This window comes from Mus caroli, unplaced genomic scaffold (assembly GCF_978045245.1).
Source record: "Mus caroli unplaced genomic scaffold, Mus_caroli_1 scaffold_3, whole genome shotgun sequence".
NCBI lineage: Eukaryota > Metazoa > Chordata > Mammalia > Rodentia > Muridae > Mus > Mus caroli.
Genome location: NW_028227258.1, coordinates 73,725,283 through 73,994,745, shown reverse-complemented (window position 1 = coordinate 73,994,745; position 269,463 = coordinate 73,725,283). Strand labels below are relative to the sequence as shown.

At 49.6% G+C, this 269,463-nt stretch overlaps 9 protein-coding genes and 2 long non-coding RNA genes across 30 annotated transcripts; 6 read left to right on the top strand and 5 right to left on the bottom strand.

The window, feature by feature from the left end:
* Positions 1 to 19,557: 19,557 nt before the first annotated feature.
* On the bottom strand, positions 19,558 to 26,695 carry Hapln2 (hyaluronan and proteoglycan link protein 2). 2 transcript variants are annotated; one of them, XM_021158692.3, is made up of 7 exons: positions 26,606 to 26,695; positions 26,090 to 26,145; positions 23,267 to 23,408; positions 22,702 to 23,055; positions 22,462 to 22,578; positions 22,159 to 22,341; positions 19,558 to 21,780 (listed from the first exon to the last, which is right to left on the bottom strand). In XM_021158692.3, exons 3-7 carry the CDS (start codon positions 23,352 to 23,354, stop codon positions 21,497 to 21,499), a joined length of 1,026 nt encoding a protein of 341 aa, XP_021014351.1. In that variant the 5' UTR covers positions 23,355 to 23,408; positions 26,090 to 26,145; positions 26,606 to 26,695; the 3' UTR covers positions 19,558 to 21,496. The 2 variants fall into 2 exon arrangements, with proteins under 2 accessions (XP_021014351.1, XP_029330760.1); XM_029474900.2 differs by lacking the exon at positions 26,606 to 26,695 and adding an exon at positions 26,415 to 26,464.
* A 15,990-nt stretch (positions 26,696 to 42,685) lies between these two features.
* Gpatch4 (G-patch domain containing 4) lies at positions 42,686 to 54,423 on the top strand. Of its 2 annotated transcripts, XM_021158457.3 has the most exons (9): positions 42,686 to 42,760; positions 42,861 to 43,007; positions 49,566 to 49,690; positions 50,082 to 50,155; positions 50,258 to 50,350; positions 50,445 to 50,531; positions 52,798 to 52,889; positions 53,134 to 53,184; positions 53,391 to 54,423. In XM_021158457.3, exons 3-9 carry the CDS (start codon positions 49,612 to 49,614, stop codon positions 54,160 to 54,162), a joined length of 1,248 nt encoding a protein of 415 aa, XP_021014116.1. In that variant the 5' UTR covers positions 42,686 to 42,760; positions 42,861 to 43,007; positions 49,566 to 49,611; the 3' UTR covers positions 54,163 to 54,423. The 2 variants fall into 2 exon arrangements, with proteins under 2 accessions (XP_021014116.1, XP_085691901.1); XM_085835775.1 differs by lacking the exon at positions 42,861 to 43,007 and having other exon boundaries at positions 42,701 to 42,760.
* Positions 54,424 to 54,928: 505 nt separating this feature from the next.
* Naxe (NAD(P)HX epimerase) lies at positions 54,929 to 56,984 on the bottom strand. Its single transcript, XM_021158233.2, has 6 exons — positions 56,776 to 56,984; positions 56,579 to 56,687; positions 56,365 to 56,475; positions 56,168 to 56,281; positions 55,429 to 55,576; positions 54,929 to 55,206 (listed from the first exon to the last, which is right to left on the bottom strand). The coding sequence occupies exons 1-6, from the start codon at positions 56,937 to 56,939 to the stop codon at positions 55,004 to 55,006; spliced, it is 849 nt and encodes a 282-aa protein (XP_021013892.1). The 5' UTR covers positions 56,940 to 56,984; the 3' UTR covers positions 54,929 to 55,003.
* Positions 56,985 to 65,702: 8,718 nt separating this feature from the next.
* Ttc24 (tetratricopeptide repeat domain 24) lies at positions 65,703 to 71,308 on the bottom strand. Its single transcript, XM_085835334.1, has 10 exons — positions 71,280 to 71,308; positions 70,424 to 71,073; positions 70,054 to 70,257; positions 68,685 to 68,813; positions 68,451 to 68,563; positions 68,040 to 68,138; positions 66,994 to 67,079; positions 66,765 to 66,861; positions 66,068 to 66,165; positions 65,703 to 65,851 (listed from the first exon to the last, which is right to left on the bottom strand). The coding sequence occupies exons 1-10, from the start codon at positions 71,306 to 71,308 to the stop codon at positions 65,770 to 65,772; spliced, it is 1,587 nt and encodes a 528-aa protein (XP_085691460.1). The 3' UTR covers positions 65,703 to 65,769.
* A 6,278-nt stretch (positions 71,309 to 77,586) lies between these two features.
* Iqgap3 (IQ motif containing GTPase activating protein 3) lies at positions 77,587 to 116,940 on the top strand. The gene is made up of 38 exons (XM_021157888.2): positions 77,587 to 77,628; positions 79,481 to 79,568; positions 81,722 to 81,878; positions 82,816 to 82,893; positions 84,409 to 84,485; positions 85,159 to 85,226; positions 85,315 to 85,428; positions 85,636 to 85,814; positions 86,223 to 86,301; positions 86,935 to 87,098; positions 87,878 to 87,965; positions 90,059 to 90,222; positions 91,944 to 92,101; positions 93,387 to 93,508; positions 93,859 to 94,022; positions 95,595 to 95,685; positions 96,403 to 96,570; positions 96,657 to 96,796; positions 96,876 to 97,046; positions 99,058 to 99,141; positions 99,299 to 99,370; positions 99,464 to 99,533; positions 102,719 to 102,927; positions 103,573 to 103,725; positions 104,014 to 104,177; positions 104,483 to 104,707; positions 105,850 to 105,990; positions 108,144 to 108,228; positions 108,437 to 108,669; positions 108,951 to 109,083; positions 109,198 to 109,300; positions 109,776 to 109,902; positions 110,755 to 110,842; positions 111,696 to 111,908; positions 112,723 to 112,889; positions 113,142 to 113,243; positions 113,648 to 113,756; positions 116,108 to 116,940. Exons 1-38 carry the CDS (start codon positions 77,592 to 77,594, stop codon positions 116,219 to 116,221), a joined length of 4,899 nt encoding a protein of 1,632 aa, XP_021013547.1. The 5' UTR covers positions 77,587 to 77,591; the 3' UTR covers positions 116,222 to 116,940.
* Positions 116,941 to 130,021: 13,081 nt separating this feature from the next.
* LOC147005607 (uncharacterized) lies at positions 130,022 to 132,956 on the top strand. The gene is made up of 3 exons (XR_015046616.1): positions 130,022 to 130,251; positions 130,736 to 130,839; positions 132,804 to 132,956. It is a non-coding gene; the product is annotated as an uncharacterized LOC147005607 (long non-coding RNA).
* Positions 132,957 to 138,519: 5,563 nt separating this feature from the next.
* On the top strand, positions 138,520 to 168,912 carry Mef2d (myocyte enhancer factor 2D). 10 transcript variants are annotated; one of them, XM_029474976.2, is made up of 14 exons: positions 138,535 to 138,649; positions 138,960 to 139,263; positions 141,903 to 142,045; positions 152,221 to 152,404; positions 152,831 to 153,034; positions 154,537 to 154,674; positions 155,628 to 155,838; positions 156,042 to 156,098; positions 157,699 to 157,889; positions 158,655 to 158,675; positions 159,834 to 159,963; positions 164,376 to 164,595; positions 164,899 to 165,205; positions 165,493 to 168,912. In XM_029474976.2, the coding sequence occupies exons 4-14, from the start codon at positions 152,351 to 152,353 to the stop codon at positions 165,502 to 165,504; spliced, it is 1,545 nt and encodes a 514-aa protein (XP_029330836.1). In that variant the 5' UTR covers positions 138,535 to 138,649; positions 138,960 to 139,263; positions 141,903 to 142,045; positions 152,221 to 152,350; the 3' UTR covers positions 165,505 to 168,912. The 10 variants fall into 10 exon arrangements, with proteins under 10 accessions (XP_085691898.1, XP_029330838.1, XP_029330840.1 ...); XM_085835770.1 differs by lacking the exon at positions 141,903 to 142,045 and adding an exon at positions 139,937 to 140,086; XM_029474978.2 differs by lacking the exons at positions 141,903 to 142,045; positions 154,537 to 154,674 and adding an exon at positions 154,724 to 154,858 and having other exon boundaries at positions 138,524 to 138,649.
* Positions 168,635 to 174,739, bottom strand: LOC110290647 (uncharacterized). The gene is made up of 5 exons (XR_002377481.3): positions 174,145 to 174,739; positions 172,639 to 172,726; positions 170,777 to 170,865; positions 168,909 to 169,077; positions 168,635 to 168,793 (listed from the first exon to the last, which is right to left on the bottom strand). It is a non-coding gene; the product is annotated as an uncharacterized LOC110290647 (long non-coding RNA).
* Positions 174,740 to 196,516: 21,777 nt separating this feature from the next.
* On the top strand, positions 196,517 to 201,038 carry LOC147005606 (uncharacterized). The gene is made up of 5 exons (XM_085836064.1): positions 196,517 to 196,521; positions 197,936 to 198,036; positions 198,308 to 198,786; positions 199,063 to 199,292; positions 200,647 to 201,038. Exons 1-5 carry the CDS (start codon positions 196,517 to 196,519, stop codon positions 200,735 to 200,737), a joined length of 906 nt encoding a protein of 301 aa, XP_085692190.1. The 3' UTR covers positions 200,738 to 201,038.
* Positions 201,039 to 204,141: 3,103 nt separating this feature from the next.
* LOC147005605 (uncharacterized) lies at positions 204,142 to 227,485 on the top strand. Of its 8 annotated transcripts, none has more exons than XM_085835767.1 (8): positions 204,142 to 204,467; positions 204,752 to 204,924; positions 207,226 to 207,307; positions 218,506 to 218,598; positions 221,818 to 221,988; positions 223,513 to 223,615; positions 226,560 to 226,913; positions 227,213 to 227,485. In XM_085835767.1, the coding sequence occupies exons 2-7, from the start codon at positions 204,805 to 204,807 to the stop codon at positions 226,669 to 226,671; spliced, it is 681 nt and encodes a 226-aa protein (XP_085691893.1). In that variant the 5' UTR covers positions 204,142 to 204,467; positions 204,752 to 204,804; the 3' UTR covers positions 226,672 to 226,913; positions 227,213 to 227,485. The 8 variants fall into 8 exon arrangements, 4 of the variants coding, with proteins under 4 accessions (XP_085691893.1, XP_085691892.1, XP_085691894.1 ...); XR_015046711.1 differs by adding an exon at positions 217,630 to 217,876 and having other exon boundaries at positions 204,148 to 204,924; positions 221,821 to 221,988; positions 223,513 to 225,171; XM_085835766.1 differs by having other exon boundaries at positions 204,142 to 204,924.
* Positions 227,486 to 240,798: 13,313 nt separating this feature from the next.
* On the bottom strand, positions 240,799 to 252,199 carry Rhbg (Rh family B glycoprotein). Of its 2 annotated transcripts, XM_021158763.3 has the most exons (11): positions 251,954 to 252,059; positions 251,573 to 251,646; positions 245,802 to 245,988; positions 245,222 to 245,372; positions 244,967 to 245,114; positions 243,335 to 243,501; positions 242,957 to 243,094; positions 242,654 to 242,787; positions 242,044 to 242,165; positions 241,270 to 241,343; positions 240,799 to 241,123 (listed from the first exon to the last, which is right to left on the bottom strand). In XM_021158763.3, the coding sequence occupies exons 3-11, from the start codon at positions 245,966 to 245,968 to the stop codon at positions 241,055 to 241,057; spliced, it is 1,170 nt and encodes a 389-aa protein (XP_021014422.1). In that variant the 5' UTR covers positions 245,969 to 245,988; positions 251,573 to 251,646; positions 251,954 to 252,059; the 3' UTR covers positions 240,799 to 241,054. The 2 variants fall into 2 exon arrangements, with proteins under 2 accessions (XP_021014422.1, XP_021014420.1); XM_021158761.2 differs by lacking the exon at positions 251,573 to 251,646 and having other exon boundaries at positions 251,954 to 252,199.
* Positions 252,200 to 269,463: the final 17,264 nt, after the last annotated feature.

The window sequence follows — 269,463 nt, the reverse complement described above, 5'->3', positions numbered from 1 at the left end:
AGAAGGACCTTGAAACCCGGGGCAGAGTCACACAGGGAGAAAACTACCAGGCAGGGGTGCCAGCAGAAAGGAGACAGAGTGGGGCCCCTGAAGAAGCTGCACAGGAGGCCTTCATTTATTCATTCCATAAGCTTGACCCACAAGTCATCTATGCATGAGGTCCTGTCTGGGGCCCTAAGACTGGGGGAGTCAGCAGCTGGGAAGGACTCTGAAGTTCTGGGTGCCCGCTCTGGGTTGCACTTGAATGGCTCACCAACACATGGATGGGCTCCATGCCCTGCAGGTCTCCCAGGTGGAGCTAGGAAAGAAACCAAGGGACTGCAGTTCAGCCCAGTTGCTGTCTCGGATATAACACAATCTTTGCCTGGGAAAACCTGACTGTAACCAAGGAAGACCGGAAAGAGATACCTCCCCCCAGTCCCCGCCCCCGCCCCCAGCTCAGAGTTACCAGTGTGCACATCCGGGGAGAAGGGGAAGAGAATCCTGGGGCCAGTGGAGCCAGCAGGTCAGGGATGCCTTGGCCTCTGATTCACCCACCCTCTTCTGATCAACCAAGCAGGGCCCCCACCACTCCTGTGGAATCCTATTCTTTGTCATTCACACCCTTATGAGGTCTACCCCATGAGTTCTGGTTAGGGGCTCAGCAGCCCATGGGACCTGAGCCTTTGATAGGGGCCCCTTTCTATAAAGTGGGTATTATAAAGGCCCCCCTTTGTTTCCAGCTGGGGACATTTGCATCGAGGTACACCCACACAACTCTAACCATTGCTGATAGGTACCTTTTCCCCAATTATGGAGTCTGGCATCTTGACTCTTAGCCAAAGGACTCTGCTCATTTCTATTCTCCATCTGAGGTGCTACTGGACCCTGGCCTGCTCCTTGCATCCCCTTTAGATCTTAGACAGAGATCTTGGCACTGGAAGCCAACAGAGCCAGGAATGGCGGCTTTCGTGTGCAAACCCGTGTCCTAGCAACAGGGCATGACAGTTCTCATAGCCACAAGGGTCTTCTAGATGCCAAATGGTAAACGGTGTCACAAGGGTCAGCCAGTTGAATCAGAAGTGGCCTGCCCAGGACTGCTGCACCAAGGGCTCAGGAAAAGAGGGAGGAGGAAGGCGAGCTTGGAGAAAGCCAGGCAGTGGCAGCTGGCCTGCCCTGTCCCCACGTGGTGCAGCTGGCTGCCTCCCAGCCTGCCCTGGAGACTTTTCCAGGCTCTCTTGAAGAACCAGAAATCTCCTCCCGATTTCCCAGGGCAATAGCTTCCATACAGGCCAAAGCTGTGGCCCAAGGTGAGAACCCATGCTGCTCTCAAAGCTCCTGCCTCCCAAACACCCCTCTTCGGTGTTGGCTCTTACTGTGCGCCCATCTGAAGTGGCTGCTGGAAGGGCTGGCTGTTCAGACTTGCGCCCTCTCCTGCATTGGCAGCCAGCCCCCCTCAGGGCCCAGACACCTGGCTTCTTGGCTGGGAGGGGCCCAGTGCTGGCACAGCTGTGCTCAGAGAATGGGGGCTTTGATAGCCTCAGAAGGGGGCCAGGAAGCATAGCAAAGCTTAGAAATGTCAGGGGGTGGTTCGAGAGATGGCACAGCTGTGGCCTGGAGCTGGATCTGCAGCTGAGTTTCGGCCACCAGGGGCAGGCTCAGAGGAGATCACTAGAGGTACCAGAGGTGTGCATCACCTTCCCTGCAGGCTCACTCCTCTGTGGTGTTGGGGCATGCACCTTCTCTCAGTTTCTCCACATCTAAGATGGTGCCAACACATTGTTGAGCGGTCTTATGTTGGAGCATGTACGTGATTTTTATTTATTTTATTTTATTTTTAAGATGTATTTATTTATTTTATGTATATGAGTACACTGTTGCCGTACAGATGGTGGTGAGCCATCATTTGGTTGCTGGGAATTGAATTCAGGATCTCTGCTTGCTCCGGCCCTGCTTGCTCTGGCCAAAGATTTATTTATTGTAGGTACACTGTAGCTGTCTTCAGACACACCAGAAGAGGGTGTTAGATCTCATTATGGATGGTTGTGAGCCACCATGTGGTTGCTGGGATTTGAACTCAGGACCTTTGGAAGAGCAGTCAGTGTTCTTAACTGCTGAGCCATCTCACCAGCCCCCTATTTTATTTCTATCTCTATGTGTGCAGGTGCCCATGGAGCCCAGGAAAGGGCATTGGCTCCCCTGGAGCTGGGGTTACAGGTGGTTGTGAGCCATCCTAGTGAGTGCTGGGAACTGAACTCAGGTCCTCGGCAAGATCAGCAAGTGCTTTTGTTTTGTTTTGGTCTTTTTTGGAGACAAGATCTCTATGTAGACCTGGCTGTTCTGGAACTCATTATGCAGGCCAGGTTGGCCACAAACCCACAGAGATCTGCCTGACTCAGCTTCCTGAGTGCTGTGATGAAAGGTGTGCACCACCACGGCCAGCAAAGCAAGCACTCTTAATAGCAGATCCCCCTCTGCAGTCCCCCACCCAAGCAATGCTTGTAACCCAGCACTTGTGGACGGTCAGGTCAATCCCATTTCGGAAGGGAGCAAAGGAACAGCCAGCGTTTGTGCCCATGTCAGGGCATCCACTGTGGGCTCATGAACAGAGTCACCAAAGGTGGTGATTGTAGAGACCCTGCTGGACCTCCTCAGCAGGACTAGCCCCTCACCAGGGCTGCTTCTGTGCTCGGTGCTGGAGGCCTGGCTGGGTCCTTGAGACCCACCAGCTACATTGGGGCACATTGATCTGTGCCCCTGGGGAACAGATGTTTCACCAGTGCTTATCTTGAGCCAGATTTGCCTGTCCTGACCAAGCACCTAGGCCAGCCCCGATGTCCAGGGCACAAAGGAAATGATGAGCCCCTGCAAGGTCACTTCAATCATGGCTCACAAGCAAGGGGTTCACTTTACAGTGGACTGGCTCTTCAAGTGCCAGGAGCTGCCAGCCCAGCACACTCACGCTGTCCTTTTCTTTCTCTTTTCCCTTCTTCCCACCCTCCTTTTTTGCTTTCTCTCTCTTTTGTGAGTGTACACGTTTTTGTGTGTGTATTGCTAAAATTCTTTCCTAGGGGAGACATATAAACACCTCCCCTCCCCCACTGTCCCAATGACAAACTGTAACTTTAAGGTTTGTTTTGTTTTGTTTTGTTTTTCGAAACAGGTTTCTCTGTATAGCCCTGGCTGTCCTGGAACTCACTTTGTAGACCAGGCTGGCCTCAAACTCAAAAAATCCGCCTGCCTCTGCCTCCCGAGTGCTTTTAATGATGGTTCTTAAACACTTTAACCACTCTTTTATCGTACCATCCACCACAGGTAGTGTAAAAGTAAGGATACGGGCTGGAGAGCTGGCTCAGCGGTTAAGAGCACTGTCTGCTCTTCCGGAGGTCCTGAGTTCAATTCCCAGCAATCACATAGTGGCTCAAAACCATCTGTAGTGTGATCTGATGCCTTCTTCTGACATATATGTATGTGCAGATAGGGCACTCATATAAAGTAAATAAATGAATTGCTTTAAAAAAAAAAAGAAAGGATACAGGGGAAGTGGACCTGTTTAGAAATGGTTCTTCAGAGGAAATCAGGAAATCAGTGGTTCAGTTCACAGGTCAGCAGCGGCAGCTTGGTCCACTTGCAAACACTTCAAGGATCACCAGCAGTCCAGTCAGGTAGAGTTGGGATAGCAGCAGTGGTGGCATGACTTAGCAGGAACAGCCAGACCTCAACCGAACCTGCATGTGTCAGCAGGAGAGACCAGGGCCAACAGGAACATCAGGAAGAGTTCCTGGCTTCGTCTCTCTTACAGAAGTGAAGATGTGAGACCCACAAGTGTTGCACAGCTAGCTCTACCAGCAACCCTCTTTACACTGTCCGTTGAGTCCTATTTATACTCCCTCCAAACATCACGGGTCACCTCTCAGTCTTGCCTCAGCAAAGAGTCTGGGTCTTAGCAAAACTCCACGTGAGTCTGCCTCAGCTGACATCACTCTGCCAATCGCCTTCGTCCATGGAAGTGGTGAGAAAAAAACAACACGGCACACCACGGGAAGTTTTTTGGTACATTTCTTTTTATGGAGTCCAGACCAATGGAGCTCAACTACACGATGTAAGGTGGATCAATACATGTGTATTGGTGTCGAAGAATCCTTCATCGTGTGCTTGCTTTAGCAGAACATTCTTTCACCTGTGTCCCCTTGAGCAAAATGTTCCTTCTCGTGTTTACTCCAGAAAAACACCATCCAACAACAACTGACGTTCCAAGGAACCATTAAGTTTCTACAAAGTGAGGTTCAGCTCCATCAAAGTTCACTTGGGGAGCCAGTGAGTTCATGGGTTGACTAACAGAACACCAGTGAGGGAACCTTATAGGAGTGTGCGTGCTTCCTCCCTGCCAAAGGTCACACTGGAGAGTGTTTACCTGGCAGGGATGCTGGCTTTCTGGTAGCTGCTTAGATGGAGCACATGACCCCCATCTTCCCAGGCCCTTCCCCAGGAAATGCAATTAGGGAAAAATGGCATGGAGGTGATATGGAGAGGCTGGAACTCAGGTGAGGGTCTCCTGACCCGTGACACTCCTCCCTCTATGAGGGGTGTAAACAGCCAACAGGCTGAATTCCTGAAGATAATTGGCTCAGAGGACAGTCATGTGTAGCAATGTATACATGTTTGTGTCAGAATGCTTATGTGTGCCTGTATGTGTATATGTGCATATGTGTGGATGTATAGAAGTCAATGGTCAATGTTAAGCCTTCCTCTATGTCTCTTCTCCACCTTATTTTTGAGGTATGTGTTGTTGGGCAGGGCATGGTGGCTCGAATCTTTAATTCCAGCACTTGGGAGGTAGATGGCTCACCACCATCTGTAATGGGATCCAATGCCCTCTTCTGGTGTATCTGAAGACAGCGACAGTGTACTCACATAAAATAAATAAATAAATCTTTTTTTTTTTTAAGATTTATTTATTTATTATATGTAAGTACACTGTAGTTGTCTTCAGACACTCCAGAAGAGGGCGCCAGATCTCGTTGTGGATGGTTGTGAGCCACCATGTGGTTGCTGGGATTTGAACTCTGGACCTTCGGAAGAGCAGTCGGGTGCTCTTACCCACTGAGCCATCTCACCAGCCCAATAAATCTTTTTTAAAAATTAAAATCAATTAGAGTTGTCAGATCTGGCGACACAAGACTGTAAGCCCAGCGCTCAGAAGGTAGATCCCCATGAGTTGAAGACCAGCCGGATTTACAGAGAGAGTTCCAGACCAGCCTGAACTGCATAGTGAGATTCTGCCACCTCACTGTAGTAAGGTGCTTACAGCAGGCCACCACCTTGAAGTGTCAGGGACAAGACAGATGGAGTCAGCATGAGGCACGGAGGCTCCAGCAGGGCTATGACCCGTGTCCTTCAGCACTCACCTTCAGAGAAGTCAACTTGCCACCATCTGGGTTTTTGGGAGGTTTTGCTCTGCTGAGGGTACCTGTCTGGGTCAAGGGCAAGACAGGAAAGCCAGTTTAACCCTCCAGGAAGGTGGTTGCAGTCCACAGGGGAGCTGATTTCCTTTGCCTCGGAGAAAGGGTTTTCAGAGATAATCATCCAGTCTCCCTGGGTTCTCCAGTGAACTCCGAGCCTTCTGCCCCACCTCCCTAATCCTGTCCAAAAGTCTCTTTGCACCTCTTCCCCAGCAGGCTACAAACTTGTTCCTACCTCAAGACCTACTTCAGGGGAGCCCTACCCAGGACATGGACAGAGGCCAAACGCTAAGTCTCTGTATCTGAATGCTTGTATTCAGGACAGCAAAAGGTGGGGGAAGTGTGTTGTGAGTGACCCCACCGTCACACAGAAAGCCGTGGGCATTGGCTTTCAGGGTAACCTTCCTAATTCCTGGAATCTGTGATTGACTTACTTTAAGGGGGGTCTTCTTGGTGTCATTTCTTGCACATATATGTATGTTTTAATGTGTATTGCCTGCTTGTCTGTGCACCGTGTGCATGTAGTACCTGAGGAGGCCAGAAGGGGGCGAAAGAGCCCCTGCAACTGGAGTTACAGATGGTTGTGAGTCACCATGTGGGTGCTTGGAATGGAAGCCGCATTCTCTGAAAGAGCAGCAGTCTTTCCTAAATGCTAAGCTAGTGGTTCCCAACCTTCCTAAAGCTGTGACTCTTTATTACATTACCTCATGTTGTGGTGACCCCCCAACCATAAAATTATTTTACTGCTACTTCATAATGGTAATTTTGCTTGTTATGAATCGTGATGTAAATATCTGATATGCAACCCCTGTGAAAGGATCGTTTGAGTCCCAAAGGGGTCGCGACCCACAGGTTGAGAAGCCTGCATGGAGGCGTGTCCTTCTGAGAGACAGAAGAGGAGGAGGCATAGTGACCACAGTGGTAGAGCTGGCGTGTGGACCTAGGGGAAGGAAAGCTGCCCCCAGAGACGTATCTCTGCTTACACTTTGATTCTGACCTCTTAAATCAAGTCTGTGGTCATTTGAGAAGCCACAAGAGACTTCCAATGGTGCACTTCATAAAGAACGGATCAGACAGCATGCTGGCCCGGCCAGTCTCAGCATCGTGAAGACTGCCTCCGAGTGTGGCAAAAGAGAAGCCTATGATGTCATTTACAGACTATTCCTGGGGTGGGGAAACGTGAATAGAATTTAATCAAACTCCTAAATATAGTTACAGGGGACAGAGGAATGCAAGGACACTCGCTACATCCAGAACGGGAAACTCGAGAGGGGAATACCCAGCTTTGTTCTGTTTTTTTTTTTTTTTTTCCCTTGTCTTTCTTCCTTCCCTCTCATCTCTGGCATGTGTTTACTCGCGTGTACACATGTATGTATGCACTCATGTATGACTGTAAGGACCAGAGGTCCATGTGGAGCATCTTCCTCTATCTCTCAACCCCGTATTTTTTGAGAGGTCTCTCCCTGAGCTGGAGCACTGTCGTGGCTGGCTTAGCTGGCAGGGAGCTTCGTGTCTCCACGCCCAGAGATCTGTGCCACCTCACTCGGCCTTCATGCGGGTTTTGGGGATCCGAACTAGGTCCTCATGTTTGTGAAGCAACACTTTACCCACTGAGCCATCACCAGCAATCCCCGCTGCCTCCTTAGGTAAGGTTCTATGGAGTTCATCCAGGCTTGGGACTTGCTCTGAACCCAAGGACGACCTTGAGTTCTGATCCAGCCTTCTCTCCCATGAGCTGGGATTACAACTGTGCACGGTATTCAAATTTTATTTTCTCCTTATCCTTTTTAGAACATTAAATTAAACGAATATTTTAAATATTATTTATTTTATATATGTAGGTACTCTGTTTCTAATCTTCAGACACACCAGAAGAGGGCATCAGATCCCACTACAGATGGGCCATCTCTCCAGCCCTACCTTCTTTTTTTTGTTTGTTTTGTTTTTTTTTGGTTTTTTGGTTTTTCATGACAGGGTTTTTCTGTATAGCTCTGGCTGTCCTGGAACACACTTTGTAAACCAGGCTGACCTCGAACTCAGAAATCCACCTGCCTCTGCCTCCCGAGTGCTGGGATTAAAGGCGTGCGCCACCACGCCCGGCCCCAGCCCTCCAGAGGAGTGCCTTTGGGGATCTAAGCACCGAGTGGTCCAGACAATCCTGATGGCCCAGAGGCTGAAAAGTGATGAGGGGATGCTGCTGCTGTCTTCTTGTCAGTGCTTATTGATTGCTAGGAGCAATTGATGTTAGTGATGCTATGTGCCCCAGGAATTTACTAGCTGGTTTGTGCAATGTCTCAAAACCCACAGTATAGCCAGGAGACCAAAGCCTGGCAATTAGGTTGAAGCGTTTTACTTGCTATTGGCTATTGGAGGTGCTGTCTGTCTGTCTGCTCACTCCCTGTCCCTTATATACTGTCCCACGGAATGAATTCTTTTTTAGTAGCTATAGCAAAAAGATTTAGTGATTATTACCTTGGAAAGCAATTTTAAGGGATTCCATTCATCATTTGTATTTTATGTATATGAGTGGTTTTTTTGTTTGTTTTGTTTTTGTTTTTCGAGACAGGGTTTCTCTGTGCAGTCCTGGCTGTCCTGAAACTCATTCTGTAGACCAGGCTGGCCTTGAACTCAGAAATCTACCTGCCTCTGCCTCCCAAGTGCTGGGATTACAGGTATGCGCCACCACTGCCCGGCATATATGAGTGTTTTACCTGATGTTATGTATATGCACTTAGTGTGCACCTGGTGTTCTCGGAGGCCAGAAGAAAGAACAAGACCTCCTGAAACTGGAGTCTAGGAGAGATGGAAGCTGCTATGTGGGTGTTGGAGACCAAACTCTGGTCTTCTGCAAAGACAAGTGCTTTTAACCACTGAGCCATCTCTCCTTCCACACAGCAGTTTCACAGGATACCTCAAGTAGTGTTAGAATTCTCCTACCTCTGCACTGTTAGAGTCCTCCTACCACTGCATTGCTAGAGTCCTCCCACCACTGCACTGCTAGAGTCCTCCCAACACCTGCCTTGTTTAGTGCCTTTCTCCAGCCAGGTGCCTGTGGTGTAGCCACGGCTTGAACAGCAAGTGCCTTCTTGAACCACACAGCAACGTTTTCACCAGTGACAGGCCATGAGTACCATAAAGGCAATGGTTCTATGAGACTCAGCTGGAGTTGGAGTCTTCCTACTTCGGGCTGCAGGAGAGAGAAAAGGAATCTGTGGAAGAAAAGAGAACTCAAGGAAGAACTTAACAGATGTTTGCAGACCTCACTCGGCATTTGAAGTTCAGAAATGAGGAGATTTGGTGCACTAGAGGAATTCTGGGTAGAATATGAGTGCCCTGGAGAGGAAACTGGCTGAGCATAGCATAATACTGACACAGCCATCGACCTGAAACTACGGTCTTGTATAACCATGCTGGCTGCAGACTGGCTATGCAGTCAAGGATGACCTTGAACCTCTGATCCTCCCACCTGCGTCTCCATCAGCCTGAATTCCAGCCGTGTGCTGCATCACCAGGTCTATATGCTGCTGCGTATCACCGAGCCCAGGGGTTCATGAATGCTGGGGAAACACTGAGCTACACTCTTCTCTCTTTCACTTTTAAAGTGGCCAGCTGGCTGTTTCCATAGCTACCACACTGTGTTACACTTCTATAAACAGTGCACAGAAGGTCCAGGTTCTCAAAACAACAACCGAGTTGAGAACACCAGTTAGGCTCAGGCACAGTGACACACATCTATAACACAGCACTGGGGAAGTCAGATAGGAGTTCAAGGTCAGCTTCAGCTATAGAGTCAGTCTGAGCACAGCCGAGCTATCTCAAAAAATAGTAAAAGTGGTGGCATACACCTTTAAGCCCAGCATTCAGGAAGCAGAAACAGGCAGATCTCTGTGAGTTCTAGGCTAGCTCTGGTCTCCAGATTGAGTTCCAGGACAGCCAGGGCTATGCAGAGAAACCTTGTCTAACAACAACAGCACAATTGAAAATATTTCCAACACAGAAGAGTTTCCATAACAGATAGAAAAGGGTTTTGAGTTTTTTATTGTTGTGTTGTTGGTTTTGTTGTGTTTGAGACAGGGTCTCGCTATGTAACCCTGACTGGCTTGCCGGTGCTGAGATTAAAGGCGTGCACTGCCTTGCCTGGGCCCTAATAGACAGAAATATTAATGGTGCATTGTCTGTCCATAAGCAAAGTCAGTTTTTCGTTTGTTTGATTTTGTTTTGAAAGGAAGTCTGTTGTGTGACAACTCCTTTGAATTAAAATATTCTGAGGCTTCAGAGACTCAGGAAGTAAACGCATCTCAGAAATCCCATTGCCGGGCGTGGCGGCGCACGCCTTTAATCCCAGCACTTGGGAGGCAGAGGCAGGCGGATTTCTGAGTTCGAGGCCAGCCTGGTCTACAGAGTGAGTTCCAGGACAGCCAGGGCTATACAGAGAAACCCTGTCTCGAAAAACAAAAAGAAAAGAAAAAGAAATCCCTCAGGAGGCCCCTCCCCAGGTTACCGGGACAGCAGGCTCCTCGCGGAGCTGCTGTAGGCTGCTCAGAGATGCGGGCTGTGCAGCTCGTCACACATCCTGGGATGGGCCTTTTGAGGATGACGTAGAGTGGTCCCTATTCCTGTAAGTAACCAAAATAAGTTCTTTGGTTTGTCAAGGTGGCTTTAGTGGAATTTTGTTCTTGGTGACGCATCTGGGCGGGAGTGCTTGTTCGGTTCTCTTCAGGAAATCACACGGGTCTATGTAGGCCAGCCTCTAACTCCTCAGCCTTCCAAATTCTTGGGTTACAAGTCTGAGCCTATCTAGCCACAGCCAAATTTATGATGAAAAAGAGAAATGGGGGAAAATTACCATGAGTGCATTTCTGAAAACAGCTTATGTCTTTAGGAAGAGCCTCAGTCACTCAGGAGGCAGAAGCAGGTGTATCTCTGTCAGTGTGAGCCTAGCCTGGTCTACATAGAGAACTCCTGGACAGCCTAGGCTACATAGTGAGACCCTGTTTCAAACAAAAACTCAAACAACTTTAATTAAAATAAACAAACAAGCCTCCGTTAATTCTCAGAGGATCCAGAAGAGGGCGCTGTGACCACAGGAGATTCGAGCTGCACTGGTTCTATTGCCCCTCAGGACCTTTCATGCGACAAAATGCAGGTAAAATAAGGATGAAAATGAACCTGGCCCCAGGTGAGCCCTGGGTAATGTGTATTTGTGTGTATGTAATTGTGCTTTATTATTTAAAAAATTAAAGAATGAAAAATTAAATAAGAAAGGTTATAGACTAGGATATAAAATATTTTTGGTATATCGTGCATTTGAGCTGTAAAGTGTTATGTATGAAGGTGGGAAAAAGTCCCTCTAGAGGTTGGGCATGGTGATGCACAACTTTAGGCTAGCCTTGTCTTAACAGTGTGTCCCCTCCTCTGGATCCTCTGAGGACTAACTGAGGCTTATTTACTTTAGTTAGAGTTGTTTGTTTGTTTGTTTGAGACAGGGTCTCACTATGTAGCCTCGGCTGGCCTGGAGTTCTCTATGTAGACAAGGCTAGCCTCAAAATCACAGAGACCCACCTGCCTCTTAACAGGGAATTTCAGTTCTACACAATAAGATTGTCTCAAACAAACAAACAAATAAACAAACAAACAAACCAAACAAAAAGGCACAGGGTGGGGAGGTAGCAAGCAAAGCTAGTTTATTATTGAAACCAAACCATTTAAAATAGTCTTACTATATTTGTTCACGTGTGAGTTTGGTGTACCATGCATGACTCTTGTGTGGAGATCGGAGGAAAACTTAAGGGAGGCAGCTCTCCTTTTCCCGCAGTTCCCAGAGATCAGCGTCAGGTCATTAGCAAATGCCTTTACTTGAAGAGCCGCCTCAGCTGCCAGGAAAACTGTTCGTAATCACCTGAATGTATGCAGCCTGGGTAGTCACAGGGTGGGGCCTGGCCTTTCCAGTCTGTCCTTGCTTCACTGTAGCTACAAATTAGTGGAGTCTTTTGACTTCCTCCACTACACTCTTACTTTGCTTTGACACATGGTCTCTATGTAGCCCAGGCTGTAGACTTGGCTAGCCTTGATCTGACCGAGATCCTCCTGCGTCCACCTCCTGTGAACTGGAATTAAAGAACTGGGCCACCAGGCCTACCTAGCCACACTCTCAGGATGCTATGGTCCACTCACTTACTTTGGTGCTATTTTTTTCTCGTTTTGCAGGATTAATTCCCTGACATTCCCATCTGAGGTAGTTAGTTTTTTTTTTTTTTTTAATATTTTTTTATTACGTATTTTCCTCAATTACATTTCCAATGCTATCCCAAAAGTCCCCCATACCCTCTCCCCCACTTCCCTAACCACCCATTCCCATTTTTTTGGCCCTGGCGTTCCCCTGTACTGGGGCATATAAAGTTTGTGTGCCCAATGGGCCTCTCTTTCCAGTGATGGCCAACTAGGCCATCTTTTGATACATATGCAGCTATAGTCAAAAGCTCCAGGGTACTGGTTAGTTCATAATGTGGTTCCACCTATAGGGTTGCAGATCCCTTTAGGTAGTTAGTTAGTTTGTTTGTTGACAATATCTTCCTATGTAACCAGAACTGGCCCTGAACTTTGCAATGTAGATCAGGCTAGCCTGACCAGGAAATAGTCCTTATCTCAGGAGGGCAGTTCCCAAGTGCTGAGATCATAGAAACAGGAGCGAGCAACCATGTAGAGATGGGCTTTACTGCCTTTGGGATTTACTATCTTTTACTATTTTATTTTATGTGAATTAGTGTATCTATGTGAAATGACTAAGGTGCCACCATATCTCAACTTCATTTTGCATCTGCTAGACACTTCTCAGCTCTCTACCCATCACCTCTAACATTCACGTCTAACTTGGGTACACAGTTGGGACTTCCATGACTCTGAGCATGGTCTAGATGGATTAAACAAAATAATTAATGTTTACAATAAATGAAGAAAGTATAAGTAAAAAATAATTGCTATATTATGAATGAAATAACCCCTATGTTCTGTCAAAATCAAATGTTATTGTAAGTTTACTCTGATCCTCATCTTTGGCACTAAGAGACTCAGAGGCGCAAACACACTCTTGATCACAGTCCAAAAATAAAGGACTCTTCTACTTTTAATATTCTTAATCAGTATGATTGTCTTTAGCTTTTTTTAAAAAATTTTTTTAAGATTTATTTATTTCATGTCTGTGAGTACACTGTCACTGTTTCAAACACACCAGAAGAGGGCATCAGACCCCATTGCAGATGGTTGTGAGCCACCACATGGTTTCTAGAATTGAACTCAGGACCTCTGGAAGAGCAGCCAGTGCTTTTAACCACTGAGCCATCTCTCCAGCCCCGTCTTTAGCTTTCTTGAGTGGACTTATTACATTTTTGGAAGGCCCCAGCAAGATGGCACCACACAGGAGTCAGCTGTGGCTCTTTGTATTCTTATGTTAATTTGTGTCTCCAAAACTGCACAGAACATCTGTATACACTACACACATAGCTTCTGGGAACCTGACCCCAATTGGTTCTGATTGGTAAATAAAGGTGCCAGCAGCCAATGGCTGTGCAGGGCAGACAGAGGTGGGACTTTTAGGGTTCCTGGAGTAGGGACAGAGAGAAAAGGAGGGAGATGGACATTTGTCTTGTAGTAGGAGGAAAATGAGAGGAGAGGACACCTCACCTGATAAGGTGTGGGACAAAGAGCACAGCCACCACATACAAGCCGGGGGAGAGCGGCCCAAGAGGGTTGGACATCTGGGTCCAGGGCAGCCAAGATGAAAAATAGGATTTAGTAAGTAATAACTCTGGAATATCGGCGGGAGGTGGGTTAGCCACGTGGAGTAGGAAGTGGCCCAGCCATTCAGCTGATTAAGGCATATCAGGATACAAAGGCTCTGTGTGTGTGTGTGTGTGTGTGTGTGTGTGTGCGCGCGCGCGCGCCTTTCATTCGGGAACCCAGAACCTTGGGGGGGGGTGATGAGGGATGCACTACTGCGAGGGTTTATATTTAAAATGTTACTACTGCACTCGGCCCCACTCTGGACCTCCCCCAACGAGTGGGGAGAATGCAAGGGAGGTGCCCCTGAAGACATTCCAGGACCTTGTGCCTCACATGGCGCTTAGCGAGGTTTGGAATGAGTTCCTGAGTTCCCAGACACCGCAGTGATAGCCCTCTGATACTCCTAGGGGCTTGTATACTGAGTTCAGTTCTGGGTCAGTGAACCAGGCCTCTTGAGGAGCCTTCTTTGGGATAAGAGGTCAGACCTCTTGGGAGCCTCCTCAGAAAAGAGGGTGTATCATCTCTGAGGTGCATTCTTATGGGTTAGGAAGAAAACCCATGACAAGGAGCCTTTCCTGTCCTCTCACCCAAAGTTGGGAAAACATTAATAGAGAACCTGGTTTCCTGACTCATTCTAATTCCACACCCCGCTCCCCCCAGAATTGCAGAACTCTTTTGGAACTTACTCCGACCCCCCCCCCCCAAGACAGGGGTTTCTCTGTGTAGCCCTGGCTGTCCTGGAACTCACTCTGTAGACCAGGCTGGCCTCGAATACAGACATCCGCCTGCCTCTGCCTCCTGAGTGCTTGGATTAAAGGCGTGCGCCACCATCGCCCGGCGCAACCTATTTTTAATAAGGGTTTGGCTTCTCCTCTAGCAGACTTAGTGATAGAGAAAGGTTATCAGGAAAGGAGGGAAGTGGACCTGTTCAGCAATAGTTCTTTGGGGGCGAGCTCAGTCATCTTTGGCAGCAGTTCAGTCCCCATAGCAAAACCAAATACGACTCAGTAGCTGCAGACCAGTCCTCTAGGCAGACAGACACCATGCATGAACCAGCAGCTACAGTCCAGTTCTCTCAGCAAGCAGACACCAGGCAGCTGTAGTTCAATCCTGAAGAAACTGCCAGGCTTACCAGCCTGCCTGAGGTGAGGCTGCAGAAGCAGCAAGCTGCCGCGGGAACCTTGAGAGCAGTGCTTGGGTGAGTTTCTCTCAGTGGCAACATTATCACAAGGTGAGCCCAACAACACTATATAGGATGGATCAATACATGTGTGCCTTTAGCGAAGAATATCAAGGTGGAGCAAACCAAACTCAGTGCTCGTCTCCCAGTGTCTATGGGATCATATTTACACTCCTTCATCAAGCATCCTTCCATGTGTCTGCTATATCCAAGCATCCTCTCACCCTTGTCTGCTTCAGGAAAAACAGTCTTTCACGTGTTTGCTTTAGTAAGCCATCCCTTCATCTGTGTGCCCCAGCCAAACATCATTTGACTGTAATTAACTTTCTAAAGACCTAGACGTTTCCATTTCACACTCTCTCTCATTTCTTGAGACAAGGTTTCTTTGTCTATCTTTGTCTGTCCTGGAACTTGCTCTGTAGACCAGGCTGGCCTTGAACTCAGATATTTACGTACCCCTGCCTCCCAAGTGCTGGGATTAAAAGTGTGCACCACCACTTTCCAGCCTGGTTCTATCTCTTTTTTTTTTTAATTTTATTATTTATTTATTTGTTTGTTTATTTATTTATTTATTTATTTATTTATTTATTTATTTATTTGGTTTTTCGAGACAGGGTTTCTCTGTATAGCCCTGGCTGTCCTGGCACTCACTCTGTAGACCAGGCTGGCCTCGAACTCAGAAATCCGCCTGCCTCTGCCTCCCGAGTGCTGGGATTAAAGGCGTGCGCCACCACGCCCGGCTTTTTTTTTTTTTTTTTAGATTTATTTATTATATGTAAGTACACTGTAGCTGTCTTCAGACACACCAGAAGAGGGAATCAGATCTCATTACGGATGGTTGTGAGCCACCATGTGGTTGCTGGGATTTGAACTCCGGACCTTCAGAAGAGCAGTCGGGTGCTCTTACCCACTGAGCCATCTCACCAGCCCCGATTCTATCTCTTATGACAGATCTATATTCGGATTTTAGTCGGGATGAATGGCCAGCCAGCTCCATGAGTGACTGAATACAAGCTGGGCAAATTCTGCCTGATGGAATATTTTGTTATTGGCATCTTTGTCTTGTTTTATCCCCTCCCTGCTGTTGAGAAGAAGAAGAACTCAACTCCTCTCTAAGCTCAGCTTTGCTTAGTGGCGATTAGAAACTGAGCTGGGGTACAGCTTACGCTTTAGGAAGAGATCTGTAGCCCCATCATCCGTTTTTACAGGAGTGATGCTAACCTCTTTCTGGGATTCCGTTGACAGAAAACTCCATGAGCTGATTCACCTTTCAGTTTGCCTTTGTCTGTGCACCCCCTGGCTACCCCTCCCCTTACTTGGTCTTTGCTTTACACCTATTTCTTTCCCTGCTTTTCCCAGCTCTCCACCCTTCACAGTCTCATCCTAACTCATTCCTGTTGCTCTTCTCCCACTTATGGTCTTGCCCAGAGCCTGAATTTGATCAACTCCTATCCCCCTTCTCCCAAGGGGCAAGCTATATCTTGCCAGCCAATCTCTGCAAGATAAGGTCTGGGATGGAACCAGACAGCCTGTGGCACAGGGCAAGTGATGGCAGCAGGAGCCACAGGGCAGGACTGCAAGATGGACAGGGGAGGAGCAGCCTTCCCAATTCTTTAACTCCACAGAGACCTCAGCATCCCTGGAGCCTTGCCGGCTTGTGAGTCCAGGACTACATCTCAGAGTGGCTAAAGGATGCATGCAAGTTTATCTGTGTGGAAGAGTCTATCAACTGTAGGGCTCTAGAGGGAGAATGGAGATAGAAGCTATCCTGGGTACCATTGTCTGTCATTTCCTCTGGGTCTCCAAGCCTTCTTCCTCTGAGATAGGATAGTCTATCTGTTCTTGAGACTCCTTTGTCTTATGCTTGTGGTCTGCCCTACCAAGTCTGGATACTCTTGCTGAGAAACTACCAGGATTACATTTGTAATTAGGAGCCATTTTGAGTCTGTAGCTAAGTTTCTGTCCTTGTTGTGAGTGGCCTGCCCTGCCACCTGGGGCCATGGTGAGCTGCCACTGAGAGCCAAGTCTGGGTCCATGGCTATCAGCGGCAGGGGTCAGTATTGATGTCCATGGGCCATAATACCATGAGGGATATGGATGTTTGAGGGTGTGCAGAACTGACCTCGCCCTTCACTAGATGCCATGCTCTGGACAGCTGGTCCCATCTCTCACTGCTGGCAGAGTGGGCCCTCTGCCTTGCCCAGGCAGCACAGTGGAGCTGACCCTAATGGCAGGGGTGTGGGTGAAGTGGTCTTGAGGGCATGAGCATGAGAGAGCTGACTCTGTCATTTGTGTGCTGTGGATGGCACTGGTATGGAGGTGATCCCCCACACATACCTCTAGCAGTCAGAAAAGTGGCCCCAGGTTCAATAGAGCAGGAAAGCTGTTCCTGCTTCTCACATGGGAGAGGGGACTCTGAACCTCACTTGGACAGCACAGTAGGGCTGGCCCTTGCCAAGAGGCACGAGTGGGCCAGCCCTGAGGGAGAACTGGCCCCGGCCACTACTCTACCATGAGGTAGCATGGGTGATGGGGTTCTGCCTTCCCTCTCCCCCTCCCCATCTTCGGTAGTTGGGAGAGCTGGCCTTGCCCCTTCACTGGCTGGCTATAGCACTCAGGAGAGTGGGCCCTGCCTGGGCAGCACAGTGGAGCTGACTCTGATGTTAAAGGCTCAGGTGACCAGCCCTGAGGACTTGAGAGCAGGTGAGCTGTCCCAGTCCCTCACAGGCTGCAGCACTTGGGAGAGTGGGCTGTGCACCTTGACAGGGCAGCACAGTGAAGCCGGCTCTGGAGGAGTGGGTACAGGTGAGCTGGCCCCTGAGGGCATGAGAGCAGAGCTGACCCTGTCTCCTGCTGATGGCAGCATTGGGTGACTGAGCCAGAGCAGTGCTTGAGAGCTTCTGGTGGTGTGGAAAAGGGAGAGCTCTGCTACCACCCAGGCCTAGACCTAGTGCTCTGAGATGGCCCACCCCAAAACCTACATCATCTGCAAATGGTTGGCTGTGTGAAAGGGCCAGGCCTGCTGTTCCAAAGGTGCAGGACCTCCATGACATAGGGCAACAACAGGATAACTGGGAGGAATCCCAGTGAGGATCCAATATAGATGGTGTCACAGATGCCAGAGACCCCGAACCAGATCAATGCTCCTCATGCTGACCCCCTTCTTCTTCCTCCACCTGACTCATGTCCCTTCTCCTGGACCTGTACCTGCCTGTGGTGGACTCCTCCCTGGCTCTTCTCTCTGGGACACCCTGGCTGAGACCAGAAGTCCAGTCTTTATCTCCTCTTCCCAGTCATTGGCTGTTCAGTCTTTTATTAACCAATCAGAGATAACTGAGGAGGGTATCCTTTACGCCATATTGATACAGGAGAGTCACAGAAATCAGCACATGAATATGCAGAACACAAGACCCTCCTCCAACAGCAAATGGTGGATATGAGGGGACAGGGAGATGAGCAGGACGGGGGTGCATGATGGGAAACTCACAAAGAAAAAAAAGGTTCTTTAAGGGCTGGAGAGATGGCTCAGCGGTTAAGAGCACTGATTGCTCTTCCAGAGGTTGAGTTCAATTCCCAACAACCACATGGTGGCTCACAACTTCACAACTATCTGTAATGGGATCTGATGCCCTCTTCTGGTGTGTCTGAAGACAGCTACAGTGTACTTGTCATATATATATATATAATCTTTTTAAAAAAGTTTCTTTAAAAAGTATTAGAAAAATGAAGTTTTTCAGTTTCTTCATGGAATATATCTGTGTTTTAAAGTTTATTTTGATATTAAATTAGATTTTTTTAAAAAAAGTAATTTCTAAGGCTAAAAATCTTAGAGATAGAATTATAAAATCCTAATTTATGAGAATTACTAATCTATTGTAAATAGTTAAAGGTAATTAAGACATAGAAGATAATAAACCCAGGCATGGTGGCACACGCCTTTAATCCCAGCACCTGGGGGAGGGGCAGAAGCAGATGGATTGCTTAGTTTGACATCAGCCTGGTCTACAGAGTGAGTTCCCAGACAGCCTGGGCTACACAGAGAAACCCTGTCTCATCCCCTCCCCCAAAGATAATTATCTTATAAATGATCAAATGTCTTTCATGTGTCCCAAATTGTGTTTGTCAAGCTAAGAATAAATGTAATTCATTTACAGAGACAAGGCTGGAGGGAGAGACCGACCTATACCTCCCACTGAATAATCTCCTGTCAGTGAAGCCTAAATCACGCACCGCAGAACAATTGTAAGGCAAGCTTCAAGTTTATTTAATATAAAATAATATTAAAAATCAGGTATATTTTAAAAACTGGTTATGAAAATCCGAAAGCTTGAATAAAACGGGTTAAATTACACTACACTTGAGTGGTAGGACACCCCCAAATTTAAGCATCCCCTTTTTCTCAGGTGGGACACAGACCCCATTAGGGTAAATTGCATGTTAGTCTCATTACGGGAGAAAGATTTTCATCGTGGGAAATTATACTTCCAGGGAGTCTGATGCTCCTGTCTCTGGCCGTGTAGGCTGGACCTAGAAACCCTCCTCCCCATCTGTAGGGAAAATGAATGACCCTTCATGTATCACAGAACAGGGGATGACTCTCTTACCCAGCAAAGGATCTTGCAGTCTGCATTGACATCCTGAGTGTCTCCAGCAACATCGAGACAAATAGCAATTACTCTGCCCTCAATGTCTTCCCAGTGGGGATGCTGTGAACAGGGGAAGCCTGTACCAGCCACCTGACTGGCATGGGACCTGCATGCTAGTTCAATTGGCTATGCCCTCTTCTCTGGCTTTCAATTATTCCTCCTAGCTGACAGGCAGTTTACCTGATTCTGTCAGAAGTTCCTCAGAGAGCTTCAAATATTATAAGACAGAGGCTCTGTCTGACTCAGGGCCAGTCAGTCTAACAGGCTCAACTACAGACATTCGTTTAACACTGAGTTATAGGTGTCACCTGGACCCACGATTGCTGGGTCCTGAGGAGGAAGAAACTGTGAAACCTGGAAACCCATTGTAAGGCTTAAGAAATTCAACAATGGACATTTGCTGATAGGGATGGCTCGATTCCTGAGGTGCCACAAGGAGGCAGAGGCAAAAAGAGACCAGTCTGACCTTGCCAGAAGAGACTGTTTATTTCAAACAGCAATGGACAGACATTCTCCTGTGGGAAAGGGGGTGCCTTTGAAGAGGGGGAACACTCGGAGTTTATATAGGGAGCGTTGGAAATGGAGACGTTAAATGTAGCTGCAGGGGCTACCCGCCACTCTGCAGTCTCTCTTTCCTGGAGTTGCTCATCTAGACAAGGCCATTTCAGCTTTAGGAAGGCTTTGTCCTGGCTATTAGGATGCAGGTGATAGAGAGGGTGATGGAGTCAGGTGAAAGTGGTGGGGGGAGGGGCTGGGGTGTCAACACAGGGACACGGGATCTCAGCGAGTCTAAGGGCAACTGAAACCTCCTTGGTCGGGATCTGGCAGAGGTTTATTTCTTCAGGGAATTGTGATGTTCCATTCTCCCTCTGGATTGATGCTAACATCAGACACAATGCTTCCTAAGGTGGTAACCCGGACAGCTCCCTGGGACTGGACTTGGACAAGATTTTACTAGCTCTGCTGTAGCTAAACACAATAGGTTTAATTATTTTTTTTACCTGATTTCTTTAATAATTAAGTCCTGACTATACACCAAATAACAATTGGCCCTTAGAAATAATAAATAAAAATAAACCAAAAGTCCCTGTAGCTGGCTTCATTGGACTCCATGGTCAATGACCTTATTCACAGTCCAGGGGTCTGTTTGTCCTTGTCCTCCTAGGTCTAATGATCAGGCCCTGCCTAATGAACTGATTGTTAATTAACTGATTGTTACTCCTCATAAAAACCAATGATTTAAAAATAACTTAAGTAAATGGATGAGTGAAATGTCAAGACTGTCTTGTCTGGACTCCATTTTGGTCTGCTTAGACATTCCTCAGCCCCTTGCCTTCGCCGCATAGTCTACACTTCGGGGACTTCCGTGACTCTGAGCATAGCCCAGATGCATTAACCAAAATAATTATTGTTTAGAAGGTATAAGTAAAAAATAATTGCTATGTTATGCATGAAATAACTACTACGTTCTGCCAAAAACAAATGTTGCAAGTTTCTTCTGACTCTCATCTAACATTGATTTAACTGTGGTTTGTATCTTGGTATCACTGAGCTTAGGGTACCAAGAGACTCAGAGCCACTCTTGATCACAGCCAAAAATAAAGGACTCATTCCCTTTTAATTGTCTTTATCAGCATGGTTGTCTGTATCTTTCTCAAGTGGATTTATTATAGAAGACAAGCTCACAGTGTGCCTGCCTGGTGCCTGTGGGGGTCAGAAGAGGGTGTTAGATTCCCTGGAACTGGAGTTACAGATGGTTGTGGGTCCTCGTCCTCTGAAAGAGCATCAAGTTAGCTTAGCTGCTGAGTTCTCAGTCCACACGGAATTTACCGTCTTTCATTGTAGACTTTAGCCAGATGTGATCCCAGAACTTAGGAGGTAGAGGGAGGCTGATGTGTGTGAATTCAAGGCCAGCCTAGTCTATAGTGGAAGTTCCAGGACAGTCAAGAAAAAATTGAGAGGCCTTGTCTCAAAATAAATAAATAAATAAAATTAATAAACTAAATAAAACAGACCTTGGAAGTGCTAAGTACATTTAGAAATGAGTTTAGTTTGAATATTTGTTTTGTAGGGCCCAGACAGCTCTGGAAGTTTGGAGTTCCTGGAAATTTTGAATAAGAAACCTTTGGGTGACTGGTTAGACATAAAGGGCAGCCTGTATTCTCCCGCGTAGATGGCTAGCCTGCTGAGACTTCCTCTCCTCCTTCCTCTTCTCTGTCCTTCGTGCTGTGGGTGCTCTCTAATCACAAACCCAGTATATTGCTGAGCCATAGATGCAATATATGTTTGTTCTTATGGAACAAAGAAGGTGTCATGTTATTTTATTGGTCAGTTAATGCCCGGGACGCCCCTTTGCCCAGGAGCCCGAAGCGCAGCGCTGGCCTGGGGAAGGCAGAAGTGAGGGCTGGGCCTTCGTCTATCCAGAGGGGACCCGCCACTCTGTCGCACTCCTACTTCTCGGCATAGCAGTAGGTCCCGTAGGACGCCTGCTGGGGTCGGGGGAAGCCGAAGCTGCGCACCCCGGGGTCAGGTAGACCCCCACAGCGCGGCCGCGGCGTCGTGATGGGGAAGCGAACGCTGCCGTCCGCTAGCCAGCCTCCGTCGCATCGATCCAGCCCGGAGAACTTCCAGGCGGCGTAGAGGTGCCCGACCTTGGCTACTACAGCTCCGCGCCTCCGGCAAGCCGCGTGGGCTTCTGACAGCGTCAGCCGCCCCGGCACGAAGAACACCTGGCCTGGAAATGTGAGTGGGTGACCGGCCGCCCAAAGCAGCTGACGTGGGATGGGGACCCGGCCGCGAAGCTCCGAGAAGCCCTCACAGGACCGTGCGGAGGAAAGTTGACTAGGATGCGCTTGCCCTGACATCAGTCTCTCTGCCTGGCTTCTGACACGGGCCCCGCCCCGGGCCCAGGCCCCGCCCATCTCTTCCTCCTGGCCCCGCCCACGACACAGGGAGCTGACCAGCGCCTGTTTCGCCAACAAATCCAGCTCCTGCCACCTCCTAGGTCCTTTCTCCCCTGCCCGGGAGTCCTTCGTCCTGGCTCTGACCCGGCACGGCCCTTCCTGCAGGCGGAGTCCCCAGGTCGGGCGCCGCCTGCCCGCAGTTGGCTCACCTGCCAGGGCCGAGGTGAAGCAGAAGGCGTCATAGCGGTCGCGGCTGCGGTCCCGGGGCCCGTAGCTGCGGATGCCTGGCCGCCCGTGGCCGCCGCATGGAGCCCGCGCGGTGAGCACAGGGTAACGCACGGAGCCCTCGAGCAACCAGCCGGCGTTGCACCAGTCCAGCCCCTCGGTCCACGCTGGTGGAGGAGGGGGTGGGGAGGACGGGAGTCACCAGCACAAGCCAGACTCTAGCTCCCGCAAGCTCGCCGGGGTCGATGTGCAGCTAGGGGGCCTCCAGCCGGGGATCCGCCGCTCACCCTGGTAGAGTTGGCCGTAAGTGGCCAGGCGTCCGTCCTGCTCTTCACACGCCCGCTTCGCTTCGAAGTAATTGAACTGGTAGCGGCCCCGGCTGGGTTGGTACGGAAACACCACACCTGGGGAGCGGAGAGCTTGGACAGGGCAGCTGGGTGCGGCGGGGAGCGCGGGCAGGGGAGGCCGGCAGAGGTGAGGTGCCCCATACAGTTAGGGAACCTCAGTGCCCGCGCAGGAAAGCTCACCCTCCAGGCGCAGGGTCAGTGCCACGCTCTCGTCCTCGATGCCATTGATGAGCTCGCAGCGGTACCGACCCTCATCCTCCAGACGCACGTTCTTGATGATCAGGGAGGCGTCCAGCCGATGCCCCTTCCGCAAGCTGGCGCGCCCTCCCAGGAGCCCGTAGTCCCGGGCGTGCAGTCCATTGGTAATGAGGATTAGCGTTTCCCTCAGCTCACCGGGCTCCACTTTGCTCCAGCGTACTTTGTAGCTGGGAGGCGAGGTGCCCAGGACGCAGGGCAGTGTGGCCGTGGCCCCACGACGAGAGTGAATGACCTCGTGGATGGGGGGCAGGAGGTAGTGGGGACCCGGATGGGGGGCTGAGCAGAGGGGCCACAGTGGCAGGCTTCTGATCTTCCCTGCCCCAAGTGCCCATTCAGACCTAGTCCCCAGAGGCTCTCCTCAGGCTCAGCCTTACCTCTCCCCACTGATTCTCACTCCCTAGGGACTTTCAACAGCTGCCCTTTTTATTCCTCCATCCCTTGGTCCCCTACCCCAGTGTTCTGGTTGGGGGCTGGGCTACGGTCTTACCCGGGTTCCCCAGAGCTTTGTGAAAGCTGGTGAAGGCCCAGGGGAGAAGGAAGCAGCAGAACGCAGGGAGAGGGATCCGGCTTGGCATGATGGTGTCAGCAAGCACCGTCTGTAGGGCACAGGTGATGGGCACTCCCTAGTACTGAAGGGAAGGACAGGGAGGGGGACAAAGATGAGGGTCAGCTTCTTGTTGGGTGCATGGAGGCATTTGTCAGCTGTAAGCCAACAAGCCTCACCTCACTGATGACAGGTCATCCCAGCCAGCAAGTCCTGACCTAGCATCTTTCTGGGTCCCCCAACCCAGCTACTCCTCAACCCAGCTACTCCCCAGGCCTTCCATTGGAATTTGAATCTCTGTATTCATTTGCCAGCAACACTCTCTACCCCATAACCAAGTTAAATACGATAATAAGATTTGTCCTGCTTGGAAGAGTCTCTCTCTCTCTCTCTCTCTCTCTCTCTCTGTCTCTCTGTCTCTCTCTCTCTCTTGATAAGATAACGTGGAAGCTTCTTCACCTCAAAGCCTCCAGGCTCCAGCCTCCCCTGCAGTCAATGATGGCTCCCCTAACTGACCCCCCACCCCCGACTCTGTACTGGAGTCCAGGCACCCTGGACTTAAGAGGCATCAAATTGGGTCTGACCTCCGGAAGACCTTCCCTCACTCTCCAGTCTGCCTCACTGTGGCATATGAAGTCTCCTGGAGCAAACAGGGAACTTTTTCCTCAGACCCTTATTATTGCCTCAACTACCCGTGCCACTAGGTTTTCCAGAATTACAATACATAACACCATCAAGTTACAAGAACAGTGTAAGCTGCAGCTGTCTGTCTGGGCTCTGGAGTCTCCTCCCCGCCCTACCCTGCCCTACCCTGTTTTTTGTTTTGTTTTTTTTTTTTTTTGTATTGTTTTGTTTTGTTTTAGTTTCTAGTCTTTTTTTTTTTTAAAGATTTATTTATTTATTATATGTAAGTACACTGTAGCTGTCTTCAGACACACCAGAAGAGGGAGTCAGATCTTGTTACAGATGGTTGTGAGCCACCATGTGGTTGCTGGGATTTGAACTAAGGACCTTTGGAAGAGCAGTCGGGTGCTCTTACCTGCTGAGCCATCTCACCAGCCCTTAGTTTCTAGTCTTATTACCTTGAACTTAAAAAAAAAAAAAAAAAACTGGTGGACTGATGACCCCTTGTTTTAATTTTTTTTTTTTTATAGACTGGGCTCTTCCATATGCTAAGTGCACAACCTTAAAGGAGTAGCTTAACCTTAGCTTCAGTGTCTTGGCTAGTAAAGTAATAATTGTAGCATCCTGCAAGTTCAGCAAAAATTAGCTGAATGCATCATATGTTTGTAAAACACTTAAAACAGTGCCTGAGGTGTAACACTTGCTATAGAGCACAGAGTCAGGCCAACCTGTGCTTTGCTGTGAAGTAACAGGAAGCAATTAAAGGAAGAAAACAGAAGTAAAGAAAGGCCTTGAAGAGTATCTACTGCCCTGGGCATTAGATAGACCAATTTGTATCTAAAGAAACAGGTTAGTTACATTAAGAACTTTCCTGCCAGCCTGGCGTGGTGGCGCATGCCTTTAATCCCAGCACTCGGGAGGCAGAGGCAGGCGGATTTCTGAGTTTGAGGCCAGCCTGGTCTACAAAGTGAAAAGTTTATAAAAAGTTTATAAAAAGTTTATAAAAAGATCATGCATGATGCTGCACAGCTGGGGTTGCTGCTAGAGAGGTAGAAATCACAGGAAGATGGCTACACAGAGAAACCCTGTCTCAAAAAAAAGAACTTTCCTGCCAGCTGGTGCTAGCCCATGCCTTTATCCCCAGTACTTGGGAAACAGAGCCAGGCAGGCAGCCTTGTCTACAGAGAGAATCCCTGTGCTACACAGACAATCTCAAAAAACCAACCAAACACAAACAAGACAAGACAAAAACCAAACAAATAAAATCCACCCCACTAAAAACAAAACAAAACACCCTCCCCTTTCCAATAGGGGTCGAAAACACCAATGTTTGGTTCCCAGCACCCAAGTCAGTCACAGTTCCAGAGAATCTGGCACCCTCTTTGGCACCCTCTTCAGGAATCTGAGGGCACCTACTTTCACAGCCACAAACCCACACCAACACACACACACAACTTTAAAAAACTCCCAATAATAAAAATAAAAATGCCAAGTAGTATATGTCTTTAATCCCAGAATTCAAGAGGCAAAGGCAGGTGAATCTCTGTGAGTCTGCGGCCAGCCTGGTTTATATAGAGAGTTCTAGGACAGCCAGGCCTACACAGAGAACCCCTTTCTCAGTTGAAAACAAAGCCTGTGGGACAGGAGTCCACGTGGGACAGGAGTCCACGTGGGACAACCTGGTAACTAAGAGTGATCTTTCTGTTTAGGTGCTGACGAGATAGCTCAGGGTATAAAGATGGCTCCCCCCAAGACGATGACCTGAGTTCATTTCCTAGGTCTCAGATGCTCAGGAGGGAGCCGACTCCCACACCTTGTCCTCTGACTCCATTCACACAAGCATGGCACAAGCACACCACACATAAACACAAAATAAATAAAAATGCAATTAAAAAATGGACTGAGCTACCACGGACATGTTTAAAGTCCAATCTGACTTAGGCACTTTGCTGTATACAGTTCTGACTCCTCTGGCTATCCAGGGAGGCATTGATAAACACCCAGGTACAGTCACAGAGCTATGGAAGGAGGTTCAGCTGGGGTTTGAATCAGATTGGGCTAGCTTGATCTAAGGTTCTGTATTTCAAGAGAAGCACACATATAACATTTCCATACATAGAAAGCCAGCAGCCCATTGCCTACCTGCAAGATGATCTCTCCTCAGAGGCAAAGCGAGCTGTGCTCAGCAGCTTCCTGTCCTGCGGAAGGAAAAAGTTGCAGTGGGGGTGCATTAGGGATCCTGGGGGTTCAAAGCACCCTAAAGTCTCAGGACTGTGGCTCCTCTGACACTGTTCTAGAGAGACTCGTTTCCTGTGTTCAAAGAAGCCAAGGCACAGAGGCCTATGTTCACGCAGCACACTAAGCCAGTCGTGATTGCATCTGTGCCACTTGATGTCCTGGGATCAGGGCAAGACTCCGGTTGGGATGGTGGGGGCGGGGGGCAGAGTAAAGCAATCCCGGCAATTACCTAAAAGAGTGTGGAGAGCGGGCCTTGCTACTTCTGTCCTTAGACCAGGGGTGGGACAGACCAACTGTAAGTACAAGGGTGCTGGGCCAGGAGGGGCGGGGACGAACCCTAAGTGTGAATCCAGCTCTGTATTTTCATATGGATCCCATCCAAACAACAGAATTGCCCTCCCCCACCACCAAAGCCCTCACCTGTGCCCTCTGTGCCAGGCTATATATGGCCTTTCGGAAGAGGCTGTCAAGATGGGAGTCAGATTTTCAGGATGTCCGGCTGCTTCAGGACCCTGACCCTTTCTGTCTGTCTGTCCTTTTCTTTTCTGTCCACACCCTATTAGAAACACAATTTCCCATTGTCCCTGTCTTCTCTCCTATTGTTTGGTAACAGGGGCCCTTTATTCGTCCCTTGGGCAATGGCATGGAAATGTCAACAGCTGGGGATGTGGGATGCAGGACAGGCTGGCACAAACCACCGGAAAAAGGCCTGGGTGGGTGATTGGCTCAGAGCAGAAACTGACATCCAGGAAGAGGATAGGAGAAGGCTGGAATGGGGCACACTCAGTACTCCAAACTCCAGGTTTATAAAAAGATCATGCATGATGCTGCACAGCTGGGGTTGCTGCTAGAGAGGTAGAAATCACAGGAAGATGCTTCTGTCCCTAGGAAGGGACTCCTAGCAAGGAGGGACTACGGAAATTCTCTAGCTATTTTTATTTTATTATTTTAGATGTATGAGTGTGGCTTTTAATTTATAGTGGTGCATGTCTGTGCGCCATGTCTGTAGTGCCTAGAACGGCCAGAAGAGGGCACCAGATACCATGGAACAGAAGTTACAGACCCTGAAAGCTGTAACTTGGGTGCTGAGAATGAAACCTGGGTCCTTTGAAAGAGCAAGTGCTCTTAACACCTGAGCACCATGGGAATCTCTCTAAAATAGTCATCTGATTTCGCAGTTCCTCCTTCCTCTGCACCCATGGATGGACTTTGTTTAAATTTTCAAGATGCTTGGTGGGTAAAAACCACATCCTGGCAGCTGAATTCAATCACCAGACTTATAGTGGAAGGAGAATATGGACTCCCAAAAGTCGTCCTCTGACCTCCACACTGAAACCCAACCTACAGTCCCTCACACACAACAATATCATTTTAAAATTCTGGAGAGGCCACAGATGTGGACCACCACTTGAAATGCTGAAACAGGAGGATTGTCATGAGTTTGAATCTGCCTTGGGCTTCGGAGTGAAACCTTCCTCAAAAAATAAAAAAAGAAAGAAAAAAATAAATAAAAACAGGGCCAGAGGAGTTAAGAGCGCTGGCTGTTTTCCAGGGGGTCTGAGTTCAATTCCCAGCACACACATAGCAGCTCACGGCTGTAACTCTAGTCCCGAGGGATCTGACGCCCTCTTCTGGCCACAGGAGGCACCAGGAACACACATGATGCACAGGCACACACTCAGGAAAACATCCACACATATGAAATAATAAGATATAAAGCTGGGCAGTGGTGGCGCACGCCTTTAATCCCAGCACTTGGGAGGCAGAGACAGGCAGATTTCTGAGTTCGAGGCCAGCCTGGTCTACAAAGTGAGTTCCAGGACAGCCAGGGCTATACAGAGAAACCCTGTCTCAAAAAACCAAACCAAACAAAAGAATATAAAAATAAGGGGCTGGAGAGATGCTCAGCAGTTAAGAGCACTGACTGCTCTTCTAGAGGTTCTGAGTTCAATTCCCAGCAAGGACATGGTGGCTCACAACCATCTGTAATGAAATCTGATGCCCTCTCCTGGGGTGTCTGAAGACAGCTACACTGTACTTACATAAAATAAATAAATGAATAAAAATAAATAAATGTCTGATAGGGAGGATCCTTTGTCTCTCAGGGGAAATTTTCTTTCCTCTGCAGCCTCCCTGGCCTCTCCTCATGCTGAAGTCCATGCCCATAGACCAAGTGACAACTCCTACACATGCACAGAGCTGAGGTGTACACCTGGCATGGTTTTACGTGTTTACAGCATATGGACAGGTGTCCATCAACAATTCAGAGTAAAACTAAGGCTTTGGCTTCTGCCAGTGCAGAGGACCTGCCCCCATATTTAGAAACCCTTGAAGCTTCAATTTTCTCCTTCTTCCCTTCCTCCCTCCCTCCCTCCCTTCCTTCCTTCCTTCCTCCCTCCCTCCCTCCCTTCCTTCCTTCCTTCCTTCCTCCCTTTCTTTTTTAAGATTTTATTAATTTTAGCTGAGAGTGGTGGCACATGCCTTTAATCTCAGATCTCAGAAGGTAGAAGTGGGTAGGTTCTCTTGGAGTCTGAAGCCAGCCTGATCTACGTAGCAAGTTCCAAGACAGACAAGGTTATATAGCAAGGCCCTGGTGTCAGCAAAGCAAAGCAAAACAAAACTTTATTTGTTATTTTTTTAAGATGTATTTATTTATTGTATATGAATACACTGTAGCTGTCTTCAGACACACCAGAAAAGGGCATCAGATCCCAGGATGATTGTGAGCCACCACATGATTGCTGGGATTTGAACTCAGGACCTCTGGAAGAGCAGTCAGCGCTCTTACCCACTGAGCCATCTCTCCAGTCTCTCCAGCTGCTATTTGTTATTTTTAGTCATGCACGTGTCTGAGTATGGGTAAGTGCATGTGAGCTACTGAGGAAGCCAGAAACATCAGGTTCCCCTGGGCTGCAGTTATAAGCAGTTAGGAACTCCTTGATGTGAGTCCTGGGAGCTGAACTCAAGTTCTCTGCATAAATAGTTCAGCCTCCCAACCACTGAGCCTTCTTTCTAGCCCCTTCAGATTGCTCTGAGCCATCTTTTCCTTTGCGGAACAACCCTGCCTGTTAACTTCAGGATTCTAGACTTATCCATTTTTAGAGGAGGGGCCCAGACACTGAGGAGATGAGGAAGAGGATGCTGGGTAAGGCGGGGCTACGACTTACGCTTTTGTTGTTTGTATGCATTATGGGTTTCATTATGTAACCCCGACTGGCCTGGAACTCAATATGTAGACCAGGCTGGCCTCAAACTCACAGAGATGCACCTGCCTCTGCCTCTTGAGTGCTGGGTTTAAAGGCAGTTGACCCCTTTCTTCACTCCCATCCCTTAAACGTGTATTGATGTTTTACTTGCATGTGTGTCTGTGCCTCAGGCGCAGGCATGCCTACTTCCTGCACAGGGTCGGAAGAGTCCATGAGATCCCCTGGACCTGGAGTTACAACCGGTTCTCAGCTTCCATGTGGTTTTGGGACTCGAACTCAGGTCCTCTGGAAGAGCAGCCAGGGCTCTGGACCACTTTTCCTGCCAACCTTCTACTCTTCTTTTGGTCTCCCCTAAGTCTGAGGAACCCCCCAGAATATCATTTGGGCATATATAACAAGGGACCAACTGGGTTATACTCTTCAGGGCCAGGTTGACTGTCCTTTTCTAGGCGACCTCCCCACCTCCCCCACCTCCCTCCCAATCCTGCTGCTAAGCCCCACCCCCACCCCCACCCCTCCTGGAACCTACCGCAGCATCCCTTCTTAGTGAGAGGACAAATAGCTTGCTGTCTCAGGGTCCAGGACGGGCTGATCCCGTGCCTCTGACTGGCTTCCTCCCAAGACAAACAGAGGAGAGAGGAGGGGGAGTCTAGAGCGCTGGGGCCGCGCCTCCTCTGGAGCCTGCTCATTCTTCTTCTCTAGTTGCGCATTGGGTTTCGCCAGAACAGAAGGGCTGAGCTTGGCCAGCTCAGAACTACCTTAGCTGCTAGAGGAGACCTCTGAGGAAGACTGAGGAAAGAGTACGCTGTGAACCGCTGGTGTGTGTACTCAGGCTACTCTCAACTCAGGTCTCCAGATCCTGTGAAGGGGAAGCAGGTGAGTGCTCCCAGGCCTAGCATCTTCCCCAGAGAAGTTTGCTCTCAGGACTTGACTCCCTTTCTGTGGCTTCCGATTTTGTGGCTGTGGTAAAGCCAAGTGTGGTCCCTCCCAGTTTACCACCAGATGGTTGTTTAAGTTGCTGAAAAGACTGATAGGATGCCGCTGCAGGGGGTTGAGAGAGGCAGGGCTCCCATCGGTTTCAGTGACTTTCACACAGCTGCATCCAGGGGCCTCTCTAGGCGGCTGAGTCTTGCCACACTAAGGGGTGAGTCTGAGAATGAGCCAGGAGGACATCACACTTCCACTCAGGGATGCTTAAAAAGTCCTCCCATGAGTTAGGGTGAGGGTTCAAATAGGAAAATGAGAAGGGCAAAGGAGAGGGTCCCGGGGGAACAAAGAGATGTGACATTACTAATTAGCAGCTGAAGGAAGGCAGGAAGGTGGAGAGAAGAAGCTAAAACATAGCGGGATCTCAGTCTCCTGGAGCAGTCGTAGTCTCAGTCGATGTAGAGACCGCTGCCATGACAGGAGACTGCGGCTCCTCTCCATGCAGATGCCCTGTCAGCCTAGAAGTGCTGGCTGGGATTCAGCGACCTGTTCTCCTCTCTGATCTCATTATTTGGAACCCTTGAGTAGGAGTTGCCCAATACCTGCTGAGAATCTAGAACCCAAACTAGTCTGTGGGAGGGAAGACCTGGGGTCGGGTCGGGGGTGTACCTTCTTGATGTCACATTCTCACCCCAACCTAGCAGAGATCCAGAGAGAGGACCAGGAGCTCTTGGGGCTGTTGAAGATTCACCGACTGAATTTTGCTTATGAACAATCATGTCAACCCACCATCTGCTTGCAACTGTCAGTCCACTATTAAGTCGAATTCTTGCTGAACTGCCCCTGTAGATAATTTAAGATCTTGACCTCTCACCCTGTTAACCTGTCTTGTTCTCCTGGGCCTCAGAGCTCAGTTTCTGAAGCTAGGCAGGCCTTAACCTGGAAATCCTCCTGGCTCAGTCTCCTGCATAGCTGAAGTGTACCTGAGACACTATATGCAGCTTCACTTCTCAGGCCCTGGCTGTCTTCCCAGCCTGTTGGTGCACACACCCAGATTCACTGTGGTCAGTCTTAAACCCAGAGGTGAGGTCTGCATGTGTGGTGCCTTCATTCTCACGCCGGATAGAATGGTTAACAGAAACCAGCAGACCCCATCTTACTTCTTCTTTTCTCTACATTCTTCCAAACAGGAGGAACCAACCTCAGCAAATGGGATTGTTTATTTCACAACGGTGAAGGGCAGATGCAGTGGGCATGGCAGCTCACACTCTTGGTTGTCAGCTTAAGTTACATACAAGGTTAACTAAACCCAAGCAGCTGAGCACACCTGTGAGGAATTCTCTTCATCCAATCCAGGAAGACCTGGCTTTGTGCCTGGAGCATCCCCCATGCGACTGCATGGTGGGGGTGGGGTGGGGGATGGGGATGGGGGTCAGTAAAGGGCTTGGAGGTGAAGCACTCGGGAGACAGTTTCAGGGAATGGCTCCTGCTGTATTGCACACGAGCAGCTGTCTATCTTGTGGAAGCCTATCGACTGTGATTGGTTAGCACCTTACCTCAGATTGGACTCATATTGCCAGGGTCTCTGCAGAAGAAGCACACAAACAGGAGACTTGGAGAATGCAGACGCATCAGCAGGCCAGCCAGCACCTACGGATGCTACTTCAGCATTCCATGTTCTGACTCTGGGAATACCCAGGAGCATGGTGTGCCAGGTGTCTCTCTTAGAAGCAATGTGCTCGTAGTCCGACTGCCAGGTCAGGCCTGCATTTTCTCCCACAGAGACCCACCCTAAATCTGCATCTTTTGAAGTGGGAGTATCTACCTTAAATCTGGACCACACCTTCTGGTGGCAAACTCCATAAAGGACATGGAAGAAGGACGCTTTTGCTCTTTGCCTGCTTGCCTTGCTCTTCCCTCATGGCTCTTCCAGCCTACATATACTGAAGACCAGTGGAGACATGCGGACTGAACAAGTACTGGGTTCTTGGACTTTACTTTGGAGACAGCCATTGTCAAACTAGCTGAACCACAGCCTGTAAGCCACTCTAATAAATCAGATATGATTTACTCTTATTCTATCAGTTTTGTTTCTCTAGAGAATCTTGACCAGTACCGTGGGGAAGGACTGTTTGCTGAAGAGGGAAGGAGTTTATATAGTGGGGTTGGAGACCGGGAAGTTAGGGTAGCCGCCGCTGGGGCTATATGTTAGCCTGAAGTTTCTGGAATTGTTTGTTCACGCAAAGTCAGTTGATCTTTAGAAACTGCCTTGCCCCAGCTACCAGGATGCAGCTGATAGCTTGACTGAGCTAAGGCAGTAAGGGGGAGGGGCTAGAGTTTCAACATAAGGCCTTGGTCAGGTCTTCCAGAGTTTGTTCAGGTTTTATTCTAATATACTCCAACTGTTTGGGGAGAGCTTCTTCCTCCTGATCATTCGCGGAGGTCTAGGGGAGGGAGAGTTTTGTAGGCATAGCCTTGATGGTGAGGAGGGTGATTGTCAGGAGAGGTTAGAGTCTGTTGAAGAGGTGGGTCCTCTGGTCGGTTAGCTGGAGGAGAGTTTTAACCTGATTGGCTGTGATGGATTATGCAATTGCCGGCATGCATTCCTGGAGAAACTTTTGAGAAATAATTACCAGTGGGCTGAGTACGTGGTTTGCTTACAGAGTGAAGCTGAGAGGCTGCCCAAGAGGGAGAGGGGGCAGTAGAGGCAGGAGAGACAGTGAGTCTGTAGGTATAGTGATTCAAGGTGTGGTGGTCTGAAGAATTGCCCCACAGGCTCATAAATTTGAATGCTTAGTCATTCAATTAGTCATTGAATGCATAGTCATCAGGGGGTGACACTATTTGAGAAGGATTAGATAGTGTGGCCTGGTTGGAGTAGGTGTGGCCTTTTTGGAGGAAGTTTATGAACCAACCTGACTTCATTTTAAGATTAGAAAACATCTTTGTTACAAGGTCAAAATAAATTCATTCCTATTTTCTGTAAAAATTTAAATTTTGATCATGACTCAACCCATCTTCTGGAATTTGACACGTTCCAAATCCTATACCATGACCTGATAAGATTAGATGTTTTGCCAAATAATTTTAAGATATTCTGCCAAGTTTCTTCATAACCAAAAACCCTTGGAAGTCCCCTAGCCTTGAGGTTTTTTGGTTATAATTTTTTTTTCTACTGTGTTTGAGGCTCTTCTCTTAAACAGGGAGATAGTCTGTCTAATAGAAAATAAAGCTTGCTTAAGTCGACCAAACAATTGGGTTAGTGGTCTTTCCTCTTTCTTAACAGGATTAATGAAGTATGTCACTGGGGGGGGGCGAGCTTTGAGTTTTAAAAAGCCCAAGACAGGCCTAGTGACTTTCCCTCTCTCTTCCTGCTGCCTGTAGATCTGGATGTAGAGCTCTCAGCTCCTTCTCCAGCACCATGTCTGCCTGTGTGCCACCATGCTCCCTGCCATGATGACAATGGACTAAACATCTAAAACTATAGGCAAGCCCTGATTGCATGTTGTTGTTTTTTTGGTTTTGTTTTTTTTTTAAATAAGAGTTGCAGTGGTCATGGGGTCTCTTCACAGCAGTGAACAGTGACTAAGACAGAAGTTGGTATCAGGGTCTGGAGTATTTATGTGACAGGCCTGACCATGCTGTTCATTGGCAGGCTTGGAGGCTGGGCTAGAAAAGCAGTTGAATACTTTAAATAGGACTTGGTGGGCCATCCTCATAGGAACTTGGAAGACAGTGGGGCTAAAAGCAATGCAGATTATGATGACCCACCTCAAGAAGTTTCAGAGGAGAAGAATATTAGCAAGTGGCTGAGGGACTGATCTTGTATTTGGTGAAGAATGTGGCTGCTTTCTGTCCTTGTTTAAAAAAAAATATCTGTCTGAGTCTAAACTGAAGAGTTTTGGACTAATGACATTGGCAGAAGAGATTTCAAGACAACCTGATATTGACTGTTGTGTAGTTATTAGAGATCACTTGTGTGGTAACCTATAGAACAGTGGTGACTAAGACACAGCCCAGGAGTGCTGCACCAGAGTGAGCCAGGAGAAGCACCAGCGGGCTACAGAGCATCAGAGGAGAGGACAAGGAGAAAATAGGCTAATGTATAGAACTGTACCTGGCCTGGGTGAACAGGATGAAGGCCCACTGCAGCCAGGGTTTCTCCACACCATCTAAAAGGTCTTTCTGCAGATGAATCAGGATCAAACGGAACAAATGGAGCTGTTGTAGGGTGAGAGCCATTGGGAGAGCTTGTGGGACCTTTTCATTGGGTATAGGGGGAAGTTCCATAAGTAAAATGATGGACAGGGTGAAACATAAGTATGAGGATAATAAGAAAAAAAAATGGGCAAGGGTCAAGGGGAGGAGCCAGAGTGGGAGGAGGCTTGTGGTAAAATTTTTAATTGGTCCTTGTATCTTTGGGTCTTGTCTCAAATCAGCTAGCACCCCTCTTGGAGATCCTCGGAGCTACATGAGGGGTTTAGGAGCACTAATATTTTTTTGTTTTTTACATCAAGAAGAAATATATTTGGAATTTAAAGTTAAGTTACAGCGAGTATGTTGCACAAAGAAGATGAATTAGTATGAGACAAAGCAAACCACCAAGTCCCTAAACCATCAAAAACAAAGCTCCTTATTCTCTCTTTTTTTAAATATTTTTTTATTATATATTTTCCTCAATTACATTTCCAATGCTATCCCAAAAGTCCCCTATACCCTCCCCCCAGCACTAATATTTCTTAACTGTCTCCATCTGACAAAAGGGTGGTGTAGGAGGGGCAACCAATAAACTATCTCACAGGAGAGTCCCTCTAAGGAACTATAATAAAACGTAGCAAATGGCAAAGCAAAGATCCAGAACACAAGAAAGCCATTTGGTGACTGTGCATTTTTGGAGCACACTATGCCAGGAAGGCAGTACCTGTGACATATGAAAAGTGAGTCAGACTGCTGGCACTATTATAATTTTTACTGAGTGTATAGTTAAGAATGTAGGGTCGGGTCATGGGGCCACACTCATGCCTTTAATTCCAGCACTCAGGAGGTAGAAGCAGGCAGTTCTCAGTCTAAGGCCACACTGGTCTACAGAGGACAGCACAGCTACACAGAGAAACCCTGTCTGTCTGTCTGTCTGTCTGTCTGTCTGTCTATCTATCTATCTATCGTCCTCCTCTAATAAGGAACCATGGGTGGCTAGGGTGTGCCTCCTGGACTTAGCCTGTGCTAAGAGGAAGAAATGAAAGCCAAGTAAAGGGCATGACCAGTTAATGAGCATGCAGGTTCCAGCCCAGTCAGGTGGGGGAGGGGATTATATACAAGGTCCCTGTCTTAGCCAGGGTTTCTATTCCTGCACAAACATCATGACCAAGAAGCAAGTTGGGGAGGAAAGGGTTTATTCAGCTTACACTTCCACATTGCTGTTCATCACTAAAGGAAGTCAGGACTGGAACTCAAGCAGGTCAGGAAGCAGGAGCTGATGCAGAAGCCACGGAGGGATGTTCCTTACTGGCTTGCTTCCTCTGCCTTACTCACCTTGCCTTCTTATAGAACCTAGGACTACCAGCCCAGGATGGCATCACCCACAATGGGCCCTCCTACACTTGATCACTAATTGAGAAAGTGCCTTACAGCTGGATCTCATGGAGGCACTTCCTCAAGGGAGGCTCCTTTCTGTGTGATAACTCCAGCTTGGGTCAAGTTGACACGAAACCAGCCGGCATGGTTCCTTTGCTCACAGCATCTCCTTATGTCAGCTCTGCAGACACCGAGGGCAGAGTGATTGTTATCTGCTTCCCCTTGTTTGAGACATTTACGATGCGGGTGCCGACCTGAGATCCTCCATCAAGTGAGAGAATCCATTCCCCTGTCTCGTGAGACATGAGGAGCAGCTCATCTTTCTTAGAGGCAAGAAGGAGGGTTTTGTGGGTTTGCTTATACAGCCAGACCTGGCCAGACATTTGAAGGTCTCATTTTCCCATGTTTTGTGGGGGTATTCACTAGAAAAGACTGTTAAGACATGGGTTTCAGATAATAGAAAGTTGGGCTGGAGAGATGGCTCATTGTTTAAGAGCACCAACTGCTCTACTAGAGGACATGGGTTCAAATCTCAGTACCCACATGGCAGCTTATCTGTCTGTAACTCTAAGATCTAACACCCTCACATAGACATACATGCAGGCAAAATACCAATGGACATAAAATAACAGAAGACAAAGAAGAAGAGGGAGAGGGAGAGGGAGAGGGAGAGGGAGAGGGAGAGGGAGAGGGAGAGGGAGAGGGAGAGGGAGAGGGAGAGGGAGAGGGAGAGGGAGAGGGAGAGGGAGAGGGAGAGGGAGAGGGAGAGATAGCAGAAAGTCTTTATTAGCTGGGTGTTCAGGATCCCAGTGTAGCCTGGAGCCTTTCTTAGGGTGAGCTTTTAAGCACAAAAAATATGTCCTGGGTTGATACACTTCAGTTAACAAGGACAGTTAGCAGGAAAAACAGAGAAGCAAGGTTAGTACATTTAGAGACTTCCCCATAACTATGCTCAGAGAAATAGGAGGCACTGCCCTGTTCCCATCTTGCAGTTCCAGATCCATGGTTCCTGCCGTCACCTCCTCTGTGACTGTGAGGACATAATCTTGACTTTATGGCTCATTTTCATGCCTGGGAAGCCCTTTGGGAGAAGGGGGATAGAAGTTAAGTTTGCACTCTAGGGGAAAGTTGCAAGCAGGAGTGGAGTCCAAGGGAGGAGGAGGGCTAGGATGAACTGGGGGTTACATGGTGGGAGGGGCCTGAGACTATTCTCCATTGTGATTTAAGAATTATCTAAATCAGTTTAGATATTAAAATAAGACATTTCAAATTTGGGCCACTGGTGGCCATTGCCAAGGTATACTGAGGCAGAATTGCATCTGGAGTGGGACAAGTATGGCTGATCTCCATCTCCCTAGTGGAGGTTTTGTAGAGCAGCCCCCACACAGGCTAACACTATGTAATTTAGAACCCATGGTGGGTACAGAGCCAGGTAAAAACAGCCCTCCAGAGGCATTCCTCAAGTTTCTGATAAACCAAAAGAGCCTGGAAAGTAGGAGGCTCCCCAGACCTGTATTTTTTCAGGAGCCAAGAGCTCCCAGACGGGGGAAAGCTCCCTCATTTCTCACCTGAGCATGTCCTGCAGGGCCTGTGGAGATTTCCCAGGACTCTCAACGAAGCAAGGTTTGTGGATGTGCGGAAAACCCCAGAACCAATCTCAAGATGAAACAGAGGGGTCCTCCTCCGAGCCTCTGAATACCTTGTCCCCACACGTTGGCTGTGTTAGGAGCCTGTCCTGGTTGGTTGGAAATTGCCTCTTGTCTGGAGATCAGACTAAGTCGGTGAGACAGACATGGAAGGAGAGGAATGCTAGGGGTTTGTTGTTGTTTGTTTGTTTGTTTTGGGGCTTTTGGGGGGTGTTGTTGTAAGACCCCCAAAAACTGGGGAGACCTCCACTCAAGTCCCGGGATGAGCTGGCCGGCACCCCAATAACTTGAGAGAAAACCACACCTGATGCAAAACTGCAAGAGGCTTTATTGTCAGCTAGCTGAGGTTGGCCTAGCAGGGCAGGGGAGTTCGACCCCACGCGGTAACAGTAGGGGGCTTTTAAAGGAGAAAGTGAGGAACTTGGGGGAGTTGGGAGGAGTTGAGAGGAGTTTGGCTACAGCTCTTCTCTGGTGGGTGTCCTTGGTAAAATTACAAGGCATGAGGAGTGGGGGGTGGGTGGTCGCTCTTCTTTGTGGAGTTTATCTCCATGTCCTTGGCACAGGGAGCCAGGCAAGCACCTGGCTAGGTCTTTTTACAATTATAGCATCTCTGGTTGTAAGGTATAGAAACAAAAAGGCTTTTTGCTGGCTATAGAGAACAAAGAGCTTCTTTCTGGCTGTATTTTTAGAGATCAGGGAAAACAAGTTTGGGGGAACATTTAGGGGCTTTACCTTTAAGGGAGAAATGCTTTAAGTTGGGGTCTCACATTAAAAGGAAAGGAAAGATGATGGTGGAGGGGGGGATCTTAAGAGGGACGAACAGGCAGGTCTACCCATTAGGTGGTCTTGAAATACTCAGAAACAGTGCTAGATGATCATGATCACCAGAGCCCAAGTTGTCAGTGACTTGAGGCGACCAGGAAGGGTCCAAGGCTTGAACAAGGTGAGACAGGCAGGAGGAGAGAGAAAGGCTAGGTGAAGGAGTGGCTACCTGAAAGACAGATGGTCCTGCCAAGCTCATCTGAGCCCCAAATGGTTTACAGAGAACACCAATGAAGTCCCCAGGGCCAGAGACCCCATCCATGGGATTTACATCATTCATGGAAGCATAGGACACAAAGTCCCAAGGTGCTAGGTAGACTGGTGGCTGTTTCGTCTATATAGTGAGCTTAGCTGGCATCTGTGCTCCCAAGAGGAATGGGTCCCAAAAGTAGGAAAGGATGGTAAGAAAGACATAAAGAGCTGGGCGTGGTGGTGCACGCCTTTAATCCTAGCACTCGGGAGGCAGAGGCAGGCGGATTTCTGAGTTCGAGGCTAGCCTGGTCTACAAAGTGAGTTCCAAGACAGCCAGGGAGAAACAGAGAAACCCTGTCTCAAAAAACCAAAAAAAAAAAAAAAAAAAAAAAAAAAAAAAAAAGGAAAAGAAAGACATAAAGAGGGCTTAGAGCCCTCTGCTAGGTGTAAGGGTCCAGGTGCCCTCCTTGAATTTCTGGCTCAGCACAATGTTAAATTGCTGGGGCAGCTTAAAGAGATGGGAGGTAGAAAGAAGACAGTCTGACTTCAGCTGACTTACTCAGGGCCAAAGGGGAATATGGCTCTGTTCTTCCCCCACTGCACTTGCTGACTGTAACTGTTGCCTTCTCTGTAACTGTTGCCTCCTCTTTCACCAAACCTGGCTGCTGGGGGAATTCCAGGCTGGGAAAACCATCTCCACCCCTAGCATAACTTTTTGATGGAGAGAAATGTACCCTCCTTAATCTCAAGGATAACTCTCCACCCTTGAGACAGGCTTGATCAGATCCCCCTGTATTGTTCTATCATGGATGACCTCTGTGAACTGCTCCTCAGGCTTTAAGACTGTCAAGAAGCCCTTTAACACACAATCTGGCTTTAAACAGTTTTGTGTTAGCATCTCCAGCTTGACACAAATCTTGCCACATCTGTCTTCTGGGGACTTCCTGGGGCTATTTTGAGTGATTTACCTTTTGACTTAGCAAGCTGGAAGATGGAATGTGTTAGCCGTGGAGGTCAGAAGATGGCCAGAAGAGGGTTAATGGTCCTCTAGAAATGGATAGTTGATCAGCTACTAAATGCATGCTCGGAATGAAATTCAGAACCAAGGTCCTCTACAAGAAAGACAAGGGCTCTTAACCACCGAGTCATCTCTCTAACCCTCTTTCTATGCACCTAACTTTTTTTTCTTTTAAAGATAGGATCTAACTATACAATTTTGACTGTCTTAGTACTTAATCTGTAGACCAGACAGGCCTTAAACTCACTGCCTGTCTTTGCCTCTTGAATTCTGAGATTAAAGTCATAAACCACCTTGTCCAGCAGTTTTTTTTCTTTTTCTTTTTCTTTTTCTTTTTCTTTTTCTTTTTCTTTTTCTTTTTCTTTTTCTTTTTCTTTTTCTTTTTCTTTTTCTTTTTCTCTTCCTCTTCCTCTTTATCTTTCTTTTCTTCTTCTTCTTCTTCTTCTTCTTCTTCTTCTTCTTCTTCTTCTTCTTCTTCTTCTTCTTCTTCTTCTTCTTCTCTCTCTCTCCTTCTTTCTTGCCACACAGTCTCTTTACATACCTCAGGCTAACCTAGAGCTTGTAGCCATCCCCCTGCCCCAGCTTCCCAAGTCACGTGGGATTATAAAGTATGTCCCATCATGCCTGATTCCAGTAGAAAAGAAGGAAATTGAGAGCCTGTCTGTAAAATCTCAGCAGTAAAACCCACAATGTATGACTGGGCTTGGTGATGTGGGAAGGCAGAGGCAGAAGATTGCTACAAATTCAAGGCTAACATGATTTACAAAGTAAATTCTAGGCTAGCCAGGACTATGTAGCAAAACTCTTTTGTTCATAAAGCAACAAGAAATCCAATAGAGAGGAAAAACAGCAAGGATAAAGGCAGAAGGATCCATTCTTTAACAACTGGGCTCCACATGGAGCCTGACCTGTGATCCATGAGCATGGGTTTGGCTCTGCCCTTAAGACGGGTTTTCATGTAGCCAGACTGGCCTTGAAATTGCTGTAGTGCTGAGTATGACTTTAAACTATGATTCTCCTGGTTTCACCTTCCACATGCTATGAACACAGGCATGCACACCATAACACACACCAAGCATCTATGATACCCTCTGCAAACACCTAGAGCTGGATCTAAGGACATGCTGGCCTTGTCTATTCCTTTTCGGATTAGAGTGCATGACCACCGTGAAAGAGCACAGAAGCAAACAGGTAGACACAGCACTGGGGTAGTCGTTGAGAGCTCATGTCTGATCCACAAGCACAAGATAGAGAGAAAAGTATTGGGAATGACATGAGAATTTGAAACCTCAAAGTGACACTGCTCCTCCATCAAGACCATGCCTTCTAATCTTTCCCAACAGTTCCACCACCTGGGGACCAAGAATTTAAACATAAGAGCCTAGCGACATTTGTACTCAAACTACTATAGGAGGCGCTATAAAAATGAATTGGCTAGCAGGATAGTGAGATGCTCCCGTCTGTCTGTGGGGATTTGAATTTGAATAGGTTTGGCCCCCATAGAATCATGTGTTTGAATGTTTGGCCCAAAAGGAATGGCAATATTAGGAGGTGTGGCCTTGTTAGAATTGGTGTGGCCTTGGCAGAGGATGTGTGTGTCTCCCATGATTAAGCTCTGCTCAATGTGGAATTCCAGTCTCCTCCTGGCTGCCTGCAGAAGGCAGTCCCCTTCTCCTGCCTTTGGATTAAGATGTAGAACTCTCAGCTCCTCCAGCACCATGTCTGCCTGCAGGCTGCCATGCCTCCCACCATGATGATAATGAACTGAACCTCTGAAACTGTAATCCAGCCCCAATTAATTTTTTTTCCTTATAAGAGTTGCCTTGGTCATGTTGTTCCTTCACAACAATTAAGACACTATCCTAATATGAGCCTCACACAAATGATACACAGATGTGACCAGATAACTTTTTTTTTAAGTTTATTTTTTATTTATATGAGTACACTGCAGCTGTCTTCAGACACACCAGAAGAGGGCATCTGATCCCATTACAGATGGTTGTGAGCCACCATGTGTTTGCTGGGGATTGAACTCAGGACCTCTGGCAGAGCAATCAGTGTTCTTAACCGCTGAGCCATCACTCCAGCCCCAGATAACTTTTTTGTTACAAAAGACTCCAGTTCTCTTGACAGGGTTAGGGAAGTAGGATGGTTTTCAGAATTCATCCATTGCATCTCTGTTTCTGCTATCATGGGTTTTGTTTTGTTCTGTTTTGCTTTTTTAAAGATTCATTTTTAATTATGTGTTTCTGTGAGTGGGTATGTGTATGTGTTTATAGATACCAGCAGAGGCCATGGATGTGGGGTCCTCAGGAGTTGGAGTTTACAGGTACCTGTGAATACCCAACATGGATACTGGTAACTAGACTTGGATGCTCTGGAAGATCCCCCATTGTAATGTCTTTTCTTTTTATTTAATTGTTAAGGATGTAATTTTATGTGTGTGTGTGTGCGTTGCCTGCATGTATGCATCTGCAGTTCAGAAGTTAGAAGGTATTGGATCCTCTGGAATCCATATAGGTGCTGGGAACTCAATCCGAAACACTCTTAATGGGTTATCTATCTCTTCTGCCCTCAGTTTATTTTCTTTATATATCCTTTGTCCTAATTGCGTTCTAGATGGCAAGCAAATGGCTATTCCCATATGGGGAGGCAATATGAAAACCTTGTTTTTGGGCGGCCGGCTGCAGAAGCCTACAACTGCTGGTGGGAATGGTGTACTTGCAGCTCCGGTGCTGCGGTGCTGCCTTTGGACCCCGTCTCGTCTCATCTTCCCGGAGCAAGTCTACATGCTCCTACAAGTTAAGGGTCGAGTCTTAAGTGTCCTTGTGTTCCCAGTATGAAAGGGACAAGGTAGTGTGCAACCAGTGCTGATCCCGCTACGCAGAGCCTGAGTGTCCTTGCCTCAAGGGAGGCTCTACCTCCGGAAAGCTCAGGATAGGGTCGGGGGTGGGGGTGGGGGACCCGAGACAGAGGTTAGGAGGGCGCATTGGCTTCCAACAACTGCAGGAAGGAAACTTGCACCCAGCCTGGAACTCAGTTTCCGTGGCAACCATCCAGGGGCGTGGCTACTGTCAGGGCGTCTCTATGGTTTCTGCATCCTAGAAGGCCCAAAGTTCACTTCCGGGAAGATGGCTGCACCCAAGTCGGGTGTCGCACGTGCTTCCACGGAGAGGACTGTACACTGACGGTAAGGAGCTTGCTTTCCCCAGGGGCGGGAGCAAGGGCGAAGATCGGAGAGTAGTTCCACCCTGCTGACTCTGTGGCTGCGGGGCTTGGATTTATAACAGGAGGAAAAGGCGGCGGCTGGTCCTCTAGGCTGCTACAAACGGATGGCTCTGGACATCCCTGGAAACTGGCTGGAGAGGAGACAGCGTCTCAGTGTACTTGCAGCCTTCGCAGATCAGGCTGCGTCTGCCCACGCCGGCCCATTGCAAGTGCGTTAAAAACGATTCCTACTGTGTCGCTCAGTTCAGTCCAGAAACGCTGAACAATTCTCAAGGGCTGGGAAATAAAGCTTGCCTCCGCCTTCCGGGAAGTGTGGTTTTGAATTACTGTGATGAGAAATAGAATGTGGGGAAGGCTTATAGCAGAAGGAAGAAGCTGTAAAGGTACAAAGCAGTGAGTTGCTCATGAAATGATTCACTACCAATCCTGGATCCACTACTTGCCAGTTGTTTAGTGTTCGAATTAGCAGTGTTCGATTTCTTTGTAAATTAAGGCTAAGTAATACCTTCTTATAAGATGTTGGCAGGCATCAATGAGACAATCCACGTGAAGCAGTTAATAGCAGGTTCGTGGTGAGTCAGTGTACTACAAGTGTGGGGTATGATTATTCTTACTGTTAAAATAGTCAGAAATAATTTCTGAGAGGTGGTATTTGCATGGTGACCTCAGCATCTAAATTTTACTTCTGTTTCCATTTCAAGAAGCAAGGTAGCACCTGGGAGAGAGGCAGGCCAGTGTAACCCTGGCCAGCCAGGCTAATTAGTGAAACCTCAAAAACAAAAAAATCCAAGAGGACCACTTCTTTACCCTGTTTTTGTGTTGCTGTACTCACAGTTCCGTTTCATTTGGGCTTCATGCAATCATCCTTCCTAATGGAAAGGTGGGTAGACATGTGAGACATGTGATTCTTCCTAAACTCGACTGTCACGATTGCTAACACCCTGCCTCCATTTTATAAGATTTTGTGAGCTTTGGGGCATTTAGCTATGCAGAGTTGAAGAATATTCCTAGACACCAGAGTATACAAGAGCATAGTCCCTTAACAAAGCATCGTTATCACTGGTGTGGTACCTGGGAAACTACACAGTCTATGCAGTCATGAGAAATAGAGGGAGCCAGGCATTTGTGGTGCATGCCTTTGAGGTCAGCCTTGTATACAGAGCTAGTTCCAGGACAGCCAAGGCTGTACAAAGAAACCTGTCTCAAAAAATAAGGGGGTGGGGGAGATAATGTGGGAGGATTTCTGAGAAAAGACTTTGACATCATAGGCCTCTGGAAAAGTCTCAGCCCAAAGGGGGCCCTGGATCACATTTTGAAAACTGATAGAACTGATTATCTATCTATCTATCTATCTATCTATCTATCTATCTGTATTTGAGACAGGCTTTTACAATGCCCCCTTTACTGACCTGGGACATATGTAGAAGTGGCTGCCTCCAGCTCACTGAGATCGTTTAGTCTGTTTCCTAAGTATTGAGATTAAAGATGGTGCACTACTATACAGGGCTGGCAGAGCTGTTTTATTATTTTATTTTGATTTTTTTTTTTTTTTTGAGTCAGGGTTTCTCTGTTTAGCAGGTCTGGCTGTCTTGGAACTCACTTTGTAGACCAGACTGGTCTTAAACTCACTGAAATTCACCTGCCTTTGCCTCCCTGGTGTTCGGATTAAAGGTGTGCTATAACTGGCTATTTAATTTTTTAAAATTCATTTATTATTTAATGTATACAAGTGTTTTTGTCTGCTTGTATTATGCACATCCAATGCATGCTGGATGCTGAGAGGTGTGGGGAGATGTAAACTGCCTTGTTCTTGCTGGAAACCAAACCCCTGTTCTCTGCAAGAGCAGTAAGTGCTCTTAACCGTTGAGTGATCTCTCCAGGCCCCAAAACTTGTTCTATACATCATATCAATAACTTCCTCTCTTCTAATAGCCTATTATCAGCCACTATCTTGTGCATTAGCTTCATTGCTACAAAACAAATTACTACAGATTTAGTGGCTTAATAAATAAACAAACCTAAAAAGAGTTCTTGCATACAGGTCTTTTGCCTGCTTGTATGTCTGTGTGCCACATGTATGACTGGTTCCCTGAGGAGACCAGAAGGGGGTACCTAATCCCCTGGACCTGAAGGGTCTGAGTTGCACTATGGGTGCTGGGAATCAAACCCAGGTCCTCTGGAAGAGCAGCCAGTGTTCTAACCACTAAGCCGTCTCTCCAGCCCCTGGGGTGTTTGTTTGCTTGCTTGAAATGTCAATGTGAACAAATGTGTGTGGTGGGTGCATGCATATCGAGGCCAGAGGTCAAGCTCAGGAGTTAACCGCCTGATTTTTGGGACGGAGTCTCTAATTTACATGTGCACACCAGCTTGCCTGGTTTTTTTTTTTTTTTTGGAAAGGAGATTTTTATTTTCTTCTTCCCATGCTGCAGAGGATGCTGTTTTCACCAGTTCAATTTCTCTCCTTCAAGGAGAAAGAGGATAAAGGTTCTCTGGGCCTTAGAGCTAAGCTGCTCCTATATGGCCCCAGCCAAGACAGGACACAAAGATGAGTGACTGATTCCATTCTGCCAGCGTAACACAAGGACCACCACAGGAACAGGCAAGTGACTGCAAGGCAGGGTGTGGGCCTGGCCTCAGAGACCAAGGGCTTAAAAGACTACAAGGTGATCAAAATAAAAGTTAACACCCACCTCACCCCACCTGCAGTTAAACAGAACCTGTACGCTGGTATTCTGGACACTTAGCAGTCTCAAAGGCTTGTAACCTAGCCTGGTACAAGGGTCACTGTGTTCCCAAGGGCCTCATCATTTACCTTGGTCTTGAGCTTTACACTAAAAAAGCTAGAGTTGTAGCAGATGCTCTCGGTTTTATCAAGTCATAATCCCAAGGAAATGTACCTTGGTAGAAGGCTCTGATCACACGGTGCATCCTGCTCTCAGATCTCCCAGCCTGAAGCGGATTCATCTTAACCATCAGAGCCAGCCCTGCGGTGGATTACAGTGGAGTAAAGTCAGCAGGGCCAACTCCAGGAGATGATGGGCCACTCCAACAGTTTTTCTCTTTATTTTTTAAAATTCCAACTGTTAATACGTAGAAGAATACTGCTATCCTGAATTCCATTTTTGGGAAAGGGCAACAAAGAACCAAATAAATAAATAAATAAATAAATAAATTTGGATTTACTTGAAGTGGGAGTAACTGAAGAGAAAGGCAGAGTAGTGGCACAGCCAACTGGGTCTTTCAACAGAGAGGGAAGCAGGGCAGAGTATCCTTTCTTCCATCCAAGCATCCCAGAGCATGTGGCCGCCTCCCATACTTTATGACAAAGAATGACAGCAAAGAAGGCGTGCCCAGCTAATCCACAAACCAACCAGGTTAGAGCTGGTCCCACTTGTCCTTGTTCTGAGGACTTCTAAGAGGTTCCTGCTTATAAGATGGCCAAGTCACGATCTTGGTTTTGCAAAGCATAGTCCAAAGTCAAAGCTGTTCATAAAGACATTGCCTGGCCTTTTACATGGTGATTTTGAAGTCTTGTCCTAAAGTCCTGACCACTTTTTATCTCCTGGTCTCTTCAGTTTTTGGAGGAGTTTTGTTACCTTGGTGTTTTGTGTTCCTTGAGATTTGCACATCAGGGATTAGATCATTGGTGGAATTTATTTAGTGGGTGGGAGAGGTGGATCGGTCATTAAGAGTATTTCTCTTCCAGAGGACCTGCATTAGTTCTCAGCACCCACATGGTAGCTCACAGCCACTTACAACATCAGTTCTAGAGCATTGGACAGCCTCCTCTGGCTTCTGGTGGCACTGTGTGCACATGGCACATTTACATGCAGGCAAAACACTCTACAACTAAACTTTTTTTTTTTTTTAATTTTTAAAAAACATCTTTACTCTTTCAGAAGTATTTACAATGTTCAGGAGGGCCTAGCCTATTCTAGGGCTAAGCTGTCTTTTTCCTCTAGAATTATGATTAGAAATTAGCATACCATCTACACAGTATCAAAGAGTAGGCCTACTGTGAAATACAGTAATAGCCAAACAGAAAAATAAGCACCATTCACTTCAGGGAGTAACAGAATACGGTACAAAGGGGAGAAACTGGGGGTAGGATGAGTAGTTAGTCCTGCGTTGGCAGAGAAACGTAAGGGAGAAGTATAAAAGAGAGTGGGAGGCTGTGGAGCCAGGTGGTTTGGGCTGAAGGCTGATCACAAAGAGAAACACAAGCAGATAGAAAGGACATCCCAGCTCCCGGAGCCTGAACCACACATGAGGTCCTGTAGACCTGGCTAATCTATGTTTTCTGGGAGAGACTGGCAAAAGGAGAGAGAAGCAGACCAGGACAGAGCGACCCTCTTCAGGTTCCCAGTTATAAGCGCTGGCCCTGGCCTGTGTGATTCCTGCATCATCAGCACACTGCCTGGCTTCTGTATTTAAGTCCCCTACAGACTCTGGTCCCACCGAGTTTCCACATCCATGATCGATGCTTCAGAGCCCTTTCCCCTAAGTCCAGAGCTCCCACACGTGTGTTTCACTTGCTGTGTGCTTCCCAGCGGTGCAGCCCACAAGAGTGCACTGGAAATGAGGTTTACAGCTGTTTTAACAGCGCCAGGAGAAAGCCAGGCATCTGCACTCACTGAAGTGTTCTTGTAAGGATTCTGTCTCCTGCTCTTGAAAGTGTCTGTCACGGGCGTGGTGGTGCACGTGGTAGGCAGAACCAAGCAGATCTCTGTGAGTGTGAGGCCAGCTACATAGAGAGTTTCAGGCTAGCCAGAGATACATAATCTCAAAACAAAACCAAAAAGCAGTTGTGTCCATAACAGATTATTTTAGCACAAATTGATATTAGTAGTCTAAGTTTTCAGTGTCTTGTGTGATGTGCCATCTTACACTTTGGAGGTAAATCTAGTGTACAAGTCGGGGAATGCTATTCTGGGGCAAAGGGAAGTATGTGTGAGTTACTGTGAAGAAATTTGTCTACTTAGAATCAGAGCTAGTATTCGCATTTCCTGAAGAGGCAAGAAAACCAGGCTCTTTTTTTTTTTTTTTTTTTCCTTTCTTGTAAGATGAGAATGATTCCTATTGACAGGGCTGTCTCTGAAGTACGATGAGGTGATAGTGTACAGCAGCCATCTTTGTTTACTTAGTGCTCAGTTGGGCGCCCCTTCCTATGCTAGACAGTTTCTAAATGGAAGGTTCTGAAAGCCTAATAATGCAGTAATGTGGGCGGAAGGTTTGGCTCCCTCACAAGGTCAGTGCAAATGTTGGACAATAGGTGTAGACTTTAGGCTCCTTAAGTACCAGTCTCTAGCTCAAGTTACCAAACACCTCTTAGCTTTGTTTGCACAACGTAAACAGACTCTGCACACAGGCTTCCTTCCTGGTTTAAATTCTTCATACATTAGTTGTGTGACTTAGTCTAGCTGCCCGTGATGTCTTACGTGTGTGTGTGCGTGTGCGTGTGCGTGTGTGTGTGTGTGTGTGTGTGTGTAAGGGAGAGAGACAGAGAGAGACAGAGAGACAATGAGCATGAGCATGGGTATGAAGGGTGGAAGACAGCCCATGGAAGTCAGTTCTCTCCTTCCACTAAGTGCTAAGTAGGTCTCTAGGACTAAACCTCGCTTTTGACAGGAGGCTCCCTTACTCACCGAGACATCTTTCTGGCCGTAGCTTCTTTTAGTCCAGGACTCAAGGACAGCGAATGTGCCACTGATTGAGGTTTTTCCACTTCAGCTAACTTAAACAGGCTAATCTCTCACAGACCTGTTCAGAGGCTAACTAAACTAGTCTGCAGGTGCAGCTGGAGGCTTGCCATCCAGGTAATTCCTGCCATGTTGACAGTAATACCAACCGTCACCGCCTAAGCTGTTTAAGGCTCAGCTTCCTTTGTCACCTGAGTAGGGTGGCAAGATTGAATGAAAGTTTTCACATTCATAAGGCTTCAGTATAGCTTATGCCACACATCCAGGTATCAGTATTAACATTACCCCTCCTTCATCCTGATTCGTGTTGGGTCTTGGCCCCTTTGACCAGAGAGAGGACTCTTCAAAGAACAGTCTTCCTCCTGGTGTCTCTCAGGACTCGAGAAGAATTCAAGGCTGGAGAGAAGGTTCAGTTAAGAGCACTTACTGCTCTTGCAGAGGGCCTGGATTCAGTTCCCAGCACCCACATGGCAGCTCACAACTGTAACTCTGGTTCCTGCATGCATGTAAGGCATACACATACACTTGGACATACACAGAAACTTTTGTTTGTTTTAACGAAAGAAACGTCTTACACGAGCAGCTTTATGTACTTTAGGCACAGACAGGGTCTCAAGCATTCTGGTCCTGAGCTCCAAACTCCTATCAACCTTGGAGTCCCGAGCCTTCTGCTGCCACTTCCCCAGAGCTGGAATTACAGGCATGCAGTACCACACCTGGTTACACAATGCTGGGGATTGAACCCAGGACCTCCTCACACATGTTGGGCAAGCATTCTACCTCCTAAGGCATACAAAGGACAGCCCTGGCCCACACTACCACCCCTTTCTTTTTTACTTATTTAGGGTCTCATATAGCACAGGCTGGCTTCAACCGTCTCTATATGTTGTAGATGATATGAACTTCTGATCCTCTTGCCTCCACATTCCATCTGCTGGGATTACACGTGTGGGCCAGCATGCCTTATTTTACATGATGCTGGGGTTGAAGCCTGGGGCTTTGCGTGTGTTAGTGAAGCACCCTGCTATCTAAGGTGCACCTCCAGTCCTTTCTTTCCCTATTCAAAAGATGGTGCCACGTTTTCCCTGGTGAGAACCTGAGGACAGACCCTGCCATGAGTGTCACCCCAGAGGTCAAGAGCCGTGGGATGAAGTTTGCTGAAGAGCAGCTGCTGAAGCATGGATGGACTCAAGGTGTTCTTTCATATCCTCCCGCTCCCTACCCTCGGCTGCCTCATGCCAGTTCAGCCAGAGGAGACACTCGTCTAAAGAGAAACCTTTAGAAGCATACGTTTTCTGACCCATCTGGATTAGGGAAGGATGGGCGAAATCCTCATTTTGGATAACGAGGGATGAGGGGCAAGTGGTTGGACAAACTAGAGGAGGCCACACAAGGGGATAGAAAAGATAGTTCTCCCTCAGACGGAGGTATTTACTGAGTATGCCTAGAAGGAATGGAGAGAGGTAGGTTTTTGAAAGGTTCAGAGTATACTCTATGATCAGTAAAGGAATGGCGGTTAGCCTGGGAAGACTTGGTGAGGGCTCAGGTCAGGCTACAAAATAAATCACTCACTCTCCTCTACAGGCAAGGGTCTGGGCCGGAGGGAGAATGGCATTACCCAGGCCCTCAAGGTGACACTGAAGCAAGATACCCATGGGGTAAGACTGGGAGGTGGTCAGCATGCATGGGAGAGGGGACCCATGAGGGCCAGTGGGCGGTGCTCAGACTGTGATTTCTACTTACTATTTATTCCCATGGAGGTGGGACACGACCCTGCCAAGGAATTTACAGACCACTGGTGGAGTGATCTCTTCAACAAGACTGCCGCCAGCTTGGTAGTGGACTCGGGGAAGGTATGAACTGGTCGGGTATATTGAAGAAACCTGCAGGCCTGGGGTGGGGTAGGGCAGTACAGCACGCCACTCTTTCACCGATATTTCCCAACAGGATGGAGTGCAGATAAGGCGTCTTTCCAAGGAGACCACCCAGCGCAGTCACCCCAAACCCAGCTTGCTGTATCAGAAGTTTGTGAAGGTAATAGAATGAGAGATCCAGCTCTCAACTGCTCCCGTCTCCCTGGATCCTGATCAACTGCATTGTGTGTCCAACTAATTCCCAGGATATCCCAGTACACCGAGATCCTGTGTCCAGCCTTGCTGTGCCCGTGCCCTCACCCAGACTGAAATGTTAAGGTTCCATGGACCATCCCATCTGCTGGGGAAGCAGCAGCGTACAGTGAGAGGGAGGGCTGTCATTTAGTTAGGAGCTGCTGGGGGGGGATATGTTGATGTATAATTTTAAAAGGGTTAGAAGCCAGGAGAGTCCTGTGAGGTTGCCTGGTCCATCCTTATTTTACATATGTGACCCAAAGAGTAAAAATGGTTTGCGGAAGAGCCCACAGCTGATGGGTAAAGGCAAAAAGAACAGAAGCCGGCAGTTAGTGAGCACAGATTCTGTGTGCAGGGCTTCACAGTTATCTAGCAACCCCTCCCAGTTTCTACATCTTGACATCTACTCAGTTCGGGCAGTCCTTGCCTCTTTAAGAGCCTCTGCCTCTATCCTCACTCTCCACCACAGTCAGTGACCTACAAAGCGTCCATAGGGTTCTCCCTAAAACACATCGTATTATGTAATGAGAACTTCAGATTCTTTGAAAAACACAGAAATATGGAAATATGTTTTTGTTTTAATCTCAGGTGTGGGACATGGGGGGGGGGCTGCTTCAGACTGCAGTCAGCAGCTGACTATGATTTGCCTCATGCTCTAGCAAGGGTGTGGTTTTTGCCAGCAGCAAGTAGTTTCTTCGATTCTGTGATGTTTGGAATTCTGGGGACTTTTCGGAGGGTATATAAATGCTAGGCCCCAGAGGAAGGGTGCCTGTGGGTTGTTGACTGTGGTTGGTTAAGTAGTCATACACAAAGGAGGAAAAAGAAGTCAGATGCCCTGTCATTGAAGATCAAACTTGCCTCAAGGAATCCCATGCTCTAACAATAACATTACTTCCTTTTCTTTCTATTCTTTCTCTTCTCTTCTTATTTAGTGTTAGGGGATTGAAAGGATAGAAGAAAATGGGTGGAGAAGGGTGGAAGAAAGAAGAACCCACAAAGTAGCAAAAGACAGCTATAGTATCATGATCCTTCTTGCTTACTTTTGTTTTTTAAGATGGATTTTCTGTGTAGCCCTGACTGTTCTGGAGTTTACTCTGTAGACCAGGCTGGCCTCAAACTCAGAGATCTACCTGCCTCTGCCTCATGAGTGCTGGGATTGAAGGCCTGTGCCACCACTGTCCAGCTCCATCCTTTTTAATGAGATTGTCTGTGGCCCTTTATGCTTCAGGTCTCACTTCTTTTTTGGGACCAGTACACACTAGCCAGCGGGTCTGTTTTTTCTTCTTTAAGAAGCTGTGTTTTCCCACCTGCCCTTGCCTCTGTCAGTTGTTCTTCCTTTACCCTTTACCTGCTAACCATTTCTTGCTTTCAGATTGAGATTATACATACACACCCTCTAGAAACCATTCCCCAAACCCTGGCCTGAGTTATATGTGAGACAGGCAGCATTCATAATAACTGCCCGATATGAATGGCAGTTACATCTGGACTGGACTCATTTCTTTCTTCTTCTCTTTTTCTTTTTTCTTTTCTTCCTTTCATTTTGGTGTGTGTATGTGTTGACATATGCTTGGGGATGCATGTGTGCAGATGGAGGCTGGGTATCTTTTTGATCTCCACCTTATATACTGAGCTAGGCTCTCTTACTTCAATCCAGAGCTTGCCAGTTTGTCTAGTTTAGCTACTGAGCTAGCCTGCTTGCTGAGACTACAGGTGAGCAGCCTGCCTGCTCAGCATTCATGTGAGTGCTGGAGACCTGCACTTAGGTCCTCTTGCTTGCATAGCAAGTATTGTTACCAGCTGAGCTATCTACCTGGATCTATTTCAGCTACATGGCCTATGATAGGTTATGCATCTAGTTAATCAGGAATGCTGGGGATAGGGGTGCTGTCTTTATTGTCAGTTACTGGCACCTACTCCACTATGAACACTCAGAGCACTTTTCCCTGCTTGTTCTACAATTAGCCTGCTGTGAGCCACAGAGGCCCTGACTGCTCTACTTCCCAATAACCGTGGCCTATCATCTCCTGCCCAAATTAAAATACGCAGGCTGCATGACTTTGCAAGGAACAATGGTGGGCGCTGTCAAATTCATGCCTTGGGCAGTGACTCCCTAGGAGTTTCAGAAATGGAGGAGAGTTGGCAATGGTATTAAGTTGGCTTTATCCGTCTCCATGATCCTTTTCTTCTAGACAGCCACACTAACCTCAGGTGAGGAGAAGCCTGACAGAGACATGGGGAGCTGCAGTGATGTTGACAACCATGAGCCCACGCCCCCAAAGATGTGAGACTTTCTTTTGGTACTGAGAGCATGAGGGAGATGCTTTGGGGTTTTAAGAGAATGAACCTAAGCCTAATGCTTTCTTATCAGAGGAGTAGGTACATGTTTGTGGAATTAATTAGATTGTACTAATTCTTGCATTATCTTAGCACTTCAAAAAGTGCCAGGTTTTGAACAATAGTGAAGATGAATATTTTTTAGAGAAAGAAAGAAAAAAATGTTTGTGACTTGTCATCTACCCTTACAGTCTGACTGATGAGATGCTACTCAAAGCTTGTGAGGGGCGAACAGCACACAAGTAAGTTGTGGTCACTTTCTGGGTTTCCCATCTTTTCTGCCCATGCTTGAGGACAGCCTGTGCCACCTCCCAATTATTTTCATTCCAAGGGAATAATTGCTGTTGTTCACAAGTTCATGTTTGAAGCTTGGCTGCTCCCTCCCTCTGTTCCCAACTTTCTCTGTAATACCCCTTGCTGACTTAGACCCATCATATATCTGTCTTAGGGCTGCCCGGATTGGTATCACCATGAAGGCCAAGCTTGCTCGCCTGGAAGCCCAAGAGCAGGCCTTTCTGGCTCGGCTCAAAGGCTCAAAGGATGTGGGCACCTCTCAACCACTGACTGACAGTGAGCCTTCCCAAAAAAAGAAAAAGAAGAGGAAGCAGAAAGAGGAGGAAGAGGCGGCAACAGCTGAAAAGAGTCTAGGTGAGGAGCTGCTGAAACACACTGACAAGAGCTTCAGGAAAAGCAAGAAGAAGAAAAAGAGGCAGAAAGCTGAGAGAGAGGGAACAGCTATAGGAAGTGAGGAGGAAGAGGCTGCAGGAGAGAGTGGGCCCAGAGAACTGAGCACAGAGCAATCTGATCAGCCTTCCAGGAAAAAGAAGAAAAGGAGGAAGCAGTGCCATGAAGAAGAGGGGGAGATGGGAGTCTGTGATGAAGGAGGTAGAGATGTGACAGGCGGGCCAAAGGCAGTCAACAGTGGAGGAGACAAAGACCCCAGGAGAAGCAGCAAGAAGCGGCGGACGTGTGGGGAGGACTTAGATACCCAAGAGGAAGAAGGGAAGGATGACCTAACAAAAGGAGAGAGAAAGGTCAGAAGAAAAGACAAAAGGAAAAGGCAGCAGTGCTGTGAGGAGGACTTGGATGTAAGCAGTAAAGACGATGGTGGGACATGGGAAGCAGAGGATGCAGGTGAGAGAAGTCGGCCATACCCAAAGGAGAGAGCCAAAAAGAAGAAGCGGAAGAGGGACCGAGGGTCTGAAGTGGATCTCAGCTGACTCCTTTTCAGGGATAGCCTGGTTTGGGGCAGGGTTTCTGCACACTCTGCAAACAGCTCTGGAGCCCCAGTCTGCAGAGGAGAGCCAATGCATTCTATACTGGCTGAGGGGGTGGACATGGGCTGTGAAACTTCCTGTCCAAGAAGTATAAACCTGGTGCCTGGCAGCTCACCAGCTAGAGGATGGTGGGAAGAGGAATCAGGATGGAGGAATATTTGGAGTGTCTCTTCTAAAAGTCTGAAAATGTAGACTTACATGAAATGGCTTTGTTTTGTTTTTGAGACAGGGTTTCTCTAATACAGCTCTGGCTTTCCTAGAACTCACAGAAATCCAGGCATCTTTGCCTCAAGAGTGCTTAGATCAGAGGCATACACTATCACACCCTACAAAATGTTTTCATTTTAAATACCGTGAAGGTTAAGAAAAACATACATTTATATGTATGGGTTGGGTTACCCTCCCAGACTGTTCTGATCATGATTAAATGAGAGCTTGGACCCCAGGCTTCTAGGTCCTTCCCAGTTGATGCCAGCATTCCCAGCATGAGAAGGTCTGAACACAAAGTAGATGGCATTTGGAGACTTGAAGGAATCCTGTTACCCTCTGGGGGTCTTGCTACAACGATACGCTGAATTAGTTTAGAGGCATCATCTACCTCCCTGTGTATTACAAATAAGTAAAAATCATTCCTGGGTGAAACACCTATTTTCCATTGCTTACAAATGCTGGTCTGTTTCCCCAGAGAAAGCACAACCCACTGATAATTATTAAGGCCAGAAGACTCCAATTTCAAGACAGAAAGTACCAAGTCTTTATTGAGAAACCTGCCTACCCACCTCCCTTACTGTAGGCGGTAGACACACTCTGTGTCAGGGTAAGATGGCAGGTTCAGCTGGTACTTCTTCTCTAGGGCAGGTGGTACAAAGCGACCCCCAAGGTAATGATATCGGCCAGCAAAGTGCGTTGCAGACTTCTTGGGTGCCGTCAGTGAGATGAGTAAGTCTGGTTGGATTCCGCTAGGGTTTCCCTTCTCTACATCCCATCCTGAAGAGAGAAAGTAGTATAAGGACATACAGAAGGTCCTAAGGAAGAGGGAAAGCCCTCAGTCCCCACTTGAACTCTCAGTCCCATGTACTATCGGGCTCAGGTTTTCCACAGGGCCAGGCGGCATGAACTTTGCTCCCCAGCCCTATTGTGGGACAGTCCCCTGGGTACCGGCCTTAGCCAGGTTTGAGCACGAGTGTCCCAGCCACCTGAGTCTCACACCTGAGGGAATGTCGATGCTAGCAATGGGCACCGTGAGTCCACTCAAGACACTCAGGATGCTGTGGAATGGCTCCCGAACGTCACCCTTGAAACTGAAGCCGAAGATGGCGTCCACCACCAGCTCATACAGCTCGTCCACCATCATGGGCTGGGGGCGTGCGGGAAGGGGAAAGGGTGTCAGGAACTGCTGTCACCTAGGGAGACCTGTCCCTGCACCCACTGACCACAGAAGCATGGATATAACTGGTTCCTAAGGCACAGTAAAGAGGAGTGGCTCATTCAGGCCAGTCTGAATCCAGGCCTGAGTACCTACCTGCCTGTCACTGGTGAGAAGGGGTGGCTGCCAGTCTCAGGCTTCCTGACACTGGAAGCCAGAAGAGACTAGTTCTGTTCTGCATGTCAGTGTCTTCATCCAGAGACTAAGCTGGGGCTTTTTGGGTTTTGTTTTGTTTTAATTTCTGACTTCCCACCCTTTAATCCATGCGTCTACAGAAAAGGTTCAGGATGAGGCCCTGGGGGCCAGATTATTGTTAGATGCATGTTGTGGGAGTTGTTTGGCTGCAGAATAGGAGTGCCTGGAAAGTCGCGGAGCACACAGTCTGGAGGGGCTTCTACACCACTTTTTTTCAGAGAACACTTTTAGGGCAGACAGACACTAGGCAGGCCAGCTTGGTCTGAAAATGGGAAGGGCAGGACAGGGGCAGTACTTACTGGAGAGACGAGGCATCAACCCACCTACCTCTGGGGGCATTTCACCAAGGAAAGGAATGTCCATTTTCTGACACTGAGTCACTAGCCCAGTGAAGAGGGGCTTGTTAGGTCTTTTGGGGTAATAGATAGTTGGCTGGTAACCCTAGTTGAAAAGGAAAGTAGCCATTCAATCTCCGATCCCGAGTCTTCATACCTTGCCACAAAAAACTCCATTCACATACTCACAAAAAGTTTGAGGTGTCGCGCACAGACCAGCCCATCCCCTCCGTTATTTCCGGGGCCACAGATGACCAAGACAGTCGGGGGATTCTTGGACATAGACGTGGGGGGATAAGCCTGAAGATAGAAGTGCAGAGGGTCGGGCAGTCACCGCTGTGTGCGCCACCGCCGGGGACCTCCCCACTCGCGCCTCACTGAGGTTTCTTGTTGTGCCGCTTACCTTGGCAATGGCCGTGGCACAGCTCAACCCGGCCAGCTCCATGAGTTGATCCACGCTGAACTGATACTCGTTAAAAAGCTCTTGGTCCACGGCCTGAGCCTCCTCCTGACTGAGGGAAGTCCTGGCCTGAGTCTGCCCCTGGGGTGCTGGGGCCGCGGCCTGCCCCGCCCCGCCCCCGCGGGAGAGGGCGGCCGTACCTCAGGTACTTCACCGCCGCGGCCGCCATGGTCTCCGAGCCCCGGCGCTGCGTTCCCCACCAGATGGGCCCTGCACGGCACACACTCTGCTGGCTGATGACCCGTGGCAGGCGCGAGCCCGCAACCAGCAGCCCTAGCCCCAGCAGCGTCCGCAGCCCGGACATTCGACTAGCAGAGCGCCGCTCGCACGGCGCATGCGCAGGGCCCGTCCCGCCCCAGAGCGGTTCTATATCGAACCGTGGGTTCCTAGTCCCAGGCTATCAGGCGTTCCGCCCACCTTCGTTCCGCCTTGAGTTCTCACCTTTCCCCTGCGTCGCAGAGTTCCATACAGATGTGCTTCGCTCCCTCTGCAGTCCTGGCTGGCCTCCATCTCGAAGCAGTTTTGTTGCCTCCTTGCTGAAAGGTGTGATTGCACGCAGCTTTTTAAAAATTAGTATCTTTGACCTCTCGCTGCCCCTGCTTTTTTTTTTTTTTTTGAGGGGGGGGGGGGGTCGGTTCGAGACAGGGTTTCTCTGTATAGCCCTGGCTGTCCTGGAACTCACTCTGCAGACCAGGCTGGCCTCGAACTCAGAAATCCGCCTGTCTCTGCCTCCCAAGTGCTGGGATTAAAGGCGTGCACCACCACGCCCGGCTTGTTTGTTGTTAACATTTAAAAATACAAGGGTTGGAGGGAGGAGGCATGCACGTGCCTTGCTGCACATATAGAGGTCAGAGGACAATTTCTGTGCTTCCGATCTCTCCTTCCACAGAGTAAGATCCAAGGATCAATCACAGGTTGTCAGTGCCCTTGCTCTTCGAGTGGTTTTGTGGACCTCTGCCCTGTCTGTTTTACTTATCTAATGTAGAAAATAGAATTTTTAAGGCTGTGATAGTGGCAGGAACTTTAGATTACTCCGGTAATTGTACTTCAAGTCCAAGGTTCTGTGGTCTTACGCAGGACCTCACCAGCTTTATTTTTCTGATTTCACTAGCATGTGAGTTACTCAAGGCTCCTTACAGATTTGGTGGAAAATATTTAGTTAATTTATTTTTGGTCAGCTGGTTTTGTTTTCAGTTGTTTCAGAGTATGGGTATGTGCGCATGACCTCAGGTGCCCTCGGGAACCAGAGGTGTCAGGTCCCCAGAACTACAAGCAGTACAAGCAGTCTTATGTGGCCTAGGCTGCCTTGGATCTTATGTCTTATGTTGCAAAAATGGCTTTAAATCCCTGATCCTCTGAGATTCTGGGTCTGAGCCACTGTAGCTGGCTTTATTTAAGTTTAGTGGTTGTTTGTTTGTTTGTTTGTTTGTTTATGTATAGGTTGTGAGCCATGTGGTTGCTGGGAATTGAACTCAGGACCCCTGCTTGCTCTTGGCCCTGCTTGTTCCGGTCCAAAGATTTATTTATTATCTGTGAGTACACTGTAGCTGTCTTCAGACATGCCAGAAGGTGTCAGATCTCATTACCGGTGGTTGTGAGCCACCATGTGGTTGCTGGGATTTGAGCTCAGGTCACCTGGAAGAGCAGTCAGTGCTCTTAACCACTGAGCCATCTCTCCAGCCCTGAAGATTCATTTCTAAAACACAATGTGAAACATGTTTATTTGGCATAGATAATATGTTAAGCACTTACACGTGCCAGGTGCTAACATGAACCACCTCATTTCATAGCAACCTTATTATTCCTGTTTCAAAGATTAATCTAAAAAAAAAGGAAGACCTGACCAGCTGCCCAGTGATAGTGATGGCTGGTGGTGTAGCTGGGATCTCAGCAGGCTGACCTTACAGCCTTCTGCAACTTACCCTGTTGATTTCATTCTGATGGGATGTGACTATAGAACAATACAGAAAATATCCCATCCACAGAATTCAGGAGACAACCAATGAGAGCTGTTTCTACAATTGCCGCCTCCCCTTTGTTGTTACCATGCAACCTTTCGGGTTTTCTTAATTCTGCCAAACCCCTAATGTATTTTTAGCCTATCATAGATAAGAATATTCAATCAGGGGCTGGTGAAATGGCTCAGTGGTTAAGAGCGCCGACTGCTCTTCCAAAGGTCCAGAGTTCAAATCCCAGCAACCACATGGTGGCTCACAACCATCCATAATGAAATCTGATGCCCTATTCTGGAGTGTCTGAAGACAGCTACAGTGTAACTTACATATAATAAATAAATAAATTAAAAAAAAAGAATATTCAATCAGATTAAGTGAGTAAAGCAATGGAGGTTGGCTAGGGGCCTGACGAAATAGCAACATTCTTGTGTGGCAGACACCATCATTTGCTCCTCCAAACCCATTCTCCTTCCCTAGCAGATCCTGATATTCATATCTTTGTGGAGTGGCAAAACAAAACCCAGCTTTCTCCAGTCTCCCTCCAGCCAGTAAGAGTGGCCATTTAATTAAATGTTGACCACTAATGAACAGAAATGATATGGATAGACAGACAGACAAATGAGATATAGAGCCACTCCTATAGAGAACTATTTTGGAGGGGTGTGTTATTTTGTGTGATTTTTTTTATTTGTTTTTGAGGCAGGGTCCTACCATGAGCTCCGGCTGTCCTGGGTCCTGGAACTCACTATTTATACTAGGCTGGCCTTGAACTCACAGAGATCTGCCTCTATCTGCCTTCCAAGTGCTGAGATTAAAAGAATGCACCACTATGCCTGGCTTCATAGTGTACTTTTAAAAGATCTCCTCCACTTCTTTTCTTATTACTGGGCTGGATTGAAGGCACGATGCTTGTCTTAGTTAAAGAGTTACTATTGCTGTGATGATTCATGACCACAAAGTAAGGTGAGGAGGAAAGTGCTCATTTAACTCACACTTCCACATCACAGTACATCCTTGAGAAAATCAGAAGAGGAACTCAAATAAGGCAGAGGCCATGGAGGTGTGTTGGCTTGCTCATCATGACTTGCTCAGCCTACTTTCTTATAGACCCCAAGACCACCAGCCAAGCATGGCACCACCCACAGTAGGCTAGGTACACCACCCAACGCTAACTAAGGAAATGCCCTGCCTGGATCTTATGGAGGCATTTTCTGTTGAGGTCCCCTCCTTTCAGATAACTCTAGCTTGTTTCAAGTTGGCCCAGTGCTATAGGTGGAGCAGCCTTTTCCTTCTTCCCTTGATGGCCTTGTGTACACTCATCAAGCTCTTTATCATGAGCTACTTCTACAGTCCCTGAAGCTACGAGGCGGAAACCCCATTTTAGCATCAGAGTCAGGGCTGCAGAGATGTGTCAGCAGTTAAAAGCACTTACTGCTCCTGCAGAGGAGCCAAGCTCCTTCCCAGACCTCATGTCAGGTGACTCACAAGGCTCCAGGAGATCTGACACCTCTGGCCTTTGGGCACTTTCACTCATATGCATATAACAACACACAGATACACTCACATTCAATCATATCACCATCATCATCATCCAGGCATTAATCCCAGCACGTGAAGGAGACAGAGGCAGTCTACAGAGTGAGTTCCAGGACAGCCAGGACACAGAGAAGCCTTGTCTCTAAAAAAGAAAAAAGGAAGAAACCAAGGAAACTTGTGACTATAGAAACTAGTGTGGCACTAATAGAAATATAGAAATCAGCTAGCTTTACCACTCTCAAGTATATACCCAAAGGGCTCTACATCCTCCTAAGAGACGCTTGCTCATCCATGCTCATTGCTGGTCTACTCCTACTAGCCAGAAATTGGAAAACAGCCTAGATTTCCATCAACAAATAAATGGATAATGAAAATATGGTTCATTAACACAATGGAATATTATTCAGCTGTTAAAAATGTGAAGTTTGGAACTGGAGAGGTGGCTCAGTGGTTAAGAGCACCAACTGCTCTTCCAGAGGTCTTGAGTTCAATTCCCAGCAACCACATGGTGGCTCACAACCATCTGTAATGTGATCTGATGCCCTCTTCCAGTGTGTGACTGAAGACAGCTACAGTGTACTCATATAAATAAAAACAAATCGTAAAAAAAACGATGTGAAGTTTGCAAGCAAATGGACATACAGAGCTAGAAAAAAAAATAATGCTGAGGAAGGTAACCCAGACCCCCAAAAGACAAATATGGTATGTGTTTTCTTTTCTTTTCTTTTTTTTTGGTTTTTCGAGACAGGGTTTCTCTGTGTAGCCCTGGCTGTCCTGGCACTCACTTTGTAGACCAGGGTGGCCTCGAACTCAGAAATCCGCCTGCCTCTGCCTCCGGAGTGCTGGGATTAAAGGCATGCGCCACCACGCCCGGCGGTATGTGTTTTCTTATAGGTGGTTGTTAGCTTTTAAGCTTTCAATAGGCAGCATGTCAGCATAACCACAGAGGTTATGTATAGAGCAAGGAACTAGGCAGGAGAGGAGGAACATGTTGGAAGGATCTCCCAAGGAAAGGGAAATAGAATATATATTTAGAGAGACTAGGGAGAGACAGAAAACAAGATTAAACAGGAAAGAGAAGACAGGGGTAAGGGAGAGAATATAGGAAGGACGACTAGCACTAGGGGCCATTTGAGGGGTCTTATAGAATCCTACTACACTAGAAACTTCTTGAAATGTATACATATATGAAAGAAATCTAAACGGAGTCACTAAGTAACAGCGGACACAAAGGCCCAACCAGACATCTTTTGCCACTAAATGAAATCTTCAGCACTAGAAATGGGTTACATTTAACTGACTTGTTGGCCAAAGGGGCCCCACGGAAACCCCTAAACAACTTAGACTGTTGCCAAAGCTATTGGTTATTCTCTACAAACTGTTGTTAAGGATCTATTACTGAACACAATATTTACCTATCTCATCTAACACAGAGAAACTGAGCTAGGTGCTAGGTGCCTACCTAGAGCCTTCATCCCTACTGACTAGCATTCATGGCCTCTGCATACTACCGGAGAAAGGTAACCACCATACCAGCTACAAAACCTGCTATCTACAGTGCTGGCCAGGCTGCACGGAGCAATAGTGGTACAGCATATTGGGAATAACCAACCACCATCTGATTGGATTTAAGGCCTAATATATAATATAGAACCCATGCCCGACACTGCTCAGGTGCCCAAGAACCTGAGACTATATAAGGCCATGGTCCTAGGGGAAAACCAAATACTATCATACTGTTTGAGAAGCACAGCACTTAAATGACATTCTGCTATAGCTATAGATTAGTGTCTTGCTCCATCATCATCAGAGAAGTTTCCCCTTATAGTAGATGGGAACTAACATGGAGATTCACAACTGAGCAGTGTACAGAGTGAGAGACATTGGAACACCCAGTCCTAAGTAAGATATCTTCCTCAAACCCCTCACAGGGCTGAGCAAGCTATGTAGAAAGACTGTAGGAGCCAGAGTTGATGATGGCACCAAGGAAACAGTGTCTTCCTGGTGCACATGTGAACTCATAGAGACTGTGGCAGCACACACAGGGCTGCACAGGTTCAAGCCAGACAGGGTCCAAGGGCTGAGAGGGGAAATAGACATGACCCTCCCTAATCAAGAAGTTGCCTCTGATGACAACCCTTTGCAAAGCAAAAATTAGCTTTCTCCAGTGTAGTCTCGCTGGGTATACAAAGCACACTTATCAGTAGGCTCCATGCCCAGCAGTAGATGGCCAACACAAAACAAACTCAACTGTGTTTTGTCCACTTCTTGTTGCTTTGTTTGGGCCTTCTTTCATCTTGCTGGTCTTTTGCTTGTAAGTTATGGTTTCCAGTTTTGTATGTTTATGGGTTTGTGTACATGTATGTGTTGTTTTGTTTTGTTTTTATTGATTTCATAATTTGCCTGTTTGAGAGAGAGAAAGAAGGTGCAAAGAGGGTTGGGTAAGGAGAATCTGGGAGATGGGAAACCATGGTCAGAATATACTGTATGAATCAAAAAAGAAAGGAAGGGAGGGAGGGAGGGAGGCAGGGAGGGAGGGAGGGAGGGAGGAAGGGAGGGAGGAAGAAAGAAAGCTGGACATGGTGACAGATGCCTTTAATCCCAGCACTCAGGAGGCAGAGGCAGATCTTTGTGAGTTCAAGACCAGCCTGCTCTATGTTGTGAGTTCCAGGACAGCCATGGCTACATACCTGTTTTTAATAATAATAATAATAATAATAATAATAATAATATAATAATAATAATAATAAAGATAAATGTGTTTTTTTTCTCTGTGAAACTGGTTGTTTTCCCACTCTCTCCCCACCCCCTCTCTTTTGCACAAAGCTGGAGATGAAATTGAAAGCTTCTTGTTTGGTAGACAAGTTCTGGACCACAGAGTGGCACTCCTGGCCGTATTAACCAGATTCATGTCTCACAGTGTTACACTCCCAGCCTCGTTAAATGGACTCAGTCTATTTAAAACTCAGGGCACAGTTAGAAAACAAGAAAAAAAAAAAAAAAGAAAGAAAACAAGAGACAGTAGGATTGAGATTTTTCTCTCCTACACCTTTTTAATCATTTCATTTACTTCTGATTTTAACATGATCAGAAGTAAATTATTTTTACTGCAGCCTAAAATAAAATACATTCATTTTCTACTTATCAACGTGGGGCCAGGGTCTTTTTCCTGAAGTTAGAGCCCGTGAGTGGGTTTATGTTGGTTTGTTTCTGAGACAGGGTTTCTCTGTGTAGCCCTGGCTGTCCTGGAACTCACTCTGAAGACCAGGCTGGCCTTGAATTCCGAGTTCCACCTGCCTCTGCCTCCTGAGTGCTGGGATTAAAGGTGTGCTTCACCCCACTTGGCTAGATTCCACGTGGTTTTTATACAAACCTTACCTGTTACCAGTCACCTGCAATTTCCAGTTTGCTTCTTTACAAAAATAATTTTTTTAGATTTATTTTATTTTATGTGTATGAGTGTTTTGCCTGTGTGTACACCTGTATTTTGGATGCATGTCTGATGCCCTCAGAGGTCACAAGAAGGCCCTGGATCCCCTGGAACTGGAGTTATGGACAGCTGTGAGCCACCATGTGGGTGCTGAGAATTGAATCCCGGTCCTTTAGAACAACAAATGCTCTTAACCTTTTCTCCAGCACCTCCCACCCCCAGTTTGCATTTTTTTGGGGGGGGGGGCAGGTTTTGAGACAGGGTTTCTCTGTGTAGCCCTGGCTGTCCTGGAACTCACTCTGTAGACCAGGCTGCCTCTGCCTCCGAAGTGCTGGGATTAAAGGCGTGTGCCACCACGCCCGGCACCCCAGTTTGCATTTTTATGATTATTTTTATTTTATGTGCATTGGCATTTTGCCTCTGTGTGTGTGTGTGTGTGTGTGTGTGTGTGTGTGTGTGTGTGAGGTTATTAGGATCCTTGGGAGTTACAGACAGTTGTGAGCTGCCCTGTAAGTGCTGGGGAATGAACCCAGGTCTTCTGGAAGAGCAGCCAGTGAGGGCTTGCAACTGCTGAGCCATCCCTCCAGGGTCAGTTTGCTTCTTTAAGGGGAATCAGCAATGGCCAAAGCAAGCAGAGCAAGTAGTGTCAGATTACTCTAGAATCTTAGGATTGGAACCACTTTGTAACACACACACACACACACACACACACTGCTTGTATCTAACGGCAGCTTTTGAAAATGACTAGCCTTGGCCTGGAGCCAACAGTGGAGTGCTTGCTTAGCCCAGGAAGCCCTGTTATGCCCTCAGTCCCTAGCAGCAAGCAAAATAAACAGAAACAAACCAAAAAGTGACCTAACTTGAATAAGTCTATTAAGGATCCAATTCAGCTTTGTAGAAACAATGCTTCTTTTTACACTTGGGTCCCAGATTTACATTTTGTCCTAAAATACAGCGGACTGCCGGCCAGCTCAGGTGCCAGTGGGGCGGGGGTGGGGCTGCACAGAGGCCTGTGTCACTCAGTTTGACCTCCGGGTCCTACTGGTGTGACTGCATCTTTTTTTTTAAAGATTTATTTATTTATTTTATGTATATGAGTACACTGTAGCTGTACAGATGAATCCTATTGTGAGTCTTCATGTGGTTGTTGGGAATTGAATTTTTAGGACCTCTGTTCACTCCAGCCAGCCCTGCTTGCTCCGTCTCAAAGATTTATTAAGTACACTGTAGCTGTCTTCAGACACATCCAAAGGGGGCATCAGATCTCATTATGGGTTGTTGTGAACCACCATGTGGTTGCTAGAATTTGAACTCAAGACTTTCGGAAGAGCAGTCAGAGCTCTTACCCGCTGAGCCATCTCGCCAGCCCACGACTGGATCTTTAACCCATTTCACCTTTGAGATTTCTTTTCATCATTTTAGTTTTGTTGCTGGATTTTTTTGTTTGTTTGTTTTTTGGGTTGTTTGTTTGAGACAGTGTCTCACTATATAGCCCTGGCTAGCCTGATTATGCTATGTAGACCAGGCTAGCCTCAAACTCAGGGAGATCTGCCAGCCTTGGCCTCTCTAATTGTTTTGTTTTTTGAGATACATCTTGCTATGTAACTCAGACTGGCCTTGAAGCGGTGACCTTCCTGCCTCTCTGAGCTTTAGGATCATAGGCCTGTGTTACTGTGCCCAGCCATCTCTTTTCCTCCCGCACTCCTGTGAGGAAATACCTGTAAGTGTTCAGGGTGTGAAGCATGCTCGAAAAATGTCGAAAAATTAGCACTGTTGTCGTGTGACTTCAGGTATTCGTGGGGGGCAGTAACTGGAGTGTGTGCCCTCTTATCTTCTGTTATATGACATTCGTGTCTCCAACATGAGAAGGGGACATGGAGAAGCTCAGTGGCCCCAGAGTCATTTGAGCTAGGAAGTCGTTTTTAGAACTGGCAAAACGTTTTAACAGTCATGACGTCCCAATCCAGAAAAGCAAGGGACGGTGCTCACTATTCATTTCCCAGTTTTCGTTTGTCTACTGAGTTCAAGTCTTCCCCCCACCTCCCCCCAAAGAAGAGCAAAGAGACTCTCCATGCCAAGCCAGCAGAGTCCTTGGCCTGTCTGTTCAGAAGCACCTTGTCCATCCCGGCTAAAGAGGCTCCTCCCCCAAAGTCCATACAAGTGTCTATTGGGAAGTTCCTGTAGAGGTAAGTGTTGTAGCCAACAGGTATAGGTCACATGATGGTGCAGAGGCCGGACTGGATGCGTGTCCTCTGGAAGTTCCTGCCGAGGGCTTCCTTGGCCCATGTGGATGACCTAAAGGGACAGAGGGGCTGCCATGGGCAACTGTGGAAATGCAAGATCTCCCTCCCTAGATGCAGCTTCTCATCTCTGTTTTCTTTAGGATGCTGCTCTCTTAGAGCCTGCAGCCAGGCCTTGCAGGAGCCTGGGATAACGCCCAGTCTTGGAATGCTTTCTTCCCTCAACCACAAGCTGCCCATCCTCCAGGCCCCCACCCCTCGGAGGACCCACCTATTGAGTCGGAGCTTCTTGGGTGATATGATGAAGGGATATTCCTCTCCATTGGGACTTGGGCCTCCAGATGGAAGATGGGTTGTGGCTCCTAAGCATGGATGGAGGGGATTGGATACATTTCTCACAGAGCTTTTCGTAACCAGGACATCACAGTGGGAAAGAGGAAGCAGGGGTGGGGACAAATGGGGCGGATATCTAGCTATGTATTGGTCACTTCACGAAAGATGCCCTGGACAAGCCATGTGCTTGGTAAACACCAGTCCCCTAAGTGATGGAGGAATGAGTCCCTAGAAGGGAACACACCAGGAATCTGAGCCAGCTCGCCAAACAGCAAGGCCTTCAGCTTGAGAGGTTTAAGGGACAGCCTAGTAAGGAGCCTAGTAAGGAGAAAAGCCTAACACGGTGCCTGAAGTGGAGCGGAGATGGGCGCTAAGATACAAAGTTTAAGTGGCTAGGAAACAGCATGAAAGCTAGGGAACAGAGAGCTAGCAACACACACACATCTGGGAAGGCCTGGGAGGAAATGGGCCAGGCCCCCCATGAGAGAAGCAGAAATGTGGGAGAGCTGCTGCAGGCAAGGGGAGCCAGGGGTGGGTGGCAGGCGTGGGGGTGGGGGGACCAGGAAGGTGAGATAAGGGTTCCGACTGCAGGAGTGGGGCGTGTTTCTCCTACCCACCCCCTCTTTCCACTCACGGTTCTGTCTCTGAGGTCCTAACACAGTGGCCGTGTTCACCAACCCCTCTATCTCCTTCTTCTCATGGCTGCCTTCTGGCACTTCACCTTCCCACTGACTGAAAGGTTTTCAGGGACAGAGAACTGGATGTGGCTGGGCTGTGGGACACTCCTGGGGTCAGCTCCCTCCACCCCCACCCCCACCCCAGCCAGCAAACCTTCTTCTACCATGTCAGGACTGCCTGACTCACCTCTCCTGGGTATCTTCTGCACTACTTTGTACCCTGGCTGAGGTCTTTGCCTTCCGTGAAGTCTGCAGCTTTCCAGGAGCAGAGGGCTGGTGAATGTACAGAGAAAACCCACCTGGCTATCAACGCCCTTCCAGCTACCTCTAGGGAGCCACAGTGTCCCCACACAGAGACAGCCCAGGGGGTTTCTGAGACTCAAATTCTGAAGTAAGGCCCTTTGCTCTCTGAAGGTTCATCTACTAAATCTTAGATCAGAAATCAGGCTTGTGGATCCAGCCATAGCTTGACCATTATCATGCGATGCCCAGTGCCTCTGTGTATTGTCTGAGTTAGTGGAAGGCCTTGGCCCAAGACTTTTGACTTTTAATCCAACCCCCTACCTGTTCCAGGATAACCACCCCTATCCCCCAGTATAGTAACTGAACTAGGGTCTCACATCTGCTGGGCAAGCATCCTACATCTGAACTATACCCTCTCTGCTTCAGGTGAAATAACTGTTTGAAGATTATACAGTGTCCTGGGCTTTAAAACAAGAGGGCATTCAACCCATTAAATCCCTATAATAAAGCATACATTTCAATTCTTGGGGTCAGAGGATATTTCCTATAGAGGAAAGCATTTGGAGGGCTCATGACCTGTGGAGAGAGATTGAAAAGCAAACCGCGCTCGAGGTACAGTCCAAGGAGACCCATAGAAGCCCTACCAAAGAGACATCTCCTGGAGTTTTCTTGGAGCACCACCCCCATCCTGTGGCCATTTAGGGAATTGCACCCAAGAGCAGCCTCCCAGATCTTCACACAAATGGCTGAAAGGCCTTGGCCTTAACCTAATGGGGCTTGTGACCTCAGCTAAACTCCCAAGAAACAGTCCGTGGACAAAAAGGTATGTCACAATCTCTGCCCCACCCACTACAACCTTATATACATACATCCCTCATGCAAGCCCAGGGGAAAATGAACATGGAGTGGTTAAATGTGGCATTCCTGAGAACATTCTTTCTGGGGCATCTTGTCCCCACTCCCACCTCCTGGTCTTAGGCGTTATACTACCAAGAAATGAGTCTGTGATAGCTTCTCCTGAGCCACGAAGGTCCGCATGGCATCTGCCAATTTGGCCACAAGCCGCTCTCGTACAGAACCTGGTTCGTGCTGGGGAGAAAGGAACAGGGATGGAATGAGGATGAACCGAGCTATGAATTTGCAAAAACAGGAAAGGGGCAGAAAGAAAGAGCGAGATTCCCTCTCTTTGTGCCCTGCCACCATGCCACCATGCCACCATGCCACTATGCCACTGAGCATAAAACTGTAGGCAGACTGCCTCTTCCTCCAGGTAACAGCTGTGGACCTGGCGTGGTGTTTCTAATCAGTAAATACGTGGTGGGAGCAAGGAGCAAGGCCGGCAGTATCAGCCAAAGACTTCTGGGAAGGCAGGAAGTCAGAGGCCATGATGGAGGGTCTCACCTGACATAGGGCCAGCGCTTCCTTATAGTATTTCAAGGCCTGGTCATGTTGTCCCAGTCTGGCTGCAGCTGCCCCAAGACCCTCACACGCCTGCCACTGTCCCTTCACGTCTCCTAAGGACGAGAGCTCGAAAGATCTTCTCATGTTCCCTGTTCCACAGACCCTTCGGGCATTGTGTACCCTCGGTCTTTGTGCCCCCCTCCCTGAGTTCCAAGCTAACCCTCTCATTCTTACCAGTGTCTTGGGCAGCCTGGAGGGCATGCAAATAGCTGTCCCAGGCAGCCCTGTGGTCCCCCAGCTGGCTCAGTGAAAATGCCAGGCCGCTAAAGCTGCGACCCTGCTCCCACCGCTGGCCCACAGAGCCTGAAATCAGAACAGGTCCATTTGAATAGGGACATGGTTGCTGGTGCAATGAAACCCTGCCCTCAACAAGAGAGGATCCCAGGAGTCCCAAAGTTCAGCCTCAGTGCCTGTAGGTGACCCACAAAGACCTAAGTTATCCAGATTGAGCCTCTCATCTTGTTTTACCCCAAATACCTCCCTAGCAAGTTGGAACCTGTGAGTTAAGAGTCTATATTAATATGCTGAGGGAAAAAATAAAAAAAATAAAAATAAAAGATCAGAGATCTGTTTCTACCTCTGGAGTGCTGGGATCAAAGGTGTGCACCACCATACCAGGCAGGTTAAAAAAAAAAAATATTTAGGGGCTAGACACCCAGGTCCAATCTCACTTGTGTGATTGGTTTGTGTGTGTGTGTGTGTGTCTGTGTGTGTGTGTGTTTCTGTAGTGCTGAGAATGGAATCCAGGGCCCTGTGCATGTCAGGCAAGTGCTTTGCCACTGAGCCACACCCCCAGCTACCCACTTTTTAATTTTTTCATATTTACTTCTGAGGGTATATGGCTGTGCATAGATGGGAGTCAGGACCACTTGCTGGAATTGGTGCTCTCTCATCCACATGGGTTCTGGGAAGTGAACTCGGGCTGACATGCTTAGCAGCAAGTACCCTTCCCTGCTGAGCCATCCCGTCTGCCCCTCACAGCACCATCTGGTTTGCTGCTGAAGGAGGAGATTCAGGGCAGCACCTCTGGCCTCCCAACCTCCAGCTCCAGGCCACTGAGCCCACTACCTTCTGCTCTGACTGGTTCTCCCATTTCAGATAGTCCCAGCCCAGTAACTGGTCCCAGGGATCCAGCCAGCCAGTGCTCCCGGTGTAGCGGACTCAGGCTCCTCAGTCCCCTCCCAATCCTTGGGAAACCACCCTGTCCATTGGAAACATTTTATTCTTTTTCTTTTTTGACAGGATACTATGTAACCCAAGCTGGCCTGGAATTTGGATCGCTTGAAGCTTCTGATTCTCTTGCCTCCACCTACTGAGCACTGAGACTGCAGATGAGCAACCACTGCACTGGGTCTATGTGGTGCTGGGAACCAAACCAGAGCTTTGTGTACGCTGGGCAAGCACTCCAGATGTGTGTGTGTGTGTGTGTGTGTACGTATGTATCCACACACACGCATATATAATGTATATGTATCCTCTCCAGGCCTGAAACCTCTTTTTAATCCTTTAGTCTTGGCCCCAGTCCCCAGCCCCTGGGACCCACCATGAAGACTGGCAGCCTTCTGGTGAAACTCCTGGGCTTCCCAATAGTTGCCAAGGACATTGTGGGTCATTCCAAGGTTTTGAAGCACTGTAGCCTGCTCTGATGGCTGTCGACACAGGGGTAGGGCCTGCAGGAAGGCCTCTACTGCCAGAGGGAACAGTTGGAGTTGGAAGTAACCCATGCCTAGATCGTTGTAGAATGGCCCTGGAGAATAGAACCAAAGTCACTGATGGCCAGATGGGCCATAGCTAAGGCTGTAACAGTATAGCTTCCGACCCACTCACTCCTCCAGGTTCCCCAGCCCCCAGGACACCACCAAGCTTAGGCTCAGCACCTCTTTAGAGCCCACACCTTGTTTACTAAGGCTCACCCAACAGTCCCTGGTCAGTGCTCCGGTCAGCATCAGCAAGCTTACGGCTCTCCTCCAAAGCCTGCAGCACATCACTCAGTCCATACTGCCGACTGCTCAGCATACATCTCACAGCAGCCACCTGAGCCAGGGCTGCATCCCAGAGCTGGCCTGCATGGGCATAGGCCCTGCTTGCTGCCTGTAAACTGCAGGCTGCTTGCTTAGGCCATCCCAGGGCCTGATAGCAGGCTCCTATTTTTGCCTGTGCCTCCCCATGGTAGCCCTGTGGTTGGTAATGGACCAGAGCCCTGTGGTACCAGTCCAAAGCTTGAGTCAGGTCACCAAGGGCGTGATGGGCTAAAGCCACATTGAAACACTGGTCACCATGACACCAGCCTTCGGACTTCTCTTCAGGGTGGGCTCTCAGAAGTAGCTCAAGACCTGTGGCTGGGTCTCCAGTCTCCACATAGGCAGCCCCTAGGTTAAAGGCACAGGCTTGAAGAATGGAGCTGTCTCTGGTTGATGGGGCCTTAGAGGCCAGCAGGAAGGCCTTCTGGAAGCTGCCCAAGGCCTCCTGAATCCGAGCAGCATGCAAGGCCCTGTGGCCAGCCCTGGTGAGGCTCCGGATCTTGCCTTCTTCTTGCAGCCTCTTCTTTTTCTCCCTTTTCTTCCTGCAGTTTGGGAGTTTGGGCACAGTCTCAAGCTTCCAGTGGCTGTCCTCAGGGACAGGGGGAAAACCCAGGGTTGATGCCAGGAACAGAGAGGTCAGCATGTCAGCCTTAGTTCTTGCCCTCTACCCCTCCAGTAGGATCCTTTAAGGGAAATTTGGCTCTACCTCTGGCCTCCAGGGACCAAGGATTTTCCTCTGAACTCTTACCGTGCTTCCTGGGTCCCACTGGGCAGCATTTTGACTTTCTCTCTTTAGAACTCTCCCAAGTTCTTCGTCAGGACTCAGACCAAGTAGCTTTCTGAACGCTGCCTTCTGTGAATCCAATCCCCCATGTTACCAAAACCAAAACCGGACCAATCAAAAGTCCTGCAAACTTCTGCAATTTCTCAGGATTCTTCCTCCCTAAGTCTTTCCCCTAATGCCCTACTCCCAGCATTGGGGATTGAACCCAACTTTCAAGGCAAGCACTTAGCCACTGAACTGTACCAGATACTGTGTTTATCACAGTCTGTCACTGGCCTGGGAATGAGTTGAAGGCATTAGATCTTTAATGAAAGTTTACTAAAGGGTTGGGGCCAGAGCACTGGCTCAGCAGTTAAGAGTACTTGTTGCCAAAAAAAAAAAAAAAAAAAAAAAAAAAAAAGCCGGGCATGCTGGCGCACACCTTTAATCCCAGCACTTGGGAGGCAGAGGCAGGCGGGTTTCTGAGTTCGAGGCCAGCCTGGTCTACAAAGTGAGTTCCAGGACAGCCAGGGCTATACAGAGAAACCCTGTCTCAAAAAAAAAAAATAGTACTTGTTGCTCTGGCAAAGGGTTCAGGTTTGGTTCCCAGCGCCCACGTGGTGACTGCAATCACCTGTAATTCCAGTTCCAGGAGATCCAACTCCTCCTTGTCTCTGAGGGCATCATATGCACTCTGTGCATGGACATGAATGCAAGCAAAACAGCCATACACATAAAATAAAAATATTTTTTAAGAGGGCTGGAGAGATGACTTAGTAATTAAGTTTAATTAACTTTGCTTTTTCCAGAGGTCCGGAATTTGGTTCCCAGCACCCAGGTCAGACAGCTTGCTCACAACTACCTGTAACTGTAGCTCCAGGAAATCCAAAGTCTCTGGTATACACACACACACACACACACACACACACACACACACACACTTAAAACAACAACAAAAAAATATCTCTTTAAAAGGTTAGTGAATTTTTAAATTTGAGTCACAGAAGTGACTCACCCTTGTAGCTTCTGCAGGCACTTGAACTGACACACACCTATACACATACACATTTTAAAAATAAAATATCTTAAGCCTGGTGTGGTGGCACAGACCTTTAATTCTAGCATTCAGGAGGCAGAGGCAGGTAGACCTCTGAGATTGAGGCCAGCCTGGTCTTCTAGATAACCAGAGATATACAGAAAATCCCTATCTCAGGGCAGGGAAGACCAGCAACAAGAAAAGTATACATACACACACACACACACACACACACACACACACACACACACACAATTTAAAATTATCTTCAAGGGTCCACTTTGGTGACACTATATGAACTCAACTGTGAACCCATCATCTGTCATTCCCTGGGGATTATCGTCCTCTTTAGTCAGCGTCTAAAGGACTCATTTTTGTTATTTTGAATTGTGTGTATGTGAGCACATGTGGTTATGTGCACCAGAGGCTTTGAATCCCATGGAGCTGAGGTCATCCTTGGTTACGAGCTGCCCTGGTGTGGGTGCTGGGAACTGAACTCAGGTCTCTGCAAGATCAAAAAGTACTCAGAGCTGTCTTCTCAGCTTATCTGAGCGCCAGCATCTCCATCAAAACAAAACAGACAAACAAAAAGCTGTCACACACCTTTAAAATCCCAACTCAGGATATAAAGACAGGCAGATCTCTGGGAGTTCAAGGCCAGTCTGGTTTTCATAGTGAGTCCAGGACAGCAGGGTAACAAAACACACACAGAATACACAGGGCTACCCCCTCACCTCTTATACCAGGTCTTGTGACCTGCATGCTGTTGCTTTATAAACCAACGGGAATTCAGCACAGTCACCTCCGGTGTGTGCCAGGAGCTGTACTAGCCGTGGGCACTCAAAGCTGAATAGACACTGAGTTAGGAAGAGGCAGATGTCCAGGAGGCGTCTGTCTGCATTGACTATGCCCTTCCTATTATCTCCTCTACTTTCTGCCAGTCGGTCCCTGCCTTGGTCCCCAGAGAACTCTTAAGTTCAGATAGATTCTTCTCATCAGCACATTTCTCCTGGACTGCCTCTCTTCCCAGGAAACTGAAAAAAGTAGAAAAATGACCCACACCCACCCCCACTTTTTCTCTTTTACAGAGAGGGGGCAGAAGGGTTTCTTCTTTTCAAAGAAAATTTCTCTGGAGTTGGGGATTTGTCTTAGTGGTGGGGAAAAGGGAGGAAGAGGGAGAGGGAGGAAGGGAGGGTGGGTGAGAGGCAGGAAGGGAGGGTGGGTGAGAGGGAGGAAGGGAGAGTGGGTGAGAGGGAGGAAGGGAGGGTGGGAGGGAAAACCAGAAAGAGTTGCTTCTGAAAACACATAAAATCCTGGCTCCATCAGGCTCCCCACCTTGAGGCACTCCAGGCTGTCACCTTGAGGCTCCGGAATGTCCCCTGCACAGTCTTGGGGAACCCCACTCCAGGACCTCTTACCTCTGTCTGTCCTGTTTTCTCCACAGTGGCCTTCTGGAATGGTTCTGCCGGCTTAGGTTACTTCCCACCAGCCTTGAGCTCAGAACTGTGTTATCAGACACCTGGCACTCTCCTTTCCTTCCAGGGAATCCTTCGAGTGACAGCTGTGGTAGCCTATCTTAGTGGAGGACCCTAATGGTGCACAGACATAGTCACCTAAGACCTGTTTCCCTTCCTGCTTGGCTGCCGCATCCCTGCGGACACACCTTCCAGTTCCTTCAAATAATATATCAAACTACCATGAGACAGGCATTTATTCCTTCCCATCCTCTCTTCTTTTTGTTTGTTTTTTTTTTTTTAAGATTTATTTATTATATGTGAGTACACTGTAGCTGTCTTCAGGCACCCCAGAAGAGAGTGTCAGATCTCATTACAGATGGTTGCAAGCCACTATGTGGTTGCTGGGGTTTGAACTCAGGACCTTCGGAAGAGCAGTCAGTGCTCTTAACCACTGAGCCATCTCTCCAGCCCCCCATCCTCTCTTCTTAATTTAATTTAATTCTAAGGTAGGTTCTTGTGATGATCTTTCCTTCTTTCATTCCTGAGTGCTGGGATCACAGATTGTGCCACCACGCCCTGCTCTGTCTCTCCCTTTCAGAGAGAGACATGACAGGCCAAAGAACTCCATCTGCTACAGGGGGTGACTACAAGTTTTTTTTTTTTAATTATTTATTTTATGTATATGAGTGCACTGTAAACCCTGTAAACTCCAGGTTCTGTTTGATGTGTTTAATGAGAGAACAGGAGGCCCCACAATCACCAGGAATCTCTAACTCACCAACCCATGAACCTACCACCAGTGGCTGCATCTAAACGAAATTTGCCCATTTCCCCATTTGCCTAGGAAAAAGCCTTTTTAAGTAGAAGGGCCATTGCCAGAAACAGACTCCTGAAGTAGATGCACTGACCACAGTTGCAACACAGGCGTTTGTGCAGGCCTGGCACCCAGGGCCATATCTGAGCTCCAGACAGGCTGAAGCTTCCGCTCTGGCCTGGCTTTCAGAGGTGCTAGCACAGCCTGTCCAGGTCAAGTAGGCCACAGAGTGGTCCCATACTCCTTGAGGAAAATCGGGGGTGGGGGTGGGAGGGCCTGAAAGTGTTCTCAGCCAAGGTCCTAAGGGGCTCTCTCCCAGATCCTCTGTCATTCTGAACCATCATCCAGTTCCCTTCAGTGCCACACCCACCACGTCCTCGAATCTCCTTCCACATCACTGACAATACAAACAGCACCAACAATCAACGTGGTCACGATTAACACATAAGTTTCGATGATAACTTTAAATGCCAGTGGAATCAACTCTTCAAAAGACACGGACTGACTGAATTGATCAAGAAACAAAAGCCAGGGGCTAGAGAGATGGCTCAGTGGTTAAGAGCACTGACTCCTCTTCCAGAGGTCCTGAGTTCAATTCTCTGCAGCCACATGGTAGCTCACAACCATCTGTAATGAGATCTGATGCCCTCTTCTGGTGTGTCTGAAGACAGCTACAGTGTACTCATATAAATAAAATAAATAAATTTTAAAAACAAACAAACAACCCCCCCCCCATCCATCTATCTGTTGCTGCCAAGAAATGAATCTTAGCTGTAACGATAGGCACTGCTAGAAGGATGGACAAAGCACTCCATCAAACAGAACCAGGAAGAAGCAGGTATCATTATCCTAATAACTGACAAAACATCTCAAACTAAAACAAGTCAAAAGAGATAAGGGGGACACTTCATTCTAACCAAAGGGACAATTAACCAAGGAGATGTCACTATCCTAAACATACATGCACCCAGCTCTGTGGTGCCCAATTTCATTTCTAAAAGTCTACTACTGTATTTAAAGACAAATTATCCTCAATCCATTAATAGCTGATTTCAGTACCCTTCTTGTGTCATCTGGACAAAAAATAAACAGAAACACAATTCATTGACATCATACATCTAATTGACTTAACAGATATCTACAGAACATTCCACTAAGCCAGACATGGAAACTTTTCTAAAGTAGACCATATCTGGGACATAAAACAGGTCTTTATATATTCAGGAAGATGGAAATAATTCCTTATATCCTAACAGAACACAATGCAATAAAACTTGAAATTGACACCAAAAAATTTCCAGTCAATATGCAAACTCATGGAGATTTAACAACTCATCACTGGAGTTAATGAAAAGAATCAATCAATCAATCAATCAATCAATCAAAATCCCTGTAACTAAATCAAGGACACCTCTGGCACACATGGAGAGCAGCCCTACAGGGTGAATCTATAAGGTGCCTGTATTAAAGGATCAGAAAGAATGGCTCCAGAAGTTAGACAAGAGGAGCTAAATAAAGAATCCAAGGCCAGATGGATTCACAAAAGAATTCTACCAGACACTCAAAGAGGATCTATAGCCAGTCCTTCACTATTACAAAAAAAAACCAAAAAATCAAACAAAAAAAAAAAGAGCTTGCCTGTAAGAGATTATCTTGGCCATGTTAATTGATTAGGTAGACCCTTTTTAATTGTGGGTGGGGCCATTCCCTGGACAGGGGACCCTGGAGTATACAAAGTGGAGAAAAGGAGCAATTTCATATATGTGTATAAAGTGTTGTCATATTTATTCCTCATATTGTGTCATTCTTATTTGAAATATTTCTGTATAGAAGGAATATTGTCTCTATAAATAATCTTCACATCGACTTTGTTAGATGTGTAGGGAGTCTTTTGTTTGTCATTTGTTTTTCAAGATCATGTTTCTCTGTGTAGCCCTGACTGTCCTGGAACTTGCTCTGTAGACCAGAGTTGGCCTCAAACTCACAGAGATCTGCATGCCTCTGCCTCCCCTAGTATTAAAAGAATGTGCCACCCAGGAGAAGGTTTTTTTTTCTTTTAAAGATTTATTTATTTATTTATTTATTTATTTATTTATTATATGTAAGTACATTGTAGCTGTCTTCAGACACACCAGAAGAGGGCATCAGATCTCATTATGGATGGTTGTGAGCCACCATGTGGTTGGTGGCTCAGAAGAGCAGTCAGTGCTCTTAACTGCTGAGCCATTTCTTTCTCTCTTTTTTTTAAATGACTTATTTAGTTACTTTTATTTTATGTGCATTGGTGTTTTGCCTGCATGTATGTTTGTGTGAGGATGTCGGACCCCCCTGAGGCTGGAGTTGGGACAGTTGTAAGCTATTATATGGATGCGGGGAATTGAACCTGAATTCTCTGGAAAAGCAGCGCGTGATCTTAACTGCTGATCCATCTCTCCAGCCCCAACCCTTAGCTGGCGATTTCAATCAGACTCCATGGTGGCAGGACCTCCATTCCCTTCCCACACCCTTTTAATTAATCTGTTTTTCTGTCCTGCTCAAGATCAGCTGAAGCCTTCACTAGGAAGGTCTCTGCCTCCACTGCAGTGGATTTTTCCCTCTGTGCAGCATAGACCTCCAAGCTTTTGACTGTGCTATCTGTTGTTGTTGTAACAGCACTAGTCTAGAACATGTATATCCCTGCATTTGTCATCTAGTTCAGAGTATAACACCAAATAACACACAGGGAGTTCCAGGAATTCTATAGGAAGTAGGACAGGCTAGTGAAAGGGAGGGCAGCAGCAAGGACTATTTGTTAAAAAGCCAGATGAGCAGCCGGGCCTTAGAGAAAGAGCAAATCAAGAAACTGACCTAAGCTATCTCACCATCTCTAAGAGGAACTACAAAACCCAGGGTTCCCTGCGGCACGAACGGGAAGCGTCCCATCCCGGCGTGACCGCAGTGAGGGGTGGTGTCCCAGCGGCGGGAGATTCAAAACTGGCAGGAGAAGGAACATGGAGCCGTGCGCGGCAGGCCGGGCTCGGACAGCCTGTGAGTGCGGGAAGGATCTGAGGGTGGAGCGGGGTGCTGCTGGTGGGGCTTGGTTTTCGCGGGATTGGCTGCCCGGAGCACTGCTCCCCCGGGAATTCGCCGAAGTGTGCTCCAGGTAACTGAGCTGCAAACCCTTCAAAGGGCGCACTCCCTTTTCCCCAGGTTCTGGGGCTCCAGGGTGAAGGACTCTAGATGATCTAAATGGCCCCTTAAAACTCAGCAGTTACTGTATTTGCCAAAAAGTGCCACGGGACGGGATTCCGCATTGAGACGCTGTCTCCCAAATGACTTGACGCCTGATCACCTGGCCGCTTTTTTAAAATGCAGAACCTGGAGGGCCGGTTTGGCAACGCACTCCAGTAATTCCAACAGTTGCAAAGTGGAAGCCGAAGGTCAAAAGTTCATGGTCATTGTTAGCTACATAGTATATAGAGGATAGCCTGGGCTACCTGAAACATGGTAACTAGGGCTGAGAAAAACTCGGGTTGGTGGGAAGGGTGGAAAGGATTCCACCTGACCATCTGAATGAAAAACAATGTCCATCCACCTCATGAAGGAACGGAAGCTCCAGGAAACCATTTTTTGTTTGTTTGTTTGTCTTTAAGACACTCTGATATGTGGGTGTGTGTGCTGGAGGAGGCGCTCGCCTCCCTTGCTCAAGGCCCCTCCTATTCCACCTAGCTGTGTCCCCAACTCATAACTCTGAGGTGATGTCACTCACTTACTGGTTTATTTTCCATGCTTCAACAACCAACTCTTGTTCCTTTGTAAACTCCCTCAGAGCAACCAGGGGATTTTCTGCTGTTGGCCAGCACTTTCAAATCTGTATTTGGAAGTGTGTGTCTGTTGAACTGCCAATTCAAATAAGCCCAGCCCTTCCTGAAGTCATACTGCAGGATATCCAAGATGAGGAAATGGGATAAGGAGTAAAAATGACGGGAGTGCCCAGTCAAAGACAGAGAGACCATGCTGTCTCTTGTGTATTCTCTGAGCTCGTTTGTTCGTTGCTCCTGTGCACAGCTGTCCCGTGTTTACGTTTATAGTGTGTTCCCCATGAAAAACAGATGGAGAGGTAGTAAGACTGTGGCTAAGGCAAAATAGGAGTGCTCCCTAGCCCAGAAAGGTCTGGCATGAATGAATGACTGTGCTAATGGTTGATGATATCAGCCATGCTCCCAAGGGTGACACTGAAGGGGGTTCATGAAGTAGACTTGAGGAGAAAGATGGGAAGATGACTGGCTGCATAGGAGACAAGGAAATGTCTCTGGCACAGAAGGCTGCAGTATGCTCCCTGATAATGGGTACACTAGGAAGAACTGGGGCACGGAGAGGGTTTCTGTGCTCTGAGGGGACTGCTGAGGGATTATGTTCAGAGCTGAGGTCCCTATCTTGGTTTTTGTTTTTTTTACGATCCATTTTTATTTTTTGGTTTTTCGAGACAGGGTTTCTCTGTGTAGTCCTGGAACTCACTCTGTAGACCAGGCTGGCCTCAAATTCTTGTCTCTGAAGATTTATTTTCTTTCTTTTTTTTTTTTTTTTTTTTTTTTTCTGAGACAGGGCTTCTCTGTATAGCCCTGGTTGTCCTGGAACTCACTCTGTAGATCAGGCTGGCCTTGAACTCAGAAATCCGCCTGCCTCTGCCTCCCAAGTGCTGGGATTATGGGTATGCGCCACCACTGCCCAATATCCATTTTTATTTATGTGCACGTGTCTGTGTAAATATACACCTTGTGTGTATGGGTGCCCACAGAAGCCAGAAGTGGGCATTGGTAGTTGTGAGCTGCCCAGCACTGTGGGTGCTGGGATTCCTATCTAATGCTGCGTTCCTTGCCTATCTCCCCTCACGATTTAGATGAACGCCTCACAGCTGAGGAGATGGATGAGCAGAGGCGACAGAATGTCGCCTATCAGTACCTATGCCGGCTGGAGGAAGCCAAGCGGTAAGCAGGGTCCACTTTTCCTACCTCTGATTCCAGTCACCTGTCCTCAGAGCAAATGCAAACAGACAAGGGGCTGTGCTGCTGGAAAGGGTAAGTTAAAATAGTTTTGTCAAGCCAGGCATGAGACCACACCCCTGTAGTCTCAGTGCTTAGGAGGTAAGAGGATTAAAAAAAGTCAAGGTCAGCCCAAAGGAGGTGGCTCAGTAAAGTGCCTGGCATGCAAGCCTGAAGACCCGAGTTCAGACCCACAGCACACAGAAGAAGCCAGGTACAGAAGCCCGTGCCTGCAATCCCACTACTGGGGAGACAGAGGCAGGCGGATTTCTGAGTTCAAAGCCAGCCTGGTCTACAGAGGTCCCTGACAGCCAGGGCTACACAGAGAAACTCTGTCTCAGGAAAAAAAAAAAAAAAAAAAAAACGAAAAAGAAAACAAAACAAAGTCTTGATTAGTTTCAGGTTCAATAAAAGACGCCATATATTCCTTAGACAAGGTCTCTCACTGAACCTGGAGCTAGGCTGCTGGGGTTACCAGTACTTGTGGCTATGCCTGGGGTTTTATGTGGGTGCAGGTCTTTGAGCTTAGGCCCCCATGCCTGTGTGACTAGCACGCTGACCTGTTGAGTCATTTTTCCACTCCCTTTTTATTTCCTTTAAAAAAAATTTTTTTAATGTATATGATTGTTTTGCCTACATGTTTGTCTGTGTACCATGTGCATGTCTGGTGCCCTTGGAGGCCAGAAGGGGTTATCAGATCCACTGGAACTAGAGTTACAGATGTGTGAGCTGCCATTCAGATGCTGGAATCAAACTCGGGACCTTTTAACTCTGAGCCATCTCTCCAGCGCCCCCCTCCCCTTTTTTTCTTAGCCAATAGTCTCTGTTAACATTTTCCAAAAAGAAGATAGGATGGAGCAGATAGGAAATCAGATGTCTAGCAAGGATAGCTCGAAATAAGGTCTGCTTGGCTCTCTTTGGAAACATACTATCTGTAGACCTCAATATCTGGAGAGTCTGTGTAGGGAGTCACTGTGCCTGACTTGTATAACCTCCAGCAGTAAAATGCATTTATATTCAAAGTGTGCTCAGACTGATAGCTCCCTGATCCTGGCAGCTGCCCGCTGAAGACTGGTGATGCTGGCCTCATTTCTACAGAATGCAGTTGAGTCTCAGAGGTGAACTGAGGAGATCATTTCATCAGACATGACCTTTCTGTACCTAAGTTCTCAGAACCATAAACAATGAGAGAAACGGCAGAGCCCATTTGGTTTGAGTCAGGTGTGTAGCCAGACAAAGTGAGAGGTTACCTTACACAACAGGGTAAGAGTCTGGCTATACCTCCTTGAAGACAGGCTGTAGTGACAGTTTTAGAATTTTGGGTTTTTTGGTTTGGTTTGATTTGGTTTGGTCTTGGTTTTTCGAGACAGGGTTTTTTGGTGTAATCAACTGGCTGTCCTGGACTTGCTTTGTAGACCAGACTGGCCTGGAATTCATTGGGATCCACCTGCCTCTGCCTCTGCTGGAATTAAAGGCATGCCCCACCATGCTCAGCTGTTTTCTATAAAAATACAGACATATTATAAGACTGTGCTTTCATTTTATCCCAGGTGTAGGGATGGGGGGGGGGGGATGCTTTGGACTGTCCACAACAGCTGACTATGATTTGCCTCCTGCTCTAGCAGAGGCGTGTTTCAACAGCTGCATATAGTTTCTGCCATTGTGTGTTGCTTGGAATTCTGGGACCTTTTCAGCGGGTGAGGGCTTTAAGAGGCATTGGTGATGGTTGTTCGTGGGGGTTGGTTGTAGTTTGTTAATAGCCGTAGTAGTCAAAACGAAATTATATTAAGAGATCTCTCTCCCCCTCTATCAAACTGGGAGGGGGAGGAGGATAAAGGGTGGGAAAAAGAAGAACATGTAAAGTAGCAAAGACCAGCTACAGCAGGCAGGTATGGGAGCCACTCAGGGAGGCTTTCCAAGGTGAATGAGGTAAAGGTTGGCTTATTCAGGCCTCTGTGACAGCCTGGGGAAACTGGGGATCAGTAAGCCAATAGGGTAGGGAAGGAATGGAGTGTCAGGTCAAAAGGGATGGGCAGATCCTGCAGGCGCAAGGACCTGTGTGGCCTGCCAGTGGGTAAGACATGCTCTCCTGTTCACAGTTGGATGGAGGTGTGCTTGAAGGAGGAGCTTCCTTCCCCGGTGGAGCTGGAGGAGAGCCTCCGGAATGGAGTGCTACTGGCCAAGCTGGGCCACTGTTTTGCACCCTCTGTGGTCCCCCTGAAGAAGATCTACGACGTGGAGCAGCTACGCTACCAGGTGGACACAGTGTGATTTCTCCCCCTTACCATCTCTCCCCCGCCATGATGCCCCTTCTCACAGCTATGAGGCTATGGTGACCACGTAATTTAATATATGAGCTGGGCGTGGCACACATGCTTTAATCCCAGCACTCAGGCAGCAGAGACAGGCAGATCTCTGTGGTTTGAAGCTGAGGCCAGCCTGGTCTACAAAACATGTCCAAGACAGCTGGGGCTGGCTACACTAAGAAGCCCTGTCTCAAAACAACAACAAAAAAGTCCATATACAGTCATTTTTGAGGATGAAAAGAAGTATAAATAATTGTATGGGGTTAGTATCTATTCACTAGCATCTCTCTGCCATGTGGGTGCTCCCTAACAGCATGGAGCCCTGCTGTCTGGGCCATAAGGTGCCCTGAGGTACAAATGACTGGAGGTTTTTCTAATTACACTGCACACTCCAAGGCTCATGGGCTTTGTCACCCTGAAGGGCCTATCTCGGCTCTCTTTTTATTTTAAGACTTGTTTATTTACTATATGTAAGTACACTGTAGCTATCTTCAGACACACCAGAAGAAGGTGTCAGATCTCATTATGGATGGTTGTGAGCCACCATGTGGTTGCTGGGATTTGAACTCAGGACCTTCTGAAGAGCAGTCAGTGCTCTTAACCACTGAGCCATCTCTCTTCTCCATGCTCTAACCAGCCCGAGCCTCTTGTCCTGAGCCAGCTTGGAAGCCTCACTGCACTGCCCTCTCTGTTCCTGCCTTCCCACTGTCCAGCCCGAACACCATTTCTGGTGGTTTCCGCTATTTTTCTGTTCCACGGGGCAGAGAATCCACAGGATAGCGTCCATTGGATCCTCTTATCCTTCCTCCCCGCTTAAGCTGGCATCTGGGCTCCTCCCATAGGGAGTCCTGAGACCAGTAAAACTTTCCCTCTTTCCTCCCTTTCAGGCAACTGGCTTACATTTCCGGCACACGGATAACATCAACTTTTGGCTCTCTGCGGTAGCCCACATTGGTCTGCCTTCGGTAAGACTCCATGTGATCTAAGAGAAAGTTCCTCCGGGGACTCTGTGCCTTTGAACTAGGTTGTTTGGTCTCTACTGTCACCTCCCTGTGAATGAAAGGAGGGAAGGTCTCCTGGACTGAGGTGCATCAGTACTGTCTTGTGGCGCCCCTGTGTGGTGTAGATGGGGCTACACAGAGAAACCCTGTCTCGAAAAAAAAAAAAAAAGTGAAAGGGAAGCTAGAGAGATGGCTTGAAGGTTAAGTGCATTTAATGTATTTACAGATGATCTGGGTTCAATTCCCCAATATCCACTTGGTTCATAACTATCTGGAACTCCAGTTCCAGGGACCCCTATTCCATCTTCTACTCTCTATAGGCACCAGGCAGGCATGTGGTACACATAAATACATATAAGCAAGACACTTTTACGTATAAAAAAATAAACCTCAATTTAAAAAAAAAAGATTTATTTATTTTATGTATGAGTGTTCTACCTGCATGTACACCTACATGCCAGAAGAGGGCACCAAACTGCATTACAGATGGCTGTGAGCCACCATGTGGTTGCTGGGAATTGAACTCTGGAATAGCAGCCAGTGTTCTTAACAACTGAGCCATCTCTCTAGCCCCATTTTTTTTTTTTTTAAGAGAGACATTTTAGGAGACAGAAGCAGTGGTGGGCGAATGCTGTGCTGGTGTAAGTGGGACTGCTCTCTAGCTTTGGCCCCTTGTTAAGCTGACTGTAACATAGGATGTACTAAGCTTATGTTTCGTTTCTCTCTCTCTCTTTTTAAAAATAATGTTTTATGATTGATTTATTTTTACTTTTATGTATATTGGTTTTCTGCCTACATATATGTCTTTGTGAGGGTGTCAGATCCCTGGAACTGGAGTTTCAGAGAGTTGTGAGCTGCCACGTAGGTGCTGGGAATTGAACCTGGGTCCTTTGGTTGAACCTCTTCCTTTGGAAGAGCAGCAAGTGCTCTTAACCACTGGGCCATCTCTCCAGCCCCAGGTTTCATTTCTTTGAGGTTTTTGCAGATCAGAGGCCCTTGGCTTTGAAAAACAGCGTGGCATGCTTGGTGCCTTTGTGGGTCATAGCAATGCATGCCTTGTTCAGCCTTGCCTAAGCGCACGGCCCAGAGTACATTATCTATGTGGTGAAAATCTCAGATCAAGGACTACACTCACTCGAGCTGAGTGCCTGGGACCTGATTTCCCTACAGGAGACTATAGCCTGCATCCTGTAGCTCCAGAGCTCCCATCTAGTGGTCAGCTGACCCTGAACACTCCGTGACTATGTAACTGGCTGCGTCTTGGCTTACTTAGTAAGCCTTTTTGACATAGATCTAAATGGGAATGGTTATAGGAACTGACTTAGAAGCCTGGGCTGCAGGCACTCCCAGCTCTGGTTGGAGAGGGAGGCATTGTTCAGCATGATCCTCCCTCCCTAGGCCAGCTTGGAAGCTGTATTGCACAGCCCTCCTTGGTGCCGCTCTTCCCAATGTGCAGCAATTGTCTGGTTTCTCCTCTAGATCTTCCTCCCAGAGACCACAGACATCTATGACAAAAAGAACATGCCTCGGGTGATCTACTGCATTCACGCTCTCAGGTGAGACAGCCTGACTTGTCAGCCAGGCTCCTCTACCTGGATCAGCCAAGCGCGATCAGTGCTGTAGAAAGAAAGGAGGGTGATAGCCGACTGAGCAGTTTTGGGTATTTACCTTCATAAGTGTGCCCCTGAGCACATGTGTGTGTGAGCCTTGCAAATGAAGGAACAGCAGGATAAAGCCATGACTGGGACGTGAATGAGTCAGAACCAGGGCCCATCAGGAGCATCTCATGCAAGCCACTTAGTGCCAGCATGGGAGGCTACTTGGTTCTATTCACAGGCAGGCATTACAGCTGGCCGAATCATAGAATGGACCTGGCCAGATCCCGGGTCCCCTCAGTGTCACCTCTTCACACCTTCTCTTCCCGGACCCTTCTTTGCCTCCATTTCTGGCCTCTGTGGCTGTGTTTGCTGTAATCTTCCTCTTGTCTCCACTGTGACTTCTGCTGCAGCGTGCCCTCTGTGGAGCCGCCACAGCTATAGAGACTTGTATGGTATTTTATTCCTTCTGTGGCTCTTGTCTCGGCTGGCTATTCCCATGCACTGGAGTGACTGGAGGGCAACTGCTAAGTGCTCTCCACCTCTGGGTCTCCATCGTCATTTTACACACCTGTGGTCAAGGTGTGGAGGTTAGTACATCTCAGTGTGTCCTAATACCTTCTGTCCTTCCCAGTCTCTTCCTCTTCCGGCTGGGATTGGCTCCACAGATCCATGACCTGTATGGGAAAGTGAAATTCACAGGTAAGCCAGCTCCTTTCCTTTGTCCATAGACTAAGCAGGGGTTTGGGGGTTCTGGGTCTAATGAAGAGCATCCCTGGCGTCATTGCAGCTGAGGAACTCAGCAACATCGCCTCTGAACTGGCCAAATATGGCCTCCAGTTACCAGCCTTCAGCAAGATCGGGGGCATCCTGGCCAATGAGTTTTCAGCCGATGAGGCTGCAGGTAGGGCTGGACTCTGCCCCTGGGTAGGATGTGGGAGCATGGGGCCCCATGGAGGGGAGGGGGCGCCACTGCAAGCTTCAAAGCCCTTGAGTGGGCTCTGGCACCTCATCCACAGGCAAGGGGGTCAAGCTCCCTGGTGCTACAGCCAACTGTGCTCTGGTCTGGGTCCCTTCTGGCTTCTTGACCTTGCTGTGTTACCCCTCCAAGTCCACGCAGCTATTCTGGCCATCAATGATGCCGTGGAGCGAGGGGTGGTGGAGGACACTCTGGTCACCTTGCAGAATCCCAATGCTCTCCTGGGGAATCTTCGAGAACCTCTGGCAGCCGTCTACCAAGAGCTGCTGGCCCTAGCCAAGATGGAGAAGGCGGCCAATGCCAGGAATCACGTAAGGAGAAACCTTGGGTTATAGGGGCCAGGAAGTTGAGAGGCCTAGGGAGTCTCAAGCGGGAACTAGGACTGCAGTTTGTCCTGCCTCGGGGGACCGTTGAGAAGGAGCAGAAGAGCTGGAGGGTGATCTCTGTGAGGGGGCAGGCTGGAGGGATGAGCCTCAGGCAGCTGAAGTGGGTCTGGAAGGAAACATGAGCTCTGAGGCCAGACTGCAGAGTCTACTGGCCGACTGGCTTAATTGTCTGGGAGTAGACCCCACGTACTCCTCAGTCCTCAGCAGGCTGGTCTTGGCCTGGCTGTCTGTCGGTCTGCAGAAATAACAAGGATAGGGAGGAAGAGATTGCACTGTCATCGTCCCCCCCCCCGCCCCCTCCCCCCCAAGTCTCTCTCCATCTCACTTTTACAGGACGATGGTCAGGATCAGGACGTCTATGAATCCTGCCTCACCCAGGCAGAGATCCAGGGCCACATCAACCTCGCCAACGGTAAGAGATGACTGGGAGAGCCTGGGATGCTCTACGCAGCCCCATGGCCTTATGTGAGCCAGAGCCTGCCCTAGGGAAAGATCAGAGGCCAGGGACGCTGTGTCCTACTCTCTGGCTTCAGCAGAGAGGTTCTTACCAGAGAGATCCTATGGGGATGGAGAGCTATTAAGACAGGCTAATGGGCAAGGCTTTCAGTTCATGGGCCTGGGGTGGATATTGAATTCAGGTCCTTCAGTAATAATAATACCACGTACCTGTGGTCCCAGCAGTCAGGAGGCCAAGCAGGAAGATTCAGAGTTCAAGACCTCACAGGGCCATATTGTGGGACTTTCTCAAAAGCACAGGAAAGAGGGAAGAAAGCAAAGAAGGAAGGATGTGGGTCGATGGGGTAGAGAAGGCAGCGGGCTCCACTCATTTGTCTGATCGGATCAGAGTGTTCTCGGGGGTCTGGGACAGTTAGACAGGAGGGCTGTGAGGAGCAAGAGGAAGATAGAGGCTGGCCCACACGGCCCTCTGTGTTAGAGGTCAAGGACAGAAGTGACTTTTAAGAGGTCAGAAGAAGGTAGATTTCCAGGAGTGGCTGGGGTGCATAGGGGTAAGATGCCACACGCTTGGAGATGTTCTGTCTTTCAGTCCAGGGGGCGCTGGAAGTTGTTGATGACGCTCTGGAGAGGCAGAACCCTGGGGCCTTGCTTGAGGCCCTTCATGACCCTGTCCTGGCCCTACAAGGGGTGAGAGGAGCCTTTGCTGACTGGTACCTGGAACAGCTGACTTCAGACCGAGAGCAGAAATCACAGGTCCGCTCTGGCCAGCACCTGTCTCCCCCTAGGGTGGGAAACGGCCTCTTACATGCATGTCATCGCTGACTCCATATCTAAATGACTGAGTCACTGCGCAAAGCCTTGTGGACCAGGCGGGCTGTCTGGGTCTGCTTAGAGTCCCTCAGAGGGAGATGGAAGAACCAGGCCAGTCCATTAGGTAACAATATGCTTCCCATTGCTGAATTGGGATCTTGACTTATCAATTTTGTTTCCAATGCTGTGACCCCTCTCCCACATTTTTTCGTGTATATGTGTCCAGGGTATGGGTGTATGTCTATAGTTGTGTGCCCATGAGGGAGGGCCAATGTGTGAGCATGTGTATAGGGGGCCCCAAAGATGGTGTCAGGAGGAGTCACTCCTCCACCTTATTCACTGAGCCAGGTTCTCGTAACTGAACCCAGAGCTCACCAGTATGCCTGGTCTCACTAGGCAGCTCGATCTGGGAGTCTTGTCTCTTGCATTTGAAGCTACAACTACAGGCAAGATTTCTAAGGGTTCTGGAGATTCAAAGCCCAGGCCTCTTACTTCTGTGGTAAGCACTTTAGCCAGGAAGCCAACTCTCCAGCCCTCAATGCTTTGGCTTAATGTTTGGTGTTATTTTAGATGTATTCAGGGTTAAGAATCAATTAGAGTGCTAGAGATAGGTAGGCCAGGTCCTCCTACCTGAAGGGAGAGGCGGGACTGAGGACTGGCAGGTCCCAGTACTCATTCATGACCTGGGAACTCTCTTTTCCTGCACCTCTGCCCTCTTGCAGGAGCTGGGCCTGGTGAGACTTCTAGAAAAGGAGGAGATCCAGGCTGGTGTGGCTGTAGCCAATGAGAAGGGGGATGAAGAGCAAGCTAGTAAGTCATCTCCAGGTGGGGGCTGCTGGCCCTTGCCAGTGTATCTTGGCCCTTTACTGGCATATGTATTGGACAACGCAAACTCCCCAAATCCAGCTCCAAGCCTGACAAGGAACTTTACCCTTCGTGCCCTCTGTCCTCTGCACCCCCTGGAGGGACACATGGAAGATCATGACATCTTGTTGCCAATCAGGACTAGGCTCCTTCTGGGGACTTAGCTTCTAATTCTGTTTATGCCTGTTTATATTTCTTTGGCTTCTAAAATGTGATTTCTCAGGTAAGGATTTCCAATTCAGGGTCCTATGAGCTCACTTCATTCCTGAGCGCCAGGGGTGATCTTGGCACAGATCTCTCAGTAGTACAGCTCTCCGTTCTTGGTTAGGTTTTGTTTTTGTTTTTTGAGATAAGATCAGATCTTACTGTGTAGCTCAAGCTGGCCTGGAGCACAAGTGACACTGTTAGCTTAGTGCTCCCGTTATACCTCCTGAGTGCTCCCGTTACAGGTGTGAGCCACCACTCCCAACCGGCTCATTCACTCTTGTTTGTTTGTTTGTTTGTTTGTTTGTTTATTTATTTTAGATTTATTTGGGTAGTGGTGGCGGTGCGCGCCTTTAATCCCAGCACTTGGGAGGTAGAGGCAGGAGGATCTCTGAGTTTGAGGACAGCAAAGGCAACACAGAGCTACCCCGTGGGGGATGGGGGTGGTAAGAGGATGTATTTGCTTTTATATATTTATATCCATAAGTGGTTTGCTTGCATGTATGTCTGCACACTGTATGCCTGCAGTGCCCACAGAGACCAAAAGATGCTATCAGATCCCTGGAACTGAAGTTACGGATGGCTACAAGCCACCATGTGGGTGCTAGGAACCGAATCCTCTCCTCTGCAAGAGCATCAAGTGTTCTGGTCTGCTGAGCTGTCTCTCCAGCCCTGGCTCCTTCACTCTTTTTTGTTTGTTTGTTTTTGTTTTGATTTTCGAGACAGGGTTTCTCTGTGTAGCCTTGACTGTCCTGGAACTCACTCTGTAGACTAGGCTGGCCTCGAACTCAGAAATCCGCCTGCCTCTGCCTCCCAAGTGCTGGGATTAAAGGCGTGCACCACCACCACCTGGCAGGCTCCTTCACTCTTTATCCCACACTTTGGGTTTTTGTTTTTTTTTTCTTTTTTTGTCTGTTTATTTGTCATGTTTTTGCAGACAGGGTTGTTTCTCTCTATAACCCTGGCTCTCCTAGAACTAAGCCTGTAGACCAGGCTGGCCTTGAACTCACAGAGATCCTGACTCCCAAGTGCTGGTATGAAAAGTGTGCACCACCACTGCCTGGTCCCCTTGTTCTTCCTTGATTCCTTCTCAGCCCCTGGCCTCTGGGCCTCATTTCCCCGACACTTCACCTGTCAGAAGCCGGTGAAACATCTCCAACGCTGTCTCCAAGGCGTCAGTAAAGTCATTTGCTTGCTCTCAGTCAGAATCCCTCCTCTTCCAACATGGCCACAGCACTGGGGTGGGGCCGCTTCTAGAACTGGCCACTGTATCTTTTCATGTCCTTATTCCTCCTCCCAAGGGTGCGTGCTCCTCAGAGCCAGTGTCCATTTCTGCTGGTATTTGACTGGCCCCAGAGTGGATAAACTCTAACCACACTGTGTGCCATGGCTGCTCTTAGCCTCCTCCACCTGCTGTGGTGCAAATGGAGTTAAAATGGAGCTGGCTCTTTATTCCTCTCACTGTCACTAGGGTTTGGTCCCTAGAGCCCCTTGACTCACTTCATCTTAGTTCCGCGCCATTGCCACCTGTCAATCTTGTTCTTGCTGCCTTAGGAACTTGCCTCTGCTGTGACAGCCACTTTCTGCTGCCTTCTGAGCTATGTACGCAGCTCCTGGGCCTACCACGCTGCCTTACACAGAGCCTCTCATTTAAAGTGCCCCATCCCCCTTTCCTGCAGAACATTTAGGAATGCATTTTGAATCTAGTAGAATGGCTTTCTAGAAGCGTCACAAAGCCATTTCCCTTAGAGGTTCCAGCAGAGCCTGGCTGGTAAGGACAGCCGAGATAAGGGGACCACTCCGCCTATGTGGCTTCTTGCTGTCCTCCTCTGCAGTGCTCCAGGCTGTGTGGAGGATCAACAAAGCCATCCGGAGGGGAGTGGCTGCTGACACCGTGAAGGAGCTCATGTGCCCTGAAGCCCAGCTGCCCCGAGTCTACCCCTTTGCCTCTGCTTTTTACCAGCAAGAGCTGACTCTCCTCCAGAAGCAGCAACAGGGGGTAAGCTCTGGGGGTCCCAGGCAGCTGCTGGGATAGCTGGTTCTTGGATGGCCAGAAATCAGGATGTTAGGAATGATAGAAATTATGGCAGCCAGTGCTGCTGCACACGCTGTGCCAGCAACAGCCCTACTAGGTGAGCTCTGGTTTCCTGCTTCAGAGGTAAGAATTGGGGGCTCAGCTGATTGGTAGGATGTGCTTTAACCACCAGGCTGCCCCACCTAACTCCTGTCCACACAGCTCTCTGATAGCATGAGCTTTCCTTAGAGTCATCCCTGTCGGCTGCAGGAGTTAGAGTGCTCCCAGGGGGTCAGGCAGAGGCAGAGAGAAAATGATGTAGGCTGAATGATGTAGGTTTTACAGCAAGGACCAGAAAAATAGAGCAAGCAGTTTTAGAGGAAGTCTGGGAAGGCTTCCTGGAAGAGACTGCACAGTGACTCCGTCCATAGAACATTTACTGTGGACACGACCTGCACACAGCACTCATCTTCAGCAAGGGCATGGTGACAGCAGCCGTGGGACAGAAACACAAGGGGTGACAGCAGAGCGCTGAGGGCTGTGGACCTGAGAGTTTAAGTATGACTTGTGACACTGGCAGTCCGCTTACTTTCTCTGCTTCTCCGTTTCTTCATAAATGGTAGCAATCTCACAGGATTGCCCCAAGGACTCCGTGAGTTAGTGTGTGTGCCTAGAGAAGCACCTAGCCAAGTCTCAGCAGTCATTATTGTCCTTTGCAGCTCTCCTTGTTGAATACAGGTAGAGTGCGCCAGACAAAGGAGGCAGCCTAAGGGGTGTTTGAAGAGAAGAGGGTTGGGAAATAGAGCCTGGGCCTCATGGTGTGTAGCGTAGCATGAGATAGCCACTTGGTCTTCTCTGCCTAGGGCCTTGTGCAGTTCTGTCTCTGTCTATCTGACTCTCCCCCCAGCCCCATCTCATCCTTTTTGGCTTTTTCAGACATCATCTCACATAGCTCATGCTGGCCTCCAACTTGTTAACTTTGTTATATAGATGAGGATGGCCTTGAACTCCTGATTTTCCTGCCTCTGCCTCTGCCTCTGCCTCCTGAGTATGGGACCACAGGCACTCACCCCTACAAGTAGCTTAATGCAGTTCTTGATGGGACATGGGGACCAGAAGGCTGCTGGCAGAAGTCACATTTTGAGTGTGGGCTCTGTAGCTCCATTTAAGATATGTTCGTCAGGGCTGGTGAGATGGCTCAGTGGTTAAGAGCGCCGACTGCTCTTCCAAAGGTCCTGAGTTCAAATCCCAGCAACCACATGGTGACTCATAATCATTCGGAACGAAATCTGATGCGCTCTCTGGAGTGTCTGAAGACAGCTACAATGTACTCACATATAATAAATATTTTTTAAAAAAAGATATGTTCGTAGCGATAGGCTTGGCTAGGGAAGGGATATTAATGGTACCTACCTCATTTGGCTTGTTATGGAAAGAAAGACGATACTGTGTGTGATGTCTTCATTACCATGTTCACAGTAAACATCCCCAGGTATAGAGAATAAATGTTGGTGAGTGAATGCATCCTTGGTGTTGAGCAAGAGTACTGTGGGTAGATGAATATGGCCCAGGTGCAGGCCAGGTGTAGCCCAGGTGTTGAGCATAAGTACTGTAGGTGGATGAAAGTGGTTCAGGTGTGGCCCTTGGGAATGGAGCAAGGAAGGGGCAACAGTCCCCCAACTCCCCTCACATCTCTTCCTCTACAGGAGCTGGGCCAGGAGGAGCTCTTTGTGGCTGTGGAGATGCTGTCAGCTGTGGTTCTGATTAACCGTGCTCTGGAAGCTGGAGATGTCTGTGCCTTTTGGGACAATCTAGTGAATCCCGCAACTGGCCTGGCCCAGGTAGAAGAAGAAAATGCCCAACGGTGAGTGAGAAAGTTTGACCCACATGTCGGAAGTAAAGGGATAGCATGAAGATGCTGACACTGGGCAGACGGTGGACAGTTCTGCTCGAAGTTGCCCCTCCTGGGTTTCTTCCCCAGTTGGGGAGCACAAGATCATCCCCCTTCATTTCCACTTTTTTTCAGAGCAAATGTTTGAGTGCCTACACACTGCCAGGTGCCACTCTAGGTGTTGAAAACAGTGACTGAAACCAAGCATATACATACGCAGGACTTATAACTGGATGGACACAGCTACTGGATGGGCCAAACAAAACGGGACAGAGTGGGTGTGGAACAGTTTTTTAGCCACAAAATGTAGTTATAGATGGCTTTTAGGGCATGTGGAGAAGGACAAGGAGCCAGAGTTAGTCCCATGATTCTCTTCAGGACAGGACAGTGTCCTAGGTGCACTCACAGAACATCAGGAAAGGCTTGGAAGCAGCTCAATGGTAGAGGGCTTGCTTTGCATGCCTGAGGCTCTGAGTTTAACCTCCCAGCGTTGCAAAAATAAAAACAAAGACTACCAAGAAGCCAGAGTGTTGAGAAGCTAAACAGAGTGAGGCAGGGAAGGAGTGGGCTAACAGGAACTAACCTGTGTCCTCCAACAAGGAAGGAAGCTGTGAGCTGTTTGGCACAAAAGGAGCCCATTTGACCTGCTTTACCAAGATCATCCTAGCTGCTGTGCTGAGACTCCACCACAGGGCCAGGGCCCGGGCCCAGGCAGAGCGGCAAGGATGCCTTTAGGCATGCTGCTAGTTCCACAGTGGAAACAGCAGGAGCGGGAAGAAGGTGGCGAAGTGTGAATGTATTCTGATCTGACAGGGCTTGGTGGCAGAGGGAACCGAGAGGGAAATGACTCAACAGATGTTCATCCAGAAGGGACAGGCTGAGGCGCAGAGGCAGACCAGGGTGATTGGGAGTTCAGATGATACGGGCTGGGGTGTTTCAGACCTCCACTGGCATTTGGGTGCAAATCCTTGGGAGGCCCCAGGGCCTGTGAGGGATGGACGTATGCTTTGGGGGTTCATTAACCTAAGTCTGGAGAGTGAGTGAGATCTGAGGTAAGAACATGGATGGAAAAGGGGTCTGAAGCTTGAAGGGCTCCGTGCTCCACACAGGAAGGGGGCTTGGAACCGTCTGTGAAGGGAGAAGAGACCCTGGAAATTATGGCGTCCCAGGGAGGAACCAACTCAAAGCTTTCTCCACTTGGTGGCTGTGTGCTTACCCACTCGTGACTACTCATGTCACTTCTCTTCTTTGTTGCTAGTTACTTTGATGCCCTGGTGAAGGTTCAGCAGCTTCAAGGAACACATAGAGGCATCCTGAGCTGGAATGACCTGCAGGCTGCTGTGAGCCAGGTCAATGAACAGGTCCAGGAAGAAACTGATCGTGAGTACCCCTTCAGACAGCCCCCCCTCAGACAACTCCCTCAGATACCTCCCCTTAGACAGCTCCCTTCATATAACCCCCCTCAGACAGCTCCCCTTCAGATAGTCTCCCTCAGACATCTCCCCCCTCAGACAGCTCCCCTCAGACAACCCCCCTCAGACATCTTCCCCTCAGACAACTCCCCTCAGATATCCCCCCTCAGACAGCTCCCCTCAGATATCCCCCCGCAGACAGCCCCGCTCAGACCGCCCCGACTCAGACATCTCCCTTCAGACAGCCCCCCTTAGACAGCCCAGTTCTTCCCCTAGTTTTGTGTTTGGAGCTGCTGTTCATCTGGATCTCTTCCTCAGAGGTTCTCGCCATCAGCCTCATCAATGAGGCTCTGGACCAGGGCTGTCCTGAAAAGACTCTGTCTGCCCTGCTGCTTCCTGCAGCTGGCCTGGAAGATGTCAGCCTTCATGTTGCACCTCGGTACCATCTCCTCCTTGTGGCTGCTAAGAGGCAGAAAGCACGGGTAAGGTTAGGGAGAGATGGCTGGGTTAGACACTAAAGCAGAAGGACCAGCCTTGAGCAGAGCTGTGCCTGCCATGAACTCTGAAACTGTTCCAGGCCAGTGGGTGCAGACCCTTCCCTGGGTGAGGCACAAGCAGGATTTGGCCTGTTATGGGAAAGTGGACTTCATTCCAGGACAGTTGAGGGGAAAGAGCAGGCCTGAGAAGCAGGTAACTGGATTTCACTGTTCTGGTCCCCAGTGATCACCTAATCTTGAGTAGTAGCCCCTCAGTACCCCTGGGGTGTGGAAAACACTACATGCTCTGCCCTTGCACCTTGTGCATATCCGGTGAGCTGAGGATGGGACAGGGATTTGAACTGACACACCCCTGAGCTGTGTGGCAGCAGAGTGAGGCTGCGCCCTGTGATTGAGCTGCAACCTGCAGTCTCACCCTGCACTTACTGAGTTTTCATTCCGTGCTAAGTATTGCTTGATGCACCTCAAGTATTGATTCATGCATGAGGCTAGGGAGGTGACTCAGTGGCTAGGACTGCTTGAACTTGAGCCGCATCAGGCAGCTTACAACCACCTATAATTCCAGATATGGGGGATCTCATACGCTCTTCACGGCACTAAAACTCACATGTACTTCCCTCCACACTGACACATCATCCATAGATACCTAATTAAAAATACAGCCTTTTTTTTTTTTCTTTTTAGTTTATAAGAAAAGTCTTAGGAATAGTACCCCATAGCTCACACCAGCAGAGTCTGAGGTTGGCTTGGGCTACCGACTATTAGAAAGATAAGACAGGGCTGGAGAGATGGCTCAGCGGTTAAGAGCATTTACTGCTCTTTCGGAGGTCCTGAGTTCAAATCCCAGCACCTACATGGTGGCTCACAACCATCTGAAATGGGATCTGATGCCCTCTTCTGGTATGTCTGAAGACAGCTACAGTGTGCTTATATACATAAAATTAATAATAATAATAAAAAGGAAAGAAAAAGATAAGACAGTCACCTGACACATAATTGGTGCTCAATAAAATGTTAATTTTATAACGTGTGTTCCTGGTGAGGAGAGCGTGAAGCTGGGTTGGGTTTCAGACTGACCATAAGAAGCACAGGCTTACTTGACCTGTGTACACACAATCTTCCTACTACTATTCGGTGATAAGGAATGTGTAGCCAGAAGGCCAAGTATGGTCAGGGCCAGGATCTGGCTGGCTGAGGGCTGTAAATGTGGAGGGCTTTGGGGATGGCTGTGGGGTAGGTGTCCCAGCCATGGCTAAGGCGCAAAGGCGAGCAATAGAGCAAGCGGTTAGGAAGTACTAGATACTGAGAGTATGAAAGCCATAGAGAGCCCTGAGGCCAAGCTGAGTTGATGCTGAGGACTCTGAAAGCAGAGGAAGAAAAGAGCCTTCAGTACCTGGCAGCCATCCAAGGAGACCACAGGAAGAAGGGAGCAGAGAAAGCCTTCCCCGCTGCCCCAGTGTCTGCTTGTACTTTGGTTCTGCTGCTGGGCTTGTGGGGGCCCAGAGATACCAGTTTGGGGTCTTGTCTTTTTTTTTTCCTCTCCTGCAATTTTGCCAGGTGACAGGAGACCCTGGAGCTGTGCTGTGGCTGGAGGAGATCCGCCAGGGAGTGGCCAGAGCCAATGAGGACACAAGCACAGCTCAGAGAAGTAAGCAGCAGGGCACCCTGCAGGGAGGGGCCCCCACGCCATCTTGCCTTAGCACCTTAGCTTCCTACTGCTGGATAAAAACCATGGCTAAAGGCAACATGGGGAGGACAGGGTTTTATTCAGCATCACATCACAGTCCATCACTGAAGGAAGTCAGGGCAAGAACTCAAAGACAGGAACCTGGAGGCAGAGGCCGTGGAGAGATGCTGCTCACTGGCTTGCTCCTCGTGGCTTGCTCAGTTTGTTTGTTTTTTTATACACCCAGGACCACCTTCTCACGGGTAATACCATCATCAGTGGGTTTCCACATCAATTGTTAATCAAGAAAATGCCCTGCAGGCTTGCCCATAGGCTACCCAGTGGGAACATTGTCTCAAGATTCCCTCTTCCCAGATATATCTGGATTTGTGTCGAGTTGGTAGAGACCAACAAGCACAAGGAGATGGGACAGAACTGGAGCAGGAGGGTGCTTTGACCATAACGTAGACTTCCCAACACACAGCTGGGCAGGAAATACCCAAGTTTAGAACCTGCCTTCCACAGGAGCCCTTGCCTGGCTGCTGCCTCCGTGAACAGCTGTATCACCCCACACACTCTCCATCTCCCCCATCAGCCATGGTGGTTTTGTGTGTCTCCTGAGTCCAGCCCCACTGGACAGGACGGGGCTCAAGGGAGGGACCCCAGAAGAACTGACTTCTCTTTCCTGATGCCCATCAGTAGCCCTTGGTGTGGCTGCTATCAACCAGGCCATCAAGGAGGGCAGGGCAGCCCAGACAGAGCGTGTGTTGAGGAACCCCAATGTGGCCCTCCGAGGGATAGTTCCTGACTGCGCTAAAAGCTACCAGCAGGCCCTGGAAGACGCAGCGGCAAAGAAGCAATGCCCTGGTAATAGCTCTGGCCTCAACCTTCCTCTGTGCTGCCTGCCTCTGGCTTCCTCTGAGCCTTCTTGGCTCACTTGAGTTTCTATACAGGGGACACAGCCTTCTGGGTTCAACATGACATGAAGGATGGCACCGCCTACTACCTTCATCTGCAGACCTTCCAGGGGACCTGGGAGCATCCTTCCAGCTGCCACCTCAATACCTCCCATCTAACCTGGGAGGAGATTCAGGTTGGCAGGGTTCCTGCCAGGGTGAGGGATTATACCCGGGAAGAGGCTCCTACCCACCAGAGGACTGCTATCTCCACAGTCAGTCGTCACCAAGGTCACCGCTGCCCGTGACCGCCAACTGCTCTGGAAGGCCAATGTTGGCTTTGTCATCAAGCTCCAGGCCCGCCTTCGTGGCTTCCTTGTTCGCCAGAGGTTTGCTGAGTCTTCCCACGTCTTCAGGACCTTGCGCCCAGCCGTCATCAAGATCCAGGTAGCAACCCTGGCATTTCCCCATGCCTGGGTGTCCTCCCTCCTTCCCTTGCCTGGGATGGTTTGGATGGTTTTTAGACCTCTGGGCAATAGTGATGAAAGCTGTGGAGTCTGCAGCCAAACTACTGTGGTTTGTTAGCTGTGTGGCCTTGTAAGCTTTTCTTTCTGTTTGTGCCTCAGTTTCTTCTCCCAAAAGATGGAATGGCAGTGCTGCCTTAACAGGGTAGTAAGCAAGGTCTAGAGTTTCTGTACAGTAAAAGCGGGACATAAGTTCCAGTTATGGCATCACCGTCACCACCATCCAAGGAAGCGTGTACTGAGATTCAGACAGCAGGAAGATACTTTTCCCGGAGCAAGATATGTGAGGAGTGGCCGTTACCCACCCTGAGGGATGTTAGTTGGCGACTAATCTGTGATCCTCTCCAGTGGGCATTCCATTCAGTTCTAGCCTGTGCATGGCCCTCGGGGCCTTTGCAGCTGACCAGCCAGTGATTGGCGCGGGAGAGTAGCTAGGAGGGTAACCAGAGCCCTCTGTGAGCTAGAAATGAGGAACACCTTCCCGTGTCAAGCATGCTGGAGTATGGTTGACACTCAATGGGACAGGAAAGACACAAAGATTGATAGCCCTGGGGGGCCTGAAGGGAGGAGCATGAAGCTGTGGGATGGCGTGGCCTAAGCTGCAGTAGTAAGTGAAGGCTCAGACTCTCAAGTTGGCCTCCCAGTCCTCCTTTCCTCTGACTGAGGGCTGTGCGTCCTGCTCAAGCCCCTGCAGTATTTATTTCCTCCATACGGACACTTGCTTAACGCATTGGCTGAGGAATGTGGAGGAAGTTGCATATGCCTTGAGTGTGACAGAGGCTCCCTTGGATGCCAGCGTCAGCACTGGCTCAGTCATGCAGTTACCCAGGCCACAGTCTGGTCTGATTCCGGACTCGGGTCCATATGCACATAGGCAGAGGTGGCCTGCTACTTTGACCATTTGCCTCAGCTTTGAGAAAGTGAGGCTCAGGAATGTGAAGCAGCCTGGATGCCCCAAGACTTTACTCTGTCCATTGCTGGATCCCCAGTGTTTTCAGCACTGACTAATCTAGATTGGGGGCATGTTTTGGTTTTGTCTATGTTGTATGTGGGGGGCAGGGCGAGGCAGGGCGTACCCTGAGGTCAGAGGATTACCTTAATAGGAGTGAGTTCTCTCCTTCCACCATGGGGTCCTGGAGATTGAACTCAGGTTGTCAGGCCTGGCTACAATCACCTTTACCTACTAAGTCATCTCAACAGCCCGTGAACATGTTTCAGGAGTCTGGTCGGGGCTAGCAGAGTGTATGGGGACATGGTGCCTTCTCTGGTGAGCAGGGGCTGGGGAGGGGCATGGCTCATTCTCTGAAGCTGGTAAGCATTTGTGCTTTATTAATAATATTTTTGGGTCCATGTCTCACATCTGAGTTTCCATGGGGAGGTATTAGTTAGGTAGTTAGTCTTTCTCATAAAGCCGGCAGACCTCTGGGAACAAGGCCGATTTCCCTTCCCCATCCTTCTGTCTTAGTTTCTGTTCCGTTGCTATGAAGAAACACACCATGACAAAGTAACTTAGAAAAGCGTTTCCCTGGGGGGCTTGCTGAGACTGTAAGTTTCAGAGAGTCAATCCATGATCATCGGGCAGGAAACATGGTGGCCCGGCCAGCAGGCGAGCAGGCACTGGAGTAGTAGCTGAGAATCTTACATCTGTTCCACGGTTTGGAGACAGAGAGACTCAATCTGGTGTAGGCTTTTTAAACCTCAAAGCTCACCCCCCCCCCCCAGTGACATAGCACCTCCAACAAGGCTACATGTTCTGATCCTTCCTAGACACTCCATCACTGGGGACCAACCAAACATTCACATATATGAGCCTGTACAGGGCCATTCTCACTCAGACCACCAGAGCATCCTAGAGAGCCCGGAATAAAGCCGTTCCCACTGGCCGCCTGAGTAAGCTCAAGGAGGTCTGCTACGTTCCCTCTTGTGCTCTGCAGGCTCACTGGCGGGGTTATAGACAACGGAAGGCTTACCAGGAGCGGCTGCAGCATTTTAAAGCGAACCTGGATGCGATAATCAAGGTAACCATGGTGGTTTGGGCAAATTCCTTTCTCTTGAGGGATCCTTAGAACACGTTTTCATCCTGTCACCTCCCGTGGTTCTGGAGTTGGCTGCATTGTCTAGGGCCTGAGGGTGAGTCTCAGCCCGAGGTCCTGAAGGTAGCGTCTCACCTCTCAGATCCAGGCCTGGGCCCGAATGTGGGCAGCACGGAGGCGATACCTCAGGCGTCTGCGATACTTCCAGAAGAACGTGAGTCCTGCCCCCATCACGCCTGTCTGTACTCAGAGATCAGAGCAAAGTGCACGGAAGGACAGCCACCCTGTTCCCTTGTGTTCGTGCTAGGTTGACTCCGTTGTGAAGATTCAAGCATTTTTCCGAGCCAGGAGAGCCCGTGATGACTACAGGATGTTAGGTATGCTGGGGAGATAGAAACCCAGAGCTAGACAGGTCTCTGTGTCACCCTTGAGGATGCACAGCAGGAAAGGGTGAGGCCATCCTCAGGTTATCTAAGGAGTGTAGAGTCCTCACCTCCCAGTAGCACATAGTTTTGTCATAGACAAGGCTCCTCTGACCAGGTCCTTTCTGAGGAGGCCTAGCATACCTATTCCCCTGTGGTAGGCTCTTTCTCCCCTCCCTGAACTTCCAGCCTTGCTGTTTTCCTTGGCTCATTCACTGGCTATGCGGCTCCCAGGACCCTCCTGTTGGCACCTCCCAGCCTGAGATTACAGGCATGTGCCTCTGCGCCTGGCATTTCGTATTATTCAGGTCCTTATGCATGTGTAGCAAGAACTTTCTGGTAGAGTCCCATTTCCCAGCCTAGTCCCTGTCCTGCAAGTCTAGAATTCCAGCCTTGGGCGTGAATTAGCACTTTGGTCCATCTCGGTGATCACCTCCTGTTCTGGATTCCTGCAGCAAGAGGGCCCTTTCCTTTCTGTGCTTCAGGTGGGGGCCTCAGGCGTCTTGCGCTTAGTCGTCTTCCTTCTGGCCGTCAGCGTGGGCTGCTTCTTCCCGCCCCACCCCACCATCTCCTCTGCTGTTCTGAGGCTCTGCCTGCCCTTTATCTTTCTTCCTTCCCTCCAGTCCTCAGTATTTCTGGGGGAAAGTTATTCCTCCAGCTTCCTCGGCCCAGCATCCTCCCAGAATCGGCCATATATGTACTGTGTGGTGTGGTGGCCTCCGCCCTGTGAATACCTCCCGTCAGAGGTGGTCACTTGTCATCCCTGCAACCATTTTAATCCACTAATCCTGTGCCTAAGCTGATTCTTGTTGGTTGATCTCTGGTGTCCCTGAGGTCGAGGTTCTGATTCTCAGGGCTGACTGGACCAGCCTGCCCACTTCTTCATGGGGCTGTAGCATCTCCACTGCAGCTGAGCAGTTCTGCTGCTTGTCCCATTAATGTGCTGTGGTTCCTATTGCCTGAGGTCCAGCCTCCTAACCACAGCACCACCCCCCAGCCCCTCCAGCCACCCCACCCCCACCCTCCTGTACTTTCTCACACCTTGTCTTAGTTAGGTTCCCATGGCTGTGATAAACACCACGACTGAAGGCGACATGGAGGGGAGGAAAGGGTTAATTTCATCTTTACACCTCCATACCACAGTCCATCATTGTATGAAGTCATGGCAGAAACTCCAGGCAGGAACTCTGTAGGAGGGGACTGAAGCGGAGGCCGTGGAGGGGTGCTGCTTACTGACTTGCTCCTTTTTTTTTTTAATGTTTACGTGATGGTTTATTTATTTTTAATTTTGTTGTTGTTGTTGTTGGTTTTTTTTTTTTTTTTTTTTTTTTTGGTTTTTCGAGACAGGGTTTCTCTGTATAGCCCTGGCTGTCCTAGAACTCACTTTGTAGACCAGGCTGGCCTCGAACTCAGAAATCCGCCTGCCTCTGCCTCCTGAGTGCTGGGATTAAAGGCGTGCGCCACCACACCTGGCTTATTTTTAATTTTTAAAGATTGATTTATTATTATACATAAGTATACTGTAGCTGATTTCAAACGAACCAGAAGAGGGCGTCAGGTCTCATTATGGATGGTTGTGAGCCACCATGTGGTTGCTGGGATTTGAACTCAGGACCTTTGGAAGAGCAGTCAGTGCTTTACCTGCTGAGCCATCTCGCCAGCCCTGGCTTGCTCCTCTTGGCTTGCTCAGCCTGCTTTCTTAGGACTGACTATCTGCCCAAGGATGGTCCTGGCCACAGTAGACTGGGCCCTTTCACATTAGTCACTTAATCAAGAGAATGCCCAACGACTTCCCTACAGGCCAGTCATCTGGTGGAGGCATTTTCTCAGCGGAGGCTCCTTCTTAGATGATTCTAACTGGAATCAAATTTACAGAAAGCAAAAACACCATGGTGTGCCATACTCCAGGCCCACTGGATTCCTAGCTTCTGACACCTGCTGCTGCCCTTCCCCGCTCCCCTGCGGACAGTAGGTGGTACTGCACAGCCTCTTTGCTCCCATGTAGGAGTGAGGCTCACTTTTGTTTCCCTAAGATCCCTCCTGCTGGCCCCTCCCAAAGCAGCAGCCTCGCAGTATCTGCCGGCGGCTTCTTTGCCTAGATCCCTTACTGGATTCTCTCTAGCCACAGAACCTACAATCACTCAGCCTCCAAATATGACTGCTTCTTTCATTGCTAGTGGGGTAACCTGGGGCACGGCACCTACCCCTCTCTGCCTTTGGAGACTCATCCATAAGATGGGTGCCACAGCGCTGGACCCATTGAGGCTTTGTTGGGTTTTTGTTTTGTTTTTAAACCACTTAGATTTGAGGCTGGAGAGATGATTAAGTGATTGAGAGTACTGGCTGCTCTTCAGGAGGACCCAGGTTCAATTCCAAGTACCCACACATGATAGCCCACAACTGTCTGTAACTCCAAACCCAAGGGTTCTGATGCTTTCTTCCAGCCTTTGTTTGAATAGTGCATGGACACACACACACACACACACACGCACACACGTATACACCCGAGATGATGCCTGGTAGCAGCTGCTTGAGAAGCAGAGCAGGGGGATCCTGAGTTCAAGGCTAGCTAGGACCGCATAATCATACCACAGGAGCGTCGACTCCGAGATAACATGAGGAACCCTGCCTGTCTCACAGTGAACATGGCTTGTTCCACGAAGCTTAATTCGGAGACTTCTTTTTGAGTTTTGTTGTTGGATTTTGTTTGGCTTTGTTGTTTTTTATTTGGTTTTGATTTTTTTTTTCTTCATTATAAAGTTGACCACCTTACCTCACAGACACTCCTCACAAGTGCTACATGCAGCGGCAGGGCTATGTGGTAGACGACAGGTGGGGGGTGGGCATGAGAGACAGGTCAGGCCAGCAGGAAGGGGGACAGGTGCGATAGAACCAGGGTGCTTTTGCAGACCATGGAGAAGGGTTGTGGCCCTGGTTTGGTGGGAAAAGTCACCGGAGATGCCAGCATGGTTGGTACGTGAAGGGTAGAGAACAGCCGTGACATCTCTAGACGTGAGACAAAGCTTATCGGTAGACCTGGCAGTTAGGAGAGGCCTGGGGTTGGGCACGGGGTCGACATGGGGCAGGTGCTGGCAGAGGCTTGCTGACACCTGCCTGACCAATGTCTCCCCTCCTGCCAGTGCACGCACGCCACCCTCCCCTCTGTGTAGTCCGAAAATTCGCTCACCTCTTGAACCAGAGTCAGGAGGACTTCTCAGCTGAGGCGGAGTTGCTGAAGCTCCAGGAGGAAGTGGTTAGGAAGATCCGCTCTAACCAGCAGCTGGAGCAGGACCTCAACCTCATGGACATCAAGATTGGCCTGCTCGTCAAGAACCGCATCACCCTGCAGGTGAGCTGCCCCAAGACCTGCCGCTCCTGAGAGAGAGCCTTGCCCCTTCTTCAACTGGTAGTTCAATCGGTCCTTCAGATGTGTGTAGGTTACCACCTGGCTCAGACCCCTGTGCCTATGGTTCGCCGCCCTTGGTCAGCCATTGGATGTGTGTAGTGCAGAAGAAAGAACCCTGCGGGTAGAGTAGGAACGGCCAGCTCTGCCGAGTCCTAGTGCTGGGGTCATGGGTGATTGAGATCGATCAGTTAACCTCAAAGTCTGTCTCCCCTTTAGCTCGCTGGAATAAGGAGTTGATCTCTTCCCTGGCAGAATGCAGAGACAGATACGAAAGCTCCTGGAAATTTACATTCAGATGTGGAGTAGCAGGCTGATGCTGCTGTCACGTCTTCTCCCATGAGATTGTATATTGGTCGATAAGAAATAAGAGGAAAAGCCCTATTGAATAGGCACAGGGCCTCTGCCTGGCAGCCCAGAGCTCTGAAGCCCCACTTATGAAAACAGAGGTGCCAAGTGGAGCTGTGGGCAGTGGCAAGGGCTTTCTCACCTCTCATGAGCCCTGGCTCTCCCAGTCACTGAGTCTGGACCATATGTTTCATGCTTGGTACCAGTCCAGCCTCATTGGTTTGCTCCTACACCCACATCCAGGAGGTGGTCTCCCACTGCAAGAAGCTGACCAAGAAGAATAAGGAGCAACTGTCAGACATGATGATCCTGGACAAACAGAAGGGATTAAAGTCACTGAGCAGAGAGAAACGGCAGAAGCTGGAAGCCTACCAGCACCTCTTCTACCTGCTGCAGGTGAGCAAAAAGCTCTTCCCAGGAGGAGCATGGGGGGAGGGTAGCACAGTGGTGAGTGCTTCCTCAGCACACACACAACACTAAGAATCTAAAGCAATTAAAAAGATCCAAGAAGCCTCCATCACCTCCTGAGCATGGGGCCTTTTCTTTGCCTTTCTTCATGCCCTGTTCCATTGCCCTGGGAAAGGTGATACTTTCCCCACATCGGGAAAACCTTTGTAACTCATCTGATTGCTAATTCTCCAAGACCATTGTCTCCCAGCCCTCTGTCTCCCCCATCGTTCACAGACTCAGCCCATCTATTTGGCCAAGCTGATCTTTCAGATGCCCCAGAACAAAACTACCAAGTTCATGGAAGGTGTGATTTTCAGTCTGTACAACTATGCCTCCAACCGCCGGGAGGCCTACCTTCTGCTCCAGCTGTTCAAGACAGCGCTCCAGGAGGAAATCAAGTATGCTCTCCTGACTCTAGTGCGGCAGCGGGACAGGGAGGGTGGGTCAGAGATGGCAGCTGTTGTTCTACACCTAGGATGGTATCAGGAGTCCATTCTTCAGCTTATAGGAAGTATGTAAGGCTCTGCAAAGGCACAGCGGGGGTGGCAGGCTGACTTGTCAGCAGGAAGGATGATATCCAGACAGCGGGACCATTCTTAGGGTGGGCACTAGAGTTGGCTTGAACAGGCAAAATCTGGAAAACAAAAGAAAGGTAGCTATGTCCTCCTTAAAGGCATGAGGCCAGTGACCTATTGCACCACAGGTCAAAAGTGGAACAGCCCCAGGATGTGGTGACAGGCAACCCCACAGTGGTGAGACTGGTGGTGAGGTTCTACCGCAATGGGCGGGGACAGAGCGCTCTGCAGGAGATCCTTGGCAAGGTCATCCAGGATGTGCTAGAAGACAGGTCAGTCAGCATCCACACAGACCCTGTCCACATCTATAAGAGCTGGATCAACCAGGAGGAGGCCCAGACTGGACAGCGCAGGTGAGCCAGCAGGACGCGGGAGCACATGCTTTGCTCTGTAGGCAAGCCTGGGAGCATTTGAAGGTGACATACGAAAGCAGAGGTGATGCCCTGCCTACAGGAGACTTGGGCCATGACTTTCTGTGCTACCACAGTTGACAATGATGATTTTGATAGGAGTACCTTGCTATCTGCCTTTGAGTCTGGCTGGCATTTCTCCCTGCTCTGTTCCAGCTGCTTGGTAACACTTGAGTCCTCCCTCTTCACTGTGCATCCTCACACTATAGTCTTCCCTCCTTCCTGTGTATCCTCACTGCTGTAGTCCTCCCTCCTTCCTTCCTGCTGTGAATCCTCACTGCTGCAATCCTCCCTCCTCCCTGTGTGTCCTCACTGCTGCAGTCCTCCCTCCTTCCTTCCTGTGGTGTATCCTCATTGGTATAGTCTTCCCTTCTCCCTCCCTGCTGTGAGTCCTCACTGCTGCACTCCTCCCTCCTCCATGTGTGTCCTCACTGCTGCAGTCCTCCCTCCTTCCTTCCTGTGGTGTATCCTCATTGCTGTAGTCTTCCTCCCTCCTCCCTCCTCCCTCCCTGCTGTGAGTCCTCACTACTCCAGTCTTCCCTCCTCCATGTGTGTCCTCCCTGCTGCAGTCCTCCCTCCTTCTTTCCTGTGGTGTATCCTCACTGCTGCAATCCTCCCTCCTCCCTGTGTGTCCTCCCTGCTACAGTCCTCCCTCCTTCCTTCCTGTGGTGTATCCTCACTGCTGCAGTCTTCCCTCCTTCCTCCTCCCTCCTCCCTCCCTGCTGTGAGTCCTTACTGCTGCAATCCTCCCTTCTCCCTATGTGTCCTCCCTGCTGCAGTCCTCCCTCCTTCCTTCCTGTGGTGTATCCTCACTGCTGCAATCCTCCCTCCTCCCTGTGTGTCCTCCCTGCTGCAGTCCTCCCTTCTTCCTTCTTGTGGTGTATGTAGTCTTCCCTCCTCCCTCACTGCTGTGAATCCTCACTGCTGTAGTTCTTGCTGAGTGCTGCCTTTTTCTCTGGTTCTTCTCTTGGAATGGTGTGTCTTGAGCCTATCTGTAGAAGACCATATAGAAAAATTGATGAGAAAGCCCGGGAAGGGAGGCAACAGAAGGGGACACCAGCTTTACCACATCTCTCTGCCCACAGCCATCTCCCCTATGACGTCACCCCTGAGCAGGCTCTGAGCCACTCTGAAGTGCAGAGACGATTAGACATCTCCCTGCGCAGTCTCCTCACCATGACTGAGAAGTTCTTTGTCGCCATCAGTTCATCTGTGGACCACATTCCGTATGTGTCACCACCTCCCCAGGGCCAGGCTGGTTTGGCAGGGGAGAACAGCACACATGACATTCTAAGGGAAGTGGGTGGGAAAGGAGGGAGCCAGAGGGGCCTGGAGTGGCTTCAGGTATGTCGAAGCCCTTGCCAGCGAACTGAACTGGGATACTACAGATGGGTCTGTGTGGGTGTTACAACGTCACTGGTCAAAGGGGAGTCCAAAATAACAGAGAGATACTTTTGTCTGAGAACAATTGGAGAAAAGATGGGATTCTCTGGCCCACAAAGTCAAAGATTAGTATTTCAATCTGGTAACGTCCTTCACGGTTGCAGTCCTCCCTCCCATACTTTCTTTTTTCTTTTTTTGAGACAGGGTCTCTCTACATAACCCTGGCTGTCCTAGAACTTGCAATTATAGACCAGGCTGGCCTCAAACTCACAGAGACTCACCTGCTTCTGCCTCCCGAGTGCTGGGATTAAAGGCATATACCACTACATCTGGCCCTTTTAATGTGATAATGTTTTGCCTGCATGCATGTCTGTGCACCATGTGTGTATCTGGTGCCTTCAGAGGCCAGAACAGAGTGATCCCCTGAGACTAGAGTTAGTGGTGATTGTGAGCCACCATGCGGTTGCTGGGATTTGAACTCAGGACTTTTGGAAGAGCAGCCAGTGCTCTTAACCACTGATCCATCTCTCCAGCCCCAACTCTCTTCTTAAAAACCGGCCAGTAACCCGGAGGTAGATGCAGGGCAGTCAGGGCTATAAACAAACCTTACTACAAAAAAACTTCAAGTTAGAGTCCAGTCTAAGCTACATGAGACCCCAGTCTCAAAACAAAACAAAATCACTCAATAAATGTTTTGTCGAAAACTATTTGAGGCTGGGTGTGGTGGTGGGTGCTTTTAACCCCAGTACTCAGGAGGCAGAGACAGGATTTCTGTGAGTTCGAGGCTAAGGCTACACAGAGAACTCTACAAAATGAGTTCTAGCACAGCTAAGGCTACACAGAGAAACCCTGACTCAGAAGAAAGAGAGAAGAAACTATGAGCGAGTAGATCCTTCAGCCACTGGACTTGGTTCTTAGTGCTGAGGGCAAGGTTGAGTGCCAAAGGGGAAACAGCCCCAAACTGGATTGAGATGGAGTGAGGCTTTGCAATTGGGAGTAAGAAACAACTAAAGTCTAAGAAGAGAGATACACAGTGAGTTATAAATCTCCATTTGTTCGCTGGGTGTGGAGATAGCTTTTAACACAGTCTGAGGTTGGGCAGTGGTGGCGCACACCTTTAATCCCAGCACTTGGGAGGCAGAGGCAGGCAGATTTCTGAGTTTGAGGCCAGCCTGGTCTACAGAGTGAGTTCTAGGACGGCCAGAGCTATACAGAGAAACCCTGTCTTGAAAAAAAAAAAAAAAAAAAAACCTCACAGTCTGATTAGGTTTGTGTAGCAAACCTGTCACAGGACTCGAATTCAGGTTGGAATAACACCACTGCTCTGACAAAACCCCCGTGAGACTGAGTCCTCACTCCAGTCTTCCCCACCAGGAGACAGGGGCAGATGGGAAGGAAATGGCTGAGAGGAGGAGGCAGGCAGTCAGGCCCTGCCCCAGCCCAGGCTACTCAGAACCTCTGGGAGCTGGCAAAGTTGGCTGCCTTGGAGCTTCCTGGGCCATTGGGTACCCAGAAGACAGCATAGCATGCCTCCCAAGGGATGGTGAGGTATAGAGTAAGCAGAGGCGGTCTGTGGGAAAATAAGAGGGTCTCAGGTAAAAGGTTCTTGGGCTGGATGTGTCGGCACACAACACAACTGTAGCAGCTCTTGGAAGGCAGAGGTTGAGATCATGAATTTGAGGACTGCCTCTACTACATAGCAAGACCCTGTCTCAAAAACAAAGAGTTGGAGTCAGGGAGTGCTGTAGGAGGCCAATTAGGGCCCTGTCCCTGGTACAACATAAGGACAGGAGGAAGGGCAAAGGCCCAGGGGTGGAGGATTGTAACAGGGAGCACCAGGAGATAGAGGTCTGCCATAGGGAGCACTAGAAGGTAGAATGTATGTGGGCTCAGCTCTAGAGGGGCTGAGCTTAGAGGGGAGAAGCTGCTAGTCTTTCGTACCTTGAGTCTGGGATGAGGTTGAGAAGAGCCATAACTTCCCTATTTTGTCCCTAAGGTATGGGATGAGGTATATGGCCAAAGTCCTGAAAACAACCTTGGAGAAGAAGTTCCCCAATGCCACCGAGAGGGACATCTATAAGGCAAGTGTTGTCTCTTTCGCCACCTCCAAGACCCTCCTTTGTCTGCCAATGATCCCCAAACAGACGGGATGACAAATGATGTCATATGTATCCGAAGGAAGAACTGGGCCCCATCCTGTACCCCGAGCCTGGCCCACCAGTGGGGAATATAGACCCATGGCTGTCAGGTGGCTTCCAGACCTTTCTGGAATTTCTCCTCTGCACTCAGGTGGTTGGGAACCTCCTGTACTACCGCTTCCTGAACCCAGCTGTGGTCGCTCCTGATGCCTTTGACATTGTGGCCATGGCGGCAGGCAGCACCCTGGCCGCCCCACAGCGTCATGCGCTGGGAGCCGTGGCTCAGCTCCTACAGCACGCTGCTGCTGGCCAGATCTTCTCCGGGGAGAGCCGGCACCTTCGAGTCCTGAATGACTACCTGGAGGACTTGCATCTCAAGTTCAGGTCTCGGCTCTTGTCACCCTTTTCCTCCCTGGACCTCTCTCCACTTCCCTTGGTTCACTTCCAGAGGCACGGGGTCTATGGGAGGTGGTGGCAGGCAGCAGAAAGCCTCCCAGGGACAGAGAGGAGCATCAGCGAGCCAGCTTGGGTGGCACACTGAGAGCAGACAAGAGCAGAGCGGGGGACCAAGACGAGCATCAGAACTGACCTGATGTGGGTGGTGGCCATCCACGTGGTGAGCACATTAGCCCAGTTCACTCTGGCATGTCCTCTCTCTGGGACAGGAAGTTCATCTGCAGAGCCTGCCGGGTACCAGAGCCAGAGGAGCGCTTCGCCATCGATGAATACTCAGACATGGTGGCTGTGGCCAAACCCATGGTGTACATCACTGTAGGGGAGCTCATCGGCACACACCGGGTAAGGGGTCAGCACCAGAGGGCTAGGCTGCAAGTCCACACACAGCCCTGAGCCCCACCCCCCAAAACCAAGCCTGGCTTATCCCTGCACCCTCTTTCCTTCTACCATCCACAGCTCTTGCTCGAACACCAAGACCAGCTGGCCCCAGGTCACCAAGACCCACTGCACCAGCTCCTAGAAGACCTTGGGGAGCCACCCACCATCTCTGACCTCATTGGTATGTGCCTTCTTGGCTTCCGGAGCCTTCAGGGGTGGTTGTCAATGGGCAGCTCCTTGTACCCCTCTCTGTTCCCCATGACTGATGTACACAGACTCACAGCCTCGTGGCCAGTGCACAGATGTTGATGGTAGAAGAGGCCAAGCTATGGCCGCACAATCATACAGAAGAGACGTGAGGGCAAAGTCGACTAGGTCTGGTCTAGGTGTCTAGCTCTGGAACCTTGGGATGAGAGGGGTTTCGAGGGGCAGTGTCAGTGGGATGATACCAACCCCTCTAAGCTGCATGGTACCCAGAGTGAGATCATACAGAGGCTGGGTGATGGTAACTCGGGTCCGTGGGTGTCAAGGCTGAGGGCATGGTATGGTCCCATGGGACAGTGTGGGAGGGCTTCCTCAAAGGTATACAGAAGAGCACCTCTACTGTGACCCCCATCTTTGCGTGCCTGTCCCACTCATCCCTCACCCCATTGCAGGGGACAACATAGCCACAGATGGGCATGTGGACCTGAGCAGGCTCGAAGTGTCCCTGACACTCACCAACAAGTTCGAAGGGCTGGAGACAGATGCTGACCACCACAGCAACCAAAGTCTGCTTCTGAGGTGGGTGTGGAGGCCCAGGTAGCCCTCCTCCCTATACAGGGCCCCCACTCAGAGAGGGCTGTCATACTTCCTTGTTGCCACCCCTCCCCTACCGCCATTCTTCAGAAAGTTCTCCCTGAAGCCTAGCTCAGGATCTCCGTGCTCAGAATAGTTTTGGGCAAGCGCTCAGCCTTTCCTTGGCGTTGTAGCTGAAGGCATGGGACGATCAGGAGCCTGAGGCAGCAGGGTGCTTGCAGACTGTGCTTTGGCTCACTTACTTTTGGAGGCGGGACCTCCTGTGTATGTACATGTGTGATTGGAGGAGCACACGTCACATGGCACACGTGTAGAGGCCAGGACAACCTTGTGCACTCAGTTCTTTTGAATGACTTCCATCTTTACGTGAGTCTGGGGCATGAAACTTAGTGTCAGGCTTGCACAGACCTCGGACAGCTGCCTTATCAACCCAGGCCAGGAATTTACCTCACACCTCTCAGTCGGGATGAAGCACAGCGGGCTGGGCTGGTCATCTGCACCAGTTAGCGGCACCAGCTCCCTGAGCCAGCTCTCCGCTCATTCACACGCTGTCACTGTCAACAAGAGTTGGAGACACAAGCAGAGAGCTTCCCAGAGGGAGAGGGCAGACATGAGGGTGGCTACCAGGAGGAAGTGAATACTTGGGCTGAGGGATCAGAGGAGGCCAGTTTGGGGGAGAGTATTCTCAGGGACACCACCTCCCCCTGGACCCTCCCTCTCTCTCTGCATCCTGGGCATCCCTAACAGTCCAGACCTGGGGCAGGATCCACTTATCCTTGGCTCTTTGGCCTACCCTGTCCAGACCTTTCCTGGTCCTCACCCTGCCTTTCTCTGCAGCACCAAACAGATGCTGGCCGACCTCATCCAATTCCACCCTGGGGAGTCCCTGGAAGAGATCCTGACCTCCTCGGCTCCCAGAGAGTGTGTGAGTAGCCAGGACAGTCATGACAGCTAAGCCTTAGACACCACCTCACCCTTAGTCTGCCACAGAGGCCGGTGGGCACATAGAAGGCCAAGCCTCTGACCTTGATGCCAGGGGTCACAAGCTGAAGGAGCAGCCTAAGCAGCTCTCTTTCTCTCTCGCTCTCTCTCTCTCTCTCTCTTTCGCGCCCCCCCCCCCTTTCTCTCTCTGCACCGTGCAGAGGTTAGGACAGTGCTGAGGGGCAGTCTGTTCTGAGAACCACATAAGGGAATTGCTCTGGATATGGAGACTGTTGGAGGGTTTGGAGGCAAGAGAGGATGCCAGGTGGACTTGCTGTAGGGGTTGGCATAAGAGTTAGTTCCCTGAGTAAAGGTGGTAGTGGCAGGCAGAGGCATGGCCCAAAACAGCTAGGCAGGCTCCACCTACACTTTATGCCCACAGAGAGCACCATGCTGGGTTGGGAAGCTGTTAGCAGCCAGTGTCTCCTTGGTCTACACAGATGCTTTGGGCCACCATAGATGATCCTTAAGACTCTTCTATGTCTGGGTTTTTTTGTTTGTTTTTTTGGTTTTTCGAGACAGGGTTTCTCTGTATAGCCCTGGCTGTCCTGGAACTCACTCTGTAGACCAGGCTGGCCTTGAACTCAGAAATCCTCCTGCCTCTGCCTCCCGAGTACTGGGATTAAAGGCATTGCCTGTGTGTTCTCCATCATCCCCATCCCCACCCCACCCCCACCCTCCAGGACCTAGGCTGGGAAAGTAGGAACGTGAATAGGCTCCCAGGCTCTGGGTTTATCGTGATCTGAAGTAGGATGGTAGAGCCCAGGAACCCCTCATCGTCTCTGCTGCCCTCCCAGGAAGAAGCCCATCGTCGGTTGATGTGTTGGCACCAAGCCTGTGACACCCAGAAACCAGAACCGCTTCGACGACACCACTCACTAATGGCACACAGTCTACTGTCACTGGCGGAGAAGCAGCAACGCGTTCTGCGGAACCTGCGTCGGCTACAGGGCCTGGGGCTGGTCAGGGCCAGTGACTGCTACCAGGGACTTATAGATGAGCTGGCCAAGGTGATAACCCAAGCCAGGACTACGTGGGGCTGCTGCAAAGCCATGTGCTGGCATTCCAAAGGCAGTCTTCTCCAGTGGGTGCCATCCCAAACTGCCACCAACTTGAGGAAGGCCCAGGGTTCCTTTTTTTTTTTTTTTTTTTTTTTTTTTGGTTTTTTCGAGACAGGGTTTCTCTGTGTAGCCCTGGCTGTCCTGGCACTCACTTTGTAGACCAGGCTGGCCTCGAACTCAGAAATCCGCCTGCCTCTGCCTCCCGAGTGCTGGGACTAAAGGCGTGCGCCACCACGCCCGGCCCTTTTTTTTTTTTTAAGATTTTATTATGTATGTATTGTTCTATACTGCATGTATGTCAGAAAAGGGCATCAGATCCCATTACAGATGGTTGTGAGCCACCATGTGGTTGTTGGGACTTGAACCCAGGACCTCTGGAAGAGCAGATGGTTCTCTTAACCTCTGAGCCATCTCTCTAGCCCTATCCCCTTCCAGGGTTCTTTTTAAAGGAAAGGTCCTAGGACTAAGCAGACAGACAGATTTCCTCCCAGCTCTCTTCCCCTGGGACATGGTAACCTGAGTTCCTGCCTGGGCTGTTAGGTGTGTACAGTATGCTTGGATTGTCTCCTGGGTAAAGCAGCCTTCCGGGTGGCCATGTCCTGGTGCTGGGAATGGAACCTGTATGCTAGGTGGACATTCTGCCCTAAGCCACTCCTGCCCCACAACCTCTTTCTATTTCTCTTGAATGTCCTCACAGTAAGCCTTGTGAGGTGTTCTAGGGTTTATGAAGGGTGCTGACCTGCTTCCTCACCCCCATCCTCAGGACATCTGCAACCAGCGTAGGCACCGGCAACGGCGGAAGGCAGAGATGCTAAGGCTCCGGACCACGCTGCAGGGCCTGGATGCCAAAACCATCTTCTATGAGGAACAGGGTGACTACTACAACCAATACATCCAGGCCTGCCTTGACCACCTGGCCCCCAGACCCAAGTAGGTGCTGTAAACCCAACCCTAAGCTCTTGGTTCCCTCCCCACCACTCCTCATCCACCTTTGCCCTGCCATCTCCCAACCCTGGCTGGAATTCATCCTAGTGTGGTACTGCCTGCTCCTGACCCTGGTGTCTGTGGTTCCAGATCACCTCCCACAGCAGGGAGGTTCCTTGGGGCCTGGTGTCTTCCTGACAGCCACCAAGAGCCAACAGCCAGTGTTGAAAGTTTGTCTCCGGGCTTTCTTCTAAACAGGAGTTCTGGGAAGGGGAAGAAGCAGCCGTCTCTTCACTACACAGCCGCCCAGCTCCTAGAAAAGGGTGTCTTGGTGGAAATTGAAGATCTCCCTGTTTCTCAGTATGTGTCTTTGGGGGACAGAATGTCAGACTCTTCGTGTCTCCAGAGAGGGACAATGCTGGAATGAAGCTCTGAAAGGGGCACTGGGTTGAAAGGAAGGAGGGACCTGCTAATGGGGAGGTGGGGAGATGGGGCATCTTGGAGCAGAGCGGAGAGCAGTGGGCATGTTCCTGCTCTAGTAAGGATTCTGGGAAAGCTGCTGGGAGGTGAGAACAGCTTGGTGGACCACGCAAGTCGAAAAAGACTAAACAGGCAGAGCTCAAACCAGGGGAAGAGAGAGCAGGCCCTGCCTGGCAAAGGAGAAGCTTGGCTCTCGGTGGGACCATACCGCCCTGATGAGCAGCAGAGGAGTGGGGGTGGGGCTCTGAACAGAGGAGCCCCGTGCTGAGTTTTATCCCTCACAGCTTCAGAAACGTCATCTTTGACATCACTCCTGGAGACGAGGCAGGAAGGTTTTTCGTCAATGCTAAGTTCCTGGGTGTGGACATGGAGAAGTTTCAGCTCCACTACCAGGTAAGGTCACTAATTACAGCACCTGCCAGAGCCAAACCCACGAGTGCAAGTCTGTAATCCAAGCACCAAGGAGGCTGAGGCAGGAGGATCAAAACTTCAAGGCCCAGAGCTGTCAATGGCTCCGCTGATGGCACTACTTACTGAAAAAGCCTAGGACTTGGGTGTTGATCCCTAAGGCCACCCACAGTGGAGGGAGAGAACTGACTCCTGTGGGTTGTCCCCTGCCCTCTCCACATGTACCGTGGTGTAAATGACCACATGTATATGCACACGCACAGATAAAGCTCTCTCTTCCCCTGTGCCACACATCTTTAATTCTGTACTGGGAGGCAGAGTCAGGTGTGTTCTCACTGCACACTCTACTCTTCCAGAGGTCCTGAGTTCTATTCCCAGCAACCACGTGGTGGCTCACAACCATCCGTAATGGGACCTGATGTCCTCTTCTGGAGTGTCCGAAGACAGCGACAGTGTACTCACATACATATAATAAATACATAACGAGAGAGAGAGAGAGAGAGAATGAATGAATATATTAGGGATTAGAGATATAGCTCAGTGGTATAGTATTTGTTTAGCACACATGGAATCAAAGATTAAATCCCAACACTGGAAAACAAAATACCCCTTTGGGCTTTAGGTTCAGTTCCCTGCGCTGCCTTGTTTAACCTCCTACCCACTCTGCAGCCTTCACCTGTTCTATAGTCTCTGAGACTAAAAGGTTAAGGGAACTGACCGAAGCCCTAGCTGATGTTCGGGGAAACAAGGTCTGCTGTCACCTAGGATGGCCGTCACTGGCTGAGGATGGCCTTGAATTTATGATTATCTTGCCTCTGTCCAAATGCTGGGATTGCAGAGTGTGCTACCATAGCTGATCTGTGGAGTACCTGGGCTTCACACAGTTTAGACAAGTGCTATTCCAACTGAGCTACACCCCAAGCCCATATTTTTAAAGTATTATTTTTACATGGGTTCTAGGAATCCAACTCAGGTCCCTGATAAGCACTTTTGCCAGCTGAACTATATCCCAGCCCTGTTTTCCATTGCTGGTGTAGAGGTGTGGATGGGGTGCAGGGTGTGGATGTGCTCACGTGGACCTGTCTCTCTCTGAACTTGCCAGCTCACTGTATTGAGTAGGCTGGCTACCCAGGGAGCCTCTGGGCTCTACCTATCCCTGCCTCCCCGTGCTGGGTTATAGCGAATACCACTGTGGGTGCTGAAGCTCCAAACTTGGGTTCTCAACTCCACTAGCACCATCTCTGCTGAGACATCCTTAGACCCCTTGTCTGTCTGTCTGTCTGTCGGTCGGTCGGTCTGTCTTAGGGTATATTTGATCTATTTGTGGATGGGTGAGTGCCTGCACCTATATGCTTATGGAGTCCAGAAGAGGACACCAGATCCCTGGCAGCAGAAGTTACAGGGATATGGGTGCTGGGATCTGAACTTTGCTCCTCATGACTGAACAGCAAGGCCTCTCTCTCATCTCTGAACCATCTTTCCAGTCCATCTTTTGTTTTTTGAGGTAGTGTGTCCCCTGTAGCTCAGGCTGGTCTTAAACTCAAGGCCATCTTCCTTCCGGGCTTACAGGTTTGTGCCACCACATCCAGTGTGAATCAAGGCTTTTATATTTATTTGTTTTTCTTTGTTTTGTTGTTGTTTTTAAGATAAAGTTTCACTCTGTAGCTCAGGCTAGCCTCCCAAATGCTAGAATTAAAGACAGGTACCACCATGCCCAGACATATTTACTGTTTGTTTTTCTTAAGATAATATTTTATTTTTTATTTGTGTATATGTATGCACACATTCATTCAGATGTCCAGGGAGACCAGAAGAGAATACCTTGGAACTAGATTTACAGGCAGTTGTAAGACATCTGATATGGGTGCTGGAAACCAAATCCAGGCTCTCTGCGAGAGAGCAGCAAGTGCTCTTAACTATTGAGCCATCTCTCCAGACCTACCTGTTGTTTGTTTCTTTATTTTTGAGAAAGGGTTTTATTTTTTAGCCCAGGCCAGCCTGGAATTCATAACTATCCTGCCACATTCTCCCCATGTGTGCCGGAGTTCCAGGTGTGTGCCACCACGGCTTGATCCGGAGCGGTGATTTTTCAGTACAGATTCTCCGGTGTTTGCCTTGAATAAGAAACCCGCTTTCAAGTCCTGGCTCCACTTGGCCTGACATTGGCTCAAATCCCTGGGCCTGTTTTTCTCATTTGCAAAGTGGGCTTTGAACACCCAGCACTTCAGTGCCCGGTGCTCTGGCAGCTGTAAGGCTGTGTGACACTAGCATCTCATGGGCTGGCTGGGCCACTCCCAGAAGCTCTTAACTCCCCCTCCCTGTCTCTTCCCTCCTAGGACCTCTTGCAGCTGCAGTATGAGGGTGTGGCTGTCATGAAACTCTTTAACAAAGCCAAAGTCAACGTCAACCTCCTCATCTTCCTGCTCAACAAGAAGTTCCTGCGGAAGTGACGGAGGCGGCACTGAGGCCTCTCAACTGACTGGCTGCTGCGCTTCTCCATTACCCAGCTCTGCTCCCCGCAGACCAGAGCTCAGGCCACAATGCTTGACCCTCCCGCCCAAGAGGAATTGTCCTACTTGGCTGAAGTGGGCCAGGCTCCAGGTCCGGCTGGGTGGCTTTTACCACATCCCCAGGAACCAGGAGCCTGCACTCAGTCCTGCAAAGAACCATGGTTTTGTGTCGTTACTGCTCTCGTGTGGTCACCACGGTGTCCGCCAGTCGTCCTAGCACTGCCCAGCAGCCTTATCTCCCTTCCTTTCCACGGGCTTCCAAAGCCCGGGCCAAGCTGTCTGCCCCAACTCTGCTTCATAAGCCATGGGCATCGCTCTCCCCTACAGCCCAGGTCCCTCTGCTGTGCCCCTCAGCCACCTCTAAGGTCATCGTGTTCTAGCCTTGACTTGGTGAAGCACTTGCTGATGTCCGTGACAGCTGAGTGCACACCTCAAATCTCCTTTCCCCACTTGTGGTGGTTCTTATGTGGGTCACTGGGGTATTTATTCTAACCTGATTGTTGTGTGGCCTTAATCATGGTTTTAATTCTCACTTTCTGAACTCAGAGTTCTTGTCTTGCCATCTTCTCGTCACCTCAGAGCTGACTTCCAGGTGGTTCTCATAGACCTGCAGGCCAGCCTTGGCCACTCTCTGTCCTCCCCACATCTCCCATCTTCCTGCCTCGCTGCCCTCTAGATTTCCTCTTAATAAAATGTTATTTCCTATGTTAACCCCTGTGTTGTTGCTATAGTACAGCCATCAGGTTCTGGGGTGCAGCTTGTGAGAATTCTGAGATGCATCCTTCAGCAGCCTCTCCCCGCCATGGGCTCAGGCCCACTATGTCTGCCTGCCCAGGCTTGCACCACAGGGACAGAGGGACTATGCCTGCCCAGGCTTTCCACCACAGGGGACAGAGGGACAGAGAGGAGGAGGAGGAAGGCGTGCTCAGGATTGATTCAGTTAGCTGGCCACTCTTAACAGCTAAGGGTGAGAAGAGCCCAGTACCGGCTCCTCCCCCCCACCCACCCACCCATTGTACACAGCTCCAGTCTGTGCCGTGCCTAAGCCTGGACATTCCACATGAGCCACAGCTCCTTCTGTCCCCTTTCCATGGAGAAAGTTTCCCTGCTTTCGGGAATCTACCAGGGCCTGTGGGGGATGGGACAACGGACACCTGCCTGACCCTTGAACTCAGCAGCATCTATTGGGCGCCCACATGTTCCTGGCACAGCCTGCCTGCCTCTGCTCTATTCCATTCTGTCACCCAGTATCTGTGTCCTTGTCACATTCAATCTCACTCAAAGCCTCCTCCTCCTTAACATGTCACAGTAAAAACTTCAAGTGCTGCCTTGCCCTGGGTGACAGTGAAATGTACCAGGATCCTAGTCTCTCTGCCTGCTCAGTTGTAGGAACATTAAAAAAAAAACCTCACACTCACCAAGTAGTTCTGACACAGCCCTGCTGCAGGACCACACACCCCACCCCCACAAATACAGGGCAGTCACACATACCACATGAAGAAATGTCACAATGGCTAAGCCGTAAAGGGCATCACAGGACTTCATTGATTGTCTCCTTCTACCCCTCCCTGGCTACACACACACACACACACACACACCCACCTTGTGCCAACAGTCCCCCATAAGCCCAAGCTGATTCACCTAGGCTTACCTTCCAAGGCCCAATCTGACATACAGAGCCTCTGCAAGTGGGAGTATCAAAAATAATACCAAGTGCCAACCAGCAGAAAAAGTATTCTAGTCCAGGCATGATGGCATACATCTGTCATCTCTGCACAGGACAGTAGAGACAGTATATTTAAGACCAGCCTTGACTACACGCCACAGTCAAGGCTAGCTTGGGTAAATGAAACCCTGTCTCAGACAAAACAAAACAATGCCCCAGGGGCTAATGGTATATAATTTAGTGGCTCTATGGTCTGGTAATTGTCTAGTTTGCCCAAGTTCTTAGGCTGAATCCCTGCAAAGGAAAGGTAGTTGACTTCAGTAGATGGTCCTGAGAAAAACCAGAAATTCACACGTTTAGAAAACAATGGCATTGAGCCCTAAAACCCTGTCATACAACATAAGCAAATGCTGATTCTTTTGAAAAAGAATTATTTTATGGATATGAGTATACTGTAGCTGTCTTCAGACATGCCAGAAAGGGTATCAGATCCCATTACAGATGGTAATTGAGCCACCATGTGGTTGCTAGGAATTGAACTCAGGGCCTCTGGAAGAGCAGTCAGTGCTCTTAACCGCTGAACCATCTCTAGCTCTCCCACTCTTAATCTTTACTTGTGTCCTTTTTTTTTTTTTTTTTTTTTTTTGAGAACCATCTCTCTAACATGCAAATGCTATTTTTTGAGACAGAGTCTCACTACATAGTACAAGCTGTCCTTGAACTTGTGATCTTCCTGTCTTAGCCTCCCCAGTGTTGGAAAAAAAAAAAAAAACATTCAGTGTGGTTCATGGAATCTAAATGGAAAAACATAACTATAGAACTCTTAGAAGAAAACAACTGGGGTTACAGCTCGGCTAGGAGGGAGCCTGTCTGACAAGCACAGCGCTCTGGGATTGATTCCCAGCACTGCATAAAACCAGATGTGGAGGTGTGCACCTGTAACCCCAGCATCTGAAGGCAGAGGAACCAAAGGTTCATGTTTGAGGCTAGCCTGGTCTACAGCACAAGCTCCAGGACAACAGCCAGAGCTACACAAACCTTGTCTGGAAGGTCATGTTTGTTTGTTTGTTTGTTTGTTTGTTTTGTTGTTATTGTTTCGAGACAGGATTTCTCTGTATAGCCCTGGCTATTCTGGAACTCACTTTGTAGACCAGGCTGGCCTCGAACTCAGAAACCCACCTGCCTCTGCCTCCCAAGTGCTGGGATTAAAGGCGTGCACCACCACATATTTTAAGGACATATCTTAAATGAGATGGTTCAGGGATTGAATGTACTTCTAGAGGACCTGGGTTCAGTTCTCAGTACACACACACATGGTAGCTCACAGCCGTTGGTAGCTCCAGTTCCAGGAGAGCTGGTACCCTCTTCTGGCCTGCACAGATACCGAGCACATGCAAGCAAGACACTTGAACAAATCAAATAAAAACAAGCCTTTAAGAAGAGCATTGGCCGGGCGTGGTGGCACACGCCTTTAATCCCAGCACTCGGGAGGCAGAGGCAGGCAGATTTCTGAGTTCGAGGCCAGCCTGGTCTACAAAGTGAGTGCCAGGACAGCCAGAGCTACACAGAGAAACCCTGTCTCGAAAAACAAAACAAAACAACAAAAAAAAGAGCATTGAAAACATATATTCACACAAAAGTCTTTCATAAGTATTCATGTTAGCATTGTTTGTAAAAGCTCCAAATATCCACCAACTGATACCTGGATAAACTCAAGGAGAGCCGTCCACACAGTGGGGTAGCAGCCATCAAAAGCAGCAGGGTTCTGAAGCACAGACAAAGCTTGACGCACAAATCAAGTCAGCCTGGACAGCCATGTGTTAGATCTCCCATGTGAAACACCCAAGGCAGACAGAGCCATGACACCAAAAGAAAGTCAATGACAAGTCACTGGAAAAAGGAAGGCACCTAGGGCGTGGAGAATGATGAAAACATTTTATAATTAGAGTTGGCCTCAGTGGTGCAATCCTGTAATCTCACAAATACAGGATACCGAAGCAGGAGGAACAGAAGGCCAGCCTAAGCTAGTGTCTGTCTCAGGGGGTCTTGCAGAACTGTAGCTCAGTGATTCAGTGAGATTACCAGCCTAACCCATGGTGCTGGGTTTGTCTAGACACTGGGGGAAAAATGTGTGTGTATATATATTTTTTTCTGTAATTGGATAGTGATAATGGCAATGTAAATAATGAACCTTTATTTAGATTGTGAATGGAAGACACAGGGCTATTTGTTACATTTCACCAGACAGCGTTGAGAAATCCCTTTCAGTATTATAATTTAAATTTTTTGAATGAGAGTAACTACAAACTTTAGTAATAAAATGAAAATAGTTCCTTTAAGAAAAATAGTGAACAAATTCTTAGAGAAAATATTTTCTATAGTGAGGTTATTTGGCTTTGGTCATTTTAAATATTTAACCACTCAACTGTATGTTTCTGAATATTATGACGTACTAATTATACTTCAATAAACCTTTGTTTTTGGTGTTTTTCTTGATTAAAAAAAAATTAGGTGGTGACACATTCCTTTAGTTCCAGCACTTGGGAGGCAGAGGCAGGTGGATCTCTGTGAGTTCAAGGTCATCCTGATCTACAGAGTGAGTTCCAGGACAGCCAGGGATACACAGAGAAACCCTGTCTCGAAAAACAAACAAACAAACAAACAAGAAAATGCCTCACAGGCCAATCTGACGCAGGCATTTTCTGAACTGAAATTCCTCTTCCCAGGTGACTCTAGCTTGTGTCAAGTTGACAAAACCTAAGCAGGACATTTCTTTATTTTTAAAGCTAAGTGTTTGAAGTTTGCCAGTGTGTATGTCACTGTGTACCACAATGCCTTTGGAGGCCAGCAGGGGGGACAGATGCCCTAAACCTGGGGCATCTAAACAGAGGGTCCTGAGAGCTGCCATGTGGGGCTGGGGATTCAGTGCGGGTCCTCTGCAAAGGCAGCCAGTGTCCTTAACCACTGAGCCATCGTTCCAGCATAGCCAGCCCTCTTCCAGCTCTGTTTTTTTTTTGTTTGTTTGTTTGTTTTGTTTAGTTTAGTTTAAAGCTGGGGAAAGATCAGGGAGGCAGACTCCTGTCAGGTCAAAGGACAGCTTGTAGGGATCAATCCTCTCTACCACATGGGTCACAGGAATTGAACTTAGGTCACCAGACTTGGCAGCAAGTACTTTTACCTGCTGAGCCACCCACCCACCTCCCAGGACAAAAAACTTTATTATTTATTTATTTATTTATTTATTTATTTATTTATTTATTTGATTTTCTGAGACAGGGTTTCTCTGTGTAGCCCTGGCTGTCCTGGAACTCACTCTGTAGACCAGGCTAGCCTCAAACTCAGAAATTCACCTGCCTCTGCCTCCCAAGTACTGGGATTAAAGGCGTGCGCCACCACTGCCCAGCCCTTAATTTATTTTTATAATAATACTTTTTCCCCCCCAAGACGGGCTTTCTCTGCATAGCCTTGGCTGTCTTGGAACTCAATGTGTAGACCAGGCTGGCCTCAGCTAGCTTTGTTGCTGCTGCTGTGACTGTCTGTGGCCACCTCCTAGTGAGCGACTCCAGCTGGGAGGCACCCAGCCTCAGCGATGGGCACCTCCCAGGATTTCAGCACCTGACATGTGATTTGGCTGTCCTTACTATTTTTAGACTCACTTAATAAATTCTGAGGCATGTATGTAGTTGTATATGTCCCCTTGCCTCTGCTGCTCCAGATAAAACACCAGGCTGTAGACAACTGAGGTTATCAAGGACTCTCAACCAGGAAAAAAAAAAGAGAGAGCAAATCTGTCAAGATCAAGAAAAACAAGTGTTTCCTGGAGCTCAACCATAAAGAGTACTTACTAGGGGGGCCTGGAGAGATGGCTCAGCGGTTAAGAGCACTGGCTGCTCTTCCGAGGTCCTGAGTTCAATTCCAAGCAACCACATGGTGGCTCACAATCATCTGTAATGGGATCTGGCGCCCTCTTCTGGTGTGTCTGAAGACAGCTACAGTGTACCCATATACATTAAAAAAAAGAGAGAGTCTGTCCGGCAGTGGTGGCGCACACCTTTAATCCCAGCCCTTGGGAGGCAGAGTCAGGCGGATTTCTGAGTTTGAGGCCAGCCAGGTCTACAGAGTGAGTTCCAGAACAGCCAGAGCTATACAGAGAAACCCTGTCTCAAAAATAAAAAATAAAAATTATAAAAAGGTTTAATATTTCAGATGAGATTCCCAGTATGCACAGGGCAGCTCACAACTCCAGTCCCGAGTATCCTATGCTCTCTTGTAGCCTCTGAGGCATGGCATGCACCCACTGCACAGATATATAGAGGCAAAATAGCCACACACATAACAGTAAAATAAATAAACCCTTAATAAAGGAAGAAAGAAAACAAGTGTAACAGGAACCTGCAGGCTAGAGATGGCTCAGCGGTTGAGAGCACTGACTGCTTACTCTTCCAGAGGTCCTGAGTTCAATACCCACCAGCCACATGGTGGCTCACAACCATCTGTAATAAGTTCTGATGCCCTCTTCTGGTGTGTCTGAAGAGAGCTACAGTGTACTCATATAAATAAAATAAATCTCTTTTAAAAAATAAAAGCAAATGCCGGTGTTGGTGGCGCATGCCTTTAATCCCAGTACTCGAGAGCCATAGGCAGGTAGATTTCTGTGAATTTGAGGCCAGCCTGGTCTATGTAGTAAGTTCCAGGCCACCCAGGACTAGACGGTGCAACTTTGCCTCCGAAGAATAATTTTTTCTACAGTTACTGATTTTGTGTGGTGGCCACATGCAGGCTGCGATGAGCACCTGGAGGTGCTCAGAGGACAACTTTCAGTTCTTCCTTCCACTATGTGGACTCTGGGGACGCAACTCAGGTGGCAGTTCAGGCTACCCACTGAGCATCTCACTGGCTCCACAGTAAGAGCCTCTCTCCAGAAAGAAATAGAAAATAAAAGCTATCACAAGCAAACCTACTTAAATGCCTTGTTAAATTCAGGTGAGTCATGCAGCATTTCTCAAAAATGCTGGCCCCAGAAATATTAAACCTTTTTATAATTTTTATTTTTTATTTTTGAGACAGGGTTTTTTCTGTGTAGTCCTGACTGTCCTGGAACTCACTCTGTAGATGGGATTAAAGATGCATATCAGCACTGCCCAGCTTATTTTTATTTTTGAGACAAGGTCTGACTTATTCATCCCTCACCGTGTCTCTGAGGGTAACCTTGACCTCCTGACTCTCTTACCTCCGCCTTCCCAGCATTGCCAACACAGAGGAAAATAACTTATTACAATGTTTGCTTTTCAAGACTTTTCCTACCACCCAGAAGTGTGTGATTCATCAGGGCCCTTCGCTGGCAGCCAGGGCAGGGAGCTCCAAGTGACTCTGTGGTGTCTGTGATGACCAAGGCGTAAAGGCATTTGCAGCAGCAAATTCTTTTATTTTTTTTTTAACATTTATTTATTTTATGTATATGAGTACACTGTAGCTATCTTCAGACACACCAGAAGAGGGCATCAAATCCCATTACAGATGGTTGTGAGCCATCATGTGGTTGCTGGGAATTGAACTCAGGACCTCTGGGAGAGCAGTCAGTGCTCTTAACCTCTGAGCCATCTCTCCAGCCCTACTTTTATTTTTTTTTTAATTAAGAAAAAAAAATCATTTTTTTCAAGACAGGGTTTCTCTGTGTAGTCATAAAACTCACTTGGGTTGTTCTGGAACTCATTATACGAAAGAGCTGGCCTCAAATTCACAGAATCCCACCTGCTTCTAACTCCTGGGTACTGGAATTAAGGACATGTGCCACTATGCCCAGCACTAAATAAATGGTTTTTCTCCTTGGTCTTCTGAGACAGGGTTTCTTCTCTGTGTAGCCCTGGATGTCCTGGAACTTGCTCTGTAGACCAGGCTGGCCTTGAACTCAGAGATCCACCTAACTCTGTCTCCTGAGTGCTAGAACCAAAGGTGTGCGCCACCACCACCTGGCTAATTTTTTTAAAGAGAAAATTTAATTAAAGGATAGCAAAACAAAATGCCACGTGAGATGGAGGTGGTGCATGCCTTTAATCTCAACACTCAGTAGGCAGAGGCAGGTGAATCTGGATCTCTCAGTTCTAGGCTAGCCTGGTCTACAAGCAAGTTCCAAGATAGCCATGGCTACACAGAGAAACCCTGTCTCAAAAAACTGTCAAGCAAACAAGCAAACAAAACCACTAGAGAGATACAGCTCAGCGGTAAAGTATTTGATTAGCACACACAAGATTCTGGGTTCTGTTCCCAGCACCACACACACAAAAGAAAGAAAATCTCAAGAGAACTAGGAGTAAGGGAGAAGGGAGGGGAAGCTATGAGAGATAGGAAGAAGATAGAAGAGAGGAAGGTAGGGAAGGAGAGGGGAGAGGAGGAGCGGAGAGGGGGGAAGGGAGGAGAGGAGAGCAGAGGGGAGGGAGGAGAGAGGAGGGCAGAACTTGCCAACATGGCCACCTGTGCAGGTTCCCTCATAGCACATGGGGAACTGCACAGAGCTGGGCCAGGAAGTCATGGAGCTAAAGGGGCTGCAGATTTCATTCTCATATCTACAACTTTTGGTTTCTCTGAGTTTTCTCAACACCTGCCTTACAGAAGCAGAGAAAGAGGAGCTGGGAGTTTTCGCTCTCGCCCTTGGTCATCAGCGCCCATCTGCTCCTGCAGGTGAGGCTAGCTTCCAAGCCGCCCTGAGAACTTTTGCTCCAAACATGACTCCATATTCTGTCTCTTGCCTTCCACCAAGAGGTCTTGAATCTAACTTTAGTGACATGTCTTCTGCAGGAGGCACAAGCAGAAGTATTACAGGCGTTTCTAGGCAACGGTGGGCATTTCACTTTGTTTACATTATTTGCTGTTGTTTTCCAGCCCTCTGTGAGTAACTCTCCTTATCACAGCACTAGAGAAGCCATGGCTCAGAGAGAGTCAGTGACTCACCCAAGCTCATACTAGAAATGAGGGTGCTGGGACTGGATCCCAGAAGGGTCTGACCCAACCTTCTCATTTCTACATATGAGCAACTCTGAGAGCCCACGGGACCAGACTGGAGGTTTTGTGGATGTGTGTGCATTCTTCATTTCTTTTTTAGAGACTTATTATTTAGGGCCCAAAGAGATGGCTCATCGGTTAAGAGCACTGGTTGCTCTTGCGGAGGACCTGGGTTTGGTTCCCAGCTCCCACATGGTAATGAACCTGTAACTCCAGGAACAGGAGTTCTGATGCCTCTTCTGACCTCTGTGAACTCCTGCATGCATGTGTTATACAAAACATACATGACAGCATACACATATAGACATAAAATATCATTTAAAATTATATGTAATTATATATGTATATATATATATATATATATATATATATATATATATATATATATTTTGTGTGTGTGCATGTGTATGTGTCCTCAGAGGTGGGAAGAAGGCATTGGATCCTTTGACTCTGGAGTTCCAGGCAATTTTGAGTCACCTGATACTTTATTTTTCTATTGTGGTAAAGACACCAGGACCAAGGCAACTTACAGAAGACAGAGTCTACTGGGGCTTACAGATTTAGAGGGTGGGCCCATAACCATCATGGCGGGCAGAAAGGCAGCAGGCAGCAGGCAGGAAGGCAAGGGACTGGGGCAGTAGATGAGTGAGAACTTACATTTTTGACCTCCAAGCACCAGGATGAGAGGGAGGGGAAAGATATGGAGGGAGGGAGGGAGAGAGAGAGAGAGAGAGAGAGAGAGAGAGAGAGAGAGAGAGAGAGAGAGAGAGAGAGAGAGAGAACCTGGGCTTGGTGTGGGCTTTTGAGACCTCAAGGCCCATCTCCAGTGACACACCTCCTCCAACAAAGCCACACCTCCTCCAGAAAGGCTACACCTCCTTCCCAAACAGTTTTACCAGCTGGGGACCAAGCATTCAAATATGAGTCTGTGGGGGACATTCTCATTCAAACAACCACGTGTGACCTGTTGTCCTGGGAACTGAGCAAGTCTGGTCTGCTGAAGGATCAGCAAGCATTCCGCCCACCTGCACCATGCGCTTGTAAGGTCTTGTTCTAAGTGCCTGAGTGCTTCTCCAGCATCTCCTCTGTACTCTGTGCCACTGTGAGCACGGAGCGCCGGCTCTCTTCCTTGGCAGTGGTGAGAGCTGAGCTGGTTTCCCCTGTACCCTTTACTCTTGTCTGGGCACGTGAGGTACTGAATGGGAATCCCACAGATACTTTTTGAGTTTTGTTCCGTTTCATTTTCTGAGACAAGAGTCTCACTAACTTTGGCCTCTCTGCAGTCTTCCTGCCCCAACCTTGATGTCTTAGTTAGGATTTTACTGCTGTGAAGAGACACCATGACCTAGGCAACTCTTATAAGGACAACATTTAATTGGGGCTGGCTTACAGGTTCAGAGGTTCAGTCCATTATCATCAGGACAGGAGCATGGCAGCATCCAGGCAGGCATGGTGCAGGAGGAGCTGAGAGTTCTACATCTTCATCTGAAGGCTGCTAGCAGAATACTCACTTCCAGGCAGTTTAGGATGAGGGTATTAAAGCCCACACCCACAGTGACACATTACTCCAACAAGCCACACCTTCTAATAGTGCCACTCCCTGGGCCAAGCATATTCAAATCAAGACACTTGGGAGAGCTAGGATTCTAAGCATGAGGAGCCATCCAGTCCCACAAGGACTTGTTGCCTGTTGAACAGGAGAGAACTCATTGGCTTCTATAATCTTCAAGCATCCTTGTCTGAGAGACCTCCAAGCCATCACAGACAATGTGATGGTACAAAAGGCTGCCGGGCATAAAGCAGGAATGAAAAGAATAAACACTCAGGCCTTTCGGTCCTCAACCTTTTCTCTTCATAAAGTGCTCTCTTACTGCCTCATGTATGTCTTGTTAGCAGTCAGCCCCGACTTGGGTCTGGAGCATGTGAGACCAGGACTTCAGCTCTCATGTCCTCTTACATGAGGTTACAGTACATGATCCTGTCCCCTAGAACAGCAACAAAGCTGGCCGTAGTGACATACATCTGTAATCCCGGCACTCAAAGGCCTGGGGCAAGAGTTCAAGTCTACGCTACAGAGTAAGGAGGCAGAGACCATAACAGGATGGATAGCAGAAGATCGGTAGCCAGCAGGTACCACATGTGGGATCTCATTGTCATAACAAACCTGCTGAGGTGCCAACCAGCTGGGTATGAGCACCCAGTATGTCCTCGAGGGTCTCCCATACCTTGACCAGTGGGTTGACTCAGTTAAGGCCTGTTGAATAAAAGCTCTCTTGGGGGGCTGGAAAGATGGCTCAGTGGTTAAGAGCACAGACTACTCTTCCAGAGGTCCTGAGTTCAATTCCCAACAACTACATGGTGGCTCACAAGCATCTGTAGTGGGGTCGAGTGCCCTCTTCTGGGGTGTCTGCAGAGAACAACAATGTACTCATATACATAAAATAAATAAATCTTTAGCAATCTCATCAGGAGAGACAGAGCCTATAAAGCACAGCAAACTTGGGAGGCAGAAGCAGGCCGATTTCTGAGTTCAAGGCCAGCCTGGTCTACAGAGTGAGTTCCAGGCTATACAGAGAAACCCTGTCTCGAAAAGACCAAACCAAACCAAAACAAAACAAATAAAGCACAGCAAGAGAGTGGTGCTAGCCCTGGATCAAAGTCCTGCCAAAGACACAGTCACTTGAGTGAAGACCAGGGGAGGAAGGACAGCCCTGACCCAAGGGCCCTCCAGCAGATGGGCCCTGCTCATTGCTGGCACGGTGCAGCCAACCTGAAAATAGGAGTTGGCATAGAGGCACAGCCTTTGATTCTAGACCTCAAAGGCTGAGGTAGGAGGATCACAAATTCCAGGACAGCCTGAGTTACAGTATATGATCCTGTCCCCTAGAACAGCAACAAAGCTGGCCATAGTGACATACATCTGTAATCCCGGCACTCAAAGGCCTGGGGCAAGAGGATTCCTAGGAGTTCAAGTCTAAGCTACAGAGTAAGACTATTTCAAAATACACCCACACACACACACACACACACAAAGCAAAGGAATGAACCTCACAACTGACATCCTGCTACACTCCCATCAATTGAGAAGTAGGAGAGTCAAAAGTTTAAAGCCATCCTCAACTATATATTGAGTTCAGTGCCAGCCAGGTCTACAAGAGACCCTAAGTGGGCTGGAGAGATGGCTCAGTGGTTAAAAGCTCTGACTGCTCTTTCGGAGGTCCTAAGTTCAAATCCCAGCAACCACATGTACAGCTACAGTGTAGTCATATACTTAAAATTAAATAAATAAATATTTTAAAGAGAGAGAGAGAGAGAGATCCTAAGTTAGGAAGCAAAATAATAACTAAGGAAAGGCAGTGGTGTGGTAGAGAAGCTAGATTCGAAAAGCACTAGAGGCAGCCTAATCTATGCTGTACTAAGGGGACCAGATATTGCCAGCTGTCACCAGCTTCCATCCAGGCACCATGCAGGAGCCATCCTTGGGCTTTTAAACAGAGGTCTCCACTTTTGATAGGCAGGAGCTCCATCCTGAGCGACACTAAAGCCCAGGCACTCTTCAACCAGGTTACTGCAGCTTAACCTTACAGCTCCTGTCCTAGCCTAGCACAGTCCAGGCCCTCAGATAGTCCTGTGAGTGTCTGAGACTGGCATCTGCTATCACCAAGCTAGAGAAGGCTCATATCCCTCTTCCTCAGTGCTCGAAGAGCTGTGGTCATCCTTGCTCTGTAGCTACGGGGAAGCAGGAGAGAGCTATAAACTTGGCCCACTCATCTCTTTCCAGGCTCCTCAACCTCCATCCATGCCAGGACCCCTCCTATATGCTTTCTGTTGCTTAGTAACCATGCCTCCTCTCCACCCTGCAGCAGGACCCTAGAAACTCTTGGGGTGATGCTGTAGGGAGGGCCTGTCAGTATGTGGGAACAAGGTCCCAAAAGGCCTAGGTGTGAACTGGGCTATCTTCCTACACAGCTCATGTTGGGAGGGTCACAGGAGGCAGCCTCGGGAGCATTGCTTCTGTCTCAACCGGGTTCCTAGAGAAACTACACTGGCCTTAGGACCAGGCAGACAAAGGCTGGACCTGAAATATAAAAACTTGTACCCTTACTTTGCTTCTCTTATGTGGGAAGAGTTCCCAAGAGGCAGTCCTGAGAGGCCCAGTGTCTATGCTAACCAAAAACACTCCACCAGCAGCCAACAGCAAGCTCCCTCCAAAGGCATGGTGCTTGTCTGGGTCCATCCAACTGTCCTCTGCCACTCAGTTGTCCTGGGTCACTGATGCTGGGTTTGACAATAATTTTTTTGTGGGTTAAGAATCTGGAAAGGGATGGGGTGTGTGTGTGTGGCACATGCTTTAATCCCAGCAAATCTCTGTGCCAGTCTGGTCTACAAGAGTGACTTTCAGGACAGCCAGGGCTAAACAGAAAAACCTTGTCTCAAAGAACAAACAAACAATCTAAGAAGAACAAGAATAATATGAAGAGGAACAGAACAAGGAAGAGGAGGAGGAAGAAGAAAGAAAGAATATGAAAAGGAGAAAGAGGAGAAAGAGGGAGAGGAGGAGGGGGAGGAGGAGGAGAAGCAGCAGAAGCAGTAGCTGCTGCTGAACAGAGAGGTTAGCACAGAGCCAGTTGAGACAAGACAGACTGAAGGGATATGCAGGAATGGGGCACAGATAACTCCCAGCAGGCTGGAGGGCCATGGAAGCTGCCTTCTGGATGAGGAGGCCAGCAGACAGTAGACAGCAGAAGGTACTTCCAGTCCTGGGCCAAGTGATCTCATTGAAACCCATTGCCTGATGCTGTTTCGACCTGGCAAGTCTCCCAGCTCTCCTGGGTCCCCAAGTAGAAGGGCTTTATATAGCTCACTCCTCAACTTGGGTTTGAATAATTAAACAGAGTGGACAGAAATAGCAGCCGGACAGTGAAGATGGGTTATTTTGGGGTTTTCTGGAACACAGGGCTCTTGGTGTCACCCAACCTCTATAGAGGGAGGAGCCAGCACAAAGGCTGCTGGGAGATTCCTGTGGGGAAACCCACGGCACTCTTTGGGCTCCATGAGCTGGCTGTTAGGGCTGCTCTGAGCCAGAGGAGAGTCTCAGCTCTATCTATGCATGCCTCCTCTTCAAGGATGAGTTGGTGCCTCTGCTAGCTGATCTCAGTTACTCCCAGGCAGGAAGTGCCCTCTGGTGTCTGTCAGGTCTTCAGCCTGGGAGAGGATGACAGAAATTGACAAGCAGGTCGATAAGCAGCCGCATGCAGGATGAACAAGGACTGGGTGGTCTGTGAGCACAAGAAGCCAGAATCAGGTGACAGGAGGCACTGTTCCCTCACCAGAGGCAGAAGGAGAGAAAGAGAAAAGGCAGCTGGGACTGGAGTAGGGGATAGCAGTGGTGAGGCTACAAAGAAGAGAACGCCTAAGTTGAGTTAGTGTCTGGCCAAGAAGTTCCTGCATTGGACACTGTATTATACGTCTGTAATTATACTCTAGGCTGAGGTTGGATTGCAGATTCAGGCTTCCTGGGCTACAACATGAGACTGAGGGTTGTGAGTCCCCTGGCAGGAAGCAGGTGCAGTCGCCCATGTTTCAGGAGCAATTGGCCAGCTGAGGCACTTTTTAGTAACAGAGCTGAACCCCAGTCTCAAGGGTTAAAGTCTGGCGTGGGAGAAGCTAGGCCCTACGCTCTTTCCCTCCAGATAATTTCAGTGTGAGAAAGTTCAGATTTGGGGGACACTAAAGTCATTAACATTTTCATTTTTATTCATGTAACAAGGTGTGTTGTTTTGTTTCAGATGGAATCTCGTGTAGCCCAGGCTGGCTTCCAAAGTCCAAGGATGACTGTCTTAGTCACTGTTCTTTTGCTGGGAGAAGACATCATGACAGAGGCAGCTTACAGGTGAAAGCACTTAATGGCTTGCTTAAAGTTTCAGAAGGTTCATTGTCATCATGACAGGGAATGTGGCAGCAGGCAGTCATGGTGGAGGAAAAGTAGGTGAAAGACCTTACATCCAGATCTACAGGAAGGAGGCAGAGAGAGAGAGAGAGAGAGAGAGAGAGAGAGAGAGAGAGAGAGAGAGAGAGAGAGAGAGAGAGAGAGAGAGAGAGAGAGAGAAAATGAGCAAGCAAGCTAGGAGCCTGGCGCCCTGGGCTTATTGAAGGAAACCTCAAAGCCCACCCCCAGTGACACATCTCCCCCATCAAAGCAACATCTACATCAACAAGGCCACACCTCCTAATCCTTCCCAAACACTTCCATTAACTGGAGACCAAGCATTCAAACATAGGAGCCTATGCGGCCATTCTCATTCAAACCTCCACAATGACTGAATGCTTGATCTTCCATCCATTCACCCATCCTCCCTCTCTCTCTCTCTCTCTCTCTCTCTCTCTCTCTCTCTCTCTCTCTCATCAGGGTTTCTCTGTGTAGCCCTGACTGTTCTGTTGTTCTGGAACAAGCTCTGTAGACCAGACTGGCCTTGTCTGCTTCTGCCTCCTTAGTTCAGAGGTGGCAGCATGAGAGGGGGAGGGGGGATTAAAAGCTTGCTCCACTGGCCATTGCTACTTTGTCTCACCACTAGGGATTTCAGCCCTGTAGCAAGTGTATTTTAACATCTCTCTAGCCCCGTGGCTTACTTTTATTTTTCTATATGTGTGTGTATTTGTGTGAGTTGTGTGCCACACATGTATGGGTCTCTGAGGAGCAGGCTCTAGATCCCCTGAAGATGGAGTTACAGGTTGTTGTGTAGTGGGTTCTAGGTGCTAATCTTAATTCTTCTTCCAAACCTCTGAGCCCTCCTAACCACTGAGCTTACTCTCCTGCCCTCAACAAACATTAAAATATCTTTCTATACAGTTGCTTGTTTGTGTCTGTATGTGTGTATGTGTGTGTACACACACACCAAGCAGCACTCTTGGGAAGGTCAGAGGACAGCTTTCAGGGATCAATTCTTTCCTTTTACCATATGGGACCGAGGGATGGAGCCTGATTGGACCTGTTCCTGTACCCACTGAACAACCTAGTTCACTGTCAACAAGCATTTTTTTTTGTTTGTTTGTTTTGTTTTGTTTTGTTTTTCTTTTTTTTTTTTTTTTTTTTTTGGTTTTTCGAGACAGGGTTTCTCTGTATAGCCCTGGCTGTCCTGGAACTCACTTTGTAGACCAGGCTGGCCTCGAACTCAGAAATCCGCCTGCCTCTGCCTCCCAAGTGCTGGGATTAAAGGTATGCACCACCACATCCGGCACAAACACGTTTTTAAAGCATTAGCAATAAGCCCCATTTGTGCTGGAAATAAATGTTATAGCCTTATTCTTCAGCTCATAGTTTAGTGGGGGAGAGGGTAGTTTTAGGACTTATGGCTACTGGAGGGAGCCTCTGCACTCTCAGAGGTGGGATGGCGGGGAGGGACTGTCTGCAGGGGGGACCAGGTGGAGTATATATAAAGTGAATTTAAAACAAAACAAAATAGGGCCGGGATTGGTGGCACACGCCTTTAATCCCAGCACTCGGGAGGCAGAGGCAAGGAAATTTCTGAGTGGATCAGCCTGGTCTACAAAGTGAGTTCCAGTACAGCCAGGGCTACAGAGAAACCCTGTCTCGGGGGGCGGGGGGGGGGGGCGGGGGGGAAAGGAACTAGAGAAATGGCTCAGAGGTTGAGAGCACTGACTGCTCTTCTAGAGGTCCTGAGTTCAATTCCCAGCAATTCACCGTGGCTTACAACCATCTATAATGAGATCTGGTACCCTCTTCTGGTATGCATAATACATAGTATTATGTCTGTATACATAATAAATAAATAAATCTAAAATAACTAAACCAAAACCAAACAAAATGTTTAAAAACCTAACTTCCCTCCCAATCAGGCTTCCATCCCAGGACTCCGGAGGCAGAGAGGATCAACAGCATAAGGCCAGGCTGTGCTGCCCAGGGAGAGTCTGTCCTAAGAAAGACTGAAATCCCCACAATCCCCTGCAGTACTCCTGTTTGCCCCAAGCAACTTTCCACACATGGGGCTGGCAAGTTTGGTAAGCTGCACGCTGCTCTTCACACTCGCACTGCTGCATATGTGCACACACACTAACAATAACTACTTTTTTTTTTTTTTTTTCGAGACAGGGTTTCTCTGTATAGCCCTGGCTGTCCTGGAACTCACTTTGTAGACCAGGCTGGCCTCGAACTCAGAAATCCGCCTGCCTCTGCCTCCCGAGTGCTGGGATTAAAGGCATGCGCCACCATGCCCGGCTAATAATTACTTTTTAAAGGGCGTGTGAGACGGCTTTCTGGGTAAAAGGTACTTGCAATCAAGCCAGATGACCTGAGTTTGAACTTCCACAGATTGTGTCCTCTGACCTCTACAGGCAAGCCTGACACACCCTCACACACAATAAGGCACATGCCTTTAATCCCAGCACTTGGGAGGCAGAACTCAGTCGGATTTCTGAGTTCAAGGCCAGCCTGGTCTACAGAGTGAGTTCCAGGACAGCCAGGGACTCACAGAGAAACCCTGTCTAGAAAAAAAAAAAAATTGCTTAGCTGGGCATGGCGGCATACACTTTAAAACTAGCACTCTGAAGGCAGAGGCAGGGGGATTTTCATGCCACAGGGACACACGATGGAGACCCTGTCAAATAAACAAGCTAAAAGCACCACTGAAATTGCCCAATTCAATGCTCACAGCAAGTAACACTGTTCAAGGTCAGCCAGCTAATAACAGTTGAAGCTGGGATCTGGCTGCGCATGGCTCTAAGGGAAGAAGACAAGAGCTGCTCAGAAAATGCTGTATGTATTTCAAAAGCAAGATCACCTGAGTGTGTGCTCTGTGAGCCTGAAAGAGGTAGGAGAGGCTCTTGAAAAAGGTGAGCCTGCACAGGGCTCAACTCTCCCACCCACAAATACTTAACTGGGCGACTACTCTGTTCTTTACACTAGCTGGAGGCACAACACTTGTGGACAGACACACTGAATAAGGTGAGGGAAAAGACTGCACTCATGTGCTTGGAGACAAGGTCTCACTATGTAGCTCTGTCTGTTCGGCAACTCACTATATACAGCAAGCTGTCCTGGAACTCTAGTCCACGAGTCCCTATCTAGCGCTTCCACCCAGCTAGAGCGCATGCCTCCTTTGCCTTCAGACTGAACCTGCTCTTCCAGCTCCTGGGTTTCTTTCCCAAAGGCAAAGCCTGCTTTAGGATTCGCTCTCTTGAGCTGGAGATGCGGCACAGTGGTAAGAATTGTGTCCTTAGCATGTGTGAGGTTCAAGACCTACAGGGGAAGAAGACAGGAAGGGAAGATAGGGGGAGAGAGAGACACACACACACACACACACACACACACAGACACAGAGAGAGAGAGAGAGAGAGAGAGAGAGAGAGAGAGAGAGAGAGAATGAGATTGAGCAAAGAAAGGATTTAAAAGGGGTCATGGCATGGAGGCTCCGCTGTAAAGAGCCTTGCAGCCCCAAACTGCCCAATGATCTGAGTTTGAACCCTAGAACCCACAAGCTGGAGAGAACCAACTACAAGTGGTCTTCTGATCTCCACAAACACAATAGAAAGTTAAAAAAAAAAAAAAAAAAAAGCGCCACCGGGTGGCGGTGGCACTTACTTTTAACTCCAGCAGAAGCTGGCAGATCTCTGAGTTCGAGGTCAGTCTGATCTAAAGAGTGAGTTTCCAGGACAACCAGGTCTACAAAGAGAAACCCTGTCTTGAAAAGCAAAAACAAATAAAAAGGAAAAGAATACACTCTCCTACTCTCAGAAATTCTTTTTAAAAATATTTATTAGTATTGTATGGTGTGCAGGGGAGAGATGTTATGTGTGAAGCTCAGAGGATAACTCTGGGAAGTTGCTTCTCGGGCTGGTACCGAAGCACCTTTATCCGCTGAGCCACTTCGTCGGCCTTTTGCAGTCCTTCTGAATGTCTCCCCTGCAATTCCTCCTGTTCCTATAGTTTCTAACACCCCACTTCGCTTTTCATTTCTCCGGTAACAGGCCCTGAGCTACTGGCCCTTTAAGATTGCCTTCTTCCCCCACGTGCTGTCTGGTTGGGCTGGCGATGCTGACGCATGCTTGACGTCAATAGCAGCTGGTGGAGTTTGGGCACGAGGAGAGAAGTTGGGATGGGGGTTGGGGGGGAGCGGAGCAAGAAAGCGATTCATTTGCATTTAAAGGGGCCTCTCGAGTTAATTCGCGCTTTACATTAATGTGTCCTGGGCAAACTTTCTGCCCTAGGCTGGGAATAGAGGCAAGAAAATGGCGTGATACAACTTAAGTCCAAGGCGATGAGTTTGATATGTTCTTCCGCGGAAAAAGAGAAATAGTCCGTCGGTGCCCAAGCTGAGAGCACGTGACCCGGAGGGGGTGGAGGCAGAAGCTGGGGGTGGGGGGGAGACTACTGTAAGGTTGTGTTTGTCTGCCCCCACCCCCACATCCTGCCCACCCAACTGCAGCTGCCACCACATCCTGCCCAGCCGGGGGCAGGGAGCTCCTGTGGGGGTACACGGACCCGAGACCGCTCTGGCACCTTTCGCTGTCCCTCAGCTCCAGGGGCCTCTGCTCTTGTCCCCAGGTCTGGTCCCAGGCACCCGGGTTCTCAGCGTAGGGTACTACTGTGCCACACGGACCTGGACAAGTTTCTGGCGGACTCTGCTACCCTTTACCCCAATTCTGGCTTGAAGTGGAGTTGAAGGATCCCCAGACTCGACCCCTGTCCTTATCTATCATGGTTATGGATGCTGAAATGAGGTATTCAGCAGAGTTTGCACAATTCTGACTCACAGTGCTGCGCAAATACATTTGCTAAGCGCGTTCCACGCCAGCTCTGCATCCCCGCAGGAACTCAGGAGCTGGTGAGGAATACCTTAGGAACTAAACAAACCCAGCAAGCTAGTGCGTCCAGAGGAGACAAGGGCGGAGTGGAGCGTCCCACCTTCCCGCGGAGAAAATACACGCCCACCTGCTGAGGGTCCGGTTCGCAAGCTTGGTGGCAGATGCGGGGAAGAATTGGGGGTCTTTGCGGTGATTATCCAAAAACTGGAGGAAGGATGACTCGGTGGTGGAGTCGCGGGTGGAGGTGGGGATTGAGAACTGTCCAGATGGCGCAGGGGAGGGGAAGGTGAGAGGAGGAGGGTCTGCCAAGCAGCTCACCAGACTAGAGGGGAAGGCAAGAGCACTTTTCCTAGGTTGAATAAGGACTGACTGCCAGGTAGAAGAGGGTGCTGAGAGGAACGGGGACCTTTCCAGTTCAGGTGAACTGGAGAAGCTTGAGAAGGGGTGGATAAAGGAGGATTAAGTTTTATTTGCCAGATAGCCTTGTGAAGATGCAGGTGAGTTTACAGGGTGTTCTTTTTAGGACGTCGGTGGGTATCTAGGTTTTACAGCAGGGCTGGAAGGTGAATTTTCTTTAGAACAGATGGGCGAGATGGCTGAGGCAGTAAAGCGCTTGCCATGTAAGCCTGGCCACGGGGAAGTTTGATCCTGAAACAAATGGAAAGGTGGAAGATCCATGCCGTAGAATTGTCCTCCGACCTCTAAACATGCAGCATGGTACGCTAACACAATAAACTGATTAACAAGAAATGGTGCACAGCCAGAGGTAGGAGAGGAAGCGCGAGACTCAGTCATTTGCCACCCAGAGGATTCTGGGATGGGAAATTCAAGGACCAGAAGAAAAGAACTCAGAGTCACTTTCAGGAAGTCCAATTTTCATCTAACTTCCAACATTACCTTGGCCCTTTTAAGTCTTTCGTGGAAATCAAGACCTCTCCCAAGACGTTTTCACAGTCTGAGTTTTGTCCCACTTGTAGTGTTACTGCCCCCTATTCTGGTCTCCTGTGAGTTGTCAAGTCAGCAGTGAGTGTCCAGGGCCCCCACCTCCCCGGAGCTCTGGGAGCTCTTTTCTTCCTGCTAGTCCTTTAATACCTTCCCCAGGTGACTCACCTTCCTTCCTCATTCCTTTTTAAAGGACTCAACATTCCAGGTCTAAAGAAGGCCAGCCAACCAATCACAGCCATGGACGGCCAGCCTCATATTTGAGATTGGCTGGGATCATGGCTCGCTGGAGGCTCACCAAGTTGGTTAGGGAGAGGCTGGGGAGGGGGATTCTGGGAAAATTTTTTTCTTCTGGCCTTGGTTATGTTTTGAGAAACAATCTTCAAACTGAGTTAGGTTCTCTAGCTTGGAGAGCCTCCAAGGTTGAGGCAGGTTGAAAACTCCTGAGGGCTTAGCTGTCCCAGGCCCATCCTGTTTTGTTTTCCTACAATCTGGGACCCAATGGCCTGAAGGCTGTGTTCCCAGGCCTGTTCCTAAGACGTCTTTTCCAGCAGCCCTGAATCTCTCCAGTCTCAACATTCTGCTTTTCCCGACGTCGGAAACAGCCGGAAAAATAAACACCCTGATGACTAAACGGTTTCTCCAGCTAGAGCCTGGGGAAGCACTAAAAATAGAGGCCACAAGTGAGGGGAGGTTCCCCACTGGGAGGGCACTTTCCCATTCTGCTCCCACCATAGCCACAAGCAGGAACAAGGCTGTGTTCTCCCAGGGCTTGGGGAAGGGCAGATGCCTTCACTCAAGTCTTGGGGGCAAACCAGACTGCTCAAGGAGTACTGGCAGCTCTGTGCTGGGAGTGCCCCCACCCCCATACTACTAGGAAAACTAAGGAGCAACATTTGGGGACCATGTGTGATCCTACATAAATCAGGCTTCTGGAAGGAGGGGCAAAGAGGAAGGGTTGAAAAGGGAGGCCGAGGGACTAGAAGCCTGCGTGCTTCCTGTTTAAGGAGGTACAAACACGTCTCCGAGCTCTTTGCAGAATAGTCCTATTGAACTGGCCCACTATGAGCCTTTTCTGAACTCACGCAGGGCCTAAAAGGGCTCATTTTCAGCTAAGCAGCCCGTGTGGGTCATACCGTGCAACACGAGGCACTGTACTAGTCTACTGGGAACTGAACTCACACCAAATTCACGAGTTCTGTACCTGGCCTTACCACCTTCAGCTTACCCAAGAGGATGGAGAGTTAAGAAATGTGCTTTGCTCTTTTCAGAAATAGTGAAAAAATTTGAACCAAAACTGACTCCGAGATTATAAATTTTCTAACCCACCACTTGTCGCCTCTTCTCATCTCTCCCACAAGAAGCCAGAACAGGGACTTTGTTCAGTAAAGCAAACCCTAGCTTATTGAAGAACCTCTTGCTTCTGTTTTGCTAAAGCTTTGAAGTCCACGCCAGACTCTGTCATTTCCTCAAACTCCAGGTAGAGCCAGCCGAGGACTTGTTAGTGACAGGATGCTGGACAGGAAGTCTGACGGGTTAAATGTCCAGAAGCAATGGAGCGCACAATCTTGTTGTGAAGCACTTAAAAATTCACCACGCCCAGAGGCCATCGGGGATTTTAAAAGATTTTTTTTTTTTTGAGAGAGAGAGTTATATTTCTTCAAGACAAGGCTTCTGGATGTTTCCTGTGAGGCAAGGGAGGTAGTGGTTGGGTCCCGCCCCTTTAAATTGCCCCCTCCGTAGTTAAGTGCGCTGGGGCCCGCAGGCACTAAAAGATTAGATCACCCGAGAATTATGCACTGTAGCTTTAAATGTCTGGGCGTCAACCGAGCCGGGTCAGGGGAAAGGAGGGGACCTGTCACAGGTAGAGGGAGCAGCGGAGCTCCCCAGGTAACCACGAGATAAGAGCGCGCGATCTGGCTTCGGAGCTTTGTCACACAGTAAGTGTAGGAGCTGGGGCCTCCCAACACTCTTATCTCCCCAGAACTTATTTACTTAGACCCCTGCCAACTCTGGAGCTGGGGTGCTGAGGTCCCCGCAGCCTCGCTCTGTCCCGCAGGCGGAGGGATCTGGGCTCCACGCGCCGCGGTCGCGCGCCCCAGAGGGGTGGGGCGCAGGCCGCGGGCAGGGGGCGGGGCTGCGTCCCAGGCCTCCCTGCCAGGCCCCGCCCCCCGCCCTGCGGGGCCCTCCCATTGGCCCCCTGCTTGTCCATCACTCTCGTCTTTCCCCCCCTCCCATCTCGCAAGCTAGGCTGCGCGGTGCCTACGTCGGCCTCGAGTCTGGGGCTGGAGGAGTTGCCTTTGGAGCCCGAAAGGAGGAAGGAAGCAAAATATCAACAACCGTCGAGGCGGCTTGGGCGCTCGGCTGCGTCCCCGCCGCCCGCTGCCGCCGCCCCCGCGCGCACCAGGGGGTCCCGGCCTTGTGGCGCCGCCCAGGCCGCGTGGACGCGGCGCCTTCGCTGTTCCCCGTCGGAGCTGCGGCTTCGCGTAACCGAGGATTCGGCGGACCGGGCCGAGGCTCCGGGCGCCGTGACACCCCGTCCCCCCACGGGCTGGTGAGTCACGACGCGCGTCGGCCCCTTTAAGAACCCCTCCCCCCACGCCGCGCGGCCGGGCGCAGGGTGGTCTGGAGCGCGAGGGGTGTACGGGCGCCCTGGCACGAGCGTCCCGGGCCGGGCGGGGCGACGGAGGCAGTGTTGGTGCTGGGGTGTCTGCTGTGACAGCCGCGCCTGGTACCCGAGCCCCCGTCGCCTCGCGCCTTGGCGGGCGCAACGCACGTGGCTCCGGCCGCGATTTCGCGCCCGTGGGGGCCCCCTTGGTCGGGCGTGTCAGCAACGCCGGCTGGAGAACCCCTGGACAGTAGTTTGCAGCTGTTAACATCTGGCAGGACCTCTCCAGGCCTTTCTCTTGGTCGGTGCGGTGCGGGCCGAGTCAGTGCGAGTGGGGTTCGAGTGGTGAGGCTGGCCCAAGGGACTACTGTGCTCCCGGCCTCCCACCTCAGAGATGGGGCAGGGAGGCCTCCCAGAGATTCCATCGAGCCCTCGAGGTTCCCAGTGGCCCTGGACTACCCAGCTTGTCCTGAGTGCCAGTTCTGCCTACGACTGACCCTCACATTGGGGCCAGGCTAGGGGAGTACAGTGGGTGGATCCCGTCCCCTGCCCTACCCGTGTGAGTTTCCTCCGAGGCCTGTTTGGCTGTGTGAGTGGTGGATCTTCCCCCTCCCCCTAGCCCTCAGTGGGTCTGAGCTGCCTGACTGTGGGAAGTTTGCCGTCTGGGACGGTGACCTTGGGCTGCTCTGGCCGGATCTCGGAGAGGAGCCTACTGAGTGCGCTTGGCCTTGGGAGCTGTCCACCTTCTATTCGTCTCCCTGTATCCGCGGTAGGTATCCGCCGAGGGGAGCATTGGCGAGTTACCTGTCAGTGTTCTCAGACACCCAGCTTCTGGCTTCTGGCCACCGAGCCCCAGTGCTCAGCCTGGCTGTCCCAACTCCCATGGCCTTGCCTGTGAATGAATTTCCTTCCTGCGTCTTCCAGGATGGGGGTGGGGTGGGATGATTGTGGGAGTGGCTGAGAACCTTGTTATGTAGGGTGGTTGGGGAATTCTGGAGCTTCTGTAGAGCGCTTTTCCCATATACCCCAGAAATGGACACTGAGGCTTTGGGATTTCAGTGGTCATGTTCTTTGTTTGTGACTCCTGTGCCCTTCATACATATACCCTGTGTGTGACTGCTGCGTGTACTTTTAGGGAGTCAGGAGCTTTCATTCATTTCCATACCTACCAAAGTGGTAGAGCAGTTTACTTAAGATCACACTTCAGCTTTTGTATCAGACTTATGTCTTCCATCCTTCTGCCATATATTTCATGCAGGGAGAGACTCTAAAGATTAAGAATAAAGACACAACAAGCCTTGCTCATGCAAGCATGAGCCTAGAGCAGAAACAGGACCCAGCCAGAAAGTATGGGAAGCCTTGTGTTGGGGGATGGGCACAGGGCTCGTGCTGTCTCTGCTAAGCCCAGTGGCTGGAACAGGGTGTGGGGGACTTGGACAGGAGGCAGGTGCCGGTTGCCCATCCCCCTCTGTGTGGTGATATGGGGCTGGAGGGCCCCAGCTCTCTGCTCTGGCTCTCTGGCTTCTAGTGCACCTCCTAGGCTGGGCGATGTGACAGGCTGGCTGGCTGCCGTTATATAATCTCTCTCCAGCAGGTTTTTTTTCTTTCTTCTCCTGGTCTTCCTTGGTGGTGTGTTGGGAAAGGTAGAGGCAGTCTCTCCAGGTTGGGAGCTGGACCAGGGGATGGGTTTAGGTTCACTGAGGCCCCGCTCTGACCCTGCTCTGGAAAGGGGCCTATGCTGCAGCATCCTTGGCCCTTATGTCCTTGGCCTGGAGGTCTGTCCATCTTCCCAGCTTTATCTTCTGTGCCAACTGAGTTTCCTGTTCTCCATGGTTTCTCTGGCCTAGCACAGGTCCTTGGGACACTTTGCCACCCACACTAGATTTGAGTTGGTAGGATGGCTTTTCTTTGTTGCCTCCACTTCTCTGTCCCCTACCTAGACAATTGTGTGGCCTACAGAAGAGCTCCAGACAAGGGGGGCACTATGAGTCACAAGTACAGTTGGTGTTGTCCAGGATCCCTAATGGGGTTGATGATCTGAGGCAGGTCCAAAGCCATTGGCCAGGGTCAGATCTAGGGCTGTGGATCTGTGGTGGTGGGCTCTCCCCATACCTTGAGACCTCAGCCAGGACCCCTGGCCTGAGAAAATTATCTCCCTTTACAGGGAAGTGGGAAGGAGGAATGGTCGCATGCCGCACAGCCTCCGCATCGCTGTAATCACTGGTGGCTTTTATGGGGCCAGAGTCCAGCTAACCCTCTCTGTCCTCCTCCTGTCCTAGTTTGGTGACTTACTCATTGGGGAGGGGGTGGCATTAGCTGCTAGAAGCTGTGCTATATAAGCAGGCATCTGGCTGTGTGGTGGCTGACATTGTCTCTGCACAGTTAAGAGAAGGCTGGATGGAGCCTGGATATCAGAACTTCCCATTGAAACCAGGTTAGGGAAAAGATAGCTTTTAACTTGGCCAGGAAAAAGAGGGGAATCTCAGGCATTCTCCAGTGACTCTGCTAAAAAGGCTGTTGACCTTTGGCCTAGTGGGCCGGTGCTATTTGGCTCCTGGAATATTTTCTCATCTCTCCCTGCCTAGGACAAAACATATTCTGAGGAGTTGTCCTGGAGCTGTGGGAAGACTGACCTCTGAGCCCCCTCCCCAGAAATCCTGCTGAGGGGCTCCTGCGGGCCCAGCTGCACATGGCAGTCTGCAGCAGGACATGGAACACATGCGGGAAGGTGTGCAGTGCACCCTTGGGGTGCGACACCCACAGAGCAGCTGTTGCACTGTGGGGGGTGGGGTGGGGGCAGTGGTGGTAAAGATGATTAAAGGATTGGAGAGTGGGGGGTGGTGAGGGACTGGAGGCAGGAAGGCGAAAGGCTCACAAAACCCAGAGAGCCTGGGCTGGAAGCAGGGGCTGAGGTCAGAGCACAGATGGGCAGGCAGGGCCTGTCTGTGGAGAGCATGCTTTGTGAGTCAGGGAGCACTGGCCGACTTCCACCCTCCCTTGCTGCTCTGTTCCCTGGCTTGCCACTGCCCCCCACCCTGGCCTGAGTCTTTGGGTAAGTTGTCCCTTCTCCCACCTCAGCCTCAGCTTTCCAGGTGTGCATGAGCTCCCTTTTGGTGGCCTAGGCATCTGTGTTTGATGGTCCTTGCTGTTGACTGGCTCCAGTTTCCATGAGGGAAGCTACTCCATTGCATTTTGAGGCAAATCCTAGGTTTAGGATTTCAAAGCATTCACATCTACCTTTGCTTTGTCCAGGCCCAGGCCACAGGCCACCCCTATTCCGATTGCCAGTGACAGAGTTGCAGTCCTGCTAGTATGGCATGGATTGAGGCAGCTGACTGTGGCTGACAGCCCCTTCTGAGTGGGGTACTGGAGGGAGTGACCTGCCCCAAGCTCTGGCCTGTGGCAAACCACACCCAGGCGGGACCATATTTACTCATTTAAACTTACCCTCCCGGGAGGCCCTGAGCTTTAGGCTTGGTCACTGACCTTGGCTTGGTGCCCCTGGGTGTTCTGGGGCCACTCCCCTAGCATTGGGCAGACAACATGCCACAGGGAAGGCGTGTCCTGCCTGTCCCTAACTTGCCCCTCCAGCATCACCCATGCACAACCCAGTTTAAAACAGGGTGCATGGTTCAGACACAAAAATGAGGATTTTGGGGATCCCCAGATCTGGGGGGTACCATTTGTTATCTCTGTGAAGATCCTAGGATGGGCAGGGTTCTGTCTGCTACAGGTCTTTGGTCTTGGGGAAACTGAGGCTGAAAGGGGAAGGAGTTATGTAATGAAAAGTCTATTGCGAGGCATTGAGGGCTCTTGTCAAAAAGAGATCTGATGCCAGGAGGTGGTGATGCACGATTTCAATCCCAGTCTTGAGGGGCAGAGGAAGGTGGATCTCTGAGTTTGAAGCCAGCCTTGTCTACAGAGAGAGTTCCAGGACAGCCAGGGCTACACAGAGAGAAAGAAAGAGAGAGAGAAGGGAGGGAGGGAGGGAGGGAGGGAGGGAGGAAGGAAGGAAGGAAGGAAGGAAGGAAGGAAGGAAAGGAAAGAAAGGAAAGAAAGAAGGCATCTGAAGGAGCACGAAGTCTAGGCTGGTACAGCACTCGGAGGTCGTGTGTGTGTGTGTGTGTGTGTGTGTTTGTGTGTGTGTGTGTGAGAGAGAGAGAGAGAGAGAGAGAGTGAGTGTTAGTTTGAGGGTGTATTGTTCTGACTCCTGAGACAGTAATTCCTTCAAGAGTCCCCATCAACAGAAGAGGCCCCAAAGCAAAGCCCTGGAGCAGGAGTCAGGGACACACAGAGGCCCCCAGACCAGCTGCTGGGGGCAGACAGGAAGGGGACTGAAGGTCTGAAGGGAGCACGGGGGTGGGGTGGGGTGGGGACAGCCTTATCTCCCTCCAGCTCCTGCCTTTTCTAGAGAAGATGGGTTCAGTGAGAGTGTCACAGGTGCACCTTCCATCAGGATCTTTAGCCAAACGTAAGGTGCGGGGATAAAGAGTGGAAGGGGCTTGGAAGGGACCACCAGACCCTGGGATGGCATGGCCGGCTCCTGTCCTTAAAACTTGCCCTGCAAACATCCTAGGTCCTAGGTCCTTTGCTATTCCTAGTGCTGTCTTCCTCCCCCAGACTGGGGTTGAAGCCTGGATGAATAAAGACTAAGACAAGAGGTTCAACAGGGTGGAGGTGGGGGCAGATGGCAAGGAGAATAGACCTCTTTTCTGGGTTCTTCCTGTTCCAGTAGATGGAATGTGAAGTAGGGGCTCTGAGCGAGGGAGTTAGAGGGCTGACCTTGGCCCTACCTGCCTTTCTTCTCTGTCTTGTACTGTAGGCGAGGGTGATGCATCTTGAAGAGGGTGCTTCTTGCTCTGTCTCTTCCCTTGACATCTGGACCCCTCTCTTTTTGCCCCCACACCTGCCTGCCTCTTGGCAAACTCCCCTTGTATGGTCCCCATGGCAAGCCTTTGGCTAGGCATGGGGTGGGGAACAGGTGTCCTGGCCCAGCTGTTCCTACTCTTCTCCCCCACCTGTCAGCCTGCAGTTGGGGGTGGGGAGCTAAGGCTAAAGGAAATCTTCACCTGTTCCCAGGGGTGAGCCTTGCTTGTAAAAGCCCCTGAGAGCTTCCCCTCAGAGGAAGGCCAATGCACAGACAACAGTCAATGCTGACAAAGTCAGAGGGTCCCTGCTGTGTTCTGACAAACAGTGAATCCTGTTTGATGAAGGTATGTTTTGATGAGAGTGTGTTTGCCCAAGGGTGCTCAGGGCCCATTGGGTTAGGCCCCATCCTCACCTAGTGTCTTTCCTGAAAGCAGTAAGCTAATCCTCATAAGAGCCACCTTGCCACCTTCTGCCTAGGGCTTAGAGACCAAGCCACTGCCCAAGGCTCCTTTAAACCCTTGGTACTCCTTGAGGTCACAATACCAGGAGGATTTGCCTTCCCTGATTGGATTGGCCTCTTTCTAGCCTGGCCTGTCTGAGTGCGGGTGGCCCTTCAGTCTGCACTGCCTCACATTCCCCCATGCCAGAAGCCCAGCAATTAGGGCTCAGCCCTTGATCTGTTCCTGGATGCTTGAACAAAAAGTGGTCCTCCTAGGAGAGAGCTTTTCTAAGATTCCCCATCCTGCTCTGTGGCCCAAGTCTTGCTCAGATTTCCCTGCTCTTCTCATTTCCATGGGAAGTCCTTCAACTCATCTAGCTAGCATCCACTTGTACTAGCAGGCAGTCCTAAACCAGCCCTAGTAGCATGCTCATCCCAACAACGCCTGTCAAGATGAACTGTCCTCAAGGCCCCAGCTGCGACTTTCACTTCTGTCTCCTGAGACCCCAGGGGGAAGTAGGGTAGGGAGGTGGAAGGTGACACACCAACGGTCCCAACTGCCCCCACCTCTCCTCAACTAAGGCATCCAATGGCCAAGATCCCCCACGGGCTTTTCTTGTTTAGATGGCTGAAGTGGGCCGAAGGTTGCCATGGCAGGATTGGCTATGAGAGAAGGGTAATAGTTAGATAGGACTACTAGAAAAGACTTCCCAGAGTAGAGAGGCTTTGGGGCTTCCGTATGGAGGGTGTGGCTGTAACTGGACAGATGGAGGTTAGGCTGACAGGTACTCAGGGGCTGGTTGTCTGCAAGCATCCATGGTAGGAGCAAGCACCGTCATGATCCCATATGTCCTGGTCTTGGTTGGTTAACTTCTGACAAGGTGAGCTTGAGCCCCAGAGTCTGCTATGAGTATAGGACCCAGCCTTTAAAGTCTTGTTTGAAATGTAGTTCTTGTCAACTGTGCTGCACTCAGTGGAGCAGGATTGGAGAGGCCTGATGCTGCTGCCCCACCCTGAGACTACTGGCTGGACTATGTGCCTCTGATCCTTTCTCTAGACAGGAATGAAGGTCCCAAGGATGGGAGCTTCCGGCCACATCCCTGTGAATTGAGGGTTGCTTTCTGGAACAGAGGATGGAACCATTTCTGAGGTCTTGAGGGCCACTGGATGGCCTGCACTCGGGAGTGGGAAGTTGAATTTGGAGGAATAAGGGTGGAGACACTATGCAAATGACCATGCAAATGAGCACCAGTGAGTCAGGCTACTTGGCCTGTTAGGCAGAGCTAAAGCAAAGTACAAACTTGGATTTCAAAAATGGGCCACACTAGTAACAGTGACCTTGGTTGGGCCTAACCAAGGCCAGGACCTGTAGAGGCCCCGAACTCTGGGTTCATAAGTATTTGGGGGAACCTTGATAACTGCAACTATCACCAGGACCTCCTGTGCTCCACCTGGCACTGGCCCCAACAGAGTGGCCCCAAGCCAACTCTCCCTCATCTACTAGGGGTGACAGTTGAGAAAATTTCCTGGAGAGGCTCCAGGAAGCCTCCCTCTGGCCTCCACCTAGCCTAGCTCACCGGCTGAAGATTCAGCCGCTTAGCCCGGCACTTCTCCTTTACTGCAGGGCTGACTTTTCTCCCAGGGAACCTCACCCTTCTGCCCCTCTGTTGGGGGGTGGGATAGGGGGAAACTGTGCCTTAATTTAGGCACACACCTCAGTAGGCTAGAAAAGCCCAGCCCAGCCCCTGCAAACTCATCCTTTCTTCATGGCCTGACCTCAGGACGCAGTCTTCAGTAGCCCCTAATAGTTAGGCCCAGGGGGTGGCTCTGGGAACTGTATTGTGGATGGGAAGAACTTTAGCTAGGAGGAGGGTCGGGAGCACTCTACTGCTACTGGGGAGTGAGAGCTAGACTACAGGAAGGACAGGGAGTGGGACGCGGAGGGGAAACATCCCCTCTTGGAGAAAACAGGATAACACTTTCCCAAGAGGTTTGCTAGATGGGAGAGGTGGGAAGCTGAGGGCGGAGTATGGGAGAATTGCCCTTTGGAAGCTAGGGGAGAGCTCCTAGGCCTCCTGGGTGCTTCTCAAGTCAGTTTCTGTTTTTACAGGCCACAGTGCCTGGGACCACCCCGCCCAAGCCCTGCTTTCCTGGACTGCCCCCCCCCCCACTCCACCAGTCCGCCCTCAGGTCTCCTGTTGGTGAGTTAAAATTAGCTCACTGCCCAGGCTAAAAATAGCCCCTGCCCAGCCCCAAGCTGCTGTCTGGGGGAGGGGATGGTGGGACTTGGTGGGAACCCGGGTTTTGGGTAGTCAGCCTGACAGAACTTGGGCTTGGGCCTGTGCTTTTGGATGGCGATGGGAACTGTGGAGAAGAAAGGCAGCTTGGGGCCAGGAAAAGCAAGGACCTGAAGGGTGCCCTCGGGCAGGCTGCCGGGGCACCCCTTGGCTGCTCAGCCCAGTCGCTCTCCCAGTCTTGTGCCTTTGCCTCACTGGCCCCTTTCTGTCTCCTTCCTCTGTCTGTGCATCTGTCCCCACCTTGCCCACACCTCCTCCCACTAGCAAGCAGGCTGCCCGACTGTGGGGGTGACAGGTGGATTGGATTGTCGCCCCCTCCCCCAGCATGCTGCTTATTTCATGCCCTGCAGCCCTACCAGGGAGAGGGTGGAGGAGGGTGACAGCTGTCTTCAGTGCAGCCTGCCTTCCCTAGTTCCAGCCTGAGGCCCCCCAGCGGCCAGGAAGGGAGGGGGAGCGCCTAATGAGAGCAGTTCCCTAGCTGTCTCCCACTCCCTTCAAGAAGAGCTCAGGGCTTGGCCTTTCTGGCCTCTGCTCTGTTGGAGCCTGCTGGTATAGGGCTACAGAATCTGATGCATGCAGCTTTTTAGAGCCTCAGGACACCAGGACACAGACAGTGCTCAGGGCAGAAAGGAGTGAGGGAGCAGAAATGGGGGTACACTGCTAAAGAGTGGAGGGAGGAAGAGACTGGGGGAAAGGCACTTGCTTCCTCCCTGGCTTCTCAGCAGTGGCTACAGGAACCTGTCTTGACCTCACTCCCGTCTCCACCCAGGCCCTTCACACAGGAACTGTGGTGCCTCATTCTGAAACCCCAGAGTGGTTTGGTATTGCTCAGGTACAAGAGGTGTGTAGGGAGATGGGCCTAGTCTCCATGGCCTCCATCCAGCACCCCTTCAGTTTTCACTTGCCCCTCTTTTGCATATAAACAGTGCCAGTTACCATGGGATCCTAGCTCCCAGACTTCCCTGCCCCCATGGCCACCCTGCTGTTGGCTTCCTACAGATCTCACCAGCCAGTGCTTTCTCCTTTCTGCTGCTGTTGTCACAGCCTGCGGGTAATACCACCCTGCCCAGCTAGAACCTACCGAGGGCCATTGCTGCTGTAAGGTCAGGATGGAAAGGCCCCTGGGGCCTGGCACCTCAGCATGAGTGCCCAGAGCTGCAGACTAGACTTAGAAGAGCAGCAGCCCAGCCAGTGCACACCGCTAAGCCCAGCACTCAGGAGACAGAGGCAGGCAAATCTCTGAGTTCAGGGCCAGCCTGGTCTACAGACTGAGTTCCAGGACAGCCAGGGCTACACAGAGAAACCCTGTCTGGTTGAAAGGGGGAGGAGAGAAGAAGAGCAGCAGCCCAAAGACCAGAGCCTCAGAAAAGAGGGGCTGGCTAGGTTAGGCGGGAGCACAGCCTACATCTGGAGAGCAGATGCCCGGGCCTCTGGCTCCTAGCAGTTAGTTAGGTTGTTGAGCAGAAGACTAATTAGGCAGGTCCAGGTGTTCATTAAACTTCCTGATAAGACTGAGCAAGTTTGGGCAGGACAGCTCCATACCTTGAATGGGGTCAGTTTGGGGTACTTTGTGACCATCTCCCCAAACACCATTTTTCCAGAATGAAGATTGAGTTCATATTCTTGCCCCAGGGCTTCCAAAGAATCTAAAACAATGTGCAACAGACAGCAGAGGGGACTGAGCCTGCTTTGTAAGAGAGTTTATGGTTAGCTAGGAGGAAGGACTGGCCAAGGCAGGGTCTGTCCTCTGGCAGGGTAGTCCTGGCCGAGGAAAAGTAGCAGTGAGTGAGACCCTGGGAGGCATGGGGTTATAAATGACTGAGCTAGTATAGAGCGAGTCAGGGTTGTTGAGACTTGGCCTCTTAGACAGACAGGTTCCATCTGATAAAGGATGCTCACTAGGTCTCTCTGGCTTCCTTGCCTTCTCAGCCATGATCTCTCTCATATCCTAGCTCCCCCAGCATGCGGCAGGGATGGGGGGGCAGTGTAGGAGATCAGCCAGGGAGCTGGTTGCCAGGCGACAGTTGCCTAAGCAACCCCATCCTCTCCATCTCCATGTGCTCAGGGCTGCTCCTTAGAAGACTTAGAGTCTCACCCTTTGCACCAGCTAGCTGAGTGTAGGGAGGGATGAGGATGAGGGTGGCAGGGTTGGTTGGAGAGTTGGTGATGTCTGAACTAATAGGCTTTGAGGGCAGCTGGTAGAAGGTTCTAATTCCACAGAGGACAGTGAAAATAGCAGGGCAGACAGAGATTAGACTGCAGGAAGGACTTCTACAGGCTCATAATATTTTCTTTGTATAGGTATTTCCTGAGCTTTTTCTACAGGCAATAGCATAGTAAAAAGACAGATTCAGTTCCTGCTTCACGTATCTCCAACCTTGGGGAACTGGGCTCATAGGAGAAGCACAATTGATAATGCTAGAAAGATTGTTGGGTTGGATTTTTGGAAAACTGTGAAAACACTGGGACAGCTCACTAGGAGACGGCCCTGGCTGTAAGCAGGAGAGAGGTTCTGTCGTCAAGAAACTGTTCATGGTCTGGGTGGTGGTAGTGCACACCTCAGCACTTGGGAGGCAGAGGCAGGCCTGTGAAGGCTAGCCTGGTCTGCAAAGTGATTTCCAGGACAACCAGGGTTACACAGAGAAACTCTGTCTCAAAAAACAAAGAAAAATAAACAAACAAAAGAGTCTGTTCATGGTCTGAAGGTGGAGAGCAGGAAACAAGAAAGGGACAAGAAGGAAGACAGCTACCTAGCCAGTGGGGAGTCAGAGCACCCCACATTGTAGGTCTAGATTGGAGTTCCGAGGCTGAGCCAGAGAGACCCACGCCTAAAAAAGGCCAATTTACCGCAGCCCTTGCCCCATTGTGCCTTCCCAGCTCCCCAGCCCAAGGAGGGCAGTTGTGGGTAGCTCTGAGAGTTATGGTAAAGCCTGGAGGTTCTGGATGGAGATCCTACAGTAGATTGGGCAGGAATTTGGGTCACAGACCTGGAGAGAGACCAGATTTGGGCCATACAGAGCTCTAGGCTGCCACTGCTGGTCTGGGATGTGGGGAGTGACCAGAGGAAGGCCAGGGACTATGGAACTCCTCAGATATCAGAGCAAGAGGAGAGGTGCTGGTTCCCTCTTTTGGTGACCTTCTATACATGCAGACAAATTACCCTTCCTTTAGGACAAGGGAGCCGAGATGCTCTCTGTGGGTGCTTAGAGTGGAAGCTAGACAAGCGTGAGGGGCAGTCCTGCAATCTGTGATGACCTTAAGCAAGCCCAGACCTCCCCTTCCCCATCCTATATAGTCAGGTAACCAGTGAACCAACTACTTCACTTACTCTGTAACCTTTAGGCCTTGTGGAATGAGCTAGAAAGGCAGAGGTTCCACTCAGCAGCCACTGGTACTCAGCTATTGCTGAGGAGCCTCTTGCTTCCTAAAGCCTGTGTGTCTGTTCACCACGCATGTGCAGCGTCTGTGGAGGCCAGAAGATAACATCAGACCCCCTGGAACTGGAGTTACAGATAGTTGTAACCCTCCAAATGGATGCTAGGAACTGAACCCAGGTCCTCTACAAGACCAGCAAGGGCTCTTAATTAAATGCTAAGCCAGCTCTTCAGTTTCCTTGTGTATCTCTCCCCTCTCCATTTATCTATCTATCTATCTATCTATCTATCTATCTATCTATCTATCTATTTATTTATTTAGGTTTGTTTTGTCAAGGCTGGGGTCTCACTATGTAGACCAGGGTGGCTTCAAGTCACTGATGCCTGCTTCTGCCTCTCAAGCATTGGGATTAAAGACCTTAGCTACCACACCCACCTACTCTCCCATTGTCTTTGTCAGTTAGGCTGCCTGCTTCTAGCAGAGTTTAAACAGTACAAAAGAATTTACAGTCTGCAGCGCTGACTCTCTGGCTTTTTACAGAAACTCTTACCTGAATCAGAGTAAACTCCAAAATGGAGCATTTACCTAGGGAGTGTGAAACTTTAGCTTCCACACTTGGCATCACAGTAATCAGAGAAAAAAGCCAGACTTTGTGATGTAGGCCTGTGACCATAGCTTATGGGGGGGCGGGGGGGAGAGGATCATAAGCCATCCTGGGAAACTTAACAAAACCTTAGCTCAAGAAATAAAAATGGAGCCGGGCGTGGTGGCGCACGCCTTTAATCCCAGCACTCAGGAGGCAGAGGCAGGCGGATTTCTGAGTTCGAGGCCAGCCTGGTCTACAAAGTGAGTTCCAGGACAGCCAGAGCTATACAGAGAAACCCTGTCTCGAAAAAAAAAACAAAAAAAAAACAAAAAAAAAAAAGAAATAAAAATGGGGCAGGGCGTGGTGGCGCACACCTTTAATCCCAGCACTTGGGAGGCAGAGGCGGGCAGATTTCTGAGTTCAAGGCCAGCCTGGTCTAAAAGTAAGTTCCAGGACAGCCAGGGCTACACAGAGAAACCCTGTCTCGAAAAAACCAAAAAAAAAAAAAAAAAAAAAAAGAAAGAAAGAAAAATGGGGGTTAAGAAAGAAAGAAAAATGGGGGTTGAGAATGCAGCTAGGCAGAGCACCTTCCAAGCATGTGTAAGACCACTGGATTCAGTCCCCAGTGTAAGGTGTTCTGGAAAAGACATTTGCTGCCCTCTGGCCCAAAAGTAGCTTGTCTGTCTAAGCAGCAGAACACCCTTCAAACAGAACTGTACTTGGGCTGAGCAAATGAAGCGCACTCATGTACACAAGCTCTGACTAGGGAGCGCACGCTATAACTCCAGCCTCCACTGATCCCAGATTCTGAGTCCATGTAAGTAAGGACTGTGGTGACAACCTGGACTGGGACGCCTCTCACCCTTACAAGCATCGAGCATCCTCTCTCTGCCCGCCGCCTGCAGTATGGGAAGACGTTAGCTCGATATGTTCTCACTTAGGAGCCTCCACTAGTCCAGGTTGTGTGGTGGGTAGGAGGTCGGCAGAGTACAACACATAAGATAATGTATAATACAGCCCAACAAGGTCTATAGAGAACAGGGTGTGGGTGCTCTCCAAGAAGCAGACCTTCAGAGCCCTGTATCTTCTGTGTGACCTAAAGCCTAAGTACAGCAATGACTTGGGGAATCAGCCTAGACTAAGCCCTGGTCCCAGTGGGAGCCCAACTTGTATCTGGTATGGGGAAGGGGGGCATTTCCTCTATAGCCAATATTGTCACAATTTGGGGATGGGGCAGAGCTGCCACCAGTCTCTCACAGGCTGTGATGAATTTGGCTTACATCCTAAACCAGGCTGGGAGGTTGGGTGTCTAACAGTCCTCTTATGACCCCTCCCAGGAGGCTGTGCATAGGTGTTCTGCAGACCATGAACTGATCACTAGTCCCAGACATTCATGAGCACAGTGTGAGGCTCCTGATCACCACCCAGCAGCCCCTTCCTCTCTGGCACTAAGGACCCCCGGAGAAGATGGGGAGGAAAAAGATTCAGATCCAGCGAATCACTGATGAACGGAACCGCCAGGTGAGGAGGTCCCAGAGCCCTTGTGGTAGGTGAGCAAGGACAGAGAGCCAGCTCTGTCACCCATGACTAGTTCTAAAAGAGAGTTTTCTTGGCAACCCAGAGCCTCACGGGAGGTTCCAATAGAGAGTGGGTCTAAGCAGAGAGAGGAGCACTTTGTGTACCTTCTTAGCTCGCTGGCCTGAGATGGGCCAGGGCCCCACACCATTGCCACACCTACAGCTTCCTCATCTCAGCAAGAATTCTCCCCCTCCTCAACTGGGAGGTGTGCTGCTCTCCTCAGCCCACTGCACACACAGGCTGGCTCTGGTGCTATTTTGTTCCTTTCTAGACCATGGATTTCCATTAACCATGGCTAGGGTAGGTAGAGGCTATGTCTATGGGCAGGGGGACTCTTATCAGACCTGGCCACACGATGCTCTCCTGCAGGTGACCTTCACCAAGCGGAAGTTTGGGCTGATGAAGAAGGCCTACGAGCTGAGTGTGCTGTGCGACTGCGAGATCGCGCTCATCATCTTCAACCACTCCAACAAGCTGTTCCAGTATGCCAGCACCGACATGGACAAGGTGCTGCTCAAGTACACCGAGTACAACGAGCCGCACGAGAGCCGCACCAATGCTGACATCATCGAGGTGCGCGCCAGTGCCCACCTCTGCCCATGTGTAAACCCATCTCTTCTCCTGAACCCAGGGTCCAAGGAAGGAGGGGGCCTGACAGCAAAGGCATGAGACATACAGTCACACCAGGCCTCAGCTTAACTTAGGCAGTCTGTGATCTGCCAGTCTGAGGAGCGTCCTGCTGTCATATGCTCTTTTAGTTCTTCCTTCCTTCATCCTGTATGTTATTCTTTCTTGTGTCTCCTCTTTGTTCCGTCTCCTTTCCGTCCTGTTGCTCTGTGGGTCTGTGTGGCTCTTGTCCTCTGTTTCAGAGTCATCTGTGAAATGTTAAGGGACTGGGCTCTGACCTTTCCTTGCCATGTGACTTTAGGCAGGTGGTCTGGCTACTCTGCAGACGGAGCAGTGCTGGCCTAAGTGTTCCTCTGTGAGCAAACAAGTCAACCCAGCTCATGCCTCTTACCCCAGGATGCCAGTTTGGGGTACAGAGGTTAACAACACTGGCTTTCTTCCAGTGGACCTGAGTTCCATTCCCGGCACCCACATGGCAGCTCATTACTACAGTTCCAGGGCTGGGGTCCTCCCTACTCTGACCCCCTGGGCATCAGGAATTTATGTGGTACACATATACAGGCAAAACATACACACATGAGATAAAATTTTAAAAAATTAAAACAAGCCAGGCAGTGATGGCACACACCTTTAGTCCCAGCACTCTGTGAGTTCAAGGTCAGTCTGGTCTACAGAGCAAGTACCAGAATAGCTAGGGCTACACAGAGAAACCCTGTCTTGGGAAAATTAATTAATTAATTAAAATTAAAATGAAGCAAAGGCTGGCAAAATGGCTTTAGGTAAAGGCACTTACTGCCAAGCCTGAGTTTAATTCTCAGGAACCCCATGGTGGAAAGAAGAACCAACTCCTGCAGGTTGTCCTCTCACTTATGTGCTACGGCATGTGCATGTGTGTGCATGCACTCCAGGGCAAGCATACTCTCAGGTAGGTAGGTAGGTAGGTAGGTAGATAGATAGATAGATAGATAGATAGATAGATAGATAGATGTGGTTTGATTTTTTTTTTTTTTAAAAAAGAAAACCAATAAGGCAGGTATCTTTAAAGTTTTGAGTGACCGTGGGTAGCTTGGGTCTGGGATGGTAGAGAGCAAAGAGCTCAGTGAGTGCAGGTCCTCTGTGCTTTCTTGTATTGTCCTTTCCTGTCTCCATTCAGTTTCTCTCACCTAAGTAGAACCTCAGGTTTGCATGGGCAGAGTCCCCACCCCCAAGCACACTCTCTAGGGAGCCGGCAGGACCTGGCTTCTCCCTAAACAGCTGTGGAGCATGCCTGCCCCAGGGAACGCTGTAGGGAGGGGAGGATGGCTCTGGGTGGGGATTGGGGGGAAGGGGGACTAGAACATCTGGGAACCATGGGAGAGAAGGTTGGAGAAGAGTAGGGGATTGGGGGGAGGAGCTTGGAGGATGCCGGAGGGCCATTGCTGGCTGGCTGACTGAGTGTGCGGTTGCAGACCCTGAGGAAGAAGGGTTTCAACGGCTGTGACAGCCCAGAGCCGGATGGGGAGGACTCACTGGAGCAGAGCCCCCTGCTGGAGGACAAGTACCGGCGGGCCAGTGAGGAGCTGGATGGGCTCTTCAGGCGCTATGGGGTGAGCCCTCCTCACCTTTTCTCTGGCCCCCTTCCGGCCCCTCCCCCAGGCGCTGCACAAGAAGCACAGGGAGTGTGAGAGCCCCGAGGTGGACGAGGCGTTTGCCCTGACCCCCCAGACGGAAGAGAAGTATAAAAAGATAGACGAGGAGTTTGATAAGATGATGCAGAGTTATAGACTGGCCGTGAGTAGTCGCATGGAGGAGAGCCTCCTGTGCTGCATGGTGTGGCTTCACCCAGCCTTGCCCGGCCCTCGGCTGCCTCTGATGGATGTACTATGCTGAGCCATCCTTGGGCTGGTACTGACCACTGAGGACCTCCTGACCTTGGTCTTGATAACCCTCTTGTAAAGATCTTCTTGCATAAACTAGAGAGACCTGCAGTATCCTCTCCCCAGCAGAAAGTGCAGTCTCTAGAGGGAAAGGGAGTGGAGTGAGTTCTCTGTCCCATTGTTTTGGGGGATCCCCCTTGGGGTGCTTTGGCACCCCTGCCTCAGTCATTCAGCTTTATGTAAAGGAAGCAGAACTGCTAAAGGGATGGTAGAAAGGTGGGCTTGAGCTGCTCCTAACGGCAGGCCAGAAGGTGGTGGCCACTTAGCACAGCCATATCCTCAATACTATGCGAGTTCGGGTCTGTACCCAGGGCACTAACTTGCTCCCAGTGTGTCCTGCCTGGCTGAGGACTAACCCACCTCCACTGGGGGTATTCAGTCCCACCTGCAGTGGGCAGAGCCTGCCTCTCTTGCCTTGGGTCAGAGCTGTATTGCAAGGTGCTCTTACCTGTCTGATGGGAGGTAGGCAGGGCTACCAAAGGGCTGAAGGCAGGGAGCCCAAGCTTCTGGCCTTTGGAGATATAGTTCAGGAACCAAGGAACTCTGTGTCTACCCTCTCAGGCAAAACGGGTATGTGGGGGACACTGACCTGGTGTGACATTACCCTCCATCTTCCTGTCTAGTCATCTGTTCCGGCCCCCAACTTTGCCATGCCTGTCACAGTGCCCGTGTCCAATCAGAGCTCCATGCAGTTCAGCAATCCAAGTAGCTCTCTGGTCACTCCTTCCCTGGTGACATCATCCCTTACGGACCCACGGCTCCTGTCCCCCCAGCAGCCAGCACTACAGAGAAACAGTGTTTCTCCAGGCCTGCCCCAGCGGCCTGCTAGTGCAGGTAAGTGGGCTGGAGGGTGAGTCCCTGAGGTCGGAGTGAGCTGTGGAGGGGCTCTGGGCTTCTGTTTTCAGTGGAGGGTCTTCCCTTTGCAGTGTTTCTGTATGTGTATGACTCTTGAGGGGAAAAGGCCTAGGACTCCTCAGAGACCCCTCTTCTTGTTCAGTCCCAAGACAAAGCTCATGGTAGCTCTGCTTTTCTCCCAGGAGCCATGCTGGGTGGAGACCTCAACAGTGCTAATGGAGCCTGCCCCAGCCCCGTTGGTGAGTGTAGCTGCCTCCACAGGGTGGCTCAGACCAGGGGAGGGAAATAACAGGGCCTGAGCAGGATGCATCAGAAAATGTTAGCCTGCTACCCCCTCTTGTGTGTTTTTTGTTTTTTTGTTTTTCTTTTTCTTTTTTCTTGAGACAGGTCTTACTATGTAGCCTTGCTAGCCTGGAACTTGCTATATAGACTAAGATGCCCTCAAACTCATAGAATCGACCTGCCTCTGCTGTCTGAGTGCTGGGATCAAAGGCATGCACCACCATACCTGGCCATGGTCCAGCATTTTCAGATTAAAATGGGGCATCTTGTTGGGATCAGGACTTGTCTCAACAATTGGTAGGCACCCGAACAGCACCGTGCACACAGGCCTCCGTGTTACTATGGAGTCACCATACAGATGTGTACCTATAGGCATTCACACTAGAGCTATAGGACAATTCACCATTGCCCCTGGGCCCCAACACAGCTAGCCACTCTTGATCTGTGCTGCTGGGGTTTGGCTAGTGACCTCCTTCTAATGTCACCATTGACGTCACCCTGTCATTCTTGCCATTCCCAGAGTGATCTTGGAGTTGGGATAGAAACAGCAACACACTTTGAGGGTAGCCATGTGCTTGTAGCAGACAGAGAAAGGTGAAATTTCTCACTGTGGGGACAACTTACATTCCTGAACCTCAGGCTCGTCTAGCTCAGTCTCATCTAGCTCAGTCTCAGCCAAGTGCTACCTGTTTCCTGTTTGGTCATTATGGGTCCTGTGTGAGGTGGGTGGGTGTGAGGGTACTGTAGAAGTGGTTGTGCACTAGGGCCATGAGACTGTAGACTGAAGGCATACCCCTTCTCTCCAGGCCTTGCTCACAGGCCCTGGAGCCCAGCATTGGGACCTCAGTAAGATGGACCTGGATGATTGTGGAGAAGTCACCACAGCTCTCTCAGCTAGTGTCATGTGTCCAGAACTGACACAAAGTCTATCCCATGCACCTCACAGGGTTGATGTGAGCATGGGTGAGATACTGTGTGTGGAAGACCTGGACATGGCAGAGTGCAGAGCCAATGTAGAACTTGTGATGCCTTTTTCCCAGCTCTAGTTATGGGAGTGACCATATCGTCAGCCCCCAGTGCCAGCAACACCTTTACCAACAGTCAGTGGCCTGTTTCCCCATGGTGGCAGGCAGCTTGCCTTGTGCTGATGGAAAACACAGAGTTCTAGTTCCTGGCAAGGAAACAGTCTAAATGGTTGCCTGGCTCTGGTGGTCACAGCCTGCCACCCTTCCCACTCCAGTCATGCGTCCTGTGTGAAGCGTGCCAGGCTTGGGGAGAAGCACGGCTGCAGGGCTCTCTTTAAGTGCCTGGGGCTGGCAGTGGCAATGGTTGCACGTCAGTTCTAACTCTGGTTCTATCACTGTGGCTTGGAGGCTGACTTATGTCAACTGATTGGGAACCAAGGCTTTAGGCAGTGACAGGCAGGCAGGCAGGCAGCATCCATGTAGAATGCTGGCATGCCTCTGAGAGCCTCTAGGTGACAGATATGCTTGTCTGGGGCAGTTGGCAGGTACAGAGGCAGGCCAGCATTTTTTGTTTCTCATCTCACTTTTCCAGGGAATGGCTATGTCAGTGCCCGAGCTTCCCCTGGCCTCCTCCCTGTGGCCAATGGCAACAGCCTAAACAAAGTCATCCCTGCCAAGTCTCCGCCCCCACCTACCCACAACACCCAGCTTGGAGCCCCCAGCCGCAAGCCTGATCTGCGGGTCATCACTTCCCAGGGAGGCAAAGGGTTAATGCATCATTTGGTGAGTGGGTTTCTGGGCTTTGGCAGGGTCTGGGAGGTGGGAATAAAAGCAAGAAAATGAAGGTTAGTAGCAGGTAGGACTTCTTGAGAGAGAGAGAGAGAGAGAGATGGGGGGGGAGGGAGGGGGGGAGGGAGGGAGGGAGGGAGGGAGAGAGAGAGAGAGAGAGAGAGAGAGAGAGAGAGAGAGAGAAAGAGAGAAAGAAAGAAAGAAAGAAAGAAAGAAAGAAAGAAAGAAAGAAACGCTTTCTTCCCTGAGTTCCTTTGGACCATAGCAGTGCTGACCAGAGGGCAGTAAAAATGAAAAGGAGATAGGAGAAAAGGGTGTATGATAAAGATGGTAAAAGGAATTCACACTGCACTATGAGAATAAGGACTGGCAGATGATATCTGGCTGATGGAGGCCAGGATACAGCATTTTTTTTTTAAAGATTTATTTATTTATTATATGTAAGTACACTGTAACTGTCTTCAGACACTCCAGAAGAGGGAGTCAGATCTCGTTACGGATGGTTGTGAGCCACCATGAGGTTGCTGGAATTTGAACTCCAGACCTTCGGAAGAGCAGTCAGGTGCTCTTACCCACTGAGCCATCTCACCAGCCCAGGATACAGCATTTTATGGCTATCAGATAGACAGACTATCTAGATATCCTTTTGGGCCACAAAGAACACTCTGCTCTTAGGCAGATAGGGGGAATGGGGTGGCCATATGGGAAGGGCAGGAGCCATAGCCTGAACCTTCCTTTTGGTTTTATTTCTGCTCCCAGACTGAGGACCATTTAGATCTGGTAAGTGCAGCTAAGATGTTAACAGTGTCTTTGAGTTCCAGCTTTGCCCAGTGTTATTCAGTCTGTAGCATGAGTTTATGTACCTGTCTTCTCCCTGTGTGTTTAATGTGTGGTTGTCAGGAGCTGTGCATAGAGCTGAGTGGGATACTAAGGTGAATGGGGTAGCAGGAAGGGCTGGACATGGCATGCATGTGTCATCTGTGTGTGCATGGATGTTTATGTGTTACCACACTTATTCATACACGTGTATGTGTGTGCATGTAGAAAAGAGCATGAGGCTATCCCCGGGCCTTTGAGGCCCAAGCAGATACCTGAATTAAGCCCTTAGTTTCCACTGGCCTCCTGACTCCACATAGGCCCACACAACATTGGAACCCAAGACACAAGCCTAATCCTTACAAGAAAATCTAGGAAAGTCCAAGGCCGGAGGCAGTCACTACTGGAGTTGTCCTTAGCAAGGACTTCTCTGCCTGCCTGTTCACTCCCGTCCTCCTCCGAGCCCATCTCACAGGCACTTAGAGACATGCACAGCCCCTCCTGTGCTTACACTCATCATCAGCCAGGAAAGAGGAGGGTGCTTCCTCCCCAGCTTGCTGTCAGGAGGCCAGAAAGGCTGGAAAAGGCAAGCAGGCTTTGGCGGCCAACACACCAGCAGCCTCGGCCCCAGCATGGAGCTGGAATAAACAAGTGACTCAGCAGCAGATGGAGCTGACAGCCCTACACACGTGTGTGCATACATGCAATCACATGCCACCCCAGATCCCACGTTCCATTCCCAGATGCCAGTATACATCTCCTGGGACATCTGCTACTGTAATGGGTACAGAGGAGACTTTAGTGGTCTTAGCCCAAGAGAGACCACATCTCTTCCTTCTATCACTCCACCCAGGTACCAGGGCAGTGTTGACATTGAGCTCCAGGCTGCTCCCATGCCTTCCTGTCTGTTGGGTGCAGATGCAAGTGAATCTGTGTGTGCATGTTTTTCTCTGTGAGTCTTGAGGCCTTCAAACACACCAACTGTGTTAGTGAGTCTGTGGGCCTCCATGCTATGGTACCTTCCCTTGGAATTCAGGGACTTAGTTCAGATGCAGTATAGGTTGACCACCTCGAGACAGCCCTCCCATTTGCCATCTCTTGACAGACAGTTTTCTCCTACAGAACAATGCCCAGCGCCTTGGGGTCTCCCAGTCTACCCACTCGCTCACCACCCCAGTGGTTTCCGTGGCAACACCAAGTTTACTCAGCCAGGGCCTCCCCTTCTCCTCCATGCCCACTGCCTACAACACAGGTGAGTGTTGATGTAACTTGGTACTTTGTTCTCTTGTGCATAGGGCAGGGGAGTGACCAGAGACGGTCACTGGATGCTCCTTCCAATCTGAGGAAAGTCCTTCACTAATTAGTGTGGTAATTAGTAGATCAAACATAAAAACAGAATCCTGGGCTGGGGTGGAGCTCAGTTGGTGTAGAAAGGGTTTACCTTGCAGGCATGAAGCCTCCGCTCAGTTGCCAGCACTATTTATAAGCCAGATGTGACAGCACCTGTCTGTAATCTGAGCACCAAGGAGGTGGAGACCAGAGGACCACAAGTTCATGGTCACCCTCAACTACACAGGGAATTAAAGTCCAGCTCAGTTACATGAGACTTTGTCTCAAAAAACAAAACAGGGGCTAAAGAGAGTGCTCAGCAGTTAGGGAAACTTGCTGCTCTTCTAGGGAGTCCACGTTCAGTTCCCAGCACCCACACAGTTACTCACAACTACTTGTAATTGATCCAACACCCTCTTCTAGCCTCTTCCAGGCACCTGACCACATATGGCATACATACAAACATATACACATAAAAAAATTAAATCTTTTTTTAAAAAATTTTATAAACAGAGAAATAAACAAAATTCTTGATTTGAACTTAAGACAAAACAATTTCTTTTTCAGTCTTAAATGTATCCCAAAGGCACTATTTGTGCTAAAGTACATCCCAAAGACATACTTTTTAAAAATGCATTGTTAAGGTAAAATTCACTTTTAACCAGGTATATTTTATTTTTTAGCATAGGTTCTTGTGGAAGAGTAACTGCGGTCCAGTGTGAGGGGACAGACAGGCCAGAGGTGGCTGAGCACATGACTCAGCCACACCAGGCCGATAGAGTTATGGTTTGGGGGCTGGGGAGGGGACATGGTCAGTGCAGCAGAGCTTCCTAGAGGATGCAGAGTGGATTGGCTGAGCAGAGGGGGCTCGGTACAGCAGTGAGTGGGAGGCAGGATAAGTCTGGGGAAGGCTGGATAGGTCTAAAGGTGAGCAGTTACCTAGGGACATGGCAGAGGCCTCTGGGAAGAACTGTGGGACATATAATGCAAGTTGGCATGGCTCTGTCAGCCTCTCACACCTTCCCCAGAACAGTATGCTGCCCGTAGCCATCTTTTGCTGCATTCAGGCTGCTGTGTCTGCCCAGGAAGGACTTGCTAGTGGGGAAATGTGTTGTCACCTGGTCTTGGAGCTTTTGTGTGGCAGTAAGCTCTTTTTTTCCCACTTCATTCACTGATCCTCACACTTGAGTGACCAGTGTTCAGGCCGTTCTGTGGTGACAGTAAACTCCTCCACCTCTGCCAGCCCTTTTGGAGCTGAAGCATGTTAAGGTACAGATCCCACCTTTGCCCTTTCCCAGCAGCAGGAGAGATGCTGAGCGGCAGGCAGCAGCCTACTTCACACTACAGCAGGGGCCAGGCTGTAGAGGACTCTGGGCAGATGTCTCTGACTCCAGTTTCTTGGCTGCCTCACAACATACCCACTCCCAAGTTATTGAATCTTGAAGCTGAGGAGGGGCTGGCTGCTTCAGAAGTGGCAGCCTGAAGGCCTGGTTCAGGGCAAATAGGTGGGTAAGAGGGTGATAAGCTCCCTCAGCCTGTCAGCCATTCCCAAGACAAGGAGAAAAACCAACTTTCTGAGTCTAATGGGGAAGTGGGATGCATACAGCCCAGATCTCCTCAGGAGCATTGATTGTTCAAGAATCCTACCATGGCGGCTGCCTGTGCTTTTTCCATTCAGTCTTGTGAAGTAGGAGGGAAGTTAGTTCATCTCAGCTCTCTTTGTGGACTGCTTGTATCTCTAGGGTGTGAAAGCAGCTTTGGCCCTGAAAGCTCCAGTTGCTGTTGCTACAGGAGTAGTTGAGCAGACTTCTGTCAGCAGCAGACATTTTTGGGTACCACATCTGATGTGAGCCAAATTCCAGTAGGTGCTAGGCGATCTACTATGGAAATATCCTGCATAAGAGGAGAGGGGCCTGTCCTTTGTGGACACTACCTCTAGAGGTCTGCCTGTGATGACAAGAGCAGCTTAAGGAGGTAGCCGGGTGGCCTGGAGACCGACTTCTTGACCCTTAGGAAATAACCCTCCCAGTGGATAGAGCTCCAGTGCTGGGGTGGGGCAGGACTAAGAGCTGGGTTCTGATTTCTCCCCTGAGGTCCTTAGGTAAAGCACTGGCCTATTCAGGGCATGATTTTCTTGTTTGTAAAATAAGCACAGAATACAGTTAGTCCCAGAGGCCACATTTTGCATTTATACTAGTTTTTAAAATGAGTAATCAGGGGGTTAGAGAGTTGGCTCAGTGGTTAAGAGCACTTCTAGGGGACCCAGGTTCAATCCCAAGCACTCACTGGTGGCTCACAACTGTTTGTAACTTTAGTTTCAGCAGATTTGACACCCTTACACAGATGTACATGCCAGCAAAACACCAATGCACATAAAATAAACTATTTGTAAAAAATCTAGCGGGAGCCGGGCAGTGGTGGCACACGCCTTTAACCCCAGCATTTGGGAGGCAGAGGCAGGCGGATTTCTGAGTTCGAGGCCAGCCTGGTCTACAAAGTGAGTTCCAGGACAGCCAGGGCTACACAGAGCAACCCTGTCTCGAACTACCAAAAAAAAAGAAAGAAAGAAAGAAAGAAAGCTAGGAGGAATAAATAAATCAATAGAACTAGTAACTGGCATTGACCAACTAGAGTGAAGTTTAAAGGTAGTGGGGAAAGCTGGGCATGGTGGTGCATACATTTAATCTCAGTACTCAAGAAGCAGAGGCAGGCAGATCTTTATGGATTCAAGGCCACTCAGGCCTACATACTGAGGTCAGCTAGGGATACATAGTGAGACCCTGTCTCAAAACAAACAAAAAAATGGAGAGGGCTGTGATGCATGTAAGATCAGTGGTGGGTGCTTGCTGCCTTCCATCCCTGGCACTGCAGAAATTCGACAAATAAAGGACAAGGTGTCAGGGCTTATGAGTGCTGCCACTAACTAGCCTAGCTTGTCCTGTGAGCAGGCAGCAAGCAGCTCCTCCAACCTGAGGCCGCACTGTCTCATGTGAGCAGTGGCGCTTAGTAAGTCTTGGAGTTCACCAGAAGCCTGATAGCGTTGCTGTCCTACATGGCTCTGCCATGCCTGCTTCTCCTGGGGGCTGTGCTGTAGGAAGGAATGCTGTCTCTGCTCCTGACAGTCAGCACTTGTCCAGGATCTCACAGCCTGTGACTGTGGGGAGGCTGCCAAGAGTCTGTCATGGCTTCAGCAGTAAATGTTGCAGAGGTCAAGCCATCTTCCTGCACAAACAGGGCTAGAGCAAGTGACCTTGGATTCACAATGGAACATAGGTTGGGTGACTGGACTGGACAGTACATATCTTTCTAACATGTCCTCCCACTGTGTACACATCATTATGGCTCTTGGGGAAGGCATTTCTAAATACCTCAAACAGTACAGCACAAGGCATATTAGAGCTGTGTGACTAGCAAGTGAGATGCTTAACAAGTCACTTGTTAACAATGCAGACATCACAGTATCTTAAGATCAGTGCCTAGACAGGAAGGACCCCATAAGTCTACCGGAACCTAAGTCACTTAGCCCTAGCTTAGGCCCTAAATGAAGCCCTTTCTGCTTCAGGGACATGAAGACTGGATGTCGTCCCATTTCCTCTGTGTCTGTATGGGAGCTTAAGCCTGTGTGGGGCCAAGGCAGAAGAGAGAGTGTTTGTGCTTCCTGGTCCCATTACCCTAGGGTTCTCAGAGCTCCCTGCTGCCTCTCCACTGCCTGAAGCTGGGCTGGTGAAGAGACTGCAGTTGGATCAATACTGGGCCCTTCTCCATTTCTTTCTTGTAACTGCCCTTATGAAAGCAATACTTATACATGATTGATTTTTTGTTTTGGTTTGGTTTTGGTTTTTGGTTTTTCAAGACAGGGTTTCTTTGTATAGACCTGGCTGTCCTGGAACTCACTTTGTAGACCAGACTGGCCTTGAACTCAGAAATTAGCTGCCAGCCTCTGCCACCACCGCCTGGCCATGATTGGTTTTAAAACTGACGATATCTTAAAAACTGCTTGTCCTTTTACCCTGTTAAACAAAATATGCCGGCTAGTGGTGGCGCATGCCTGTAATCTCAACACTTGGGGAGGTAGAAGCAGGTGGATTTCTGAGTTCGAGACCAGCCTGGTGTACGGAGTTCCAGGTCAGCCAGGACTGCACCGAGAAACCCTGTCTATAAAACCAAAAAAGAAAAAAGAAAACATGCCTTGTGATCATCAGGGTTGTTTTCTCTGTCATTTTCATGAATTCTTCATTCTTCACATCTGTGCTTAAACACCACTGGTCCTCCCAAAAGGGGGGGGGTAGGTGAGGTGCTCCCCACCCAGGTTCTCCCCACTTTCTCTTACTACAGATTACCAGCTGCCCAGTGCAGAGCTATCCTCCTTACCAGCCTTCAGTTCACCTGCAGGGCTGGCACTAGGCAACGTCACCGCCTGGCAGCAGCCCCAGCCACCCCAGCAGCCACAACCGCCACAACCGCCACAGTCACAGCCACAGCCACCACAGCCACAGCCACAGCAGCCACCTCAGCAACAGCCCCACTTGGTCCCCGTTTCTCTCAGCAACCTCATGTGAGTCTTTGGGAGGTTTTCCATGGGTACGGTGGGGAGTGAGGGACAGGTCTCCTGGAGTTGTGTGTGTGTTCAGTAAGTGGCAGTCGTAAGCCCCTCCCCCCAGTCATCAGGGCTGAGGGTGTAGGCTTTAGAAGATGGACAGAGTGGTGTGGACAGACTGCAGCTAACACTCATTTCTCTTCTTTCCCTTTGACACGCATCTCCCTCCCCCGACTCCCCACTCTCATTCTGTTGTGTTGACCCTGTCTGGTGGCTTCTTCCCACTCTTTCTGTTACTGTCTCTGTGTCTCTAAACTCCAGCCCTGGCAGCCCCTTGCCTCACGTGGGTGCTGCTCTCACAGTCACTACCCACCCCCACATCAGCATCAAGTCAGAACCAGTGTCCCCAAGTCGTGAACGCAGCCCTGCACCTCCTCCACCAGCTGTGTTCCCAGCTGCCCGCCCTGAGCCTGGCGAAGGTCTCAGCAGCCCAGCTGGAGGATCCTATGAGACCGGGGACCGGGATGATGGACGGGGGGACTTTGGGCCCACACTAGGCCTGCTGCGCCCAGCCCCAGAGCCTGAGGCTGAGGGCTCAGCTGTGAAGAGGATGCGGCTGGATACTTGGGTACTGTAACATTGCCCTTCTGTCTGCCGGTGTCTGCGTCACCCAGGGATGCCCCACATGCACTCAGCCTGTTTTCTTTCCCACCTGAGGCCTTGTGGCCAGGCATTTCTTTGGGTCAGTACTCACAGCCCTTGACCCCTCCCTGCAGCACTGTCCCCTGCTCAGTGACCTCCAGCTAGCCTCGCTCGCTCACTCGCCCTAGAGTGTTACCCCTTGGGAGAGGGTTGGGTGCATCCTATAGGCCACATTGCCCCTCACACCACCTTCTCCATCTCCTTTCTTCACAGACATTAAAGTGATGGTTCCCACTCCCTCCTTTCAGCCTCCCTGATGAAGAGTTGACAATCTCACCGCCCACCCCTCCTTATCCTGGGCTCCTCCCGCTCGACCCCACTTCCTTTCTTCTGCTCCATGTCCTGTTGATGGTTACATTTGTGTATAATTATATTATTATTATTGTTATTATTATTATTATTATATTTTTAAATTCGAATTCTCGCTTTAGAGAGAGGGATGCTCTTGCCCCTTTCTTGCCCCCACCATTTTCACTGATGGGGACTCTCTTTATTGCGGGAAAGGGGGGACACTTTGCACGTTGTACACATATGCTGCAGGAAGGGGGGAGGCGGTAGGCCTTGGAGAAGGACAGGTGCCGAGCCCTGCATGTGGAGCCCTCCCATCCCATTCCCAGATAGATGTAAAGAACCAAAAACTACCCAACAACAAAACCCAGATAGTGGACTGAAACCCAAAGCTGGCTTGACGATGGGCTTGTGTCTCAGGGGATAGGATGAGGCAGAGTTTCTGCTTCTGGGCTGTTCACGGCTAATACCCATCCTGGTCCCTCCAGCTTCCTGCATACGTATCACACTCGCTGATCCTGTGTGTTACACTCTAAGATCTGGATGATAGAAAGGCTGCCTAGGAATCTGAGGCCAGGGAAGGGCTTGAGGGTGCAATCTCTAGAGATAACATGGAGAGAGACAGCTGTAGAAAGAGGGCTGATGAGGACAGAAGGACTGGGTGTGGTGAATCGGGACCCTACTCCCAGCTTTTCTTTTAAGATGTACAGTGCAATAGCTCCCCATCCTTTAGCCTACCCCAATCCTAAAGAAAGCTGGCCATGTACTGGGAGAGTTGGGAGAGGACCTTCATTGAAGTGGCTCCAGGATGGGCCAGAGTCGTCCTTTGGTTCCCTGGGGCACTGAGAGCAGGAGGCTTGTCAGGGGCAGGGTGGGGAGGACACCTCTTGGCTTTGTGCACCTGTGTCCAGGAGAGTACTTACTGGGCACATGGAGGCTCCTGTAGATGAGGCCCGGGCCCTTCCCCAGGCCTCCGAGCTCCTGCCCCTGACCCACCTCCCAGCTCTCTGCGTGCTCCTTGTCTCGCTACCTCCTGTCCCTCCACCTCCAGGCCACATCCCAAACCTGCCCTCTTGCTACTGTAATTGTAAATAGAGACCTTTCAAATGTTAGTGGTGTAACCGTCCAGGAAACTGTTGTGTTTGTTGTTGTTGTATTGATATGAAATGAGATTCTATTTTTGTCAAAGTATATTGTAATAATAATGACTCAAATGGCCCGTACTGTACAGATGAGATTCTTCTGCTGTGTTCTTGCCTTCCTCTCCAGACTAATGCTTTGTTGCCTCCTCAGTGGGGCTGCAGCAAGCACCAGGGGCAGTGGAAGAAGCACTGGGTCCTTGGACCTCTTGCTGGATCTGAGGTCAGACTGGAGGGAATAGTTTGCCCCCTCCCCAGCCTGCTGTCACCACCCCTGCCCTTCCTCTGCTTCCCCACCTGAGGAAAGGGGATGGGAGACCGCACACACTCCCTTGGAGTTCCTCCCAGCTGGAGGGTAGAGTTAGACAAGGCTCAGTGTTGTAGTACGATGGTCTTTGCCCACCTGTGACCCAGCCTTTTGTAGTATTTTGACACTTGATGCAGGGAAGGAGCCAGAAGCAGAGGGGTGTGAGCATGCTCGTGGGGGCGTATCTGGGTTCACCCTGTATTTATGTGTTTGTGTGCAGCTGTGCGGATGTACCTTTGAGTGACTCAAGCTCCAAGGGCCTCTGTGTGAGCTGGGTGTGTTTACAAGGGATCAGCGCCTTCCAACTCTGTGGCTTCACCCCCTCCCCGGGCTGCTCTCAGTCCCAAAACATTTTACTAAAGTCATGGGGGACGGGTGCTAGTTGGCCTTCCTGTTTCTCCCCACAGCCTACCTCCACCAGGGCTTCACATTTGGAGCTCTGCCTCCATATGGCTATCCACTAGCCCCACCCAGGCATGGTTCATCCCTGGAGTTCTGACTTGTTTATGGAGCCAACTCAAGTTCCTCTTGCCCGGAGCTTTGCCTTTTGTAAGGCAGGGACCCTCCCTTAGCCAGAGTTTACCCCAGTAGCTGACCAGGCATGGGGTGCTACCCACATGCCTACCTTCCCACTCCTCCTCACAAGTACTGGAGGGAGTTTTGCTTACGGCCTTGAAAGAAGCCAGGGCTGTAGTCCTGTGCTCCCCTTGAAGTAGCTGGCACATTGTAGGCCCTCAGTAAATGCTGAATGGGTGGATGACAGGTGCTCAATAAATGTGGATTCATGGCCTCATCTCAGGCCCATCCTTCAAGGCTGAGCTTGGCCACCATTAGTTGTAGGTGAAGCCCTATAGTTCACAGTGTGCTACTCAACAGTTTGCCATCTGCTTCCCGAAAGCAAACCTGGCTTGTGATTGCCTTGTACGGATGCGTGCATGCACTGTGCGTGTCTGCACACACGCGTATGAGTTCCTGTGTGTCTCTGTCCCTGACTGTAGGGGCAGTCTGTGAATGAGTATGTGACATTTCTGCAGTTTAGTATCCCCAGGTTTCTCCTGGGGCTATGCAGGGGCTTCTGGCTGGCCAGGTAAATGGATCCCTGGGAACCTAGACCTCAAATGGGGACTTATTTTCTTCCTCTCACAAGCCAAATTTGCCTCCTCTCCACTCCCTCTACAGAACTGGGTATTTGCCAAAGTAGCCTCTGGCGTCATCCAGTGCCCTTCCCACCCAGGTTCCCCTCTGCTTTCAGGGATAGTGGGACCGAGGGCCACCCCCACATGCCTCAGTTTAGCACATTTCCTCCATCCCCAGCAGTGCATCCACCCACCCCTCCCCAACTCAAACAGGAAGGAAGAAAGAAATGCACCTTCTCTTGCTCGTTATTTATTTGTTTGGAGAGACAGAAATGATGAAAAAGTATCTAAATCTCTCTATATATATTTTTACCTAACTCTCTGGAATCCCTGTGGGGGAATGTAGGCTCTCCTAGAGGCTGGGAGCTCCTTGTTCTACCCTGTCTGCCTCTACATAAGCAGAAGGGGTGGGATGTAATGGGGCAGGAGGGCTGAGATTCCCAAGGAGAATCTGAATTCTCTACCCCATTCAAGTCCCAGAAAGAGGGAAGAAGGGAGGGATGGGCCAGCCAAGAGCTGACCTGTCCCGAAACTTGACAATCACCCACACTCCTGGCTCCTGGGTCTGGGTGAGTCCAAGTGTGTGGCTGTTGGTTTGTTTTCATTATTTCTTTCCGTGCTGTACGGTGATGCTTTCTAGTATTCTGCACATTAAGAAAAGTCCTCGAGATTCTTATGAGTTTGGTTTGAAAACTCTTTCACTATATTTGTTGTAAAGAGGTTTACTATTAAAAGAAAAAAAGAACATGTTTCTGATACCTCAGTTTGGGTTTTGATTTCTTTGGTGCGGCGAGTAAGGGGAGGAAGACCTGGTGTGCCTGGCAGAGTGAGTGATGATTTGGAGGGCAGGCTGTGATGCCAGGTCTCTCAGGCACTCTTAAGGCAGAACTGTGGGCAGTTGCTCCAGGTAGAAGCCTTGAAAGGGATCCTGCAACATGGGAAGAACAAATGTTCCTAGGGTCAGATCTAGCCTTCCTACTACAGACAGCCATTCTTAGCAGATTTCCCTTGGCCCAGTCAAACAGATGGAGTCCACCTTCACAGCCCACCAGTGTCCCACCGGCACAGTAATATGCTCCTTCCACTTCCTGGCACAGCCAGGCTGTGGGCAGATTTCAGCACATCTAGAAGCCTTGATATACTGCCCTGGTCTGTGTCGTCTGTGCCGAAGCAGCAAAACAAGTGAGGGGTCTTTGCTCGGTGGCTAAGACTACCTTATAAATGCTTATGATGACGTGGTCTCCTGATAGGGGTGTTGGAGAGGAGAGGAGTTAGGCAAGGCACAGAATGTCCTCCAGCCTCCAATTTCCATATTGCAAAATACTCAGCATCTGGCCCCGCCTTCCTCACTAGGCCACTGGATTTCACCTCACTTCTCCCTCAACAGTGGCTAAGGGACGTTGTCCTCATCAAGAAAGGGTTAACGGGATGTTGTTCTCTAGGTGAGGTGGGGGTGGGGAGGCTGTGGCTCAGTTGATAGAGTGCTTGGCCTAGTTCAGTCTCCAGGAAAAGCAGGCATGGTAGTGCACACTAGATAGTCTAGATACAGGCAGGAGGATGAGAAGTTCACAGTCATCCTCAGATACGCAGGGACCCTGCCTAAAAGAGAAAGAAGGTACTGTTGCCCACTATCTCTGCCTGTTCCCACACTGAAAAACCAATAGAAGAAACCAAGTGATGGCATGTGCTTTCAAATGGGAAGGGTGGCTTCTGTTTCTCTTATAGCCCTAATACTATGCTATACACGAGCCCTGTGGAAAGCCCGCATGCCAAGGACCAGTGGCCTCCTGCCAGCTGCCATTTGAATGAGGTCATCTTCACAGTATAGTTCCCTGACTTCTCCAGACATTGCTCCAGGGGAGAGTGTACAGGCAAGATGGACCGCACAACTCATCCATGTTCATGGGAGGACTCTTCTCTGAGGTGACCTCAGTCTGCCTTGCCTCCTCTTCCTTCCTGCCAGTAGGTATCACTCACTGGGTCTGGGATAAGCCTTAGTGTTGCTCACAAAAACTTCTGTTCCCTGTCTCTTCTGCTGTTTTCCATGTAGTTCAGTGGGGTCTTGGGGTTGTTTCTGGCCAAGGGACTAATGAGCTGTAATGTGTGTCCCTTCTGAAATACAGGTAGTTCCTGCCTGTCCAAGTGTTGTTTTTCCCTGTCTTGAGCATTGTGGAAGAGCATGTCAGTGTGAAGTGCCATGGAGCAAATCAGCCTGAGTTGGGGGTGTGACGCCCTCTTCTGGCCTCTGCAAGCACTGCCTGCAGGTGGTGTGCTAACATACCTGCAGGCAAAACACCCCCGTACATATTAATTGAAAGTAGTCTGGATTGACAAACCACCTCAAGGTGGTATTAGCACCAGGAGAACGTTAGAAATGTGAAATGATCACTATACCGCCCTGGCCAGTGTGGTGCCTTTCCCACTCAGTTGTAAAACACTTACAGTGTGATACAGAGTTCTGTGGACTCTGCATAGTCAGAGTGTGGTCAAGTTCTGACACTTGCTGGGTGTTCCTATACAATGTGAACAGCTGCCTATTTCCTGTAATTCACACCTGCCCTTCTCAGGCTATCCCCCTGTCTGGCTCCATCGATAATCTGACCCCTTCATGGTACTCCATAGCTCACCACATAAAGTGCAAAGGCCTTGCTGGTTCGTCCAAGACAAGCCCCCTTCCAGGCTCAGTCCATGTCGTTCCTTGGACTCTAGGTGTACACTAGAACAGAAAGGAGTCAGTTGGTTCCTACTGCTAGTACAACAGTAGACTAAAGAACCAGCAGAAACTGGGCTTCCCAGATGAGACTAGGCACATCCGCTCCAAACTAGGGGTCTGGGAAGTATCCTAGGAAGAGTCTGAGCTGAACATTGAAGACATGTAGGAATTCCCTAGGCACATGGGCCCCTACGGAAATCTAACCCTGGTGAATAGACAAGAATGGCATGCAGAGCTGCAGGGGCAGGCAGAGGCCATGTGAAGGCCTTCCTTAGCAATGAGGCTTTATTCTCCACAGTCTAGGTCTTCAAAATAGTTTAAAGAAATGACCCAGGTTAGCCAAGAGCTGGAGTGACACACCGGAGAATGGGAGCTCAGGGTAGAACCTGTGTCAGGACAACTCAGAAAAGAGACTCATGCCTGCAATCCCAACATGGACAAGCAGAGGGAGGCGGATCAGGAGTTGAAGGACATCTGGATTACAGAGTGACCTGCGGGGCAGGCTGGCTTACATAAGACACTGCTTCAGAAAACTGAGATGGAACACTTGCTAGCAAAAACTGACAGCAATGTCTCTGTCTCTCTCTCTCTCCCTCCCTTTTTCTTTCTAGTCAGGAGTCTTATCACAGGGTTTCTTTTCCCTCCCTTCCTTTCTTCCTTCTGTTTGGGACAGGTTCTCTCTGCCCTCCTGGAACTCACTACTATATCAGACTAGCTCTGAATTTCCAGAGATCTGCCTGCTTCTACTGGGATCAAAAGTGTGTACAACAAGCTCTCAAGGCTTCTTACACTTTCCTTCTCACAAACCTCTCTTTAGCTGAATTCATGTTCTGTACATCCAGAATGTGAAATGTACAAATCAAACATCTGCTGGAGATGACAAGTTTGTATATTTGTGTGTGTGTGGTGGTGGTGTGGGGGGGGGGTATGAAGGCCAGAGCTGGTGGGTGTCCTCCTCTGTCACTCTTGACCGAATCTAGAGTTTGTCATTTTAGTCATTCTAGCTGGCCACAAGCCCAAATGATCCTCCTGTCTCTGTCTCCCCAATGTGGGATTACAGGCACCCACAACTGTACCTAGCTTTGCTGACCTGAAGACATACTTGTGCCATCTCCATAGCCCCCCAGATTTGTTTTAAATAAAATTCTTTAATACACATAAACTATCTGGTCTATATTTATAATCTTAACAGTTATTAAAGATTAAAGCATCCAGCCCAGCTAAGACTACATGAGACCATATCTCAAAAAGAAATTAAAGCAATTTTTCATACTAATAAGATGGATTTATTTTTATATAACTCTTGGCTGAAGGCTGGGTATAGTGGTACATGCCTTTAATCCTAGCACATGAAAGGCAGAGGCAGGCACAACTATCTTGAGTTCTAGACCAACCTGATCGACATATAGACAGCCAAGGGTACAGAGTGAAACCCTGTAATTCAAAAAACAATCAATCAAGCTTGGCTGAATATTTGACAGTTCTCCGTGTAGAACCTCTTCAATATTTTTCAGAACTAATACTTTGATTTGATACTTGTCAACACTGAGTGTGCTGCTTCACATACAGTATAAAATGGCAGGTGTAGTGTAGCCTGGTTGGTTTTGTCAACTTGACACAACCTGGAATCACCCAGAAAGAGACAACCTCAACTGAAGCACTACCTCCAAGGGCTGCAGAGATGGCATAGGGATGGGACAGCCCAGCAAGCAGGAAGTCCTGGGCTCACACTTCACTCAGTGCCTAATACTTCAAGAGGCAGTGAGTGCCACACACCTGGAATCCTAGTAAGAGATGGTGGCTCCGAAGCTCGGGGGCATCCTCTGCTGTACGGGAGTTCAGGGTAACTGGAATACATGGGATTCTAGTAAAAAAAGAATAATAATAATAATAAAAAAGAATAAAATGAAACTAAGCCAAACATTCTAACATGATCCCAAGGATCTTAAAAAATACTGACTGGACATTATCTGGCCTACACAAATGAAAGACAGTGCATATTTTTGTTGTGTTTTTTAAGTGATTTTCTTTCCTTTTTCTTTTTTGGTTTTTCGAGACAAGGTTTCTGTTTCCTGGCTGTCCTGGAAATCACTCTGTAGACCAAGTTAGCCTCAAACTCAGAAATCCACCTGCCTCTGCCTCCCAAGTGCTGGGATTATAGGTGTGTGCCACCACTGCCCGGCTTTTTTTTGGGGGGGGCGGGGGGTTATTTTCTTGTGTGTGTGTGCATGGGTGTCCCTGGAGGCTGGAGCAGGGCATCAAGTTTATTGGAGCTAATGTTACAGGCAGTTGTGAGATGTTGGCATGGGTGCTAGAACCAATTCAGGTCAGCAAACATTTTTTGTTGTTTATGTGCATTGATGTTTTGCTTGCATGTCTGTCTATGTAAGGACAGTTGTGAGCTGCCATGTGGGTGCTGAGAATGGAACACAGGTCCTCTGGAGGAGCAGCCAATGCTCTTAACCACTGACTCCCCCAGCAAACATTCTTAATACAACACCCCTCTGGTCTCCTCAAGACACATGTGTACACACACAATTTTTTTTTTTTTAAATAAAAAATACTCCCGGGCTGGTGAGATGGCTCAGTGGGTAAGAGCACCCGACTGCTCTTCCGAAGGTCCAGAGTTCAAATCCCAGCAACCACATGGTGGCTCACAACCATCCGCAACGAGATCTGGCGCCCTCTTCTGGAATGTCTGAAGACAGCTACAGTGTACTTACATATAATAAATAAATAAATCTTAAAAAAAAAAAAATACTCCCAAGTTGCAACTTTTTGAAGCTGATCTCCTTCTTAGCTGAAGGACGAGTTCCTCGAGTATTGCCATATAAAATAGAACTAGGGTGTGGGTCTCTTGGACTCAGCTATCAAGGTCAGTGGTTCTTAGGAGCAATCAGTGCTGTCTAATTGTTCACGCCACGAGGCCAGTGGTTATTATGGTCTGACTCATCCTTTAGTCCCATGGGCTATCTTTTCCAGCCTTGTGATTGTGTGGGAACTTGTTGAAGGATCAGTCGATGTGGAAGGGACCCAGGCGATCCCATCTCAGGCTCTGGACCTGAATGTTTGCAGCCTGAAATCACTCACTACCTGGACGAAGAGCAAATCCACTTTCCTGCCCTATTTCAGACTTGGGTCTCAAATAGAAGAGGTAGCCTTAGCATAGTTTACAGTCCCCTCCCCTCCCCGCCCCCGCCCTGTTCTAGCCACCCAGCCTAGCGAAGTTCCTTGGTAGTTTGCAGCAGGTCAGTTCCGGCCTCTCGGGTGAGTCAGATTTACCCCTTAGCCTCGTATTAGCTCAGCTCCACCTCTCGGTGTCTGTCCAGTCTCGGGGAGCGGGGAGCGTCTCCACCCTCACAGGATAGCGGCCCAGGGTTGCTCCTATTTAGGACATAAGCTGCCACGTGCCCAAAGCATGCTGGGTGCCCCTGAGGAGGGGAAGACCCGCAGGACGCCGGGTCACGCGCCCGTTACGCACCGCTCCCCACGTGACCCGCGGTGAGTTCCGGAGCGAGGTGAATTGCTTCCGGGTTTCAAAGTAACCCTCCATTCTAAGGCGAAAGGGGGCGGGTATAGAAGGTGGGCTGTAGAGTCGCCTAACATCCATTTCCGTACGTTCTGCCCGCCGCACCCCCAAGGTGTCGCTGAGCCCTTGACTGCGTCTCCGGGGCTTAGCAGGTGGCAGAGCACGCTCCAGCGCCTCTCGTAAAGTTCCGTCGCGCGGGGAACAAAGACCTTCAAGCCACGCCAGGCGCCGCCTGCTGCTCAGGGGGAAGTAGGTAACTGGGCTCACTCTATTGGCCCTTCGGGTGAGTGATGGAAGCACCGGCCAACCGCTGCCTGCACAAGACGCGTGCGTAGTACTCAGAAGGTTCAGCACGGGTGAAACTACGTGAAGCTCTAGTTTTGGTCAGTTTCTCTGGGGCTCTGAGGAGGTGCGCATGCGTAAACCCCCATCGTCAACTTCCTGCACAAATTTGAGAATTAGCACCCTCAGCCTTCTTGGCAATTTTACTGAGATTGACAGCACTGCGTAAGATCTGTCATTGCCTGGGCGTTCCAGAAGGAGAATCCGACAGGCAAATGCAACGATTTGTCATTGTCAACTGTTAACCACAGAGTCCACGCCGAAAAACTGCGTGATTGAATTATAAAAAAAGAAAAAAAAAAAAAATCGCGGGGCTGGGGATGTAGCTCTTTTGGTAGGCTGCAATGTACAGGGCCCGGAGTTCGACCTGGTGTGTGCATATAGTGGCACATGCTTGTAATCCTGGCACTTGGGAGGTGGGGTGATGAGGATTAGAAGTTCAAGGCTATCCCGAAATATAAGAGACTCTTGTCTAAAAAAAAAAAAAAAAAAAAAAAAAAAGCCACAAATGATTTTGTTCGGGGAAGTAGTCACAGATGCCGTCCACTTTAATGGGCCACAGGTTGGACACGCCTGGTTCTATTTTCCCGTCTTCTGGCGGTAAGATTATAGTGCGAATAGCCTGAGAGCTATTGGCCTGAATCTGCAGACACCTTGCTACAGTAGTAAGAATATTTATTTAGAGAGGTTTCACAGTTTTTCTTATACTCTTTCTCTCAAGAGGTCCTCACGTAACCCTTCTATTGGGATGGAGGTATAGCTTAGTTTAATGGCAGAGCACTTGCCTAGAAGGAGTTCCCTTCCCAGATTGCAGTGGCCGCCACATCGTGTAGACAGATCCCAAGCTGAGGCTTACGATGCTGGAGTCCCAAAAAACACTGTCCAGGTGAAGCAGCCAAGAGGCCCTATCTCCCCACCCAGGGGTCCTATATTGTTAGGGACTGTTGCTCGCAGTGACCTAGTGTCAAGCTGGGATAGTTGCTCTTTTTTTTTTTTAAAGATTTTATTTATATAAGTACACTATAGCTGTCTTCAGACACACCAGAAGAAGGAATCAGACCCCATTACAGATGGTTGTGAGCCACTATGTGGTTGGTGGGAATTGAACTCAGGACCTCTGGAAGAGCGGTCAGTGCTTTTTTTTTTTTTTTTTTTGGTTTTTTGGTTTTTCGAGACAGGGTTTCTCTGTATAACCCTGGCTGTCCTGGAACTCACTTTGTAGACCATGCTGGCCTCAAACTCAGAAATCCGCCTGCCTCTGCCTCCCAAGTGCTGGGATTAAAGGTGTGTACTACCATGCCCGGCAGTCAGTGCTTTTAAATACTGAGCCATCCAGGGATGGAAGAGCATAGGCAGAGTTAAAGTTGTTGAAGTTCAAATATAACAAAGTAACAAGCATTGGCAGAGCCGAGGGGTGGTAAAGGTGGGGTGTGTTGGTAGTCACCTGAGCAGAGTTGGAGGGTGGGATGGAAAAGAGCACAGGCAGGGTGCATGCCTCTGGCATCAGCCTGCTTACTGGTTAAATGCTGGGACTCTGACATCCATTTTCTATGCATAAAGAATAATTTAAATGGTGGGCCTAGTGACAAAAATGCTTGGGACACTAAGGATTCAAGGCTGGCTTGGACTGCACAGCAAGTCCAAGGCCAGTCTACTGGTTTGCTTTCTAAACTTGTAATAAAGCATTCTAACCAAAAGCAGCTTGGGAAGGAACGGGTTTATTTCACTTACATGTTTATTAACTTACAAGTTAATATCCCTCGCCAGAAGAAGCCAGGACAGGAGCTAAAGGCAGGAACCTGGGTGAAGGAACGGAAGTGAAAACCATGGAGAAACACTGTGTTCTGGCTTGATCCCTTCAGCTAGTATTTTTATGCTGTTTTAAAGATTTACTTAGCCGGGCGTAGTGGTGCACGCCTTTAATCCCAGCACTCGGGAGGCAGAGGCAGGCGGATTTCTGAGTTTGAGGCCAGCCTGGTCTACAGAGTGAGTTCCAGGACAGCCAGGGCTATACAGAGAAACCCTGTCTCGAAAAACCAAAAAAAAAAAAAAAAAAAAAAAAAAGATTTACTTAGGGACTGGAGAAATTGCTCAGCAGTTAAAAGCACTTGTTCTTTTGGGAGTCCCAGGTGCAGTTCCCGGCACACCCACATGATAACTCAGTCATTCCAACTTCAGTTCCAGAAGATCGGACACTTTTTTGATCTTCATGGACAGCAGGCACGGAAGTGGTGCACAGACATGCGATGCAGGCAGAACATTCAAACACACAAAATAGATAAATCTAAAAAAAATAAGAGATTTATTAAGTGTATGTATACCACACATGTTCAGGTACCCACTGGAGGCCAGAAGACTGCATGAGCCCCCCTAGAGCAGGAGTTATAAGCAGTTGTGACCCAGCTGATGTGTGTGCTAGGGTTCCCTCCCAGGGGTCCTCTAGAACAACAGTAAGTGCTTTAACTAGAGTCATCTATGCAGCCCTAGTTATATTCATTCTTTCTTTCTTTCTTTCTTTCTTTCTTTCTTTCTTTCTTTCTTTCTTTCTTTGTCTCTCTCTCTCTCTCTCTCTCTCTCTTTCTTTCTTTTATTTAACTTACCTAGTTAATGTGTCTGTTTATTGTGGTGCTGGGAATAGAACTCACAGCCTTATCTGTGCTAGATAAGCATTCTGTTGTTTAGCTACACCCCCAGCCCCCAACTATCCCAAAGGCCAATCTGTTGGCAGCAATTCTTCAGCTGAAGATCCCTCGTTGTGTGAATGACAACAAAGGTTAGCTCTCACAGCCAGTCTGAGACCTTACCTCAAAATAAAGTTTCACACTGAGTTAGGTGTCACACACCTGTCATCTCAGCAGAAAGTGAGTCCAAGGCCAATCCGAACTACATAGCAAGTCTTCCTTTAGGAAGAAGAGAGCTGGAGAGATGTCTTAAATGTTAAAAGACTACCGGCTGCTCTTCTGGAGTATCAGGTACAATCCCTAGCCCCCACATGGTAGTCCAGAGCCATCTGTAGCTCCAGTCCCAGGGGTTTTGATGCCTTCTTCTGGCCTCTGAGTGTACTTTGCATTCATATGGCGCATAGACATACATGCAAAGCAACCATACACATAAAATTAGAGAGAGAGAGAGAGAGGATAGTAGACTGCTTGCCCAGCATCTGTCAGTGCATGTATTCAATTCCCAATATTTCAAAAATGAACAAATAAGAACCAGAGAAAAACTTACATAAATAAATGATAAAACAAATAGTGTAAGATGTTCAGTGTAAAGTCAGGTGCTGATCCAATGCACTGGAAAACTCCATCCTCTCCATCCTGGAAAACTACGTGCCACCATGACCTGCTTACACTGTGTGATGTCTGTGAAAGCTCCCAAAACTCTGTTGGTGTGGCCAAGTGACAGAGAGCTTGCCAAGCGTGCCGGGTGTTCTGGGGATCCTGCCCAGGGAGGAAAGGAGGCGGTGGCGGTGGCAGCAGCATGAGGTTTATTAGGCAAAAAGAGCCCTTCGTGTGCTGCACTTGGTTCATAAAGCATTTCTACAAACACTGTGGCAGGAGGGCCTCACATACGCAAACCTTTTTTAGTAGCTTTATTTAGTTTTATGTGTTTGGATGTTTTTTCTGAACACGTGTTCCGTGTGTGCCTGGTGCCCATGGAGGTCGGAGGAGGGTGGGTGTTGGATCCCTGGGACTGGAGTTGGGATGGTTGTGAGTTGTCTTTTGCTACTTTGTGGGCTCTTCTTTCTTCCACCCTTCTCCACCTTTTCCCACCCTTTCAACCCCCTCACACTAGATAGAGAGAAAAGGGGACAGAAAGGAAAGGGAGCTATGTCATTCTTAAACTACCTCCTGCTGATTAAGGGGGCACTGAGTTCCTTGGGGCAAGTTTGAACTTTGCTGTCAGGATATCTAATTTCTTATTTCTTCTTTGTCCATGACTACTTAACAACCAACAACTCACCTATCAGGGCCCTAGCATTTATATACCTTCTAAAAAGTCCCCAGATTTCCAAATGACACACAATTTGCAGAAACTACAGCTGGCAAAAGTACTCCCCTATAGAGCACGAGGCAAATCATAGTCACCTGCTGTGGTCAGTCAAAAGCAACCCCATATCCCCGCACCTGGGATCAAAACAAAAACACATTCCCAGAATATTTCTGTGTTTTCAAAGGAACTGCAACTCCAAAATTGTTACTGCAGTTGTGAACTACTGGGTGGATGCTGGGGTTGGAACCCAGGTCTTCCCAAGAGCAGCAAGCACTCTAAACTGAGTCATCTCTCCAGCCCATACACAGATCTTTAAAAAGGCAAAAAAAAAAAAAAAAAAAGGGGGGGGGGAGGTCTGGATTGTCACAAGATGGGGGTGCAGGAAGGCACTTACATAGGCCCCAGCCTTCTCAGGATATGTTGCTCATGGTAGGGCACCGCAAGACATGGTAGTGTTCACAGATGTCAGGAAGTCAGGTTGAAATGCATCACTGAGGGTCTCCTGAAAACAGCCTTTGAGAGTCAGTGGCTCATGCTACCCACCCCCTTTCTGCCCCCTTTTCCAGTTTAGTGAAATAATAAAATATAGAAGGAACAGTATTGATCTCTGAGGTGAAGGATTGATTGGGACAATAATAATGAAGTTGGCAATAGACCCATTTCTCTCTTAGAGGTGGAAGCTGACCTTGGATGGCAGTGAGTTGACAAGTGGTGGCAATTAATGAGACAAGAAGGAAAGAAGTGGCAAATACAATTTACTTTATTACCATCATTTTGTAGAAGGAGGAAAAGGTAAGAGACTTTCTAGAACATGCCTACAGGGCATATAGAACAATGGAGCAGTGGTTTTAGGAAGTAGGATGGCTCAGTGAGTTCTTTTTTGTTTGTTCTTTAATTTTTGTATTTTTTTATTTATTATTATTATTATTATTTTATTATTATTGTTTTTTTGAGACAGGATTTCTCTGTGTGGCCCTGGCTGTCCTAGAACTCACTCTGTAGACAAGGCTGGCCTCGAACTTAGAAATCTGCCTGCCTCTGCCTTCCAAGTGCTGGGACTAAAGGCGTGTGCCACCACTGCCTGGCTTGTTTGTTCTTTAAGACAGATCTCTCTATGCACTGCTGGCTGTCTTGGAACTTAGCATTTAGGCCAGGCTAGCCTTCATCTAAGAGATCCTACAAGTAGCACCTGCCTCCATGTGCTGGAATTAAGTGCATGTGCCCTGATGCTCTGCTGCCTGCTGAGTTCTGACTGCTAAGAGAGGTGCAAGTATGAGAAGTTGGTGAGGTGCTTACTCATGGGCTGGGATTCCTGATGGCTGGAAGGACCCAGAAGGCTGAGTTTGGTCCTCAGTACTGGTGTTCCTGGAGTAAGCGGTTCTTCTGCACTCATCCCCAGTACCTGTTCCTTTGCCTTCTGTGCCAGAGACGGTAGGCACCGACTGAGAGCTGTGCTGTGTTTGGCACTGAGTTCTAAGGTAGTCAGAATTTAGTGGGGCATGGAGGTGCACACATTTAATCCCAGCACCCAGCACCAAGGCAGGCAGGTTTTAAAGCTAGCCTGGTCTACAAAGTGAGTTCTAGGGCAGCCACAACCACATAGTAAACCCTGTCTGAAAAAGGAATCTATCTAAATTGGTATCTGACACTTAAAAATCATATTTCAAGGGCTTGAGAGATGGCCTGGCAGTGAAGAGAGCATGCTGCTCTTTCAAAGGACCTGAGTTCTGTTCCCAGCACCCCACTTCAAACAGCTCACAAACACCTGTAACCCCACCTCTGACCTGCAGCATCTAAACTCATGTACACAAACCCACACACGGGGGCTGGTGAGATGGCTCAGTGGGTAAGGGCACCCGACTGCTCTTCCAAAGGTCCAGAGTTCAAATCCCAGCAACCACATGGTGGCTCACAACCATCCGTAACGAGATCTGGCTCCCTCTTCTGGAGTGTCTGAAGACAGCTACAGTGTACTTACATATAATCAATAAATAAATCTTTAAAAAAAAAAAAAAAACAAACCCACACACAAATGCAGTACACTTAATTAAAAATAAATAAAATATTTCAAATAATTTGGATCCAGATTATTTAAAAAAGAAGAAAAAGAAAATGGGGCTACAACCACATGGTGGCTCACAACCATCTGTAATGGAATCTCTTCTAGTGTGTGTCTAAAGAGAATGACAGTGTACTCACATACATAAAATAAATAAATCTATATAAACAAATATTATTTAAAATGGAAAATGAGGGCCGGGCGTGGTGGCGCACGCCTTTAATCCCAGCACTTGGGAGGCAGAGGCAGGCGGATTTCTGAGTTCGAGGCCAGCCTGGGCTACAGAGTGAGTTCCAGGACAGCCATGACTACACAGAGAAACCCTGTCTCGAAAAACCAAAAAAAATAAAAAAAATAAAAATAAAAAAATAAAATAAAATGGAAAATGAGCCTGGCGGTGCACACCTATATAATTCCAGCATTTGTGCCATACACACACACACAAAAATCCAAACAATCAAACAAAACACTGGAAAACAGGCAGACCTAAAATGAGTAACTGTCCTGGTTAGCTTCAGCAGTCAACTTGATACAAAACTGTGAGTCCCTGAACAGAGGGAATCTCACTAAAGAGTTACTCAGATCAGATAGGACTGTGGCACATCTGTGGGACAGATGTTCAATTGTCCATTGAGGCAGGAAGGCTCAATCCACTGTAGCATGCCTAGGCAGGGGAGCCTGGGCTGGGTAAGAATGGTACGTGGGCCTGGGAGCAAGCCAGTAATCAGTGGAGGTTGCACTTCCTTTCCTCAGAAGGAGGCAGAGCCAGGTGTGATGGCACAAGAATTTAATCCCAGCTCTCAGAAGGCAGAGGCAGACAGATCTTGGAATTTGAGGTCAACATAGTCTACAGAGAGAGTTTCAGGACAGTAGGGCTACTTATAAAGACCCTCTCTCAAAAAAAAAAAAAAAAAGACAGAAAGAAGGAAAGAAAAAGGAGACAGAAAGTGCTGTGTTGGTGGCACAGGAGAGATTGTTGTACCAAAGCGCTTTTGCTACAATGGGTGAGGGCAAAAGATTGTTGCTGTCTAGCAGGTGTCTGTCTTCTCTACCTGGTACACACTGGCCCGCAGGAAGTACAACTCTTTTGGACAGCCATCTGTTCTTTGGCTGCCTTCTCTTTACTCCTTTTCAAGGTAGTATCATCAGCTCCTACTTTTAAAGCAAACCTTAAATTCCAGTGGCTCAAATTCCATTGTGTAGAGCCTGAATCTCCCCTAGAGTGTCACACCTTTGTATCCAGCCACTCTGGGGTTGTATTCAGACAGATCCCCTGGTTATATTCAACGGGAGCACAGGAGCTTCAGGACTGAAGACATCAGTTTCTCCTAAAGTCTTTATTCTAGTTAAAGGTCACACTGCTTTCTTAGATGCTCAAATTGTGTCTGCCTATCCCTCTTTCCAGATGTGAACGTGCACAGAAGTGTGCATGTAGTGGGCAGGGATTTAAGACTAGGAACAGGGGCAGGGAGATGACTCAGCAGGGAAAAGCATTTGTTCTGCAAGCCCGATGACCCAAGCTTCATTCCTGGAAGCTAATTAACGGTGGAAGGAAAGAACTCAATCCAGAATCATCCTTAAACCTCACACATGCCAATCACACACGCACACACACACACGCACACACACACACACACGCACACACACACATGCACACACACACACATGCATACACACACATGCACACACACACACACATGCACACACACACACATGCATACACACACATGCACACACACACACACATGCACACACGCACACATGCACACACACATGCACACACACACACATGCATACACACACACATGCACACACATGCACACACGCACACACACATGCACGCACGCACACACATGCACACACACACGCACACACATGCACACACACATGCACACACGCACACACATGCACACACACACGCACACACACACGCACACACACACACATGCACACACACACGCACACACACGCACACACACATGCACACACGCACACACACATGCACACATGCACACACACACGCACACACACGCACACACATGCACACACACACGCACACACACGCACACACACACATGCCAATCACACACACACACACACATGCACACACGCACACACACATGCATACACACACACACACACACAGACACATGCATACACACACACACACACACACCATATCTCAGTGGTTAGGAACTTGCTGCTCTTGCAGAGAACCCAGGACCCACATCAGGCAGCTGACAACCGCCTCTAACTCCAGCTCAGTTCCGTGGAATCTAATGCTGTCTTCTAAATGCACACAGTGCACATGCAGACAAACAGGCATATGTCACAATAGATTTACAGAGCGGTAGCAAACATCTTTTGTGCATTCCCTTTTCACTTCCTAATGTCATATTTATTTTGTCACAATAAGTACTTTGCTACATCTTTTTAAAGAAATATTTTGATTTTTATAGGTATGAGTGTTTTGTCTGCATGGGTGCTTATACATCACATGAATATCTTGTGCCCATGGAAATCAAAGAAGGACACTGGATGCCCTAGGACTCAAGTTATCAATGTCGGTGCTGGGAATTGAACCCAGGTCCTCTGCAAGAGCAGCCAGTGCTATTAACCACCAAACCATCTCTGCAGGAATCCCTTTTCTTTGCAAGGCTTTCTACAAATCTGCCCCTCCCCTACCTATCCAGGGCAGTTCCTTAGATCAGCTTCGCTGTCATTTTTGCATGAAAACTACAAAACTTTCTTAATTATTAATAAGATTTCCATTTAAAGCATATTTGGGTTTTTTTTTTTCTCTTCAGTTACATGAATTTTAAGGTTTTTTTTTTTTTCCTTTTTGGTCTTTTTTGAGATAGGGTCTCTCTATGTAGCCCTTGCCACATAGATGAGGCTGGCTTTGAACTCAGAGAGTTTCTGCCTCTGCCTCTGCCTCTGCCTCTGCCTCTGCCTCTGCCTCTGCCTCTGCCTCTGCCTCTGCCTCTGCCTCTGCCTCTGCCTCTGCCTCTGCCTCTGCCTCTGCCTCTGCCTCTGCCTCTGCCTCTGCCTCTGCCTCTGCCTCTGCCTCTGCCTCTGCCTCTGCCTCTGCCTCCTGTGTGTTGGGATTAAAGGTGTATATTCAGTTATATTTATTATATATTGGGTATATATAATATATATCATATGTAACATATGTTAATATTAGTTATATAATATATAATATGTATTAGTTAGTAGACACTCCTCTCCTCTTCCCAGAGCGTTCTCTCCAGCAGATGCTTGATCCCCTCATGAGACCCTGACCTCTGCCCTGAGAGTGGTGCTTTACTCCTTCAGGAGTGTGCTTTTCTATTGGAGTGAATTCTGAAAGTGTTTTGTTTTGTTTTGTTTTTTCGGGGAAGTTGTTTTGAGTTTTTTTGTTTGTTTGTTTGTTTGTTTGTTTGTTTTTCGAGACAGGGTTTCTCTGTAGTCTTGGCTGTCCTTGAACTCACTCTGTAGACCAGGCTGGCCTCGAACTCAGAGATCCACCTGCCTCTGCCTCCCAAGTGCTGGGATTAAAGGCATGGGGCACCACTGCCCATCTTGTTTTGTTTTTTAATTTATTTGTTTAGATTTTGTTTTAATGTAGGAGTGTTCTATCTGCATGTACACCTACATGCCAGAAGAGGGCATCAGATCCCATTACAGACTGGTCGGGAGCCACCATGTGGTTGCTGGGAGTTGCGGGAATCGAACTCAGGACTTCTGAAAGATCAATCAGTGTTCTTAACTGCTGAGCCATCTCTCCAGCCTGCCTTTTGAAGTTCTTGTGAAGAAAACAGGACCCACTCATGACTCTGTGCCAGCCAGTCTCTGTCAAAAGGTACGGTGCACTTCATACATAGCCACAGAGAACAAAGTGTTCTCTCCGCTCACTTGATCCAAGGGTCCAAGGGATTTTTCTGATAAAAGCAGTAAACAACTGTTACATGCAGAGTCACAGCACCACTCCCCTCACTGGTGAGCCAGCCGTGCTTAAACTGAAAAGGCGTTAAAGCATGGTTTTTAAGCATCACTCTTTCTTCACGTGGTGGATTATACCTATAACCCCAGCACTGGGGAACTGAAGCAGGGTTGGGAGTTTGAAGCAAGCATGGGCTACAGATTGAGACTGTCTCTGAAAACAATGACAACAAAACCAAATGGGGCTAGAGAGACAACTTGGTGGATAAGAGTACTTTCTGCTCTTGTAGAGGACCCAAATTCAGTTCCCAGTACCCATGTTGGATAGTCCACAACATCTCCAGCTCCAGGAGATCTGACACCGTTTCCTGACCTCTGTAGGCACTGAACTCACATGCACACACACACACACACCACATTTTTAAAAAATCTCTGATAATATATACACATTGTCTTACTCAGGATTTCTATTGTTACGATGAAACACCATGACCAGTAGCAAGTAGGAAACAAAGAGTTTATTTGGCTTATAGTTCCATATTGCTGTCCATTATCAAAGGAAGTCAGGACAGGAACTCAAACAGGGAGGAGCCTGGAGGCTGATGCAGAGGCCATGGAGGGTGCTTCTTACTGGTTTGTTCTCCGTGGCTTACTTAGTGTGCCTTCCTGTAGAACCCCAGCCTGTAGGACCACCAGCCCATAAATTACCCCACCCACAGTGGACTGGGCCCTGTTCCATCAGTAACTTATCCACAAAATGCCTTACAGGCCTGCCTCCAACTCCATCTTCTGGAAGCTTTTCTTAATAGAGGTCCCCTCCTCTCAGATGACTTTAGCTTGTGTCAACTACCCAGCACACATATATAGTGAGAAAGCTAGAAATACACACACACACACACACACACACACACATTTAAAAATAGGCTGGGGTGATAGCTTAGTGCGAAGAGTACTTGTATAACTATGAAAACTAGAGTTTGTTTGATAGCCAGTACCTACATAAAAGGCAGTCATGGCAGCAGGTATTTGTAACCCAGGGCTGGGAGCATGGGATCTCTGAGGCTCACTGGCCAGTCTAGCTGAAACTCAGCCTTCAGGTTCAGTGATAGATCCTGTCTCAAAAAGTCATGTTGAGAGCAATTAGAGCAAGATTCCCGGTATTGATTGACCTCTGTCCTCCAACACATACACACACACACACACACACACACACACTCACTCACTGGAAAGAGAAAACAGTAAATGAATATCACAATGTCACTCTTTGTTAGTATGTCTGTCTTGGTTACTGTTCTATTGCTGTGAAGACACTGACCAAGGTAGCTCATAAAAGAAAGCATTTAATCGAGGAGTGGATTACAGTTTCAGAGTGTTAGCCCATGAGCCTCATGGTGGGAAGCATGGTGGCAGGCAGGTGGGCATGGCACTGGAGCAGTAGCTGAGAACTTATATCCTTCTCTTCAGACAGGAGACAGAGAATGGGGGGGTGGAGGACAGACAGACAGACAGACAGACTGAGATAGTTTGTATATACACTCTGATAGTTTGTATATGCTTGGCCCAGGGGGTGGCACTATTAGTAGGTGTGGCCTTGTTGGAATAAATATGGTCCTTGTTGGAGTGGGTGTGTCACTGTGGGAGTGGGCTTTAATACCCTCGTCCTAACTGCCTGGAAGCCAGTCTTCTCTTAGCTGCCTTCAGAACAAGAGGCAGACCTCTCAGCCCTTCCAGCCACATGCCTGCCTGGATGCTGCCATGCTCCCACCTTGATGATAATGGACTGAACCTCTGAACCTGTTAGCCATCCCCAATTAAATGTTGTCCTTTATAAGAGTTGCCTTGGAGCCAGGTGGTGGTGGTGGCGGCAGCGCACACCTTTGATCCCAGCACTTGGGAGGTAGAGGCAGGCAGATTTCTGAGTTTGAGGCCAGCCTGGTCTACAGAGTGAGTTCCAGGACAGCCAGAGCTACACAGAGAAACCATGTCTCGAAAAACAAAACAAAACAAAACAAAACAAACAAACAAACAAACAAAAAGAGTTGCCTTGGTCATGGTGACCACAGCAATAAATCCTGAACTTAGACACCCACCCTGAGTGACACACCTCCTACCACAAGCCCACACCTCCTGATCCTTCCTAAACAATCAACTGGGAACCAAGCATTCCAATGCCTGAGCCAGTTTGAGCCACCTCTTTCACAGTCCTAAATGGCTCCTGTTGAGGAATGAGGTTCCAAGCTTTTAGTCTAAAGGCAGAGCACTCCAGGCTTACCCCCTGACCATGTTTACCATCTTCTAATGTCAGCCTCTGGCTTTGGTGTAGCCCAGTGGTGAGTGCCTGTCACATTCAGCCATGCATCCTACAGTGTCTTTGTGAAGCTTTCACCCATTTGGCTGAAAACAGCATCTTTAGCAAGCCCCATCCTTCTGTTCTTGACACTGCTTCCTTCTTTAAGGCATTCTTCCTCTACTTCAGACAAATCTGTTGAAATCCTACCTGCAAGGACTGATGAAGCCTTGCCTTAGCCAGTGAAGACCTTTAAGCCTGATAACCTAAGTTCTGTCCCTAAACCCACATGGTGAGAGTGGAGAACTGGCTCCCTCAGGTTGTCCTCTGACCACTACATGCATGAAGTGGCATATGGGTGTACACACATGTTCACGATAAGTAAATACATATTATAATTTTGTTTTTTTAAAGGCAGGGTCTTACTATGTAGCTGTGACTAACCTGAAACTAATTAGACAAGGATGGCCTTAAAGCCATCAAGATCCACTTGCCTCTACCTCTTGAGTTCTGGGATTAAAGGCAGAATTAAAGGTGTGTACCACCACACATGGCTCTTGATGTTATAATTTATTTACTTTTATGTGTATGGATGTTTGCCTGCACGTATGTCTGTGTGCCACATATATGCACATGCCCACCAAGGCCAGAAGCAGGTGCCTTATCCCCTGGAATTGGATTACAGATGGTTGTGAGCCACACGTGGGTGCTGGGAATCAAACCCAGGTCCTTTGTAAGAGCAACCAGTGCTCTTAGCTGATGAGCTGCTTTATCAGCCCCGTTATTTCAGACAAACAAATAAATGAAGGCTAAAGAAAAAAATCCCACCTGCACACAAAGTCCAGTTCAGGTCCCCCTTTCCATAAACTGCCTGTTAAGGCCCCTTGGAGCGTCCACCCTTCCTTTCCCGTATATTATCCCTGGGCTATTCTGTAAACGTTTGTCTTTCTTCACAGTCTCCTCTTCTCAGAGGACAAAGACTACTTCTGAGTTACATTTGAACCAAGGATATTCTCTCCTCAGGACCCATGGCTCACTGGAGGGGATCTGATCTGGGTGATTGATGTATACAGAATTCTGGACTCAAACACAGCAGAGCATGGAATAAAAATGTAGCTATGTGTGGTGCCTACCTCTTAGCATGACAGATTTTAATTAATCAGGGAAAGATTCGCCAGTTCTCATTAATCTGCTAACGTCTGCATTTGGGCTCTGTAAGGTGAACCATGGTGCTATGTTTCTGAACTAATTGCATATTTGCAGGTAGACATTCTGAGGGCACTGGAATATATTAGAGATACCCCTATAAAAAGAGGGTAATTTTTCTTTGGGATTCTGATGTTAATAACTCTTGCTCATGCCTTTTTTTTTTTTTTTAGATTTATTTATTATTATATGTAAGTACACTGTAGCTGTCTTCAGATGCACCAGAAGAGGGCGTCAGATCTCATTATGGATGGTTGTGAGCCATCATGTGGTTGCTGGGATTTGAACTCAGGACCTTCGGAAGAGCAGTCAGTGCTCTTAACCACTGAGCCATCTCTCCAGCCCTCTTGCCCATGCTTTTAAATTTTAATTTTACTAAGTAATATTTACTAAATTTGACTACTAATTTATGTGTTAAATTTTTATGCTTGTTTTACCCACACATATATTTGGGCACCATTTGTGTGCTTGGTGCTTTTGGGGACCTGAAGAGGGTGTCAGATCCCCTGGAACTGGAGTTGCCGGGAGTTACTGCCGCGTGGGCACTGGAAGAACAGCCAATGTTCTCAAGCACTCAGCCATCACTTCGGCCCCCCCAGTGCTTGGCTAACCCAGTCATCCATGTTATGAGTCCTTGGATAAAACCCCTAGCTCCCCATGGCTTCCTGTAGGACTCTATAGATTGCTTGGCCTCGTGCAGTCTGAAAGGACTTAATAGAGTAGAAAGTATTAAATATGAAACAGATAAATCTGTTAGAAAAATGGCCAGTTAGCCAAGGAGTTTGTAAGTTCTTAGAACTGCAGTAACAGGAAGTGGGTTTTATTTACTTCCCCCGCAGTCCCAGCCTGTCTGCTTTCCTGAAGCCTGTGTTGGTGTTTCCCAGTCTCTACCTCACTGGCTCACACATCCCCACACACCCATCTTACCAGAGGACACTTCTGTAGTCTTGGCCACCAGGAGGAGCATATGTCCCACAGTTTAACTGCCCCATGACAAAAAGCCAGCCTCGGTCTTCTGGACACCTGTTGTTTCTCTGGAGAACAGCTTGTGATGTTCTATCTTGGTATGACAGCATCAGCATCTTTCTGCCCTCCATCTGCTTCCCCACTACTGCCCATCAGCTTGGAGAGCCCACTGAACGAGGGGTGCCGACTCCCCTGCTTTCCCTTCCACGTAAGGCTTAGTTAAGCTGCACACCTCTGATGTAGCACTTAGGAAGCTACGCCAGCATTGGCAGGAGCTTATGGCCAGTGAGATACATCACTGGATCCAGGTCAGTCTGACTACAGAGTGAGACCCTGTCTCAAGCAGACAAACTGTAAATAAATGGATAGGCAGATACCAATCAAACAAAACCACTTGGTGAACTCATAAAGTAAGTACCCAGAAGTGCTCATGAGGTATCACCCTGAGCCCTCCCTCCTACCTGCTGCCTGTTTAGTGGGCACGCATGCCTATGCCTGGGGCTGGAAGGGATCTCAGACCTTGTCTCAGCCTCTGTAAACAAGAGGAAGTGAGCATGGAGCATACGTAACACAAGGGATTGGGACACTCTAAGGTTAGATGCTCTTTCCACAGTGCTGTCAAGAATGGGAAGACAGCAGCAGGCAGTGACAGAAATATCTGGAGTCATGAAATGTCTCACATGACCAGAGGGAAAGCTCAGTATTTTTTTTTTTTTCTGAAAGGTTGAGTAAGTTGGTAAAATAAGATAATGGATGACATTGGGCGTGATGGCCTATGCCTGCAATCCCAATACTTAGCAGGTGGAGGCAGAGAGTCGGGAGCTCAAGATCATCGTTAACTACATGGTAAGCTCTAGGACAGCCTCAGCTACGTGAGATCTCTCTCAAGAATTATTAAAGTTACTTCTGACCGAGCATGTGAGTGAGTGAATGTGTGGAATATTGGGATGTGGACCCTCCCTAGGGGACGCTATTTCAGTTTTTGTACACTAGGTGGCAGCACAAAGCAACAGAAGAGGAAACCAAGGCTTCTACCAGGCTGGTCCAGAGATGCCCTAAGGCATGCCTCATTTATGTTCCCTGAAACTTTGATTGAGCCCAGATTCCCTTCCCACAGTGGGTCTTCCACTCCACTCCAGTGGTTCGACACCATGGCTGCCAGTGGGGAGAAAAACCTAGCGGGACCAAATATCTCAGAACCCGTGAAATTAAAGTTCTTGAGCTCTCAAGTGGGGAACTCAGAACTTGCATGAGAAATAGGAATTAGAAGTCATTTAGATAGAGTCCCTAAATTACACTAATGGGGCAGAATGAGCAGCAGAAGTTTTTAAAAATCCAACAGTGTCTCCCTGAGGAAGTGTTTCCTTGCCAACTCGGCCTCAGGGCAGGCATCTTAGAACCCCTCTTCTAATTTCTTCATATAGATAGACTGCAGCTTCTCTAGCCATGTTCTCCAGGGAACTTCATTTTACCTTGCCATCATACAGTGGGCTTTGCTATAGACGAGAAGCCAGATGCCACTGAGTACGTTTGTCATGGCCAGGAAAGTCTGAAAAGCCACAGTTGGCTATAGACAGCAGCAGGGGACTGGTCCAGCCACCTTTGCCTCTGAGTCACAATACAACGCTACTCTTTGGCTTCACTGTCTATGGGCTTTGAGACACTATGGTGGACTCATCTTTCCTGCCCCAGCCAGCCAGCCAGCCATTATACAGACTTTTCTAAGACCCCTACTATGTGCTCGACCCTGAATTAACCACTTGATAGAGGAATGAACGAAGGAGCATGGTGCCTGTCGGCACGCTACAGCTAAAGAACTAGACATCATTGGAAATTCCTTCTTCAGACCTTAGTTGGCCATTTATGGTGGCTTCCGTGGTTTTTGTTTGTTTGTTGTGTTTTGAGATAGATGGGCTGGCCTTTGAGGATGTCTATCTTAGCCACTGATCTGTTACTGTGAGGAGACCATGACCAAGGCAATTCTTACAAAAGAAAGCATTCGATTGGGAGCTTGCTTCCCATTTCTGAAATGCATCATTATGATAGTGGGGAGCATGGTGGCAGGCAGGCATAGTGTTGGAGAAGTAGCTGAGAACTATATCTTGATTTATACAAACACAGAGAGATTAAGACTGGGCCCGGCATGAGCTTTTGAAACCTCGAAGGCAACCCCCCAGTGGCACACTTCCTCCAACAAAGCCACATCGCCTCTAATAAGGCCACACCTGTATGAACCTATGGGGGGCAACCTTATTCAGACCACCACAATATCCTAGCCTGTTTTCTATTGTTTGTTAAACACCATGGCTGAAAGAGACTTGGGGGAAGAAAGAGTTTATACCATCCCCATCACAATCTGTCACTGAAAGAAATCAGGACAGGAACTCAAAACAGGAATCTAGAAGCAGGAACTGAAGCAGAGACCATAGCGAAATGCTCTTCCTGGCTTGCTCCCTGTGGCTCTCTCAGTTTGCCTTCATATATATCCCAGAACCACCTCCCTGGGATGGTGCAGCCCACAGTGGGCTAGGCCCTCCCATATCAGTCATCAATCAAGATGATGCTCCACAGACCTACCTTCAGGCCAATCCAATGGAGGCCTTTCCTCAATTGAGGTTCCCTCTTCCCAGATAACATGATCTATGTCAAGATGACAGAAAACTAACCAGCACAGAGGGTGATGTTGAACTGACATTCCCGTAGACTCCACCCTCTGGGGCTGGGATCCCAGAAGTGCACCACCACAATGCTTGTATGCTGTTCTGCATACCCTACCCTACCCTACCTCCTTCCCATTTCTAGTCATAGGGTCTCCCATACCTTTAGATAAGTCCAACCCTCTTCTGTCTGGGCAGCCATCTAACAACTAAAGACAGACACTAGATCTCTGACTCGTTTCTTCCCCACAATTCCTCACGTCAGAAGACATCCTTCTTTTCAAGAGTAATCTAAAGTATTCCTCCCATATGTGAGGCACTTGGCAAGGTCACGCCATTTCATTTAGCATTCACCACAAGTCCTAGTCTATGAAGCCAATGATGGATCTGCATCAGCTGAGGTGAAGTAGCCTGCTACCTACTGCCCCATGTCTCTTAAATATAGCAAGGGCTCCACTTGTTTGGTTGTCCTCCTGGGGCAGTCTCAGCAGTCAGCCTCCTGCTGTAGATGGAGCTGGTCTCAGCAGCACTTGTCACCTGGTCTAGATAAGGTCATTTACCAAGCCAAGGATCACCTCAGCATCATCATTAAGCACTCACATGACGAGGGTGGCTCATAATAGGCTAACGGGTACATAGATATCTGAGATATTGGGAAACACATCATTAAAAGGTCTTTCATACTGCCTGCTGTCCCCCGTGCCTTATGTGTTCTGTCACACCCAGAGACAGCATAGCTCATACATTTGTGACAAAGCCATCCTGGTTCCACCTTGCTCCAACTGATGTCTGTATTTCATAGCCTCCCATGTGCTAGGATTACAGGCGTGCTGGAATTTCCCCACATAGACCTTCTCCCTATCTTTTCTTTTCCTTCCCCTTCCCCTTCCCCTTCCCCTTCCCCTTCCCCTTCCCCTTCCCCTTCCCCTTCCCCTTCCCCTTCCCCTTCCCCTTCCCCTTCCCCTTCCCCTTCCCCTTCCCCTTCCCCTTCCCCTTCCCCTCCCCCTTCCCCTTCCCCTCCCCCTTCCCCTTCCCCTTTCCCTTTTCCTTTCCCTTTCTCTTTTCTTTTTGTTTTGTTTTTCAAGACAGGGTTTCACTGTGAAACCCTGGCTGTCCTGGAACTCACTCTGTAGACAAGTCTGGCCTTGAACTCAGAAATCCGCCTGCCTCTGCCTCCCGAGTGCTGGGATTAAAGGCGCGTGCCACCACTGCCCAGCCTCCCTATGTTTTCTGAGCAGTAATTGATGTAAAGAGTTTTCACTCTTTAGTTACGACATATCCCCAACCCACTCTTTGTCCCTTGTTGCCTTATACATGGAAGTACCCAACAACCATTTGTCAAATATTTATTTGATTTCAACTTAGGAACTAGGAGTCCATCTTTTGTCTCTGAAGGCAAAGCCTCCAGTTTTTTTATTAAGTCTCTTAAGTGGATGGATGCCTCCTAACATCTGCCTGGCCTCATTGTCTGCCTCATCTCTGCAGAACACCAGGTCTCAGGCAACGATGCAGCAGCCCTGGGGGAAAGGGGCAGGTTTGATCTCTGCTTTGAAAGGAGGAGATGGGAGTCAGAAGGCAAAGGTTACTGTGACCACATCCCCAGCTGGAAGGAGAAGAGCCATTTTGCTTTCTCTGTCCTGCACCTTGGCTGTTTTTATAAAAAGAAGCATGGACCCCTTCTGGGGATCAGTCATTCATTCATAGTGTCACTCCAAATCAGCAGTTGTTTGGCAGAGCTGGGAAGACTGGCTTCTGCAGACTGTCCCCCTTCAAGTCCTTGAACAGGGAAGAGAGCATCTAGCAATAATGGCTGAAGGATTAACCAAGGAGGGAACACTCTGGGTTGAGGACTAATGTGGAGAGGGCTGCTCCTGGGATGTGGCTGGTGCTCCTGGGATGTGGTTGGTGCTCTTGGAATGTGGCCAGCGCTCCACTGGCTTGACTCAGAACTCTACCCTCCTCCACATCTGAGCCACCTTCTCTGTAAGGCCACTTCCTCTGTCATGTACTGTTTTATGTTTCTTTCCCACAGCAATCACTATCTTTTTTTGGTTTGATTTGGTTTGGTTGGTTGTGTGTTTGTGTGTGTGTGTGTGTGTTTTGTTTGGTTTTTGGGTTTTTTTGTTTTGTTTTTGTTTTTTTCAAGACAGGGTTTCTCTGTGAAGTTCTGGCTGTCCTGGAACTCACTCTGTAGACCAGGCTGGCCTATACTCAGAAATTCGCCTGCCTCTGCCTCCCAAGTGCTGGGATTAAAGGTGTGCAACACCACTGCCCCGGCAATCACTATCTTTTTATTATTTCTTTTAATCTCTCTGTCAGTTTGTGAGTGTGTGTGCACGGTGGTGCAGGTATGTGAGTGTGTGTGCATGGTAATGTGCGTGTGTGACTGTGTGTGCCTGGTGGTGCAAATGTGTAAGTGTGTGTGCCTGGTGATGTGACTGTGACTATGTATGCATAGTGATATGAGGGTGTGTGTGTGTGCATGGTGATTCAAGTGTGTGAATATATGTGCATGGTGATGTGAATGTGTGTGTGTGCATGGTGGTGCAAGTGTGTGAATATGTGTGTATGCACATGGAGGCCAGAGGTTGATGGAAGTGTCTTCCTCTTTTGCTTTCCTCTTTTTGTGTTTGAAAGGTTTCTCTGTGAACCTAGAGCCCACCTACCTACCCGCTTGAGCTCAACTGGCTGGTCACAAATCCCAGCATTCTCCTGCCTCAGCAGCCCAGTGCTTGGACTATGGATGTGTGCCACTAGTCCTGTTAGCTTTTCGACAAAAGCAAGCGGGGAGAAAGGTTTATTTGGTGTGCACTTCCATATCATAGTCTATCAGTGAAAGAAATCAGGGCAGGAACTCACACAGGCAGGAAGCTGGAGGCTGGAGCTGATGCAGAGCCATGGAGGACCGACTGACCTGCTCCTCAGGCTCACCCTGCTTCCTTACAGAACTCAGAGCCACCAGCCCCTGGTGGCAACCCCCCCCCCCAGGCTGGGCTCTCCCCAGTTAATCACTAATTAAGAAAACCCCTCTAGGTCTGCCCACAGCCAGATCTTATGCAGGCACTTTCTGAGTCGAGGCTCCCTCCTCTCTGATGCCTCTAGCTGGTACACCTGTTCCTGCCCCACTCACTGCCTGTCTATATACACTGTTAGGATCTCATTTCCAAAGCCCAGTTTGCACATCCATCCTCCTAAGTCCAGTAGTCCACTTCCCAGGAGACTGAAAAATTGTTCCTAACCTTCCACCAAATCCTTCTAGAAAGAGTACTAAGCAGTGAGGAATCAAGCAGAGAAGAACCACAGAATAAATGCTTAGAGATAAGAACAAAGTTCCTGTTTAGTGGATTTTCATATCCCGCTCCCCATAATTCTACTAAGGGGCTGATGAAAGCCAGATTTCAGTAATTATGTCCCAGTAGTCTCAGGTGGGAAAAATGTAAAATGACTAAAAAGAGACCAGAGTTGGCCTGGGCTAGGCCTCAAGGCAAAGACAGCAGGACAGTGAGGTACTGAATAGCCTGCCCCATACCTCCACAGGGGGCTGACCCTGAGAGACCCCAAGAGCCCTGGCCCGCCCCTCTCTCCATTCCCATCAGGGAAGGCTCTCTGGGAAGAAGGCAGGTCAGGAGCCTAAGTGACCTTTCACACCTCAGACAAGCTAAGTTTGTTTTCTGCCTTTCTGTCCAGGGCTCAGATGGGGGGTGGGGAGGGTGGGGTGGGCCTTTTCTATTCTCTCGGTACAAATACCCCAGAGGAGCTGAAGTGGAGGGAGTAAAGGGTCTATTTATTTTGGCTCAGGAGGGACAATGTAAGCAGATGGTCTTTGATGGGATTAGCGGCGTAATCTCTAAGACCCTGGTAAATTGGAAAATGATCCATTATATTCCAGAACCTTTGGCGGCTTCAGCTCCTGGGGAGGGAGGGGCAGGCCGAGAGGCACCTTGTTAGAATGGACCCCTCTGGGAGCGGTGGAATCCTGCACTGGAGATCTTGGGAGGGGGCTTCTTTATAGACTCTTCTCGGCCCTTTAGCCTCACTTTTCTTCTGCGTGCGCTGGATGGTCCTCCATCCAGTCATCTCTAGCAGCCCAGGGTCTGGGGGTGGGGGTGGAAGAGAAGAGAATGCCGCTGCATCTCTTGCCTTAGACGAAAAGAAAATTCTTTGAATTCAAAGTCCACGTCCTCCAGAGCATTTTGTAGCCCAAGCCCATGTCCTCCTGCCTCACACTTAAGGACTATCCAGAAGTCCTGGGGGTGGGGGGAGAGCATTGGCCCCTGGGGCCTGGGACTGGGGAGCAGGAGGAGAAGGGCGGGGCTCCAGCCTGGAAGGGCTCCTCTCTAAACAGACCCAAGCGTGGTGGAACTGTGTGTGGGTCCTGAGGAAGGCTAACCCACACAAGCTTTCTGTGGGCCCCATTTCAGTTGACTTCTTGCAGTCTACAGAGAAAGCTGGGTTACAGAATTTCATTGGGACCGGGCACTTACTGAGTGAGGGGGCACTGGAAGGCCTGGAGTGGGCTGGGTGACTTACCTGAGGTCATCCAGGCTACTGAGAACTTGAAGACAAGCTCAGCAACTGTCCTGCCGTCCTCTTCTGCCTCGCCCCCACTCCATATGCCCTTGTGTCCTAATCCATACCAGTGCAATGGTGTTACTTAAGCGCGTCCAGTTTTAACCCTTTCATCCAACACTATGCCGTGAAATCTATCATGTTGATAAACAAGTCTAGATTTTCTGAATTTATTGAACAACATCTTGTTTATTTATTTCAGCATTTTAATTTATTTTCCAAACTTTTATTTATTTTGTTTATTTAAGACAAGGTCTCCCTATGTCCTTTTAGCCTAGAATGTGCTATTTAGACCAGGCTGTCCTTAAATTTGTTAACTACCTTCCTGTGTCCGTCTCTCCAGTGCTAGAATTACAAGCATACACCACCACATCTGCTCTACACTTCTCAGTTTATTGTTTCATCTGTCCCTGGACAGGGATCTGAATGAATTTAATTACACTTATATATTTTATTTTGACTATTCAAAATAAAAGCATAGAGCTAAACACAGTGCCCTGTTCCTGTCATTCCAGCATTCGGAAGGTAGAGGCAGGAGGATGAAAAGTTGAAGGTTAACCATGACTATATAAGGAATTTGAGGCCAGCCTGGGCTATATGGACATTATAAAAAACAAACAAGCAAAACAAACCAAAAAAAAAAAAAACGAAAAAAAAAAACCCAAAGCACAATCAAAATATGTAGCATCTTCCCAGTTCTCTGAAATTAAATTTGCAACTAAGGAAGGTGGAGGCTAGGAATATAGTTCAGTGGTAGAGTGCTTGCCTACCATGTGCAAGGCCATAGGGTCAATACCCGAAGTCCCCCCAAACACACACGAGAGAGAGAGAGAGAGAGAGAGAGAGAGAGAGAGAGAGAGAGAGAGAGGAAGAAGAAGAAGAGGAGGAGGAAGAGGAGAAGGAGAAGGAGGAGAAGGAGGAGGAGGAGGAAAGAAACTACAAATTATTAAGAAATACAAATTATTGAGCCAGGAGGATTGCTGTGAGTTCAAGGCTAGCCAGAGGAACAAGCAAAACTGTCAAAATAATATTCTTGCTGCTGCTGCTGGTGGTGAACATAAAAAGGAACTCAATTTCAAGTAGAAGGTACATCAGGCTGGGTTGGGCCTGTGGCTCACATGCAGAGTGCTTGCCTAGCAAGTCTGCCCCAGCACCGCTCTGAAGAAAAACAAACAAAAATATCCTCTCGTTTTAGAGAGTGTCAATTCTAAGAGATAGCTCAGGCATAGTATCTCTTTTTATGTCAGGCTATTTCAGTGTACTGTGAATTGTTTTGTTTTATATCATTTAGAGAGAGAGAGAGAGAGAATGCCGTGTAACTATTTCTCTGGGAGAAGTTGACCGGTTCAGAAGCGGGGTACAGATCGGGAGGAGGGGTGGCAAGGGACAGTCAATTCACCCAACCCTACACATGCCAGCCATACCGAACGGAAAAGCCACACTACATTCCTGAGCGAGTGAAAAGAGCTCAGCCAGCAAGCTCTGGAGTCTTCTGCCACCACCCCTGGAAGCCGCTTTCTCCCTCTGTTTTGTCCCCTTAGGAAAGGGTCTGAGCCACCCAGCGCGGCAGTCCGTGCCCTTCGCACCCAGTCACCTGCCCGGCGCCCTCGGGTCCCCCTGAGCTCCCAGCAGCAGCAAGGGGGTGACCCACACCCACCCGCGCTAACATCCGCCGTTTTGACGAGGTCCAGAACTTTCTGGGAACAGGTCCACTGACCCACCAGCTCAGGCTTGGTCTTCCGTGAACTGGCCTGCGAGCCGCATTTATTCATTGCTTTCTTCCGGGCAGGGCTGCGGGAACCTCTGCCCAGACCCTGGGAGAGTGGCCACGAGCCCGCCGCGGGCTCAGCAAAGACCCGGAGGGCCCGAAGAGTTGCTCGGGGTTCGAGGAAAATGAAATGACCCAACACTAGAGTCCTGGTTGCTCGCCTGCGGGCCGGATCTCTCGGCGCGGCCGGAGATCGACCTGCCGGGCCCCGGACGCTGTCGGCGATTTCGGGCCCGGGGCAAGCTCGCAGAGCCAGTCCCGGGGTCCGCTCGCCGAGCCCTAGTCTTGGGGTGCGGACGGCCCGCCGCGGGGGGCGCAGCGGCCGAGAGAACCGGGCCGCTGGAGACGAAAGCGCGGGAGTGGCCGCGCTCCCGGCCCCGCGTCTTTCTCCCGGGGCCAAGCCACCCTGTCATCGCCGGGACATCGCGGGATTCCACGCAGCCGGCCGAGGGTTCAAGCCTTCGGCCGGCCTTCCCTGCGTCCCACAGCGCGGTGGACTGGGGCGGCAATTGGGCTCTTCGTCTGAGCGAGGTCTGGGGTAGAGCGAACGAGCGAGCGAGCCAGCAAGAGAGCAGCCAGGCTCATCCGGCTCCCGCCGCGCCCCAAGAGGCTCGTCCACCGCAGGTGTGTCGCCTGTCCTCTCTGCCCCTCCCTGCCGGGCTTCCTGCGTGGAGTTCTAACGCAACCTGTCTTTGATAGTCTTTCTTCTTGCTTCATTTAGCATTACTGTCTCTTGTTTTAATGTTTTATTTCTTTCCAGGTAGCTGTTCTGGGTTTTGTTTTGTTTTGTTTTTTCTTTCAGTCTGTTTCCGGGTGTCTCCCCCAAATCTCTGTCTCATCTCTTTCATCCCCTTGCTCCCTCGCCAGGGCTCTTTGATTTTTCTCTCCTCCCCACTTCAGGGTCAGGACTCTTTCGGAGACCTAGGTACCACATACTGCAGCATCCTCTGGGAGTATGAGGGAAGAGACGGTCAGCGATGGACCACCTCTCACGGCCACAGACACTCAAGCTCGGTGCTCCCACACTTCACTCTTCCACGCAGAGCACCTGTGGCCGGTCCAGGGCACGCACTGTTCCTTTACGTGGACTTTAATGAACTTGGAAGACTGAACCACATCTGGGGTTGGGGGTGAGAGAGTCAGGAGAGGGGGCACACAGAGGGGCCTGAAGGCTAGTCCTGCCTGCTCTGGCCTATCTCTGAACAGAGACTGGGGGTCCTCAGTGTGGAGGTAGGGGTGTCATTAGGTCCACAAGCCCTTGCCTTAGTTACATGGGAGCTCTACAGCCAACTCAAAGCCAACTTTCCGTGTGACACATACACATCTCCGATCAGAATGTGCCCCAAACTGCACACACAGAACCTGGCTGTACACTCACTCACGATGCATACACCCATCAGTACACACAGGCTGTGCACTGAGAATATAAGTGAGCTGGGGACAGATAAACCTATTTGCTCACACCCAGGAAGGGGGCACGTTTCCAATTCAGCGGTACCTTCCTTCGTGGTCAGGGCGACACTGAGAGCAGAACTTGGTAGGGAAAGGGACAGAGCACCTACATCTACCCACTCAGATTCATTTCCTCTGACAAAACTGGGACTGAGGTTGGAGTAGAAGAGTCCCCAAGTCTCAGAAGTGAATATTATACCTAAAAAATTCTGCACCAAGAAAGACAGTCAACCCAACAGCCATTCCATTTGCCTGCCAAGAGGAACTCTATCCTGCCTGCATCAAACAGGGACGGAGCTAGTGTCTCACCAGAGTTCCCACATGGAGATCTTTTTATGTGAATACAAGAGATGCATACAGTTCTAGAAATAATGTGTACAGATGTATCGATCCTGACACATAGACAGAGAGATAAAGAACAGGACACCCCTCTCCTGCTTCTGAGTAGCCATAACAAGCTGACATGCTAGCTTTGCCTCCAGCCTGGAGGAGACTGGTGCCTTGGAAGATGCATGGTTATGACAGTTTATCAATGGTTCTTGTAGAGATAATACAAGCCACCAACTGAAGGCATTTGGGAGGATTAGGGAGAGACTTTGGGGGTGAAGGGCTGTACCTCTAGGGCTCAGGTTCCAAATGAGAGAGAGAGTGGTAGCTAGACATGCCTGGCTAATGTATACAGACTAAAAAATGTATACAAACTGGTCCCAGGTACACAGGTACACAAAGATCCTGCAGAAGGCCAGTAGTGTGATGTCCAATCTCAGTGCTCAGAGGAGCAGTGGGGGAGAAGATGAGGGCACAGGACATTTCCTTGCATACACAGCTCCAGGGGGTTGTGGTTTAATCATCACATGGGAGAGCTACAGAGATAGGAAAGCATACACAGAGATAGATATCGCATATAAGGTAGCTGTCCCTCCTGTGTGGCGCCTGTGTGGGAAAGGCATCCTTGGGTAAGTCACTTGAATAGTGACTCCAGATTAGTAAAGTACAGAACATGCTTGGTGACATTTCGAATCTGCTCTCCAGTACCCTGACTGAACAGAAGGAAGGACAACGCAGAAGAAAGGACCCCATCCCAACTCTGTCCTGTGGGGTGGAACCCGAAGGAGCTGGCTGACAGTCTCCGCAGCTGCTGTGTCCTCCACTGGAAGTGTCCTCTGCCTCGAAGCATCCCCCTCTTCCACTGGAAGTTTGTCTTTCTGACTCTGTTCTCCCATCTTCCCGCTTCTGCCTCCTCAGCTCTCTCACTAAACATAGCCACAAAGAAACTGGCTGGATACAGGAATGAAGGCCAATAAAGATGCTCAAGGTAGCTGTGGAGTCTTGAATAACAAACCCTGTATGAAACGTAGGGGATTTTTTGTTGTTATTTGTTTTGGTTTTTTTTTTTTTTTCTGCATAGACATTGAAATAAAACCCTGAGGTTGTTTCCTTTCACTGTGTATTTATTTATATGGCTCCTGCTTCTTTGAATATTCATATGTATTTCTCTCAGGGACATTTCAGACCCTGCCCTAATTTCAGTGACCCCCCTCCAGTGTTGCCTTTCTAGAGTGTGACTTCATTGGCAAGAGCTTTGTAGATGCCAGATGGACGGATGGACAAGGAGAGGGAGAGGGAGGGAGGATTTGGCAGAGATCTCTCTAGGGATGTCAAGAGAAAAGAGTTTTGGGGGGCCCAGAGAGGGCTTAGTGGGTAAAGTGCTTGCTGCTCAAGCCTGATGACCTGAGTCCAGTCCCTGGGATCACTGGATGGAAGAACATGGTCTGGTCCCCAAAGCTGTCCTCTGACCACATGCAGGCAAGTGACAACCCCCACTATAGAAAAATAAACATAACAGGAAAGAAATTGTAAAGTGCTTTGGGATTGAAGAGAAACACCCTCTTGGGAGTTAGAGGCTCCTTCTGAGCATGATGGAAGTGGAAAGGTGCCACCTGGGATGTGCTACAACCATCCAGGGACAGCAGCATCCTGCCCATGAGGCAGAGGAAGAGGAAGACAAGTCTGGTCCAGCCCAGTGAGTCCTAGAAATAACACAGAGAGATCAATAAAACCTGGAGCTGTCTAGTACCTCACTCCAGGAGGTGTGAAGTCCGGCTAGAATGTGAAGAGGGGGTTACTGGGTATCTCCTTGTAGACTGAGGAACTGTGAACTGATAAGAGAGAGCCCAGGCTGAAGCTCCAACTGGAGCAGAGAGAGGCTTCTCCCCAGTGCTAATAAGAAAGGCCTAAGGTCAGCCTTGGAGACTGTGAATGTATGACACTGTGAATGAAGCCACCAGAAGCTGCTGTTGGGGCATCATGGACACTTACTAGGAGTAGAAGGACCTGCAGTGGGTGTGGAGGTGTACCCCTCAGCTCAGCCCAGATCCACAGATCTTAGTCTTCTCCCCTTAGGAATTAGAGGTTTCTTCTGAGTGTGGTGGAAGTGGGAAGGTGCCACTCTGGGCTCTCTGGCTCGGTTTCTCACCCCCTGGGAACCTCTTTGCTTCTGTCTTTGCTCTCCCTAGTACCTCACCTCTTTGTTCATTCAGTCCCCACGCTGATTCTCCCCCTACTCTTCAGAATAAAGTGAGTAAAACCTTGCTGGCTTTCATCATTTTCTGTGCCCCCTCCCTCCCCCATCTTCCCCACCTCACCCCCCCAAGGCTACAGCCCCTCTTATAAATGTCAGACAATTGCTGGTGTGCAGCTACAAGAGGAACCAGAGCTTATACCAGGGAAGGAGAAAGGAAAGAGAATAAATAATAATTTGCCTCCATTCAGTGTATATAGGTTGCCTGATTTGCATATATGCTAATGATGCTACAATTACCCTGCTGTTCTGGCCTAAGCTCAAGTTCTATAAATACATATGATAGCAGAGATAGGCCTGGCAACTCCACCCCCAAAATGATCAGGCATCCATATGTATTCCTGTGCCTGGGCTCTATCTAGCCTAGTCGTCCTCTTTGTTATCACAGGCTCGGGCTCTCTTCTGGCTCTCAGCAGTCCCTTCTGATGCTCTAAGGCAAGTCCAAGCAAGAAGGAATGAGAAAATATCCTGGGTTCCTCCTTAGTATCAATGCTGATGTCGATATGATGGCTACTTTTCAGAAAAGCAAAGATTTCCCCACACTCCTAGTTACTCTCTCCCATCTGAAAACCTCCACCTCCCATAGATACACCTTTTGAGGGACAGGTTACGAGTCAGAAAGAGGAAGGCAATATTTCCTGGGCCTAATAAGATTTTCCAGAAAGTGCCATCCGGGAAGAGGAAGTGGAATGGCCTGTCCCTATGTCTGTCCCCCACAGCATGAGCCCCACTTCAGCAGGAACGAGGGCCAGGATGCACAGGGGGCCCGATTTCTGGGTGATGGGAGAAAAGGGGCGGAGGCTTGGAGCAACATAAAAGGCGGGATCCACAGCTGTCTGCTTTTAATTATAATTATCCCCTTTTGCTTCCTTTCTGGCTAATGAGGGGGGGATTTAAATTTCCCCCTTTTCTCTTCTTCTTTCCCTGGAATTGAGGGTAGGGTGGGTTCAGGGCCCTCCTCCCCTTCTTTCCCTGTCCCCTGGTTACTGGGGGAAAGGCAAGCTCCGGAGGGTGGCAACGGTATGAAGGGATTGTGGGAACAAAAGGACAGGTTTGGATTGCTGGACACGTCCTCCTGGAGTTGGAGAGACCCCCCCATTCCATTGGCACCCCCTCCTATCAACCCCCCAGCTCCCTAGACAAGGAACTCAATGTCTCCCAGCCGGTGAGAAAGGAGCTAACGGGAGCCTGGGCTAGAGGAAAGGGGAGGGGAGAGGTGGGGGTGCAAAATTAGTCTCAAAGGATCTTTATTTCTGAGCTAGTGAAGCAGATGTAATCAAGGGAGAGGGAAGTAATCATAATGGGGGTGGGGGAGGGGCCGCTGGACTAGAATGGGGAGACTGGGTCCAGACAGGGCTGGGAGTTGGGGGGTAGGGGGCTCAGAAGGGGGGCAGCTTTCTACTATGGGATGGGGAAGGGCTACTGTCGGAAGACTCTGACACTTCAGTCCTCAGACTTGGGGCTTAGGGATGCCTGGGCCAGAAGGTGCCTGGGAAGGCACCGGAGAAGAAAGCCTCTCATACACTCCCCATTTGAGGAAAGTAGTGAGAAGGGGGACTGAAAGCAGTGGGGGAGGGGGAGAGAGGGGAGCCAGCCAGCAGAGACTCAAGTGGCCTCCAGATCTGTGGGACAAAAGTCGGAGGGAGATTTGTGTATGAGAGAGAAGGAAAGGGGCCGTGGGGAGGGGGGGCTTTGACAATGAACTTGAGACAAACTTCATTAGCATGCAGGCCTGCTGTCTGTCACTTTGAGCTCAGACAGAGTTCCCATGCAGGCCAGGAAGAGTGGGAGGGAGAGAAGGGGAGGGGCTGTGAGTGGGGGTGAAAGACAAGAGCCCCCCACCACCATTGTACCGCTGGGGCCTCACCTTCCACCAAATATTAAACCCTAGCCCTGGAAACCAACCTCCAAATCGTTCTCTAAGAACAAGATAATTTATCTCCCACTTTGAGCCTGTGGTTCCACCCCTCCTGTCTAGACATCCAAGAGCTGGTGGCCCCAGTCCCCAGTCCAGGTCTCAGCCTTTATCTCCCGGTGGCCCGCTTATTCCTTCACAACCAAGATCTAAATTTGTGATTAATCCAGTTGGTTGGGCTAGGTGCCTGGGGAGCCTTGGGGAAGGAGGGACTGAGCACCCCAACCTCAAGTGGCAAAGGGTGTCTTCTACAAGTCCCCATCAGCTCCACTCTCCACGCGCCCCACACACATTCAATCACAGCCTCAAGTTCAAAAGTGAATTAAAACTCAAAGAAGCCTGGGGACAGGGACAAGGGTACTTCTGTCATTCATTCTCTTCCCCTGCTTCCTTGGGGACAAGGGTGGCCTGGAGGAACAATAGTGTCCCCTGGCCCCTTCTTCCTGCATTGGGTTAGAAAAGGCAGCAGAAAGCAGTGGGGATGACAAAGACACACACACACACACACACACACACACACACACACCAGGCTTGAGAAGGGAGGAGGAGGAGGCGTCTCTGGCTGGATGCACAGACTGTTATTTTGGTGGTGGGCATGGTCCCAGATAGGGGCAGCGTCCCCCTTTTTCCTGGCTTTCCAGGGAGAGCAGCAAGAGAAAGAAAGAAGCAAACGAAATTCCTGAATGGATAAGAGATGCTACGTCAGCGGTACTGGAGCCGCATCCTCCACTCCACGAGAAGAGAAGAGCTAGGAGAGACCAGCGGGCGGGCGGTAGCTGTGGCGAGTGGCCTCTCCGTGCGGCACAGAGGCAAGGTAAGTAGACACTGGGGTCCAGGGAAGGACCGAGCCCTGGCAGGCATCTGGGCTGGGCTTGAAGGGTGATACCCTAGGAAAACGAGTCAAGACATCCAAACCTAGCCTTCCTCCTGGCTAATGGAGGCTAGTATCACAGAAAGAAAAGCTGGTAAAGACTGGGGGGCGGGGGGGTCCATAAAAAGGAAGCAGGCGACAAGGAGACGTGAGTGCGTGGAATTGGCCTCTTGCTCACCGGGTTTCACTCCTCCCTCCCGGGCACCCAGGGCATCCATCGGGAGCTGGAAGCAAGGGCTCTGCCCGAGGCCAGAGGCCCCTGATCCCTCTCCCTTACCCAGCCCCTGTCAGCCCAGAGCTCAGTAAATTAGTCAATGAGATTGGGGGTGGGAGGGTGGGGAGGGTCACAGTGCTACTGATCCTATTAATCCGCCCCTCCCTTCGCTCCCCCAGACATGGCCAACATCTTAATGCAGCGGAGGGAGGCTGGAAGGAGAGCCGACACCAGGGAAGAGGGAAATGGCTCTGACTCGGGACTCTTGGGCCTCTCCCCTGGTCTGCCTTATTCCTCTCTGTCCCAGAGACTGGGTTTTAGGAGAAGAACAAGTCTGGGGGGACTTTGGGGTGAGGGGAAACATCCCATGTTTCTAGGAAAGTGGAACCGAGAATTGGGAGTGGGTGGGAACCATTTTACAGAATTTATATTAATTTCATTCTCCTTCACCGTGTTCCCACGAGCGGAAAGGGAGCGAGGGGCAGACTTGGGCTGGGGGAGCCTCTGATTCAGCTTCCTTCACATTTACCCTAACATGGTTGTTCTGTCTTGGAGTGGATTTTGTTTTTTGTTTTAATTTTTTAAAGAGTACCAGGATGCAAGGAAGAGGCCATCGCTCTTCTGCCCTGAGTCCCCACCTACACTGTAATTTGGCACACAGTCTGTAATTATGTGGAACAGGAGAGATTGGAACAGAAGAGACCAGTCCTGGTGCCCCAGAGGTTAGGTTCCTAGGAGGGGCTGAGGCTGTCAGCAGCCATACATTTGCACACACATGTCCCATGTACACTGGGTTGGCTTCTTACAGTTGCCTGGGCACTGTGAGCCTGGGGTGTCTGGGCAGCAATAGGGACCCCTGAGCTCTCTTTGAATCAGGTCAAAGAAGTGGGAGGCTCTCCCCTGCTGTAGCACCTGTCTTCTCTCAGGTCAGTTGATGGGAGAGGAGGGTCCTCTTTGATAATTGTTTCCGACTGGGGCCCCACACACAACCAATGAAGGGGTGGTGTAGTGGGGCTGGGGCTGGGGCTGGGGCTGGGGCTGCAGAGGAGCTGGGTCATTTGAGCATTGAGTGTGGGAAGTGGGGAAGAGGTTTGCAGAACACTCCTAGAAAGCCAGCTTGGGTGGAAGGCCCATTCCTACTCCTCAGCTCCCCCTCCCCCCAAATTCTTCTGCATTTAATTTCTCCCTGACTTAAATAATAAAATAATCAACGTGGAATTTCATTAGAGTGTTTTTTAGGAGTTACCTATGTTGTTCCCCAAACCCTAAATTTAATCTGAATATAAAAAATTAGAAAAACACTGTGAAATGTGTGTGGAACCCTCACGGAACATTAAATAATAGGCAGTGCTTTGTATTCATGCCTTTTGTGTACATGAAGAGAAGAGCACTGATACCCATGGCATGTCTTTTTGGATCCTAAAAGATACAAGGATTTAAAGACAGAAACGGGGCAGGGGAAGGAAGGGAGGAAATGTGATCGCAGAGATCATAGTATCCATCATTATTGATTTTTAAGATGAGGTATTGAACTTTTTTGATCCTCTTGCCTCAGTTTATGGAATGCTGGCATTACAGGTGTGTCCCACCAGGCCTAGCTATGATTGAGAATATCTTTGATGCACACAGCACTTAACAGTTTATAGGGCAGACAGAAAGATAGCCCTGGCCCAGGTTCTCCGTTCCACCTATGCATGCACTGTGATAGCCCAAGAAATCTGAGAGGAAAGGGTAGTTGGCTTTAGCTTGCTGTGAGAGAGTCCTCCAGGTGGGTTTAACTCAGGTACTGGGCCTGGAGGATTCGGTGGAGGTGTGGAGGCATGGTGATGAGATCAAGGTAGTGAGACCAGAGTCACTGTCCAGAACTAATTGAGAGACCTGGCAGGGTATCTGACCAGTCTTTTGTTGAGCTAGCTGGGCAGGCTTGAGCTCCGAGGATCAAACTGGGGAGCAATGGGAGAATTCTGGAGAGAGACTGCTGATGGAGGGAAGAGAACCGAGCCCTAACCTCTGTATCCTTCCCTCCACAGAAGCAGCCATCCATCCAGAAGCAGCCTCCGTGTTCCATTTGTCCGGATGTCATCGTAGGTGGCCGGCATCTCTGGCTTTGGGGTATTTATTTCCTTCCTTGCTTTGATGGTGGTGTGGGTGGGGGAGGAGAAAAGGGAAGCTTTCCCTGTTCCACCCCAGCTCTCCACCCCACTCGCTGTCTCTTCTAGGCTCCAGCCTTTGATTTTGGTCCATTTTGTAGTAAGAACTGCATTGTCAAAGCTAAGAAGCAATGCAAACAACATAGCCTGGGGACAAAAGGCCACCCTGTGTCTGATTCGGTGCAGAGAGGAAAGCGCCCTCCCTCTTCTTCCACAGCTTCCTGGGGACGAGATAGGGGTCTTTGACTCTGGGGAAGTGGTTGAGAAAGGTTTGAGAAAGGGACAGAGATAGCTAAGGGGGTTTCAGGTGATCCAGGAGAGCAGTATAGATTGGGATGGATGGGGTGGGGGGAGCTGGGTCCTTAAGTCGCTGAGTGGGTACGTGAGCACCTTTAAGCATTGGGAGATAATGCTGCTTGCCTTGTCCATGAATTTACCACTGAATGTGTCTGAGTTTATGGGTGTGAGAGTGCATGCCTGTGATTGAGTATGGGTGTGCTTTACACACACGCTTTTGACCAGAGAAGAGCTTATGGGAAACATGGATGACTAAGCTGGTGCCTGGCTATCTTGGTCACCATGTCTCATTTTCCTACAATGTAGGACTGGGGCAATAGGCATGTGAGTCCATGGGGAGCAGACCAGGAGGAGCTGGGGAGACTGAAAATGCTCCCACTTCCAGGAAGGGCGTGTCTCAGGGGCCACCTCCTCTAAATGGAGTCTCCAGGCATCCTAACCTCATCTGTGCATCGCTAACTGCTGTTACTTTTATTTGTCCCAATGCTATACACATTGCAGGCATTCAGTGACAGAATACTGTTTAATAGTAGCCACAGTAATTAGTAGCACAGTAATTCTGTTGCAGAGATAAGCACACCCCCAGATAAAGCTCTTTAAGGCAAATCCACCTTGCAAACAAGGGGAAACTATGTTTTTATTTTACTCTCTAAGCATTGGTCCCTTATGCACTGCTTTACTATTTCAGGAAAGTGCTTGACTGCCAAAGTTTACATAGCGTCTCAAAAGGTCCCATCCAGACAGCATAACTGAACCTGTGCTTCTGTCTCTGTAGGCCCTTCAGACTCAGAGACAAAAGGTGGGCAGCTGTATTGAGAGGGGACTTTGGCTTTGGTTGTAGCTGTGCCTCGAGGCTTAGGTGCTTGCCTAGTATGTATTGAGCCCTGGGTTTGATCCCAGGAACCCCCAAAGGATGAAGGCTCCTGAAACACCCACAGACCCCTATTAGCACAAACAAAGAGTTGAAATGTCCTCCCAAGAAGTGGTCACAGTGAGAGCCACAGGCCACCAGAGAGTAGACTGCTTTGTGCTGGAGGAGACAGAAAGGGCTCTGCTCTTTAGGAGACTGAGGCTGGTGAGCCAATCCAGCCCTCTGGACTCTTGTGCCCAGCGTGAGTCCTGCAGACTTGCTGCATCTATTGCTGTTCTCTGTTGTCTCCTCTGACACAAACACATTTCTCAAAGATTCTGCATGAACCTTCCCTACTTTTTTGGTTTGTGGAGGAAGAATACATCAGGAAGAAAAAAAAAAAAACTTGTCCTTGAGGGCTACTTTTGAAGGGGTTTCTTATTTAAAACTGGAAGAACATAATTTATACTCACACTGATTCCAGTTAAAAGGAGCAGAAGGTCCTCTGCTTCTCTCTGTGCATAGCGAGGTCCCATTTACACTGGGCGAAGGTGTCATTCACCTGCACCCCTAAAGGATCAATGGGGATGCCAGCTTGTCCTGTGAACCCAGACAAAATTTGCTTCCCCGGCGGCGGCGACTGGACAGAGGAGGGCATTCTAACATGCAGGGGGCTGTTCTTCTGTGGGTTATCTTCTTGATTTGGATGCTGTTAAACTGAAGTGCCCCTAAAAAGCTCAAAGTCAATATAAGAGGTGGCAGGACTTTATTCTGTATCTGCTGTGTGGGGAACAATTTTTAGCACCCAGCAAAGTGTGTTCATTTCTTCCTTTAGGTTAATTTTTGAGAAAGTCCAGTTGAGTCTGAATTTGGTCATTAGGAATATGGGGTGGGAGTGTACATCGGACAAGGAAATCTTTGTGTACTCTCCCCTTCCCAACAAAAATACAGCAGTGCCTGAGAGGAAAAGTTTGACTGGTCCAGCTGCCTCCTACCTCAAGGCTTGCAGGACTCCAGGGCAGGGGGTTCCTGGAGAGGGCAGGGAGTGGTAAAACTTGGTGAGACGGAAGGGAAACATCTTACTTCAGCTAGGGCTCTCTTTTCCAAGGCTGGCTCTGACCTCCAAACTTTTTGATGTTGGGAAGGGAGGGAGAGGGGACAAAGGTACTTCAGGGGTTTGAAAGCAGTTTTGTGGGAAGAGCAAACCAATGCTCTTAGGAAGCTAGGTCAGCACGTGGAGAGGAGTTTAGTGCGCATGGTCACATGTGTGTCAGGCATCCTTGAAAGGGCATGAGGTGGCATGAAGGGCATGAAGGAGCATGCAGAGAATGGGTCACAGGCTTGTGGGCATGGTGGAGAAATGTAGTCAAGGGCTTAACCCGGGTTGATCTAGGAATTGTATTTAGCGCCATGCCCAGAGGGAAGGTTGCCTAGAGAACATCTGGGGGGAAGAAACCCCTCTTTCTGCGGGTGTACTGGAGCTCCCAGAGCTCCCAAGCCCTCTGGGCACACGGTTCTGAGCTGTAGGGGGGTGAAGGAGACAGTTTAGGGTGTGCCCTTTTCTCTACCCCACCATTGAACATGGCTTAGTTCTGGCAAATCATCCAAGCTGCCAAAGCTTCTAGAACACCTCTCCCCCAGCTGGTTTTGGTGGTGCATACAGGATCATAATCTCAGCATTTGGGAGGCTGGAGGCAAGAAGATCAAATTTTCAAAGCTGGTCTGTGCTAAAGTAAGTTCAAGGCTAGCCTGAGCAGCTTAGCGAGACCCCATCACAGAATAAAAAGTAAAAGAGGTAGGGCTTAGGGGCAGTAAAAGAGGTCTGGGGTAGTGGGGCTTGCCTGGCCTATAAGAGGCCCTGGGCTTAACCCTCAGTACTTAAATTAATTAACGAGCCTCTCTCAGAAAAGAGCATTAAAACAACATAGAGGTTTGAAAAGAAAGAAAAGAAAAATAAGAAAAGAAAAGAGAGATTAAAAACAAACAAACAAACAAATAAATAAATTCTGGCTAAACCTGGTCTTGAGAATGCCCCAAGACATGGAGAGATACGACTATTTGCTTGCTATCATCCTTCTTGTAGGGAAACATCTTGTGGGTTTTATCTCATCTCAAGCTGGCCCCACCCACAGCCATGCAGCCAGCATTAATAGCAATGAACATTCAGACATACTCTGTTTTGGGTGAGAAGTACTAAATTAAACCTACTAGCCACCACCTTCCATCTAAGCAAGATAAGCAGTCCACAGGTCTGGCTTTGTCTTGGGCTATTCACAGGACTAGCAGATAGACAGACCCAATGGTTAAAGTGATAGTCCCCTAAATGGACTGCTGGTGACTCCGTGTTTAGGGGTCCCTGGTTACAGGAACTGGCTGGTTTAATCTGACCAGCAGGATTTAGGTATCTCAGCCAGTTTTATAGAAGGGACCCAGCAGAGGGTAAGTAGGAGGATGAAGGGACCCTCACTGGCACACAGAGCAGCTCCTGGAGCCCATGGTTGCTCTGAGAATTTCGATGTACCTAGAACCCAGATGCTGCCCAACAGCAACTGGCTACTTACTCCCCGGTGCTTTTCTGCTTCTGCTTCTTCAGTGGAGAAAAGGACCTTTCTGGCTGGACTGGATTGAGAGCCAGGTGGAGGAAGTTGAGGAAGGGGACAGAGCTTTGCCTGAAAGGCATCTTCCTTGGGGAACCGAACCCAGAGCTGGCACTGCATGCCTGGGAGCCTGGAGGAACATGGGTAGAAGGAGAGACCTATGAAAGGTCTCCAGGACTTGGTCAAATTCTGAGTCTCAAAAGCAGCTAGGATTCTGTGGTTATCTTGATGCTACAGATAGGGTCAAGGAACATTCCCCTGAAATGCAGAAAAGAGGGCCCCCTTTGCTCGCCCATTGTCTCATAGCAGGAGACTCAAACTGCACAATCTTCCCTACCGTGTTTTGAGTTGAAAACCTTGAACAAAAGAGACCCTTGCCTCTCCTAAATATTAGGATCACAGTTTGGGAGGAATTAGAACTCAAAAAGACTCTAACGGTGGGGTGGGAGGGGTCAGAGATAGAGTCTCCAGTCGCATTCCGCATCCCTGCCTCAACCTCCCGGTGCTGAGATTACAGATCTCTTCTCTTTGAGGGAATTTTGCCCTATTTCTTTTCTTTTTTTTTTTTTTTTTTTTGCGCGCTGGTCTTGGTGCAATGTACGGTAGAGCCCGAATGGAAAATGTAAGATCGACAAGAAGAGCGAGGGTGGCCATCAGAACCGCAATTGGCAATGAATTATAGACGTGGCAGGCGGGTTGTAGATGAGGCAGCAAAAGACTGAGGATTGGCATAAAGACATTGGATCCCATTCTCTGGGGGAGGGGCACCCCAATTGCACGTCTTGGACTGGCCTGGGGAGGGAGGGGGCCGGGCATGGAAAAGCTGGGAGGAGGGTATGGGGGGGGGGGGGAAGAAACGAGGCAGTGACGTCAGACCAGGTATAGCCAATCAGGGGCTGACCTGAGGAAGGAGTGTGAAGGGATGAATGAAAAGTCCGGAGCCTGAGAGCGCCCCCGCCAGAGCAGCGGCCAAGGCTGAGGAGGGAGCTGGGACTCGAGACCCTGCTCCACCCTGCCGGCTCCCGCTCGGCCCCATTGCCTGGCAAGCCCCGGCATCTTCGACCCACGTCCGTGGCGCTGCCTGGGTAGGAACGCGCCTGAAGACCGCGCAGGACACTACCACTGAGCATCCTGGGTTTGATGTAAGTGGCCTGACCCGCGTGGGGCACGAGGTGGGGAAAGCGCCTCAGAGTCCAGCGCGCGCGTCCGCCACCTGCGACCACGGAGCTCCACACCCTCTGCACGGTCCCTGGACCTCCTTCCAGTGGGTTCAGTCCAGATCGCCCCCTCCAGCCACTAAGGGCATCTCTCACTCCGACCCCCAGTGGCATTTTTCACATCTCTGAATGATTTCGGCTGCGTTTTGCACAAAACCGGCTCCCGCGCGGTTCCGTAGGTCCAGGGCTCGGCTCACCTGCCTGGCCACCCTCTGCCCTAACCCGCAGCCCCACGTCCTGACTGCTCGCCCGTTTCTCTCTGGGTGGGATCTTTGCCCTTGGGAGAGTCGCTGGGGAGTCTCGAGATCACCCTCCACCCCGCCGCCAGCCACAGGCTTCCCTCTGGGCCTCGGGGTTCCCCAGTGCTGGGGTTCCCGTACGGGGCTTCGTGGCCACTCCCCTGCAGTCGGTAGCTCGGAGCAGCTCTGCGAGCTCGGCTCTGCCGCACCCACGCGGAGCTCACACTCGACCTTCCAGAGAAGGGTGTGGACACCGTGGGAGGTTGGGGAGGCCTCGGCCTAGGCTTCTGCGGTCTTCCCGGGTGGCACGAAGGCCCTGAAGCCTTTCCACGAGCACCGGCGGAACCCTGCTTCTGCACGGAGGAGGAGGGAGTGGGAAATGGGCGGTCAGGCTTGGGGCCGTTTGGTTTCAGCCTAGATTCCCGACCTCAGAACCGTCGGCGGTAGCATCCTTTCCTCGCCTTTTTGAGGTCTCGTCGTGCTAGTGCGTGAGGTCCAGGATCCCATCTCTTCGCCTCCACACCACGCGCGTCCCCCATCCGCCGTCGAGCGACTCGAGACTGCGGAGGTCCAGGCGGTGGCCGGGAGGCTGCGTGGAAGAGGAGGAGGCGGCCAGGAGGCGGGGTTGGTTGTTATCTTTGGTTATCTAGCTGTATGAGTGGTGTGGAGTCTTCATAAAGCTAGATAACCGAAAGTAAAAATAACCCCATACACTGCGCAGAGGGCCTGGAACGCTGGTGGTGGCCGAGCTGCAGGAGGGAGAGCCTCGCCAGGCGTGCCTGGAGGCTGGAGGGCTGGGGGAGGGGGAGACGTCGCCTTCAGAGGTTGCTCAGCCCGAGCCACCTCGCGATCCCCACCCGCGACCTGCCCACCTGGGAAGAAAGCAAGAAGCCGCTTTGGGGTCGCCTCTGGAGGCCTAGTCAAAATGGAGCAGTCTGGGCCTCAGTCCGGAGAAGCCGCTCCCGGGAGAGACAGAGCCCTTGGTTGAGGGTTGGGGGGAAAGTGCAAGCATCCCTCTCCCGGTCTGGACTCAACCCGGGAGCAACGGCGGGTGGCTGGTGTGAGCAGCTTCCCTCTGGCTCTTCGAAGCGACTGGTGGAGTTTGAGGTTCGTAGGATGTCTCTAGAAAGCTGGTTTTTGCTTTGGTGGTTTCTCTGAAGCCCTTCAGCTTTACTGGGAGTCAAGATTGCCCAGGTGGGAACAGGTCTAGGAGCGGGGAAGGCTTAAAAACCAACACACACATCGAACTTATTAGGGAGAATGGCGATGCAGAAACAAAGTAACCACAAGGGCAAGGGCCAGAGTGGCCAGAGACCCTTTTACCCCACAGGAATTCTGGGACACTGGGGCGCAGGTTCTTTGCTTTCACTTTGGCCTTCAGGACCAGAGCTAAGTCTAACGGAACTCTCTCTGGCTGCTTTGTCATTAGTGGCTAAAGGTGTAGAGTTGGGGTGGGGGCTTTAGAGCATCCCACCTTCCGGTCCTAACCTCACTCTTGGAAATCGGGTCCCAAAGGAACAAATGGCCTCAAGGAGCTCGGTGGAGCTCAAACACAAAGGAATGTGTAGCTGTGCTGCCCAGAGAAAGCAAAGAATTAGAGAGATTAATTGGGGCTCCTGTAAAAAGAATCTATTTATCTTGCCTGACCTAAATATTTTAGTGAAAGAGGGTTTCTACAACTGAGAAGATGGTCTAACAAACATGGCCAGAGCTAGGAATCCCCTTCTGCTCTCATGGCCCTCAGCCGAACTTGACCAGCTGGCACTTGGAGACCTGGGCTGTACCGACTAATAAGAGGCAGAAAACTGGGCAAAATGTCATCACCCAGACTCCGCTGGTTCTTATAAATTTAAAATTTCCTCCCGGGACCTGATTTTACAGTTAGAAGATAATGATTCAATTTTGTATTACATGGGGGGAAATATTGGCGAATCCAAATTCAAATTCTGGGACTTCAGGGAATCTATTGCCTGTGTGTGTCTTCTTTAGCAGTAAGGGGAGGGAGAGACCTCTTAAATTCCAGAAGCTTGGAATTTGTTTTATTTTGGTGGGGGTGGTGGGGATGAAGCTTAAGTCAAGGAGAAAAGGAACTGGGTCTAGGCTGGGACTAATGGTCTGGCCACAGCCTGTTTTCTTTTTCCACCATCTAACGCTGCTTGAGAGATGCCATGTGATCCCATGTTACACAGGCACAAGTGAGCAGCTGACATTACTCACTGACTTGACACTCAAGGCTCCTTCCATTTACTCTGTCTTGGAGAAAGTGACACTGCCCCCCCCCAAGGGAGCCAACTGGGAAAGTAGAAAGAAGGGAAGACTCTCTGTTATTGGGAATTTGCATGGACAGAGGAGGGGCATCAATAAAATTAGCTTCCTTATCGTTACCATCTTTAATGTTTCCTGTATAGTGTCTTCACAGTAAATTCCAGGACAGCCAGGGCTACACAGCCCTCTATCATAGCACAGGCCTATAATCTGAGCAGAGGAGGAAGGATCAAGAATTCAAAGTCATCCTTGTCTACACAGCAAGTTCTTGGGCATCCTAGAGTCCCCCTACACACACACACACACACACACACCCCACATATTCCCAGGAACACTTTGAGCCTCACTTGCTAACCACAATAGTTTTATATTATTGTTTCCCATGGGCACATTGGATCACAGGCTCTTCAAAAGAGAGTAGAAGGCTTTAGGGAAAGGAGGAATAGAGGCTAGGAGGTTAGGCTGCGAAGGGTTCCTGTCTTCTTTAGGTGCACACTGGCTGTGTATGTGTATGGTACTCAGCAGGGCAGCAGGTGCCCTTTGTGAAGTCCATGTGCCTAAGGGTGAAGAGAGGGAGGCAGCCTGTGTGGATTGGTATAAGGTTGTGTGGTGAGCTAAGAAACTCAGCTGGGACACCGGGGATGCTAGGATGTGGCCAGGCAAAACCACAGAAAAGAGCTGGGGTTTATTAAATGAGGACATCACAGTGATACCAAAATCTCCTCCTCTTCCTCCTCCTCCTCCCCCTCCTCTCCTTTGTTTTAATTATTTATTTATTTTGTGTCTGTGGTTATATATTTGTAGGTCAGAGGACAATTTGTGAGAGCCTGTTCACTCCTTTAACCCTGTGGGTTCAGGAGATGGAAATTAAATGTCAGGTTTGGTGGCAAACACCTTTATCCAGAGATATCTCCATGGATCTCTCCTTTTTTTTTTTTTATTGAGAAAGTGTTGCCCAGGCTTCCGTGGAACTGATGACAATTCTCCTGCCTCAGCCTCCCAAGTGCTGAACTTCCCCTCTTTATATCATATAGCACCCTCCCTACCCAGTTAAACTGTGTAGGAGAACTCCTTTGGTCTGAGTTCATGTTTTGTCCACTTGAGAAGCCTCCTTTGTTTAAAAACTGCCATTTCTATTCTTCAGTCTGCTACACACACCAGACTTACTGGAAACCAATTTCACATCTGGTTTCAAAGATGTCTGTCTCTGCATGTGTGTTTTGCCTGCATATGTCTATGCACCATATAGATAATGCCCTCCAAGGCAAGAAGAGGGTGCTGGATTGCCCTAGAACTGGGGTCACAGATGTTTGTGGATGTTGAGAATTGAAAACTGGGTCAGTACAGCCAGTGTACTTAACCACTGAGCATCTCTCCAGCCCCTCAGCTGGTTCTGTGACCCACGTATTTCAAGCCCTTGCCCTATGTCCTTTTGCAGGGCTCCCAGTCTATGCAGCTGAAGGCAGCTTTCTTGCAAATATTCCACTCCAGTTTTGCATGAATCCAACCCCCACCCCGTCTAGGCATCGAAAAGGTCTTATTGAGCCAGGCATGCTGGATTGGTGCATGCCTTTAGTCCCAGCACTTTTGAGGCAGAGGCAGGTAGATCTCTGTGTGTTTCAGGACAGCAAGACCTACATAGTGAGACCCTGCTCTTAAGAGAAAGAGAGAGAGAGAGAGAGAGAGAGAGAGAGAGAGAGAGAGAGAGAGAGAGAGAGAGAGAGAGAGAGAAGGAGGAAGGAAGGAAGGAAGGAAGGAAGGAAGGAAGGAAGGAAAGGGAGAAAGGGAGGAAGGAAGGAAGGAAGGAAGGAAGGAAGGAAGGAAGGAAGGAAGGAAGGAAGGAAGGAAGGAAGGAATCTAAGAAAAGGGACTAGGTTTTGTTTTGGAATCCTGGTCTCAGGCATGTCACTTACACATTACATCTGAGTGAGTTTCCAATGTTGTTCTGTGTAGCAAAGGATGCTCTACACACCATGTGGTGACACCCACAGGGAGGCATTCCTTCACTACAGAGGATTGAAGGCTACCCTTTGGGGTGTTTGTAACCAAGGAACTGTAACCCTTTAAAGAAGGACTGAGGAGGGTCCCCTTGGTGAGCCTGCCTAGGGAAGAGCTGGGGTCTGTGGATCATTGTTCATAGTCATCCTGCACCCACACCTCTCTTCATCAGATTTTTTGGGGCACAGTTTCACTTTTAACTCAGATTGACCTAGAACCCTCAAAGTAGCCAGGCCTGGCCTCTAACTGATGGCGATCCTCCTGCCTCAATCCTCCAAGGCTTACAGTCATGCCTGGCTTTGTGCTCTTTCTTCTAAGAACATGTGTGGCTGGTTACATAATGTGTAAGTGATAGTTACAACCCTCTGCCATTCAATATCTAGATTTTAGAGTTTCTAAAAGCAGGAGCTGGGCTTAGTGAGTCATGCCTATAACCTCAATACTCAGGAGGCAGAGGCAGGAGGGTCCAGACGTCAAGGTCAGCTTGTTCACACTGAGATCTTGCCTAAGAAAATAATTTTTAAAAGACTTCACAAAAGAGGAGATGGGGAGATTGTACCAACAGGCAAGATGGGCCAACTCCCCCCAGGAGGTGAGTGAATTTAGGTTAATGGTGGTTTCAAATGACTGCAGGGGAGGAGAAAACAAACTGGGAGAACAAACATTTGGGATTTGAGGAGAAGGGGGGATAGGGTTATGAAAGGAAGGTTGAGTGTGCTTTTAACTGAAGACAGAGGTGAGAAAAAAGGGAGGCTCCTTGCCACCCAGGCTTTGCCAAGGCTAGAGTGACACCCCTCCTCCTGCCCTAATCCCCCATTAAGGCAGCTCTGAGCTTGTTATGACAGCGGCTGAAGGCGCTTGAATTGCTGTTTGCGGTGCCTACTAATTGGACTGAAGGGCTGGAGTCTGGACACTGAAAGGGACCATTGTCGCTGTTTGCCTTCCACGGCTGCCTCCCTGGGACCCTCTGGTTGAGGGGAGTCGCATAACCGCAGGTCGTGGCACCCATGCTCTGTGACCATGCAAGGGTACCCTGTGGGAACACTGCACATCATTGTCTTGTCTGGGGTGAGTTTCCACAGCCCAGAAGAGGCAAGCCTGACACCAGACTAAGCCTCTCTTCCCTGTCCTTCCCTTCCTCCAGCAGTTCAAGCACCTCTTCTTATCCACATACATCCTGCGGAGCCAGTGCTCCCAGGCTTGGTTACACACCAAAGCCGCCCTTCACCCCCATACAGATGTTTGGGCTTGGTCCAGCCCCCAAAAAAACTCAGAGAGGAAATGAAGCTTTGGAGTCTGTACCAACAGGTACACTATCCTGTCTGTGCTCAGGACACAATCTCACCTTCCCAAGCCCCTGCTCTATTTATAATGCCTTTGTTCATCTTTATTACTAAATTACTTGAAGAGCCCTTAGTATTTAGAATGGAATGTAAAGGTCCATCTTTGACTTCAGTCTTGCTCTTCCCTAAGGCCAAAAGCACTGGCTCAGGCTCACAGGAGCCTGTGGCTTTTCCAAATGAATCCAGTGGAGAACTGAGCTCATCTGAGTCCCCTGAACATCCTGGGACTAAGGGTGGGGAGTGCAGGATTCATAGACTCCAGCACCCTCCCTTCCAGGAGCAGGAGACTTCCTTCAAAATCGTCTTTTCCCTTTCCTTACTGTATCCAAATGTTTCTGCTTCTCTTCCCTCCAGCTTCTCCCCAGGGCGGGTGGGTGCTCCACCCTCCCGCCCACTCTCTGAGGACACGAGAACCATGGTATCCAGCACCACGGACAGCTCCCAGCGGTGAGTGAGCCAGCTGACCCCTGTAGGAAAATGGTAGTTTTGTCTATTCCAGGCAGACATCCAGATCTGATGAGGCATGGCTGCCCCGGGATTACTGGGCTCGGACGGGAGCAGTGGTAGGAAGGATCCTATGTAAGTCATGTGAGACATAGAATGTTCAGATCAACTGAAGCTGAAACAAGCCTTTGGCATCATATATAACCCAGAAAGGGACACAGCTGGTGAGTGAACTCCTGAATCCAGCCTAGCCTTTTCTGCACTGATTTCTCCTTTATGAATCTCCTTGCCCAATTCTGGCAGGAGTTTCACATGGGATGTTACACACAAAAGGACAAGATATATGACTGGGAATGTGAAGTATCCCTAAGAAGCAGGGAAAGGTGGAACTGACTGCTCTCACCGTCTGAGAAGGCTTTCAAGGGAAAGTCCTGAAGAAGGCATGGGGAAGGCTTACCTAGCAGAAAAGGCAAGGGAGCCACCATCTGCCAGGGTATAGAGGCCAGTGGATGGCCCCAGGAGTCTCTGGAGGCCAGCAGGAGGCATGCAGACTGGACTGGGGCCTGGGAAAGGCCCTTCTGTGTGCCCACGCTTGCTCCCCCTACACCATGAGTCTAGAGACAAAGGGACCACTCTCTCACATTTGACACTGCCATCTCCGGCTGGCAGTGCCAGGTGGCAGGGGCATCAGGGGGTGTCAATCCATTATCCACTCCCAGCCCCTAAGTCCTCTGGGGCTGAATGTTGGGGAGGTGGGTGTTCTACGCTATGTTGCCATAGTAACCACCCCAACCCCCAACCCCAAAGCACACAAAAAGATAGCTCTCACCCCCACCTCTAGGAGAAACCTGGGTCTGCCTGGGAATCTTCCCTTGAGAATCCTCCTCTCTAATGCACAGCCATGCCATTCTTGTGCCTGCACCACCCTCAGCACCCGGCGCCAAAGACCCATAGGGCAGTGAGGCTGGTACGTTCAGTATCCAGGCATGTAGAGGGGGCATCCATCCCTTCTAGTTAACCCCTCTCTCCTCAAGCTCTCCTTCACTACAGCCAACGCCATCCTAGGACTCCCCAACTGAAGCAGTGGGCTATGTTGGGACCCCGGCCTTCTGCTTTTTCCCAGAAATAGACACCTGCTACCTTTAGCAAACCTCCAGGCTGTGGGAACTGCAAGGAGGAGGGAGCCATTCCTGACACCCTCCATCTGTACCCTCGCCATTACTCATTAGGCATTCTGCCCCCTCCTTCCGCTCGTTAAGCCTTATTTGCATATATTTGCATAATACAGTTCATTTGCATTGCAGGAGGCTCATGGTAGAAGCCAGGGAAAAAAGAGGTGGGGGGGGGGGGAGGTGGAGAAGAGAAAAAGGGAGAGATTTTGTTTTCATCAAAGTGTGGGGGGAGAGCTGGGGGGGGAGGCAGGAAGAGGATGGAAATAAAACTCATACTACTTTCTTTCTTCCCTCCCGCCCTCTCTCCCGAGTTGGACTGAAATGCCAAAGAGAGGTGCCAAGGGTCTGCCTTTTCTGTCCTTTTTTTTGTCTTGCTTCCTCCGGCCTTGGCTCTTCAGTCAGGGGGCCCCCCACCTTGTTGGAATCAGGCTTCAGAAAGAAAGCTGGGTAGGATGTGAGGCTGTGAGAATGGAAACATAGGAAGGGAAGAGGGAAGCCGCCATCTTAGGTAGCTAGTGTTTATAAAATGGCCGCTTCTGAGAGATGTGGGCTGAGTGCCAGCCAGGGTGGTGGGCACGAAGGAGAATGACAACAGAAGGAAGGGTTTCCCAGCTGACCAAGAACAAACCTGAATATCACTATTATGGGATTAGAAAGTGAGGTGGACGCGGGAGGCAGGGGAGAAGAGGGGTCTCCCAGAAGAGTTCTAGGGTTCAGCATCTAAGCAGGGTGGTAGAAGCCTCATCCCTGCGTACAGATCCCAGAGGACTCAAGGCTATGTCAAAGGTGCAGAAGAATCGAGTTGGAAAGACCAGCAGGAGACAGTCAGAGTAAGGTATGGTCAGGCGGGATCATCTGCCAGCTGGAGGTCTCAGGACTGTGGGAAACCATGTATACTAGCAGTATATTCTCTGGCCCAGCCGGCCACTCCTATCTTCATGACGCTTATGAAACTGTGCCTTCTCTAAGGCCATTCACAGCCTCTCAACTGGGCCATCCTTCTTGGCCCTCTGTGCATAATTTCATGCTTATTTGATCCCCCCAACCTCTGCACTGGCCCGGCTTCTTGTGTTATATCCTAAACAACTTGTTCTTGGTTTTATCCACTCAGTTCTCTGGATCAGCCAGCTTCACACAGAAGTGACAGCACTCCTGAAATCCCCGCTTAGTCACTTTTGTAACTTCAACCTCTGCTAAAGGTAGACACTCTATAGACCAAGCCTTGAGCTCAAAGATCCACCTGCCTCTGCCCCCTGCCCCCCTCCACCTCCCCACGAGTGCGAGGACTAAAGGTGTGAACCACCACCACCACCACCACCCAGCTCCCTCGTTTTCTTAACATTGATCTATTTATAACTAGAGTGAGCAAAGCAATGGTGGTGCACAACTTTAATCCCAGCACTCAGGAGGCAGAGGCAGGCAGATCTGTGATTTCGAGGCCAGCCTGGTCTACGATCTGAGTTCCAGGACAGTCAGGGATACACAGAGAAACCCTGTCTCAAAAAGAAAATCAAACAACCCCTCACAGAGCTACACCTTATCCACTGCCCAATGTCCTGCCATTGGCTCCCAGACCAGAGCCTAGAGCCTGAAATGGTCATATGCTCAGGCCCCATTGCAAAGGACAGTGGGAAGGCACCTGCTTGTCTAACCTCTGGGGTGGCAAAGCTCTGGAGGGAATCCTTCTTAGGCTGCTGCCTAAGCAGCGAGCAGAGGTGCTCGCTGGTGTGGGCTGTGCTCACTCTGGTTTTCTTTCCTCTAAACTTGTAGGCCCCCAGGTTCAAGCTTTTAATTTTCAGGTTTGCATATCTATAAGTGTCTCCGTGTATCCATGTGGACCACACGTATGCCTGGTGCCTATGGAAATGAGAAGAAAGCATTGAATCCCCTCAAAAAGTGTTCTTAACCCCTGAGCCATCTCTCCAGCCCCAGGTTCAAATCCTGAGCACCGTCTGAACTAGTCCTGTGTCCAAGACAGTATCATCAAACCCTGTCCTTCCTGCCTTGTGTCAGCTCACACTTTTTCTTACATCTGTATGTTGATGCTTAGCAGGTTCCTTGAATGCTTGGTTTATGTGCCTGGCTGGAGGAGACACCCATGGCCTTGCAGAGGGAGCGATCTGGTGGGAAAGCAGACAAAACCCACCCCAGGCCCGTGGTTTCCCTGCAACAAGCCCAGTGGCTTTCTGGAGGACACTTTTCCTGGAGGAAGTGATTCAAGGTATTCAGGGGTCTGGGTAGGGGAAATATCAAGGAAGTAAGAAAGAACATGGTATATTTGGGGACTTGCCTGACCCTCAAAAGAAGTGGAGCCTTAGATACTGAAGCTGAGAAACTGGCTTAATGGCCTGGGGTTTAAGGAAGTCAGCCATGAGCTAGCTCAGAGATGCTAGGGCGTGGCACCTGGCTGAGTGGTGCTGCGTAATGTGTAGGAGGCTCACATGTATGCAACCTACTGGCTTTTCACATTAAAAGCAAAAAGGTTCGAAGAAGTTAAGTACTGCAAGGCCGATTGGTACTAGAATGGAGACCGGGAGGAAGTTCTACTTAGAAACTTTCTGGAAGAAGAAAGGGGATAGTGAGAGCAAGGAGAGAGAGCCAGGGCTTAGTCTGAGGGGATTCTGTGAGAGCAACTGAGGTAGGGAGAAGAGGCCATGCGCACTGGTCCCGAGGCTGCAATGTAAGCAACATGCCAAGCTTTACACAAAGGCTTCTCTGTAAGTGGCCTTGGCAGTGGCTGTCAGGTGAGAGGACTTAGCTCTCAGGGCCTTCAGGGCATTGGGGGTAGGGCTGGAGGTGGCCTTAGACTTTCAGCAGGTCCACATCAAAAGAAAGACTCTAGGCCTGGCTAGAACTCCCACAGAGGCTGTATAGAGCTGGTTCCTGGCCAGGCTCCTGCCTGCTGCCCAGTCAGGCCGCCAGGTCTAGGCCCAGCCTCTGCCCACCTCCTATTCTTCCAGCTGTGCCTCCTGGGCCTTCTAGCATCTCCTTTTTCAGCCCACACAGCCCTCCCAGGTTGTGGGTCTGATCTCTCTGGGCCCCAGCAAGCGAGTGAGCGAGTACCACAGGGAACCTCTTACACCGAAGACTAAGACTGTATTGGGAAGGAGAGAAACCACTGACCAGAAGCAAAAAGGTGTCTCGGGAGGAGGGGGTCACTGTTTCAAGCACTCTGCTCTCCATCTTCTTCAGCACAAGTTCTTGGTGGCCTCATTTCACGGTCTCTTCCTGCTGATCAGCAGTGGGCAGAGACCACCTCCCTCATCGCCGCTTTGGGTTTGGACTGTTTTAAACAGTAGAGTGACTGTCGATGGCTCAGTCTACAGGGAGGAGAACAAAAGACAGGGTCAGGGCTGGGCAGACTGGACAGGGTAAGATTCTGGCTCCCCTCACTTGCTAGTTGGAGGAATGGGGAGGCCAGTTATTAGTGCCTTTGGGCCCTGACCTTTATAGTCCTTCGTAGGGTGGTGTGCAAATGTCCAGTGTCCAGTGCTGAATGCTGAGGGATCCAGTAAGAGGAGGTGGCTAGAACTGGAGGGACAGTTTCCCAGAAGCCTAGGCTTTGGGATGGCAGCTGGGGAGAGCAGAGTCACTCCAGGCTCTTATCTAATGACTGGAGCTGTCTGGGTCTCAGGTCTAAGGTCTTATAGGGCATCTGGTTGGTATTAGTGCTACATTCTGCTGAGGCTATCGCCCACATTGCCTACAGCTGACTATGTTCCTTCCCTCTCTCCGTTTTCTCCAGAGCAGCATACGCCAGGCTCTATGGAATGTTGGGTGAGCTGCTTGAGGACCTCCAAGGCCTGTCCCACAGTCTTCCAGCCTCCGACTCTCCGGCCCTCAGTGTGGTCAGCAGTGAGCTACTTTTGGATCCCTGAGCCCGTGGTCCAGGGAGACTCTGAACATGGAGATCTTTTGTCATGACATGGTTGTCTCTTGTTGTGCAAGCAAGAGTCAGGGGACAAATGACATTGGCTTTAGCCCCCTGCCAGCAGTACCAGGGCCTCCAGGACGGGAGGGAAGGACCAGGCTGAGGCTGGCATATGGGAGAGAGCGTGAGTGCGCTGGCGTTTCACCTGCTAGGGCTGCCTTCTGCTGGGCTGTCCATCTGGCACCAGCTGGCATACCAGCTCCGCCCCCACAGCCAACCAGACTCCTTCGGCTGTTGCTATGACAATTGGCTGCCATCTTGGTACTCAGGGCACTACCGTCTCTCTGACTTTTCCTGTGGGGCTCTTGAGGGACAAAAAACAGATCCTCAATTTTTCATATCAGAGCCAGGCAGTGGTGGCACACACCTTTAAACCCAACACTCAGGAAGCAGAGGCAGGTGGGTCTCTGTGAGTTTGAGGCGAGCCTGATCTATAGAGCAAGTTCTGGGACAGCCAGGACTATTTAAAAAAAAATGTCTCAAAAAAAATTCATCTCAGTATCCAGTTTTGGAATAAGGCCAGGCAGGAGGGCTGACACTGAAGTCCCAGCACTCGGATGTCTGGCCAGAAGGGCGGTGACTTTGAGGCCAGCCTGGGGGCAGAGAGTGAAGCCCTGGTCTCAAAAACAAACCAAATTTTTGGGTATGATGACCCGTGCTTTTATTCCCAGCCTTTGAGAGACAGAGGTAGGAGGATCGTTATGAGTTCAATACCAGCCTGGTCCACATAGCAAGTTTCAGGCCAGCTAGGGCTACATAGTGAAACCCCATCTCAAACAAAATAAAGGCTAATGAATTAATCAGCATGGCTAGCTCAGTTGGTAGAGTGCTTCTCTAGCATGCGCAGGGCCATGGGTTCTACCCCCAGTACTGCACAGACTGTGTTTGGTGGCGCGTGCGTGCGTGCGTGTAATCCCAGCCCTCTGGAGGCTGAGGCAGATGAGCCGCTACAATTTTGAGGCCTGTTCGGGGTTGTATTATGAGTTCCAGGACATCCTGGGCTCTATCTCCACGAAACATAAAATGGCAACAGTCAAAATAGGCCACTAGGTCCGGCTCCATGCTATGCTCTCTGTACTCTGCATCTAGGAAGGAATCAGTGAGATAGAGTTGAAGGAGTGCAGATCCTGTTTCTGGGTTGGGACTGTGGCTCAGGGTTAGGGTGGGGGAGCTGATCCTGTTTCCTGCTTCTGACAGACTTTTCTTCACTCCATCAGGAAGTCCCACTGGTTTTGTTTTTTGTTTGTTTGGTTTTGTTTTTTTGTTTTTGTTTTTGTTTTTTTTCTCATTCCTGTCTTGGGAGCTTTCCCCAACCATGATAGTGAAGATGGGCGGAGCTGTCACACCAGCTGTTAGCCTGCCTTGGCTGAGAGGCTAGGAGATGAGGAGGGAGCGACCACCCAGCTTCAGTCATTTTAAAGTAGTTCCTGACCCTAGGAGAAGGGAAATGGAGATGAAGACTCAATTGACTTGGTATGAAGTTTAAATGCCCCTTCGAGACTCGGGGGTTGAGGACGGTGAGATTGGCTCAGTGGATAGATTCACTTGCCTCTATGCCTGACAACCCAAGTTAATATCCTCTACCCACACATGGAAGGAAAGAACTGATTTCCAAAAGTTGTCCTCTGACCTCCACACAGAGACCATGGCCTGTGCACCACCCCCCGAAAATGTAATATATTTTTTAAAAAGACATGGGGACTTCCATTCAATGTCTCCCAATGTTTGGGGATTTCCTTTCCTTATTCCCTTACTCCCTGTCGGTACCCTAGAGGAGGCAGAGTGAGTCTAACTACGGAGAGGGCATCCTCTAGGTTGTCTGGTGGAACATTCAGGACTCCTGGGAAGGCTCCAACTGGTCCCCGAGAGTCCCAGTTTCCTCTATCACACAACAGAAGGTGGGGAATGGCTGCCGTGGTTGGAAGAGCGCATTGGTGCTGAGGGGGCCAGCTGGTTGAGAAGCAGGTGGAGAGGGAAAGGACCCTGCTTAAGAGGGGGCTGGGTGGGAAGGCTGGGTAATTTATGATATCATTGTTCCCGCCCCTCTTCCCAGCCCCCTGCCACTTTACTGTTGCTAGGAGATCCTGGCTGGCCCTGTCAAATGGAAAACTCCTCCTCAGCCAGAGTAGGCCCTACCCTGAGTCACATCAGACCCTGAAACACACCAGTGTCTCCTATGAATCCATTCAGGTTCAGCCAGCTTGGGTGTGGGGCTACCTGACTGAGCAAGTGTGTGTGTGTGTGTGTGTGTGTGTGTGTGTGTGTGTGTGTGTGTATGAGGATATGGAGGGAGCCAGGAGGCTAGGAGATAGACTTTGGGGATGGAGGAACACTCTGAGGGCCTGCAGGTGACCCTGGGAACCAAGCCTGGGAAGAACCCAAGTTAATAATGCAATCCTTATCTTAGAGAGAGTGAGCTTTCAGCAGACTGATCGAACACACAGGCTTCTCAGCCCACTCCCTCCAGTCAAGGTTAAGGCCTGGCAAAGGTGGGGGAAGAGAAGCTGAGGAGAAAAAGGCTGAGGAGATCCCAGGCACAGGAAGGTGACTGTGAGTAGAGTTGGGTGGCCCAGGGATGTGGCTGAGATCCCCTCTTCCTTCTGGAGTTCTCGTAGACAGTAAGGCTGAAGAGAAGCTTGGTACAGGAACTTCAAAGGTTTCTCAAGCTGCAGGTCATGGCTACCTGTGTTTCTTAGTACTGGCCTTGACTTGGCTACCACAGGCTTTTGTCTCAGTTTATCTGCCCTGGCTGAAACCCAAATGATCCTGTCTCCAGCTCCATAAGAGCAATCAGAGGTCCCCCAAAGTCTCTGTCTGCTCCCTAGAGTCATGGGCTGCTTCTTGTTCTGTGCGCCACACAGGCTTCCCTCCCTCCCAGTGCTGATTTCCTGTGGACCAGATTCCAGCACAGTGAAGGGCCAGAGCTCAGGGAACAGACCCAGCAGCACAGCAAGTCTCCAAGGGAAGCTCTAGCAGTCTCCAGGGGCTGAAGGCAGGACTGGGGAAATGGCTAACCAGGCTGCAGAAGTCAAACGCTCCCAGTCGGCTGTCCAGCAGGCATCTGCCTTCCTAGCCAAGTTTCCTGGGCTCCTGCCACAGATCTAAGCCTCATCCTGACATCCTGCCCTCTGTGCTCTGGGATGGCCCAGGGGAGATGCTTAGCCTTGGCTTCTTGTCTGCTGGTGGAGGGGACACACACCCTTTCTGGACCACAGGTAACTTTTCTTCTGTCTGCTCCTAACAGATCTCCAGAGTACTTTTATTCATAAGTATGTGTTGAATGTCAGTGTGCATATTGTGTATATATGTTTGAGTATGTTATCTTGTGAGTATAAGCGTGCATACATGTTTGAGTGTGTATCTGAGAGATCGTGTGTGTGTGTGTGTGTGGTGTCTTGATATAGGGTCCTGTTGTGTAGTTCAGGCTGGCCTTGAACTCAGAGCACTCCTCCTATGACTCCCCTATGCTGGGATAACAGGCCTTTTCCCCACACTTGACAATTTCTCTTTACAGACCAAAAAGAAGACCTGACGTCATCTTGAGCACCCACCCCTGCCATGCAGAGTGTGTTTGCAGACTGCCAACGGGCTGGCTCCGGCCAGCAGAAGTGAACAGAGGTGGAGGTTCAGCCTGACAGCTTCTCTCCAAAGCCATGGAGAGAGAACCTTACCACCCCCACCACCCAGCTACTTCCAGCAAGTTGTCCAGCCTGATCCCTCTATTTCCCCTGTTGTCTCTTAGCTGGCTCCCCGAGACCCACCCCATCTCCAATAAAGAACATTGCATACTGCGCATCAGTGTTGCCTTGGGTGTGCTAGGCAGGGACAGGGGCGTGCTGGGTTCTCCATACTAGAACACCACTACTGAACAATATAGCCTCACCAGGCGGGGCTCCCTGAAGCCTACCTACATGGCCAGGATGGTCCGAGGACAGTGTGCTCCCCCCACCCTGTCTGCTAGCCTCCAGCTTCATGGGAACTCCACTGATCGTGGGATTCTGAGATCATCAGAGCAATAGGATCACTCCGTCGCCAGGGGAGCACAAGGCAAGAGCCAGAGCAGGACTGTTCTTCAGTCAAGGGGCAGGGGTTGCTGCCTCTCTCAGTAGAGGCTTTTTCTCAGAAATGGCTTCCTGGTCTGACAGTCCATAGATGAGGAACACCCCTGTCCTGCAGGCTACACACTACCATCCTCTCTAGCCTCTCCGTGACACAGAAGGAAAGGAATAGGGCTGGCAAGTCAGACAACAGGCAAGACTTGTCAGCCATAAACCTGACACAGAGCTCAAGAGAGCATGGAAGAGCCACAGCAAGCAGTTGTGCTCTTGACCTCATTTCCCCTGTAACACCCACATCCAACGCGCTGCGCTCCTGAACGCTGGGAGCAGGAGCAGAGCCCAGACTTCCCCCCTTCGAGCTCTCGTGCCCCAACCCAGAGTTCTTCCTGTCTGAACACCTCCCTGAAACTTCAGTTGGAATCCCAGAACTTGTCTAAACACAGAAAATGCACGATCACACGTGGCGCGATTGCTACGACATAGAAAGCAAAAGGGGGTATCCACCACCCTCCCTCCCAGGAGGCAGCCCTTAGCGCCAAGCCCTCCAGGAGCAATCTGCATGCATCGGTGCACTCACACCCAACACTGCAGTGCTTCTCCACAGCATTCCTGCACAGACACACACCCGACACTGACTGCTCCGGAGCAGCCTCAACCTCATCCTGCTCGGGGGTGGAGAGCCAGGCTCTTGCACGCTCAGGCCCTGCATGGTTCAGCAAATCAAAAAGTGCCCTCATTTTACAGAGGAACTGAGGCTGTGGAGGGAAAGGACCAGCCTCAGGGTCCTCAGTTCCTCAACATCAGGAAAACCCCATGAGCCCTAGCGTTCTCCAAAAGGACAGAGCCTGGGATCTGACCTGGGCTATGGATGCTACTGGTCTATCTAAGGCTCTAAGAGTGCTTGTGAGCACTGGGGTCCCAAGGGCAGGTCCCTGTGTGAGCAAGTGAAAGCTGCCACCCCCTCCCCCTACTAAGCTGGAGCATCAATCTTCAGGGACATGGGGGTGGGAAGTAGTGGTCAGCCCTGAGCCAATCCCATGTCTGCATTAGCAGCTCCTTAGGAAGCCCATGGGATCTGTAGAGAATCTGGTGGGTGTGCTGGTCTCCGCCCAACCAGGAAAGGGTTTGGGGTGGCAGCAAGCAGAGGCAGGGGGTGAGCTGCCTTTTAGTAACTGAAAGACCTAGCTAGACCCAGTTGGGGTCAGGAGGGCAAGAGGGCAGGGAGGAGTTCCTCCCTAAAAAGGGATTCCACGGACTGACTGATGTGGGAGGAACCAGGCAGGCCCTCACTTAAGTATATGCTCTCAGAGTCCCACTGAGCATATGCAGATGAGTCTGTCTGTATGCAGATGAGTCTGTCTATATGCAGATGAGGAGAGAAGGCATTCTCTTCTCTGGGTTACCATAGAGCCTGCCAGCCCTCCCTTTCCCTCTAGGTTCCAGCTGCAGGGTAGCTTGGGAAAAAGGCCAGCCCCTAGGGAAGGGTAACTTACAAATAAAAGGTTAGACTTCAGGAAGGACTGACCAAAGAAAAGAACTAAATCAGTCTGGGGAGGAACTAGAGATGGAAGCGAATAGAGAGAGGTTCCCGAATAGGTGAGACCAAACTATGCCCCATGGAACTGTGAAAGAACAACCCAGGCTCTAAGTTCACAGACAGGCAGAAAGCTCTTGGACACACAGGCTAGCAGAGGAAAGGGCCCCAGAGAGCAGCTGTGCTGATCTGGTGTCATCCTGGTCCCTCACAGGTCACTGGCTCCTGACCTCAGACCCTTCCCAGACAGGCCTGGGGCTCCTGCAGGCCACATAGATCCCAAATAGCAAGTCCCTGGCCACTGATTTGCAACAACTTAGGCTATGGTGGGCAGGTTGGAATGACAGTTCCTGCATAGGTCTTAGGACTTCCGTCAGGGGATGGGGCAGAGACATCAAGAGGGGAGAGAACACGCGGGCCTGGGGAAACCGAGACCCAGAAATGCTAAGAAAGTTGCCTCTTCTTTCAACTGATTTAAGCCAAGTTGGGCCTGAGCCCAGGGCTTCTCCTAGGAGTGTAGAGGCCTTTGGAAAAATCTCACTTTTCTTCGGGTGGCCCGAGTTCCCTTTTCCACCCCCCTACCATTCAACGGTGTAGCCAAGGCCTTTGTGGAAAGGCCCTGGGGAAGAGAGGGCCCTTGTCATCCATTCATCTTGCAGGAGGCTTGGCCCATGCCAGACCCGCTGGACTCTCCTTCCTGGGAGGTGCCAGGCAACCCCCACCTCCCCTCGTGGCTGCTCCCCCAGTTCTATCATTTCCTGGGGCCTCAGGGGTTTGGCTGTGATCCCAGCCAAAAGATGGTGGGGAGTCCCACCTCCCACACTTCCTCATTCACACACTGGCACCAGACCTGTGGGAACGCCGGACAGCAGCTGGACATTGGTGCCCGGCTCTCCCCTCAGCCCACAGACCTTAGAGAAGTCATGAGGAACAGGGCCTTCCCCGCTGCGCTGGAAGTCCTCAGCACTGCTTGTGAATCTGGGTACAAACAAGGCCTGTAAACTGGACAGCAACAGAGCTTTCCCAGGAAACCTTCTGACAGGCACACATTCTGGGTCACCTTAACCCTTCCCATAATTCTGCTCTGCTGGAAGCTCCAAGGACAAGTAAAAAAAAACCTTGCGGTTCTCCTGACCTCTCTGTGGCTAAAGGCCCTAGGACCCGAGAACAGGGAATCAACATGGGGCTACTACTAGGAGGTATCTATCCAATCAGGGCTCTGGCCTAAATTCCATTATGACAGGTCTTGATGGCTTCTGGTCCAGGCAGTGTGGGTGAGTTGGAAGGAATGTAGAAGTCATTATGAAAGGACCAAGGGAAGAGAGTTCCAGAGAACTCTGAGAAACTGGATCAAGAAGAGACAAAGGAAAGACATCCTATTGTAGACATCCTAGCCATTGTACCCAGGCCAGGAGGTCACAGGGTGGCAGCTTCCTCTGTGGAAAGACTTCTAGGGAGAGTAAAATGGTTACTGGGAGTCATTTCAAGACCAGAGACAGCCCAGCGTTTTATTTCTTGTAGGCGGGGAGGCCTTTAGCTGAGATAGGCTCTCTGTGAAAGAGAAGGGCTCCTAATTGGGGAGAAGAAAGGGAGAGAAAGAGAGGGAAGGGGCTCTGCAGGGCAAAAACCCAGAGCCAGCCTGCCATGGAGGGAGATTAAGGGATTAGAGTTAAAACAAAGTGGTCGGGCTGGAGCAGGTGGGCTGGGGCCCCGTGCTAACGATCTAATTGCTTGCTGCCTTTAGCAGGGTGTGAGCCAGGCCTGGCTGTAGATCTCTAATGAGTCGGGGTGTTTTACAAGGGAGGTAAGTGAGAAGGTGCAGAAACGAGGGGCCAGTCAGGAAGGTTTTTTTCCTCTCTTGAAGGGACTCAAACTCTTGTGCTCAAGTACAGAACCTCAAGTTCATGTGCTCTGCCCCTGCCTTGTGCCTACCCAGGGAAACCACGGGAGAAGATACAGCCCGTGCAGAAGGATGCCTAGGTCCCCACCAAGTAGGTATGGAGCCAGGGGAGAGATCATGATCTCTACAGCATTAACTGGGCACACACTCAATGTCAGTATTGTACTAAGCTTTCATCAGTTTATCCACTCTCCCAAACACACAGTAAAGGTTGAGGGACTCCTTGTAGATACCAGGGTCTTTCTGATCAGGACTGGCTCCTTTCAGACCCTTCCATCTTCCTAGGAAGGGACAGGTCTTCCAACCTTCTCTATCAGTGCTGAGAGAGTTCAGTCTGCAGCTGACTGTACCCCAGAAGCCCCTGGCTGTAGGGTTCTGGCTCAGCCAGCCTGCTTGCTTCCCCCTTGCTCACATTCCAAAAGAATAGACACGACCGGCCATGCCCTCTCTCCAAGCCTGTGCACACACCGTGCCCTCTCCTTAGACAGTCACCTCTGCCCACTAACAGTCATGTGACAACCACTTCTGTGACTCATGTAGAGTCTTCTCTTTGCCTGCTGGGTTCCCCTGAGAGTCGAGCGTCAGTGGCTGCCTCCCACACACTCCTGTCATGGGTGACCTGGTCACGGGTAACTGTTTACTTTTATAAGTAAGAGGCCTGCGAGCAGGAACTCTGAGAGCCCTGTGGGGGGCAGGTGTGGGAGCCTCTTCTGGTCCGCGTGAAATAAGTGTTTATTCAGAAATAGTTTTTTCCTTGTCCTGGGCATAGAACCCAGTGCTTTATTTGTGCTCATCTCAGTTTAATTTAAAATATTATTTTATTTTATTTATTTGGGTTTTGTGAGACAAGGTTTCTCTGTCCTGGGACTCTCTCTGTACACCAGGCTGGCCTTGAACTCATGGAGATTCACCTGCCTCTGCCTCCCAAGCACTAGGATGAATAGTGTGTGCCACCATGCCCAGCTGACTTTTATTTTTAAAATTAAGGAAGGTGCTCTGGGGTTGGTTGCACATGTCTTTCCTCTCAGCAGTCAGCAAGCAGAGGTGGGTAGAGCTATGTGAGTTTGAGGTCTGGTTTACCTAGGGAGATCCAGGTCAACCAAGGCTACATAGTGAGACCCTGACTTTCAAGATAAGTAAACAAAAAAACATTTTTTAAGGGGGGGCGGTGGAAGAATAGTGTTTGGCTGTGAAGGTCAGGATATCAGAGACCCTCAGACTTGCAAGGAACCAGAGAGGTCTGATAAGATGCTCTTCTCTTGGAGCCCTTCCCACGCTCAGTTCTTACTCACTGTTTCCTAATACATTTACACTTGTTCTCCTACGAAAAAGAAAGAAAGAAAAAGAAAAGAGAGGAGAAGGAGGAGGAAGAGAAGGAGGAGGAGAGGGGAGCAAGGGAGGAGGAAGACTCCCTTAGTGCCCTGGTTTGGAGGAGGAGGGGTAGGGAACACAGTGTTTCTCGCCCTTCTTTCCCCCTGCCCTTCTCGTTCATCACCATGCATCTGTCTTGTGGTCACAGGCCTTCCCATATCTTCCTGTAAGCTTTCAGGATTGTCCCCACAACAACCTCTGTAGCTGGCACTGTGGGTGGGCACCTGGTTCTCCCCAGGTCTCTAAAGAACCAACCTGTACCTGCCTGTGTGGCAGGCAATGGCGGTCCCTCTGCCGCCACTAGAGGGGTGTGTGAGCCCCGGCCTCGGGAGCTAGGAGAGCAAGGCCTCGCAGAGGAAGCCTGCTGCTGTAAGCTGCTAGAGCACCCACCCAAGGCATCCATCCATTCAAGACGTGCTGCACCCTTCCCTTCCTCTGTTTACACAACTGAGCTGAAGACAAAGGCTCTCTGGGGGATCACCTTACCTTTCTCATCTGAAAAATGGGAACAGAAACAGTAGCTATTTCTCAGAGCCTCTAGGGAACAAACTAAGCTAACGTCTGTGAACAACTTGGTCCAGTGCAGGACAGGAATTGAGGATTCACAACTGGTGGCTCTTAGGATTGTTATTAATCAGGAGCAACCCCACAATGTGGGCTGATTTAGGGTAGAAACTTGTCACCATTAGTCTTGCTGGGAATAAAGGGACCTTGTGGTAACAGCCCTCACACCCAGTCCCCCCAGCCCCACCCCCGACAGGGCGACAGGACTCAATGGCTGCTGATGCCTGACAAAGTTAGAAGTGGTGCAGAATGGGACACTGAGGGGCTTAGCCCAGGCGGAACCATGGGGAAGGACCCTCCAGCTATGGCTCCAAGGGTTTATGGAGCACACAGGCAGGCCAGGAATGTGAAAGACAGCCCCTTCCCTGTTCTGAAGCAATTCTGCAAGAGCCTTCAGTCAGCCAGGCCTGCCCTAATCCCCTGGAGTGGCAGGTGGGGGGCTAATGGCTAGTCCAGGATTGTGCCACCAGAACCCATGACCTCTGACCTTTGGGAGAGGCTGATGAGGATCAAAATGACATAGGCAGAGAACACCCATGAAAACAGTACAGGGGAGGGGAAGGCAGGGAGGGCAGGAGTGGGAAGGAAAGGGGAGGGCAGGGATGGGGAGAAAAGGAGAGGGCAGACAGGGCTGCTGAGCTGCAGTTTAAAGTGAGGCACATAAGAAAAAATTGGATTTTACCTAACTTTTTCTTGAGGAAAAATTTGGCGAGTCACAGGGAAAACAGAATAGTGTGGGGAGCCTCTATGTTCCCACTTATCTACTAGTTAGCATCAGCAGCGGCCAGCCTGGCTGCCTTTGGACCCCTCCTCCTCCCTCTGGTGTTTCTAAGCACATTCTGAGTCTGTCTCCTTTCCAAGAGGTGTGATTACAGCCTAGCTCAAAGGATCCTAGGAAGGGGTCTTGGCAGGCATCTGGAGAGGGGTGAAGGGACAGGACAAAGGCACTGTAAATGACTTGCGTGTGTCTGGAGGTTCTCCGGCCTGCCTCACTCAGTGTACTTGAGAAGTCTCCTAGCTGCTGGGGAACCGGGAGCTGATGCCTTATCCCACAGGGGGTTTGTAGGAGAGTGTTCACTAAAGCAAAGCAGAGGCCAGAGACGAGGGTCAGGCTGCTCCCAGGCAGGGCTGAGCCCTTGGGAGCCATAACTGAAGAGGTCAGACAAGGACCCTAGGTGCCCAAGGTAGGGTGGTAGCTGGGAAGGTGGGCTGTCTTACAAAGAAGGCCACAGTGAAGGGGAGGGGTCTAAACCCAGATCTTGGCCATGTCTGCTACTTCTGAACCCCAACATAAAGAGACCCCTGAATCCTGGACTGCTGGAGACAAGGAGGGCCAAGGGCCTGAATGGCCAACTGTTCTCCAAGGAAGGTCACTTCCCTCCCAGGGTGATTACAGGGAAGAGGGGACACAAAGAGACCCTCCTCACCACCACAAGGGTGATTATAGGGAGAAGGACACAAAAGTCCGTCAGCTCCCATCCTCTGGCCGGATAATGGGCCATTCACATTGAGGGAACCCCAGTCCCACACCTGGCTCTCTTAGGCAGACCCCAACTGCCCCATTGTCCCAAGCCTGCCACTGTGCCTTGTACCCGGGTGTCAGCCATGGGAAGCCTAACACCCCAGCTGGGGCGGTCCTGGCCCTTCCCCCACCTCTTCAGCCACTTGGAGGCTCAGAACTGATTTGGTGGGGGAACGCCATTCATTCCACACTCCTCACTCAGAATTTTTCTCCGCTCAAAAGTCCTCAGAGAGAAGTCCTCACAGCTATGGGAAAATAGGAGAGAATAATTAGGAAAGCCATTAGCGTCTCAAGGCCCATCTGAGGGATTAAAGGATTAAAGGCCTTCTAACAGGTCTCTCCTCCTCGAAGATTTTTGCCAGAGCTTGTTTTCAGGACTTTTCCCTGGGTTGGGGGAGATGGAAGGACTGAGACCCTCAGTGGATCCTCTCTTCACAGCTGCAGGGAATCAAGACCCCCTAGTTATGTTCAGTTGGCCAGAAGAGAAGAGTGGGGCAAGCAGGTGTGAGCTGGCAGCTCCTTCTCAGGCTAGCCTGCACTGCCTTGCACCTCCACAGGGGGAGTAGAGAGGTGCAGAGGTCAGCAGGTCCCTCGTGGAAGCCCAGTCAGGCTCCCTGGGAGCAGGTGCCCTGTGCTCCTCCAAAAGATCCCGGAGGGCTCAGCCTCTCCCACGCCCCTGGTTCCAGCTGAGGGCAGGCAGGCTCTCTGCCCCTTCCCAAGGCAAACCGAGCCACTCTTTTCTGACTAGCCAGAGGCCAGAGGTCACGGAAGGGTTTCTCAGGAAGAGCCGCTGTTTGCATTGAGTCATGGTCTCTGCCTTGCAGAACACAGTGCAGCCACTTCGTGGAATGTGAGCACGGGGATTCACAAATAAGGATGAGGAGGCCCGCAGAGCAGGCAGGCCTCATCCTTTCTGAAGACAGGAAGGACAGTCCCTTGGAAGAGATGACCAGCATACACTTCTGAGTCTCCCTATTACACTCCTCTGGCCATCTGGTGGCGGCTTGGTGGTTATCAGGTAACTGTTGCAATCAAGTGTGTTACCCAGTCCTGTTACAATCTATCTTGCTGTCCCACTGACATCTCAGTGCCCTCCTTAGGCCAGGTGCTGAAAACCCATGGTGAACATTCAAACATGTATCTGCCAGAGAAGCAAGCAAGCATACCCCCAACCAGACAGCACATGGAGTTACACAGTTGCCCAGAGCAGAGAGATACAATAGGATACACACTGAAGCTCCTGGAAAACCAGTCTCTGCATACAGCATCTTGACCCACTGCCTATGCTAAAGAAGACAGACCCTAGCATGAGGCCAGCTCATATTCACACGCTGGCCTCCCTGGATTGGGGTGGGGATGGGGCTTCTGGAAATGCAGCTTGGCCCTTCCACTTCTAAGAAAAGCTCACTAAATGCCTTCCAAGCCTCTGTACCTGCCAACCTTCAGCTAGCAAGTCCGAGAGAGAGAGAGAGAGAGAGAGAGAGAGAGAGAGAGAGAGAGAGAGAGAGAGAGAGAGAGCACAGTGGTTCCCCAGATGCAGGCGGGCAGCACCCCTTGCTCAGCACCTTGCCAAAGGGCAGGTAACGGGTGTACACTAGCAATTGGGCACCACTGAGGCCCATGCTTCGTGGTTCTGGTTAGCAACTGCCAACAAGAAGCTCCCTGCTCGGACTGGTGTGTGCAGGAAGCCTAGGCGAGGAGATGAATGGCCTGTAGCCTGGGTTATAACATAGGCAGACATCACCATAGCACTGGGTGTCTGAGTAGAGCTGGGTTCTGGAGGGACCCTGCCCCACCCCAGGGTTCCTTGACCCTCCATGATACAGCCTCCTCCGGTGTTGGGGCAAAGTAAAGCATGAGAAATGGTGGGGAGGAGGGGCCTCTGTCTGCTTCTTTAGAAGCAAAACCCAGACAGCAGCCATGGGATGGAGGCCAGTTTGTAAAAGCTCGGGTGAAATGAGCTAGAAGGGATTGGGAACAAGTCCCACAGTGTCCTGAGGCGCATTCCTTGCTCTGGGGAGACGGAGATGGATGGTGCTGAGCTGGGAAGGAGGGGTGCTGGGGCGGGGCCGGAGGGGGGCTTCTCCTGCTGAGCGCTCTCCTGCCAAGAGCAGGGTGGGAAAGTAAAACTTAGGACCCAGAGGATGGCTTCCCAACAAAGGCTGCTTCCTTCCCCTCAGCCTCAGAGCCAAGAGGGTCCTCCTCAGGTCCTGCCCAGAAAGCCCTGGAGATGCAGGCCAGAGGGCACTAGAAACCACCCTGGCCCCCTCTGGGGCTGTGCAAGCAAGCAGGGCATCTGTAAGCACCTATGGTGTAGGGCCCTGGGGGTTGGGGGGGACAGTGTGCTCTGTGCTTCTGCTCTCTTCCAGAGGTAGCTGGCGAGGGCCCCCGAAGCAGCCTCCATGAGGCTAACACTGGAGATGTTTGAGATGGGTCAGAGACCTGGACAGAGGGACTGGTTTCCAAGGTGCTAGGAAGGCAGAGCTCGCCTTCTTCCTTGGCACCAGAAAATGCTACAGCCTCTACCCCTGCTCTGCTGGCCAACTTCTCATCCATTCTGGAGTGTCTCAAATGCTACCCCAGAAATAGGCAAGACAGGAAGGAACAGCCTAAGTCCCAGTGCCAGGGCTGCTTCCCCCTTCAAAGATGTCCTGGGAGACCAGCGCCTTCCCCCGCCTCTCAGCAGTAGCAGCCAGGCCACTCACTGCTGTGGAAATCCTAGATGCTTCTCTTTTTTATTTGACAGAATCTCGTATCCCAGATTGTCCTGAAACGTCCTTTGTAGTCCAGACTGGAGCTAGCCTCAACCTGCCAGGTCCTGAGATTACAGGTGTATGCCAGCACACCTGGCATTTTCTTTCTTTCTTTCTTTCTTTCTTTCTTTCTTTCTTTCTTTCTTTCTTTCTTTCTTTCTTTCTTCCTTTCTTTCTTCCTTTCTCTTTATTCTCCATTTCTTTCTCTTTTTTCTTTTCTTTTGTTTTTTTTTTTGTTTTGCTTTTTTTTTGGTTTTGTTTTTTGTTTTGTTTGTTTGTTTGTTTGTTTGTTTGTTTGTTTGTTTGAGACAGGGTTTCTCTCTGTAACCCTAGCTGTCCTGGAACTCACTATGTGGACTAGGCTGGCCCAGAACTCACAGAGATACACCAGCCTTTACCTCCTAAAAGCTGGGGTAAACAGTTTGATACCCCAGAAGGATCTCCCGGGCTCCCCTGGATCAGTGTGATTTGAGGAAGGAAAAGCAGGAGGCCAGAGATGGGCTAAGGGGGCGAGCATTGGTGGCTCTTGGTTTGAACCCCAGCCAAGATGGCTCAGAGGCATCTTTTGTCACCTTGAGATTATTCAGAATAATTTTTGCCTGAAACTACTAACAAGTATCAGTGCTGCAGACTCTAAGACTCTCCAAAGTGTCCCTTAGGTGAGTGCCTCTCACCTGCGTAAGTCTTTGGTGGGAACTTGAAAAAAGGTGAACTCTGGCCCTGCCTGCCTCAGGAAGCCTGTGTCTGGGACCTGGAGTTAGGGCTGGGCCCCCATAGCGGCCACTCTGGCTGCTCTCTGGGACATCTCTCTTTGGCCAAACCACTGCCCTGATTAGAGGGCCGCAGGCTTCCTTCTCTCACCCCCGGTGTCGCTGGGTGTTACCTGTTTTGCCTTTGTTGATGGTTCCTTCAGTAAAAATGGCCTACTAACATGATGGCTGGCAAGAAGGAGTCCCGTGCGGCTCCGGAGCTCACTTATCACAGACGACCCAACATGGCATCTTGCCTTGTAACTTGCTCTATTTTAAGGACATCTTGAGTACTTTGCTCTGTGCTCTGGAAGAGAATTGGCCCCAGAAGCATCTACCAGACTCCTCTAGATCAGTGTGATGTGAGGAAGGCGGGCAGGAGGGCAGAGATGGGTTAAGGGGTGAGCATCGAGAATCCACGGCTGCTGGTTTTGAACCCCAGCCACGATGACTCAGAGGCATACGCTGCGTCGGGAGTGGGGGTCAGGGGTCAGTGCGTGCCTACTCGGTCTGACCCCAAAGCTGAAGCTCCCGAAGCCGGTGCAGGTCTTCTTGCCACGGACGGCACAGACAATGGTGCTCTATCCCGGGAGCACGGCCGCCCCCTGCCCGGCCGACCCTTTCAGGCTGGAAGCTGGCGGCGGGACGCTGGCCGCCTGGAGCATTTGCATACGGCCCGGGGACAGTAGCCTGCTTTGTTGGCTGCGCACGGGGGCGCCGGGCGGTGGGCGCAGCTCGCCAGACAAAGCCGCCGAGGGAGGGAGGGCGACGGCAGCCACTGGGCCGCACCTCGGATGCCGCGCCGTGTCTAATTCCTCCAAGGAGCGGCCTGAGCCGTGATGCGAATCCCAATGCTCACGGCCCGACCGTCGAAGGTTCCTCCGGGCCAGGTAGTCTCCCACCCAGACCAAAGAGGATAGCTGTTAGAACATCCTAAGGTCCCCGGCCTCCTGCTCCGTGTTCTTGGACACTTACTTTCGTAGTACATATACAGTGTGCCAATCCAGAGTATGGCACTTCTGAGGGGACTTTCTGCACCGCCTCAATCTAGTTTCCAGAAGCAGGCAGGGAGTGAGGATACATTATCATCATCGTTCCCAGGGCTCAGGCACTGGGGCTGGACAGAGTTCGTGAGCAGGCAAGGGTACCCTTGTTCTTCACTGAGAGGGATAGCATGCTGATCAGAGAGGCTGGTCCTGAGAGGCAGAGGCCTCATTGTCCTGAGGGATGACATGGCCTTGTCCTTGGCTTCCCCCTGTCACCCTGTTGACCCATCCCGAATAGATAGCCCACCATGAGGGGGACCAGTGATGACGAGGCTGAGGCTCCTGAAAGAGGGACCCATCTTTCCTGCATTATCAAACTGGAAACCACAAAGGATGAAACGGAATACTCTGCAGGATCCATCCTGAGCCCCTGCATGTAAGGAAAATGGGAAAGCCTCCCTGCCCTGGATTGAGATGGCTTCTCCCAGTGTTGGAAGAGCCTTTTCTTTTTCTTTTTTTCTTTTTTCTTTCTTTCTTTCTTTTTTTTCTTTTTTCTTTTTTTTTCTTTTTTCTTTTCTTTTTTCTTTTTTTTGCCTGAAGAAGAGGCTTGGTTGCAGTTCAAAATGAACCAGCAGCAGGGAGGGCCAGCCTGAACATCTCGGTACCATAAGTGAAGGAATTTTCACAGCTCTCCTTCACCAGAACAGCTGGGGGCAGGCCAAGCCAGCTGGCTGTCCATCACCCATCCAGAGCTGGGTCCCAACTCTCCCAACTACTTCTCCACAGTGACTGGGACCCTTGTACTTCAATCCTGGGATTCTCCAGCCTACATAGCCCAGCCAGCAATGGGCAGGGAAGTACGGAGGGGAGAGGGCTGTAGAACAAGTGGCTATAGCTCCCTAGAGCTATAGCTCTCCACCACCTCCAGCTGCACAGGGGAGCCCAGGAACATACTGGGCAAGTAGAGCCCAGGATGTGTCCTTACTTTCTGGGTTCCTCCCCTGGAGGGGCCTTAGTTTGGAGGCAGAAGTGTCTGTAGTTGTGCTCAGCTCTTGGCAGAAGGGGCTCCCACCTGCCGAAAGGATAAAGTCGCCAAGAGTGGGATGAGATATGAAGTTTCTGGCATCACCTGACATGTAGAAGGGGTGGGGCTCAGGAGAGGCTTTTCAACGGATGCCTGTGGAAAGGACCTGGGCTGAGCGAGGCAGAGAGGTGGCATCGTCTGTTGGTTTAGAGCACCCTCTTGTGGTCAAATGAGTCAACTCAACACGCGCCCAGCTGCCTTCTTCATCCACAGTCCCAGAACCACATGACCCTTGCCATTGTCAGGACCGAGCCATGAACTGGCATCAGGTGCTGACTGCCTCCAACTGCTGAGGTTTTGTGGCAGACCACCCTTTGGACGCTCCTTTTGGGCTTCTTCCTATTCTTCCCAGCACTGGAAAGCCAGCTGAGGGAAGGATTTGGGGACAGCATCAGATGGCTGAAGTGGACACAGACATTCTGGACAATAATGCCTCTTCCTGGAGAGGATGGGACTAGTTGGGACATATACAGTAGAATGTGGAGTTCTGTGGACCCAAAGAGGGTTTGTCAACACTAAGGTCTTTGATTGTCACAAGATTTTGGCCTCAGCAGTGAAAGGGAGAGGCGCACACAGGTGTCAGAGTCCTTGGTAATACATTGTTTATCACCCAGCTTCCCACCCAGAGGGGAGCTGGCTTGGGTGACACTGGAACAGGGTAACACTGGTCAATGGGGTGGCAGTCACCTAGGCTGGCTTTGGCCTTTTCTGGCCACAGCTAATTGGGATCTGCCTAGGGGCGGCAGGCTTCCAGGCACAACAGTAACAAAGGCAGAGAAGGCTCTCTTGGCAGGAGCCATTGTCTTCTCTGAGGACAGTCTCACGCTGGCAGCAATTAGGCCTGGGTGTCTGACTCCCCAGCCCTCAGAGGCCTCTGGGTCTCAGTCTCCTGCTCTCCAGGTACCTGCAAAACAGGGAGGGATGAAGAAAAGTTCCAGAGAGCTTGAGAAGGAGCCCATAAACAAGGAAAGAGGCAAGTGGTAGCCCAAGGCAAGGCAAGGTAGCAGAGAGGGAGTGTCAAGGGGGGACAAACTCATATCGGTGTCTCACCTCCCAGTAAACCTGGTCCTCGAAGCATTGGGAGTCTGGAGGGGAGTCCAGAAAGGGAAGCCTCAGCAGGAGCCCTGGTAGCCACAGGGAAGGGTGTGTAAGGGCCCTTGGTCCCTGCCCAGGGTGGGAGGTTATCACCTAGGGCCACAGGTTGGTAAGCTTAAGGACAACATGGTGAATTCCAGATAGCCAAGGTCTGCGAGTCCACCTTTCTGAGAAGGGACAGTCCTGCAAGGTGGCTCCACCCTCAAGTTACCCACAAAGACACCAGCCAGTAGAAGTGAGAGAATTTGTTCATGTCTGCAGCTGTATCGTGATTCAATTGTGAAGCAGAGATGCTCATTTTCTTGTGGCCTTCCATATGGGAAAGGCCTAAGGGACAATGATCACATGAAACATGACCCGGGGAACTAGACCATAGAGTTTCAGGATGAGGATGGGTGTGAGTGGGAAGGGATGTTACAGCATCAGGCCAGAACCTGGCCTCTTCCCAGCAGCTGGGGCTGGACTGCCCTCTAGTGGCACAGGGAAGCAACACAAGAAAATCAGCACACAGCCCAGAGAGGAGCCTTCCTTCCCAGTGGCCGGTGTGACCTTAGACCAGTACCTCCTCACTCTGAGGCCATGCTGCCCAGTCACTGACACAGGCAGGTGTTCTGAGAGAATCTTGGTGGAAGTGAGCCTACATGAAGGGCAAGCATCCCTTGCCCTTCCTCCTGGGTACCCCTCCTTGGGGCTCTTACCTGACACCCTTGCCCAGCTAAAGCTACTCACCTCCAAGGCTGCCACCCACGGAGGCAAACACCAGTGTGACAAACATTCCGAAGAGCTGATACACGGCCTGAGATGTGGCACTCCGCTGGCCCTTGGCTATGAGTGGAAACACACTCTGCAGGCTGAAGGGAGACAAGACAGGGAATGATGGATGTGGAACAGTCAGCCAGGGTGTCCTGTGTCACTCGTGCCTGTGGGCAGCCAGAGGGTGTGCAGGGATCCCCAGCGTCTCTCACCCAGGCCTTTGCTCAGTCAGGTTCACTTCAAGTGCTCTCCTGTCCTAAGCCAGCCACCTCCACATACCTGTCAGAACCCAGTCAAAGGTCTCTTTCGCCTGCCCTACTCCTGGCTCACAGTGTGAGGTGTAGACCCCAGAGGTCATTACCTCTTGCTGGTCCTGAAGGAATGCTCAATGCTCTTGAAATTGTTTACTTTATGGACATCTCCATTGCCCTGACCAGGAGGTCAGGCCACAGCAGGCCCTCGGTTCTCACCATACTAGTAGGTGATTGGCTAAATGGGTGGATGGGAACAGGTGGAAAGGCTTTTTTTTCCCTTGGCTCTCAAGGAAGAAGAGAGGTCACTTTGGAGAGAATGAGAGAGGACTCACCCATCTCCATAAGCTTCGTGGGTGGCAAGTGCAGTCACCACGACTCCCAGGATGGCCCCCAGGACCCCTGGCATCCCATGGAGGTTGTGAACACCACATGTGTCTTGCAGTTTAAATCTGGATTCAAGGATAGGCTGGAGGATAGGGTGGAGAGTCAGGCTTGGATAAACAGAGTGGATAGTCAGTCTATCTATCCGTATCCAGGACCTGGTGGAGAAGTAGCAGAAGGTCTGGGAATCCTGAGTCACTGGTCCAGGCTCCTTCCCTCCCATATTTAGTCCCAGTCTTGAGAAGCAACCATACCGTAAAGAACTTATACCCCAGTGTGGAGACAGTCCCAGCCAGGAAGCCAGCTGCCAGAGCCCCAAAGGGTGTCAGCATCATCTCACTTGATGTACCCACCACAACACCTCCAGCCAGTGCTGCATTCTGGACGTGGACCTTAAAGGACAAAACCGCCAAGGTATCTTATTAGACCATCACACCCACACGTCCCAACCATACTCATTACAGTGGCACCTAGTGCTTCTAGATCCTTCCGTCACCTAGCCACCGACTCACCAGCTTTCATATACTCTCTGCTCCTGATCTAATCCCACTCCCCCGCTTGCAGATGGAGGTTCAGTGCTTGCCCCTGGGGATCCCTTCCCTTGGTCAGGCTCTTCACCCACTTCCCCATACCATGTCCAGTCGTCCATCTCCACTGACAAGGGCTGACAAGGCGAAAGTACTGAGGGTGCTTGCGGTGAGTGAATAGTACGTGTTGACCACGGTCCGATGCTGCCCATCCCCCAGCGCTGTCGGCGCGGAGTTGAAGCTGGGCCAGAAAACCCACAGGAAGATGGTTCCTAAACAAGTGGGTAGTCACGGTGAGCATCTGGTAGTGAGTGGCCCTGCCACCAGGGGGCGCTGCACTACAGGTCAGTTATTACTAAGCAGCCTGTTTGCGCACCAGTTCCTATGGTGAGAGTTGAGAGTTAATGTCCCTAAATGTCTGCTTCATGGCCCAGCAGGCCTAACTGCTCAAGAAGGGCCTGGAGCAGAGCTCAATAGAACAGTGCGTACCTAGCACACACCACACTCTAGCTTTCATCCACAGCATACCACCTCTCTAAACCAGAAAAAGAAGGGGAGTCAGACAGAGGCTGTTAACAGACAGCAGCTGTGGGCACTCATATATGGGGGCGCGGGGGCTGTACCAACTCAGCTACGGTGGCCCCTACAGGCCTCAGGAGTCTGGGCTGGGGTGCAGGGGTACCTGCTCTGCACTGGGGCAAGAAGCAGGTCCCTGCTTTCAAGTCTCTGTGTGTGTTTGTTTGTGTTTTGTTTTTCAAGACAGGGTTTCTCTGTGTAGTCCTGGCTATCCTGGAACTCACTCTGTAGACCAGGCTGGCCTCGAACTCAGAGAGCCACCTGCCTCTGCCTCCCAAGTGCTGGGATTAAAGGTGTGTGCCACCCCCTCCAGGCCCTACTTTAAGTCTTCCAGCACTAATCTCAGAGTAGGAAGAAGCAGCAGGGGCTTGGCAGGGTGGGCCAGCAGGGCAGGAGCTTGTGTGTGTGTGACCTGTGTCCTTCACCTTGACTCAAAGTCCTTATGCTGCCTCATGACGAGGACATTCATTGCAGTGTCTCGGGCTCAGTTCTCAGGCTTCAGACAACCTGAGCCCTCCATCCCCTTCCCGACCCCTTTACCTGGAAGCATCCTGTGTGAAGGGTTGCCAAGGGCAAGGAGGGCTCAGCTGTTTCCCAGTGAGCCTAATGTGGGCAAGGAAATCGAGCCAGCCTTGCTTATGCAAGAGCAGGAACTGAAGGCCATATTCAATACCCCCAAAGAAGCATGAGGTGCAGATGGCAGGCTGGGAGGGCAGAGAGGCCAGAGGCCAGCAGAGGGGACCTGGGGGAAACAGGCCCTACTGTTCCCTGGGGGTGATCCAGGGCCCCGACGTTCTGCCTGACAATGTGGAGGTTTGGGGGCTATGAGGAGAAGCAGGGTCAAGCTCCGGTGGCCTGGGGCCGGCAGGGCCACGGAAGAGGAAGGACTTTGCAGGGGTGAGGAATAGCTCCAAACACATGGGTTGTGTAGCCCAAGAAAGTTTCAAGTAGGACTGAGGTGAACGTGGGAAAACCCCAGGGCCTTGTATGGACGTATGTGTACCCCAGTACTGGGTCATAAGTTAGGGGCAGAGATGAGCACAGATCTCAGGCCCTCAGGACGCAAGTAGGAAGGACCCAAAGCATGCCTGACAGTGCCAGAAGACCTTCCTAAGGCAGGGTGCTCTGTAGCCCCCGCCACATCTCCCCAGCAGGCCTCACCAATCATGGCAAAGAGGTCAGAGTTGTACGCAGAGCTCTGGCGATGCCTGCTCTTCTCCAGCTGGGATCTGTAGAGGACCCGTGAGAGGAACAGCCCGAAGTAGGCCCCGAATGTGTGAATGGTCATGGACCCTCCAGCATCTCTCACCTGGAGAGAAGACAGAGACGGTGAGGCAGGCTCCTGCTCTCCATCCACCTCTCCGACCTCAGAGCTGGACGGACAGCCAGGTCTCACCCACTCCTGGCCAGACTTACCCCCAGGAGACTGAGTAGTATAAACTCGTTGACGCTAAACAGCACTGCCTCCAGTAGGGCCATTAGCAGCAGCTGGGCTGGCCCAGTCTTGCCCAGAACAGCCCCGAAAGAGATGAGCACAGCTCCCGCGCAGAAGTCAGCGTTGATCAAGCTGCAGTCAGGTAGGGTGGGAGGGGTGGAAGGAACATGGTTCCAGGCCCCGTCGGGCAGAGGGGTGTGGTGTGGGGCATGCAGGGCAGGGTGAGGAGAGTCAGTGCTGGGGCACCTCCCCCTGGGTATCCGATGAGTACCACCCACCCTTGGAGAGGGAGGAGCAGCCCTTGTGAAAGTGATGGGCAAGGCCCACTCTAGGTTGAAACAGCAGCAGGTAGGGGGAGCCATTCTTCACTAGCTGCCTGTCCTCCTAGGAGCTTCGATGTCAGAGGCCTAATGGGAGGGGTGTATGAGTGTCTTCGGGAACACAGGTCAGACAATGAGGACAGACAGTGGCCTGGAGAGGGTGGCTATGGGGCAGAGTGGAGGTCTGGCATCCTTTGGGGAATGGGGTCTTAGGGGGAGCCAGGGGCTCACTAGTGCCCACCTCTCCACGCCAACGTGGATGTGGCCACCGTGGAAAGAGTGCAGGAAGCCTTGGAGCAGTGTGGCCCACTGCAGGGTGAGGCTGGCCACTAGGAAGGTAAAGCCCACACTGCTGAAGCCGTACCGCTGTAGAAAGACCATGAGGAAGCCAAAGCCCACGAAGACCATGACGTGCACATCCTGGAAGCCTGCCGAGACGAGAGGCAGCCAAGGGGGCGGCATGAGGCCTGCTCTGGTCTGGACACACCCACCAGCCAACAGATGCCATTCCAGTGCCTGGCTCCTGCGGACAGGACTGCCTTGAAGCAGCACCAGGCTTGTAGAATTCCCCAGGCATAACAGCCTCCTGCCAGGAGCGGCGGCCGGAACAAAGCGTTCAGCCTGGAGCAGCAGGGTCAGGCCGTCCTTGTTATCCCTGCTCAGAGAAGGAGCTACAACACCCTGCTCCATCCAGCGTCCGCTCACCTACCTGGCCTATCTGCTCGCCCAAGGAATAGGAAGGAATCAGTTCTCCCTGCTGTTCCAGCCCTGTCTCCTCAACACACAAGATTCTCCTTCCTCCTTCTGCGTCCGGTATGTCCCTCTTCTCAGGTGGGTGCGCACAGGTGCGAGTGTGTGTGTGTGTGTGTGTGTGTGTGCTTGTGTGTGTGCTCTGCCTCATACGCAAGGCCCCTCTGTGAACCTGGACCTCACCAACATGACCAGAGGAGACAGCCAGCAAGCCCCAGTGTCTGTCCCTCTCTGCCCACTGTGCTGACATCATGAACGAGCCTTGCTATGCCTGACATCTACTTGTGTGCCGAGAATCTGAACTCAGACCTAATGCTCACCCAGCAAGCACTTCACCCACGGAGCTATGTCCCTCACCCCAGGGAAGCCCTTCTTGATGTCTAACTTTCATCTCTCATCTTTCAAAGTCCATACATCCCGATTTTAAGATTCAAAATAAAAATCATTTAGGAAACGGCTTTGAATTGTTAACAGGAACTGAGGAACACCACCCCACCCCCACACACAAAGGAATTGGAGGGGGCAGGGCTACTGTGCTGTACAGCTCAGTATAGTGACCCCCTACCCCCTACAATGGCCTGTACATCATGAAGCCGCCCTCAGGAGAAAGGAGTGCCTTTCCATTTGTTTCTTTCTATACGTTGAGTTTTTTATGTTATACATCACACTTGTTCTGTTGAGACAGGGTCACACTGTGTAGTCCAGCTGACCTCAGATGCTGGATGTCCTGCCTCAAACTCCCAAGTGTTTTGCTCACAGCATGGGGACCACATGTGGCCAGTTTTACTTGAACAGTCCAGCATTTCAGCGGGGTTTCTGTCCAGGAAGATGTGGGGCCTTTTCTGTTGGCTTTCTGTATAAAATGCCAGTACAAATAATACAATTATACTGAAAATAATATTTATACAGATAATTTGTTGAGTAATTAGTTATATAGAACCAGCATGAAGGGAGCTGGGAGACAGGTAGCAAACAAACACTTTGTGGGTAAAGCCTTGACCACCTGGGCTGGAGAGATGGCTCAGCGGTTAAGAGCGCTGACTGCTATTCTGAAGGCCGTGATTTCAAATCCCAGCAACCACATGATGGCTCACAACCATATGATGCCCTTTTCTGGGGTGTCTGAAGACAGCTATAGTGTACTCATATACATAAAGTAAATAAATCTTTAAATAAAATCATGAACAAGGCCAGGTGTGGTGATGCACATCTTTTTCTAATCCTAACACTTGGGAGTCAGAGATAGGCTGATATCTCTGAGTTCAAATCCAGCCTGGTTTACACAGAGAGTTCATTTCAGGACAGCCATGGCTATATAATGAGATTGTCTCAACAAACAAACAAACAAACAGAAACAAGCAAAGACAAAACCCATCAGTAGAACACCCGTGGGAGGGCCCTTTCTGTAAACGTCTGGGAATGAGTGGCACCAGGCCTTCTTACTCTCCAGACTCCCTCCTTTCGTACTCTACTTGAGGAATTTCTCTTCTCTGAGGCTGAGAAATGTCACTTGCCTGAGAATTTCTGTTTCCCACCTGCAAGCAACAGATGTGCAGAGCATCTGCGGACAGGGCTCTAGAGTACAGCTGCCACCCGGGAAGTCAGTTCCAGCTCTCAAGGGTGGTGAATCAGAGCCTGCACAGGGAGGCTTCTGGCTCTGAGGAGAACCCACGTTCATGCTGACCTTTTCCCTTGACCACTTGGGAGCTGGAAGCTGTAGTGAAGCTTTGGCTGCCGTGCATCCATACTTCCAAGATTCTCTCTTTGGATATCTAGCTTCGTTTCTCTGCTTGTCTTTCCTCGTGCAAGTTCTCTTTCCAAATCAGCAACCCCAAATGCTCCAGAACCACAAAGTTTTTAAACATCAGCATGATGCAGTAGTGGAAAATTACACACATACACACACACACACACACACCTCATCTAATGGGCTTTACTCAAAACACAGGCTCACTACTCAGGCTTCATGAAGTCACCTTCAGGCTATTTGTATATGTGGTGTATGTTGGGTATCAGTGGAATACTTGTCTAGACATGAGTTCCATCCTCAAGATATTTCATTATGCATATATAAACATGCCCCCAACCCAAAACACTTTGGCTCCAAGAATTTTCATAATGAAATTCAACTTGTATTCATTTTTATAATGGATGACCCTGAATCTCTCATAAGAAGAGGCAGATTCTCAGGCCTGTGTTTTGTGTTATTTGGTCTTGAGATACACAAAAGCTGAAAGCTGCTACTGAACTTTGGGGTGCAAATAGGATCCCTGAGAGAAGCTAAAGCTTTTGTTGTTTTGGAGCTGAGAACAGGACCAGAGAATCTAGTGGCACCTTGCTCACTCCTGCAACTGGGATCTGTAGCCCCATGGGCTTCAGAGAGTGTGGTCTGGAGGCCTCTGGCACTCCAAAATGGACTGCCACACCCCCAGTGCCCGCTCCTCAGGGTCACCCACATCATACACACAACAGAAAGGAGAGACACACTTAGAACTCAGCCAGAGCCTGCATTCTTTTTCTTCTTTCTGTTTTTGTTTGTTTGCTTTTGTTTTAAACAGGGCCTCACTACATGGCTCTGGCTGTCCTGGAACTCACTATGTAGACCAGGCTGGCCTAGAACTCTCAAAGATCCCAAGTGCTGGGATTAAAGGTGTGTGCCATCACACCAGGATAGCTTACAGCCTTTCAGAACTCCCTGTCCTTTTCCCTTGTTCAAACATGGAAAAGGAACTCTTTCTGTTCTTGTCCAAGGACAGTCAGAAACCAAAGGGGGCTGGGCGGCATGCCTCAAAGACCATTCATGCAGGAACTTCTCTCAACTGCTCTGAGCTTGTTTTAAATGCTTCTGTTTGCACTGAAAACTCAATCCCAGCCAGGCATGGTGGCACACACTTGTGATTCTGCCATGCAAAAGGGAGATGAGAAGGCCAAGGCCAGACTTAACTACACAGTGAGTCTGAAGCCAGCCTGGGCTTATGATACCCAGTCTCAGGTGAGACGAATAAAGTCCTGAGGGGCCACCAGTGCCCACCTTCCCTCTCCAGCTTCCTCCTGACAGGGCAAAACCTTAGCAAAACTAGGGCTGCCATTCCAGCATCTACACACACCTGACCCTGTGACCTTGGACACGTGACCTCTCTAAGCCTTGGGTGCTTCCTCTGGAAAGGGCAGCTATACGGCGTGAAGAGGAGAAGAGTGGGAGCTGCCATCTCAGAGCCTCTTCCAACCCTAGCTTCCAGAAAACAGGCTGAATCCTCCCAGGCAGGCCACCGTCCCAGCCTCCACCTCTCCTAAGATAGTCCCAAGTCTGTCTGGGTCAAGTCCCTGTTGGGAGTGAGGCCTCTCCCGAGGGCCTCTGTAGGTTTTCAGAACCCTTTCTCTCAGTGGGCTGCCCTCTGGCTCTTCCCCCCCACCTCCCCACTCTCTTTCTTTTTCAAGACAGGGTTTCTCTGTATAGCCCTGGCTGTCCTGGAACTCACTTTGTAGACCAGGCTGGCCTCGAACTCAGAAATCCGTCTGCCTCTGCCTCCCAAGTGCTGGGATTAAAGGCGCGTGCCACCACCGCCCCGCCTTTCCCTTTTTTTGAATCACTGACTTTGTAGAATGAGAGGTGCTTGTAGGCAGGGTATTCTCCAGTACTTGGGAAACTGAGACAGGAGGATGGTAAGTCTGAGACTGACCTGGTTTACTTTGTGAGACCCTGCCTAAAAGATAAGGTAAACTGGAGTAACCTGAACATGGCTGAAGCTTCCAGAAGGAGAACCAAGAGGCCTGGCTCTTGTCCCACTCTTTTTGTGACTTGCTATGTGATCTTGGGTAGGTGAGTGACCTTCCTGGCTCTCTGTTCACATCTGATCTGAGAGAGGTAGCCTACAGAATCCTAGGGCCCTTCCCGTCCTATCTATCTGAGGGAGACATCGCCATCTCCTGACAGCCCCTTAGGGTAACCATGCCTGCGACCTTGGCCTGTCAATACTCACCAAAGATTCTTTTCATCTTCTGAATCAGAGGGTGGTTTCTACCCGCCCTCTGGCCTTGACCCTTTCCTCTGGACACAGGGACTGGTGAGTACCCGGCTCATCAAAGCACAGGCTTTAGAGACCTCACATCTCCCTCCTGCCCAGCTTTCCCCAAACAGTAGGCTCAAAGTTCACAGAGGTCAATACTGGGGCTGGGAGGCAGTAAATCTGCCATGGTCCTTGCTGCCCTCTTGGGAAGGAGAGCCTAGCACTGCCTCTGCTGTAAAAGGCAGGATTCTGGGCTTTGGAATGAACAGGGCCAGAGGCTCTAAGAGAAGCTGTTTCTGACCCTCTTAGACAACCAAAACTCACCTCCTTCACCTGCCTGGCTCATTTCCTCCCAACTCCCAGCTCTGTGGACAGTTAGTGTCCATCAGTCTAGGGCCAGCTTTAGGGCTTTGGTTTTGATCCTAGCTTCTCTGAGGCCTGAATGCTGCCAATCCCTGCCACAACTAGGAATGAACTGTGGAGACGGAGGTGCTGTGGTTGTTTGGGGGCTCTGGTGCTTCCTGGCACAGTCCAAAGTCTCCCTTAGCCCTCTATGTCTCCATTGCTGGGGAAGGGCAGGGTGAGGTAGGGACAGCCTGTCACCAGCTCAGCGGCAGAAAGTGGGTTTAATAGCCTTGTTGCTTTTTGCATGCCCTTCAAACAGAGACATTTTCCCTCACTCCTTTTTGGTGTTTGTTTGTTTGACAGAGTTTTGTTAGCTCAATCTGGTCTCACATTCACAGTGTGGCTGAGGCTGGCTTTGAACTCCAGATCCTCCCTCCTCCACCCCTGGAGCACTGAGATTACAGGCACAAACCATCCCCCCAGCTTCTTCCTGGCACGTGGATGAGGAACTGGAACTAGAGAAGGTTGACTTGGGCATTAGAGGGAGGGGCAGTGTGCTTGGTCCCAGATGTCCAGTGCCTCAGTTACAACCTCGAAGGAGATGCTCTGTCTCCGTCAGGGGGTTAACTCCCCGTCCAGAACCTTGTCAGGAGGCAAATGGTCAGTGGTCAAGTTTATGGTGTGTAAGCCCTAGTCTAGCTGTGCGATTCTTGGTGGGTGATAATGGGCACACCGCAGCCATCTTAAACTGTGAGATGAGATAATAGTGCAGCGCCGAGCACAGCCCTAGCCCGCCTCACACTGGCCTTGAAACTGGCAAATGGGTCCAGGGTCCTCTCACTCTCAAACCTGGAGTGTTTGTGCTGAAACCAATCTTCGACGCCTGACCGTGTGGGGATTTCACACCTACCTCTCCCTTGTCTCCTCTTGCACGCTACCTGGCAGTCCCACCAAGATTCTCTTTCCTGTGGTCAAGCTGGACTCCTAGACAAAGTCAAATTAGCCCCAATGGAAGGTGAGACAGTAGCTAACACTGGGACCACTTACAACTGGATTGAAGCCCCAGCTCCCCTTACTGTGTGACCCTGACTCTGACTGAGCCTTGCCTTTCCTCAGCCTGACATAGAGCATGTGCCATCCCCAGCAGTGCCTGGAACAAGAGGGACACTAGAGAAAGGGGACTGTTTTAAAGCCCCGGCAGTCATCTCGGTGGCAGGAGTACCCATCAACGCCCTTCCCTACACACCCGGGGCTTAGAGGCTTTGCTTCCCACGCCCTCGCCCACACTCACTTGGGTAGCGAAAGTAAAACTCGTTGTCCACGTTACTGTGGTTGCCCCAGTGCCACAGGGCAGCGTCGGTTTCGTGGTTGTAGCGGACAAAGATAGCAAAGAGGAGGGCGGTGGCGCCTTGGAAGAGCAGGCACAGCAGCGGCAGGACCAGGCGCCGGTGGCGGGGAACGCGGGCCATGAACGCGGCTGTGCTCTCCCGGGCTCCGGCAGGGCAGTGCTGGCCGGCGAGCTGACTCCTGCCACCGCAAAGGTGAGGCCCCGCCCCCCGGAGGCCGTGCTGCAACTTGGGGAGCCCCACCCCTCAGCTCAGGTTGGCAGGGACTAGCCCCGCAGGTCAGGTCCTGTTTCCCATGGCCCCGCCGAGGCACCGGTGATGTGTGAGCTTCCCCAACTGTGCCCCAGCTGCCAGAGGGTGGAGGGAGGCGGGGAGGTACTCGTCCCTTTAAACCTGGTGTGAGAGAGCGACATCCAAGAAGCTAGTATCCTTTAAAGGTCCTACCTGGTTTCCCTAGGTTAATAGGAAGGAATCAGACTAATGCTGAGATCTTCCGTTGCCTGGCTGTAGAGAGAAACCAGATGGCCCCTCTCAGAAGCAGTTGCCTCTACCACTCTACCACCTTTGTTGTTGTTGTTATTGTTGTTGTTAAAGATGTATTTATTTATTTTATGAGTACAGTGCCATTCTTTTTAGACACACCAGAAGAGGACATCAGATCCCATCACAGATGGTTGTGAGCCATCAAGTGGTTGCTGGGAATTGAACTCAGGACCTCTGGAAGAGCAGTGGGTGCTCTTAACTGCTGAGCCATCTCTCCGGCCCCAGCCTCTACCACCTTAAGTTGAGCTGGGATTACAGCTCCAACAGCCATGGTCCCTGAAGGACTCTAGCAGGTAGGGACACTGGTACTCTTGGTTCTGAAACCTGCAGTCCACAGGTGCAGGGACGGTAGGACAGCTTGCTAACCCTCTGCTCATTGTCCAGTTCTTCCACTGTCTCAGCAGGGACCTGAGCCTCTGCCCCTGCCCTTGTGTGGCCTTGGGAGGAAACCTGGATTCTAGGTGTCTGGTTTCCTGTGCCAAGGGTCCAGCCAGGCACATGAAAGACCAGAGATCAGCCTCTGGTGACACAGCTCCCAGCTGGTCCATGTGGGCCCTGTCCAGAGACTCTCCATCACTCTTCAGTCAGCAAGAAGGTTAAGCATAGATAAAGACTCAGCATCTATGGGTCACCTCCTAGGGGGCCATCTCCTGTCCCAGGTGTGACTCCTGAGCCCTGCTTGGTGTCAGTAGTTGCTTGGGTGGTTCCAGCAGGTCTGGGAGGAACAGCCTTCTATGCCCCCAGAACTAGAGAAAGGAGAAGAGAGAGCTGTGGTCCGATTCTAACCTCCTCTTAACTCCATACCTCCCTTCATCTACAACTCCTCCAGGGCCCGACTTCCCCCTTTTCTCTTCTTCATTCATTCACTCAATAAATACTCATGTAGTGTCTACCCTGGGCTAGGTCCTAGGGTTGGAACCAGATAGTCTAGTACAAGGATATAACGGGCTTAGGCCCCAGAGGCCCCAGCCTAGCAGATGTTAGCTCTTCAATCGCTGAATCAGGGAGGGCTTCAGAAGTTCCTTTGGAAAGACAGAAGAACTGGGCCAGCATATGGTCAGCATATGGGACGTTCACTCCCTTGTAAGGCGTGACCTTGAAGTGTTAACACTATGTGACAGACACCAGCCGGTATTCTTTCTGGTCCAATACAGCGAGAACCTGAAAACCTTTGCTAAGGCTCCCCCGCCTGTCTGCTTCCTGAGAAGACTCTCTAACCCACCATCCATCAAGCATTAGTCCCGGCTCTGTTGATCACCTGCTGAGGTCTGGCCCTTGGTTCCCCCTCCTAGGATCCTGTGAAGTGATGGGCTTCGGGCCTCACTCCTTTCTCAACTGCAGGCCTCTGAGGGACGTCTGTATCACCAGTCTCCGTCTGTCTAGTCTTGAGGTCTGCCCAATCTTTGACTTTCCATCTCTGGTGTCCAGTCATGACTGGCCAAGCATTTAAAGCCAGGGGGAGTTGGTGTCTCCTGCTTGCCATGGCCCGGCCTGTGCAGGTTGTCCCTGGAAAATTGAGTGTCTGAGGTTACTAAGTAACTCAGGGTTGCTCCAGGATGCTCTCTGCCAAGGCCACACACTTCCTCTCCCTGCTGCCTTGGTTTGGGTTCTAGGAGCTGTTGTCGCTGTTAGTCTCACCGACCATCTCCGGTGTGCTTAGGGGGCAAACACGAGAACCGGCAAAGCTACAGTCATACAGACACCCCGCCATCCTCCCTTCCTTCCCCCCCTCCCTCCTTCTCTTCCTTCCTTCCTTCTTCATATCTATACTGTGTGACCTCAGGCAGATTATTGAGTGCCCTTTGAGCCCCAGTTTCCTTGTCTGTGAGTGAGAATAATAACATCTTCCACAAGGACTCCAGATAATTCCTATAGATGGCTGGCACTGTGGCAAGCCCTCCACAGATGTGGTGATTCCTATAGATGGCTGGCACTGTGGCAAGCCCTCCACAGATGTGGTGATTCCTATAGATGGCTGGCACTGTGGCAAGCCCTCCACAGATGTGGTGATTCCTATAGATGGCTGGCACTGTGGCAAGCCCTCCACAGATGTGGTGATTCCTATAGATGGCTGGCACTGTGGCAAGCCCTCCACAGATGTGGTGATTCCTATAGATGGCTGGCACTGTGGCAAGCCCTCCACAGATGTGGTGATTAATTTCATCTGATTGGCTAAGCAAGGTCAGTAAATGGGTCACAGCTTCAACACTCTGAGGCTCCAGGAAAGAATTGGAACCAGGCAGCTATTGATCCCATGCAGATAGCAGGAGCTGGGAGCTTTGTGGGGCTAGGATAGGCATAACCCCCTGTTCCCACAATTTTTTCTTTGGAGACAAGGTCTTAAGTGGCTCAGGCTGGCTTTGGATTTAGAATCCTCCTGCCTCCACTTCCCAGGACTAGGAGCCCAGGATCCCAGGCATAAGGCATCAGATCACTGGATTTTATTTTATTTTATTTTATTTTATTTTATTTTATTTTATTTTATTTTATTTTATTTTATTGAGACAGTCTCAAGAGATAATCCAACCTGGCTTCAAAGTGAAGGCAATCTGCCTGCCTCAGCCTCCCAAGTGCTGGAATTAAAGGCATGTGGTAACATCCCAGGTACACACAGTAAAAAGATTTGTTTTTATTTTACGTATATGAGCACACTGTAGCTGTCTTCAGACACACAAGAAGAGGGCATCAGATTCTATTACAGATGGTTGTGAGCCACTATGTGGTTGCTGGGAATTGAACTCAGGACCTTTGGAAGAGGAGCCAGTGCTCTTAACTGCTAAGCCACACTGTTCTTTTTTTTTTTTTTTTTAAGATTTATTTATTTTTATTATATGTAAGTACACTGTAGCTGTCCTCAGACACTCCAAAAGAGGGAGTCAGATCTCATTACGGATGGCTGTAAGCCACCATGTGGTTGCTGGGATTCAAACTCTGGACCTTCGGAAGAGCAGTCGGGTGCTCTTACCCACTGAGCCATCTCACCAGCCCGCCACACTGTTCTTAAGCAGCGTAGGCAGAGGAAGAACTTTCTTTCGTTCAACAAACACATATTGAGCACTTACTGTGTGCCAGCCACCGCGCTAGATCTTGGGGATATAACAGACCAAGGTCTAGCTGGTGCTCTGGGCAGGGTGTATCAGGGGAGGTGACCAGACAAGTCAGAGTCCAAAGTGCCATGATGGAGAGGCACTCCTAACCTGGGACTCTGGTCAGAGGAAGCAGTAGCTGTGGGGAGACCTGAAGGGCAGTTCCTTTTTACCCCAGCTCTCTCCTGCGAGAACAGCAAAAAGGCTATGCCAGAGAGCTCATCTCTTCCCATGTTCTAGCTGGATGAACCCCAGACTTCAATCTTGCCCAAACCAACAGCCACTGTGCCACTGTCCAAACAGAGTACTGCCACATGTACATATTACATATCAAACCAAGGCAGGACAAAAATTGAAAGGCCATTTCTCTCTAGCGGTTTTCCATGTTAGCCTCTGTTAAGTTTGTCCTGGGGCTTTAGGACCTTAGCCGGTGAAAATGCTTGCCTTAGGTCCCAGGAGGAAACCTGATGTGGAAGATAGACATCTTTAATGCCAGCACTCTATAGCAGATGAGGGATGGAGACAGGAGAAGCATCCGGAAACTCACAGAGCAGCGATCGTGGACTGTACAGACACAGTATGAAATAACCAACCTCTGCAAAGTGGAAGGGCGGAGATTCCAGACCGCAGAGTTGTCCCTGCCCCTCCATGAGTGCTCACCCTCACACAGAAATACAGCTTTTATAAAAAGTTTGCCTGGGTCAGATTACTCACTGTGTCATGCTTAACTGGGGAAAAAGACCTTTTCATTTAATACCTTTTCATATCTTGTTTATTTCTTCTTCCCTTCCCCACTTAGTTCTTCATTTAATGCACTCCATTTGAACAGCTGCCTCATGTTGGGCATTGGGCTCAAGTCCTGGGAGACTGTCTCCACACTCAACATGACCAAACACAATGCTGAGTTTTCAGGATGAAGCTGAACAAGAGTAGATCAAGCTTCTAAGGTCCAACAGTGGCCCTGATTCCGTGGTTTAAAATGATGGTAATGGCTCAGGTGAAGGGTTGCTGCGAAGCCTGGCAGATGGCCTGAGTTCAATCCCTTGGACCCACATGGGGAGTGGACAGAACCAACTCTCACAAACTGTCCCCTCATCTCCAAAAACACACTGCACATACAATAAGTAAATGTAATTTTTTTAATTTAAAAAAGAATAGCCCCAATTAATCTAAAAACCAGAGGCACATGAAGCATAAGAACTTAAGAGCTTTGTGTTCCTGCTGGGGGTGGTGTGGGTGGTGCCTGGGCAGGAGAGCACTTTGCTGACTATGGTTTGAGTCTCAGTCTCCTTGTGCACTATACAGACAGACTGACAGGTATGACCTCCTGGGCCTTGTTGATGGGCTGGTGACCAAAGCCTGGCCGTGGCTACTACTCATGCTATTGAAGAAAGGGAAATGAATTGGATGGCTGTTTCTATTTATTTCTCCTGCTGTTAGCTTGCTGGGATGTGGACAACTGGGCCTAAGTTTCATTTTGGAGACTGGGTCTTACTAAGTAAAGTAGCCTTGGCTGGCCTGGAAGTCACTTTTTTAGACTAGGCTGACCTTGGATTCAGAGATCTGCCTGCCTGTCTCCTGAATACCAGTTTTGTGGGGTTTTGGATTTTTTTGTTTGTTTGGTTTTTGTTTGGCTTTGGTTTTGTTTGTTTATTGTTTATTGTTTTTGTTTTTGAGACCGTACTTCTCTGTGTAGCTCTGGTCGTCCTTGAACCCACTCTATAGACCAGGCTGGCCTCGAACTCAGAGATCTGCCCACCTTTGCCTCTTCCCAAGTGCTGGGACTAAAGGTGTGTGCCACCAGGGCCCTGTGCTTTTGTCTTTTTTAAGGGTAGGGAAGAGAGTCTGGGAGCCTTCCTCTGTAACTGAATCCTAAATATTTATTTAAGTCTTATAAACTCCTGCTATTGTTGGGGCATAGGCTATGTCCAGCTCAGCTATTAGTTTTAAACATCAACAACAGCTGACCCAAGGTTCTCTGGTTCTTTCAGGAATCAGTTACCACTAACCCCATCAAACTCTCCCTACTCTGAGCATTGGCCCATCTCACCCCATTCCTCTGCCAGGCACTTTATATCTGGCATCCTTTATCTCTCTCCTACACCAGCCTCTCCCTAAACTTAAGTAGCAGTACTTTTTTTTTCTTTTCTTTTTTTTTTTTTTTTTTTTGTTTTTTGTTTTTTCGAGACAGGGTTTCTCTGTATAGCCCTGGCTGTCCTGGAACTCACTTTGTAGACCAGGCTGGCCTCGAACTCAGAAATCCGCCTGCCTCTGCCTCCCGAGTGCTGGGATTAAAGGCGTGCGCCACCACGCCCCGCTTTTTTTTTTCCATTTTTTATTGGTTATTTTATTTATTGACATTTCAAATGTTATTCCCCTTCCCAGTTTCTCCTCCACAAACCTCCTACCCCTCCCGACTCTACACTCTTCATGACTATTTCCATCAGCTTCTTTTTCCATTTGTTTGTTTATCTCAGTTTGAGACAGAATCTTACTCAGTAGTCCAGGCTGGTGGCTTCCCTGTCTATATCTCCAGAGAACTGGATGCTCTCTTTTGGCTGTGTACAGTGTACATACACACACACACACACACACACACACACACACACACACACACACACAAAACTTTAAGGGCCAGGTGTAATTTCAAGACCAATGTAGTCTACACAGGGAGTTCCAGGATATCCAGGACTACACAGAAAGACCCTGTCTCAAAACAAACAAACAAACAAAAACAACAACAAAAACCCCTCCATGCAATTCTCCTGCCTCCACCTCCTGGGCTCTGGGATCACAGTCCTGTCCCATTTCACTTTCTTTTCCCTTCAAAGTTGTATGCAACATTATCTTTCTCTCCCATCAATAACAGGAAAAAAAAAAAAAAACCCTAGCACTGTGCAGTGGAGCACACCTGTAACCCAAACCAATATTCTGGGGGCGAGGCAGCCAGGTTAAGCATTGCAAGCTGGTGGGGGCTACCCAGTGAGACACTGTCTTAAAACAAAACACCAAACCCCGACTTTTCACTAATGTAAACCTTGATCATTAAAAAAATAATTTTGCAGGGCTGGAGAGATGGCTCAGCAGTTAAGAGCACTGACTGCTCTTCCAGAGGCCCTGAGTTCAATTCCCAGTAACCACGTGGTGGCTCAGAACCATCTGTGATGGGATCTGATGCCCTCTTCTGGTGTGTCTGAAGAGAGCAACCGTGTACTCATATATATATATATATATATATATATATATATATATATATATATATATATATGTATATATATATATATATAAACCTTTAAAAGAAAATTATGCTGGGCACGGTGGTTCACGTCTTTGTTCTAGCACTCCAGAGGCAGAGGCAGGAGCATCTTCTGTGAGTTCAAGGTAGCCTGGTCTACATAATGTGCTCCAGGACAGGAAGAACCCACATAGTGAGACCCTGTCTCGAAAACCAGAAATTAGTTGGAGTTTGAGACGTAGTGCAGCTGGGAGAATGTTTTGCTTGAAGCCCTGGGTTCCATCTGCAGCACTGAACAAAGCAGGTGTGCTGGCTCACACCTGCCATCCCAGCACTCGGGAAGGAGAACCCGGTTGATCAGGAGGTCAGGGTCATTTTCAGCCACATATTGAGATCAAGGTCAGCATGGGAAAGGGAAGAGATTCAGAAGGGAAAGGACAGACGGACAGAAGCTCCTTCAGAATCCTGTCTCTTTCCACCTGATTCTCTTCCAAGCTCTGGATCCAGTTAACCACACGTCCGAGATGGCAATGGGGGAGGAGCTAGACTGGTGTGCAGACAGTTGGATCGTGTAAAGGAACTGGTGTGGTCGAGTCTAGATGGGAGGGAGGCCTAGAGTGGGAAGGGCACCACTCACTAAGAGCTTGAAGAAAGGTGGCAGAAATCAGACCTGGGCCCTGCTGCAGGAAGAGCCTCCTGGGACAGGCCTGCTGCTGGCTCTGTCAGTAAGAGAGCCTGGAACAGGGAAGTGTCATGGTCACTGCTCTATTGCTGTGTGAAGAGACACCATGGCGGAGGCAACTCTTGTAAAAAGAAAGCATTTAATTGGGAGCTTGCTTACAGTTTCAGAGGATGAATCCATGATCATAATGGCAGACAGCATGGTGACAGAAAGGCAGCCATGGTGTTGGAGCTACATCCTGATCCACACACAGGTGACAGGGGAAGAAAGACTCTGGCCTGGCTTGGGCTTTTGAAACCTCAGAGCCCACGCCCAGTGAAACAGCTCCTCCAAGAGCACAGATATGCCATGCCCTCCTCCAAAGAATAAGGCCACCAACTGAGAGGCAAGCATTGAAATATATGAGTCTACAAGGGCTATTTTAATTCAAACCGCCACAAGAACTGAGTCTAGAACTCCTACCCGACACCAGGACATTGTTGAAATGTCCCACAGACGATGGGCACAGCATGGTTGGTGGCATCTGCTTTCCCAAGTGCACCACTCTGGGCTGGGGGTTCTGATTGGCACCCTAAACCCAGGTGTGCATGAGAAGCACCTGTGCCGGGGGAGAACTCGGAAAAATGCCAGGTTTTGACCCCATCACGGGAGTTTTCTCTGAGGAGGTTTGAGAGGAGTCCGGGACGATCCCAACAACTTCAGTGCGCATTGCGCTATGGTAGCAGCTGGGCCTCCGCCCTCTGGGCCTGGCCCAGGAACTTGTACAGAGCTCTTGCTCCAGTCTCAGTGAATCACAATCCCTGGTGGTTCTGCTAGCATCAAACCCGGAGAAGAGCCATGTTTCCAGGGGGAACCCCATCGTGTCTCTCCTGAAGCCCTGAAATCTGTGGGAAACAAAGACCCAGACTCTCCCAGCCTCTTAAGCAAGAAACCTGTTTATGCCCCACCCTCCTACAGGACAAACCAGTCAAACCTGTGAGTACAGGCTTTATCTGTGTTGCTGCCACACATCATAAAAACACAAAACAGCCGGGTGTGGGAGCTCAGGCACTTGAGGTGGAGGCAGAAGGACTGATGTGAGTTCAAGGCCTTCCTGCCCTTTTAAAAAAATACTTTTTTTTTTGTTTGTTTTTCGAGACAGAAATCCACGCAGGACTTGGGAGGCAGAGGCAGGCAGATTTCTGAGTTGGAGGCCAGCCTGGTCTACAAAGTGAGTTCCAGGACAGCCAGGGCTACACAGAGAAAACCTGGCTCAAAAAACCAAAAAAAAAAAAAACAAAAAAGAGCACTGGCTACTCTTCCAGAGGTCCTGAGTTCAATTCCCAGCAACCACATGGTGGCTCACAACCATCGGTAATGGGATCCGATGCCCTCTTCTGGTGTGTCTGAAGACAGTGACAGTGTACTCACATACATAAACAAAGTCTTTTTTTGGTTTGGTTTGGATTTTTCGAGACAGGGTTTCTCTGTGTAGTCCTGGCTGTGCTGGAACTCACTCTGTAGACCAGGCTGTCCTCGAACTCAGAAATCCGCCTGCCTCTGCCTCCCAAGTGCTGGGATTAAAGGCTTGTGCCACCACCGCCCGGCTCATAAACAAAGTCTTAAAAAGTATCTTTTAAAAAAAAAAAAGTCTGAGCTCAAATCTGGGTTTTGAAAACCCACCAATCCCTGAACTCAGGGCTTGAAATCCCACCAATCCCCACCCCGAAACTCCTCACCCTAGAAAGCTCCTCCCCTAAGAAACCCTATATAAAGCCTGCCTTCCACTCAGTAATTACTGCTTTTCACCTGAGCAGAGGCAGCTACTCTCTTGTGTTTTCCCCAATTAATCGCTTGTGTGAGGTTTGAAGTTCGGTGTGACTTTGGGGTAGCCCTGGGCTCCCAGCTGTCAGGAAGCCTTTCCCCTTCAGAGCTGGGTACACGGACAAGCATACCTCACTTCTTGATTTTTATTCCATCATGAGGAGCTGGGTTTCAACACAAGGAGAGAAGGACTTGCTCTTGAAGAGAATCGACTCAACGTCTCAGCTAGTGTTCTATTGCAGTGAAGAGACACCATGACCACAGCAACTCTTTTTTTGTTTTGTTTTGTTTTTCGAGACGGGGTTTCTCTGTGTAGCCCTGGCTGTCCTGGAACTCACTTTGTACACCAGGCTGGCCTCAAACTTAGAAATCTGCCTGCCTCTGCCTCCCAAGTGCTGGGATTAAAGGCTTGTGCCACCACCGCCCGGCTGACCACAGCAACTCTTATAAAGGAAAGCATTCAATCAGGGCTGGCCTACAGTTCCACGGGATTAGTCCATTACCTTCGTGGCAGGGAACATGACGGCATGCAGGCAGATATGGTGAGGAAGAGGAAGCTGAGAGTTTATATCCAGATCCGCAGGCAGCAAGGAGAGAGACTTGAGCCTGGCTTGAGCATTTGGAACCCCAAAGCCCATTCCCAGTGACACACTTCCTCCAGCAAAGCCACGCCTACCTCAACAAGACCATACATCCTAATTCCTGTCAAGTAGCATGACTCCCTAATGACCAACCAAGCATCTAAATATATGAGCCTACGGAGACCATTCCTGTTCAAATCACCACATCAACTTACCCAGAGAAGAAAACGGTGGTTGAGTGGGCTGAGTTTGCCCAGTCAATGCTTATGCTAGCCACATTGGGATGGAAAAACTCAACCTGTGTCAGAAATCCCAGCCAAACATGAGGGCACCTGCCTGTCGTCCCAGAACTCTGGGTGTTAATGCAGAGGGATTGTGGGTGCAAGGTTACTCTGTATGACTGTCTCTTAAAACCAAGAGCTGGGGGTGTAGCCTAAGGGTACAACACTTGGCCTAACATGTACAAGGTCATACATAGGTGGGCTCAAGCCCCAGCACTAAAACGAAGAAAGAAACCAACCAACCAAAACAACAAAACAAAACGGATTGTAGACACAGTCAACAGCCAGGACTTGGGGGTGGGGGTGGGAGGTGTGGCAGTAGCTTAGAACATGGCTCTGACTGTGAGGCCCTCAGAATGTCCAGGAGCAGGAGACACATAGGCTCCTTTCTCTAGGTTTCTGTTTTGTTTGTTTGCTTCTTTGTTTGTTTTCAGCCTCAGAGCAGTGAAAGTCCACCAGAACTAGAAGAGGCCGGACCTGGAGAGGCAGAGGGGAGAAACCTGCTGTCTCTGCCATTCAAGTAGGAATGAAGAAAATGAGGGGAGGGAAGCTCACAGGACACAGGAGCTTCAGACCTGGAAGCTCACAGCGCTCACTCAGGAATCCCAAACATCACAGGATTTGTAAAAGCCCCCCTGTGAGGGTACAGAATCAGCAAACAACTGCGGATGAGGGAGGAGAGACTCTTCTAGGGACCTGCCCACTCGGATGAGGGAGGAGACACTCTTCTAGGGACCTGCCCGCACATCGGGCGGGGGATACCCGGCATGCAGCTTTAGTGCGCAGTCTGAAGTGTTAAGGACCTAAAGCAAGGAACCTCAGAGGATTCAGCACATTGATGAACACATCTGCCTGGCATGATAATAATGTCATTTCATGTCACCTTGACCTATATCCATCTAACTCTGCCAACCATGCCAAGTGGGGCTTTTTAGTGTTACAGCTGCCCAGTTGTCACCCATGCCCCTGTATGTAGTGAATTAATGGACTCACTGTTCCAGTTAGGTTTCTGTTGTTGTGATAGACACCATGACAAAAGGCAACTTGGGGGCTGGAGAGATGGTTCAGGGATTAAGAGCACTGACTGCTCTTCCAAAGGTTCTGAGTTCAATTCCCAGCAACTACATGGTGGCTCACAACCATCTGTAATGAGACCTGATTCCCTCTTCTAGTGTGTCTGAAGATAGCTACAGTGTACTTATAGGCAGCTCAGGAGAAGAGAGTCTATCTCACTTTCCTAGGTATATTCCATCATCATGGGAAGCCAGGGTAGAAGCTCAAGGCAGAAACCTGGGGGCAGAAACTGAACCAGAGGCCATGGAGGAGTGCTGCTAAATGGCTTGCTCCCTGTGGCTTGCTCAGTTCCTTTTTACACTACCCAGGCTCACTTTTCCAGGGATGGCACTGCCCACAGTGGCCTGAGCCCTCCTACATCAACCAGCCATCAAGAAAATGTCCATGGCAAGTTCCTCTGAGACATGGTCGCAAAGGAACCATCAGATACTGCAATAGACATTTATTCTGAGGGTTCCAAGAAAATGACCATGCAATCCAAAATATTTCAGCAAGACAGAAAGTATTACTTTTTTTTTTAAGATTTATTTATTTATGTATGTGAGTACACCATAGCTATCTTCAGACACACCAGAAGAGGGCATCAGGACTCATTACAGATGGTTGTGAGCCACCTTGTGGTTGCTAGGGATTGAACTCAGGACCTTTGGAAGGGCAGCCAGTGCTCTTAACTGCTGAGCCATCTCTCCAGTCCCAGAAAGTATTAAGACAGAAGGTGCATAGCCTTGGAGAGGCAAGCAGGCAAGCACACTCAGAAGTGGGTCCCCCATTTTTTATTCCTAACTGTCTTAGTCAGGGTTTCTATTCCTGCACAAACATCATGACCAAGAAGCAAGTTGGGGAGGAAAGGGTTTATTCGGCTTACACTTCTATACTGCTATTCATCACCAAAGGAAGTCAGGACTGGAACTCAAGCATGTCAGAAAGCAGGAGCTGATGCAGAGGCCATGGAGGGATGTTCTTTACTGGCTTGCCTCCCCTGGCTTGCTCAGCCTGCTCTCTTATAGAACCCAAGACTACCAGCCCAGGGATGGTCCCACCCACAAGGGGCCTTTCCCCCTTGATCACTAATTGAGAAAATGCCTTACAGTTGGATCTCATGGAGGCATTTCCTCAACTGAAGCTCCTTTCTCTGTGATAACCCCAGCCTGTGTCAAGTTGACACAAAACTAGCCAGTACAATTGACCCCTTGTCAACTTGACACACAAACACATCACCAGTAAGCCTCAACCCTTACATTCTTATTCATCCCCAAGATCTAAATAACTTTAAAAGTCCCACAGTTTTTACATATTCTTAAATTTTCAATCTCTTTAAAATATCCATCTCTTTTAAAATCCAAAGTCTTTTTACAATTAAAAGTCTCTTAACTGTGGGCTCCACTAAATAGTTTCTTCCTTCAAGAGGGAAAATATCAGGGCACAGTCACAATCAAAAGCAAAAATCAATCTCCAACTGTCCAATGTCTGGGATCCAACTCACGATCTTCTGGGCTCCTCCAAGGGCTTGGGTCACTTCTCCAGCCATGCCCTTTGTAGCACACACGTCATCCTCTGGGCTCCAGATGCCTGTACTCCACTGCTGCTGCTCTTGGTGGTCATCTCATGGTACTGGCATCTCCAAAACACTGCATGACCCCTTCAGTCCTGGGCCTTCAATTGCAACTGAGGCTGCACCTTCACCAATGGCCTTCCATGGCCTCTCACAGTGCCGAGCCTCAGCTGCTCTGCATGACCCCTTCATGCCTTCAAAACCAGTACCACCTGGGTGACTCTTACACATTACCAAGTCCAGCCATAGCACAAGGTACAACCTTGGCTATCTCTGGAACACAGCCTCTGTGCTTTCAGAAAACACTTCCCAGAAGATGTCACTCAATGATGCTGGTCTCTTCTTAATCACCGCTAATTTCTTAGCTCCAGCTAACCAACATCAATAGTCCCAGTAATGCAAAGGTTTTGCTTTAGTAGTTCTGGTATCTTGTTAACCACAGCTGATTCTTCAGCCCCAGCTAACCAGAACTACAGAATCTTCACAATCAAAACAGCAATGGGGGCTGGTGAGATGGCTCAGTGGGTAAGAGCACCCAACTGCTCTTCTGAAGGTCCGGAGTTCAAATCCCAGCAACCACATAGTGGCTCACAACCATCCGTAACAAGATCTGACGCCCTCTTCTGGAGTGTCTGAAGACAGCTACAGTGTACTTACATATAATAAATAAATAAATCTTTAAAAAAAAAAAAAAAAGCAATGGCCCTGAAAAGAGTCTTTAATATTCCCTCTGATATTTCACAAGCCAGGCCTAAATCTTCTACACTGTCTTCCAAGCTCCTACACAACATAACATCGAATAGATCTTCTAGCCCAAAGTTCCAAAGTCCTTCCACAGTCCTCCCCAAAACATGGCCAGGTTGTCACAGGAATACCCCACTCTGCTGGTACCAATTTGTCTTAGTCAGGGTTTCTATTCCTGCACAAACATCATGACCAAGAAGCAAGTTGGGGAGGAAAGGGTTTATTCGGCTTACACTTCTATACTGCTGTTCATCACCAAAGGAAGTCAGGACTGGAACTCAAGCAGGTCAGAAAGTAGGAGCTGATGCAGAGGCCATGGAGGGATGTTCTTTACTGGCTTGCCTCCTCTGGCTTGCTCAGCCTGCTCTCTTATAGAACCCAAGACTACCAGTCCAGGGATGGTCCCACCCACAAGGGGCCTTTCCCCCTTGATCACTAATTGAGGAAATGTCTTACAGTTGGATCTCATGGAGGCATTTCCTCAGCTGAAGCTCCTTTCTCTGTGATAACTCCAGCTGTGTCAAGTTGACACAAAACCAGCCAGTACACTAACACAAGGGTCCCATGCTTCACTCTGAGAGGGTGGAGCTCGGTATCACACTCTTACATGACTGGCTACTTTAAGTGATGTGGTTGATAAGCAGAACATGACCACGAGCTGAAACCCTGAGCACAGGCTGTGGTTTCAGAAGTGCTGACCCTGGAGGAATTCAAATTTCTGCCAAGTGGCTTCTTCACAATGTTTTTAAGTGAAGTTTTATCTCATTTTAACCCTTCGATAGGAAAAGACAGGATATTTCCTTTGCATCTCCCACAATTCCACACTCTAACATTTTTAACTCTTTGTTCAAATTCAATCATCATCGTCTTATTTTTCTGTTCTGTGATATTCTGTGGTAATATGTTATCACAAAATGTAGGAATTGGGCACTTATCACTGAAGGAACTGGCATAAGATACCCCAAGACCAAGTTCTCAGCACAAAGGACATTAGTTTGTCCCAGAGAACAAAGGGCAGGGAATAAGAGACAAAGGCAGAAGATAAAGGAGAAGGGTAAAGGAACAAGGGATGGGGGAACGGATATTTGTCACAGGGTAAAAGGACTGCCTCTGGATACAGAGGAGACGGACATGGCCCATAGACAAATGACATTTTATAAAGGTTGAGGGAAACCCTGTTAGAATGAGGTGTTTAATTTTGATTGGACACATTAACTAGAGCAGCCAAAGGGGGCTTTTGCTTGCTGGATTTCAGTACTTTAATAGCAGGACCTTGGTGGTCAGCCTCAGGGGGAGGAAGTGGCCGAATAAGGGAATAGACCTTGTAGCTAGCTTTAGGAATGTAATCTAACGGTTTTTAGCAAGGCAGAGGGAATTGGGGAGAAGGGCAAGGTTGCCAGAACCATGCTTGCCACACTTCGGCTGGCTAGAGTCCTTTCAACTGCTGTTTCAATATTACATGGCACCCAGCTGAACCTGTGCCTTTACCTCCATGAGGGAAGCCAGCACTGAGGTCATTAGCCCTGTTCACTTTCCAAGTCATTATTCTTTAAGATTAGAAGAAGTTGGGGTGGGGGTGGGGACGGTGACAAGTCAGCAGGTAAAAGCACTGACTGCTCTTCCGGAGGACTCTGGGTTCAGTTCTCAGCACTTACATGACTACTCACAAAAGTCTGTAACTCCAGTCCCAGGGGATCCAGAGACCTCTTCAGGCCTCCTTGGGCATCACACACTCACACACACACACACACACACACACATACACATGGTTCCCAAACATACCTAGAGGGAAAACATCCATACACATTTTTTAAAAATTAGAAAAAGAGTGATTTACTCCTGACCTTTCAGCTGACTCATTGGATTAAAGCAGTGCATCCCAGAAGACCCTTTGCAAGGGTTCCATCGGGAATGCACTGTGTTTCCTTGTGCTGCTGTCTGTATCATTTCAAAGGTGATCCTGTCTCCCAAGCCACTCAGCTGCTGACGTCCAGTTGGCATAAGTGATAAATCTTTGTTAATTATTTTACATTCTTGGGTTTGTTTTATTTTTTTCGAGACAGGGTTTCTCTGTGTAGCCCTGGCTATCCTGGAACTCACTCTGTAGACCAGGCTGGCCTCGAACTCAGAAATCCGCCTGCCTCTGCCTCCCGAGTGCTGGGATTAAAGGTGTGCATACCATGCCCGGCTACATTCTTGGTTTTTTTGTTGTTGATATCAGAGTATAGTTGGTCTGAATCCTGTAGCTGTTTGGTTCTTTGGTTTATAGCCTTAAGTTCTTTGGAACATGCTCTAAGGACTCTGATGTGTACCAGTTTCCTGCTACACTGAAACATCTTGCAAGAAAGCTCTTTAAGACAGAAAATAATACAACTCAAAATAGAATCAGGCCGGGCATGGTGGTACAGGCCTTTAATCTCAGCACTCGGGAGGCAGAGGCAGGTGGATTTCTGAGTTCAAGGCCAGCCTGGTCTACAGAGTGAGTTCCAGGACAGCCAGAGCTATACAGAGAAACCCTGTCTCAAAGAAAGGAAAAAAAAAAAAAGGAAAAAAAAAAAAAAGAATCAGGAACTCTCCAAAACTGAACAGATTCATTATCCCTGTGGAGATGAACAATAAAGACTGCTCAGAGTCACTCCTGGACAAGCCACAGAGAAACCTCTCACACCAGCAAGCTGCCTGGTAAGGGTGTAGGCCAAATGAACCACCTGGAAAAGACACCCGGCAACCTGTTGAGTTGCTTCAGGCTGTGCTTGGTGGCCTAGGTTTCCCGCTTTTATGAGCTGTCACCAATGCTGGGGTGGGCTCTGGGAATGCATCTGTCCTTGAGTCATTTCTGCTCTGACTCAAGAGGTCTCAGCACAAAGGGGATTTATTTGCTCCTGAGAGACAGGGTACAGGAAAAGGGAACAAAGACAGGAGATAGAGGAAGAGGGAGAAGGGGAAGGGAACTAAGGAGAGAGAAGGGGAAAGGGAGGGGGAAGGGGTATTTGTCCTGGAGGGAGGACAAAGGACTGCCTCTGGATGGAGAGAAGACAAATAGGAAAATGGTGGTTTATAAAGGGGGAAAACCCTTTTTAGAATGAGGTGTTTAACTTTAATTGGGCATGTTAATTAGGTGAACCAAAGGGGATTTTTGATTACTGGATTTCAGTACTTTGATAGCTGGACCTTGGAAGTCAGCCTCAGGAGGAGGAAGTGGCCAAATAAGGGAGTAGACCTTGGAGGCTGGCTTTAGGAACGTGATCTAAGGGTTTTCAGTAAGGCAGAGGGAATTGGGGTGAAGGGCAAGGCCTGCCAGAGTCATGCTCTAGTGTGGCTCACGTTCTGGGATTAAAGGCCACCATGCCTGGCTCCTAATCCTTTTCTGGGGCAGTAAGAATGCCTAGTGACCCTGGCACCAACATCTCCAAGAAATCTGATGGTGGCTATCCTCCATATGAATAGAGTGACAGTAAGACACATACTACAGCTTGAATATGAAATTCCCCAGACAGCCTCACCTAGTGAAGGCTTGGTCTTTGGCTAGTGGCACTATTTGAGAGGTTCTGGAAACTGGAGGAGGGGAGGGTCCTTGTGACAGTTAATGTTGTCAACACAGCAGGATCTAGAACCACTCTAACAAGTCTCTAGACATGTCTGAGGGTTTATCTAAACTAGATTAATTAATGTAGAAGGAGCCACACTAAATGTAGGCAATATCACCCCACGGCTGAGGTCCTGCACTAAGAAAGAAGGAAGAGGCACACTGAGCCCAACCTTCTGTCAGGCTGCTTCATGAGCTGTGGTGACTTCAATGATAATGGCCCTGTAGACTCGTTATGTTTGAATAACTGATCCCTAGTTGGTGAAACTGTTTGGGAAGGATTAGGGG

What these genes read in the sequence shown, in the direction of transcription:
- Iqgap3 (XM_021157888.2), top strand. Translation starts at nt 77,592, where the DNA reads ATGGAGCCGTGCGCGGCAGGCCGGGCTCGGACAGCCT. An exon ending in GAAGAAGAAAATGCCCAACG is followed by an intron (nt 92,102 to 93,386) that starts GTGAGTGAGAAA and finishes CTTTGTTGCTAG; the next exon opens with TTACTTTGATGCCCTGGTGA. An exon ending in AGTTTCAGCTCCACTACCAG is followed by an intron (nt 113,757 to 116,107) that starts GTAAGGTCACTA and finishes CTTCCCTCCTAG; the next exon opens with GACCTCTTGCAGCTGCAGTA.
- LOC147005606 (XM_085836064.1), top strand. An exon ending in AAGAGGCTCGTCCACCGCAG is followed by an intron (nt 198,787 to 199,062) that starts GTGTGTCGCCTG and finishes TCCCCACTTCAG; the next exon opens with GGTCAGGACTCTTTCGGAGA. An exon ending in AACCACATCTGGGGTTGGGG is followed by an intron (nt 199,293 to 200,646) that starts GTGAGAGAGTCA and finishes TCTGCTCTCCAG; the next exon opens with TACCCTGACTGAACAGAAGG.
- Mef2d (XM_029474976.2), top strand. Translation starts at nt 152,351, where the DNA reads ATGGGGAGGAAAAAGATTCAGATCCAGCGAATCACTGATGAACGGAAC. An exon ending in GCCCACTGCCTACAACACAG is followed by an intron (nt 159,964 to 164,375) that starts GTGAGTGTTGAT and finishes CTCTTACTACAG; the next exon opens with ATTACCAGCTGCCCAGTGCA. An exon ending in GTTTCTCTCAGCAACCTCAT is followed by an intron (nt 164,596 to 164,898) that starts GTGAGTCTTTGG and finishes TCTAAACTCCAG; the next exon opens with CCCTGGCAGCCCCTTGCCTC.
- Rhbg (XM_021158761.2), bottom strand. Translation starts at nt 252,131, where the DNA reads ATGGCCCGCGTTCCCCGCCACCGGCGCCTGGTCCTGCCGCTGCTGTGC. An exon ending in TACTACTCAGTCTCCTGGGG is followed by an intron (nt 245,115 to 245,221) that starts GTAAGTCTGGCC and finishes TCTTCTCTCCAG; the next exon opens with GTGAGAGATGCTGGAGGGTC. An exon ending in GAGATGGACGACTGGACATG is followed by an intron (nt 243,095 to 243,334) that starts GTATGGGGAAGT and finishes TTGTCCTTTAAG; the next exon opens with GTCCACGTCCAGAATGCAGC.
- Naxe (XM_021158233.2), bottom strand. Translation starts at nt 56,939, where the DNA reads ATGTCCGGGCTGCGGACGCTGCTGGGGCTAGGGCTGCTGGTTGCGGGC. An exon ending in GCGGCGGTGAAGTACCTGAG is followed by an intron (nt 56,688 to 56,775) that starts GTACGGCCGCCC and finishes GACTTCCCTCAG; the next exon opens with TCAGGAGGAGGCTCAGGCCG. An exon ending in TAGCATCGACATTCCCTCAG is followed by an intron (nt 55,207 to 55,428) that starts GTGTGAGACTCA and finishes TTCTCTCTTCAG; the next exon opens with GATGGGATGTAGAGAAGGGA.
- Gpatch4 (XM_021158457.3), top strand. Translation starts at nt 49,612, where the DNA reads ATGAGTGTCACCCCAGAGGTCAAGAGCCGTGGGATGAAGTTTGCTGAA. An exon ending in TGGTAGTGGACTCGGGGAAG is followed by an intron (nt 50,351 to 50,444) that starts GTATGAACTGGT and finishes ATTTCCCAACAG; the next exon opens with GATGGAGTGCAGATAAGGCG. An exon ending in GAGCCCACGCCCCCAAAGAT is followed by an intron (nt 52,890 to 53,133) that starts GTGAGACTTTCT and finishes CTACCCTTACAG; the next exon opens with TCTGACTGATGAGATGCTAC.
- LOC147005605 (XM_085835767.1), top strand. Translation starts at nt 204,805, where the DNA reads ATGCTACGTCAGCGGTACTGGAGCCGCATCCTCCACTCCACGAGAAGA. An exon ending in CCGGCATCTCTGGCTTTGGG is followed by an intron (nt 207,308 to 218,505) that starts GTATTTATTTCC and finishes TCTTCCCTCCAG; the next exon opens with CTTCTCCCCAGGGCGGGTGG. An exon ending in ACTCTCCGGCCCTCAGTGTG is followed by an intron (nt 223,616 to 226,559) that starts GTCAGCAGTGAG and finishes TGCGCCACACAG; the next exon opens with GCTTCCCTCCCTCCCAGTGC.
- Hapln2 (XM_021158692.3), bottom strand. Translation starts at nt 23,354, where the DNA reads ATGCCAAGCCGGATCCCTCTCCCTGCGTTCTGCTGCTTCCTTCTCCCC. An exon ending in ACTGACCCTGCGCCTGGAGG is followed by an intron (nt 22,579 to 22,701) that starts GTGAGCTTTCCT and finishes TCCGCTCCCCAG; the next exon opens with GTGTGGTGTTTCCGTACCAA. An exon ending in CTTCACCTCGGCCCTGGCAG is followed by an intron (nt 21,781 to 22,158) that starts GTGAGCCAACTG and finishes TCACATTTCCAG; the next exon opens with GCCAGGTGTTCTTCGTGCCG.
- Ttc24 (XM_085835334.1), bottom strand. Translation starts at nt 71,308, where the DNA reads ATGCTGCCCAGTGGGACCCAGGAAGCACG. An exon ending in CACTGACCAGGGACTGTTGG is followed by an intron (nt 70,258 to 70,423) that starts GTGAGCCTTAGT and finishes TCTATTCTCCAG; the next exon opens with GGCCATTCTACAACGATCTA. An exon ending in GCAGAAGATACCCAGGAGAG is followed by an intron (nt 66,862 to 66,993) that starts GTGAGTCAGGCA and finishes AAAACCTTTCAG; the next exon opens with TCAGTGGGAAGGTGAAGTGC.